Source organism: Sorex araneus, chromosome 6 (genome assembly GCF_027595985.1).
Source record: "Sorex araneus isolate mSorAra2 chromosome 6, mSorAra2.pri, whole genome shotgun sequence".
In the NCBI taxonomy this organism is placed as follows: Eukaryota; Metazoa; Chordata; class Mammalia; order Eulipotyphla; family Soricidae; genus Sorex; species Sorex araneus.
Window position 1 is genome coordinate 45,971,368 of NC_073307.1, and position 288,358 is coordinate 46,259,725.

At 40.9% G+C, this 288,358-nt stretch overlaps 2 protein-coding genes across 6 annotated transcripts; both read right to left on the reverse strand.

Moving 5' to 3' along the window:
• Positions 1 to 2,321: 2,321 nt before the first annotated feature.
• HTR4 (5-hydroxytryptamine receptor 4) lies at positions 2,322 to 212,644 on the reverse strand. 5 transcript variants are annotated; one of them, XM_055142395.1, is made up of 8 exons: positions 212,307 to 212,406; positions 191,750 to 191,822; positions 105,528 to 105,653; positions 104,074 to 104,274; positions 87,381 to 87,534; positions 80,419 to 80,987; positions 26,310 to 26,385; positions 2,322 to 9,527 (listed from the first exon to the last, which is right to left on the reverse strand). In XM_055142395.1, exons 2-7 carry the CDS (start codon positions 191,773 to 191,775, stop codon positions 26,325 to 26,327), a joined length of 1,137 nt encoding a protein of 378 aa, XP_054998370.1. In that variant the 5' UTR covers positions 191,776 to 191,822; positions 212,307 to 212,406; the 3' UTR covers positions 2,322 to 9,527; positions 26,310 to 26,324. The 5 variants fall into 5 exon arrangements, with proteins under 5 accessions (XP_054998370.1, XP_054998369.1, XP_054998368.1 ...); XM_055142394.1 differs by lacking the exon at positions 26,310 to 26,385 and having other exon boundaries at positions 2,323 to 9,527; XM_055142393.1 differs by lacking the exons at positions 2,322 to 9,527; positions 26,310 to 26,385; positions 212,307 to 212,406 and adding exons at positions 42,297 to 46,034; positions 212,514 to 212,644.
• Positions 20,431 to 24,537, reverse strand: LOC101537077 (host cell factor 1-like). Its single transcript, XM_055141819.1, has one exon. It carries the CDS (start codon positions 24,535 to 24,537, stop codon positions 20,431 to 20,433), a length of 4,107 nt encoding a protein of 1,368 aa, XP_054997794.1.
• Positions 212,645 to 288,358: the final 75,714 nt, after the last annotated feature.

A 288,358-nucleotide genomic window follows, 5' to 3' on the forward strand; every position in this document is an offset into this window, starting at 1 on the left:
AGTTATTTATTTCCACATCAATTGTGTACATGCATTACCTTGAATATGAAAATAAAAGTTTATTAAAAAACTTGTTTGCCTTGAACCTCAGTCACTCATAAAAAGAAAAAAAATAGATACTGCACAGAAAAGGAATGTGTAATCAATCTTTCAAAGTAAGATTCTACTGTAATCCAGTTCCTCACCTATGCCTTCTTAACTCACTTAATCCTGTGTGACAGACTACTAGGAACACCCAGTCATCCAGAGAGATGCCCTATCTCAGTCCTTGAGAGAAATTGCAATGGCAGTGACAGTGATACCTCAGCACCAGAGTATTCGCTGTCAAGAGCAAAATAACTTGAGACCAACACTGGCCTGGAATGGAGTTGCCGCTTCTAGCTGAATAATCTTAGCAAATTGCTTAAGTGGCAAGTCTATGGAAGAAATTTATATTATCCAAACAGATGTAAAGGATACCCTACTAAAGGGGAAAAAGTATTTGCTCTCAATAGATCACATAAAGGCCTATTATCCAAGAGAGGTAAAGTACTCACAAGACTCAGTAACAAAACATCCAGTGACTGTATCCAAAAATGGGGACAGACGAACCGTTTTCCAAGAAGGCATGCAGACGGCCAGTAGACATGAAAAAGTGCTTGTTACTCATTATGAAAATGAGTAACATTGAAATAGCATGCCGGTGAGAATGGCATTTACCAAAACACAGAAAGAGGGTCAGAGAGAAAATACAACAGGTAGGGCACTTGCCTGGCGTGGTGGCTCACCTTGGTCTATTCATGATTGCTGAGTGCATAGCGAGGAGTCAGCCCTGAACATGGCCAGATGTGGACAAAACACAAACATGGAAAGAGCTCATGTTGGGGTTGTGAGAAAGGTGAAAAGAAAAATCATCTACTGTTGGTGGGAATGTCATTTGGTTCAGTCTCTGGAAAGTAATAGAGATAAAAGAAAAATAGAAACGGAACTCCCATACATCCCAGCGACACCATTTCTTAGCATCCACCCCAAAAAACCATTAATTAAAGAAAGATGCACACTTGGTTCATTGCTGCACTTCCTTCAATAGCCAAGATACAGAAATAACCCAAATGCCCAACTGATGACCTGAAGACAGCACAGCAAGGTAGCAGCAAAGGGAGGATTGGTGTTCAAAGTGGAGGGCACTGGGACCTCGGAGAAAGAAGCGGGTGCATTGGTGATGGGTGTGGTATTGGAATTTTTTACGTGGAAAGCCATCTTTATTATAAATTAGTACCTCAATCAATTTAAGGTAAAATCTTTTAATAAAAAATAGACATAATTTTGGTCTGTAGCACTGTTGTCCCGTTGTTCATCGATTTGCTCGAGCGGGCACCACTAACATTTTCATTGTGAGACTTGTTACTGCTTGGCATATCGAATATGCCACACTTGCCAGGTTGCCAGGTTCTGCCATGCAGGCGGGATACTCTCGGTAGCTTGCCAGGCTTTCCAAGAGGGACAGATGAACCCGAGTCGGCCGCTTGCAAGGCAAATGCCCTATCCACTGTGCTATTGCTGCAGTCCAGTCCAGTCCAGTCCCTTTTTCTGTAAGGGATGTTGCGCTTTCCCCTGCAGATCTCTCCGGCCCGCGGAGAGACAACAGCGGAAAGCGCTCCTAATTGGGTGGGTTCTGTGAGCGGTTCCGACCTGAAATAAAACTAGTGAGGATAATAAATAGGGGGCCCAAGACGACACATGCCGATCAAGGGCAACTTTATTAACTGCCACACTGGCTTTATACTTTTCTTAGCAGGGGGTTGGTACATAAGTTGTCAATCATCAGGGAAGTGTCTTCTCAGACCAAATAAGGAAAGGTTCGGGGTGTATTAGGTGGGCTTACAACATTCTTCAAGAGTAGATTGAGAAATAGTGGGGAGGGGAAGGCAAGGGTCTATCTGGCAGGAGCATCTGGCAGGAGGAATGCACAAGGTAGAGGAAGGTATTCTACTTAATGGGGGGCTTAATGGCGTCTCTTAGTTAACTGCCCTGGGCTACTTTTACCTCTAGAGTTTGGCTATTTCCTTTGTCACAAGGGCACCTTTGCCTCAGGTCATGCAAAGCTGGTAATGGAATTTTCCGGTTTGTCCAGGGTAAAGGTTTCGGGGGTCCTCTTTTGTTCAGGGTCCTGAGCAGTCCCCAACAGGATGTGAAAACCCTTAGAGGTTTGTCTAACCCCTTTATGCAAGGGGGTTAATCCAACAGGAAAATAACTCACCCAAGATCAAAAACATTAGAGTAGAACAAGAATTGTTCATGTTCAGGGAAGTGCAAGAATGTCAGCAAGTTTTCCCAATAGTATAGATGGTAATTGGTGTCTTCAAAGTTCCTTCTCTCCCAAGATGTTCCAAAACTCTTCCTATTATAAGAATGCCCGAGGGCTGGAGCAAAGCACAGCGGGTAGGGCATTTGCCTTGCACTCAGCGGACCAGGGTTCAAATCCCAGCATCCCATATGGTCCCCAAGCACAGCCAGGAGTAATTCCTGAGTGCATGAGCCAGGAGTAACCCCTGTGCATCGCCGGGTGTGACCCAAAAACCAAAAACAAACAAACAAAAAGAATGCCCGATAGTATATCTGTCATTTTGTTATCACCACCTTTTAAACTCAGCTGAGCTGTTCAGAGTTTTCCACTCGAGATTAGACCATTGAGCGGTTCTGGAATTATAGTACAGTGGATAGGGTGCTTTCCTTGCATGTGGCCAACCTGGGTTCCATCCTTGGCACCCTGCATTGTCCCCCTGAGCAATGCCAGGAGTGATCCATGAATGCAGAGCCAAGAACAAACCCTGAGCACCACCAGTGTGTCCCCAAAACAAAATATATTAGAACCATCATCTTAGAAATGTGACAGAGCATTCTTGCAGTATCAATACAATACCGAATCCTGACCTACCAAATTCTAATCCTAAAACTGGCTTTTCATAAGCATAACAAAGTAGAGCAGTGCTTAGATTAACCACTAGAGGTCGCAGCTTCCTAACTTGTTGGTTTATGTGCCTGTGTGTTTTATTTTAGTCCATTGTTGGATATAGTAGTACTGCAGGGAGCATTAAAATCATGTTCAAGATGCTCAAATTGAACAAATGAAAAAACTCAGGATACCTGCTTTAGTATGCAGTTGGTAACTTCACATGGAATGAACGGCTGGTCAGTGATCCCTGAGTGGGGAACCAGCACACACTGTCTAGTATAAATATTTTAGGCTTTTCTGTGATCATTCACTCTGCTAATGTAGTGTGCAAAAATCCAAGGGATTAACATACCATGTCTGTGGCTCTGTTCAGTAAAGCTATAGACACAAATTGGAATTTCATACCATTTTTACGTCAGAAAAAAATATCTGTTAAACTGATTTTTTACTGACTGAGGTACTCCCTCAGTACATCATAGATCACTGAATTTTCCTGCTTCAATCATGTGCTACTAGCTTACAGTGCAGTATCTGGAACATGTTTTAAAGGCTTTAAAACCTGGTCCTGATCTATGGAAGGATGTATCAGTGTTTGATAACTGTGTCACATAATGGTCCCGGATTTTTGCCCTGTAGAAACAAGAGATTCTATCACAGTGATTAAAGAGTTGTAAGAGAAGACCTGGACTCAGATTCTGACTCCCTCGGAGAACGGCTGGATTACCTAGCCATATGTACAACCCCTGTGAGCCTCAGTCCCTCAGCTTCAAAGTTGACTTTAAAGGTCAAGCAGGAGCTGTGCTGTGGGTCCTTCCTATGGTGTAGGATGGTGTTGGAGGCTGCTGGGGCCCACCTGGGAGGGAGGGGCTCTGCCTCCCTCTCTGGAACAGCCCAGTGATGTCAGCCTGAAAACAGCTTCCCCTGGGGTGGCGGAGCAGCAAGCAGAGGGGCCACATCATAGCTCACAGCCCATATCATAGAATATTAAATGCAGCAAGATCCAAAAAGGAACTTACGTACAAAGCAAAGTCTATTAGATACACAGCAGACCTATCAAGTGAGACTCTATGAGCCAGAAGCCTATGGAAGGATATAGTACAAAAACGACGAAATGAACACTTCACCAAGAATACTCCATTGACCTCGGTTACCACTCAGGTTTCAAGAAACTATACAGAGCTTCATGAAATGTAGAGGCAACCGCTTAGGGAATTCATAACCTTAAAGCTAGTTTTGCAAGAAGCATTAAAAGAGCTTCTTTCAAGAAGAGGAGAAACTTCCCGTCCTGTGGTATTGAGCATGGCACTCACTAATTGCATAGTTGTCCTCTACTCGATTTCTTCCACTTCAACCCCCCTTGTGAAGAGAAGGAGTGTTGAGGAATAATCTCTCTAACCTTATATCACATCCCAGGATGCTAGGAAGCAGAGAAGGACCATGAGGCTACTAGAAATAACTTCCCCAACACACACACACACACACACACACACACACACACACACACACACACACACGGCTAGACAGTGGTTTAAGCAAAATGCTATCAGTCTGAATTCCAGGCCAGGACAACTTGAGCAAAATTTCTCATCTCTACGAAGTGAGGGAGGAGATGGCAATGCTTCAGAGAGGGTGTGCACATGGGGGTTGAGAGGCCCTCCTCCCAGGAAACGGTCAAGTCACAGCTGCATTGCTATTTGAACCTGAACCCTCTCCAGCTGACCTTCGCACAGTTGATGCAGGCACAGGCCATGGAGGCTGCCGCTCTGATGCAGGCCTGAGATCTCTGAGGAGGCATGAGCGGCAGCCTGAGCAGGAAAACGGTGACTCTGCAGACCCGCGTCAACAGTAGGAAATGCACAGCAGCTACCAAGGATTCCACATGCAGGTAGGGAGTGATGCTTTCGGGTATCAGCAAAAAAGACAAATTACAGTTACTTCATGGAACTAGCATTTATACATAAAAACAGAACCACCATTTATTTTTAGATGTACATTCCTATGGACTGTAAATAAATCAGATGAGCTAACAATGGCTTTTGGGAAGGGGAGAGGAATTGAGTTACAGTACAAAGGGGTATTTGTCATATCAATAGGACTTTAATGGAAATTGATATATTGAGTGTACAACATAATTCATAGGTAGCTTAAAACTATGCCATTTGTTTATTTACAAGTAAAATATATTGTAAAAGGGGGAGCAAAAACTTTATTAGCATGGAGAGGCCAGTACTGTGTTCAGCTCTCATTTGCCTTGGTGCCCTGGAGGAACCCTTTCCATGACCAAGTCTGTTTCCTTTCTGTAAAATAAAGCCAAATATCTCCCTCCTGACACAGCTGATTCAGCTTTTAAAAGAACAGAAAAATTGTTGCATGTGTAATGGAATCCCTCAGGGATGTTTGGGGGTTTCAATAAAAAATGAGGGTGAAGGCAAGTTGACTTCTACTGGGAGAGCTCCTGCTTTGAGCTGTATCCAAGCAGAGATGGCTGGGAACGGAAAGGATGACAGCTGCCTTTTCGTTCACACACCTGGTTTCCAGACTGCTGCTGGTTACTTGGGGATGCCAGAAGGGCTGGAAGAACAGATCCATGTGCAACAGTCACTCCTGCCTAGCTGATTCCCTCCATTGTTTCCACATGGAAATCGAGGCTCAGAAAGCAGAGGGAATAGAGGAAAACAACTGCACAGGTGAGCAGCAAAGCAGAAATTTAGATTGAAAAAGGAAAGTCCCAGTGGCTCTCCAGGTCCCAAGTGGAGGCAGGAGGGAAATTCTTAGGTGACAGAACCGAAGAGCTTGCTCACTGCTCCTCCCACGATAGGGTTTAGTACAGACATGCACGATGAATTCAGTCGGACCCATCAGGGCAGTCCTACAGGTTTCACACTACGGGCTTTGGAATTTGATTGCTTTCTTTTGCACTCCAAATCCACACTTACCAAGTCTGTTACCTTGATCTCATCACCAGTTCAGGTGTGCCCCTCTGCGATTTCCGTGCTTACAAGAATGTTAAGATAATGAGGTTAGGTAATCCATGTAAGAAAGTTCCCATAGTGCCTCTCAGAAAGGGCTCACTGAATGTCAGCTTTTCCTATTATTGTCACATTATTACTGTCATTGTGATATAGTAACTAACCTATGTCTTGGAGAGAGCTGAAAATCAAAGTCAAAGATAAAGGAGAACCTGATCCAAATCAAGCTCACTGGGAGTTAAAGTAGGGTCAGGGATGTGGCTCTATGGTAGAGGTCTTGGGTCTTGTCCCTGACACACATTAAATAAATAAATCACTAAATAAATAAATAAATCACTAAATAAATAAATAAATAAATGAGTTTTGTGTTCTTTCTCCTTCCAACAACAAAGACAAGTTGTCATTAATTCACATGAATCCAGAAAGCTTAAATTTTCTCTCACCCCTCCCTAGAGTCCCTTCTCTTACTCTCACTGTCTCCGTTTTAACCATGGAAGCTGGAAGTGTTGACTCCTTACTGACCATGTTTGGTTTCCAGTTATGTAACTCTATGGCCACTTTCTATTTATGGCAAGGAATATTGATTTTCTATTTTGGGTTTTGATGTGTTTTTAGTATTTATATAAGTGGAAATTTGAACTGACTTAAAAAAAATTAAGTACATAGTGAAATGTTCAAGTCATAAATTTGGTAAAAGTTCTCACGGCGGCCCTTGGAACATTCACAACAATCCTCTTGGCTCCAATAGGTTCTCTTCCTGTAGATGAGAGAATTAGGCAAGGCTGGCTGAGGACCCGGGGGATGCCATGCCTTTAGAAAATTTCCAGGTCTGTTTAAATTTGAATAAAGTATTTGGCCTCAATTTTCTAGACTGGATGGTTAAGAGCTTGAAAATTATGGCAAAAAGAAGTAATATACACCAGACTTTTTTTCTCCCAGTCAGAGTGGCTTTTACAGAAATATTTTCACCAGAGCACACAGGGGAAGTGACAAGAGGAGAAACATCGTCAAAGATACACCAAACAGAGAGAATAACTAAACAGCACAGCACTGAAGAGAAAGTACTTTGTTCTTACTTGAAGACAATATTCAAAGCAACTTAGCTATAGCCTTTTCCTAGAACCCCTGAGACCCCCACAAAGCCCACCCACCTCCATTCCCAGCTAGACAACTACTTGCTCCAGGACAGAGCTGGGCAGCAGCAGGATGCAGAAATGTTGGTGAGAAAACAAGGTGGGAACTCAGAACGTTTGCCCAGACTTGGTCGTCAACTCAAGAACTGGTCTTCATCTCCTTCATTTTCAAGTTAATGCTTAGGAACCATACGGGGGATTTTCGTGATTCTTCTTGTAATCCCTTTGATTTGGAGAATCTGCCTAAGAAGACGCCCAGATGAGCCTCTGTCCCAGGTGTGGGATCTTATGGTGGCCGCTTCCACCATCCAAGTAATTAATTGCTAAGCCACCCTGGACAACATGACTAGAAGCATGATCCCTCTTCCTCAGGAGTGACTCATCTGGCTCCTACAGCCCTCCAAAGAGATTGGGGCCCCGTAGGAAAGAGGGTAAGATAGAGGTCTTCTTCTTAGGACAAACCCCAAGTCTTTTCTTCTCAGTCTTCCATCCCCAGAAGTTTAAACTACCCGGATTTTGAAAGCCAGAGATTTGAGTTGGGTCCAACTAGTCTGATTGTGTAAACTGAAGCTAGAGCAGGATTGGTCTGTGCTATGAACCTCCAACGTGGTCTTTGGGGCCCCCTAGCCTGATCTGCTCAGGTAGCAAAACTTCTAGATGAAGTGGATCTGAAGAGAAGGCATCTTCTTGACCGTGTGGTGCTCTTTTTGCTGCCATCAGGCCCTTGCTCTGGCCGGGCGTGTCTGGGTCCTCACGGACACTCATCTCGAGCTAGTCTACAGAAGCACTTCCGGTGATCCAGAAAGGTAGGCAGCGTTAACAAGAGCTTCCTTTCTCTACCTTGGTTGTAATCGGTGAATCCCTATGAGATCCACATTGTCATTGAATAGGGGATGTCACTGAGAAATATTACTTTACATAAGGAGATATGCCAGCGGGGAAGAGAAGCACTCCATAAGGGAAGCAAGCCTGCTACATTTATCGACGTGTGTATGTGCACATAGGTAGTAAATAAGTGATCACGGGGGCATGAAACAAAGCGTATCTAGCTGCCTCAAAGCAGAAACCAAATCATTTCTAGAGGGTTTTTGATCAACAGCCTAAATAAAGGCCACTGATTGGGGTGGCAGGGGGAAGCCTCAGAGTCTCCCCTTGGCAATGGGAAATGCCTTCCAACATAAAGTAGGCAGATGGGAGGGGATCATCACTTGGGAAGTTTGGAAATATAAAGTGCTAGTGAAAGATACAAGAAAGTGGCAATTCCAGTTCCTGCTCAGGCAAGAGGCAAATGCCATTTCTCAAGCAATGGACTCTGATAAAATTTTTGCCAAAGGGGGAGAAATATCCTGCCTGCAACCAGACCTGCCTTGGCACAGTGCCAGGGAAGCCCCTACAATGTGTCCCCTGGGAGTCAATTCACTTTGCTTCCCAAAATATGAGTTCTGAGACCATCCTTGCAACATTCTCAGCAACACAGCAGGTTCTTTTTCTATGAAGACTTCTTCCAAATGATCATAGGGTCAGTGTGTCAATGAGAAATGTTCTTTTTACACATGTGTGTGCATGCATGCATGCATGCCAGATCAGTTATAAAGATGCTTTTTGATAACTTATCCCAAACCAAACTCCAACCAGATTCAAAAGTCTACCTCCCAGGGAGAAGGGAAGGTATATATATCTTCCAAACACATATGTGTGTATGTGTGTGGCTACAAACCAAAAATCTTCAGGCTTCACTTGTTCACTTGTCACCCACTTTGGTAATGGAAGTCAGACCTCTGGACAGTTACAACATATTACATACGCTAACCTTCACTAATTACAAAGAGCCTTAACTAATTCACCCTCCAAAGTATCTCCAGAAGATGGCCAGAATCAAGAGGGAACAGAGCTGTTTGATTTAAAATGAAGACTTAAATGGGTAGGTCGCTGGTATTGATCACTGTCTTCCAACAGCGAAGGAGTTTCAAGGGGCTGTGGGGTCAATTGCATAGCCCCACATGGAAGCTGATCAGTGACATATTTGTATTCCAACCAAGGAAAGCACTTCCTTCTGAACACAGCTTCCTGCGTTGGAAGGAAATGCATCAGGAGGTAGTGAGCATCTATCTACCCTTCGAAGTACGAGGCAGGCACTGACCAATCCCCAGGGGTTCTAGAGAGGGTTGGTGGGGAGGCTGGATCTGACAATGCCTGAAATCCCTTCTCAACTCTGCGCTCCTCCACGCTCTGGACTGGGTCCTTCTCGGTGCTGTGCGCCATGGACGTTCATAGAGCCCTTGGCTCCACTGCCTTGGTCCTCACTGGAGGTCAGGAGGGTCAGGGAAGATGCCAGGGAGTCTTTCTCATGCAGCCATGGATGGGGGTTAATGGATCAATTTAGACATCAGTCATGTCTTCAGTCAGAAGCACGATTCCAGGGACTCGGGGTCATTGTGGATGGGCAGCTTCTCAAGCTCCTGGTGATGTCCACTGTGCAGAACTGTGTACCTAGAAAACAAGGAAAAGAAAGGAAGAAAGTTCAACAAGCAGCTTTAAACTGTACAAAAATGGGGCACTCATTTCACTCTTGGTGTTTCTTTAATTTACTTATTTATTTTTAGTTTTTATTGAATCACTGTGAGATACAAAGCTTTCATGTTTGAGATTCAGCCATACAATAATCAAACACCCATCCCTCCACCACTGCATATTTACCACCACCAATGTCCCCAGTGTGCCCCCCCCCCACACACACACCATCCCAGTCCTCACCCTGTCTCTATGGCAGACAATTTCTCCAATACTCTCTCTCTACTTTTGGGCATTATAGTTTGTTTGAATTTTCCCACCACCATTCAAGGCCTGCCTGCTAGGGGTAGACGCTATATAATTTATTTTCCATTGCTCACTTTGAATATCAGGCTGGAGCGATAGCACAGCAATTAGGGCATTTGCCCTGCATGCAGCCAACCTGGGTTTGATCCCTCCATCCCTCTTGGAGAGCCCAACAAGCTACCGAGAGTATCTCGCCCACATAGCAGAGCCTGGTAAGCTACCCATGGCGTATTCAGTATGCCAAAAACAGTAACAACAAGTCTCACAATGGAGACGTTACTGGTGCCCGCTCGAGCAAATCAATGAACAACAGGATGACAGTGATACAGTGCTACACTTTGAATATCATGAGAGGTCACACAGTCGTTTTTGCGGTTGCACGCTTACGGAATTCTAAGATTGTAAATGGTTGGGTTCCAGAGATATCTCTGTAGGGCACTAATTCTTTTTGGGATTCAGTTGGGAGTCTCTGGACCAGGGCTGTTGGGGCGCTGAGGTGGTGCCCTGAGACAGATTGTAGGTGTGACAGCCAGGATGCCGAGTGGGCAGGGAGTCGAGGAGACACAATCCAACTCCTCTGCCGACACCTTGCAGCCTGGAGACTTAGTCCTGGAACCCACATACCTGGGCCTTGCTGTGGAAGCTCGCGGTCGCCAGGGTTCTATCTGGAGCAGGCGGGGAGAGTGCACCTGCTCCATCTGGGGTGCCCCAGTTAAATTGGCTCAGCACCAAGTCACCCTGGTGTCTTCTGGGACACAGCTGCTCTGTCCCACTCTTGGTGTCTCCTTACACATGTTTGAGACCACAGTGAGCGGGGGGGATGGGCAGAGTGCAATACTTCAAAGAGTATGAAGAATAGCATCTAGTTGATGTGAAGATGGAGAAACTAATCCTCCAGGCCCTTGTTTCTAAGGTTGCAAGCCTGCCTCAAGTGCTGGGGGAGAAGGCAGCTGGGATGAAGGACTACTATGACAAAAATAGTCAGAAATGAGAGCTCTGAGTAAGAACTGTGTGCTGAAAGTAGGTAAGGAAACAAACAGGATAACCTCTCAGTATCTGTACTGCAAACCATAATGCCCAAGAGGAGAGAGAGGGAGAGAAAGAGAGAGGGGGAAGAGAGAGAGAGGAGAGAGAGAGAGAGAGAGAGAGAGAGAGAGAGAGAGAGAGAGAGAGAGAGAGAGAGAAAGTGCCTGCTTGCCATAGAGACAGGGGGTGGGAGTGAGTGGGGGAGGAAAATGTGCACTGGTGGAGGGATGGGCGTTGAAACAATGCATGACTGAAACCAGATTATGAACAACTTTGTAACTGTGTCTTCCACAGTGATTCAATTAAAAAAAATTTTTAGAAAGGAAGAGGAATTAAGTTGGAACTGGAACCAGACGTCTCCCTCCCCCTCCTCCCCTCTCTTTCTTTCTCCTTTCTTTCCTTTTTTGGGCCACACCCAGAGATGCTCAGTCTCTGAGCTCAGGGGTCACTCTTGGCGGTTCTCAAGGCACCATCTGCGATGCCAGGGCAAACACTGTACCTGCTGAACTAGTCAGCCCTGAAAACCAGGTTTCTTTCCTCAATAAATCCATGGGTCTTTGTAACTCATCAAAATGAGCACTGGACAACACCTCAAGCTGTACCTGAATACAAAACGTTCTCCCTATTAGGAAATGTTCTGCACTCAGCCAATCTATCAGAGAGCACTGGGGAGCAGAGCCCAGCCTGAAGACAATGGAACTGTCTGTTGCTCCCTTCACTGCCATTTGGAGCAGTAAATCAACTGGGTGAGTGGAACAGCAAGTTGACCTGAAGTGTCACCTAAAACTCTGTTCCATGACAACTGCTTTTCTCTTCTTTCTTTCTTTTCTTTTGTACCTGCAGTGCAGCACTGTTGTATTCAATAGTTAATCGCATTGAAATCAATCTCAAGTGCAGGCCAGTTTGTCTTCAGTCACCCAAATATGCACTTGATAATTATTTCTGTAAAACTTCTGCACAGTTCAAGAATGCCACAGTCACACACACACACACACACACACACACACACACACACACACACAAACTCACATGTTTCTTCTGTCAGCATCCTCTCTGCCTGTGGTTCTTATGAGCATCATTCCAGGACTCTTTCTTTTCTTTTTTTTTAATTTAATTTTTTTTTTTAATGAATCACTGTGAGGTACAGTTACAGACTTACAAACTTTCGTGCTTCTATTTCAGTCATACAATGATCGAGTACCCATTCCTCCACCAGTGCTCATTCCACCACCAAAGCTTCCAGTATCCGTCCCACTAGCCCCCACCCCCACCCCCGCCTCTGTGGGCAAGGTACATTCCCTTTTGCTCTCTCTTCCCCTTTGGGTGTTGTGGTTTGCAATACAGGCATGAAGTGGTCATTATGTTCAGTCTATAGTCTACTTTCAGCACACATCTCCCATCCTGAGTGGGCCTTCCAAGCGTCTTTTATTTGGTGTTCCCTTCTCTATCTGATGTAGGGAGCCATTTTACCTTACTGATCTTATCCTGTCACTATTTGTTTATCACTAGCTAACCCCATGCCACACCTAGCAAAGGTTGCCACTCCTAATCTTACTGATCTTATCCTATCAGCATTTGTTTATCACTAGCTAAGGCCCATGCCACACCCTGCATTTCTATTGGGGGTCCCGGCATGCATACTATACCACCTCCTCCCAGCAGGGAGGTATAAGTACTGTAACTGCCATAGAATAAACGCCTTTTCTCCCTTCTCCAGGCTCTGCATCTGTTCATTCGGCTGCGTCCCCTTCTCAGCCCCACGAAGGGTTCTCCCTGCTGAACAGAACTAGACCTCCACATCAACCTCCACAATCTGAGCTGCCTTTTTCCCCAGCATGTGAAGCCAGCTTCCAAGCCATGGAGCAATCCTCGACCCCAGGACTCTTTCTGAACCTGTCAGAGGAATGCTTTCCTGGAGCAGCTGCTGAGGTTTCCTACCTCTTGCACAATCGGCCTCCCGGCAGACCTTCCCAGGCTCCCACCAGCCAGCATCACTTCCTCAAAGGTCTATTTGACCCTGCTGGGTCCCTCTTCTAAGTTTCTAAGTCTTCATGGTTTGTTTCCTTTGTCTCTTTAGCCCTGGAACTACATGTTACTTCTTTCGGTTGTATTCATAGTGTTCTAGAGCATTCTTTTATACTCTCTAGGTAGTTAACACTATACACTCACTCATTAATTTTTACATTGAAATATTGTTCAATAGCTGGGGGGCTTTCTATCTCCTCTTTAGATCCTAGGGTTGTCACAAGGACGGATGCCAGGAACATTTTCAGGAAGAGCACCAAGTGCAAAGGTCCTGTGGCTGCATCCCTTTCTGTACTTCTGAGGAGTCTGGGAGTCTGTGGCTGAAGTGGGAAGAGAGGAGGGGATCCCAGAGTTGAGATCAGTAAGATCACCAGGACAGGGTAATGCGCTTATGGGGCACTGCTGGGCTTTGACTTTTCCTATAGTCAGAAGGTCGAGGGAGGAGTTTGGGCAGTGCCCTGATGCCGTCTCAGCGACACTTGATTGAAAGCAGGTGGGGTTGGGGTGGGCGTGAGCAGGGTGAGCAGCATGAAGGTTAGGGCAAGAATCTGGCTGAAAAAATAGAGTGTTTGGCACAGGTGGGGAGAGAAAAAACTCTGGATACAGAAATAGAACTTAATTCTCACCAGGTGGTGAGAAAAAAAAAAACAGTTAGACTCTGGATACACCAATGGAGCTTAATGCTTAGATCTATCAGAAACTTGAGTCTCCCTAACTTTTCTCAGACTCTGTCTGGTGCATTGGTGTCGCCCTGCCCGGCAGAGCGTGGGGATGCATCACACACCTAACCCCGCCCACCAGAGTCTGCCTGATCTAAATTAAACCAGGCTCCCCCATGGCTCAGCTTCGTGATATCTGGCAAGTGACTTCACAGCCCTTTCCCACGTTCCTCCCTCGAACAGCTTGTCTACACCTGTGCTGCCTGGTGTTGCCCGTGGACAAAACAGTGCTAGACACGAAGAACGCACGGCCTCACAGCCTGCTAATGTAAGATCATACAAAACTAAAATTACTCTATTTACTTCTCTTATTAATACTTCTCTCTGTTAGGAGCATATAATAACGATAATAAAAATACATCTGCGAAAGTTTTGCTAGATGATTTTTCTCTTTTTTTTTTCCTTTATGGATAAGACTCAAAGGAACTCATAGTATAGAGCAGACTTTCCCAAACTGGGACAGTGGGTGCCAGAATCATCCGGATTTAGGGGTCAATAGTAGCCCTGGGTGTAATTGGGGAGCACTTTGCTTAAAGAAGGTATATTTTCAGGGAATCACAGAACTGTGTTTTTTATTTGAAAAGGTGGTAGTAGTCCAATAAATTTGGAAGACTTTGATATATAGAGAGAGGCACAGGCACACCAACTTTGCCTTTCTCCCTTCTTAAAATCACAAGCCCTCTCCCACTAACGTGCGTGCCTAAGCAGACATGCTGCATTTCCCACCCAAGCCCCTTTGATAAGTAGCTCTGCCAGTCAAGCAGGAGAGGTGCTAAGACCTGTGTTTCCCGGAGAGTTAGCAATCAAGGAATTTCTGAGCATCCTGGTGAGAGCGTCAGGGTCCAGCAATGACCATAGTCAGACTCTGACTGCTGCCCTGATTGTCATTGTCTAATGACTTAGAAACAAGGTTTTGAAAGGGGGCTCTGAATTTAGTGCTCCTGTAAGGCAGCTCATGGTGTGTACGGTGCACGGATAGGTGTCCTTGAAGGAGATCTGTGTGTAGGAAGGAGTCATGTTTGTGATAATAAATAATAGCTCGACTACTGAAGAACTAGGATGTGTGCCAGGCACCATCTATAATGATCCTGTGCATAATCTCATTGATCTCATTTGCTTTTCACAACATTAAGAAATAGCTCCTACCCACTGACCAACTTTACAGAAGAGAAAATTGAGAAGTGAAGCAATGAGAGCCCTATGTCCAGGATGGCCATATTCATATCCTTAAAATACACTCCAAACCTTTGTCCTTCTCTTGGTCAATAAGTTACTTTTACTGTCAACCAATGGCAGCTTCTCCTTCCTACACAGAATTCCAGCAGGAGAGATATGAGTGACCAAGTGGGACTTCTGTTCCTTGTGTCAGTGGGTAAGTTGAACTGGAGCAGAGAATACAAAGACTGCCTAGGAGTAGCTCTTATAGGCAGTGGCTCTTAAGAGGTACAAGAGAATACTTGGAGAGGCCCCCTGGTTATGGTGGATGGATGCTCCCTCCATAGTAATGTGGGAGATACGCAGAGAGAGGAGGGCTCCAGTGGAACCTAGCCATGCATGACAGCTCCCAGTGTTTTGATATGTGTACTTTAATGGCAAATAACCAGTCACCAAAGCAAATCTGGGATCATCTGTCTATCCTCCCAATTTAACTCAGTCTGTCCAGTGAGTCAAACAGCAATTCAATGCAACTCAATAAACATAGCATGCACAAAGAATGTAGCAAAGGGCTGAACATACACTGGTAAGGAGATCAGAACTGTTAAGGAAATTAAGGCTTAGAAAATGTGACTCCCCCGCCCCCCTCACCTCAAAAAAAAAGGAAAATGTGACTTTCCCAACATCCGGGCAGTAGGGACCCATGGGAAGCTTAAGAGTGTCTCTTGAGGCAAAATTCCAGGTTTAGATACTGGAGCTGGTACTGCCTATTTCTGTGATTTACTCCAAATGACCTGGGTTGTGCTTATTAAGTGAGACAGTGCACATAAAATGCTTAAGAGAAAAGCTCGTGAGGATACCCTGCAGATACAGTCGCATCTGCTACTGAGGAGCACTCCCCAAGTTTCTGGTACTGTTTGATAAACATCGTAAAACATGAAGCCAGTGCTTCACTCCTCAGCAACTGATCAAAATGTTAGCTTGTTCAACAACTAATCGCAGGAAACTTCAAGATGGCCTTTTTGGCCAAGAAACAACGGAAAGACTGTCATCTGACAAAACGGCAGTCTCACCTGTCTGTTGTTCAGTGTAATATCTTACTTGCAGATGTGCAGGAAAAGAAAGCAGCGCCCAGATGGCGGGGTGTACCTGGGCAGTTTTCAGTTCACAAGAAAAATCTCGCTGCTGTTTCCTAAGCAACAGCAAGGCACGAAGCACCACCTTTCAGCTCGGTTCTTCCCCGCTTTGCATTAATTTACTCAAATATGACAGGAGTTACATTTGGGCCGGGTAATTACCTGAGTCTACAATTCATTCACTGTGCAATTAGCATCTCACTTAGACCAGTCTGCTTGCGGCAATTAGTTGCATAGTAACAGTCCCTCTGCCTGCCTGGTCTGGCATTATAAGGAAATGATCAGACTTGATTGCACACCACCCAAGCTCTCCTTCACACAGCCATGATATCATGGGGGCACGTGCAAGATGTTATCATTATTAAAATATGAGGTGTGGGCTGGAGAGATGAGATAGGGGTTAAGAAGCTCACTTTGCATGCAGCTGACCCTGCGTCAATTCCTAGCGTGACATATATTCCCCTGAGCACTGCCAGGAATGATACCCAAGCACAGAGCTAAGAAAATACCCTGAGCACCACTAAATATGGCTCCCAAACAAACAAAATAGGATCAAATAAAATAGGATCAAATAAAATAGGACTTAAAGCTATTTAACCTCAAGGCAATTTCCTGAAAGCAAAGCTCTGTCACCTAGAACGTCGGATGACTTCTTGGTCAGGGAGGAATGAAACTTTCAAATTCCTTCATATGCATATTTAATAAAAACGTATTTAAAGTGTCTACTACTCTCTCGCGGGACCGGAGCGATAGCACAGCGGGTAGGGCATTTGCCTTGCACGTGGCCGACCCGGGTTCGATTCCTCCATCCCTCTCAGAGAGCCCGGCAAGCTACCGAGAGTATCCTGCCTGCATGGCAGAGCCTGGCAAGCCACATGTGGTGTATTCGATATGCCAAAAACAGTAACAACAAGTCTCACAATGGCGACGTTACTGGTGCCTGCTCGAGCAAATCAATGAACAATGGGAGGACAGTGCTACAGTGATACTACTCTCTGGAACTGTACCAAGCAGTGAGAAAAACCTCCACAATTCCTGTCCTCATGGGACTCACCGTCCTGCAGGGGGCACCCCTGTTATTGGAATCATGTCCAAGGATCTGGAATGAGAGGCATTAGTGGTGCTCTGAGAGTGAGACTCGGGGGTCTGACCCAGGGTTGTGTGGCAGCATAGTTGACTGAGAACGTGATGGAAGAGGCACGGATTCACTAGGAGAAATAGTCCCGCCTTCCCATAATCCACAGAGAACAAGGATGTGAGTCTCACTGCCACTCTGGAGTAGCTTTGTCCTGGGTAGAAGTTACTCAGGGTGGTTGAGTGAACCTGACCTCAGGCTTCCCTTTAGTTATCAGCAGAGCCCAGACCCAAATGGCCCAGCTCTTTCTTTTGACTCGAGCATGGCATAGTTATGAAAAGAAGACAGTTTCCGGGGCCGGAGTGATAGTACAACGGGTATTGCTGTGACCAACCAGTATTTGATCCCCGAAGCACCGCCAGGAATGATCCCTGAGTGCAGAGCCAGGAGCAAGCCCTGAGCACTGCCTGGTGAAGCCCCCATACAGGAACAACAACAAAAAAGGCAGTTTCCTTGAGTTGTGCTCCCCTTTTGGTTGCCCCACTCCACCCCACTCTACTCTCCGTGCTTCCCCTAGCATAAAAGGGGCTCACAGTCTCCTCAAGGGGCTTCTGCATTGTAGGACCCATGTCTGGGTCTTCTCCTACCCTGTGTCTGCCACCTGAGGGACGAGGCCGTGTGCACAGTAGGCACTGCCTCCTGACCAGAGCTGAGTGCAAAGTTAGAACACCCCGAACTACAGGAACAGTGTGACTGGGGTTTCTGCTCAATGAGAAGGGCAGGGTTGCCTTGGGAACCAGGTTTGGCAAGGCCACCCTGAAAGAGAGTGGTGACATTCAAGCATAGCAATGGAAGAACTGCTGGTTCCTGAGAGTACTCCTGTTCCTTATGTGAGACTCCGCAAAGATTAGTCAACTTCCTGCTGCCTGGCTCAGTGAGTTATGTCTCTGTCTTTCCCATAACTCTCTGCTTTTCTTTCGGAAGAGTGAACGGACTAAGAACATTTGGTAAATGCTGACTCACATACTTGAAAGCATGCTACAATCTCTCTTCTTTCCATGTCACTTAGTAAAGAGATTTAACTGTCAGACTTAAGAGAACCAAGGACGTCTTCTGTGATGTTCACCTAGCCTACAGCATCTGAAGATCAGCTGGGGAAGCCTGCTGGGAATTGTTTCTCCTGAATATAAGACAGTGTCAGAAGGGTCTGTCTAGTTTTCTGCTGTTTGGTAATGATCATGTGAGGAGAATGAGATGTCTGGAGCTATGGCAGCTCTTCTGTGACCATTAGGGGATCTTTCCAAGATAAAGACAAACAGCTAGGAGGAAATATGAGAAACACCCCAGTGCTGTGAAATTAATGAATTAACCTTCCCCGAAGCTGCCAAGCTCTGCACTTTCTATTTGAAAATTAATAAGTGTACAATTGTTTAAGCTTAGTTAGGTATGCCAGTGATTACCATGGCAGTGTTCTAATTAAGCAATACCCAAGATGCCTGTGTATAAAGTACATAAAGACTTACCACACTCAGTCACATCTAAATCCTAGCGACCCTTCAAAACCCAAGTCAATGCCCACTTCCTTCCAGACAACTCTGACACCATCCATCAGTACTTATTGTTTGGAATAACACAAATTACCTGCCAATGGGATGTCTGACATCCTGACAATCCTGAAAGACATAGTCTAGATCTTGTTAGTTCCTAGACAACAGCGATTTCTCATCCCTTTGTACCAGACTTTTCTGAGTACTTTTTAAGTTATTATATTTAATGTCTACAATGGGCTGGAGTGATAGCACAGCGAGTAGGGTGTTTGCCTTGCACACAGCCAACCCAGGTTCGATTCCTCTATCCCTCTCGGAGAGCCTGGCAAGCTACCAAGAGTATTCTGCCCTCATGGCAGAGCCTGGCAAGCTCCCCATGGAATATTCGATATGCCAAAAACAGTAACAAGTCTCACAATGGAGACATTACTGGTGTCCGCTCGAGCAAATTGACCACAATGCTACAGTGCAATGTCTACAATGACTCTGTGGTGATAGCACTGGTACCTTATATATCTCTATTTCACAGGTAAGATTCTGAATCCCAGAGAGATGAAGATATTGCCAGAAGCCACTTACCCAACAATTGCCAAAGCCAGGATACGGGCCCAGGCATACTGGAATCCAGAGACTTTTTTGATTAGTATTTCCCAATCTTATTACTTTTAAAAATGTATTTTAATTGTTCAAAATAGCACAAAACTACATTGCACTATGATAATATTGAGTCACTGGGGTTACTCTACAACAGATGAATGGGAGAGGGGCAGAGAAATGGGACAAGGTGAGTGGGTTCTAAAGTGACTAAACATGACTTTTCCCACAAAATATCTATAATACAACAAACCCGAGGATGTGGGGGTGGGGGGAGGAGAATGAATGGTGGTGGGTGGCAAAGGTGGGGGATCTCCAACCACAGCTGAGTCTCCACAGCAGATGTGAGGGGCTGCAAAAGTCAGATGCTCATCTTCAGTCTTTCAGGGTGACCAGCCTAAAGCCCTATTCAGTGCCTGAAACATGAGGGGGAGGCAGGAAGCTTTCTAATTTTGGGGTCCAGACAGAGCCTCAAGGCCCCAAGACTGATATAATGGGAGCTGTCTAACCTGAGTATGACATGAGCATTACCCACTGGCCACAGGTTCATGCCCTCCCCTGCCTTCCACCTACCCCTCTCCTTACAACTCTGCCTGGCAGGGTGGCTGGATTGAGTGTTAGACTTGAAGCCAGTTCTGTGAACGAAGGAGCCTGGGGTGAACAGGGCTTTGGTTGTCCTTTGGTTGTCCCCACTGTGTCACAGTTGTTGCAGCCGCCCTGTGCATGGAGTCACCAGTGGGCCCTGTGGTCCTGCTGTACAAGGTGGCAGCAACTTGGTGGCAGCTTTGCCAAGTCTCATCACCGCCAGTTCTTTAGGGATGAACTTCGGTAGGATGAGGGTATTGTGCCTCAGCGTAGTGGTAACTGCTCTACTTCAGATGGTGCAGGTGGGCATGGCTGGATGACCATGAGCTGGCAAGCTCTGGCCTGAAAAGGGCTCTCTATATGGCTTAGTGGCTGGAACACCGGCACCTGGAAGGCTGACAGGACCTTGGCTGACTCCACCTCTAGGGCTAGGCAGGTAGGGAGGCTGACTGAAAACATTGCTGTGGTGACAACTGCTGGTGAGGCGCTGTGGGTATCTGGTGCTCCTCTGGGGCTGGGGACTGAGTGGACTGTGTTCTGGTGCGCATTTCCTTTCTCAGCATGGAGGACACAGTCAATTGTCATGATGACTGACACTAGGGCTTGCTGTCGTCCTGGACACTCTGCCTTCCCCACTCCTTGGCTGTGGGGGAAGGTTGTAGCTCGTGTAGAGGTGCCGGTGGTGGTCATGTTTGTGATGCTTTCGAGGGCATCTCACAGTGGAGGTTTGGAGAACACCTGCTGTGTCGAGAAAGGAGACAGGAAGGAAGCACTGCTCTGGGCGGTGACTGTGGGAAGTGGTGCCACCTCCAAGCTAGATTCCAGGGTCCTGTGAGAGGGGGCAGTGTCTGGGCGTAGGGCATCCACGTTGATGGACGTGGTGGTAGCCAAGGAAATGGCCTGGCATGTCTCACAGGGTCGAGTGCTCTCGGACAGACCCTCACCCCGGTTAGAGATGGCAGCGGGTGGTATCCAGGTAGGACCTCTTTTGTGGGTCTCACAGGGCAATTTGAAGCATACCTGAGTCATGGTGGCTGAGGGATGCAACCGTGTCTCAGTGACTGTCCCAATCACACCCCTGTAGGGTGAGCTCTTGCATGTAGGTAGGGGGGTCCCCTGGGCCTGGTAGGGCTCCCCAGCATCCATGGTGGAACAGGATGCAACGTGGGCTGGATGAGCCTCCCCAGAGCTGCCCAGAGACACCTGCTGACCCAGTCCTGCTGTGGGGCTGTCCATGCTGCCAGGGTCACTGCATCTGACATGGTCACGCAAAGAGGCCGAATGCATAAATGCCGGGTTATGATCACCAGCTTCCAAGGCCAGGTTGGACTCAAATTGTGGGGACCTGGAAACCATCTCAGTCACAGTGGTGCCAGATCCGCTGGTCTGGTGCATTTGGCTCACAGGCTTGAGAGCACCCTGAGCTCCTTTCAGCATCCCAGGGGGCATGCTGACCGCCATCACAGTAGGGGTAGTGTTTGCTGCACGAGTGAACCAGGCAGACATGGAGGCACTAGTCTCCTGGCTCTCACAGCCATGGTGCCTGGCCACGCCTGAAGTGGAGGTGACCGTGTTGGTGGTGTCTGGTTCGTGGGTCTCACATGCTGAGCCAGAGCAGGTACACCCTGCACTGCTTTTCTGCTGCTCTGCTGTTGAGGCACCCAGAGAAGTGGCTGCATCTTCTCTGTCATAGACAAACTGCTTTTGGCGGCCATGGGACTGTCCCTTGAGTTTCGCCATGACAGTGCTGGGAGGTGTCCCCATCTCCTGGGTCTCACCGGGCAGGCTAGAGCACATCAACGTCATCACGCTAGGTTGCACACCCCCCTGGGCGGAGTTAGTGATGGTGACCGTGGCAGTAGTTGAGGCTACTGTGGACACGGGGAGATCATGCCCCCGCTGTCCTTCTGCGCTGCTGGGAGCTGTGATCAGAGTCACCTGGGTAGGCTGGGGGGACACAGGATGCATGGAGAGAGCAGGAATCGTGGGCCGGCCAGCTGCTGTTACTGTGGTCTGGGCAGATGACACAGTGACAGTGGCAGGCTTGATCACCTGGCTTGAGAGCGTGGCAATGGTGCCCAAGGTGGTGATAGGCGTGGCGAGGGAGGCACTGACTCTGCTGCCCCCAGCTCCCGCAAGGCTGGTTGAAACAGTGCTTGTCACTGTGCCTAGTGTTGTGACACCTGTGGTGCCCTTCATTACCAGCGTGGTCACATCAGGCTTGATGGCAGAAACATTGATGGGAGTAACCAGGCGGACGCCTTCCACAGGCATGGTGCAGAGGATTGTACCCGGCTGCCCAGGGGCCCCCTTTAGCACCACCTGGGTCACGCCTGGCTTCTCGTGGCCAGTGGTAGTTTTGGGGACAGCAGTGATGATCTTGGCAGGTGCCCCAGTACTGGAAGTCATAACTTTGGTGGTGATAATGGTGATCGGAGACTTGAGGCCGGGGCTGCTGCTGACACCTGTGGAGCTGGCCTGCGTGATGATGGCCGACACGGGGATAGTCTTAATGATGGTGGCTGTGCCAGGCTTGGGGGCACTGGGGGACCTGCTGCTGATGCCCAGGATAGTAGACTTACTCCTGGTTCCACTGGCCTGGGTGGTTGTGATGATAGTGGCGGGCTTGCCATCTGCTGAGGTGACCAACTTCAGAATGGTCCCTGCCGGCCAGGGCCCTTTAGTCTGGATGATCTGAGTCCCAGGGCTCACGGACACCTGGCCTGGTACAGCTGAGGTCTGAACTGGTTTGGTCTGGACCACTGACATGACTTTGCCCAGGTTTGAAATCAGAGCACTGCCTTCTGGGACAGAGATGGGGTTCTTTACTAAGGTTATGGTCTTGGTGACCCCACCTATCACTGTGGTCACCACCTGGGCTTGCTGGGCCACAGTGACAGTCCCTGACTTGTGCACTGTGATGATGGGCCGGGTGGATGAACTGGTAGTAGAAGAGACAGACGTCCCCACCTGGGCAGCCGCAGTCTTAAGCATGCGGGTGGCTGGATTACTCACTATGCCTGGTGAGGAAGCCACCTTCACAGTGGCTGGCAGGGTGGTGGTGCCAGGTGTCTTGGCCACAGTCTTGACAGTAGTGGTGCCAGCTGGGATGCTCAGCATGGGTGTGGGGGCCGAGACAGGAGGAATCTTCTGGGTGGCAGCAGCCGCAGCTGCCAGGGCAGCCATCCCACTCATCTTGGGACTATTGCCCATCACTGCCCCTTGGGCACTCTGCACCGGCTGGACCATTCGCAGACCTGTAAGAAGCGAGGTCACCCTAACGGGGTCTTTTCCTGCGTGGTTGGTAGGTCTCATGGTAAGCAAAGGGGTTCCTGTTGTAGCTTGCGAATCAGTCACTGGGAGAAGAGCAGACACACTTTGAGCCTTGGGTGGTTCCGGCACAGATACTGAACAGTCAGGCACAGCTGGCAAGGTCTGGATGGTGCTGGTGGTTGAGGAGGCTGGAGCAGCCTGGGGCAGGAGCCTGGGGCAGGAGGCAAGGGTCAGTGTTTGTAGTGCAGGTGAGACGGACACTGGGGCAGGGCTGGAAGGCTGGTAAGCAGGCACAGAAGGAACGAGGTTGGATGGAGGGCTGCTGTCCGGAGTAGTGGTTGGATGTAGGTCGTATTTCTGAAGCTGCAGAAGGTAACTGTCAGCGGTTGCCACCGCCCCCCAGCTCACCTCTAACGAACTGGTGTTGGCTCGCACGAGCTGCACCCGGGCTGGGGGTGGCGGTTTTTCTGTTTCCAGGTACCAGAGGTCCTTGCAACAGACCTGGTTGTTCCAGGCTTTTCGATAGCCATCACGCCCACTCCAAATGTACAAACGGGTATTGATCGCGACAGCACAGTGGCCAGCCCGGGCCCGGGGGACGTTGTCCTCCAGGGTGTCCTTATCCATCCGAATGTTCTCCCAGGACATGGTATCCAGGTTGAGACAAGCCAGTGTATTGGTACACTTCCATTCCTTCTCGTGCGTGGCCACTTTGTCATCATCTAAAACCAGAGGTACCCAGCCACCAAAGATGTACATTTTGTTTCCTATGGTGGTGGCTGAATGGAGACTCCGAGGCAAAGGTGCTAGCCCACTGAGAGTGGGCTTATTCCACGTCAAAGTCTCAATGTCCAGGGTCCAGAGATCTCCTAGCCTGCAGCCACTCATCCCTCCATAGATCACCAGCTTGGACTTCTTCCTGTCCTTTTCCGTGTAGACTACTGCCGTATGCGACTCCCGGGGTGGGGGCAGGACCCCATAAGTGATGGGGATGTCCCAGGCGACCACTCCTGAGCCCGGCCGCATTTCTAGGATGTACAAGTCATTCAGGTACCTTGGGATGTTGTTCTTGGGGTCCTCGCTGTCGTTGGCCAGACCCCCGAAGAGGTAGCATTTGTTGTCCACCAGGGAGAAGCTGTGGCCCAGTCGAGGGCACGGAGGGGGCCCGGTTAGGGGCGTTTTTGCTTTGAGTTTCTTCCACTCCCAGCGGCTGGCCTGCAGCTCGTAGAGGTCGTTGCTGTACTTGCCGTACTCCACCATGCCGCCGAACACCAGCAGGCGACTCCCGTCGCACACGAAGCCATAAGCTGCGCACCCCGGGGGGACGTCGCCCCGCACGGTGGGGCTAAACCACTGGTTGGTGGCCGTGTTGTACACGTGCAGCTCGTCCACGATGCCCTCGTTTCCTCCACCGAACACTATGATCAGCTCCTTAATGGCCGCTGCCCGGTGGCCATGGCGGGGCCGGGGGCCGGGCCCTGACCAGCCCACCACCCGCTTCCAGCGGGGCTGCAGAAGTACCTCGGTGGTGTGCGTGGAGGTGGCCATGGCTTGCAGGCAGGGTTCGGGAGAAGGGCAGCACCGGGGACAGGATCACGGCCAGCCCGCAGCGCCTCACGCGGCTGCGGCTCCTTCCATGGCGGCTGCCGGCTCCATGGAGGCCGCCATCTTAACTCGTTCCCGTGCTGCCCCTTCCCGCTCACCCTCCACAGTCTCCCCAAACGAGCCCCTCAAAAAAAGGGTCTGCTCAAGAGCCCCCTGGAACTGTCACACTTCGAAACCCCCCAAAGCTGGAGGCTGCCGAAGCCTGCCTCCGGGCTGACTCGTCAAGGTACTTCGTTTACGGACTCGGCAGCGAGGCCCTGGGGGCCGCCATCTTGTGCCGAATCCTGGGCTACGGGGTTCACCGGGCAGATGCGCAGCGTGTCTGCGCGGCCGATTACTGGGCCGAGCGCAAGAACCCGCCCCTTCATTTCCGGCCACGGGAACTGCGTGCAGAGGGTCTTGGCAGTTCCTCTCCCGTTGGTCCTCGCAGGGACCCTCTATCACCCAGTTTAGCGTACTTCTGCACTGATTTTACTCTTCTAAGGTCAACTCCTTATCTCGGGGTGGGAGGGGAGAATAAAGGGGAAGGAGTGGGAGGGGAGAATAAAGGGGAAGGAGGTCAGAGAGAAGGAGGGGCTGCGATGTCCTGCGCCCTTGGGCTTTTGCCTTTGGAAGTTACCGTGGGTATTGCTGGTTCTCCGTCTCTTCGTGGGATGGCATGGAAGGGGAAGCCCTACATTACCAGTGGTGAGGACCAACTTGGTGCACGGGGAAAAAAAAAAGAAATGAGAAAAGTCAACTAAAATCAACCACCCACACCAGGGGGCATTTTTTTTTTCAAAATACAGAAGAAAATGCATCAAACATTTCTCAAGGCTTTTACTAAGGTGTAGGCTAACGTAAAGGAAGTTCAAAAGAATAATTCTTGACCAATTTACTCAAAATCTGGCTATCAAATCCAGATGAAGCCTGTAGTTCAGATAACAGCATTAGATAACTACTCAGTCTCCAGCTTCGATCAGTATTCCTAGGCAAAAAATACTAGTATTAGGAGAAGCTGGGTTAAAATTATATAGGAATGCAGTACTAGCTCTATATTAACCTATAGATATAAAACCAGTATAAACATAAGCGGATATAAGAAAAACCTAATTTAATTTAAGAAGAGAGAGATAAGGGGGGTTGGAGCAATAGTGCAGCTGGTAGGGCGTTTGCCTTGCACTAGGCCAACGCAGGTTCGATTCCAAGCATCCCATATGGTCCCCCGAGCACCACCAGGAGTAATTCCTGAGTGCAGAGCCAGGAGTAACACCTGAGAATCGCCAGGTGTGACCCAAAAAAGCAAAAAAAAATAGAAGAGAGATAAGGAGACACAGGACACATTAGGGCAATGGGACTAACCAAGTGGAGACTCTCTGAGGACCACAATTACTTTACTTTTCTGAACAGATAACTGATTTGCTGATCTGCTCCATCAAGGGCTCACCTTACTCATAACTAGGAAAGCTGTCCTTCCTAAACATGGAAGATGCCTAACATTTTTAACATTGAGGGGCAGAAAAATGCTTCAAGGATTTTTTGTCCTCAGATGAGTAGCAACCAATGCCCAAAAAGAACTCAGCCTCGTGGGTTTCTATCCCAACTGTGATGGTTTCATCCTTTCCTACTGGGTGCAACGAGGAGAAGAGAACAGAAAACAGAAACTTGAGACATTTTATGGGAGAAAATAAATGGACAGACAGACAGACTCAAGGTACAGATTGTGAGAGACTTACAGAGCACGTTCAGAGTTAGACAGGAACTGGTCTATTGCAGAACAGTAGGAGGAAGCTGGAGACAGAGGAACAGCCACTTTTGGTTGAAACAGAAAACAGTCACAGGTGAGGGAGAGCCAAGCAGGAGTTTGGAAGGAAAAAGAAAGGAAATAGAGGGGTTAGTAGATAAGTGACCTTAGCCTAATTGAGCAATCTAATAGTTTCTTAGTGTCTTCAATGGAGATTAAGAATGGGAGCATAATTATTATACACCCTCATTCTGGCATATTATACACTTTAAAAAAACATGTTTACAGGTAGTATTATTTATAATGCTATTTAGATTTAGATTATCACAACAATCTAGTAGATTCACAGAGACGATTATTTTTACCAAGTAAGAAAATCGGCATGAAAGATAAAATTGCCTACTCACTGACACCTAGCTCTTCATGTTAGTAGCCACGGTTGAATGAAAGTCAAATGTTCCCAGTTACCATCCACACGTGGCAAGCTTTCCTCCCTTGCTCCTCCTCATAGTTACCTGGTATTTGAGTACTCAGTGCCTGGCAGATCACATAGTGCATTCCTATGTTACATGAGTTATCCCATATAATAGTATAGCAACCTTGGCAAGTAGTATTATATTTCTACACACCCCAATTTTTCTAGTGAGAAAACTGAGGGTTAAATAAATAGTGTCCAAAATAATATAGCTAAGATGGAAGGAAATATGATACTCCACCCAAGACCATGTGATTCAGAAACACATTTTAAGCACAATTCTTAGAGGCATGGTTCTAAGATTTGTAACTTCCAGTGCCCCATTCCTGGATCAGATTATGAGCCAAGTAAAGTATAAAAGCATGGGATTTTCTTTCTTTTTTCCCTTGAGATTAGGCTTCATTTCAAGCAATCTGGGCATTCTGTGGTTACCTAACCCCATGATAAGTTTCATATCTTCTGGGTCCCAGTTTCTAAAAAACTCTTTTAACTGCCAATTTCCCTATTTAAAACATCAAGTCCTACTTCTGATGAAATGAAGTTAAAAAAAAAACTATCCTGGATTTAGGGTTTTTAAGGGCAATTAATTAGAATAATTCAAAATAAAGTGAAAATAAGTAAAATGAGTTAGTAAAAAAGAAATAGGATGTTTTTATTGGATAATTTAAGCTACCTGTATAGTACAAGGCTTAAAAAAAGGCTGAGTAGAAAAAAAGCCCTGGAATAAGCCAGTGAATATTGATAACTAAAGTCCCTTGAGGCAAAGAGGGCAGAGAGAAGAAATGGTGAGGAGGTACAAGAAAAGGTCTTGGGTATTTGAGGAAACAAACAGGCAAGATACCACACTAACTAATGTTCCCTTCTTCCCCCCTTCTATATCCAATCTCCTATAAGTCTATGGTGAAGAATACTAGAAAATAATTGTATCGTAAACTTCTTCCTTCATACAGATATCTCCTACCACCTTAAGATGACATCTCTTTTAAGCAACATAGCACTTTTGTCTTTTGTAATTCATTTGACAAAACAAGCCAGCCTGTGATAGCCCTTTCTGTGTGGTGTGCTTAAACTGAGTGCATTTAAGTAACCTAGGGGAGAGGGAAGGGACCCTATGTATTCGTATAGTATAATTAGGTATTTTATTGACCATTTGCTAAACAATGTTGGTTGAGGCTGATCCAGTCTCCAACTTGGGTCAGGACTCATAAAGTAATTCCCCTTTAACAAGGCAAATGAGTAACCACACCTGTGACTTAAAGATGGCAAAAGAACCTCTATCAACAAGCTATGGTGGCTGTTAAATGAACAATATATGCTCTCAATGTGTCCCTGGCATGGTTTTTATTAATATTATCTGAACCTATTCTAGTCAAACTTTAATTTATGTTATAATTGTGGTCTCAAACTCCATTTTCCTCTTCCTTTGACTAATCCTCTGTAGACTGTCATTAGTCTGTTGATATTTCTTTACTAACAAAACTTTTTTGTAGTTACCATCAAAAGGCAGTTTTTAATTCTGTAAAAATTTACAATTTTGATAATTCACATGATAATTTTTAAAAGAAGAATCTCAAGGGTGGCCGGGGAGATGGTGCAGTGAATAACTTCTCTTGCATCAGGTCAATCTGAATTTGGTCCCTGGTACTCATATGGTCCTCTGAGACTCACTAGGAGTGATTCCTGAATGCAGGCGTAAGCCCTGAACACTACCTAATATAGTCCCAAACAAAACAATAAAGCAACGACAAATAAAGAAGCTCATAATCTTTCAGTGGTGTACTGCAGCTATGGACTGTAATATCTGGGCAGGTGTTTCATGGCACGTTTTCCTGAAAACCAGGCAGTCCGGATCCAGCAGAATCAGTACCAGGATCCCAAGTTAGCAGTTAGGGAAGGGCATAAACCAATCTTGCAGTCTGGCACTTTCAAATGTGAAACGTGCCATGGAACTATTCGAATGGAGCTGGGATTTTACATGGGCTAATGTAATTTCAATGATTATAAGTAGTTAATGCTTGGTTTATACACCTATGCTATACATCTACACTTAATATGCTCAAATGTTGTTTTTTTAAACCTTTACTGTCATTGTCACTGTCATCCTATTGCTCATCGATTTGCTCAAGTGAGCACCTGTAACGTCTCCACTTGGAGACTTGTTGTTACTGTTTTTGGCTTATAGAATACGCCACGGGTAGCTTTCCAGGCTCTACCATGCAGGCGAGATATTCTCGGTAGCTTGCCGGTAGCAAGAGGGGCGGAGGAATTGAACTTGGGTTGGCCACATGCAAGGCAAATGCCCTACCACTGTGCTATTGCTCCAGCCCTTATTAAACCTTGATAATTAAAATTTTAACAACTCTTAATTTTAGGTGTTTTATTTATATATTTCATTTTAAGTGTAAACAATTATTTTCTTGGATATAATCTTTAATGAACCTAATGAATGTATTTTTGGAACTGGCAGAATGTAGGTAAATTATAGGCATGCCAGAAAATAGAAAATTTTGGCAAAAAAAAAATCTTTCCTGAGAAAATCTCAGAATGTGTTCAAGCAATAGTTCAAGTGCTGGAGGTACATGTCTCCCATGCATCAGGCCTTGAGTTTGATCCGCAGTGCCATAATGGGAAGGGAACACCCCATTACCAACCCCCCAGCATAGCACCAGGTCTCCACAATATAATTCATTCTTTTAGTTTTGTTTTTCTTTTTTTTTTTTGGGGGGGATCACAACCAGTGACACTCAGGGGTTACTCCTGGTTCTGTGCTCATGGATCACCCCAAGTGATGCCAGGGATCTAACTAGGATAGGCCACATGCAAGGCCTTACCTTCTGTATATGCAGCCCCCAAAATAAGAATTCTTATAAATACATTTGACACATACTTCAAAATGAAAAATGTGATCAATGTTGCACAATGAAATGTTAAGATAAAATTAGAAAATCTAGACTTTAGGTAATTAAATTTTTTTGTGCTAAAGTTAGTTTTTAGGGGCTGGAGCAATGGCACAGCGGGTAGGGCGTTTGCCTTGCACCTGGCCGACCCGGGTTCGATTCCCAGCATCCCATATGGTCCCCTGAGCACCGCCAGGAGTAATTCCTGAGTGCAGAGCCAGGAGTAACCCCTGTGCATCGCCAGGTGTGATCCAAAAAGCCAAAAAAAAGTTAGTTTTTACTATCCCTGTCTTTTTCCACTTTGCTGAATTTATATATATATATATATATATATATATGTATATTAATGAATTTAGACCTTAGTTTCACTGGCTGGAGTGATCCTATAAAACCATGCAAAGATCGTGTCTTACTTATACGGCACATCATGACCTTACATGATCTGGTATCTCTTACTTTATTTTTTATTCACCATCAACACATGAGGTTGATGTTGTAAAGACTTGTCACAAAAAGATCTCGCAGAGAACTTTAAATGATCACACAGGACCAGAGGTTACCAAATTTATTTGGTCTACTACCCCCTCCCTAGGGGAAAAAATCACTCAGAATTCCCTTAAAAACCTCTATTTTTAAAATAACATACAGTACCTCCTAATTATGCTAGAAGTTACTATCCACCTCTCCCCTGAGAAAACACCCCCTTTCCAGAACATCCCACCCCTACCTTAGTGGAAAACACTACGAGACCACACTAACTGTCAGTCTCTTTGTTTTTGTGGACACACTCAAAGGTTTTCAGGGCTTACTCATGACTTGGTGCTCAGAGATCACTCCTGGTAGTGGTCAGGGACCATATGTGGTAGCAGGGATGGAAATGGGATCAGCTGAATGTGAAGCAAGTGCCTTAAACTCTGAACTCTCTCTCCTGCCTTACTAATTGGTCAGTTCAAGCTGTGGTCTAAGGCTCTATAAGCAAGTATATTTGAATTAAAGACTGAAAAGTTAGTATTAACTTAAAACACGCTTGACTTGTAGAGAGTTAGGCAGCATTTTAGAACATAACTGAGCTAGGTCAGCCTAAGGAAGCATCTCATTTTCATTTAACTCATTTCCACAATGAAAAACAAAACCTCTCCCATATATGGGATACAGATAAACATAGGAAGGGGACAATAAGTGATCCATGTCATCACAACTGAAAATTTTGTTTCTAGAACTGAATCTCCATATAAATGAGAAGGGGGATAGAGGAGGGATCCTTGGGACATTGCTGATGGGAAGCGAGTTAAATGAAAAGTATAATACTATTAAATTTTAAATTCTGGTATCTCGATAAACTTTCTTTTTACTTAAGAAAATTAGGCTTATACATAAGCCATAATACATATGGCTTATGTATAAGCCTAATTTTCTTAAGTAAAAAGAAATACATAATACATAATACATATAATAATACATATAATAATACATAATACATATAATAATACATAATACATAAGCAAACATAAAGAAGGACCAGGCAGAACGCAGAATCAGAGAATAATAGTTCAGAGTGCTCCATACATTGGGATAGATCCTGAAATGTTCTATAACATTCCGAGAACTTCCTAATAACCTCATTCTGAGCCCTTCCTAATTAGCTCCGTTCTCATTGCCCTTAGAGGAAATATTTGCTACTTCAAAGGGTCTTAAGCACAAACACTGAGTTAGCTCTGTGAATTGCTAGGTACGGGATAAAAAGAGAAAACTACATTTGGCCCACTGGGGCCACCAAAGGGGCGACTTTCCTGGACAGGGAGGCCATGCTGTCTTCCTCAGATGAGAACTCCTCGTACTTCCAGGAAAGGACTGGGTACAAGTCCCAGACGGTTATAAACAAAGCTCTCTGCCAGAATAAGAGGCAGACTTACGTAGAATGGCAGATTTCTATCTGTGAAGTGCACTTCTGTTTACCCTGCACTACACAACAGCAACAATAGTGACATTTCTTGTGGGCAATTTTCATTATTTTTGCAGCAATAATATCAGTAAACACAGCTTTAGACATTGCATAGCAGTAATTTATTTGGATCCATTGCCTAAAACAAACAAACAAAAAGAACATGTACAGAAACATCCTAGCTAAAGTTTGTTAACACTAAAATTGATGGGCAATTATAGGGACTCCTTTGATGGGCTAACTTTGAAATGTTACCTATTTTTATACTCACCAACTCTAATGATGCACCACTGTGATCTCAATGTCTCACTTTCAACATCCCTCTGAGGGTGCACTGCTCAAATGAGTCATGCCATGGCCTTTTTTGTGAACCTCAAATTAAAAGTTTTGATTTGACCACACCATTGCAGTTGTCAAAAATGTCCTCGTTCCTCAGCTCACACTCTCCTGTACCACATACTGCTGCTTGTCACTAGTGTCAGGCTAAGCTCTGGCGCATTCGGATGCCATCTCTGCTCTGGAGAGAAACTATTAGGAGGGTGTTGATTGCTGTTGATAAATCTCACTCTGCAACTACATAACTAGATCCTAGAGGGGGCTTGTGTTTGTTTGGTCAAGGATTTTTCCATTAGGCTTGGTCATCAGCAGTTGGCTGGTCACAAATCTAGTGCTAAGATTGAATAGCTGGAATCCAATTATCCCAGTCTCCTGTCTGCAGAGCCCTGTCAAGCAAGAATACAGCCATGTTTGCCTGCCTTCTCAGATTCTCAGGACTCCAAATACATGAATATATGAAGAAAATAACAGCCCCTCAGATGTTTTTGACAGAGAGGCAACGTGGTGTGGAAAGAAGATGCATGCTTCAGAATGCAAAATCTGGTACTGGTCCATATCCTTTATTTTTTTGTATCAGTATCATTTTCCTTCTCAAGCTTCAGTTTTCATTTATTGGAGAGAGATAATAGCATCTGCCAGTGGATCATTGGGAGCTGCTCGATAGCACAGCAGGTAGGACTTTTGTCTTGCATGCATATGACCCGGGGGTCGATTCTTCAAACCCTCTTGGAGAGCCCGGCAAGCTATCGAGAGTGTCTCACCCAAACAGCAGAGCCTGGCAAGCTACCCGTGGAGTATTCGATATGCCAAAAACAGTAACAACAAGTCTTGCAATGGAGGCATAACTGGTGCCTGCTGGAGCAAATCGATGAGCAACAGGATGACAGTGATACAGTGATACAGTGAATCAGATTATGCTGTGGAGATGCCTTAGCAAGGAGAGCTGACACTTTCTGAGCTCCCCTGTGTACTACGATGCTGTCTCACTTAGCACAACTAACTTCAGAAGGATTGCTGGTGGCGGTAATGATAATAACAGCTAACATTCCTTCATTTTTAACCAGACACCAGTTGTCTTTAGTATTTTATACTTGGCAATATACATAATCCTTAAATGGTTGGAGATGTGCATTAATATCATCTCTACTTGGCATATGAGAAAAATTAAATACCTAAATTGGGTGATTTGTTTATAATCATGCAGCTTGTAAGAAACCACAAAGATCTAAACATAGGTGATCTGAGTCTAGAAAAAGGAAGTTGCTAACAATTTTTCCTATAAAATATTAAATGGGAGTATTTCCAGTCATCCATGTTTCAGAGTCTTCTCTGATATTTTTTTCTATTTAGTTTCTAAGTTGCTGCTGACATACTACTTTACACCCTTTAGCAAATGTAAAACCCATTCTTAGTTCAAGGATCATAAAGAAATAGACTGACACTTGGACTCTGCTCACCCCTCTAAGGAGTCGGCTGGTCTCTGATTTAGAAGTAATTTGTTTTAACAGTGAAGGAGACTAAAACTTCTCCTTGTACACTTAAGTAGGTACAATCAAGACACTAACTCAGGGGTGTGTGTATGTGAATGTGTGTGTGAGCACATGCATGCATGCATGCATATGCATGAACAAGTCCTCAGGACTTCCTTCTAGCTCTGTGCTCAGGGACAACTTCTGGCAGTGCTTGGGGGACATATATGGCATTGGAGATCCCAGCAGTAGATAAGACAAACACCATACTTGCTATACCATCTCTTTGGTCTCAACTAATGGCAGTTTTATCTGTTTCCAAAATTTACATGTGTGTTTTCAAGTGTGCTGTGAAAATGAAATAAATTAGCTTTTAGGGGTGTTATTCCATCCAAGTCAATTCCAAGAGAATGACATTTTTCTTCTTGGAACAGACTGAAGGACAAGAGAAGACCAAGAGCACATGCAATGAGTAGCACAGAGCCTAGTCCCACTGGCCATAGAATACAGTCCTACTGAAAGTAATAATTCCTACTTATCATTGAATTTCAATCAACCAAGATTTCAGACATTTGCTCAAATTCTCCTGGACAATGCACTTGAGTATATGATGAAGAAAGTACCATTCATCTCAGAAGTTCCCAACTTGGCCTATGATTTACATATTCAGAAAAAAATCATTTAGCATCTTCCTATAAATCTACCTTCCTTAAGCAACAAAACAAAACATTCGGCTGACAACATAGCTTTCAAAGCCTATACTTAAAATTTCTAAATAAATATATTGCTAACCAAAAGTAGAATCATAGGATACCACTGTGACCTCTCAAATTCAAAGATGTCATATTCACCAACACACTTTCCACTAAAACAGGAACTTTTATGTGACCTTGGCTTTTCTCTTAAGGGAATAAATAAACTTTTATAAATGTATTAAAAATTTTGTAAATGTTCTAATGCTAGGATTAAAAAGTTCTACCACTTTTTCCCTCCTAGGTTATACCTGATGAAGAAAAAGAAAAGAAAGATGACATTTACTTGTGTTCAGTGATCAATATCATGTCAGCATGATTGTTGCAATGCTTTCAAGATTGTCACATGAAATCAAGTAACAACACATGCGAGTCTCCAGAGCTCAGGGATTCGGGTTTGTACATCTAACTGAAGAGCAATTGCTAATCTAACCTAACTGCAGCGACCAGTACTTAGGAAGCCTCCTGAGCATAAGCCCCAGAGTGTCTTTATTCTGTTTTGAGAAGTAAGATCAAGCCCATAGAAGTACCAGAGGAAGTCTGGAAGCTTTTTCTCCTTTCTTCCCCCTCCTCTCCTCCTTCCCCTGCTTTCCCTTTTCCTTCTATTTCCTCTCCTCTCCTTGTCTCCCTTCCTCTCCACCCTCTCCTCCCACCCTCTCCTCCCACCCTCCCCTCCCACTCTCTCCTTCTTTCCTTCCTTCTTTTTTTCCCTTGATTGTTTCCTCCCTCCCTCCCTCCCTCCCTCCCTCCCTCCCTCCCTCCCTCCCTTCCTTCCTTCTTTCCTTCCTTCCTTCCTTCCTTCCTTCCTTCCTTCCTTCCTTCCTTCCTTCCTTCCTTCCTTCCTTCCTTTCTTCCTTCCTTCCCTCCTTCTTCCTTTTTTCTCTCTTATCCAAATACCGGAGGATGCTTAATAAAAGTTTGTTTATCTGAGTGAAGATTAAGAACAAAATTTATAACAATTTTCCCATATTCCTGAGATAATAATAATAATACTGCTGTTTTATCTTATTATATAATGGGTAAATTACATGGATTCAGACACTTTTGTCAATTAGAGGTATTTCTACTTTGTACTGTTTGTTGTAAGTGGTGTTTTTATACTGAATTCACTAATTTGGATGCATTCATTTGCAGGGCTTTAGAATATCTTTCCTTAGATAATGTAGCTACTCTTCCTGTGGGCCTAGAATAGGTTTGGCTGCAGTAGCTTCCCCAGACAAGGCCTTGGCTCATTTGGCAAGATATGGAGTAAAGCATGGTTGGTTGGCTGGGATTGAGCAAGAAAAAGTCACATGAGAGCTACGAAAGGAGGGAGACTCTTTTCTTTTTTCCTTTTTTACTCTGGGCTGGCATTGTGTTGTGGGGGTGGAATACATATTGATAAGCAATGCAGAGGAGAGTTGGGGAGAGATGAATATGGAAAATTTTCAGCCTATGGAAAATTTTAGGAAGGTGCTATTTTATTTTTGTTAGGTGAGATGTATGTGAATTTAAGAAGACAGATTAACTCAGAAAGAGGTAAGGGGAAAAGAGTTAGAAGATGGCAGTAATATGGTATGAGATAATAGGCCTAAGAGGTGGCAGTGAAACTGGAGACAAAACTTTTTTTCTGAGAGAGAATTTGGATACAGAAAGTAAAAGGTATAGAAGGTTAAAGAAATTGGAGGTTGTTTTCTATCTGATGTATTGATAAATAATACTATTATTATTAATAATCAAATCTGCCTTTATTGCCCAGGCCTATACATTTTGAATACTGTTTTCTTTAAAATTGTAACTTTTAACTAGTTTGATTATATATGTGGGCTGGAGCGATAGCACAGAGGTTGGGCATTCGCCTTTCATGCAGCCAACCCATGTCCGATTCCATCATCCCTCTCGGAGAGCCCGGCAAGTTACTTAGAGTATCGCACCCGCACGGCAGAGCCTGGCAATTTACCCGTGGCATATTGGATATGCCAAAAACAGTAACAATAAGTCTCACAATGAGAGAAGTTACTGGTGCCACCTCAAACAAATCGCTGAGCAACAGGATGACAGTGACAGTGACAGTGATTATATATGTATGTATGTGTATATATATGTGTATGTATATATATACATATATATTTTGCTTTTTGAGTCACACCTGGCCATACACAAGCATCATTCCTGGCTCTGCACTCAGGAATTACCCTTGGCAGTGCTCAGGGGACAATATGGGTTGCTGGGAATCGAACCCGGTCGGCCACGTGCAAAACAAATGCCCTAATTGACTAGATATTTTTTTCTCAGCTACTTATTTTTTGTGAGGTGGAAGGTTGAGCAACAACCTGGCAATGCTCAGGGCTGGCTTCTGGCTCTGTGCTCGGGGATTACTCTTGGTGGTGCTCAGGGCACTCTATGAATTGCCAAGGATTGAACCACGGAAAAGGCAAGCAAAGAGACAAGTCATCACAAGAAGTGATCAGCTGCAGTAGGAAGTTCTGAACAGCAAAGTCATGCCAGGAAATTAGAAAATAAATAGCCTCCACTGAGAGGGCTACTATTAGATGAGACAGAATTCAGGAATGACTTTGGCCTTTTACTTTTGTAAGCTCAGTGTTTCCAGAGAATTGTGTTGAGGAGACAGATGGACCAATAAGGATGACCTTGATAAGTCTATTCTTTCCTAGTTTCTTCCATTGACTCACATTCCCTAGAAAAACTGTCCATTTTGGACAGCTGTTATAAGAGGTCCTACCAGAAATAGTGCTGTGGCTTAACAGCTTGGAGCTTCTTTACTTGAAATTATGAAACCTTGGCTTGACTTCCTTAACCTAAAACCATAGTAACGGATAACTCATATGGTAACAAATTCCCAAGGATGATAAAGAGAAGTTGCTCTAAAGTTTGGGGGAAAATTTGAGGCAGAATGTTCTGGTCAAGAATTTCATCATTAAGCTGTAGCATATCTGCTCCTGTGTGATCTCTGCTGATAAGACCACACTGTAAAGATTATCATTTTAATTTTGGTGCCAAAAGGTGGAATGAAATGGCGAAACCCTTTGATAGCATTCAATATTGAGGAAGGCTCAATTGAAACTCAATTATCTGATCTCAACCAAGTTTGTTAAAGCACATACAATGTCTGACCTTTTCTTCAGGGCTCTATGCCTATTTAAATGACTTCATCCAAGCTACCAGGACACCCACACATATTATTCAATGTCTTCTCATTTTAGAGGGAAGGTACCTTCAAAATTTTATGATATTGCTTAGGTACCTTACCTTCAACAAGAGTTAAAAGACAGAAGAAAATAAAATCTTAAGACAGGCAAGTCTTGGTTTAATTCTTGACATAGATCATTATTGCTGTATGACTTTGGTTCAAAAATTTTATCCTTTAAATCTCATTTTACTTACCCAAAACATGGGAATGTCTACATAAAATAATTGATGATGATGATGATGATAAAAATGATCAATGATCTTTCCAGAAGTATTCTAATTGATATCCTGGACACAATTTTACTTAAATTATATGTCCTTATAGATGAAGTGGCATGAAACTCTGTTTGACTGATAAACTGAAGCTCAGAGAAGTATATTTGATTTATCCAAAGAAACACAACAGACAAGACTAGAGGCTGGGATTCAATCAAGTCAGTATTGTTTGAGGATTAAATGCTATAAAATTCATGAAGTGTCAAGCTTAAGTTCTCAGTAGATTGAAATTCCTTTTTCATCTCAGAAGGTAAAATCTGGTATTTGCTCCAGAAACTCATAGACCAAGAGATGTTTTAAGTTTTTCCATAGTTACACTAAATGATAGACACACTCTATTTCTTTTCCATATTCATCATCTGTGATTTTTCTGAAAAAAAAATCCCAGTTATCTTGGTCTTCTCCCAAATAGTCTTTTATCCCCTTTCTGAATCAGACAACTGACACACTGTTGTCTGATACAACTGACCACTGCTATATACTTTTACCATTTTCCACCCCTGGTTTCCCAATACATTTCCCTACCATTACACCTGCAGCTTCTGGAATTCAAATCCTTAAAATGTAGCCATAGTGACAGCTACATTTTTAATGAGTGCTTTTCAAGGACTACTCTCTAATATTCATGATCTTTTGCTCAAAGAAGTCTACAAACAGCACTCTGGGATGTCTTTGTCTCTAAACAAAGAATAAAATGAGGCTCACATGAATAAGATTTCATTCAAAGTTATACATCATCAGTTATTGGTAGAAACTACATCTATCATAATGTCTCTGTTATGGAAAAACCCAAGCTCTCAACCACTAAAAGCTTCTCAATTTATGGGTGGCAAACTTAATTCATAAAGGGTCTCATACCTGTGCAGAATCACATACCAGTGAGAATATTGGGGGAAGAACATGTCTTTCTAACATCTTTTTAACATGCTCTGTTGTCACGTCTCCATCTGTGATACATACATAATCTAGCCTGTTTATTCATGTTTTGGTCTGTGGTCTCAATAAATATCATTAATGGTGAAATGATGGCAACATTTTTGACGCTTATACAAATTTAACTAACTCAAACTACTTCAGTCTGATTCACATCTGCATCCTGTAAACACAAACTTTAAGTTTAAGTCCTTTTGAAACATATAGACATACACCAAGAAGTCTTTCCATAAATCAGATAAATGATGATATTTAAAGGTTATACCTATTTTTTCACTTGAAAGAAATATTAAAAACATTTGTTTTATTCTAAACTTCCACCAAAAAATCTGCCTCTTACTGCAGGCTACATTTGCTGTGGCTGTGGATAAAGCAACCATGAATTCTGAGAGCACTGAGCCAGTGCAGCACAGATCCTGTAAACCATGCATAGCTCCAGATTCTTGCAAACAGCAGTATTAATGTCCAGTATGCCCTGGACAGCTCCAGGGCACGAACCATTTTGTTGGACCTATTCTGGGATAAAAGGGTCAATAAGAATTAGTTATTTTTTTCAGGGATTTTATTCATAATCTGGTAGCAAAACTCCAAAAGGGAATAATAAATGAATTTAATGGAAAAAATGGGCTGGAATGATAGCACCATGGGTAAGGCATTTGCCTTTCATGTGGCCGACCCGGGTTCGATTCCTCCGTCCCTCTCGGAGAGCGCGGCAAGCTACCGAGAGTATCTCTTCCGCATGACAGAGCTTGGCAAGCTACCTGTGGCATATTTGATATGCCAAAAACAGTAACAACAAGTCTCACAATGGAGATGTTACTGGTGCCCGCTCGAGCAAATCGATGAGCAATGGGATGACAGTGATACAGTGAATGGAGAAAGACAAATGTCAGAAGAAGAACAGATAGGGTGTTGTGGGGATTGGGATAGATAAAAAATGAGAAGCTGGAAGACATTAGGTAAAAGGACGGATCATGAAAGAGAATGTTGGGGGACATGTGTTTATTGGAAAAGATCAGGAAAATGGTTTGGATGTGAACTGCGAGACAGTGAGTGGAACATGAGTATACTGTGAGCTTTGCATAAAGAATGGGAAGAAAAACTGTTACTGGTGGGCTTACATACCCTATGGAGAACCCAGAGTTAGCTAGGAAATGGTGAGTTCTGGAGTGGCTTTGATAAGGAAATAGAATGATCTTAGATGTCTTTTTTGATCCCAATGTAACTTCCCAAATGAAAGATAAATTAAACAATTTTAGGATGAAACCAGTAATGATGAAGTTAAGGAACATGGCATAAACACATACACAATAACACACATATACACACACGTACACATGTGCACGAACACACACACATGACTATATAATCTTTTACTTCTGCATAAAATAAAGAATTTTAGTGGGAAGCCACTTTATGACTGGCTAAGAATAGGTTTATATGTAGGTATTATTTGGAATTAGTTCACTTAAAGTCAAAGATGAACACTGCTTAAATATGCATTTATTTGTTTACAGACAGTTGATACTTCCTGGATAAAAGAAAGGAGCAAAGGAAAAAAGACATTTTGTTTTAAGGCCGGTACCTGCTGCTACAGACAGCAGACCTCAGGTGGATTAAGCTCCCTCCCAATAAGTGTACAGGGAATCATATGATAGACCTTTATTTAGTAGAGCCTGTGTTCTAGTTATTGCTCCATGCAGTTTCTGCATCCTTGGGTTAGGGTATCTGCATTCGGATTAACTTCCCTGTTGTGTAGCTCAATTTCTTTATCTAGATGATGGAAAAATAACACCTTGTAGGGTTTTACAGGAATTGTTTTCCCACCAACCTGGCACTAAATCATTATCAGCTCTCCTTTCTTCTCTGACCCTTCTCCAATAATTTCCTTTACATTCACTGACCTCCAGCCACACAAGCCATGCTCATTTCTGCCACAGGCTTTGTACTTCTTGTTTCCTTTGTTTGGCATCGCAACCCTTCTTTCCAACAAATAGACTATTCATGCCCCTCTAGCATTCTTGTCAAGGTCACAGAGTTGAACTCCTCCTAGAAGCTTTGCCTGACTTCTTCAGTTAACATACATTCCATCTCTTTGGTTGTCGTTATTATTTTTTTTTATAAAACTGATATATAAAATTATCTGATTCTGTGTATGTATGTCTACTTGCTTATTTTCTGATCCCCAATAAAGAGAGCATTATGTATTTACAGAATTATAAAACAAACTTATAATACATAGTAATACATATGTAATATATGTATGCATAATATAATACATATATAACATATATGCATTATATAATACACGTTATACATAGTAAGTACTAACTCATTGTTAGTACTATGTTATATTATGTGATATTATAACGTTACATTGTCAGTACTCATTGTTAGTACTATGGCTGGATGAATTAGTATTAGTACTGTGGCTTAGTATTAGTATTAGTATTAGTACTATGGCTGCTCCTAAGTGAAGAAAGATCGTTTGGAAAGCAATCAAGACAGAAAGCAGTATTCTAAAGCTTCAGATAAGACTGATTACATCTGCCAGACATAGCGGTTGCTTCACAGAACATATATCACAGAAAGCTCAGGTTTTCATTCTAGGACACAAGAGGAGCATTTTCCACACAGAGGAGGTTCTCTAAGTAGACAGATGTGATTCTGAGAGTAACATCTGGGAAAATTGTTCATAGGAGCCTGAGTAAACTTTAGGAAAACTAGAAGGGGAAAAGAAAATATTTAAGAAGAAAAATTTGGCAGAGCTATTTGAGGCTCTTAAGGTCACTAACAAAATAGGCAGAGATGGGGAACCTAGACTTACCTTGGATCCACTCTACTTTGGCCTTTGGGTTTTGGGTAAATTTGTACTTGAAGAAAGTCTGATTTGGGACTGGAGCGATAGCACAGCAGATAGGGCGTTTGCCTTGCACGCAGCCGACCCGGGTTCAAATCCCAGCATCCCATATGGTCCCCTGAGCACCACCAGGGGTAATTCCTGAGTGCATGAGCCAGGAGTGACCCCTGTGCATAGTGACCCATGTGCTTCGCCAGGTGTGACCCAAAAAGCAAAAAAAAAAAATGTCTGATTTGAAGCCCTTACTCTTGCTCATCCCTGAATTTTATACATGAGATAACAGAGGTTTAGGGAGTTTCTCATAGAGCTAGAACAAGTACCCTAGTCCTGACTGCTGGCAAGAGTCATTTCCTGCACCCTTCTCAGATCAGTGGGGGCTCGGATTTCACCAACACTGAGTTCAATCTTCCAGGAACCTCAAATAAGGGGATTCATATTAACAACAACCACAAAAAGATGATTTTCACAAGAGGCATATGCTCAAAAATCTCACTCCATGTCTCTGGATATGGTGTTGTCATGCTCTCTTGAATGCTCCTCTAGTCTGTACAAGAGAGGGACTGGACTAGAAACCCTCTACCTCCTCCTCTCCTTGGGATAACCATCCCAGAGAGCGCTGTCCTGAGTGAGTGCTTGAGACTGATGCAGGTGGCCAACAAATGCACAGGTTGGGAGGCAGATTGAACCCCATTACCTAAGGGACCTGGACTTCTGCCTTTGCCTTGAGGAAAATTTTATGCTAGAGACAGAAATTTCTCCATTTTGAAATACCCAAAGTTTCCAAGGAATTGATTAAGGTTACAAAAAGCTGCGCAGAACTGAGGCATGAGAATAACTTTATTCTGTGTTCAAAGTTCAATTTATAGTGTTAAAGTTACAATTTACCTCGGTATATAGTTTATCTAAGCATATACAGAAATACACAAATATAATAAACATGTTTAATTAATGTCCATCAATAAATAGAGATATATTTTCAATAAAAAACAAATAAATCTATGAATTTCCTATTTCCTCCTAGAACACATTTTTGGAAACTGCTTCAAAATGTAATTATCATAAAGCTAAGGCTGATATTCTAGTGACTTCAAAGCTTTAGCTTCAAATAAATTCGAGATATAGCTAACAAGTTCACCAAATAAAAAATACAATCATTGTTAAAATTTTGAATATTTTAAAATAATATTAAATTTCATGATGTTTTTGTACTTTATAAACAGATTATACAAAGGAAATGTATATATAACTTATATAAATAAGTGGCTCCACTTGTAATTGTACCTTATTAAAAATGTAAACAAAATTAGGTATCAGCTAAATCATATTAAACCATAATTAACAATCTTTTGTTTTGTTTTGTTTTGTTTTTTTGGTTTTTGAGTCACACCCGGCGATGCACAGGGGTTACTCCTGGCTCATGCACTCAGGAATTACTCCTGGTGGTGCTCAGGGGACCATATGGGATGCTGGGAACTGAACCCGGGTCTGCCACGTGCAAGGCAAATGCCCTACCCGCTGTGCTATTGCTCCAGCCCCAATTAACAATCATTTACATAGACTGTCAGAATAGGAAAAGAATCAAAAGTTATCTGGTTTAGTATCTTAGCAAACTATTTAACATTCTTAGTTGGTCCCATGGACCAGAGATTGGTACTTGTTTTGGGGGTTATTTTTATGAAGTAAATTTTTTTATGACTCAGCTCTATTTTATCCAAAATACTTTTATGTTTCACGGCAAACAGCATTTGACTTTATTCCATGTGACTTGGAAATTACTTGGAAAATTAGGCTCATTCTTACCAAAATTAACCTGTTGTTTCCACATTTTCCCACCCCTTTACTTTGAGAAAAAGACAATCCCTTAAAATATGTTTCTACCCCTTTGAGCGGGCTGGAGCGATAGCACAGTGGGTAGGGCACTTGCCTTGCATGCGGCCAACCCAGGTTCGATTCCCCTGTCCCTCTAGAAGAGCCCGGCAAGCTACTGAGAGTATCCCGCCCACACAGCAGAGCCGGACAAGCTACCCATGGTGTATTGGATATGTCAAAAACAGTAACAACAAGTCTCACAATGGAGAAGTTACTGGTGCCTGCTTGAGCCAACCGATGAACAAAGGGATGACAGTGCTACAGTGCTACCCCTTTGAGAGTGTTTGCAGTGTATTAACTTCCTGTGTTGATGTGCACGGAGCAACACAGAGTGACCAGAGGAGGAAGGGCAGATTTGGAGGAACAAATCCTTGGAAATAAGTGTTTTACCCAAAGAGCTTGTTCTCGAAAGTGACTCACTTCAAGGGAGGGGAATGTTCTTGGTCCTTGAGTGCTCATGTTGAAACAAGTAACCCCAAATTCTAATAAAACTACTACATGACAGCATATGATTTATAGGATGCCCCAACCATGTCCCACAACCATGTCTCATTTGTCCTCACCACAACCAGGCCCAGTGGCAGGAGGGGGCTGTAGCAGAGTTTGAGTCTCATCCCCATGTTGAGGATCATGCGACCTGAAGTCAATCTGCATCCTTCTCTGTAGCAGAGAAGTGCCAATCTCAGAAGGTGCTGCTGCCCCTGTCCCAATTTAGTGCCAGCAGAGGGACCATGACTTAGGAAAAAGCAAAGGGTGCTGTGGCTCCAGTCAGTGTCCAGAAGGTCATATTAGTTTCTTCATATTCTTTCATATTAGTTTTTTCATTTTTAACAGGAGAACAGTTTCCCAGTTGCATTTTCTCTGCTGACCCAGCCTCCATGGGATGCCCATGGGGTGATGCACTATGAACAACATTCAGGAATTCTAAATAGCATTTCTTTTCAGACGATTCCCCCTTCTCTAAGGCAAGATTTTGTTCCCCATCCCACCAAAAATTAAGCGTTCACGGGACAAGAGGATTCTATTGGGGCATCTGGGTGGTTTTGAGGCAACCAGTTTCTTCCATAGTCCATAGTCGCTTCCTGTCCAGGTTGAGTCCCTCACTAAAGTTAACACTGACAGAAATGATAATTGACACTTCCTCAGTAGCAGGAACAAAGAGCAATGAGCAAATCCTGAGATGCTATTACTGACAGCCGAAAGTTCACTTGGCACCAGGACTAATTGGTATTTAACCTCACTGAGACCTTCACTCAGGACATGTTGGCAAGAGCTCTAGACTCAGTATTCGGGAAAAACATCTAGGGCAGTCTGAAGTTCAAAGCTGGCCAGGGTCTAGAAAGCGCCAGTGAGGAAGGTAACTTCTTTGAAACAAAGTCAAAGGGCGGGAAGTCCAGGGCTTGTCGAGGTAGCTGATGGCTATAGCAGCATCCTGTTGCTCTAGAAATACGGGGGACTCTTAGAGGACTCTAGTCCAAACATCAATTGACAGATGTTCAAGGCGAGGGCCGGGGATGAAAGGTCAAGGTCTGCCAGAAAAATAGGAGCAGAGACAGGTGGAATACGGGTCCTTTGATGTGAAGTCTCTACTCTATCTTCCCCGCAATGCTGGGTCTGCTTGCCCACCTGAGGTTTCTGCAGTGAGTACTTCCAGCAGCTCTCTCCTTTCAGGACAGAAAAACCCGATTCAAAGATTTGGAATCAACACTGTAGGCGTCCTCATAAGCTTCCAGCAGCAATTCTGACATTTTTAATCAACACTGCACTGTCACCAATCAGAGAGTCCATAGGAGAAGATTTCCCATTCCAGTTCAATGGGAAATTGATCATCTCAGAACAGGGAGCTGAGGCCATGGCAATGGGGGTGGAGGCGGGGAAGGCTGTCTTCTGCTTGCCTCTGATGTTCTAGGGAGACAGCTCTTCTGACAGAACTTTTCCCTTGTTTCTGTTTTCTGGAATATGCCCGGAAGAGCAGGACTGCACCTGAACCTAAGGAAGAGTGGTGGAAGTCTGTGACAGACACAAGGCTGGCCAAGAGAATCACAGATTTGGATCCAGACATGCTGGAAATGTACTGGTGACTGGCACCGATGAGGATGGGGGACACAGTTTGAACATGGACGTGACAGATGTGAACAAGCAAGAAATGTGTGCTTTTGGAACAGGACTCTGACCAAGATTGGCCCTGGGGGATGTGTTTTGACAGTGTCTGTGAGCAGGCAAAGCAAAGAAGACATATTTGGAGACATTCATGACTGAGATAGGACACAGTGAGTGACAGTGTTTGGAATGAGTGAGATAAATCAGGCACAGGAAGGGAACGTACTGGGGACAACAGCATGAAGCAAAGGCGATATGCCAGGGAGAGGAAGTGCTGGGAGATGAAAAACTCCTCCCTGGGGGAACTCTCGGAGGAGAACTCCCAATGAACAGAGAGTAACATCCTGTCCCCTGACTCCTAGGCATGCCATCTGCTGGAATCCCAGAGGACAGTCCAGTGAGCAAGGGAGGCTGCCCTAATATCCACCCAGTGTTCGGTGGAGAGATACCAGTGCAGTCCTGCGCGTGGCAGTGAGGACCTGGCCCTCCTCCAAGGGATGACAGTCTTCTGGTCACTGCCCCAAGGGACTAAGTGTCACTGGGCTGAGTAGCCACCAAAGGAGATGTTGCCGCGGGGTTGCACTGACTCTCCCATTGACCACCACACTCCACTGCATCCCTGGAGACAGAAGAAGATGACAGAACCTGAGAGTTGCAATGGGGGTCACTGGGAAAGGGCCAGTATTTATAAGGAAAGTCACCTGTGACATGTAGACAAGTGGTCAGCCCCTGCCCAGGAACATTTAGTTATTTGGAAAGAAGTTATTACATCCAGTCAAAATCTCCTTCCTGAGGGGCCAGAGCAATAGTACACTGGGTAGGGCATTTGCCTTCCATGCGGCCAACCTGGGTCCTATCCCCGGCATCCCATATGGTCCCCCAAGCACTACCAGGAGTAATTCCTGAGTGCAGAACCAGGACTAACCTCTAAGCATCACTGAATGTGACCCAAAAAGAAAATAAAATATCCTTCCTTCGACTGACTCTCTGGAACTGCTGTCCACATTTTCTTGCCTCCAGATTATGCATTCCATGCCCTGTCTTAACATCAAGATGATCGTGCTTTTCTTTTTACTACCTCTAAAGGGAGCTGTCCTCAGAAAGGCTTATTATGATCACTGATACAGCACCAAGAAAGAATTTTACTTCAGGTAAAAAAGCAAAACAAAACAAAACCCAAAAACCATTGAGTACAAAAGGCTAAACTAGAGAAACCCAGGTACCACAAATAGCCTTTCCAGAAAACAGGTAACACTTAGTGGTCCTAGAATGTTCATCTCTGGGAGGCTTTATCTAATGGCTTGCTGAGATTTCTCTCCCAAATAGATAAAGAAATTAGTTGGCAGAAGTTATATATTAATGAAGAAACACTGATTCTCACAAATCATGTATGAATTGCAATAACTGTCAGGATTTTGTAAGATCTACTTCTAGGTATAAACCCAAAGTTTCTGGATTCTAGCTTAATATTTCTTTAAGAATTAGAGCAATATATTTGGGTGCTATGATTTCCCCAATCATTGAAAGAGCACTAGTCAGAGATCTTAATAGTGAATTTCTTTAAGCCCTTGATATACACATGTCTTGGCTCAGAGATAGTTAAATGTTTTGCTTCATTATGGTCAGCAACTTTCTCCTTGCAAGTGTCTCTTCTTTGCATTTGGAAGGTTATTCTTATTGCAACAGAATATGCAATATCTCTTCCCTAAATGATGAGTGCTAACTATTTATGGGTTTGCTACATGTTCTGAACACAGCTTTTGATTTATGTGTGCTTATACATACTTTCTTCCAGATTTTTCTTGTTATTTTCAAGTAGAGGTCTTTAGCTAGTTCAAGATGTGACCTCATGTTTTTATTTAACCTTAAATTTTAGGTATCATTCATTAAGCATATATACAAAAAGAAAAATAATGAAGAGGAAGGAAGGGGAGAAGAATAAAAGAAAGGATGTGTGGGTTTCTTCTCATTACCCAAATTCCTTGTCTATCATTCTTGTTATCACTGTAATTATTAGCCACAGTGAAAACCAACCCCTGTGGGCTGGAGAGATATAGCCTAATGAGTGCAGTGCATGTGGGAGAACAAGATTTGGTGCTGGGTATCACATGGCACTTCTGAGAGCTACTTCCGAGCACAGAACCAGGAAAACCACTGTTTGTGGCTCCCAAACAAAAACTAAAACAGACAACCCCACCACCACTCATTAAAGTAGTGTTCCTAGAACAGGGCTGGACTATAATCATTTATTTATGTATTTTATGAATTGTCTCTGGAACAGATAAGGAAACTGTTTTAGAATTTAAGTACCTTGCCAATTTTTCCCCAGTTCATATATATAAGGTTATATCTTACATTTGGATCATTTTTTTATTAGTGAATCACCATGGGGGTACCATTACAGACTTACAAACTTTCGTGCTTGCGTTTCAGTCATACAATGATCGAGTACCCATCCCTCCACCAGTGCCCATTTTCCACCACCAATGGCCCCAGTATCCCTCCCAACACCCCCACTGAGTCCTCTCCACTCCACCCCGCCTCTGTGGCAGGACATTGCCTCTCTCTCTCTCTCTCTCTCTCTCTCTCTCTCTCTCTCTCTCTCTCTCTCTCCTTTTGGGTGTTGTGGTTTGCAGCAGAGGTATTAAGTGGCCATCATGTTCGGTCTATAGTTTACTTTCAGCCCACCTCTCCCGTTCAGAGCAGGCCCTCCTAGCACCCTTTACTTTGTGGTCCCTTCTCTATCTGAGCTGCCTTTTCCCCCAGCATGTGGAACTGGCTTCTAAGATGTGGAGTAATCCTCCTGGTACTTATCTCTGCGGTTCTTTCCCATTCTGCTACTTTATATTCCACAAATGAGTGCATTCTTTCTATGTCTGTCCCTTTCTTTCTGACTCATTTCACTTAGCATGATATTTTTCATGTTGATACACCTATATGCAAATTTTATGACTTCATATTTTCTAACAGCTGCATAGTATTCCATTATGCAGATATACCAAAGTTTCTTTAACTAGTCATCTGTTCTTGGGCACTCGGGTTTTTTCCAGATTCTGGCTATTGCAAACAGTACTGCAATGAACATGTAAGTGCAGATGTCATTTCTACTATAGTCTTTCACATCTCTGGGATATATTCCCAGAAGTGGTATCGCTGGGTCAAATTGGAGTTCGATTTTTAATTTTTTTTCTTTGTGTGGGTCACACCCAGTGGTGCTCAGGGGTTATTCCTGGCTCTGCAGTCAGGAATCACTCCTGGAGGTGCTTAGGGGACTATATGGGATGCTGGGAATCGAACCTGGGTCGGCCGCATGCAAGGCAAACGCCCTACCTGCTGTACTATTGCTCTGGACCTTCAATTTCTAATTTTTTGAAAAGCATCAATACTGTTTTCCAAAAGGGCTGAGCCATTCGGCATTCCCACCAGCAGTCTCTGCATGGTTGACTTATATCTTCAGTGCATCATGGTCTGAAAAGATAGTTGATACTATTTCTATCTTCCTGATTCTATTGAGGTATGTTTGTGACCCAGAACATGGTCTATTTTGGAAAATGTTCTGTGTGTGCTGGAAAATAAGTGTGTATTCTTTCTTTTTGGGTTGCAAAATCCTGTATAGATCTATTAGCCCTCTCTCATGTATCTCTTCCTTCAAAGTCAGTGTTTCTTTGCTGAGTTTTAATCTTGTTGATCTATCTAGCAGTGATAAGGCAGTGTTGAAGTCTCCAACTACTATTGTGCTGTTAGCAATATCCTTCCTAAAATCTGTTAGCAGTTGTTTTAAGTATTTAGCTGGTCCCTTGTTAGGTGCATACATGTTTAGGAGTATGATTTCTTCCTGCTGTACATAACCCTCGACTAGTGGAAATTCGCCTTCGCTGTCCCTTCTAACCTTTTTCAACCTGAAATCTATGTTGTTGGATACTAGTATAGCCACCCCAGCTTTTATGAGGGAGTTGTTTGCTTGTAGGATTGTTTTCCATCCTTTGACTTTGAGTCTGTGTTTTCTCTGACTGTTCAGGTGTGTTTCTCGTAGGCAGCAGAATGTTGGGTTTAGTTTCCGAATCCATTTTGCTACTCTGTGTTTCTTAATTAGTGTATTTAGACCATTGACATTGAGGGAGATTATTATTGTCATGAGTTTTGTGCCATCTTCCTGTAGGGGTTTGTTGTGCTTGTAGGGTTTTATCTTGTCTTACAGTAGCCCCTTTAGTCCTTCTTTTAAGTTTGGTTTTGAGTCTTTGAAGTTCCTGAACTATTGTTTATCCATGAAATAGTGTATCATTCCTTCAAGTTTGAGTGAGAGTTTAGCCGGATAAAGTATTTTTGGTGATGTGTTCATTTCATTGATTTTTTTCACTATATTCCACCATTGTCTTTGGGCTTGGAGGGTTTCCTCTGATAGGCCTGCTGTAAATCTAAGGGGTGCTCCTTTGTAGGTGATTTCCTTCTTTGACCTTGCTGCTTGCAGTATTGTGTCTCTATCTGTGACATCCATCATTCTGACTATGATATGTCTTGGAGTCTTTTCACTAGGTCTCTTTTAGCTGGCACTCTTCAGGCTCCTTAGGTATGGATGCCTGCATTCTCCAACTCTGGGAACTTTTCAGCAATGATTTTTTAACTGTGGCTATTACATTGGGGTTGTCACTCTATCCTTCTGGTACTATGATGTTTCTAATGCTGTTCCTCTTGAAAGCATCCCCCCGGTCTCTGATTTGCCAAGGAGCTATTTTGAGGTCTTTTCCCATTGTTTGTTGTTGTCTGTAAGCTTCCTGCAGTTCATCTTCAAGCTCTCTGATTCTGTCTTCGGCTGTGGCCATTCTACTATTGAGGGCACCCACTGAGTTTTTAATTTCATCTACAGAATCCTTAATTTGTGACACTTCACTTTATAGCTTTTTGTTTCTGCTCTCATTTCTTGCTGTATTTTGTTGGCTGTCTGTTCCATTGTTTCTTTCATGTTGTCCTTTAATTTCCTGGATGTCTGTTGAGCCATTTCTTTGAGTTCATTGAACATCTTCAATATTTCATCTCTGAATTCTTTATCAGAGAGATCATATTTATGAGTAATGCTTGTTGAGGCACCTGGACCCTTTTCATCATCTTCTCCTTGTGGTGGGGATTTTCATTGTTTCTTCATGTTTTTGTAGTAGTGTGGTGGTGGAACCTTCCAGTTCACTCTCATTATTCCCCCCTTCCTCTCAGGTGCTCCTCAGCGGCTTAGGTGAGGTCTCTATTGAAGCTTCGGAGGATGTGTTCTTTTATATTAGACTTGTAGAGCTTCTTGTGATGCCAGTATTATGGTGCAATTAGAATACACTACTGGACTATTGTCCTAGTGTGTTTGAGATGGCCAGGATAATCTCCACATAGTTAGGTGATGAAAATGAAGTTGTGATTTAGGAGTGCCAGGAAAGGGGAAAATAATTTTGGTCACTCCCACTTCTGTGGAGATCACGCCCACTACCGAGATGTGAGTGGGGTGCCAGGTGGGGAGGGCAGAAATCTGGGAGAGGGAGAAAACCCCGGGAGTGTTGCTGGACGGTGGCACATGGGCTAATGGGATGGCACTTGGGGAGGTGGGCCGGCTCAGTGTGCCTGAGACGTGGGTGCCGGGAAAGTGGTGTCCCAGGTTCCATTACTGACCTGGGAGAGAGAGAAAACCCTCTCATTTTTAATTCCATTTTTAATTACAAAGTTTGTCCTCTAAATCATCCTATCATACTGCCACTAATCTCCTGGAGAACAGACATAAGGCCTGACTTCAGGTGCTATGGTCTCTAGCATCCCCAGATCCCACTATGACAGACTCTAAGGCAAAAGAAATCTAAGCCAAATAGCATGGTCTGAAACATTTTTTTGAAACACAATACAACTGGAACAGTAACACAGAACCCTTTCTTGCTTGCTTCTTCTAGCCCTTAAAGGTATTTTTGCTGCAGAACTAGGGAGCATCTGTGGAATAACAAGTGTGCCAAAGCAAGAGGACAGGAGGAAGAACAATCAAGAGGGGGAAAGGCTAGGAAAACTAACACAGTAAAGAATGAGGAAAAAATATATATGGTAATGCAGGAAAGAGGGGTCACAGAGAATGTTCTAGAGGGACTGGAGAGAATGGAGGAAGTTCTCTTCGAAGCAATTTCAAAAGTAGCTCACATAAAATTTTTTCAGAGATTCAAATAAAGACTGAGATTCCCAGGGGATTGCAATTGGATACATGTGCCACTCCTCTTTTAGTCTTTCAGACTACATCAATCTAATCATTGCCAAAGAATGAGTCACAGAAAAAGGACAGTGGCTCAGTCTCTAACTCAATCCAAGACTGATATGCAACTGCCCCTTGACAAGACAAATGTGTGTCCTTGTGTTGTGGTTGGGCTTGGACTGTCTCAGTGTACCCTAGTGCATGGATCTGGAAACTGATCGAGTGGCATCCAGTGTTGAAGAGTTTACCAAGGAGGTAGCATTATGGCATGTTGTGTTTCACCCTGAGACCTCCTTCTCATGCAACACATAACACTCAATGCATGTGGTTTTAACCATTCCTGCTGGGCCCCTTTCACTGTCAAGGACAAGATCACCCTGCCAACTCAGCAAAGGCAGCAGTAGCTTGTAGCAAAGTGGGCAGGAAGTCAGAGACCAAGGACCTTGTTTCTGATGATTGTTTTTAGCCTCCATTCCTACAGGACTATGAGGATGGAGACCCTTTCCCGTGCCACAATCGCCCCAGTTGTTTTACTTGAGAAGAATTATCTGTAAGATCCTTTGCAACTCTGACATTCTGATTCTGTGAGTAGCAGAGATGGTGGGTGACAGATACAGACCTTCTGATTGGGCACCATCTGTGTGTGGGAATGTTCTCCAAAGCTGTGGGTAATTGCTTTGGATCTGGCTTTTAATATTCTATTGTTAGTATCTGATACTTTATATTCCATGTGGAGGGAAGAGGCTTCACTGGAAACAGAGAGGATAATTTTTGGATTTTGATTTAAGTATCTGAAAATCCTCAATCTCTGAATATGTGAAATTATTTTGCAAAGCTGTTAAATGTATCTGTGGAGGATGGGCTGAGATGCCATAACTTAAAATGCAGCGAGATCACAACTGTCTCTCCTCGACCATATGTTTGATCAGAAACATTGGCAGAGTAGCTCAATATCCCTGATGCAAAACATCATTAAAGAAGAAGCTCCGATATTTTAACAGATGAGTTTTTAAATGCACTATCTGTTTTAATAGTTTTCGTAAAATCCTCTACCACTTATGCAGCATTTCTGTATCTTTTACCACATTTAAATTTCTTGGTCAGCTGGAGATTAGATTGAAGAATAAAGACTTTATGCTGAGTTTATCACCTCAGAGCAAAGTGGAACTGAAGGTCACAGGCAATGTAGAGGCCACAGTTGGGCTGCTGGTGATGGACAGGACTCTCTATATCCTGAACAGAAACACAAGCTCACACACACACAGAAGAAGATGAGAGGATGTGAACTTTGGGTCAAGAGGCAGCCTGGAGATTTTGTTCTGTTTTATTTTGTGTTGGAGTCACACTTGGTCATTCTCGGGCGTTACTCCTGCCTCTGTTCTCAGGGATCACCCCTGGTGGTGCTCAGGGGACCCTCTGGGGTGCCAGAGATCAAAACTGAGTCATCCATGTGCATGACAAGAACCCTCTCCACTGTCCTGTCTCTCCAGCCCCAGTTGCCTGGAGATTTCTAACTAAAGCCTCAGTTTCTTCAGCTCTTCAGATGGACAACATCAGGGCATGGCTCAGAGGGCTGAAGTACATGCTTTATATTTGGGATGCCTGGACTTGATCCTGGGCACTTGCAAGGTCCCCTGAGCACTTTCAGCAGCAGTCCCTGAAATTGAGTAGCCTCAAGCACTGTTGGGTGTGGTCCTTTTTGAAAAGGTACGATATCATTGTGTGTGGGTTGAAGTGGTAGCATAGTGGGTGGAGCGTTTGCCTTATTTGGGGCCGACCCGGATTCCATTCCTCTGTTCCTCTCGGAGAGCCCGGCAAGCTACCAAGAGTATCCCACCCGCACAGTACCACACAGTAGAGCCTGGCACCCTACCTGTGGCGTATTCAATATGCAAAAATCAGTAACAGCGAGTCTCACAATGGAGACTTTACTGGTGCCTTCTTGAGCAAATCAATGAACAAGGGGAGGACAGTGCTACAGTGCTAAATGTCCTCAATATTGACAGGAGGAAGTATTACACGTTAAATATTACATACTAACACACATATTAGTTTAATTTAAAAAAAAGAAGGCACAGGGTAGGGGGATGGGCTGTTTGAAGGGTATCAGTGTATCCAGTTCTATCAGGAAGTCTATCTTCTAAACTAGGGATTCTATCTATTGGCCTATTGGCAGATGTGGGAATAATTTATGTGGTGGGAAGAACTTCATGCTGTTTATTTATTTTATTTTTTTAATATTTTTGCTTTTTGGGTCACACCTGGCTATGCACAGGGGTCTCACTCCTGGCTCTGCATTCAGGAATTAACCTTGGTGGTGCTCAGGGGACCATATGGGATGCTGGAAATCTAACCCAGGTTGGCCATGTGCAAGGCAAACGCCCTACCCGTTGTGCTACCACTCCAGCACCACTAAGTGCTGTTCAATATTAACAATTTATGAAATAGGCTTATAATTACCTCTGTTCATGGGGACCAGAGAGATAGTAAAGTGAGCTGGGTACATGCCTTGCATGCGACTGACCTAGGCATTGAACCCAGGTCAGTCACATGTGATCCTTCAAGACCCACCAGGATTGATTCCTGAGTACAGAGCCAGGAGCAACCCTGAGCCCTGCTGGTTGTGGACCACAAACCATCCCCCAACCCAAAAATTTTACCTGTTTTCTAGAAATAGGGGAAGAGGAAGAGGAGGAAGAGACAGAGGCAAGTAGAAAAGAACAATCACTAGTTAAGTCATCTTTCACAAAATACTCCAGTCACAATGTGCACCAGACTTATCTTGCCATAAATGACTCGTAAGAGCCATACCAGTATCTGACTGTTCCCAGACTAGATAGCAGAGATGAGAAGGCAGGAAAAGAGTATGTGAGGCAACAGAAATTTTAATTATTCAAAATACTGCTCCCAAGTGATTCTTACCTAGCAGGTGGATGTTGAGTTAGTCCACCCTGACCTGAAATAATGTTTCAAACCAGAGAGTGAGGAAACAGTAATGAGAAAGTGCATGTGTGAGTGAGAATAAGATATTCAACATCACTGCCCAGGAATCAGAATCAAAGCACAAAATGCATGCAAACAGTAACAATTTGCTTCAGCACAGTGAATAAGGGGATATTTTTCAGTTTTTTATTGCACTGATGATGACAACATGAAAAAAGACTTAGTGATGAATCATGAAAATAAGAAGACAAGAAAAAAGAGAAATTTACAAAGCAACTGTTTTTTTCTTAAAGTGTCCTTCAGGTTACAAAAAGACAAAGGGCTTAAGAACAATCAGTTGATAAAAATTTAACTGAGGTGTCAGAGAAATAGTATAGGACCAGATTTGGTTCTTGGAACCACATGATCCTCTGAGTATCTCTGGGTGCACCATTGAAAACTCCTGAGTACCTCCCGGTGTGATCCAAAAAGCAAAAAGCAAAAAAAAAAAAAAAACACAAAACATGTAGGCTTGTGTGACATTAAAGTTCAATTACTCTAAAGTCAATGCCATTGGCTAATTCACTAATGTTTCTCAGTGTCTTCAAGACACAGTTTATCTGTCTTGACTATGTATTTAAGGAACTCTCAATCCAGACAGAATATTGACTGGAGCGTCTGTTATTTACCAAACGTGGGCTTTGTTCTATGGGGGAGGTACGCAAAGCTATGGACACATCCCTAATTAGTTTGAATTACTGTATCACTGTTACTGTCACTATCATCCTGTTGCTCATCGATTTGCTTGAGCGGGTACAGGTAACGTCTTCATTGTGAGACTTGTTGTTACTGTTTTTGCATATTAAATGTGCCACAGGTAGCTTGCCGGCTCTGCCATGTGGGCGAGATACTCTCGGTAGCTTGCTGGGCTCTCCAAGAGGGGCGGAGGAATCGAACCCCGGCCGCTTGCAAGGCAAATGCCCTACTGCTGTGCTATTGCTCCAACCAGTTTAAACTACAATCGGAGAAATTTATATTTCTTTAACTTGTCCTACATATTTTAAAGAGAAAAATTCAGTTTGGCTTCTCTCTGGCTTAACAAATTTCCAGTACCCAGCTGATTGAGAGAGAGCCTTAGTTTCAGAGCCTTTGGTAAGCAATGGTGCCAATTCATATTTTTTTAAAGATCATTTATACAACTAATAACACCCTCTTTGGTTTTTATTACATATGCTTGACTTTTCATTTATGGTCATGGCTTCTTTAACAAATACATGTTATCATTAAAGACATAATAATTTAATGATATCATGGGCAGAGTACTGATATAGTAAAAATGGGCACTGTCAGGAGTGTCCGTCTATCAAAAAAAATGCTGTGCTGGATGTTAAGAAAGTCCGAAGAGTTCATATTGAAACCATGATCCGGGTAGTAAGTAGGCTGGGCAGCAAATTGGGAAATAATATTTGAGGGCAGAAAGAATTCAGAGACAGGGGAATTCACTGTTTGGGGGAAACATTAATTTTGCATGCTTATTGCGCTGGAAGCAAAGCTGGAAGCTAGCTGAGGGGCATGTGCCGGAAAGCAGCTTGGTTAAAGCAAGAAGGGCTTTCTGTGCCCTTCACTCTCTGCCCACTTCAAATCACACTATATTGCTTATGGCTTTTCCATTACAACTCAATCCAGCTGGCATTTGCCACATGCTTGAATGCCCTTTTCATCCTTTTGAGTGATAGATGTGGAACTGCTTCTCTTTCCATGATTGTTATATACACAATGCCACAAGAAATCCATAGGCAAGAAGAATATGAATTTTGCAATACTGTTAAGGAAATGGCACTCTAAAAATCACCAAATACATGAATAGCTTTGTGTTTAGGTCTAGAACTCACACTTTTGGAAGGTTATGGACAAACTAGAATGAAAGAAGTTACCAGAATAGTCTGATGTGTGTGTGTGTGTGTGTGTGTGTGTGCGCGCGCATATGTGAGCACGTGTGCGCGCGCGCGCGCGCACACACACACACACACACACACACTCATGCTCTTTCCAAAGGCAGGAAATGAGCTACCAAAAAAAAAGGAATCACTAAGAAAATTATGGCTGGAGGAACCAGTTGGGATGGGAGATGCATGCCGAAAATAGATAATGGAACAAACACGATGATCTCTCAGTGTCTGTGTTGCAAGCCATAATGTCCAAAAGTACAGAGAAATTATGGGGAATATTGTCTGCTATGGAGGCAGGGGGAGGGTGGGAAAGAGGAGGTATACTGGGGATATCAGTGGTGGGGAATATGCACTGGTGGAGGGTTGGGTGTTTGATCATTGTGAGATTGTAACCCAAACATGAAAGCTTGTAACTATCCCACTGTGATTCAATAAAAAAAAATTTAAAAGTTAAACTTAAACTCTGAACTTCTTAATGAAAAATAACTTGTTTCTCTAGATCATTGCTGTATCCCAATTGCCTAGATCAGTCCCTGTATTACATTAGGCAGATGATTAAAAAGACAACAGGTAAAAGAAAACTTGACATCTGGGTTTTGATCTTTATTATGTTGGTATGACATAAATCCTAAGTAAATGATTTAAGCCTCTCTGTCTCAACAATCTGATCTAAAAGACTGGACGCAACATTCTACTTCAGGTTATTCTTAATACAAGCTTAAGAAATAACTTCATGGTGGTGGCCACAGGAAAATTTGGAAGAATGAGGTAAATGGTCATGATTCTGTACATACTCTCATCTCCATATATTTTGAGGAAAGTAATTCTATTCTCTTTCATATTTACAAAATCTCATTTGAACAAGTTTCCACATGTAAAAAATTATTGAAAAATCCCTGGGGTGTCCAAGTTCTTGTTATCATTCTAGCTATAAAATCCTAAGATTTTATAATTATAGAAGTAAAATTTGAACAACTTTGCAACAATTAGATGGTTCAAACAATAGAATGGATAATAATGTACTGTTCTTTATTGGGAGAAGATACAGAAAGCTATCAGATAAATATTTTTAGACGAGATCATGGTATTTATTAGAATATTTAACCAAATCAATCTAAATACAATACTGTGTCTAAAAATAAATGTTCTGCATTCTGTTAGTGTTCAGTGAAGTATTAAAGACTAGTTTAGACATTAGTCTACAGATGAACAGCAACGTCTTTAAAATCACGTGAACACATGTTAGAATCCTGGCCCTAGCACCTACCCTTTGCAAAACACTGGCCAAGATATCTATTTTCTCTGAGTCTCAGTGACCTTATGAGTAAGAATGAGATAATAGTACCTGCTTATAGAGAATATTTGTGATCCAAATTAGATTACACATGTAATGTACTTGGTTCAATGCCAGACAAACAAATCAGTACTCAGGAAATGAGTACTTAGATGATGATAAAGATGATGATATTTGTGGATGAGGAAACTAAACCAAATTAGTCCTAAGACAACTTGCTATACATTACATATTATACATATAGTATATACATTATGTGTTACATATATATACACGTTATATACACACATACACACACAAAACACTCTTTTCCTCAAACTCAGAAACTTCAAGGAGGCAATACCAATACATAAATAGAAGAAAAAATAAAATGTGCCAGCAATAAGAGACCGAAATATAACAGGAATAAAAGGAACATGCAGGAGCACCAAATGTATTTGTTTGCCTGGTTTATCAAAATATGAATCCATCTATTTCTCAGTGACTCAAAAATTCTCCAAGAATAATTCTGCAAACTGTTTCTAAGAATTTTATTAAAAATAACCAGAGACATGCTCAGAAATAAGATAATCTGTTCAGAAATCATTTTACTGGTAAGGAAGCACTTGGTTCTTGGGCTGAGAACCACACAGAGGGAACTTTATTGTTAATTTACCTAGCCAGAACAATTCATTGTGTTCCCCACTCAGAGGTGAACAAGGATTCACATCCTTTCTAGCAGGACAACAGCTAGAACATTCTGCATCATTCCTTTCCCCAAAGTTTACCTGTCCTTGCAGCTGAATTATTTTCTTACCTTTTCCTATACACATTCTTTGGAGACTATCCTGTCCCTTATCAGAAGGATATTATGGTGACTTTTTTTTTAATTTATTTTATTTTTTTTTATTAGTTTATTTTTAATTAGAGAGTCATCGTGAGGGTACAGTTACAGATCCATACATTTTTGTGCTCATGCTTCCCCCATACAAAGTTCAATAACCCATCCCTTCACCAGTGCCCATTCTCCACCACCCGTAAACCCGACATCCCTCCCCCCCTCCCCAGACCCGTCTCCCCCCACCCCACCCTGCCACTATGGCAGGGAATTCCCTTTTGTTTTCTCTCTCTGATTAGGTGTTGTGGTTTGCAATAGAGGTGTTGAGTGGCCATTGTGTTCAGTCTCTAGTCTGTATTCCACCCGCCTCACCCTTCCCCCACATGACCTCCAACCACATTTTACTTGGTGGTCCCTTCCCTGAGTTACCCAGAATGAGAGACCAGTATTATGGTGACTTTTATATCAAGCTATTTCTTTTCAGATCCTGTTCTTACAATGAAGCAGTGTTAAAGCAATGAGAGAAGGTCCTACTCACCTGTATGCTTGATTTCTGCTAAAAAAAAAAGAGGTTGGTTATGATCACGAGAACACAATGACCCATAATCCAGATTCTGAAAGTGTAATGTCTCATAAAACTCACAATGGTTTCTTCATTTTTTTCTCTCATTTTTACTTTCATTTTTCAAGGGAAGAAATTAAGGCACAGAGAGAAAGTAACTTGCTATCCTAAGTTCTTAACTGTCACTGTCACTGCCATCCCATTGATCATCATTTTTCTCGAGCAGGCACCAGTAATTCTCCATTTGTCCTAGCCCTGAGATTTTTTTTTTTTCTTTATGGGTCACACCTGGCAATGCAGAGGGATTGGCATTGAACTCTTGGCCCTGAACTCAGGAATCACCCCTGGCGGTGCTCAGAGGACCATATGGGATGCTGGGAATAAAACCCGGGTCAGCTCCATGCAAGGCAAATGCCCTTCCCGCTGTACTATTGCTCCAGCCCCATCCCTGAGATTTTAGCAGCCTCTCTTTACTCATTCTTCCCAGCAGTGTCGCATTGGAGGCTCTTTCAGGGTAAGGGGAATGGGACCCATCATTGTTACTGTATTTGGCATATCGAATATGCCACGGAGAGCTTGCCAGGCTCTGCCTTACAGTCAGGGTGCTCTAGGTACCTTCCCAGTTTCTCTGAGAGGGAGAACTAAGCTATAAGAAGTCTTCCGGGAGCATTGTTTTATAGTTTCTGGATCTTGGCTGTTGATGGGATTACACGGTGCCAGGGGCAGTTTGTGGGTGTGGCTGCCAAGCTACTGGAAAATGGGGTCCTTCTTAATAATAATACTAAATTACTTTGATGTTACTCTGGTTCCTCTGTCTTGATTGGGACTCTGTGTTGTTATTTTAAGAGTTCTGTAGCCCTGAGGATGGAGAGATTATACAGTGGGTAGGATTCTTGCCTTGTATGAAGCTGACCTGGATTCGGTCCCTGAAATCCCATACGGTTTCATGAGTTTGGGCTCCATGGTAGATGATGCAGAAGCTAAAAGCACTAGACTAGTAAGGCTGAGACTATAAGCTCAAATCCTGTTACAAGTGCTGAGGCAAAACTGATGTCTTTGCTATAAAAGATGGCCAGAACTCAAGTGCAGCCATACTCAAGGCTGCTGCCTATAAGCTCGAACAGCCTCATCCATAAGAGAATCTTCTAGAAATCCCAAGTATGTGGAACTTGTGACTGAAATTTCCAGGCTCACATGGAGTCGGGAATGGCTGACCTCTTCCCATCTCCCTGTGTTAACAGCACATGTGTAATGCACACATGTATCTATAGGTATACAAATATGACATATAATTTAAATGATTAAGAATTTGGAATACGTTGTAACAATATGCTAGTAATCTCTCATACAAGGGCTTAATGACTCCAGGGTGAGATGCAACACACTTTCTTCACATACTTTCTTCTAAGAAAACCTATTTTGATCATATTTAGCTAATATTTATAACAAGCCATACAAAATTTAGGGCATGTTATTGGGGCAGCCTTGGGTGGTGGTTGGGAAAATTCAAAATAATGGTGGTGGGAAGGTGTAATGATGGTGGGATTGGTGTTGCAATATTAAATGTAACAAATTATTGTGAATAACTTGGAAAAAGAGCACCCAGGAGTAGGAATGAGTTGTGGTTTTAATCCCCATTCCTGGTGCCATTCACATTCTGAGGCAATCTTGATATCTAGGGGGATGGGGAAGTAGGAAATCCTAGATTGAAGAGACATTTATTTATTTCCAGCCTACGTTTACTTCTTCATTTTTGAAATAGAAATTCATTTGATATTTTCAACAAAAAGAATATCAAGTATCATACATAGTCAGCATCTGCAGAGCTTAGGATGGGTTCCTGATTTAAATAAATTCCCCAAATATCCCAGATTATCAGAAAAATAACTTTTTTTTAAAAAAAAGTGGCCTCTAAATTGGCAGTAGTATAATCTCTATAGCATCCCTTTCCTCTAAGAATCATTTGAGAACTCAATCATCTTCAACAACCAAAGTGCTGACACCAGCTTAAGTAGGTGCTGCTCCCTGTTGTTGAACTGCACCATGGAAGAATGTCTGAGGATCTGCAACTTGCATTCTCACAATGGAAGGGTTTGAGAACATCTTCAGCCTCTCACCCTTCCTCAGCCATGCTGACTGATGTTCCATCAATATTTTCAATGTCTGATATCAACCAACCCTTCAAAAGTGACTAACAGGTATCCATTATCTTCCTTCCACTTTATCAGGAACTCTCTAGTAAGGGAATCCAGTCAATTTATCATTTTATGCTAAAGTGTATTTCCTTATCACTCAGTTCCTTCTCTCTCTCTCTCTCTCTCTCTCTCTCTCTCTCTCTCTCTTTGTCCCCCCCTTCTCTCTCTCCCTCTCCCTGCCCCCTATGCAGAATGAATTGGATGACTTGCTCAATAAGGACTTAATAACAGACCTTAGATATAAAATGTTTGTGTCTTGAATCTTCTTTTCTCTAAGCTCAGCATCCCTGTATCTCTAGTTCCTATTCATGTGTCATAAATTCTGCAAATAAAAAAAACCATCGTGTTTTGCCCTCTTCTGGACAAATTCAGCTTTGTAAGATGGGGCTTTACTACTCCAATGGGCCGATCCCCTACATCATCACAGTGAGGACTCAACATACATTTGCAGGGGGTCTGGTTTCCTGGTGGGTCGCTTAGTGTGCTTGGAGGCAATTCCTTCCTGAACAGCTGCTCTGACTAAATCGGGAGAGCTGCATCCCTGCCAAGTACACACTGTAAGAGAACAAGCTCAGGGAGCCTATCTGTGGAAAGGGCTTATCTGGAAGGTTACTGCCAGCTCCCCCACCACACAAGTTCAGGGCCCTTCCTCCAAGATACCTCATCATCACTTTCTATTATTTATTTTCTTTGATTATTCTTTGTCTTGTCTTGGGGATGGACATGGATTAAGATGACCCAAGTGGTGCTGCAGTGGCCAGGGGTGTATTAAAGTGGGCAGATGAAGGTAAGCATACTCAAGACATTGTGATGGGACCTCTCTTGCTGCCCATCAGAAGCACTAAAGAGGTGCTGCATTGCAAGGTCACGAGGATTTCTCAGTCTCTTAGAAGAGTTTCTACTTCAGTATTGGAATATGACAATTCTTTGCCATGCTGGGAGACTGTACATTGACAGAGGTTTGCATTGCTGGTCCCTTCCCACTAGAAGCTGGTTCCTTCCATCAGTGACTTCATACACTACCCATTATCCCTTGGTCAGCAAAACCATCTCCAACTAGGAAGTCAAGGTTTCCATATACTTTCTCAGCAGTGTAAGAGATGGAGCTGGGCTTAACCCTGAAGCTTTGTTTATTGGTGCTGAGGCAGATAATGACTGCTTGATGGTCAGTAAGAATTTGAAGATAGGCTTCTGACTCTTCACTTCAGTGGTGAAGTGCTCCTCCACCCTGATGCACATCAGACTCTCAGGTATTGATTAAGAGTTCCAGGTAATACCTGTGTAAGGCCAGGGTCAAGGGTCAAAGCATCCCACATTACTCCTACTTTTGATCTTGGACAAACTCTTCTGGGAAGCTAGGGTGTTGGGTGCTGTTTGGGAACCTACCTTAAAGAGGCATGCAGTTTTACTAGACTGTGCACATCATTCTCAGAGGCCCTCAAAATGCTAATGCCATAAGAATAGGGGCACTTGCAGAGAAAGATAAAAAATAAAGCAAAAAATAGATACATATATGATGTATCCAACTTACTAAACATAGTTGGTACCATGCCTTATGCTGGATCATAGTAACAGCTACAGGCCATTAAAAAAGCTAAAGGGTATATTAAAGACAATAACCTGAAATGGTTAGCACAGGGCATGATACATCCAGGAAATAAGTCTTGTTTTATGTTGCTTAAACAATTACTTATAAACAGTGAAGGATTTCATTCTATTCTGATTTTTCTCCAAGCAGAGGGAGTGCCACCTTCCTTATTTAAGGAGAAGTATTTGGCACCCAGAGGTTTCTATCGACTCATTTCTTCAGAAATGCTTCTCAGGAAGTTGAGAAAATAAACTGGAAAATGGAGAAAGATGTTTAACTTAGATATGAATAATGTCAGATATACAATTATAATAACAGAACCATTTCCACTCATAGAATGCTTTGAGTGACAAAGCTTTGTGCTCAAGATACTGTGTGCTCAGTACATTGTGCTCACTCCTGCACATATGTTATCGTTGTAACCTTAACAAAAACCCTAGGGAACGGGTTAGAAGGTCTTAACACTATTTTACAAAGGAGGAAATAGACTTCAAGATGTCCGGTCATGTGGTAAAGGTTACAGTGACAGATCTGAGATTGCAAATAACAGCTCTGAGCGGGGACTGAAACTCAGGTGTGTGGGCCTCCAGCATCTGTAGCCATTGTGCTACTCAATTAAGAACCAAAATACTTCTTCTAAATCAGCAGCAGGGATTTTTCCCTTGACAGTACATCTCAGAGGAGGGCATAATGTTAACATAGGGTGGGCATCCTGGAGGACAGTTTGGGCCACACAATTACCAAATTTCAGAGGACAGACCCATTCTGCAAACAGCACTGATTCTTCTCTAGAGAATAACAGCAAGGTAAGAGGAGCTCACCTGATGCTGTTATTCTCATTGTTTACCTGTGACCAAAGTACTTTTCTGTGAAGTTGTTACTGAGTGTTGGGGCAGGACTAAGCACAGGGCCAGCAGTACAACTGCTTGTGCAACACAGTCGCAGCCACAGGAGAACCCAGAACTTAGTCTAATGATCTAATTGTTGCCATTTTTAAAATTTTGGTGGTGGTGGTGGTAGTGTGTGTGTGGTTTGGGGGGAGGGGCGGGGCTTGGACCACACCCAGCCATGTTCAGGGCTTACTCCTGGTTCTGCACTCAGGTATCCCTTCTGGCAGTCTCAGGGGACCAGGGAACCTAGTGCCTGGGAACCTGGGTTGGCTGCATGCAAGGCAAGTTCTTACCCACTGGACTATAACTCTGACCTTAACTTTAATTTCTTCTTTAAACTTATGTGTGGGACAGAGAAGTCATACACATGAGAAATCGGTGTGCATCCACATTGCTCTTGGCCTCTACACTTTTTAGAACATGGGTTTCTGGTGGATTCACTAGGCATAAAGTATTTAATAAGCCTCAAAGGAGAAACAAGCTTACTGTATTCTATTTACAAAGAACATTTGCCCTTTTCCTGCCACGTTTCTTGGTGGCAGCTTCTGATTATGCATATCCATAAATCCTGGATCCACTGAAATGCTGTCCTCAAGTTTCACATCAACACATCCTACTTGGTCCATGACTATACCAAATAGGTCATGGGCCCTAAGAAACTATGTTTTCTATTTGAACTACAACTTTCCAGGTGCAGAAAGAAATGAGTGTTGTTCTCAGAATCATGAATCATCAAGGAACCTTATAATGTCTTTTAACGTTGGTGCTACTTCCCTCTACAAAATCCGTGTGTTCAAAATGCTAGCATAAAAAGAAAGGATAGGGGCCGGAGCGATAGCACAGCGGGTAGGGCGTTTGCCTTGCATGAGGCCAACCCGGGTTCGATCCCCAACATCCCATATGGTCCCCCAAGCACCGCCAGGAGTAATTCCTGAGTGCAAAGCCAGGAGTAACCCCTGAGCATCGCTGGGTGTGACCCAAAAAGAAAAAAAAAGAAAGGATAAAATAGGGCAAAACATGACTCCTTCCCTTTTTTAATCCTTCTTGACTCAACCAGTTGTTGGCCAGAGAGTGTTTGTGAAACATTTCACAAACAACATATTTATGGAAAGTGTGTGTATTCAAGAAGTGAAAGAAAAGTAGTGGTATTTTTTTTCTGCACTTACTGGTTCAAAAAAACACATAAAGTGTGTCTGATCTACAAAATACAATTTGTGGGCCAGAGATATCGTACAGGGAGTGAGGAGTTGATCTTGCACAGGGCAACCCTGATTCAGTGCTCCAAGAACTTCCAGGAGTAAACCCTGAGTACAGAGTTAGAAGCTCTGAGCACTGCCAGGGGTGATCCTAATCCCTGGTGCACCCAAAGGGAAAAAACTAAAAGCAGATTACAGTTTGTATTATTTTACAATCCCCCATAACAAGTTAAATGCTCTTATATCTGCATATAAAACTGACATTAATCATGCATAGTTGAATGGCAAATTAATGCTAATAATTTAAAGTTGTCTTTTATTTTTCTACTGGAATAAAGATAAATATCAAATGAAATGTACAGTTATAAGTTTCAGAAAGGACCTAAGAGTAAGGTTTTACATTTTCATGCCTTTAATGATGAGTCTCTCTTGCTCTTTAAATAGTATGTTCCATTTTTGTCTTGTCATGAGTCCACAAAGTACAGAGCCAGCCCTGGACCATGTTGGGAGATACGACGGGGCACCCTATCCATCTTTAATTCACCCAGATTAAGTCTCCTTTTTCAAAACAATGAGGCAAATGTTGAATCCAGTTGTGACCTCCAAAGTTCAAAGTAAAGGCCAAAAATATTCTTTAAATGTCAAGCAGCTTTCTAATATTAGCAGAAACCTAGAAGGACCCAAAGTAAATTAAATTAATTTTTTTCTTTAGCCCTGAGTAATCTTCCAATTTAGAATGCAAGAGCCTTTATTCAAAGGTGGAAACATCAAAATTAGAAATTGGTTTCACAGTTATTTCAAGTCTGAAATTCATGTCTTCTTAAAACTGCAGTCCAGGTGAAGAATAGGGTGTCATAAGAGTAATTTGCACATTCAACAAATACATGAACTCGTCAATGAGCTATCCCCAGGATAGCTCATTTTGGGAATAAAATAGACATAGCAGCAGCCCTCATGTCTCACCTGGCTGGAGAGACATATAATAAATAGGCAAATAAAATACAAACATGGGACTGGAGAGAGTGTAGTGGGTAAAATTTTTGCCTTGCACACAGACAACCTGGGTTCAATCTCTGTCACCATATATGGTCTTTCAAGCCCTCCTAGGAGTGATCCCTGAGCACAGAGCAGGGGGAAAGTCCTGAACACAGCCAAGTGTGGCCCCAAAGTCCTCCCAAAAATGAAAATATATTTTCTGCTTATTACTAGTTATAAAGGAAGCAACAAATGACAGCAAGTGGAAAAGCTTCTTTACTATCAATTTTTTGTTATATTTATCTCTACTTCTGTATTTTCCTCTTCTATGGTGTCCGCGTATCAATCTGGATTTGTGAATATTTTGTATAAGAATATCAAAAATTTGCATAGAATACCCACTAACATGGCTTGTTTCTGGTTGGGTTTATTATTAAGTATAATCCAAGGAAGGAAAAGCTCAGATTGGCTTTTTCTAGAGAAAGGCTTTTTTTTTTAAGTCCAGAGTTTTTTTCACAATACAAATATTTTATGTAGGGGCTCTCCCAAAGAGTGCTCACCAGGCTTGAGAGACCACACTCAAATATCCTCAGCCCAGATGTGTGAGCTGGATGATTCAGTGCTCAGTCTGACAACGTAGTGCTGCTCCGACCCAGACCAGGGTCATCCAGAGGCCATGCAGTCACCAAGGATCAAGCTTAAAGCTTGGATCTTGTGTATACCATCCATACTCTCCACCTCTTAGAACAATCTTTCTAGTTCCCCCCCACCCTAAAGAACCTTAAAAACATCACTTATAAGCAAATAATGAATTAAAGATAGAGAAATTAAAATTAATTCCGTTCATAATAGTGCCTCAGAAAATCAGGTATCTAGGAATCTGTCTAACAAAAAAGGTGAAAGACCTATACAAAGAAAACTACAAAACACTATTAAAAAATAGTGAAAACAAATGGAAACACACCTCCCTGCTCATGGATTAGAGGATGAACATCATCTAAATGGCAATATTTCCCAAAGCATTGTACAGATTCAATGAAGTCCTTGTGAGGATACCCATGATATTTTCCAAAGAAATACATCAAACATGCCTGAAATTTATATGGAACAATAACCCCTACAAATAATGAAAGGAATTCTCAAGAGAAAGAAGATGGGAATCACTTTCCCTACCATACTCCAAAAACGTAGTAATTAAAACAATATGGTACTGGGATAAGGACAGTATCACTGATATCAGATGACTGTATCACTGTATCACTCTCATTCTATTCAGCACTTTGCTCAAGCAGGTGCCAATAACGTCTTCATTTGTCCCTGTCACGTGCTAGTGTAGCACAGTGGCATCTGCTCGCTCCAGGAACACGAAGAGCACATTGTTGTTACTGTTTTTGGCATATTAAATACATCCCAGGCTCTGCCATGCAGGAAAAAAATTCTACAGGAAATATTGTACTGCTCTCTTCCGGGAGCTTTGTTTTATAGTCTCTGGATGTTGACCATTGATGAGATTACACAGCCCCAGAGTTTGTGGGTGTGACTGCCAAGCTACTGGAAAACTGGGGATCTGGGTGGAGGAGGCCCAGTCCTGATCTGAGCAGGCTTGGAGATCTTGGCCACGGGTCCTGCATACCTGGGTTCTTCTGCCATTCCTTCATGCATGAGGCTCATTCAAGCGTGTGGAGAGTGGCCTTGATCATGGCTGTGGCTGGGTTCTGGAGGTTTTCAGCTGCCAGGGCTCTGCTTGGGGCAGGGAGGGAAACTCAACCCGCCCCTCTCTGAGGGGGCCTTGGTGAAGACAGCCTGGCATGGGGGCAGGAGATTCTGCATTGCTCTCTTCTGGGAGCTTTGTTTTATAGTCTTTGGATTTTGGCTGTTGATGAGATTACATGGCATGGGGGCAGTTTGTGGGTGTGACTGCCAAGCTACTGGAAAACTGGGGATCTGGGTGGAGTAGGCCCAGTGCCAATCTGAGCAGGCTTAGAGATCTCAGCCCCGGGTCCCGCAAACTTGGATTCCTCTGTCGGTTCCTTCATATCAGATCAGTGGAATAGAATTAAAAATCAAGGGAGATATATTCAGGTATATCATTGATAAATGAGAAAAAATATGAAGTGGAGCAAGGAAAGGTCTCATCAACAAGTGGTACTGGGAAAACTGGTTAGAGACATGCAAAAAAATGAACTCAGATCCTTTCTAAGATTTTTGTGATTACACAAAAATCAAATAAAAATGAATTAAAGACCTCAATGTTAGACCTGAATTCATAAGTTACAAAGAGGAAAATATAGGCAGAATTCTCCATGACATTTGAGCTAGAGGCAACTTTAAGGATTCAACGGCATTGACTAAGCAAGTGGAAGCAAACTTAAGTTAAGAAGCTTCTGCACCTCAAATGATGCCTGGAGGAACCAATTGGGATGGGAGATGCATGCCGAAAGTAGATAATGGACCAAACAATGACCTCTCAGTGTCTGTTTTGCAAGCTATAATGCCCAAAAGTAGAGAGAGAGTATGGGGAATATTGTCTGCCATAGAGGCAGGGGGAGGGTGGGAAAGGGGCGGGTATACACTGGATATTGAGGAATGTGTACTGGTGGAGGGATGGGCGTTTGATCATTGTGAGATTGTAACCCAAACATGAAAGTTTGTAACTATCTCACAGTGATTAAATAAAATTAAAAAATTGAAAAAAAAGAAGCTTCTGCATCTCAAAGGAAATGATGACCAGGGCTGAAGTGATAGCACAGCGGGTAGGGCATTTGCCTTGCAGGCGGCCAACCCAGGTTTGATTTCCAGCATCCCATATGTTCCCCTGAGTACCACCAGAAGTAATTCTAAAGTGCAGAGTGAGGAGTAACCCCTGTGCATTGCCAGGTGTGACCCAAAAAGAATAAAAAGGAAATGATGACCAGAATACAGAGATACCTTACAGACAGGGAGAAGTTATTTGCCCACCATTCATCTGATAAAGTTTATATATCTAAGATACATAAACCACTGGTAGAATTTTACAAAAATAAAAGTACAACCTATCAATAAATGGGGAGACGAGATGAACAGAAACTTCCTCAAAGAAAAAACCCAAATGGCCAAAAGGCATATCACCTCACACCGGAGAGACTGACACTCATCAAAAGAACAACACCAACCAGTGTTGGTGAGGATGTACGGATGGGGAGCACAGGAAAGTGACCCCTATTCGCTGCTGGTTAAAATGATGAGAAGTCCAGACTTTTTGGAAATCAATAATGCTAGGAAAATCAAAATGCTAGGAATTGAACTTCCATGTGACCTAGCTATTAAGGTATCATATTCCTTGGACCCAAAAATCATAATGCAGAAAAGATATCTGCATGCCTATGTTCATTGCAGCACTATTCACAATAGCCGAAATCTGGAACAACCCAAATGCCCAAGAATAGATGATTGGATAAAGGAATGATGGTATACATACATGATATACTTCTGGACTATCATAAAAGATGAAGTCATAAAAATTGTTGCTATGTGGATGTACAGGGGAATGAGATCCAGCTTGTTACTGGATTTTGCATATGAATACACCATGGGAAGCTTGCAAGGCTGTCCCATGTGGGCGGATACTCTCAGAGGATTGCCAGTTTCTCCCAGAGGGAGAAGTAGGCAAAAGCGGCCGTGTGCTTCTGAGAGCTTGCTTTTAAGTCTCTCTGGATGTTGGCCGTTAATGGGATTGACCCTGAAGAGCCCCCAGTGCAACATCGTTAGGAGGGCCGAGTTGAGATAGACTTCTAAGATCTCAGGGAAAGGACGAAATGAGATCTTACTGAGCCCACCCGAGAAATTGGTGATTAACAGGATATTATGATTGTGATCGTGATGTGGATGTATATGCTGAGTGAAGTTAGACGGAGAACAGACACAGAATGATCTCTCACATGTGATAAATATAAAAAAACATAATAGAAGACTAAAAATACCTCAAGGCAATAGATAAAAACAAAGAGTTTGCGAACTGGTCTTCAGCAAAAAGCTTGCCACTGAAGTGGGGTGGGGTCAAAGGGGGGAACACCAAGACAATGATGGTGGGGAAAAGTACCTGTTATAGAGGAAGGCAGGGGAATAGGAAACTAGGTGCATTGGTGGAGGGAAGTGCACACTGGTGGTGGAATTGGTGTTGTTAGAACATTACACACCTGAAAGTCAACCATAAATCACTTTGCAACTTTGTAATTCACACTGACTGATAGTTTAAAAAATTAAAAAACCTTGTGTGTTTGTGTGTTGTGTGAGTGTGTTTGAGTTACATCTAGCCGTGTTCAAAGCTGATTACTGGCTCTGCTCTCAGAGTTCATTCCTGGCAGAGCATGGCAGATTATATGGGGTGCCAGGGATTGAACCATGGTCAGCTGCAAGCAAGACAAGTAACTTAACCCCTGTACTATATACTTTCCATTATATTTTATATTTTTATATACCCACTCATCAATGCTGGGGGGAGGGGAGTGGTCGGTGACTATTCCCAGTGAGCAAGAGTGCCCATAGCCACTGGTACTCAGGGGGATTGTAGAGCCAGGGATTGAATTCAGGGCCGACTCAAATATGCTAAATATGTGCTAAGTATCTCTTGACTCACCAATTTGGCCCCTAGATAACTTTTTTATGGCGATGAAAACTATCTTCATTTGTGAAGTCTAACCCAGCAGTTTAACGCCAGGCCACTGCTAAGCATTTGAATTCTGGCTAGCTGTTATCTCAGCACATATCCAGAAAGACCCATTTCAGTAAAGAGCATGCAATAAAGAAGACTAAGGAGAGATAACGGAGTAAAAGGAGATTCTGTGGAATATGCTTGTAGGAGTTCTCAGAGATAAAATATTCTAGGTTGAGACCAAGTCAACGAATAAAAGGGAGTTAATGCCAGCATAAGAGCAGAGAAGCTCCAAAGCTAAACTTCATATGCAATCTCTCTGCTTATGTTGCTTAACTTATAAACAGTCTGTTCTTATAACATAATTATCTCTCATGAGGACAAAACTTTTCATAAATGCAAAGCAATTTCATATCCATTATCTTGTTTGATTTACATGACGAGGTATTTAGATAGGCAGGAGAGGGCTTATTTACCCAAGAAGCTAAAACTGGAATCTCAGTGGATTTCATAGGGGAAAAAAATCTCTGTTTCAGGGTTATTGTCAGAATCTCCAAATCCCACCTCTGCCTTAGATTATGTGAACCAAAAAATTGTAGTGAGTCTAAAAGTGGGGAGAAGGATAGACTAAGTCAGGGGAGAACGGACAGAAGCATTCCCTCAGTTCCCTGCCAAGTCTTGGGGGTCCAACATTTCACTAAGCTTTGAGGATACAATAGGAAGGAGATTTATAAGAGCCTTGGAATCCATCCAATGGACAAAGAAGCCCCAAGCAAATCAAATCTATAGAGCTTGTTCCTTAGTGCCTGTACTTATGGGACTCAGTGTTCGCATCTATTGTGGCCACACTGTGGTTTCCAAATGAGTAGAAGAGCCTGAGGAATGCCTGAGTTGAGGCAAGTTTCCAAAGAAATTTTCTCCCACATTTTAACATTTAATATTTTATAAAATTATTATCCTTTAATAGATTATCCAAAAAGAGCCTAAGACTCATAATATGTCACACCCTGGAAGCAGAATCAATGTCAGTATGCAGTGAAACATTCTAAACCTTGAAAGCTTACAACTGTAATGCTCAAAGTAATGATTCTGACATCTCAGAGTCATATTGGCAAAAATGTGATTTTTCTAAAGCTATCGACATTTAGTGAGTAGGGCAGTGGTTTTCTGCTAAGCATTTAGATAGTTCTAAGAGACTAGTCTTGAAGGACAAAAATTTTTTAAGTAACCATATCCTTCCTTCCTTCCTTCCTTCCTACTTTCCTTCCTTCCTTCAGGAAAATAGAAGGTGGTGGAACAATGAAGATACTCATTTTCTTTTAACTAAGTTGAAGTTCTTTCGATCAGGTCTGTGTTTGGTATAATAATTAAATTAGCTTGAGTCTTACTAACTGAAAAAAGACAAATTTAATTACATATGTATGGTACCCAAAATGAAGATATAAAGACTCAAGACGTTTGTCGAAGGAGGAGGTAAAAGTCTGTTTCTGAAAAGGCACTAACAAGCAGAAAAAAAAATGGGAAGAGTCAAGCAAGTGGAAAATACTTAACATAGATGTAGAACTTTTGATTTCAAAATTAAACTAATTTTTGGATCCATAACCTTGAGAAAGGAAGTTTTTGTAAGGGTATTATTTCTGCATCAGAAACCTCAGTACACCATCTGCATCGTGAGATAAAATTATAAAGAAGAAATATGTGTCTAGGGAGTACCAAATTATTTTGTTTGTAGTGAGTTGAGCTTGAAATGGATTTCAGAAAATGCGATCCTATTCCTTACTTTTTAATTAGAAATGATTTATACATGACTACTTAAAGAAGTAGGTGGGGAACTGGGACAAAGGTAATGGACAAAAGTTGACTATCTGATAGAGTATATGATGTTAAATGTTATATCCTTGAATCCCAACCAGGAACAGTGCTGTAAATCACAGTGCCTATTTTTTTTTTAATTAAGTGACAATAAGTTCAGGGAAATGATTCAGTGGGCTTGAAGTGATCCATAAGGGTTCAGTTCCCAGTTCATGTGGTTCCCTGAGCACTGTGCTGGGCGTGCCTTCCAAAAAAAGTAAGAAGGAAGACGGTATATAATGGGACATTATTATGTTCTTCAAACTTTTTAACAATATTGAAATAGGAGAGTATCACTGTCATCCCGTTGTTTATCGATTTGCTCGAGTGGGCGCCAGTGATGTCTCCATTTGTCCCTGTCTCGTGGTAGTGTAGCCCGATGGCATATTGGGGGCTCTTTCAGGGTCAGGGGAGTGAGGACTGTCTTTTGTTACTGTTTTTGTACTGTTTTTGGCGTATTTAGTATGCCATGGTGTGCAGGTGGATACTCTCAGTAGCTTGCCAGGCTCTCCGAGAGGGACAAAGGAAATACCGCATCACTCTCTTCTGGGAGCTTTAAGAAGAGAGTAATGTAAGAAATTAAGATACTGAACTATCAGTGAAAAACCCCAGAGGGACATATAACAAAAATATAAAGAAATAGTTCACTGTATCACTGTCATCCCGTTGCTCATGGATTTACTCGAGCGGGCACTGGTAACGTCTCCATTGTAAGACTTTTTACTGTTTTTGGCATATTCAATACGCCAAGGGTAGCTTGCCAGGCTCTGCCCTGGGGGCAAAATACCCGCGGTAGCTTGCCGGGCTCTCTGAGAGGGGCGGAGGAACCGAACCCAGGTCAGCCGCGTGCAAGGCAAACGCCCTGCCCTCTGTGCTATCACTCCAGCCCACGGAAATAGTTACATAAAAAAAAAAAAAAGAAGGGCTGGAGCGATAGCACAGCGGGTAGGGCGTTTGCTTCGCATGCAGCCAACGCGGGTTCGATTCCCAGCATCCCATATGATCCCCCGAGAAACGCCAGGAGTAATTTCTGAATACAGAGCCAGGAGTAACCCCTGAGCATTGCCGGGTGTGACCCAAAAAGAAAAAAAAAAAAAGAAGAAGAAGAAGAAGAAGAAGAAGAAGAAGAAGAAGAAGAAGAGATGCAGTTTCATTTTCTCTTGACCAGGGTAGAAGTCATAGGTAGGAAATTTAGACTCACTATATGAAGGACATTTCAAACTTCAACACAGTCCAAGCACCAAGCAGGTTCATCATGATGTAAACTTCTAGGTGAGGGAGGTAACTCAAAGAGGTAGGGCACAGGCTTTGCATGCAGGAGCCCTGGGCTCCACGCCAAGTACCACACAGTCCCCAGAGATTCACCCGGGCAACATCCTAAGCACAGAGACAGGAGTAGCCCCTAAATACTCCTGGGTGTGGTGATGTAAAAAAAAAAAAAGAGTAAGTTCCCCCTGTTGTACAGATTGTTGACTATCATCATGATGAGAAAACTCCTGGTCAGGCAATTTTTTCATACCTGTTTAGTCTGGGGCACAAGCCCAAGGTGTCCACTGTACTATTATGAAATACTTTCCCATCCCTTTCTTCAGGCTGTGAGCTCAGTGAATGCTAACTCTCATACATTCTTATTTCCACCATCTCTCACGTATTGCCTGACACCCGAGGTGCAAAGAATCAAACATAGTTACAAGTCAAACACAGAATCAAGCCTTGATACCTAATCAATTAAGTTTCGAAACCTGGAAATGTGGACTTCTTATTAGTTTACTTTAATTTCAAAAATAAGACATCTTTGTCTTATTCCTCACTTTAGCAATAATATACTGAGCATTTTATAATTAGGTTATTCCTTTTTCTGCCATTATGGTTAATGTGATTTTTCTAAAGCAAGAAAAGTGACTGCAATAGGTTAACATAACGGGTGGTGGCGGAAGCTTATCTATAGCACCAGATTACGGATGTGATAGGAGAGAGAAGCTGGCTGCAATTTCACTGAGAAGCATATCACACACATTGAAACCCACTGCCTAAATGCTGTTATTATGCCTCTTTCTAAAATGAAAACTCTTCCATGAAATATTCATATGCCAATAATTCATATTTGGAAATTATTTTTAAAAGACTATGTAACCCACATATATAGAAAAACTCATTAGCCAACCAAAAGATCTCTTCACTTCTATTTTGGTCATGGGTTGATGGACTGGATGAAACCAAAAAGATATTTATTCAGCAGGAAACAACCAAACACAGTTGCAGCCTCTGCCACTGTGTGCACAGTAGAATTAGCTCTTGTGTCGTCTAAGAATGTCTTACAAAAGCACATTTTACTTCACTGGCTATCCATCTGTTTGCTGAATAATAGAAAGCGATATAAATTAAAGCACTGTGAGAATAAAGACCAAGCTTCAAAAACTTTTGTCTGAACTATGTGATCAAAGTGGTCTGGTTTGTTTGGGTTCTTTTTTCCCCCCTTTTTGGTGGGGGGGCCACACCTGGTGGTGCTTGAAGCTTCCTCATGACCCTTCACTCAGGAATCACTCTTGGCTGGACTTGGGTGAACATATTGGTACTAGGAATCCAACTCTAGTCAACCAGTGCAAGGAAAGCACCTTACCCAGTGTACTATAATTCTGGCCCAAACTGGCATGATTTTAATTCATAAAAGACCCAAGAGAAAAAAGTTTCCATTATCTAGTCTAGAGTGTTATCATGAGTTTTCTCAATATTATTCCTTCATTGTAGACTGCAAAAAGGTAAATTTCGATTATGGGATATTTTAATCCCTCTTGAATCTGAAGACAGTCATGAAGACGTTTTATCACTTGACAGTGAATCTTTTTTTTGGTAGACTCTGTGAGGGATTATTTGTACATAGAGAAGAGAAAACCACTGTTTCTATGTTTAGTGTTAAGAAATGAAACAAGAATTCTACTCTGTAAGTCTGCACAAATCCATGGAAATAGTGCTGTAAGCAGGCCATTGCCATCTGGAAAATGTTAAATAGAACAAATGCCCCGATTAATAAAGCAGGAAAAGTTTGGTCTAAAAACAATAGAAGGAAGATATTACAAATTCAGAGTTGGGCTTCTTCTAAATGGATTATTGCTTTGAATATCTTCAGTGAGTGCCTAGAGAGGAATCACCTAACCTTATTCCCTTTGTCAAAAAGGGATTGAAAAATACATGAATTTGAACAAGTAACTCTGTGTGTGTGGACACAATAGAAAAATATGAGAAGGATGGAAGTTGATACATTACTCATGCAAATTACTAAAACATCAGATAAACGTAAGAAGTGGGAAGCCCTAATCCAGACTCTCAGTGAGATGGACAGAATTGCACTCCACAAGCAGAGACACGTGGATCTGAAGCACAGCTTTAGCATTTACTACTACCTTTGAGCCAGTTGGTTATTTACTCTTGGTAAACCTTGATTTTTTCCTCCTCTTCAAACATGATACTTATACTACTAACAAAATTAAATGTAATAATGCATGCAAATTTTTCTGAAATTATGTCAGACCTCACAGTTATTGTTGTTAATAACGTGATATCTACATTTATGTGATTTCTGTTTTGTTCTAGAAAGTGTCTAGTTTGGGAAGTATGGTGAATAGTGGTTTCAATTATGGAGACAGGAGTTTAGGAGAGACTACATAGGATAATTCAGTCTTCAACACATAAAATTTGAGATTTCTAGAAGGCTCCTATATGGTTGTCAAGGAAACAAATTGAATCTTGTGTTCTGAGCTGAGAGAACAGCTATGACCGGAAGATATTAATTAGATGTTGATAGCTCAAAGATGGTATTTGAAACTGTGGATGGCTAATCATAAAATGAGGATGTAGTTTGAGCATTAAAAAAAGTCGACAATCAAGCCCCAAAGAACTCCAATATTCAGAGATTGAAAGAAGTACTAATATAGAGTTGCAGGCAAGTTAGGAAGAAAATCAGGAAATCATGGTTCTTAGGAAAATTAATGTGAAAATCAAGAAGGAAGATTGTCTAATGGTAAATATAAATAAGAATACATTTTTAATTTGAAATTTCTAAATGATAAAAGTTAAAGTAAAATATGAGAATGTGTAGTATTAAATTGTATAACAAAGGGTTAAGATTCAAAATAGACTAAAGGACACCTGAACACTAACAAGAAAAATGCAAAATGTTCATATAAAGCACCAATCATACAGAAATGCTGTTCATATAAAAATAAATATAAGCAACTTTTAAACAAGTCAATTACTATTTAGAAGATGTTCATTATTTAAGAAATGCAAATTAGATGTATAACAAAGAGACTAAGTTTTAATGAACAAAGAGGTACATAATACTCAGCTGTGGTGAACAGAAAGAATATAAGCTACTCACACACCCATCTGATGAGAATGCAAATAGCTATCATGTTCCAGGAGTTCAATATTATTATTAAACATAACATTTTAAAATATGTGTACAGGACAACAGATCAGTTAGACTGAAAGAATACTGGGACAGAGACAAAGGTGTTCAAAGACATTAAAAAACAGTACATAATAGGAAAGGATTAGAAATACCTATGTGTCTACTAATAGTAAATAATTATATTTTAATATATATTTAGACAGAAGATTATGGAGCTCTTTAGTTAGAAGGTTCTTTTAATGAGCTTGGTTTTATGTTCTGGCATGGAAAGATCTCTTAAATGTTCTGGCAGGGATAAATGCAATGTGCAGAAAATTACATATAAAATGGGCCAATTTATATTAAATGAGTAGAGACAGATCTATGAATTTGTATGTTTTTATAAATGTTTGTGAGAACATTGAAAAGATCATCAGACCAGTAATAATTGTGGTCTTTCAGGCTACAAAGAAAACTGGCAGCAGGATAATAACTGAATTTTCTTTTTATTGTTTCATTTTTACATTTCCTAGAATTACTTGAACTTGTCGATGTCCTACTTGAGAGGATATTTAAAAGAAAAACATATTTTTCTTAGGTGAGGTTAAAACAATTGATTTGGGGGAATTAATAGTGTAGCTCATACACTATTCATCAAAAAGATTTCAGGTTGAGGATGGGGTTTAGTTGTACAGTACATGCCTTCCACATATGAGGCCCAAGCTTCAATACCAGGGCCATGAGAAAAAGAGAAAGAAGAAGAGAGAGACGGGAGGGAGAGAGTAAAGAGAGACAGACAAGACAGACAGACAGACACAGAACAGACACAGAGAGACAGAGAAATTCAGTTTCTCTACAAATCAGGACCACATTGGGCTTTTGGTACATAGCTGTGACTGAAAAAGATCCTATTGTTGCAAAGGTTAGTTACCCTCCAAGGATTCAAGTCTTAAACCAACCTTCCACATTTTCTCATAACTCCATGTAACAAATAGGCTTCAGTGCCAAGGATGGGTGGCAATTGTTTCTCATAGTACAAAGACTTCGTAAAGACTCTTCTTTATTTGGTGTAGAAAGAAGAATAAATAGCCACAAGCTATTCCCATACTGATATCTCTGCTTTATCAAACTGCAATTTTTTTTTAAAGCAGCAAGGGCAAAAATAATACAGGTTTAATAAAACAGAAGTTCTGCTGTTGCTCTCATAATTCTTGGACCCTATCCAGGACTGGTGCAGGGGGGAAATCAGCCAACTCCAAAACTACTGACTTAGCAAACACTGCAGTAGCACTCTGTAAAGGGTCTACAGTCCAGTGCGGGCAATTGCTACCTGGCATCCACACAGCAGCTCTTGAACATGTTTTACTTCATGGTTGGATTCTTTCTATGACACAATAAGACATGATAATTAAAAGGAAAAAATGGTCTTTGAGACTCTTCCACCAATTGGAATTTCTGTTTCTGAGGAGCCCTTCAGGCAAAGTGTTTCTATTTCATGGCAATCCTCCTTTCTCTTCTTCTTTTCTTACACATGCAAATGAAAATCCCAATTTTCAGCTGCCAGAACAGCTGAACACTGTTGTCATCAGAAAAACTGAATGCTTGGTTCAAAGAAGTAACTGCTCCTTAGAAATCCCTTTGCATTTAGGGCAAAGGAAGAAAACTGTTTACAAATTCATCTCTTATGCAAGATGAATGTACTGAGCATGCAGAGCTTTTCACCCTGAAAGCATCTATAGCTCAGAGTCGTTAGTAAACTTCTAGGGTTTGGAAAAATATATCATAACTTGTCACTGAATATTCAAGTCCAAAGGTCACCACCACACCATCATCACCACCACCAGCTTCTAGTAGGGTACTTGGCCTTTTCATGATTTTTTCACACTTTATACCTTATTCTGTATCCTATCTGTGTCTAACTTTATTTAGTTATTTATTTAATTTTATTGAATCACCGTGAGATAGTTACAAGCTTTCATGTTTGGGTTGCAATCTCACAATGATCAAACACCCATCCCTCCACCAGTGCACATTCCCCACCACCAATATCCCGGGTATACCCCCGTTTTCCCACCCTCCCCCTGCCTCTATGGCAGATAATATTCCCTATACTCTCTCTCTACTTTTGGGCATTATAGCTTGCAAAACAGACACTGAGAGGTCATCGTTTGGTCCATTATCTACTTTCGGCGCACATCTCCCATCCCAACTGGTTCCTCCAGCCATTATTTTCTTAGTTATCTCTTATCTATTCCATCTGCCTTCTCCCCTCTGCTCATGAAACAGGTTTCCAGCTATGGGGCAATCCCTCTGGTCCTTGTATCTACTGTCTTTGGGTGTCAGCCTCATGTGATGTTTTTCTATACTCCAAAAATGAGTGCGGTCCTTCTATGTATGTCCCTCTCTTTCTGCTGAGTCTAAATTTATATAAGATCCTGTTTTGTGAAGGTGTCCCTAAATCAGCTTCATTCCTACATAAATTCCTATTCTAGGTTATCCACACATCCCTTAGATCATTTACCACATGGCTGTACTAGTGCATATTTATCATTTTATTTATGTCAGTTTATCAAGTCACTTTATGATCAGCACCTAATATATATGCAGTGTGCTTTATTAAATTTTCCATAGGTAATACTATGAATAATAATATGAATAATCGTATATGAATATATTATGTCTAAGTGTCACAAAAACCAGGAGATGGATAGATGGATATTTTTACTTTGCTAACAACTTAGAAAACGGAAATCTCAAGAGATTATACATATGGTACTGGCACTGAGATAAAGTTTATTTTACTTTAAAATCCAAGTTTTGGGGCTGGAGAAATAGTTACAGTGGGCAAGGAGATTGCCTTGCACACGGTCAACCCCAGTTTCATCCCTGACATTTCATACACATGCTGAGCACCTTCAGAAGTAATCCTTGGGCACAAAGCCAGGAGTGAGCCCTTAGCATAGCCAGGTATGGCCCCAGAACAAAATAAGAAAAGAAAAGAAGAAAGAAATAGAATAACAACCACCCTAAAATGTGACCTTTAAGTAACAGTCAATGAGCTCAACAAATGTTTGTCAGGTATCAAACTTTTTACTGTGTCATTGTATCACTGTATCACTGTCATCCCATTGCTCATTGATTTGCTCGAGTGGGTACCAGTAATGTCTCCATTGTGATACATGTTGTTACTGTTTTTGGCATATCAAATATGCCATGGGTAGCTTGCCAGGCTTTGCTTATATGAGCCTCAAAAAAGACCTTTGATGTAGATCATCATTATCTTAATTTTTAAATGAAATTACAGTTCAGAATAGTTAAATGACTTTCCCAAGGTCACAGAACTATGGGATGGATTGAAACATAAGTCACTATCTCCTCAGGCCTGAGCCCTTTGCAACTACTCTGCTGTAAAACTACACACAATGTCTTTAAAGTTTGTGAATACTGAATAGCTTGTTAAGAATAATCCTAGGAACAAACTAGAGAGTTAACTCTTGTGAATCATGCAAAAGAAGACGATCAACTTCCTAAACACTCACCTTAGCACATGTGTGGATCCATTAATAGTTGTGGTTGAACAGGGAACAGTCTGGCCCAGAATGGAAGGTCTTCGATAGCGGTCATCATCACAGCAGAGAATGATGAGGAAGGCACGTCTAAAGGACTTATTCAAGAAGGCGTAGAGAAAGGGGTTTAATCCAGAATTGATGTAGCCAAGCCAGAGGAAAGCAGTCCACACCTGTCCAGGGACAGTGTAGCCTATGAATGGATCCACGATGTTGGTGATGAAGAACGGAGCCCAGCAGAGGCAGAAGCAACCCATGATGATGCACAGGGTCTTAGCTGCTTTGGTTTCTGTCCGCATACGATGAGTACTATGAGGGTCTGCTGTCTGGGGCCTGCCCTCTGAGGGGGCTCCTGCCCGTTGTAACATCTGGATCTGGCGGGCATGCTCCTTTGCTGTGACATAGATGCGATAATAGGCCAGCACCATAAGGAGAAACGGTATGTAGAAAGCTACCACAGAGCAGGTGATGGCATAGGGCTTGTTGACCATGAAGATACAATATGTGGAGTTAGAGTTCTGGTTGAACTTCCTCTTTTCTATCTGAGAGTTGTGGGAGACAGGGGTGGGGAGGAGGGCGGGAAGTGAAGAGGAAAAAGCAGGAGAATGAAGAACATTGTACAAAAAATAAAAAATAAAAAAAAATTGTAGAGTGAGTAGAATGGGGATATGGGGGGGGGGCATAGTATCAAAGAAAAGGATAAGGAGGGAAAAAAAGAAGCGTTTATCAGCAAAGCTTTCTTTCTCTTTCCCGCATATTGCACATATAACCATGATGTTAGAAAAGGAGTGTGGTGAAGTTCAGGGTTTTGAGGACCAAAGATCTCAGAAAATAAATAGAAACAAAACAGACAAAAGTGTCCATTCTATATGCCCAACCAATAGTTTGGTTCTGCTCCCATCCCCAAACTGTCCACTTGCAAGCAACATGCCAGTGTCTCAACAAGATGACTGCAAACAGTAAGACCCAAATCACCTGGAGTGTTGATGACAAGTACAGGTTGCTGGCCTTCCCCTTAATTCTAGTGGATTTGAATCTTTGGGCTTTAGGACTCAAATACCTGCATCTTAAATAAGATCTTTTAAAAATAACTTTAAAGTTTATCAGTATTCGAGAAGAATTTTTCTATTCTGAGTTTAGCTCTTTGGTGGATGTCAAGCGCCCTTTATCTCCCTATATTCTTTGATCTGCTGAAATTTTTACCACTTACATAACAGTTTTTAAATTGATAGGAAGCAATGATGAATAGGGTCTTAGAACTTGATAAAGAAAGGAGAAACATCAGAAACATGGGATAAGAGTATATTGACTAGGGCAAGACCATGAAGGTACTAAAGCCCAACATAGGTAATATTCAATTTCTACTTCCCACTACCTCATGAGATACACTTTATTTAGCTATCCAACCCCATCTCTCAATTGAAATTCTTCTGGTCAAGATATTAAGAACCTGAAGGATGCAATGGCCAATTTATATCTTTTGACACAGCCTAATCCACCATACCCTTTTCTCCTTTTGTATAATTATTTTTATTGCAGTATTACTGTATCACTGTCATCCCGTTGCTCATGGGTTTGCTCGAGCGGGCACCAGTAATGTCTCCATTGTGAGACTTGTTGTTACTGTTTTGGGCATATCAAATACACCACGGGGTGCTTGCCAGGCTCTGCCGTGCAGGCGGGATACTCTCGGTAGCTTGCCAGGCTCTCTGAGAGGGACAAAGGAATTGAACCTGGGTCAGCTGCGTGCAAACACCCTACCCTCTGTGCTATTGCGGCAAAATACATAAAGTATACATATATTTGGAGGGCACACATATGACAGCACTCAGGGCTTACTGTTGGCTTGGGACTGGAGAAATAGTACAGCCCGTGAGGTGCTTGTTTTGCACAGGCAATCTGGATTTGAGCCCAGAACCACATATGGTCCCTTGGCCATATGATCCCTGAGCACAGAGCTAGAGGTAAGCTTTGAGCACCATTCAGTGTGGCTCCCAAAATGAAAAAAAAAAACATTTTAAAAGTTACTGCTACAGGATAAACATATTCAACAATGATAGAGGAAAATGAGATCTGGTGCTATTATGGTAGGGCATAGTATCTCACATGTGTTTGTTAGCTTATTTAATGGTTGTAATTTTATTTGATAAAGTCAGTGAAATACTTTTGTGTTCCTGGACTCTACTTCCATTGAGTTCAGATTAGGGTTTGTCTGTGCTCTAATTTTGTTATAGAACATGTCCTGGGAACTCATGTCCATGGAATTCCAGTGCAGTGACTTTCTTTTCAAAAAGTACCTACAGCAGACTGAATTTCCGCTCTGACATCTGATTGGCACTTTATTCCCTTCCTAAGATCAGAGCATTGCCTTTAGAATTGCCATGCTTTTATCAGCCCAAATCCTTTCAGCTATCACTAGTTTTAACCCAAATAAATCATCTCAAACTGTTCTCAGCATCTCTGTTTTTATGCTCAATCTAATTGAAATTTTGAATCAAGTCAAGTAAGCTTGAATTAAATCAAAATGGATCCACATGGCCCATCATAATTCTTATTGTAGTATTAATGTGCATTTCCTGATGAGTAATGATGTTAATCACCAAATTGCTATTTAAATATCGTCTCTTATGATGTGATTATTCAGGTATTTTTTCCCACATAAAAAATTGATTTGTGCCTCTCTTACTGATTACAATAGTTTTTTTTCATGTTTTTTTAATGTTGTTTACTTTCTAGATTTTTTATTGCAAATAATTCCTAAACCTTTGTACTGTTATGCTTAAAAATTCTTTACTTTAAGATTTATACTTTTAGTATAAATACCTTTTTTTAAAGGTATTTTTTATCCTTTGCTTATTCTTAAGTGTAAAGATATTCTCACATCTCTTTCACTTAGTTGTCCTATTATACTTCCTCTTAACATCTTTATCAATAATTTTTGCATCTAATTCTACTATCCATTTGAAATTACTGCTTTTGTATAGCCTGACATAGGATTCAAAAATTAAATATTTACTTTGCAAATAGCCAATTGATCCAGTAGCATTGACTGAAGTAACATTTCTAATTATGTTGCAGTATACTCAGAGCCAGAAATCAGAGAATTCTGTATGCATAGGTATATGTCTGAATTTTCTATTCTGTTCTAGGAATTGTCCCATGTAGTCGCAAAAATTTAATAACTTTATAATATTGAATATCTAAAATAAAAGTCTTCAAATTGTACTTTATCTTCCTTTGGATTTTGAGCTATTTTTATACCTCAGAATTTCCATATAGAAGTCAAAACTAATTTACCAGTTAAAAAAGTTAGCTAGTTTGGGGCTGGAGTGATAGCACAGAGGGTAGGGTATTTGCCTTGCACTCAGCTGACCCGGGTTTGATTCCCAGCATCCCATATGGTCCCCTGAGCACCGCCAGGGGTAATTCCTGAGTTAAGAGCCAGGAGTAACCCCTGTGCATCGCTGGGTGTGACCCAAAAAGCAAAAAAAAAAGTTGATTTTAGTAATATTTATAAATTTTGTGTAAATGTCATGCACATATACTTATTACTAAGTATCTGACTTTTAGTCCAAAACAAATTATTAAAGTGATTTTTAGTTTGGTTTGGGGGCCACATCCATTAGTTCTCAGGGCTTACTCCTAGCTCTGTGCTCAGGGATCATTCCTGGTGCAGGGATCAGGGAACCATAAGTGATGCCAAGAACTGAACCTAGGTAGGCAGCATGCAAAGCAAGGGTCTTTCCAACAGTATTATCTCTCTGGCTCTATTAAAGTTGTTAATTAAAATTGCTCATTGTTAAGATATAGAACTCAGTGAAAAAATTGCATTTTGGACTGTATCTAGCAACTTTGTTAAATTGATTGTTAATAATTGATGTATTTCTTTTAGATAGGGCCCAAGCAGTGGTTAGAGGAACAGGGAACATTTCCCAGTGATATTCAGTACAACTGTGTAGGTCTGAAAGCTCAGGGCTCTGCCCAGTGATGCAGACTGCTTGGGCTCAGTGGCAGGAGGTGCAGCCAGGCTACACCGGGAAGTGATGGGAGGAATGTGGGGCCAGGGATAGGAGTCAGGGCTCTGTATATCAAAGCATGTGCTCCAGCCCTCTGCACTTCTCCTCAGACCTTTCATTTCTAGAATCTTGAATTTTCTCCAGAAACACTCACGTGGTCTGAAAATAATGACGTTTGCTCCTCCCTTTCTATTCTTTATACTACACGTCTCGAATTTTTGAACTTTATATAATCTCTAGGAAATTTTTGAATAAAAGTGGTTAATAGCAGACACTATTGCTGCATTTCCCATTTTAGAAAGGGAGCCGCAAATATTTTACTATTATTCATGATAGTTGCTGTAAGTTTTTTGTTAATGCCTCTATTTGATTGAGAAGTTACCCCTATTCTTCATTTGATGTGATATTTTTGATGGGTATTAAATTTTATCAATGCATTTTTGGCAGTAATGAGATGATAATGTGGGTTTCCCTTCTTTGTTTTATTAATATAGGAAATTACATTGAAATTACATTGATTCCTGGTATAAACTGACTTTTATTGGGTACTATGGCACACTTGATTTTCTTTAACAACAGAAAAGACTTTTCTCTCAAGTAACTGCCCACAGAGCGCTCTTAATCATCAGACTTCTTTAGGGATCTGTTGGCTGAAGTGAACTTTGAAACTCAGGGTTGTTTTTCTTCTGAGGTCAGGCTACATTAGTAATATTATACACATGCATAAAGATATAATCAAAACTATATAGGAAATGTATACATGCACTTTTATTACTCATGCACACATTTGCTATCTCAGAACCTACTACCAAAATATTATTCATCTTCCTATTGAGTTAATACTTCAAAAACATAAAAGGATTTCATATCAAGTATCATAACCTACTTTAAACTTATTTTATCACTTATAATAATACAACTATGCCAGCTTTCTTTTGTTTTGTATTTTCATGCTGTATATTTCTATTATTTTCTAAACTTTCTGTCACCTTATATTTCAAGGGTTTTTCTTATAAACACCAAGATTACACACTAATTGATTAAAATATTGTGACCTGAGTCTCACAGGAAGCAAACTTTGTATTTCTTGTAGGAGTAAATATCCTTTATTTGCTAACTCATGTCTGCAGCAGCTTAAACGAACAACATTTCAAGAAATAAATAGAAACAACTGTATGCATATTGTGAACATGAGGTTTTACTGGCTTATTTCTAGGTGAATGTGAAAATAGAATGCTATGGAATCTATTCACACTATCATTGGTTAAGTAATAGGCATATTTATGGTGAGCAGATTGCCCTATTTCCCATTTATATAAAGTTCTCAACAGTTGCATCTCTCTGATTTTCGTAAACAGACAGCTCTCTAGGCTCTGCAGTAGAAGGTTACACCCTTATTAGACATTCTGATGTACCAAATATACTCTTTTAAAGATCTCTAGTTGTGGCTAAATTTACCACAAATATTAAGAACCTAGATACAGTCACCATTACTCCCCACAAATGTGAACAGCTAACATCTCTGATCTCCGTTTCCTAAGAATAATTGTGAAGACTGTACGACAGTTGCAGAAATATTGGTTAACCAGGACTCAGCACACAACAAATATTCATCTGTTAGCCATTTTTTAATTTCTATTGATTGTTAATAATGTAAAAATAGGGGCCAGAGCGATCATACAAAGGATAGGGCATTTGCCTTGCACATGGCAGACCCGGGTTCAATCCCCAACATTCCATATGGTCCCCCAGCACCACCAGGAGTGATTCCTGAGTGCAGAGCCAGGAGTAACCCCTGAACATAGCTGGGTGTGACCCAAAAATGCAAAAAAAAAAACCTAAACTAAAAATAAAAAATTCCCCAAGAGTAATAAAACTGAAAGTTTGAAAGAAGATGAATAGGATTTAGTAAAATACTCATCTCATCTTCCTTGTGTGGATCTCTTTGTTTTCTCTTTTCTTCTTTTGTTACTCATTTTTATTTCACAAGCCAAGGAACTCTTGCTCTGATATACTGCACACATACCCTGGTCCTGCCTTGGCTTAGATATCTTTTGCTGACAAAGAAAGAGGCTAGGAAATGGATTGGATAGGGAAAGGGGTATATCCTACACTAATTGACTCAGTGTAGTTGGAGCTAACTCTCAATATCTCCTCTCTATTCTCCCTCTGCCTGGACATGGTCTTACAATGATTTCCCCAGGGACTATATAGGCCTGTAAACGAATCCAGATCATAGTGGATTCTTTTTTAATTCATCACAGGTTTGGAATCACAAACATAACTTGTCAGAGCTGAACAATTCTCAAAGGTCATACAGACAGTGATTGGCATGAATCTGGCACATGAGTCCTGGTGCTCCTTGAAGACATTCGATTCCATTTAGGACCTATGAGATTTCTAAGGACACTGGTTGGTGACTGTTCAGGACTTAGGCTTGTGTTTTTGGCCCAGAACACTCTAAATTCTTAGACACATTTCTACCCACATTATATATGTTCAGTGGGTCACTGTAATGCTCCTAGATTCTCAGTAGGAAAAGGGTTGAGGACCTTTTGGGATACATCATACACCCCAGATGCTGAAGTCTAATTTTAAGGTTTAAAATGCCTGTTCTACATTAACTAGGTGTATTACTGGTCATGTGAACTCATCTTCTTGAGTCTGGCTTTTCTCATGGGGATGAGATGAGTTAAGGGTGTTGTCACGATGATAGGAAAAATAGGTTTGCATACTTTTTTTGCATAGAGCAAGAAGGCAAACATTCAAAAATGTTACCTTGCTCTTTGTTTCAATCTTTCATCCACAGTACCATCTGAATACTTAAGTTGTCTACCCAATCGGACATTTTTTATTTATCTAGAATGTTGAGCAAAGTGAATTGGACAGTAAGCCAGCAGAATCTAGCTGGGTACTCACCATATCAATGATGCCAATGTTATTCCAGCCTTGCATGATTGGCAGAAAAGAGATAAACATGGGAATGACCCAGCAGCCTCCCAGCATCAAGGCAATACGCAGAGGAGTCATCTTGTTTCTATAGACCAAGGGCTGGCAGCAGATAGCATAGTACCTAGAAAGAGGATAGTGCAGGCAGGTGCGAGGGGGAAGGAGGGAGGAGAGGGAGAAGGAGAGGTGAGAAAAGTGGGAAGGGAGAGCAATGGAAAAGGAGATAAAAGTGGATTTGGGGGGAGGGGAGGAAAATGAATGAACAAAAAGAAAGGAGAATAAAAACAAATAACGAAGCAAAAAGGAAATATGGGGGAAGGCACAGTATGGGTGGAAGAAGGGAAAAAGAAGTGATGAAAAGAACAGAATAATGAAAAGCCAATTCTACAATAAAATATGCTATATTTGTCAATGAGTTTCTGGCAATATATCAGACCCTCTTTCTCTCCCAGTACCTGAGGAGTCTATTCTGTCTGAGACAGAGCCAACGCTACTCTGATGCCTTGGGGTTTCTTGAGCTTGTATCCAGCCTCCTGGGTCTCAGTAACTCTCTGGGCATCCATAATCCTCTTAGATAATAACCCGAGCTGACTCATGCTTGGTCTTCTCTCTCTGAGCTAAGGGATGTCCTAAGTGGACATTCCCTAAGATTTGGCTCAGATATTCTCCTGAGGTTCCCCAGTTCAGACTTATCTGAGGAGGTCTATTTAAAACACAGATACCAAGAATATCTTGGATCAGAGTGTACTGAGTTAGGAGTCAGAGCTTGCATTTTGACAAACGGGAATATGTCAAATGTTTGTAAGTATACCCAGTTCCCAAACTGGGTATGTTCACTTTCTGACTTTCTTAGGCTCAGAAGGAGTTAAGAAATGGACCTGGCCAATGAGTGGTGAACAAAATTGACACAAATTACTTCTGGGTTGACGATTTAATTGACTTTTAGATATCGAGAATTTAAAATTGCAAATATTTCCCACTGGATTACTTCCTAGTTGCTGGCAGAGACTATCTTATCTCCATTTATCAGGATCTGATCTTCTATCTGGGACTTCTACATTCTATTTCATCAGTTCATACTCTGCCTGTGTTATTAACTTTATTTTCCCCTTAGATAGAGGTGCAACCTACCCACTCACTGATATTGTCCCAGACTGTTCCTTTCATGAACTAACAGACAATAAACTTCTGTTGTTTCAAGATGCTCAGCTTGTATTCTTTGTCCTAATAACTCTAGCAAATGAATGCAGCTGGCAAAATAGTTATTTGCCACCAATGTATTGCTCTAGTCTTGGAGATTCCTACATCCATGTCCAGGTAGTTCATGGAATTTGACAATAGGCAAAATACCATGGTAGGTCTATCAGCTGTTAGTCTTTGCAGAATGTCAATTACCAGGCTAAGTTAATTCTTTCAGATTTTATAGCATTTCATGATGAGCCACCCCCTTCTACCACTCATTTCAGACAGTTCATTTTGATCATTTTCCCCACCTCTTCTTTCTTTTCTTAAATCAGAGAATCACAATATAACAATGGCTGAGTTCCTTGAAGAGGTGGTGGTAGGATGAATTGGGAGAGAGGGTAAAATGAGAAGGACAGCTTAGTGTGGGAGCATGAGAAGTGGGTGCATTGCAGCTGGGGTGGGAAGGTTATACCCTTCATTCACATTTCAAGGAGCAACTGACCCATGTGCCCAGCAGTTCCTGTGGACAGCCAGACAATGAAATGTCTTAGTTTGTAGAAAAGCACAAGAAACAACAGGCTCAAGAACAGAACAGAAGAGGTGCTTGTTCAGGAACTCGAGTTCTTTACTAAAAAAGTGGCAAAACCTAACTAAGACAACTGATAATAAAAAGATTAATGATTATCTGAAATTCCTCCCAACTTTACAAATGGCAAATTACATTAGTGGTGACTTTTTTTCTGAATGAAAATATTAGTGATCACCAGTGGTTTAGTATTGACATTATAAATGATGAACATTATAAATGAACATTAAAATGAACACTATAGTGATGGCATTATAAATTTTAAAAGTTTATAAAGATAGATCTAAAAAAACTTCTCCCTTCATCACTTCTAATAGAAGGCCTAACTTAAAGATGTGGTAACATCCACTTAGCATTCTTCTCCTTTATCTAATAAGATCCAAAACCTGGGGAAATCATCTCTTCTCTGTTGCCGTAGTGTTGGGGAAATAAATTATGGGACTCTGACTTTGGTTTTGTCTTGTTTGGGGGCCACACCTGGTGGTGATCAGGGCTTACTCCTGGCTTTGCATTTAGGGATCACTCCTCGTGGAGATCGGGGAAGTATAAGGGGTGCCAGGGACCAGGCCCAGTTCAGCTGTGTTCAAGGAAAGCTCCCTACTCTCTCTCTCTCCAGGTTGGTGCTCTAACTTTTGCAGTTACTAAATAACTCCATCAGGATTTCCTCTGGGGAAATCAGAAGCCACTCACTGTTATGTCAACATGCAAGACCGAAGAGCCAGCAAAGGAACCCCCCTCCCACGGCAGCCCCCAACAGAGCAGAGTACAACTGTCTCTGGAGTCTTGGCAGACACATTCCTTCTGCCTGATAGAATTTTTTTCTGTAGCTCTTCTTTAATTTAAGTAGCTCCCCCATTTATTTCTAATAAATTCCCTATTTGTTGAAGTTAATGTTATGGCTTGACATATTTCCTTTTTCCCATAACATCTTAGAACGTGACTTTATTTGGAAATGGATCTTTATCATGGCAACTGAATGAAAATGATGGCATATGAACTAACATTACTGAAACCCTCATTAAAAAGGGAAATTTGGAAACTGGAAGCTATGTGCAGAAAGAAAACAGCCATCGGGGATTTGGGCCTGAAAAATACCAAACTTCCATCTTAAGTTTGGAAGAGGCACGGGAGCATCCCTTTCCACCAAGCTGCCCAATTTGTGAATTTTACTATGAAATCTTTATTAACTAATATAATTGGATAGAGACTCTATTTATCTCTTGCAGTACAAGTATTCCACTTCAATAAAAATGATTTTGAATGCCAGACACTCCATACTTTGTTTTAAGAAACATCTTTGTTTTTCAATATACTTCCAGTTAACAGCTCTGATTATTGTATCCCTTCATCTGTCATCCCAGGGAAGGCACTGTAGCACTGTAACACTGTTGTCCCGTTGTTCATTGATTTGCTCGAGTGAGCACCAGTAACATCTCCATTGTGAGACTTGTTTTCACTGTTTTTGGCATATCAAATACGCCATGGGTAGCTTGCCAGGCTCGGCCATGTGGGCAGGATACTCTCAGTAGCTTACTGGCTCTCCGAGAGGGACAGAGGAATCAAACCCGGGTCAGCCACGTGCAAGGCAAACACCCTACCCGCTGTGCTATTACTCCAGCCCAGGGAAGGCAAATAAGGCTTAAATGAAGAGAAGTTATACTATCTCTACTGTTGATCACTTTTGAGAATAAAATGGTTGAAAACATTTGTTGAGTAAACACAGTTTCAAGAATTTTGTTTCAATTCCATGATGACATAAATTGCAGAGATGCCCTTTTTATTTACCAACACTTAATACAATGCTAAATATAGTCTGAAACCCCCCAAATGGATTAAATGGTTATCCCTATATCACTTCCTATTAAAATAAATTTCATTAAAATGTAGAACCAACTTTTGGGGGTTCTAAAAGGACCTATGTAGTAGGTTTGGGTAGAGGCTTTCTGCAGTAATAGTCTTATTTTAAGTTTCATTTCAAAAACTGGATAAATATAGTGGAGGAGGCAATGTAATTAAAGTATTGTAAACACCATATACAAAAGTTGAGAGAGAAATTTCATAAAATTATACAATGCATATGTATAAACACAGGTCTATAGATTTCCATATAAACATAATCACAAAATTTAGCTATATCTAGTGTATTTGTAAGAAATTAGAGGAAAATAAGCCTTCTTATTCTGTGTGTTGACTAGTGCACACGCTTTACATGCTGGAGTCAGGGTCAATCCCCAGCATCGTGCAATGACCGCTGAGTTATATGTGTATTTTTCACAGAGCCCGCTGGGCTTTCTCTCCCCTTCTCCCCACCATATAAAGGCTATTTAAGAGGCAAGGAATGGATCAACTTTAATAAGTGATGCTTGATGAAGGGTTTTGGTTTTTAGAGCACAGACACTAGTACATGTGCAATGGAACCCAAGAATCTGAATTTTGTACATGTTCCTAGGTAATGCTGATGTAGGCGGGTTGGAATGATACTTTGAAGACTCTGTTAATAATTTCTCTAAGAGAAGTCATTAGAATGTTTTGAACTGGAACATATCTATAATGACCAATATATTTACACGTTCTAACGAGGGAGCAGAATTACACCAAAGTTAAGAGAAAGATGGGCTTGCTCTCAGGCTAAGTGGACAGAGCTCATGGGGCAGAGCAATAGAGTCATTCCAGGGATATATTAATCTAGAGGCCTGTTCTCTAGTCCCATAATGGAAAAATACAATTTTCTTTAGTAGAAAACTTTTACAAAGTACTTAAATGAATGTTCAAATGACAAGCAAGGTTCCAGATGTCCAGGATTAACTAAGATGTAACAAGATTATTTACACAGCAATTTCTTATGCAAAACATTTTAAAGTATTTCTTTTAAAAATCCTTTTAAATCCCCTTCAGTAGACCAGTCACCAGCTTCCCAACTGCAGCCATGTGTAAATGTGTGATCAAATTGCTTTTAAATGTCTCTGGGGACACAATTTACTTTGACAACTCTTAGAAGGCAGTTGTATATTTTAAGCTCCATGCTAATCTCTTCTCTGTTCCTCCTGCAATTAAGGAAAATTCTTCCTCCTCACTTCCTGCCCTCCTATCTAAGGGAAGGCAGAAAGAGCAAATAGAACAAGTTGTAATGCTAGACTTTCCAAATTAGACGAGATTTTAGCAGTCAATTTTTATGTCTTCACATCTGGGTATCAATTCTCACTTACCTATTCATTAGCTCTGTGTTCTTTAAGATCATTGACTTAACCTCGCCTAGAACCACTTTCCTCATGTCTAAAGTAAGGATAATTGTGTTTGTATACTCATATATAATATACTATGAGAACTGATGAAATATGTTCAAGATCTCAGAAATTTCTTGCACATATCACTTGATAACTAAGCTATATTTTTACATATATTCCCTCTGATTTCATACATAAATATGCAATATGTATATACATATATATTTATATTTTTTCTGGTTAGATTTTTTATATATTATTGTAAAAAGCATTCCAATGTATTATAGAGAAGATGAAATATGGCTTAAGTGGCAGAGTATATACCTGGCATATGTTAGTCTTGAGGTTTGATCACAGGCACTTCATGGCCTCCTGAACAATATGAGGTAAATTCCCCAGAAAAATATATTTAAAAAAAAGACCTGAGAATCAGGTGCTTTTTAAATAATTTCTAGAATTGAATCATGACAATTATAATCAAATAAGGTAGAAGTCACTGGTGGCAAAATTTCTTTCTATAGTTGATTCCAAGAAACTAAAATGCAAACAAACTGGTTCTTAAAGAAAAATGAAGAAAGTGCTTAGAATGCAGTTAAGTAAAGCATCATCACAGGGGCTGTCCCATCTAAGTCTAGCCTGACATGACAGGTCTGGAGAGAGCATCCCTGATGATCATTGAGACTTAATCTCTGAACAAAGATCACCCAAAAAAGAGATGCCAACTGTAGGAGAAAGGAAATGAAGTGGCCGCTCTCTGCAACGATATAAGAATTGAATGGAATCATATAAAGAGAAATGAGGACCAAAGAGGTAGTACAGGGTTTATGGATCTTGCCTTGCACAAATTACCCCCAGGTTGGATCTCCAGCACTGCATATGGTCCCCAGGAGTGATCCCTGAACACAAAGCCAAGCTGGATGTGGTCTCAGAACCCACCCACCCCACCAAAAAACAAAAACAAAGCCCTTCTACTACAGACTTATTTGCTTTTTCACAATTTTTGATTCATGTAAATTGATTATCCCCCAGAGTTCAACTTAAGAGGGATACACATCTCCACCGCCTTCTTAGGAGCATTTCCCCATTAGCAGGATATCAACAATTTCAGTCCTAGCTCTTTCACAAATTTTTCTTTCAACTTTGGAAAAAGTCCATCGGCATACTATGTATAAGGGGATGATCAAAGCAAATTTTTGTCAAAAGTTTATAGATTCAACGGATTAAAAATTATCACAATTTCACCAGCACTCTTCCCATGCAGAGTGGGAATCTGTCTTCTTTGGGATCTGAGCTTCCTCGTATCAGTTTTGATCAATAGAGCAGCAATATTTTGCATCCATCTATTACTCATTTTTAAGATGCCATGGTTTCTCAATCATGAGAAATATAACATACATTGACATGAGAACATGTATGGAGACTGGGCACTACATGCACAAATGGAGCTGAGCCCAGCCTTGCAGACATTCTTCAAAGGCATCATATATGTGAACTGCCTTGAACCCTCCAGGTCAGGCCAGTCTCCAAATACCTATCAAATGGTTTCAGCTCTCCCAACTTCTTAATGCATAGAACTGTGACATCAAGTACATAGTAAAAGTTGATCATTTGGGGGGTGGGGGTGGGGATGTAGGGTACTAAATAACTCCAACGGAGATAAATATGTGATAATTTGAGATGATTCTGAAGTTCATTGGCTGGGTAGCAGCTGTTCCTCTAGTAAGAGATTCAGTTATGTGGTAAACCTCTAAAGAAAGACTTACCTTTCTGCTCTTAGTAACTTGTTTTGGCTATATTTTAGCTCCCCCGATCCCCTCTGAGGAAGAGAAGGAGAGAAAAGCAGAAGTTTTAAGAAAAAAACTAAAGATCTTTCCTTTTGTTTAAGGTGTTATGACTGAGAAACCTAACATGCATCAACATGAGATCATGTATGGAGACCAAGCACTACATGTACAAAAGGAGCTGAGCCTAGTCTTACAGACATTCCTCAAAGACATCATATATGTGAATTGCCTTGAACCCTCCAGGCCAGTCCGGTCTCCAACTACCTATCAAGTTAGCAACTACCAGGCACCAGGACGACAAATGGGGAAAATCCCAGCAGGGCTATTCACCCACTGGGAGCCAGGCACAGGAAGGGCAGCAGTCATGGGGCTTAGAGGGAAAGCAAAACTTTAGGGTCCAGGAAGGAAAGCCCATTGAAATTGGGGAATGGGAAGACTCTGCTGTGTCAGGGCTCTGACAGGCATCGGTTCAGATGAGCATTTGCAGGAATCACACTCCTGTGCAATCTGTGGTTTTCTTGTTTGCTATGCTGCTCTCTTACATATTGTTGATATGTAAAGTTGCAGGAAGTCTGTCTTCTGAGTCCTTCCTGAGTTTGTGCAGATGAAAATAGAAAGAATAATCAAAAGCTGTCACTGGAAGCAGTCAGGCAGGGCTTATTAGACATACACAAAGTGTCCAAGATCTATTCTATGGCTTATACGACCTGGTCCACATGCAGACAGGAAATGATTGTCTCACTACCTGTTCCAGGCTTAGCTCAAGGGGCACAGACCCTGGAAAGTTCTTTCTGGTTCCAAAAAACACAAGGAGAGGCTCCTTTCTCCCTAAGATCTGGTTTAGCTCTCCAACTCTACCCTGGTTTGTTATCTCTCTCTCTCTATCTCACACACACACACACACACACACACACACACACACACTGTATCACTGTTGTCCTGTTGCTCATTGATTTATGTATATATGTGTGTATGTGTGTGTATGGGAGAGCCTGGCAAGCTCCCTGTGGCGTATTCATATGCCAAAACCAGTAAAGATGATGGGTCTCATTCCCCTGACCCTGAAAGAGCCTCCAATGTAGCACCACTGGGAAGGACGATTTAAGACAGGCTTCTAAAATCTCAGGCTAGGACGAATGGAGAGGTTACTGAGACTGCTCAAGAGAATTGATGATCAATGGGATGATGATGATATATATGTATATCACATATATATGTGATATATGTATCAATATATACACACTCACATATATGTGTATATCACATATATGTGATATGTATCACATATATACACACACACAAATATATGTGTGTCTGTGTGGCACAGCATGCCTCTCATTATATTATAATTTCCCACTTTCCTCTCTGCAATAACTATTCCTAACTACACCCTACCCCATTTATTGAAAACTCCTGATGTATAGTCTATGGAATATCTAATTCCACAGTGACCCACCAAGGTATCTCATTTTAAATAACTGGAACCAAAAGAGCTCAATCTACTTGCCTGACATCATATACACAGGATATGGCAGAGCTTGAAATTACACCCACACCCATCAAAATCCATGCCCTGGTAATGGTGGTAAAAAAGTGTGACTGGGCAGAGGTGACACCATCTAAGACTAAAGATGCACTAGGAAGTTCCCTCAAAGCTTTCTGAGGTGTCATGGTGACTGTCCACAGACTCAGATGAGCCTCAACCCTAAGGGTGCCTGCAAAAAAAAAAACCCAGGTATGTGAGACCCATGACTGAAATCTCCAGGCTCACTTGAAGAGGGAATGGGCCTTCTCCCCCCCATCTCCCAAGTTTTCCAGTAGCTTAGGAGTCACCTCCAGAAACTGCTTCCGGTGTCATATAATCTTATCAATTGCCAAGCCCAAGAGACTCAGAAAAAAGCTCCTGGAAGAGAGCAACATAGGCCTCACCCATGAGTGAATCTGCTCTATAATTCTCTTCTAAATTTTAGAATTCCTGGAACAACATCTCATACTCTACACCACTGATGTACCAAGCTTTGGGGGTAACAAGTTGGATTTGGGATTTGGGGTGGAAACATTCTAAATATGGTGGTGGGAAGGTGCAATGGTGGTGGGATTGGTGGTTTAATATTAATTGTAGTGAATTATTGTAAACAACTCTATAAAATTAAATGAAATTTAGAAATAAAAAAAGCTGTCTGAGCTGAGAACACATGAGGAAAAGGGACTTATTTAAAGCTAGACCAAGAGATATAATAATAAACAGGAAAATGACTAAGAAGTCACTGCAATCATCTATAAATGGAACAAGGAAAATATGAATAAAGAGAAAGGCGAATTTGAAAGATATTTGGCATGCAGCTGGTCACAGCAGATAAGTAAAGGATGACCTCAAAGAACAACGCTTACATGACTAAAAGCTGACTAATAGATGTACCTTTGATGTACAAAGTATAAGAGAAATACTTTTACGATGGAAATTTCCACTTTGAGCACATTGGGCTGAGAAAACAGACAAATACACAAGGCAATATTGAACAGGCAAGTAGAGAGGACCTCAGGGCTCAGCATGGACCGGCAGGGGAGCCGAAGAAGAGAGGAGAATAGAGTGATAGATGAGGCCACAGGATAAGTAAGCATTCCAAAGAGGGGAGAGGAGAGGCCCAGGAGTAGTGAATAGTAGTTGGGTCCAGTCTTAAAGGACAAACAGGGGATGCAACAGGGAAAAAACTGACAGTGTGGGGAGTCACCCACAGTAGCTACTAGGAAGTTGTATTCAAAAGAGAAAACATAATGAGATAATCCTTGTAGCTAAAACCTACTGAGTGTTTACTCGGGACACTGGTTTACATTTTCTGTGTGCACTCAGTAATTTACTCATCAAAAATTCCAGTAGAATACATTATTATTAGCACCTTTTACTAATGAGGAGAAGGGACATAGAAAATTGCAGTAGCTCCCTCAAAATCATACACATTAATAACCAGTCACGGTGGGTAGTTCCGAACCATTTGCTGCATAGTTCTTGACTCATTGTTAACCATTTGCTAAAAATGTAAAGAAACTAACATCAAAGCTATGTAGAACAGTTCATCTGTTGGAACATTCTAGGCTTAGCAAACCGCACAAGGCATCTATAAGAACACAGATACACAATGGCCACTCAACATCTTTATTGCAAACCACAACACCTAATCAGAGAGAGAGAACAAAAGGGAATTCCCTGCCATAGTGGCAGGGTGGGGTGGGGGGAGACGGGACTGGGGAGGGGGGGAGGGATGTTGGGTTTACGGGTGGTGGAGAATGGGCACTGGTGAAGGGATGGGTTATCGAACTTTGTATGGGGGAAGCATGAGCACAAAGATGTATGGATCTGTAACTGTACCCTCACGATGACTCTCTAATTAAAAATAAACTAAAAAAAAAAAGAACACAGATACAGGTGAGGTGGAGAGTGATCTTCAAGAAGATGATAGATGAGGCTGAGAAAGACAGCTAAAGCAATTATTATGCTTATTAATTAGATGAGTGAAAAGTGCTATGCTTGCCCTGAAAGTTATATGTTTCCAGGGGAAAAGACAATAAATCTTTAGTAATGAAATACAGCTAGTGAGTGGAGAGCGAGAGATGTCTTGCCTGAGGAGTGGAGAAGCAGAGACACTAAACACAGACAGGAATGGAGACCACGAGAATTGCAAACTCAGAAAATGACACCAGGGAACGTGAAAAAAGCACTATAAGAAAAGAGAAGAATTTAGTTGACAATTGTCAAAATCTCTGGGAAATTTGCATGTGCTGTTTTCTGGATCTGTCTTCTCAATGGTCCCTATTTTTCCCCCTTCCAACGTCTGCCTCCCCCATAGACCCGAGCTTTACCTGCACTTTCCTGTTCTGGACTATGCATTCCAGGAGCAACTCTGGCTTTTTTATATGTTATTGCAAAGGTGGGCTGGAGCAATAGCACAGCGGTTGGGCTTTCGCCTTTCATGCGGCCAACCCGTGTTTGATTTCTCCGCCCCTTTCGGAGAGCCCGTCAAGCTACTGAGAGTGTGGAGCCCGCACGGCAGAGCCTAGCAAGCTACCTGTGTGTATTGGATATGCCAAAACCAGTAACAATAAGTCTCTCAATGAGAAATGTTACTGGTGCCCGCTTGAACAAATCGATTAGCAATGGAATGACAATGACAGTGACTGCAAAGGTGGCTAATTTTACTCTGATTTCCTGTATTCTGCCTTTTTTTTTTGCTTTTGGGGTCACACCTGGTGATGCACAGGGGTTACTCCTGGCTCTGCACTCAGGAATTACTCCTGGAGGTGTTCAGGGGACCATATAGGATGTTGGGATTCAAACCCAGGTTGGCCACGTGCAAGGCCCTACACACGTGCCCTACACACTGTGCTATCACTCGGTAGAGTGTTTGCCTTGAACTCGGCCGACCCGGGTTCGATTCCTCTGTCCCTCTCAAAGAGTCAGCAAGCTACCAAGAATATCCCACTAACATGGCAGAGCTTGGCAAGCTACCTGTGGCATATTCCATATGCCAAAAACAGTAACAACAAGTCTCACAATGGAGACGTTACCAGTGCCCACTCGAGCAAATCAATGAACAAAGGGACAACAGTGATACAGTGCTACCTGTATTCTGCACAAGACTAAAAGCTCTAAGATTCAAGACTTTCTCTAGTTGTTCACTTTTGTACTTCCAGAGCTCGGTTCAGCTCCTGGCAATTTAAAAATGCTCAATAAATATATGATAAAGTTTCTCTAGCATGAAATTCAACTCAACAAACAGTAGATTGTGTGAATAGCATATATCTGTCTTTAAAGCACAAGAGAGAAGGGGGAACTTAAAACAAGCTTTTCTTGTAGAAAAACATTCCTATGCTGTTGGGAAACAAATGTACATGTGTTATACAAGTTCATGATGATAGACACTTTTCATTTACACGTTACAAAACTGAGTGGTGCTCCAGGGAGATCATTACAAAATGCACACACACTTATCTATAGCACAGAGCAGAATACGCAACCTTTGAGTGAGAATTGTATGTTTTACACATCAACCTGCATTAAAAGATATCTGTCACTGAGAAGATGTCGGAAGGTTTTTGAGGATAAAACACATCATGTTCCTGGGCTGCCAAGCGGAAAAGCAATGGATCAGCTGGGCATATTAAAGAGAAAATGTGACAAAGCAGCAGAGAACACTGTCTTCAAAAATTTGAGACAGAGTTTTTTCTAAAGGGCATTACATTTGATGCTGTATATTGGACAAAGTACAGCATAATAAGAAACAGGAAGCCAGCATGGTGACAGGCCTGGAAAATATGCAGAAAGCCAGTGGAATGTTGCACAGAACAGATGCAATGGCACATCTCTAGCTTGTGGTGGAAGCTTCCTAAAGATGCCAGTCAGTCCTTCAGCTGGCTTATTAGAAGATGAGTTCTTGTCTTCTTGTCTCCAGAACACACTTCTCTGCACCAGGCACTGCCATTCTCCTGACTATGTGGTCCTACCACTGCTGGCAGCAAGGAAACTCACCTGTGCCCAGAAACCAGGATATACCATCTCAGCCCACGACTAGCATTCCGGGCAAAGCCAACTAAAGGTCTTCCATGTGAAACAGGATTTAAGTTTTTTTTCCTCTAGACTCACGAGTTAAGGACATTCAACTCATATGCTTCTGATTTCCTAGATATAGCCTGATAATGAAAGCAACAACAAGAAAAACAATAGAATAGGCAGGGCTAGACAGATAGTACAGGAGGTAAGGTGCTTGTCTTGCATGCGCTACTTTGATCCCTCACACTCTGCATGGTCTCCTAAGGACCAATAGTGGTCACTCCTGAGCGAATAGCCAGGTCTAGCCTCTGAGCACTGCCAGGTGTGGCCCGAAGTTCTCAGATAAAAGACTCTTCTTGGAAGTGCCCTGGAATTCAACAAGTGTTAACTTCCAGCAAAAGGAGAATTAATGATGAAAACATATTATTACAATTAATAAAATTGGTCGTTTTCTTACAAAAATCCAACTGACCATCCAGGTTGGTCATCACCAACCTCTATAGCCACTGTTAATGATCTGTTGTAATTTTATCCAATATTCACATTATTTCTCTCAGTTTTTATATCTATCTCTGTTTATCTCTTTTCCTTTATTTTGAATATATTCAGAATCAAACATCTGTATGACTTTTTTCACAAGAACAAAATTATTCTCATGATTACAGTTTGAAGCTTGCTTTTTTTCATACCATAAACCAATATACCCATCATATCACTCTAGCACAACACACATAGCTGTTCCTCATACGTTTAATGGATGCATTATATTTTCTTTATAAAAGTAATACTCTACTAGAGATACTTGGTTCATTTTTATTCACCATAAAATCTTAGGTTGAAAATAATCAATAGCATGGTAATGTTTTGATGCATTTGCCAGCTTCCCATGACCCATACACCATGACACCTATATTTTTTAGTTTGCTTTGGAATTGTTTTTAGTGAGGCAATAAACACTTGCTAGTAGGATTCAATTCTCAAAACACCAGGAAGCACCATGGATGGAGACTAGAAGTTAGGCCTACACATTTTATATTAATGACATGCTGGATGTCATGTTAGCTGGATCCAAGCATCTGCTATGTGGGTGGGATCAAAAATCACAGTGAGTTTTCTTGTCGGAGAAGCTCTACTCATTCTCAGTGCACCCCAGACTCCCAGCAACATTAGAGAGGAGAACAGGACATTTTTCCCGGGGCCAGATATGGCACCTGTTTGAGACACTCCCTCTGTGCTTTGGCCCCATCCAGCTGCCAAACTTGGATGGATACAGTCAAAGCAGAAGCAGGATGATGAGTAAAATCAGACTCCACTGTACAAATGTTCATGGCGTTCCTTCAAGCTCCATGAGAACATCACCCTTGGGACGGGGAACGTAGAGACATTTGGAAATTCCCTAAGCTCCCAGAGACAAATAAAATAATCACTGGAATTTATGAGCCTCCCCACCTGCCCATCAGAGGAGAAATGGAATTACTGGCCTTATTGCTGTAAAAGAAAATGTGTCCAACATTTCATTTGTTTACCCAATACCCAGATCAGGACTTTTGCCATTATTAGCTAATTGCCAATCACCTCAGTAAAAAGTAAGCTCCCTGAGGGTTTAGACCTTGTTCTCATTTATATTTTTGTACCTTTTCCTACCTGGAGAAAGACAGTGACCTTTAAGAAAAAATTAGTGAGTATATTTTAATCACAGTTGCACTCAAGTATACAAAAACAGATGAGAAGAGGTGTGTTTTGTCACACAATTTCTCTTGAACAAATGAGCAAACTGAGGATTGAACTAAAATCTGAAAGACACAGAAGAAAAGAAAAAGAAAAGGGTATTTCCAGGTAGAGGGAAGGGCCAAGGCCTCTGTGGCTGAGCAGAAAGCACTGGCCTGCAGCAGTTGATTTGGGAGATGGATTGGCAAAGGGTGTGAAATGAGGCCTGAGACATGGACGGGAAATGGACAATTCAAAACCCTGTGTGCAAATGTGTGTGTTCTTGGTCCCCAGAGCAATGAATAGCCACGGAAAGGCTTTAAGCAAAGGACCAAAGGATCAGAGTTACATTTGTCACTGAGAGTTATGAGATCTTAGAAGTGGTGAGTGGATTTGAGGAATTTAAAATAGATCTTTCTGAGAACTCTCAGAAAGTTGTTGCAGTGACTTATGCAAGAGACTTCATTAGCTCGGGTTAAGCTATCAAGATTTAGAGAAATAGAGTAGGATGTATTTAGGAAGAGAAATTATGAACTTGTCATAATTTCAATGCAGGGGATAAAGAAAGACCACACTAAGAATAGCTCCCTGGTTTGTGGATGATGAAGCTCCTAGAACAGCTGTTCAATGAGAAGGAATATCAATTTGGTAAGAAAGATCATGGAAGGTAAGGACAGTCGTAAGAACTGAAAGGGGCATCACAGACACTGGGCTGAAACCAAGCTGGACCAGAGCTGTGCTTAACTCAATGATCTAATGTTATCCTACAACTGCAATCCTAGAAAATAGGCACTAGGGACTGGAGGGACAGAATAGCAGGTAGGGCATTTGCCTTGCACGCAGATGACCCAGGTTTGATTCCCAGCATCCCATATGGTCCCCCGAGCACTTCCAGGAGTAATTCCTGAGTGAAAAGCCAGGAGTTACCCCTGAGTATGGCTGGGTGTGACCCAGAAAAAAAAATAGGCACTAGTTATCACTCTCTCTTTCAGAGATAACAGCACTGAGAACAGCAAAGAAGTAGCAACTAACTGCCACTCCTTTTTTTTTTAAATTTATTTTACTGAATCACAGTGAGATATAGTTATAAACTTTCATGCTTGAGTTACAATCACACAATGATCAAACACCCATCCCTCCACCAGTGCACATTCCCTAATTCCCCACCACCAATGTCCCCAGTTTATCCCTCTTTCCCACCCTCCCCCTGCCTCCATGCCAGACAATTTTCCCCATACTCTCCTCTCTCTACTGTAGGGCATTATGGTTTGCAATACAGATACTGAGAGGTTATCATGTTTGCTCCTTTTTCTATTTTCGGCACACATCTCCCATCGTGACTGATCCCTCCAACCTTCATTTTCTTAGTGACCCTTTCTCTATTCCAGCTATCTTCTCCCTCCCCAGTCATGAGACAGGCTTCCAACTATTCATTTGTGGAGTATAAAATAACATAATATGAGGCTGACACTCAAGGACAGTAGACACAAGGACCAGGAAGACTGCTAACTGCCACCCTTGGAGTTGAATATGATCAGAGGTCAGGTCTAAACCTAAGTATCTTCAGTTTTAAAGGAGATGGCCTCAAGATGGCCCATTGTGCTTCATGACAACTCAAGTCTACTCAGGAACATTTTATTTTAAAAGAAATTGATCATTCACCTGAACAGCAAATCTTTCTCAGATTTTTTAGCCCTTCTTTCAGGGGTGCCCAGACTAAAGCTCTCTATCTATGGGAAGATTAGTGACTCTCTAATTTCCTCATTTCCCTTGCTTTGCCCAGACCTCTCCATTACTGCCAGTTGCTATGATCCCACCAGTTTTTTTCTGTAATACCTTTCATCTCACTACTCATAATCATCTACAAACCACCTTGTAGGATTCTTGTTTATTTTTTAATTATTTCTGTTTTATTTTGCCTAATATGAACTTTCATATGGCACATACCAACTATCTTAAAAAGTTTTAGGGGCTGAAGCGATAGCATTGTGGATAGCACCTTTGCCTTGCACAGAGCTGACCTACGTTCAATTCCTGGCACTGTATATGATCCCTCAAAGAAGACAATGATGCAATTCATTAAGATTTCTCCCCATCAAGGATGAAGGTAAAAAGATACAAAATTATTATGCAACATGAGTGAAAGACTGGACTGGAGTTCAAGATTCATACCATCACTGAGGGTTTTAGAATCCCCTTTAACTTTCTGGAAGAGAGACTACACCTTCACAATACACACACCCAAATCAGAATGTTCAACTTTTTGTATAAACAGGTTCAGGAGAAAGTCATCTTCAAACATAGAAAACTGTCACTCTGAACTTCTGAGCTCTCTCTCAGGCAGATTATTGTTTGCTCCTGCACAGCTCCCTCAAGATTTTCTTAGAGTCAAATTTTCATGGCAAAATTTGATTGCCTCTGCTTCTTACCCTCCAGATTGTAAGCTCCTGACAGGTTCGCTCCAGGCTTTGCTAATCTCTGCCTGAAAGGCCTTGGAGAATGGCTAATAGAAAAGGACTCTTGGCAAAGGATAGGGAGTAAGCGAGTAACCAGGTTTACCTTCGGGGCATTTGCTTTTTCTATGGGTTTTAAAGGCACAGCCTTCTGGCTCCTGTGCACGCGCTGTCCTTACCTATCCAGGGAGATGCAGCAGAGGTGGAAGATGGACGCTGTCGTGAGCAGGACATCCAGAGAGGTCCGCACCAGGCAAAACATCTCTCCATAAATCCACATGTCCTGAACCAGCTCGATGGCACCAAAGGGCATCACCAGCACCGATACCAGCAGATCCGCGAAGGCAAGGGATACAATAAAATAATTGGTCTTTATTTTCCTAGGAGTGAAAAGATGTAACAGAGGAAGGCAGGGAAAGGAGGAGGAAGAAGGGTGGGGAGAAAGAAGCGAGAAGACAAAGGGAAAGAGGGAAGCAAATAAAGAAAGGAAGGGAGGGAAGAGAAAAGACATGTGTAACATGTTCCTTGAAGTTCATCTTCCCCTTTGTGACAGGGCTGCAAAGACCCTGCTGGTCTGGCCCCTTCGCACCTCTTTTAGACTTCCCTGAAATCACATCTGCTCTTGTTTTCCCCCCTCAAGCTACACCTGTCTGGTCTGAGCTGTTCTGGCCCTCCCAGACCCCTACACCCCATGCATGGAATCCACACCCCAGGACCTTTCCAGTAGCAGCCTAAGCCACACCCGTCCACTTTCAGTCATTCTTGGGTCCTAACCAAGAGGCACCCTGTCACCCACAGGTCACACTTAGCTATATTCAGCTCTTGGACTGGCATATGACACATTTATGACACAGCCAGAAGTACATTTGGCACTCCCCCAGGGTCGCCATGGGGTGAGTACACTTCTTGCTTAGAAAGGAGGGTGCAGAAAGGCCAGGTCAGAGTCTTCCACCCCCTCCCATGACCCAGTGGCTCACACCAGGCTGTATCCTAGTCTCATCCAGTGGATTTTTATAAATATGGGTGCTTGGGTCTCTGCCCACATCACTTAACTGGGGAAATTCGGGCGATTAATGCACCCAGACGTATACCAAATAGGGGACTAAATATCACATCAGCAATGACTTCAGAAAGGGCATGTCTCAGATATTTCTTAGGACACATTTAGACTACACATTAGTTATTTTAAAAGGTTTTCTGGTAAAGAACTGGGCTGAGGTCGAGGAGATGAGAAGAGCAGAAGACTCAGGTTTAAATCCTTCACCATTCATATTTGTTGGCCACCCCTTTTCTGGGCCACTGACAGAGTACAAAGGTGAAATGAAAGGTGCTTTTGCATGAAACATATTTGACATACATTAAAGGTGTATGTGGGGCACCGGCAATCATTAAAACAATGGTAAAGTTGGACATGAACACAAAGCAGTGGCAATTCACTTAAAGCCAACTCTGGTCGTTAGCATCTTAGGTTACATGTTGTCTTTGTTCTCCTGCTTTATTTTCTGTGGTTCCCATGTCATTTTTGCTTTTTTAATTACAAACCACAGAGGATAGATAAGTTCTGCAATCAAGTTTCCAAAGAAAGCCCAGAACAGCTTGTGGGTTTCATCAGGAAGCCTCCTGGTTCTCTCACCTGAGCTGCCTGTCCCTGCACACGGCCACCATCACCAGCAAGTTCCCCAAGATGGCCATCAGGATAACCGCCGAGAGAAACGTGAGCAGCACCACCTTCTCCACAGACCCGAAGCCCTCCTCGGAACTGGAAGACAGACAGACAGACAGACACACACACACACACACACACACATACTCATGAAAACACAAATTCGGATAAGGCAAAGAAACTCATTTCCGGTTCACCTTCAGGAACCAGAAATATAAGAAATATTAAATTATTGAAATTAACTTCACCCTCAGCAGCCACCTCATATTTCATTGTGGACCTGAGGTATGCGAATATTTGCATCTGTCACTTGTCCTACTTAATCAAATTCAATATTGTGAAAAAGAGGAGGCCCAGAGAGGCATAGCGGCTACCCTGGAATCGTGCCAGTATCCTCCATCACAGAACCTGTGTGTCTTTTTTTTCAGAGAACACCCTTCAGCTTGTATTCAGAAACATCTGTTTTAGGTACTTAGTGATTGGAACCTTGTCTGTTCTATGTACTCTGGTAAATTCAATTTCAATGCATCAGTCACAGACATACAATTACGGAAAGATGGCGTCCGATGGACTAGGTCTGCACTAATATTATGATATTTGTTGCTATACCAGTCCATGTGGGCAGGCAGTTGTTTCCGTGTTTGGTCAAAACTTGCTTAAAGATTGTTCTTCGACAGCAGACTTGAGTCCAGTGATCTCAGATTCTGTGAAATCCATTAGAAAATCAGGAGCCAATCAATAAGCTCCTTACGCTGCCTTGAACCACATTTCTTTTGGTGCCTGGTATAACATCAGTGCTTCTATCAATTTAGCATATGATTTGATTCTATAAATGCACACCCTCTTAGTTAATAGAACGCGTCATTTTTGCTTATTAAGTTGGAAGTGAATGTGACCTATCAATAAAAGCATATTATCTGCAGATTATTCAGAAATTGTAGGAAAACCTTTTAGGCGGGGTGGCATACACCCAAGCATAGCCCGGGGCTTACTCCTGGCTCTGTGCTCAGAGATCATTTCTGGTTGCACTCAGGGGACAATAAGCAGTGCCAGGGTTTGAACCAGGGTTGGTCATGTGCAAGACGAGAACCCTAAGTGCTGTAGAAAAGCTTTTACCTTTTATTAGAAGAATAAAATGCTCTTTTTGAAAATGAGGTTTCAGGGACTGGATCTATAGTACAGTGGGTAGGGTGGTTTTCTTGATGTGGCCAACTGGGGTCCAATCCCCAGCATCCCATATGGTCTTCTAAGTACTGTCAGGAGTAATTCCTGAGTGTGGAGCCTGGAGTGACCTCTGAGCATATCCAGGTGTGGTCCCAAAATGAAACAAAAAAAATGAGGTTTCAAAGAAACATAAACCTCTCAGAACAGGTCAGGAAGTTAGCTCAATGGGTTGGTGCTCTGTATGCACGTGACCCTCCTTAATCCCTGAGACTATATATCTAGCCCTCCATGGCGACCAGCACTGCAGAACTGAGTATCACTAGCAGAGGGCCCTGGGCACTGCTGGGGAGACCCTTTACTAAAAAAACAAACAAAAACAGAAAAAAAGACTTGAGCCTGGAGAGATAGTCTTGCAGTTGACTAATGCCTGTCTGTGTTCAGCTGATCCCGTTGCCTCCCTGGAACCACATGGTCTCTCAAGCGTCGCTGGGTGTGGCCCAGGAAGCATCTGCACATTTTCAAAGAATTAAACTATAAAACGGGCAAAAGAAAAATTCTCAGAACCAAACCCCACATTTCCATATAAGAAGCTGAGTTCCCAGACAAAACTACACTGTCAGAATATGTTTGGGGCTAGTCTGAGAGAGGCTCCTTGTCAGATCCCAAGAACAAGAAATCTTTCTAGAGCTCTTTCCATTAAAATATAATTGCTCTTTCACTGCTATCTGGGGCAGCAGATAGCAGCATCCCACCAAATTCAGGTAATGGCTCAACCCTAACGTTTGCTCCTAGACCTGTTATAGAAGACACGGTGTCTGGTGGAATGAGGAAGGTCATATTGTAGCAGGGAGAGAAGCAAAATAGCACATCAACTCCAACAAGTGTTTTGATTGATTGAATACTCACAGCTAAAGTTCAGATGAAAAGAAATTCAAAGTATATCCATCTAAACCACTTAAATTCCCACTATTACAATACAAATATGAGAGAGAAAACTTAAATCAAGATTTAAATAAAAGTATCTTAATAGGATGACTTGGTTGCCCAAAATGAATTTGACCATAGGTCATGTTAACTGAGGTCAATTGTCTAACAAATGAGGTGGCTATTTCTGCCCTTTGTTTGGGGTGGGGTGGGAGGCTCAGACTTGTGCTGTCATCAGCGTTGCTCTGCACTTGCTGAGTCTCCTTTTCTTGAAGGTTGCTTTTCCTAAGCAGATCTCAGATGAAAGTTATCCTCATCAAAAGTTCCACAGTCAACAAACATTTCATTTTCTTCATGGCATTTGCTGCTTTCTAAAATGTCTTCTGACAAATTCTCACTTACATACTGGCCCTATAAATTAACACTGCATTTCAGTTCCATTACCTTCCCCAGTGCCTGGCATTGGGTCTAGTCAATAGTACCTGTGGTGTATAGGAATGTGTATAAAGAATGTACTAAATGTTCAATTATTTTCTGATTGAGTAGAAAAAAGATACACATTCATAGTAGTGAAATTGATTCTTCCATGTTTTTGAAAATTGCTTGAAGATACAGAGAAAACTTTACCCAGAGACAACCCATGAAGAGGAGGGCAGGTTAAGGGTTAAATTTGCCTTTGTAACTGATTGACTGCTTTGAAAGATATTTTCTTCGTGACCTACCGCTGGGCAGGAAACTGTCACCAAATGGGCCAACAAACTGCCCTAGGAATTGTAAGCAAACATTTTCAGGGAAACAGTTAACAGTCAACAAATGTTTAGATACGCAAATTAAGTGACCTGTGTGTGATCCCCCTTTGATCTATAGGTGTGATTCCCTTTGATATCAGGCAGAGATCTGCCACCCCTAACACCCAGGGTTGAGTCACAAGGGCTGTCAGTTGAAAGAAGATTTATGTCTCTATTCATTCAACAATATTTTTCTGGGCCCCTGCTCTATAATAGATAATGTTGTATGCCCTAGGAAGTAGATAAAAAAAACAAACAAACAAACAGAAATCCAGGAATGACTAGGCTACAAGAAAACATACAAAGTCTTAGCTGGTGATACTACTGTGGCAAAAAAGCATTTATATTCTAAGAGGAAAGTGGAGGTGAGCCAATGAGGTTAAAGGGCTGGCTATTAAAGGGGGCTATCAAAGAAGATTCAATAGCAGAGTCTTCCACTAGCCCTGAAGACTGCATCTGCTGTCAACTTGCTTTTCAACTATGGCAGAGAACTAAAATTACCCAAGGATCCATATTAAATTATTAATAGCAGGCCCTCAAGGATGTTGATTTGATTGGTCTGGGTTTGCAATCTGACTATTGTAAATTTTTATGCTCCCAAGTAATTCTGCTATGCAAGCAAACTTGAGAATTATGTTAGACAAGATTTAATAATGTATTTAGTAGGAAATTCCTAACAAGTAACACCTTCCTGGTATTGTTTTGAGGTCCCAGACTCAGAAATCGTCTAAGAAGATCTATGGGTTATCACTTCACACCCAATAGGATGGTCATTCTAAAAACAAAGCAAAAATTAAAAAGAAAGAAAGTGTAGGAGAAAATGTGGTAGAACTGGATATCTAGTATAATAATATCTGCTGATGGAAAAGTAAAATGGTGCAGCAGGAATGACAGTTCCTCAAAATAAATTTTCTTTGAAAGCTATATATAAAATGACTCTGTTACATAATATAGGTATATCCTCCAAAGAATCAAAAGCAGGGGCATTCATAAGTTCTATTCACCTGTGGTCATAGTGGAATTATTTACATTGACCCAAAGGTAGCACTACACTGTAGCATTGTCGTTCCATTGTTCATCGATTTGCTTGAGCGGGCACCAGTAACGTATCCATTGTGAGACTTGTTGTTACTGTTTTTGGCACATCAAATACGCCATGGGTACCTTGCCAGGCTCTGCTGTTCGGGCAGGATACTTGGTAGCTTGCCGGGCTCTCCGAGAGGGACAAAGGAATTTAACCCAGGTCGGCTGTGTGCAAGGCAAATGCTCTACCTACTGTGCTATCACTCCAGTCCAAAAGTAAGGGGAAAAAAATCAAGAGTCCAGAAACAGATTAGTCATTAAACATAAAATGAATATGTTTCATATATATACACTATATATATATACTCAGGAATGACAATTATTAGAAGAGCATATGTGGTGCCAGTAATTGAACTGGGGTTGCCACATGCAACCCTGTACTATTTCTGTGGTCATCGATTGGTTGATTTTGGGTTCCTTTCTTATGTATAGACCATCTGAATATACATTCCAAATATGTATTCTCCCTCAAAGACTCAAACATTCAGGCCAGTTAGATTTATTCCTTCGTTACTGTTTTTTCTTTTCCAGGAGAAGAAAACCAAACTATGTGTGGTAAACAGTTCTGAATAAGGCGAGGAGTCTTTCATGTCATGTGGGGTGTCACTGTCAATGTGGTTTCATTTGTGACATGCCATCTAGGAACTCAGAAGAACTAAGCCTTAATGTGCAAGATAAGCAAAATTTAACCAGAGAAGAAACTTTTAACTTAGGCTGAACTGTCCATCAAATTAGATATAAATCCTACAAAGATAACTTAATTTGGAACCACTCTTGAAAAATTGATAAGAGTCTTGTGGGTTTGAGAAATGGTATCTCATTGAACTTGAGGCCTTATTAAACACTTTCTGAGTCAGGGAATTTAAAATAGTACTAGTAAGTGGTTGTAGGCCATCCTGAATAGACAGAAAGTTGTTATTACCCACTACTATATCTTACTTTCCTTACAGGTAATTCTTTACTTTGATTGCACAGCCAAATAACTTTGGCACTTTAAAAAATTCAAAAACATTCAATGGTCAGACTACAACCCATACCATTAAATCAGCCCCTCTTAGAAAAGGGCTCTGATATTAGCATTTTAATAAACTCCTTGGTGATGCTAGTGAGCAGCAGGAAGTTGAGAAGCACAGCTGACAGGATAGAGGCTGCTTCAGGCCAGGTAGGAACGCTTAGCACTGAGCCTACTTAGAACACCCTTATTTCTGACCCACCCAATAATATTGTCCTATATGACCAGATGGTTCTCAACCAGCCAGTCATTCTTTGACAATTACTCTTAAGGAAAATTTTTCTCTTTTTTTGCATTATCAGTAAACTCTTGATCCATTATTAATGAAATTTCACAAACTTGATTGCTATTTCTTTTCTTACTTTTAGTAAAGAAAAACCTTTGTCAATTATTATAGTTAAATTTCCTTATAGGTTAATTGTAAAAAATACAGAGACGGGCACGCGCGGGTGGGTGCGATGATGTGATGTGTGTTGTGTTGTTGGTGGGCTCTTGGGGCTGCGCTCTCTCGCGAGTGCCGCTTGCTTTCGGTGTTCTTTTTTTTTTAATAAGAATTTTATTTTATTGAATCACCTGTGGAAAATTACAATGCTTTCGGGCTTAAGTCTCAGTTATACAATGCTGAAACAACCATCCCTTCACCAGTGCCCATATCCCACCACCAAAAAAAACCCAAAAAACAAAAAAACAAACCCATACAGTACACCTCCCATCCCACCCCCTCCCCTGCAACCCCCAGCCCCGGCTTTGTAACTGATTAGTTTCACTTTACTTTCTGTTTACTTAGGTTACATTCAATATTTCAACACAAACCTCACTATTATTGTTAGGAGTACCCCACTAGAGTCAGACCTGTTGTGAAGAAAATGAGGTCGCAGCAGCGTGGTTTTGGATTTCTGTACTTTAACAACTAAGTCCAGGGAGATTTCTTCCAGATATTGGATCATTGCAAGCTTGTAAACCCCATCTGTGGTCATCATAATATGGCAGTCACCACGCCCTTCACCCCCGGCAAGCAAGAGGCCAGAGAGAGAGATACCTTTCCCCTCCTGGGCAGGCATGGGGCCGCGGCTTAGTTCTCAGTCTGGAGACATTCTGCGAGGAGCTGCCCATGCTGAGAGTAGTTTAGCTGGGTCTGGATTCACGCTCGAGCAGCTGCAGAGAGGCCGCACACTCATGCGGCCCCCAGGATCACATCTCGGCAGCAGCTACTTTCCGTGTTCTTGAGCCGCTGTGTATGGACTGGATCGAGATGGCTCCTCCTTGTCCTCCTTGTGCTCTGCTTCTGTGTGTGCCACTCTGCTCTCTTCTGTGATAGAGAGACATCTCTAGAGATAGAGAGACATCTCTATCTCTGTAGTCTCTCTTCTGGTCTCTTCCGACCTCTTTCAGTCTCTGCTCCTGCCTTTTCTCTCTGGTTCTGTGTCTTCCCTCTTGCTTCTGTGTCTTCTGCTTCTCTGTGTCTTCTCTCTCCTCCACTTCGGTGTCTTCTCTCTCTGTCTCTTCTCCTTGTTTCTCTCTTACCTCTGCCCTTCTGTCTTGCCTCTGCCTCTTTCCCCCTTACAGTCTTAGTTTATATAGCAATAACATAGGGTGGTGACACAAAGGTGGGTTGAACATTAACAAATCAACAAAGAGGGATAAGAGCATTTCTCCAGGAGGTTAACAAAATCTCATCTAAAGAGATAACTTTGGATTACTAGGAGATATGCTCAAGGATGGGATCCAAACAAGGGTGTGTCACTGTCTTCCTTCCTCATCTAGTAATCCACTTAAATAGTTATAGTAAATTTACTTCTACTATTTCTAGCAATGTCATTCTGTATGAGCACAGTAAGAGATATATCAGACTTAAAGTTTGGTTCTTCCTGAGGACATTCACTATATATTCCAGACCACAGTCCTCAGACCAGGTTAGTGTTCCTAACCCCATCAGGGTCCTAGTCTCTTCATTCCTTTTGAATCATGGCAGCATTTGTCTATGACCATGTTCTCAACTTATAGTTGAGTATTGTGGCGCTTTGCCCTGGCCCATTTCGATGCCAGAGTAGCTCACAGCTTGCCCTGGGTCCATTCTGTCCCTCATCGGGACCCTGCGTTTGGGGTGCTAGGAACTAAGGCCAATTGAGTCAAGAAAGCAGATCCCAGGAGTAAATATTATTGGAGTCAATCAGCTCCCAAGTTACAAAGCATAATATTAACTGTCTTCCTGCATCCATACAAAAAGGACATTGCTTTAAGGTAAACTAAGTTCCCTGCGGCAAGGCTGAAAGGACAAACCCAGTGATATCCTACAATTAATATATATGAAAGTGGATTGTAAATGCTAAAGTATAGTAAAAATAGCAATCATTGTTTTTAACACCAGAAACCCAAAGACAATAGCTAAAGTAAGTTAAATCACTATTTTTTTCTATCAGCCAGAACAACTGACTCCAAGATCATCTGTCTCTCTCTAACACACACACACAGACACACATGTGTGCACACACACGCATACATGCATGCACATGCATGCATGTACACAGACATGCACACATATGCACACATGCATGCACCTCTAGACACCTGCCACTTTCTTAGTTCTGTTTTAGGCACTTTAATAACAGCAATGTGACTTCTAAAAAGAAGATTGAAGTTTTGATCTCAGTGAAACCATTGAAAAAGTTAGATTAAATTTCTTACTTGTCAAATGTGTATCACCTGCTGAGCATATGGCAAATTTTAGGGTAAAAACCAAGAGGAACATAAACTCCTAACCTTCAGGAAAGTCTTACTAGTGATGGACAGAGACAATAAGCAAGTGTACATGATAGAGATTTTAAAATATTGTGATCAGAGCTTCAAAGCCAGACACAAATGCTATGTTTATATGAATTTATTGAAAATATGGTAGAAATGTAAATTCTGGGTTCTCAATCTGGCTACTGTCACTGTCATCCCATTGCTCGAGCAGGCACCAATAACCATCTCCATTGTGAGACTTTTTGTTACTGTTTTTGGCATATCAAATATGCCACGGTTAGCTTGCCAGGCTCTGCTGTACGGACGAGATACTCTCGATACTCTCGGTAGCTTGCCGAGCTTTCTGAGAGGGGCGGAGGAATCGAACCCGGGTTTGGCCGAGTGCAAGGCAAACGCCTTACCTGCTGTGCTATCGCTTAGCCCCAAAGAATGCCCAGCAATTAAAAATACAAAATTAAAATCCAGCAGAAGCTGAATGCAAAATTTCAATCCTGTAAATTCTTCTGGACAGGGATAGTGAGAATGTCTCCCTTATCTGTCACTGTTTTGGGTTTTTTCTTTTTTTGGGGGGGGGTTACATACAGTAGTACTCAGAGGCTACTCCTGGTTCTGGGATCAGGAGTAACCACTAGCAGTGCTCAGAAGATAGAGTGCCGAGGATTTGAACAAGGGTTGCTGCTTCTGCAGCTACAAGAAAGTGCCTTTTGTACTTTCTCCCCGAGACCTCTTATCTTATTAAGAGCCCTTAATCCTTAATCTTTAATCAGAAATCTGTTCAAGTTTGCAGTACAGTGAAGCATGCCTTAAAATATTATCCTGGGAGGAAATTCATTGATTACTCTGGGTGTGTTCTAGCTGCCACCTGCCCTTTCTATAAAATAAGCTTCCTTTTGAGCATCCCTAGGTGTGGGCCCCCCCAAAAAAAAGTGCTTTCTTGTTCTTTTTCCTTTTTTCTTTCTTTCTTTCTTTCTTTCTTTCTTTCTTTCTTTCTTTCTTTCTTTCTTTCTTTCTTTCTTTCTTTCTTTCTTTCTTTTAAGAAAAACTGGTTCTTGTGACTATGCAAATAAGATGGCTATATTGAAGGCAATTATCTTCCAACCTGTCAGCTTGTCGCTAAATAAAGCTTTCTTCACAATCACTTCAGTCACAAGGCTGATTGGTCCTTCCAGCTGAAGTGGGAAGGACTTCCATAGTTATAGAACTAGAATTGCAATTGCAAAGGCCCTGAGGCAGAAAAATACCTCTTGTGTTCACCATTGGAGGGGAATAAACAAGGGATAGTCTTGGATGAGCTCTGAAACCAGTCAGAAATAGATCCTAAGGGCTCTGTCGGAACTAGTGAGAAATCTGTTTTACTAGACAATAAATGATAAAATAATAAAACTATTTAAGCAGAAAAGGAAACTGGAGATATAAATACGAGAGAAATAAAATAAATCTGTCAGGGAGTCTTGCCAGAGTTCAAGGGAGGACAGCTTCTTGGGGTAAGGTAGTAACTCTGGAGAGAGAGAGAGAGAGAGAGACAGAGACAGAGACAGAGACAGAGACAGAGAGACAGAGAGAGAGAGACAGAGACAGAGACAGAGACAGAGAAGCAGGTGAAATCCAAGTACACTTGGGAAGTAAATGGATAGGAAAGACCAATAGATTCCATTAGGAGTAAAATGAAGGTGAAACAAAAATTATACTTTTAATTTGCTTCTCCGAGTAAAAGATATGGGAAAGCATTGTTTGGTATAAGACTCTGTAAGAATTTCAAGTAAAACTCAAATAGGTAATTGGATGTGTGATATAGATTTATGGAACACAGAAAGGATGACTGGGCAGGAGATAAACCTTAAGGTCCCCAGTATGTGGTTCCATACTTCTTGGAAGAGAGGAACGTGACCACTAGTCACAGTGCACTCCAACACTGAACCGTGAAGGAGAGAAGGAGGCACCAGAGAAAAGACTAAGAAAAATGCCCAGAGTGTTTGAGGAACATTACACATGAGCGTAATGTCCTGAAAGTTGAGAGCAAAGAAAATAGCTCTTTGGACATATCACTGAGCCACCTCTGGGAATGAAGTATAACATAACAGAGGCAAAGTGTTTAGTTCCTTTGGGATGGATGGGCGAGAGCAGAGGGCACACTTGGAAGTACTCAGAGCTTACTCCAGGCTCTGGGTGGGGCTCAAGGGACCATGGGTGCCAGGGATTGAACCCAGGCCAACCATCTGTAAGGCAAGCACCATACCCACTATACTATCTCCCCAGCCCCTAGAGCAGTTCTTTATCATGTTATGTATTGAACATTGCAATCAAATTATAGATAAGAGGACTCCATAAGTAGACCAACTATAGTCCTCATCTAACCAGGAGGATGCATTATGTGCCTTACCTAACCATTAAGATCTAATCTTTAGGCCCCAATAATTCAGAACAGTAGTAGGAAGAAACATCCTTCTTGAAAATACATACATTCAGAAAGGATAACGAACAATTTTTAAAATGACCATTTTCTTTATCCATACTGAGTACTACTGGATAGCCCTTTGTTAAATATTGCAGGTAAATTAGATGCAATTTAAAATTAGAACATTAAAAACATTACAACATTAGAAAATTTTCATTTCCTTATCAACTGTCTGTTGGAAGAATACAAAGTCACCCTGGCTTAAAAAGAGTGACACTTGAGACACTCCCTTTTCTTAGATCATTTACATTAGAAAATTTCTACGTATTTTCTCCGGACTTTTGGGTGTAAACATTTTTTTAAAAAAAACTCTTGCTGGTTGTACAGGCTAAGACATTGCTTTTCAGGGAACATTCTCAAAGCCATGCCTTAGAAATATAAATATCAATGAATAGAGAACACTAATCTCCTAGTCTTTATTGCCACATTGTTCCAAGTTGCAAAACTACCTATTATCATGGAAACATAAAAACTTACTTTCCTTTGGATAAGCCCAATTAGTAAATACAAAGGATCAATGAACTTTTTCTCCCTATCTTTCCACATTCTATTTCTTGAAACTTGTCCTATCCTTTATTCCAAGGGAGTTGAGTTCAGATTGCATTCTAGTATCTCTCTCTTACCTACTCCAATAGCCGCATGTATTTAACTTTATTCCATGTGCTTTTTTCCATACTGAGACAATAAAAATTATTTTTTATAATTGTGATATGTGTGCTGTCTTCATTATTTTTATTAACTGCCCTAAATAAATTCCATAACAAGTGGAGTATATATAAGCTAGCCAAACATAATTTTATTGCTATTATTTCTTATATGATTGCTTCTTCCACTTTCTTTTGAAGTAGAACTCACAGTGTTCATAAATACGTTGTTTTTCATCATAATCAATAACTTGAGTACTTACAATGCCTTTTAAAAACATTTGTGATTTCCCTTTCAATGTACATAAATTTTTCTTGGGAAACTAGTACACAAACAATGGTTAGATCCTGTAAAACAAAATAACTTACTAACAATGTCTACAATAATCAGCTCAGAAGGGTTCGGACTTATACAACCGTGTCCACATTCCCCACTTCCTACCTGCTTCAAACTCAACACCAACCACAGAAGGCCAAACACGCTCCCCAAATCCACTTCTTGCTAGCACATCTATTGTTTCCTGGTGCTGGCAACCTCCACTGAGATCTAAAGACTTCTTTTATTCTTTTATTTCCTTTAAAGCTTTTCTATTCCTCGAATGACTCTAAGTCTTTGCTAAATGCAAATAGTTTTCCTACAGACTGAATAATTATTCTCTGTGTGGTCTTTAGGGGTTGATATGTTCTTGGTATGTTCTAGATATGGCACTTTTCTATATGCCCACACTTTCAAATCTGACCCCCACCCCCGCCCTTGCGGAGAGAATGTGTCTCATGACTTAGCTTCTGTTACTTTAGGTTCTTAGTAAGTTTCTAGGTTTCTCCAAGTCAAATATTTTAACAGGATGCTCTTTTCCTTAGGAATTATTTTATTTTACTTTTAACCGAGGACTAAAGATAATTTGTATAAAACTGTTCCCTAATGAGAAGTGTCAGAACAGTGGTGTTCCAGAATCACCAGGGAACATGGCAATCACCTGGAAGGCTTGGTGAAAACAGACTGCTGGACCAACCCACATGGTTTCTAATTCAGTCCATCAGCAGTGGAGCCTCGGATTTACATTTCTAGTAAATTCCTAGGCAGATAATACTAAGGCTGTTGATCTTGGGAACACAACTTGAAGACAACTGACACCATCGTAAAGGATGCGAATTTCAGCTCCCCATTACTCCATTGTGGATGACTTTGCTTCTAGGTTTTCAACTCTGGTGTAGAAGTGGGTAGATTTTGACTTTGATCTTGACCTGACTAGATGGTAAACAATGCACTAATAAAGTTTTGTTACTGGCATGCTTCATCTTCACAATTACCACGAGGTAGTTGGCATTACTAACGGTCCTGATGACCTTTTCTCAGAAGAGACTGACGCTCAATGTTCTTAAGAGACTTAAGATCCTATAGTTGCAAAGTGGGGCACCTGGGATTTAGACCCGCACATTTGGATTGCAAATACAGTGCTTCCTCCACTAAATTTTAAGCATGCTCATTTGAAATTGAATAGATTTTCTTCCTTAAAAAAAGACAAGCTAAAATTTCACTTTTTATCTAAAAACTTAACATACAAAGTGTAGATAATGACAGCTTAATATACCTTGTGTTCTTTTCTTTTTAAGTGCTGGCTAAAGAAAATGGCTTAGAAAGATATCTTTCCAGAATATAAACTATTCATAATGGAGTTTCTGCGCAATTCTCAAGAACTTTGTCCTGGTTGTTTCTGAAGACCCTTTAGAAGAGTGTGGACGAATGGGGTTGGTGGTTGGTGTACTGCAGTGAAGGTTAAGTGGTTTTTAGATGCAAATAAGAAGAGGAAAATTTCTAGTGATAAGCTTTAACAGACTTCAAGGGACTTAAAAAGCATAGATATCAGGTATGAGAAAAACTTCAAAGCCCCAAGGCATCTGTATGTCTAGAGTATAAAGGAGTTCAAGGCTGCAAGGAATACAAAGGATATTAGGATCAAAGGCGTGAACACCAGTCTGAGGCTAAACCTGAATTAAGGCCAAGCTGAAAAGTGATATGACAAGTGAGATCCACATCTCTGAGGAGATCCACAGTGATGCATGGACTTTCAACCACCAGGAACACTATTCTTCTTGGAATTAAATTGCTAGAGAGCAGTGCCAGTAAATTAGACCTTTGCAGTGGGTCTCATCTTGAAAAATATACATTCTTTCCAAACCGGAACTTAGCAAGCAGTCCCGAAGATAGGATTTATTTTCTTTAAAATATATACTGTGGATTCTTTTTTATGTGGATTGAGTGCAGGGCCTCTGGTTTGCTTTGAAAACAAGTTTGCCCATACCAGTTTAGGGTATAGAATTAACCATCAGCTACAGAATTGTGTTTTTTAGGAAAAGAAAAAAAAAAAAACGTGGTTTGTTTTTGGTTCTTGGTTGATCATGCTCTCAAAAATATTCTTGTGGCCATGAGAAACCCAGCCCTGGGGGGAAAATGTGAAGCCCATCTAGTCAATCATTTACTCAAGGGATAAGGGCTCAGGGAAAAGAAGAATTTCCCATACACTGCTCTCTGCCTTCTCCCAAGCCCTTTGCTTTGTTGGCCTCTATCACAGAACCAGTGGCTAACAGAGCCAACTTTGTGTATTGGCCAGGGGCTTGGGGATTGCTATTGCTAAGTTTTTTATTTCTCTTCTCGCCTCTATTTCTGACAATTTTATAATCAGATGAAAGCAGAAACGACTTAGTGTTGCTCTGCTGCAGGGGCAGCCAAACAGCAGCCAATGGGCCAAATCCAGCCCGTGGCCTGCTTTTGTAAATAAAAGTTCATTGGAAGAATCACAACAATCGCTTCTGTATTTTCTATGGCTGAGTTCCTCTGGAACGGTGGAGTGGAGTAGTTATGACAAACTAGAAGGCCTGAAGTGATATACCTTTTCCTTAACACTATTGGGGAAAAAATCTTAATCATTTGTTTTGTGGGGGAGCTCCCAAGGAGGGTCAGATGGTTGGGGACCATAACTGATGATACTCTGCCTAGTTGTGTAGGCTAGACAATACAGTGTTCACCTCAGAATGCAGTACTACTTGGACCCAGTGGTACTGGGCGCCCCAGGACTCCAACCCATAGGTGCTGGGGGAGTGAGGTATATAGTACTGGGGGAACAGGACATCAGCACTGGGGACCAAACCTCAGGTCTAGTGAACACAAGGAATGTGCTCCATTACTTTGAGCTTTCTTCTCAGACTCAATTCTTTATTTTTTTAAAAAAATTTTTTAGTGAATCATGTGAGGTACATTTACAAACTTATGAACTTTTGTGTTTACATTTCAGTTGTACAGTGATCGTTTACTCATCTCTCCACTAGTGCCCATTCTCTTCCACCAATGTTCCCAGTATCCCTCCCCCACCCTATCCCACGCCCCCACCACCCCACCCTGCATCTGAGGCAGGGCATTCCCTTTAGTTCTCTCTCCTTTTGGGTGTTGTAGTTTGCAATAGAGGTATTAAGTGGCCATCATGTTTGGTCTATAGTCTGCTTTCGGCATGCATCTTTCAACCGGAATGGGTCCTCCCAACATTCTTTACTTGATGTTCCCTTCTCTATCTCAGCTGCCTTTTCACCGAGCATGTGAGGCCAGTTTCCAAGCTGTGGGGCAGACCTCCTGGTCCTTATCTCTACTACTCTTGGGTGTTAGTCTCCCATTCTGTTACTTTATATTCCACAGATGAGTGCGATCTCTCTATGTCTGTCTCTACCTTTCTGACTCATTTCACTTAACATGATACTTTCCATGTTGATCCATTTATAAACAAATTTCATGACTTCATCTTTTCTAACAGCTGCATAGTATTCCACTATGTAGATGTACAAAGTTTCTTTAACCAGTCATCTGTTCTTGGGCACTCCGGTGTTTTCCCAATTTTGGCTATTGTAAACAGTGCTGCAATGAACATTCAAGTTCACATGTCATTTCGACTATACTTTTTCGCCTTTCCGGGATATATTCTCAGGAGTGGTATTGCTGGGTCAAATGGGAGCTCAATTTCTAATTTTTTGAGAAGCGTCCATATTGTTTCCCAAAAGGGCTGAATCAGTTGGCATTCCCACCAGCAGTGAAGGAGAGTCCCTTTCTCCCCACATCCGCACCAACACTGGTTGCTTTTGTTCTTTTGGATGTAGGCCAGTCTCTGTGGTGTGAAATGATATCTCATTGATGTTTTAATCTGCATCTCCCTGATGATTAGTGATGTAGAGCATTTTCTCATGTGTCTTTTAGCCATGCGGATTTTTTGGAGAAAATTTCTGTTCATTTCTGATTCTTTTATTTTAACTGAAATAACATTGCTTTGCAAGACTGCATATGTTTTTGGGGTGCGATTCATGTCTCTTAGAGATGAATGTTGCTACACCACATCCACCATTCAGGTACTAGTATCCTTCCACCAACATTCAAATTCCTTCCCTTCACCATTTTAGTCGTCTTTTGCAAGTCTTAGTTTTGCAGAGTTCAGGGATTTTTTCCTTTTTAATTTTGTCTGTTCTCTTCCTTTCTGACCCCTTATGTTATAAGTTTGATCATCCTTAGTCTTTTAGAATCAGTTTGTTTATAGTAGAACAATGTACAAAGGCACAAAAATCTCTGAGTCCATGAACAGGAACCTGACTAATGGGAGTGATTTGTTCTCACTGTGACAGAGCAGCAGCAGGAACCAGCAGACTCCTCCCATTTCTCCTTCTCCTTTACCTACCTGAGTAGTTTTTACTTCCTTTATGTCCATCTGTGGTCAATATCACATTGAGGACTTTGTGTTTGCTTTAACAAGACTGCTACAACCACTCAGATTCTCCCATTGACTCTGTCTTAATTTAGATCGACTAAAGTTCAACTGTCTGCAACTGAACTCTTGAGTTCCCTCACTTCAGACCTGCTTTATATCTCAGTAAGCAGCAAATCTGTTTTTCCAGTTGTTCAGACTAAAAATCTTGGAAAAATTCTAAACAAGCCCTTTTCTCTTATACCTCACTCACAAACAAAGGAAAAATTCTATCAGCTCCACTTTAGAAATACCTCCTAATTCTTAGCCTAGTTCTGCCACCCTTATTCCATGCATTATGATGTTAAGTATGTTTCATATATGCTCCATTAAAAAATCAACATACACTTATATTACATGAAAGCCACCACTAATACTACAATATCCTTTATCATATAACAAACCACTTTTTTAAAAATTTATTTTATTTATTTATTTTTTATTAGTGAATCACCGTGAGACAAAGTTACAGACTTAACAGGTTTTCATGTTTACATTTCAGTCACACAATGATCGAGTACCCATCCCTCCACCAATGCCCATTTTCCACCACCAATGATCCCAGCATCCCTTCCACCACCCCCACCCTGTCTCCTTCACCCCACCCAGCCTCTGTGGCAGGGCATTCCCATTTGCTCGCTCTATCTTCTGGGGTGTTGTGGTTTGCTACAAAGGTATTAAGTAGGCATCATGTTCAGTTCATAGTCTATTTTCAGCCCGTATCTCCCATCCATAGTGGGTCCGCCTAGCACCCCTTGCTTGGTGATCCCTCCTCTATCAGAGCTGCTTCTTTACCTAGCATGTGAGGTCAGCTTCCAAGCTGTGCAGTACTCCTCTTGGTACTTATCTCTACTATTCTTGGGTGTTAGTCTCCCGTTCTGTTACTTTATATTCCACGAATGAGTGCAGTCCTTCTTTGTCTGTCCCTCTCTTTCTGACTCATTTCACTTAACATGATACTTTACATGTTGATCCACCTATACACAAATTTCATGACTTCATCTTTTCTAACCACTGTATAGTATTCCACTGTGTAGATGTACCAAAGTTTCTTTAACCAGTCATCTGTTCTCAGGCACTCGGGATTTTTCCAGATTCTGGCTATTGTGAACATATAGGTTCATTGGCTGCAATGAACATATAGGTGCAGATGTCACTTTTACTATACTTTTTTGCATCTCTGGGATATATTCCCAGGAGTGGTATTGCTAGGTCAAATGGGAGCTCAATTTCTAATTTTTTGAGAAGCATCCATACTGTTTTCCAAAAGGGCTGAATCAGTCGGCATTCCCACCAGCAGTGAAGGAGAGTCCCTTTCTCCCCATATTTGCGCCAACATCGGTCACTTTTGTTCTTTTCGATGTGGGCTAGTCTCTGTGGTGTGAGATGGTATCTTATTCTTGTTTTGATCTGCATCTCCCTGATGATTAGTGATGAGGAGCAGTTTTTCTGCTTTTTCATACAGTCTTATAGCCATTCGGATTTCTTCCTTGAGAAAGTTTCTGTTCATTTCATCGCCCCATTTTCTGATGGGATTGGATGTTTTCTTGTGGAGTTCAACCAGTGCCTTATAAATCCTTGATATCAACCCTTTATCTGATGGGTATTGGGTGAATATCCTTTCCCATTCTGTAGACTGTCTTTGTATTCTGGTCGCTGTATCTTTTGAGGTACAGAAGCTTCTGAGTTTAAGATAGTCCCATTTGTTTATCTCTGTTTCCACTTGCCTGTTCAATGGTGAGTCCTTTTTGAAGGTACCTATAGTTTCAATGTCGTAGAGGATTTTGCCAACCTTTTCTTCAATGTACCTTATGGATTCTGGCCTAATGTTGAGACAAACCACTTTTTTTTTTTAACAAACCACTTTTAATGGATTTACTCTCCCCTTTTCCTATTTGTATTCATAATTTGGTTTTCTAGTCTAAAACTTTATTTTTTGTTTATCTTTGTTTATAAAGTATATTTATGTTTGTTCCTATGTTTTTTATGCACTACATAAGGGAAATCACACATTTACCTTTCTCCTTTTGACTTATTTCTCACAGCGTGATGCCCACTATGTCCATCATGATGCCCATGATGTTGCAAATGGTTAGAATTTATTATTTTTTAAATAGGTGAGTAATATTCTATTATCAACTTTATTCATTTATTTGCCCAGTGCTCACTTTTAGCTCAACACTCCTGGAGATTCTCTGGGGACCATAGGAGATGCTTGTTTGACCACATGCAAGGCAAGTGCCCAATGCACTGTACTATCTCTCCAGCCCTATTAACCCAGTATAAACTATACCAGATCTCATATGATCTCATATTTTAAGAAATATTCTTACTTCTACTGTTTTCTGTATACAATCCTTCATCCCATAGAGTGAGACTTATGAAATGTTTAGGTGGGAACATGTCACTTCCTCACTACTTTTGAGATGGCTAGTCATCACATTCAGAGTGGCACGAAGATGGCTCTTGGAGTCTTCTATAGTCTTGATTCTGCCACCTTCTCTTTTTCCCATGCTATTTCAACTACAAAGATGTCCTTGTTGTTCTCAAAGGGAGCCAACTAGATACACCACAGGCTCTGTCATTTGATACGGTTCCTTTTTGGTTGTTTTTTACAGGGGGGAGGGGGGCACATGGCAGTGCTCAGGCCTCACTCATGGCTCTGAAGTCAGGGATCACTCCTGCTGGGGTCAGGGCTACAGGGCCATCAAGCCTGAGATGGCCATCTGCAAGGTAAGCACCCTGCCCACTGTGCTACTGCTCGGGGTTCTCCCTAAGGTTCTATCGCATGGTTATGAGAATTGCCCATTCATTCCCTGAGTTTATTCAAGTCCTTGCTCAGAGAGACCAACCACTGCAGAGATGTATTTTTATTTTTTATTTATTTTACTTTTTGGGTCACACCCGGCGATGCACAGGGGTTACTCCTGGCTCTACACTCAGGAATTACTCCTGGCGGTGCTTGGGGGACCATATGGGATGCTGGGAATCAAACCCGGGTCACCTACGTGTAAGGCAAACACCCTACCTGCTGTGCTATTGCTCCAGCCCCAGAGATGTATTTTCTAAACATAGTATTTAAAATAGTGTTTCCTTTCTCTATTCATATCTTGTATTACAGATTTTCACAGCTGTTACTACATGCCTTATTACACATGAGATTGTTTGAACTGTGATCTCACTTGATCTTTATGTTTACTGATGAATTCCGAGCACCTTAAACAGTGCCTGGTAGACACAACTACAAAAATAAAGTACTTGTAGGAAGAATGAATGAATGAGTGAGTGAATGAAGTCATCGTGTCTTGCCTCTTCCTCTTTCCCAATCATTATCAGCAATAACTTCAAAATGTTTTTGCATTTGTTCCAAAAGAAATGAGTTCATCCCCCATAACAAAATCTTATGCTTTTTTACTATTGCAGTTTTAGTAAAATACCAGATTTGACCTGGTTTAACACTATCTGTACTTAGCTCCACCACTTTATATCCAACACTGCTCATTAACCAACTCTACTGCTGAGAAGTACCTAGATGCCCACACAGGGGAGAGGGCACACATGTTAAACATCAACCTCTCTTTCTCCCTCATTTCTTTTCATCTAAAAAAGAAAAAAAAACCCAAAACCCCTATTCTTTACCTGGAAATCCCTGCAAGCCCCTGGGTGCTAATTAGGTCTGTTATTCTCTGCAAGGCCACCCCATGCACAACTTCAAAAGCTTCTTCTTTCAAATGCTTTTATAGCACCCCTATAATTATGCATTCTAGCTCCTAGCACGCTATATTTTAATTACTTGTTTAAGCATGTTACCCCAAATTAGTGTTTATTTTGATATCCACAGTACCTAGCACAATAGATATGCATTAAAAAAGAAAAAAGTATGTATAAGTTAGTTCTTGCCTGAGAGAATCTAAAACCCCAGTATTCTACATAAGTTCTGGGTTGTTTTCCTTTCTTTAACTCAATAATTAGCGTTAGTCTTGTGTCCAAACCAGTGCTCATCAACTGCCTTAAGTCTATGGAGCAGCACTTATTCACATACCAGTACATAAATGGGTATTTATAACCAGAGTGGCAGTCTGTGCTTTGTTGTTGTTGTTGTTGTTTTCTCTTTTGTGCCACACCCAGTGTGTTTAGGGCTTCTCCTGGTTCTGCACTCAGGGATTACTCCCAGCAGGCTCAAGGGACCCAAACTTGGGTAGGCCACTTGCAAGGCAAGGACCTACTGGCTGTACTATTACTCTGGCTCATAACTTGGCTTTTTACCCTTTCTAAACCACTAAATTACTGATTGAGTCAAGATGTTAGGACCACTACTAACTTTTTTGAAATAGAACTTATAATCGTTGACATCGATGTCATACCATTGAGTAGTCGGCTAATTTCTCAGAAAATATCTGAAGCATTTCCCAGCAATAATTTTTAACGGTATATTCTAGTAACCTCCTGGGTAATGAACCTATAATAATTAAAGAAATACATGAAAAGTACAAGAGGGGTCTAAAAATATGTTATATGTTTAATAAATTCTAGCTATTAGTATTATTATTTTCTATTCATTTCAAATATATGCAAATAGTATTCAAATTTTCTCCTGGTCTTTTATCTCATAGTTTAGCAATAAACAGAGTCTGATTGGTGACTGATCATTATGACAGAATTTCATAATTTGTGGGGGCTGTTGAAATAACAAGTAAAAATAGAGTCCAGAGGAAAGAGATACTTAGTAATAATATACTGGAGATTTTCTGGATAGCAAATGTGATAGAGCAGAGAAGGAAAAATCTATGTCGAAAGTTCATAGACATCAAGACAGAGTTTGGAAGGGATAAATGTATAAATGTAAGGGGTAAGAATCTCAGGGTCTATTAGGCGCTTTACTGTGAGCATAAAAAAAAGTGGTAATTACCCAATACCTTAGTGAAGCATGTAAATTTTGAAAAGAAATACCCCACCATTCACCATCAATATTTGCATACTCTTCCCTATAGGCACACAGTCTATAGACCAAGCTTGGTAGGGTGGGAATCAAGGCAGCTTGTTATGAATGGGGGCTTACCATGCAATGGTAGAATAAAGTTCAGTTTCTTTACCTGGATCATACTAGGACTCTTTGAAGCTTAAAACAAGTTAATATAAAACAGATTTGTTTTAAAATGACAACTGAGGCATGCCAACCTGGCAGACCTAAGAACTGTATATTACAGTTCACAAATACATTGTTAGTGTTATAAGCAAGGAGATGGTTATGACAAATATAAAAGGGACCTTTAAAAATATTCATGCTCTAAGCATTCCACTTCTGAAAACTTACTCTGGAGAAAAAATAATCATTAGCGTTTTTCATATAGACTTGTGCGCTTTATGACTCACAACCATATTGCTTATAATTGGAAAAATAAGAAACATGAATATCTAAATTTAGATATCAGTTACATAAATAATTTCATATCTATTTTACATTTACACCCTCATTAATATCTATGTTTGAAAAGAATAATAACAGGGGAAAGTTCTTATAAATATTGTTCAATTCTAAAAGCAGATTTAAAACTCTAAAGCACAAGCACAGTTTCCTTAAAGAAAAATTTCTCTATATAGGTCCAGAAAAATCACTATTAAGAGATAAGTTTGTGACCTTCTTGAGAGCTTGTTTGGAGGTTCAAGCAGAGGCGCATAGCTACTCAAATACCTTCAGCTAAAGTGTGCTCTGTCTCTATTCAGGGACGGCCATCCTCTTTGACTGAGAGCATAGCACTGGGCGGGGGGGAGGGACACTCAAGAAATAGTGAGGGAAAGAAGGCCAGATCAGCCAAATCTACCCTGGAGATCAATGGGTGAAAGATGTCGCAGCCAGATCACCCTCACATCCTAGTTTGCAACCTTCTAAAAGTCACTGAAGAGACTAGAAGGAATGAATAATCATCTCCTCTTCTGTCACAAGAAGATAATTAATATCGGTATTTTGAGTCAACAACAATTTGGTTTATGAGTTATTCTATTTTCAGACTGAAGGCAGAAGTTTCTGTCAAGGACATGATCATTTGACCTAAAATGCAGCAGTACCCAATAAAGAGAGCAGAGAGTGTTGACTAACTGTGATGTGGAAAAGGAAAGGATTTCTCAGATTGCAGTTCAGCCAGAAGGAGACCCAAAGTGACCATGTGATGAAATCAAACTGCATGAGGCCAAGATCAACAGGTTGACATGAATGCAGTAGGGCTTTCTCCATCTGGCAGCCAGAAGTAGACAATCAACCTGGTGTTGATGATAAGTGTGGAATAAAAAGCAAAGGATTCAGTTATTGAATTTGTTTTGAAAGATCCATGTGAAATTTAACCAATTTTGGAATGAAGAAATAATGTGTCACTTTTAGACTAGCATGTTGCAAAGTCATTCATATGCAAACTTGGTATGTGCGTTACATGTACACTTATATATATCACATAAATGTTCAGTTAGATTATATATAGATCCTTACATTTGTACTAAAATAGATATGTATCATATTACACATAACATATTAAAACTATATATCTTACATAGTTCTCTGTATACATATGACATTCTAGAAAATTTGAATTGCTTCTTAATTTTTCTACCTTTTCCTGATTTTTCATTTCTAATATTTATTGCATTCTAAATGCACAATTGTTTTTCAAAATGCATTGCATGTATCTTTCTCTGCTCACAATATTGCATTAATTAGTACACTAAACTTATAAGAATTATTTTCCAGTTATTAAACTGACTGACATGCTTGATTTTAAAAATATTTTTAATATCTTTGGTTTGTGTTTTAGTCACACTCAAAGGGCTTACTCTTGCCTCTGTGCTCAGGGGTCACTCCTGATGGCCTTGGGGTCCAATTGTGGTTCTGAGAACAAACTGGGACAGTCACATGCAAGGTAAGCACTGTAATTCCTGTACTATCTCTATGCTCTCTAAAAATAGTTTAAATTGCAAACATAGCTATAAGGTCTTGAGCTTAAAGATCTAAAAAGATGAAAATGCCAGTAGATTTGGCTCATGGTGAACTTTTCCTTGCCTGAAGTTTACCCCCTCATCATGTCTTTTTTTTTTCTTTTTGGGTCACACCTGGTGATGCACAGGGGTTACTCCTGGCTCATGCACTCAGGAATTACTCCTGCTGGTGCTCAGGGGACCATACAGGATGCTGGGAATCAAACCTGGGTTGGCTGAGTGGAAGGCAAATGCCCTACATCCCACCCGCTGTGCTATCTATCACTCCAACCCCCTCTCACTATGTCTTGATAGGTAAAGGGAAAGAGAGAACAATCCCCTTAATAAATCTTCTTGTAAGAACACTAGCTGTAAAGGTCCACATTCATGACCTAATGTAGCACTACTTAACTCCCAATGGTCTTCAAATAAAGACCTACTGAGATGTGGGTGGTGGATTAGACCCTCAACCTATGAATTAATTGGGAGACAGGGTGACACACTTCAGTATATAACAAATTACATGGTTATGTATTCATTTTGGCAATCTACTTAAAATCATTTGCTTCAAATATTCTATCTTTTTCTCACAAGACTTTACAGAGTTTGTATCCAACAGAGACCATATTAAGTCTTTCTCTTTAGTTCCACTGTCTTTGTAACTGTTCCATTGAAATATTTTTCAGTGGCTGTAATATGGTACAATGAGTTGGGCAATTTGCCTTACACAGAGCTGATCCAGGTTTATTCCTTGGAACCTCCCATGGAGCCCCACCAGGAGTGATCTCTGAGTGCACACACAAGAGTAAATCTAAGCACTGGTGAGTATGCCCCCAAAAAATTAAAATATTTTTCAAAATTTAGTTCTTAGCTAAATATGGATTTTTAACCTTCAGTCCCAATTTTTATTTTTTAGTGTCAGTAGACTCTTTCAAATGTATAATTTCTTGTTGAAATTATTCTTTATTTTTTGAGAAATTATTAAGAGTAAATGAGATCTTGGAAATCAAATAATAAATAAATTAAACAAGGAGACAATATTTAGTACATATTCAAGATTAAACATATTCAAGATTGGCTTTGAAGTTATAGTGGAAAAAAATGAAGTCCCTTATTCTTACAGAACATGTAGTTCAAATTACTTCATCATAAATGCTCTTATTTTCCATAAATGGTCTAAGGAATCCCTAACATTTTATATTTGCATACACACATGAGTAGTTTGTGAAACATATACTGATAAAGAGATCATTTTCACCCATCAGATTGGAAAAAACATTAAATTTCTCATCTCTTAAATTTCTCATCTCAGGACTAGTTGTGAGAAGAAGATGTAGCGGAGAAGCTCTGTGGATGCTAAATTAGTATTGTCTTTGATGAATTCTGAGTGGAATTTTCCACATATATTTTCTGTGGAAATGTTCGAACACTTGCTTAGGGTGTCCAAAGATAGGAGGATGTACAGTGCTATTATATTGTAAGAACAACATTCAGAAAAATATATATGTTTCACTAGTACAAGAGTGATTAAACAGACCTTGTACTAAGATACTCAAATATTATGCAGAAATTCAAAATAAAAAGGTGTGTGTATGAGTGTGTATGCGTGTATAATAAAAAGAATTGAAACAGGCAAGATTGGTTGATAGTGAAACTAAGGGCATGATTATGGAGTGGGTATAGAGAGCAATAGCTATTTTAACAAAAATATATTTCAACTGTATTTGAATATAGATATATTAGGAGCTGGGTTATAGATTTTTTCGTGTGTTTTTCTGAAGACACTTTGTCTATTATTATATAGGTAAACCAGAACACTTAACTATAAACAATAAAAATCATAACTGAAGTAACTTGTTAGGTGGATTCTCCTATCTTCCACTGGGTTCTGAAAGCCTTCAAGCCCACCCTATCATCTCTGAAAGCCCACCTTAACATCTCCTAGACCTATACTCATCATACCTCACTCTGCTGCACTGCTCACACTATACTTCCTATCACTGGGTGAAGACAGGTAGGGAAGGAGAAGAGCAACAAAGCAACATTCAACCTAACCCCTCAGAGATTGTCAAGGGGTGACAAGGATCAAGATTCACCCTCAACATAGCAGGAACACAGAAAACACAGTGGGGAAGATTGAGTAGAAGTCCACCAAACTCAATGAGCTAAAATAATAACACAGAAGTCTCTCTCAGAGAATATTTAGTAGCCTGTTACTAAACCATGTTGAGGATATTTAATGAGCTCAAAGAAATGGATGGCATAGGAGTCAGCAAAGCACAAGAAAGTATGAGAGCAGAAATAAGTAAATCCTGTTTATTCTTAGCTAGCTAAGGGATTTGATACTCTATAAATAATGAATTAGTGTTTCATTTATACTGAATGTTCTATGTTTATGCAGGTGATTTTGTTAAAGTCATGGAGGTTTTTATTACAAAAATAAAAAATTTTCACTTGTTAATGCAGAGCTCAAGCATTATCTTTACTATGGTATTTTTTAAATTTTTTTTATTGAATCACCATGTGGAAAGTTACAAAGCTTTTAGGCTTAAGTCTCAGTTATACAATGCTCGAACACCCATCCCTTCGTACTATGGTATTTTTAACATAAAGCCAATATTTCCATTACAACATAAAACACACTTTTATACTTTTATAGGTTCATCCAGATTTTCCCTTAAATTGTTTTTAATTTTCCTCTCCTCACTCTTACTAAACTGTATATTTATAGAATTTATTTCATGTAAATTTTAACATGTATTGCATGTATTTATATTTATTCATAGTATTATTTTACAATGTATATATATATATATATATATACTGTTAGAGAAAGGTAAAGTTTTGGAAAAAACTTTTGTCAACTTATTATTTATTTATAGTTTTGTGAAATTTCCAGAGTTTTGGCTTTACTCATCTGTATGCATGTAGGTGTCACCACCTCTATGGTAAATTTTTTAAAAATCTCTCTTATGTGGGATATAAAGAAATAGTAAGCAAACAACAAATATCCCAAATCATCAGAACTGGAGTGTAGAAAACTTAGGTTTTCAGGAAAGAGGGATGGCTGGTAGAGGCCCTGGGCTCTCGTGGAGGGAAGCAGGCTCCCTGGAAGTGGTTGTGGTGTAGGAATGATGTGTACATGAAAACTATAGAGCTTAGTTCTATACTAAGTTTCTCTCCACACAGAAACTTCTTTTACCCTTTTCGTCGCTTTCCAATAAACATTTCAACATTCTAAAAAATAAAATAAAAAGCCAACAGAAAAGAAAAACATAACTAAGAGTATTGTAAATCCCAGTACTTTAATAAAATGATAATAAATTAAATAAACTAACATCAATAAAATAGCACTGACATAGTCAAATTAAAAAAATCATAGGCTAATACACATAATTTTATATCATAAATGCTTAAAAGAAAAGGGAGAAGAAAGAAAGAGAGATATGCATATACATACATGTAAAATCAGAGGTTTGGACCAATAAAAATGCACAAAAAATATTAATCATAAATATCTTGAATGGGGAAAAATGGAGGATGATAAAAAACTCTTTGGGAGATTTTAAGCTATAAAATAAGCTATGTATTACTAGTTAGATAGCAAAATAAAGAAGTTCTACACCATACTCCTAGAAATTCCATCTATTTTAGCAAATAACCCTTTTTACTTCACACTAGAAGTGTGTTCTTGGCGATTGGGTCACAGGTGAGAAATTCATTCATCTATGCAGTTGAGTATCTGTGCTTGCTCTAACCAGAAAATAAACTCTGACTCTAAAAGATTTCACCAAGGAATGTCAGCTTAGCTACAGGCATTTGTTTGTTCATTTGTTCATTCAACCATTCCTTTGTCTACTCGGTTGTTTGTATATTCACTCAACGGAATATTTGAGATCTACTTTATTTGGGTCGCTGAGAAGAAAAAATAGGCATGGTTTCGGTTTCTTCTCTGGGGGATCCCAGAGGCTGCTGGAGCAGATAGTTGTAAAATCAGTTATCGTACATTTTGTTAAGTAGCAGCTGTGGTTGAGGCCAGGAAGAGAGGTGTGGACACAAAGTCACTGACCTTGATTAACAGAAGTGACAACTGAGCCGTAGTTAGTTAAAAGGAGATAGGTAAGCATTGATGACAAATGGCAGAATGTAGTATCAAACAGGGTTTAAAGCACAGTCAGGAGAATGAGACAACTTATTCCAGTAGCTGGAAGACCACAAATCCTGAACAGCATGTGCCATGGCAAGGGAGCCCGATAGCAATGGGATTAAAACAGGACCAATATTTGTATCATTGGATGAGTGTGAAGTCAAAAAATGTTTGAGGTTAGCAGGTTGCCATTGGGAGTTGAATGATCAGACTTGGCTGAGAGTACAGGGAACAACTGTGAATTTTGTTTGTATTTTGAGAATCCTTTTGACCCAAGTAATTTTAAAACACTTTTTGGTATATAACTACTTCAGTCAATCATCGAGAACTTGGCTCTCAGAGAAAGTGGTAACCCTCAAAGCTGTGCGAGATATTTTGGAGTACCTATTTGTGGTTTCTGATTTCCTTTTACCCATAGGCATTAAGGAGGAGAAAAGGTATTATTACAATATGAGGGATGACTTCTCATACAAAAATACAGTTCCACATTCTCCATTATTTTATTTATCAGGGGAAGAGGTATACAACTTTTCTAAGAGATGCAGGGGCCCCTCCCAGTGATTTTTGGTCAGCTGGGGCTCAATGCTAGGACTGACCACAAAATGCTTGGGGGACTATGTGGTGCCAGGGATCAAACTAAAATTAGCCACATGAAAAGCATGCACTTTGAACTCTATTGTCACTCCAGTCCCCTCCATGATTTGAGAATGCCCTCCCAGCCACTGGCACAGTGAAATTTTTGTTTAAAAATTACTGAATCTTATTTTTTGTATCCAGTACCCTTCAGGTTCCTTGAATCTGGGTTCCTGCATTCTCCAGTTCTCAGCAATTCTCAGCAATGATATCTTTAACTGTTACTACCTCACTAGGGTTGTCTCCCTGTTCTTTTGGTACTCTGATGATTCTTATGTTGTTCTTCTTGAATTCATCCCAAAACTTGCCCTTAAGCTATTTTGAGAGTTTTTTCCAATCTCCTATTGTAGCCTGTATGCTTTCTGCAGTTCATCTTCAAGCTCACTGATTCTGTCTTCGGCTGTTATATTTCTAATGTTGATGGTACCCACTGAGTTTTTTGGACTTGGTTCGGCCCCATGCAAGGCAATTGCCTTACCTGCTGTACAATCTCCCTTAGATGAAATTTTAAGAAACTTGCCCATTCTCAATGTTGTTTCCAGAATACTGAATGTATCTGTTTCTATTTCTAACATGAGAAAATAAAATACAACTTTAAGAAATAAAAAATAAATAAACAAAAATTATCTATATTCATCTCCTTTTGCATTAAAAAATAAACAACTAAGTGAAGGAAAACTTACTTTACTCCAAGCACATATTCCCTATATTTCACTAACAGCAATGTCTTGGTATTGGAGCTGCCAACACAACATAGTTGTTCTGAATGGGGTCAGCATAGGAAGCATTTGTGGTGACGATACAAGTGCACATATCAGCCTGCTGTGTTGTTGTATTGACTTGGTTTGATTTTGATTTGAAGCCACACCCGGCACTGCTCAGGGGTAACTCCTGACTCTGTGCTCAGGAATTACTTCTGCAGAATACTAGGGATGGAACCTGTGTTGGCCACATGCAATGCAAGTGCCATACCCTTTGTGCTATCTCCACAGCCCCTCTTTTTGCTTGTGTGTGCTTTATACTATAATCACCTGAGATATTATTTGATCATAAATTACTTTTGTTGATTTTTAAAAAATAATCCCTATAAGACAGATTTAAAATGGCCAATTTTAAATTTGTGTTGAGATAGGTGGTATAATTTGTGAGTTTCACTTAAGTATAGTCAAGGACTATTACAACATATTTGCTAACAAAAACATAGGTTAGTGGTTGATCGGGTATAACTGCAGTCCTTGGTCATTAGAAAAATCAATTTAATTTAGAAGAATCAATGACTTTTCAAGAGCTTGGCTGTTTTCTTGAATTTCAGATATCTTGTCTGAATTGAAGGAACTACAGTATTCTTGATTTATCCAGGGTAAAGCAGTTAAGGAAGATCAGTGAGCATCAGGTCTTGAACGTAACAGAGCAGAGACAATTAGCATATACCTTCTCTATAAAGAAGATGAGAGAGACCTAGACATAAGCTTTTCTCATCTAGAGCCTTGAAGGATTTTTAACAGCTGCAATACACGTCTTCCAGGAAAAGTCATATTTTAGTATCTTATGAATATCTAATTTGACAATATTTGTAAATCAATTCTGTGAAATTCTGCTGTGTGTATGCGTGTGTTATTCTTTCCCAGAATAATTTATGAAGTAGAAATGTTTCCACACGCTAGAAACTGCTGAGATAGAAAAATTAATTTTGTACTTAGCTTCAAATAAATGCAAGGCTGAATATGTCATGTAATATAATGTAATATAGTGTAACAAAATCAGGATATTCCCTAAGGGTTTAGTTTGGCAATTTTCTAACTCCTCAGACCTCTTTGGTCTCTCTGCTTTAATAATTACAGGACAAAAATCATTTATTATCATTATCTTAGTAATATGCTGTGCCAGGAAGAGTGTTGTTTTTCAAGTAGTAACTCACTGCACTGTCATAACAAGCCTATGAGATACCCAGTTTAAAAATAAAATAATTAGGGAGGGTGTCCACTGGTGGTGAAAGTGGTGTTGGTATTATGTGCATGAGAAACCATTATCTATAGCATTGTGAACCACAGGATTTCACTAATTTATTTTTTAATGAAATAAATAAAACTTAAGGAGTTAAATTAATGTACATTAAATTATGTGTACAAAATCACATAATTAGAACCCAGGTTATCTTACCTCTACAAGATTACAATTAGCATGTCTTAATGTCACAATTAGCAAGTACAATTAGCTAATGTTACAATTAGCACGAATTTCCAAATGTTAAAGAAAAATCAGTATGATAATAATTTATGAGGTACTATTAAAGTTAAATTACATAATTTTGAGTATATATGTGTAAATGCATACCTCTTTTAAAAATGTTCTACCTTTTTAAAAGAACTACACTTTTCTGAACCTACTATTCTCTGAAGAGCTTCTGCTCCATTCTTCATTCTCCACTCCGACATCCAAATCTTGAACTTGTCATTGCCAATCGTTGTAAATCACAAACTTCTAATTTTAAATACCTTAGCCTCTCCAACCATCATTTTTGAGATTTACAATTCACCCCTTTAGTACCCAGCTTCAGCAAGTCTTTGGCCTTCTGAGGGTATTCAATACATTGATTCTAATAGTCTCTCCCTATTCCTAACCCTTCTCACATGACACACCCAAGCAGGATATGGGATCTGAAATATATCATGAACACTAAAGTTTCTTTAAGTCTAAGGAGACCCAAGAATAGTCTTATGTAAGAGTGACTCCAAAATACTAAGAAATACTTAGGTGGAGTTAACCCAAATGTTTAAAAAGACTTCAGAATTATACCCAGAATCACAAATAGGATGGTCAGAAATGGGCATTTTAGCCTAGATAAACTTACATAGATAAATTAGAGGTTCTAGTATAGTTCATTCTGATTTCTTAAATGATGTAGCTCTGAAGAATAAGATGGCGTCCCCTGAAGTAAGATGCTAGAAGGTAGAATTTGACCAAAAGGACCATGACAAGTACTTTTTCTTAATTGGCACAAGTTCAATACACATGTAGGGAGCTCAGAGGAATAACCCAGGAGCCTGGAATACCTTTTCTGGCAGATGTAAGGCTGTGAATTCAGTAACCAGTGTGGTCACACGAGCTGAGACTAATCCTATCCACTCTATCTTAGTCTGACAGCACTGCTGTCTGTGATACCTGGAGCCACAAGCAATTTTGGGTGACATCAAAGCCACAAGTGTGTGTAAAAACCACAACAAGGACTTGAGACTCCCCCTCTTACTCTCTCCCTGACAAGCACTGCAACTAAAGAATATGTGAGCACTGTGGCCAGAAAGTGTGATTCCAAGTTAGTTCCTACAGCACCCCCGGGAGCACTGTAATCAAAGAGCATGTATGCTGGAGGGTGACCCTTGGTGAGTGTGTGTGCAAGCATCACAACTAAAGGAGTACAAACCTCGATGAGCACTGAAGCCAAGTGTGCAACTATTACAAATGGTTATGAGATTCCCAGTGAGCATCACTGCTAAACGTTTGAACACCACATCCTGGTGTACTTGTGGCCCTTAGTCTTTGCAACATCAACAGCAGTGAAGAGAACTTGTGTGTGTGTGTTCAGAGGAAGTGGGCAGGATGCGGCGTGGATTTAAATCCACTTATGTTAAGTTGAAATGCTATGCTGAGATGCCAAACTGAGAACATCTCTGAGAATGCATTCACAGCCAGCATGCATTCTGTCAGGATGGGCTAGATAATGGTGCTAACAAACATCCCCTGGTCTTTGGAAGTTTAAAAGAACAAAGGTTCAGGGGCCAAGGAGATAGCTCGAAGAGCTGGAACACATGCCTTACATGCAGGAATCCTGATTTTAATCCCTGTCACCAGATGGACCACCAAACACTGCTCGGCATGACCACAGAGGGGTGTGTAATTTCTGAGCATCATCCACTGTGACTCAAAATCCAGGCTCACCCCAAATCAAACAAACAAACAGAGAACTCAGGTTTATTTTTCACTCAGTACACATGACCATTGTGGTGATTCTGGGAAGCTTTGCTCATCACATTCACTCAGAGACCCAAACTGATGAGCAGACACCACCTTAAAATGGCACAAGTCACCGTGCTTAAGGGAAAGAGGACTTACGAAGTGGGAGAGCTTGCGCGTGTGTAACAATCTGCTCCCACCTGGACATTAAGACCACCACCAGCAACACAGCGAGTTGTTATATGCCTCATGGCTCCAGCTAACTTTGGCTGAGAAGTCTATTACTTTCATTCCTGCCCTAATCTCTAGGGCTTCACCAACAAAGCCTCACAATATGGCTCTTCCTTCGGCACAAGTCAATGTTGGAGGACTGGAGCCCCTGATACCAGAAAGGCTACTCTCTTGTCAAACAGACTAGAAAAGTTAAGATGCCACGGTACCTAACGTTTTATATGCTTTCCTTACAACACTAAAAAAAAAAAAGCACAATTAGCCATGGTGCAGCTAGTCATCAGGAGATAAATCACTAGTTTATCAAACTAGCTAAAAGCCAATACCTAGAGTGAATTTTACTCAAATAACCAAAATCTTAATGATAACTGACCATTATGTGTTGGCCATTGCTTCTCTTCTCCAGAAGAGAGTGTGTTCTATTCCTCTATCCTTAATCATAAATCATGGGATCATGATTATAATTCATGACACTGTATCACTGTCACTGTCATCCCATTGCTCATCAATTTGCTAGAGTGGGCACCAGTAACATCTCCATTGTGAGACTTGTTGTTACTGTTTTTGGCATATTAAATACGCCACGGGTAGTTTGCCAAGCTCTGCCATGTGGGTGGGATACTCTTGGTAGCTTATAATTCAAATAGAAAGAAAAAATGTTTTGATTTGGGAGAACTCTTATAGTGAGATTTACAGTGCTTTCATTATTTCTTCATTAAAATAATAATCTGTCTAGATGCTTCCTTGGGCAGCTACAGATAGAACAGCAAATGGTTAGGTGACAAAAATGGAGAAAAATATACTGCTATTCACTTATGTCCATGATTACAAAGTCAAATTAGTCAGTGATAAGTACAAATAACTTAGAAAATAAATTATATATTAATGCCTAATTCTCTTTCCTCATCTCCCTCTCCCTCACTTTTCCCCTCTCCTCTCCCTCTTTGTCTGTCCCTATTTCTCTCTCTTTCTCTTTTCCTCCCCTCCTCTCTCTCACACACATAGATGATGCATTTTTAAAAATAACATCTGAATTTTCTCTTCAGTTAGCAAAATGTTCCTGGCCATTTCCTTTCAATTACATAATTAAGAGATGTTCAGGTTATTATAACAATGTTTTAAGATAAAATCAAATTCAGCAAGATAAATTTAACACTTATTTTTATCCAAGCAATTTTGTACGGCACATAGGAACACACCTCAGCAGGTGTGTATCAAAAATTACATCTTGATCTGTCAAAGTTGACACTGAGAAAGAATTACTTCGTCCCACTAGTGCATCCCTGTTGCAGAGTTGGTAATGGAATGTTGGGCTTGAGGGGCCAAGAATCCTATTACATATGTTACTTCCTAATGCTCTCAATTTATTTATCTTTCTACATAAAATCGAGTTTATACTAAGTACAGAATTGCTTTTATTCCTCATAAATAAACAAGGAAATGAAAAAAAATTCTCTCTGGCAAGTAGATAGCTCAAGTGGTAGACCAATTAACTAGCACCTATAAGGTACTAAGTTTAATCTCAGCAGCAATGGTACTCCCAGCACTACCCAGATGGCCCTGGCATTTTGCTACAAAGGTGGGCCCAAGTACGAAAACCACTCAAACTACATTATCTCTATTATGAGGACAAACATAATAGGCTTATACACAGGCTTCTTGAGAACCTTTGGATGTGTATCTTATAAGATATTTTTTCTCTGATTTCTGTTGTTCAATTGACCACACAGTGTGGCTGATTATAACATCTCAAGAGAAGAAAGTATTATAGATAAATAATGCTAACCACCAAGCACCCAAGAAAATAAACCAAATTATCTTTAAATATACTGGCTGCCTGGTTGATGGAACCTAACTCAACGAAAGAGTTTCTAAGCAATCTACCCCTTTATCTTTCTTCTTTCCCCTGTTCCATCTCTCCTATTTGGACTCATGACAGATTACTCTCTACTTCTAATTCTGGTATTAATATTATTGTTGATAAAAGGAAGAGTAGGTAGTCCCTAATAAGTCACATAGTTAGACATCCATTCAGTATGTTTATGACTCCAATTTGATCCTACACTAACAAAAAATATGCCTAGTTCAGTACCTGGCTTTCTTTCTCTCCCTGTGCTTGATTTTCTCCTCCCTACCCTCTCTCCAACTTGTCCCCTTTCCTCTTTACTTCTTCCTTTTTCCACTCCTTCCTCCCACCCCTCCCACACTCCCTTTCCTCTTTCTTTCTTCTCTTCTTTTCAATCACACGAGTGAACATATTTTTATGTTTTAAAAATGAGATTAGCAATAATTAATATTCAACATGGCCATGTACTGACAGATATGGAATAAATAATGGATTTTCTGATGACCTACTAGTAAGACTGGACATTGGATTGTAGAGGATTTAGACACATCCTAGTAAAATAAAGGTATATGCGTCCTAAAGTCCATTCCTAGGCAGAAAATCTCTATCATTCCAGGCATAAATTCAAGGTATTGAAAGTATAGAAAAAATTTCTGTTATAAATCACAAGAAATTAAATGTTCATCAAAACTAACTGCAGTTTAAAAAGTAGTCTACCATGCAGAGGTGAAAAAAATTTAGACCAGATAAGACTATCAACACATTTTACACATATGCTGTTTTAAAACACAGTCATAAAAAATAAGGCACATTACTAAATAGAACAGTAAATTATATTTTATTCTAACAATAAAATCAAAATCATGAAAATATCGAGGCTGAAGTAATAGTACAGTGCTTTCTTTGCACACCCCTGACCAGAGTTGAATTCCCGATATGATCCCCCAAGCCTAGCTAGGAGTAATCTCTGAGCACAGAGTCAGAAATAAGCCCTGAGCACAGCTGGGTGTGGCCTCCTAACAAACAAGAAAAAAAGGAAGCATGAAAACATTATTTTGGAATGCGTGCTAATGCGCTAAAAGTATGAAGAAATGCATCAAATGACAGACTCTAAAACCAGTGAGAGAAGAACCAACACCCTCGGGGATGGGTGAGAAGAGGCCTCCCAGACACGGGGATAGTATGTGCATTTATCCTGTTTTACCTCTTAATCTGATGTGCACATAGACCCTTCTGTTAGATTATGGGCTACTTTGTTAGTTTGACGTATTTAATAATAAATTATAAGCATTGAAGAGAAAAATGCAAGCATTTCTAGATGATATAATCCTCCTCTTAACTGCTACCTACCATAAATCTCAGGCACACTCCAGAGGTTTCTGCTATTATTTTTTCTACTTTATTTGAACAGGGTGCGTTGGCTTTTACATAAATGATAATACAATATAGATGCTTTCATTTTGCCTCATGTTGTGGCTATATAAAAGCACTTCCTTCTTTAAAAAAATACATTTTTTTTTGAACTTCAGAATTTTTCACATAGACAAGGGAATAGTAACTAAGAAAATCATCACGAGAGATGTGACTGAATTCCCATTAAGGCTTAATATTTACCCAGGGAAGCAGTGTAGAATCCTGGCCTGCGGGCACCACAATGCCGCAGAATGCTCCAGACCCCAGACCGAGCCAATAACACCAGGGTGCCCCATATAGAGCAGGTGCAGTCTCCCCGCCTTCTCCAGATGGAATCCCAGCGACCATGAGCTTCTACAAACATGGCTCCGGAATGTGGGAATGTTTGAGATGATCTAACTCCAGGCATTCATTTTAGTTTATTTAAAAAATTTTATATTACAGCACCTTTATTCATCAAATTGTTCATAATACAATTATTTCAGGCTTTCAGTGTTCCAACACCAGTCTCACTACTAATGTGACTTCCTCTCCACCATTGTGCCCAGTGTCCGTCCCATTTCCCAGACCTGACCCTTAGCAGGTACAAACAAATTTACTTCAGATTGCTTGTTACCACACGAAGGGAAATGGGAATTATAAAAAAAAAAAATCAATATTATAGTCTACTGTAATGATATAACCATATTTAATTTGGAAAGGCAGTTAAACTGAATAGCAGATGCTAATGAGCACTCTTTCCATAAAAATAGAACCCTGCCTCTTCTCTCTTAGATAATAAAAGCTTTAATAAGAGAAAAGAAAAGATCAATAAAAGTCAATTTGTGAGAGTTGTTATATCTCATGATGGGGTTACTAAAGCCATTGTCTGAGGATTTACTAGACTGGGTGGTGCTAGCTGAACCTTTTGTGTTAGTGTTTTCTCTCATTGAGCTTGGTGGTCTTCTATGCAACTTTCCCAAAAAGATTTGCTGTGGTCCTACTGGGCTGGCTGATGGTACTCTGAAATTTAAATGTGTCATATATCCTCGCACTCCAAGAGCTATGGAGTTAGAGGTTCAGTGGTGGAGCTGTCCCTTTTCTACGACAGAGGGTGTCAGGTGTGACTGGGAGCTACTGTGCCTGAAGACAGAAAGGTGAATCTTCCCGTCCCTCTTAAAAAGACAGCTTCTTTGATTGACTGATCACTGTATATCACCGTCGTCCCATTGCTCATTGATTTGCTCAAGGGGGTGCCAGTAACGTCTCCATTCGTCCCTGTCACGTTCAGGATCAGGGGAATGAAGCCCATTATTGTTACTGTTTTTGGCATATCGAAGACGCCACAGGTAGCTTGCCAGACTCTGCCGTGCGAGATTCTAGAATAATTGGACAAATTTAAAGCAAGGCCCTGATGGGTAATTTTAAAATGGAGAGATGGGATATGGGCCAGAGAGATAGTACAGTGAGTAGTGTGTTTGTCTTTCACAAAGCTGACAAGGATTTTGATCCCCGACCCCACATCTGGTCCCCTAAGTAAAGACAGGAGTGTTCCCTTAGCAAAACGGCGAATAAGCCCTAGATATGGTGAGGTATGGACACCCCGCAAAAAGGGGGAAATGTTTTCAAGAGCTGCTACTGTGCTCTTCTTAAAGATTAAGGAAGTACTACACAAGCTTCTGGATTTTGTTGTATTTTCTTGAAATTGAGAATAGCTCTGTAGCACTGTTTTCCCGTTGTTTATCGATTTGCTCAAATGGACACCAATAACATCTCCATTGTGAGACTTGGTACTGTTTTTGGCATATCAAGTACACTACGAGTAGCTTGCCAGGCTCTGCCATGCGGGCAGAATACTCTCAGTAGCTTGCCGGGCTCTCCAAGAGGGACAGAGGAATCAAACCCGGGGGGGATGTGCAAGGCAAACACCCTACCCGCTGTGCTATCACTTCGGTCCAAAATTTTGAACTGAAGTTGGGAATACTGATGAAAAACACTGTGGGAAAAAGGTGACTCATGTAAATTCTATCAATAGACTAACCTGATTTGCGCATATCATTTCTGTAGACTATTGATTTCAAAGTGTCATCAAAATTCTACTTTTGGTTCTCTGCATTATTAAGGAAAACGACAAAAACACAAATATAATCTGAGGCAGCATATAAACCTTAAACTACAAGGTTTAAGGTTTGATTTACTTATAGCGGTCATTTCTTGCCAAATTGATTAGGGAACTAGAGAAATACACTTCAGTATTTATATATCACCTTTTTTTCCTTTAAAGTAAGCCTTGAGTATATTTAACCTAGTTCCTTTTCCACATTTGTTCCAATATTATTTTATGTTGATTTATTACTCTCAGATTATGTAATTTTCAAGGAATTATTTTTCCATTTAGAGCTCAGAATTTACCCCAAATTCATAATATTATTCATGTTATTTTAATAGTTGCACATAGATATTTAAAATATCTAGACCATTTTATTCCTAATATAAAAGTTAGAATTTGCATACATCTTCAGTTTAAAAGAAATTCATAATTAAAGTTTTGCAGTGAGCCAGGCACACTTTCCAACACTAGCTATATCTTCTTAGGCTAGTCATATGCCCTAAGGTAACTTGCTAGTTTTCTATAGCTAGATAAAATGGCCTCTAAGATTCATTAGTTCACAGTTTGGCCAGTAGAAAGTCTGGACATGAGTGAGTGAACTCTGCAAGGGATCTCATAGGCAGAAATCAAGATGTAACCTAGCACAATGCTCCTTTCAAACTCTTTCAGGTGGTTGTTGTGGTTGTTGGAGACTTCAGATCCTGCAATTAAGGAACTGAGACTCCTTTCACTGCCAATGACTCTTGCAGCAACCTCTTTATCAGTCTTGGGTCAGCTTCATTTTGAAGTCAGCAGGAAGTTTCTTTCATTTTCACTCCCTCTTGCAAATCAAATCTCCAACTTCCCTGCCTCTTATCTTAAATTGAGGTTTAAAGAATTTGTGGAATTGGATCAGAACTACCCAGATAACCTTCCTATTTTAAGATCAGATTATCTGGAATCTGAAAAAAGCCAGAAAAAAAATCCCAGCCTTATCTAGATTACTGTTTCTAGAAGCTGATGCCTTAAAGTGTAGGAAATCCAGGGGGGACATATTAAAATTTTGTCACTTATAGCAAGACTCCTATGGCTCTGTCTCAGACATGGGGGGATTTTGTGTTCATTACATATTTTTGTATGCATAGTAAATTCATTCCTCTCCACAGTGATGATGGACTGGAGCAATAGCACAGCTAGTAGGGCATTTGCCTTGCACTCAACCGACCCAGCTTCAATTCCTTTATCCCTCTAGGAGAGCCCGGCAAGCTACCGAGAGTATCCCGCCCACACAGCAGAGCCTGGCAAGCTACCTGTGGTGTATTGGATATGCCAAAAACAGTAACAACAAGTCTCATAATGGAAATGTTACTGGTGCCCGCTCGAGCAAATCAATGAACAATGGGATGACATGTTACATGCTACATTTTTAATTTTGCTTTTTGGGTCACACCCAGCGATGCTCAGGGGTTACTCCTGGCTTTGCACTCAGGAATTGCTCCTGGCAATGCTTGGGGGACCATATGGGATGCCGGGGATTGAACCTGGGTCGGCTGAGTGCAAGGCAAACGCCCTACCGCTGTGCTATCGCTCCTGCCCCTATATGCTACATATTTTTTAAAAATCATGTGAACACAAAGAAACAATAGAAAAAGTTTAAGTGCCAACCATGCTTAAGATGAGGTACTTGACTTTCATTATTTCATTGCATCTTCTGACCAGCCCATTTGAAGTGAGCCTAATGCTGATTCATTTTATGAAAGAATGTGATAAGAAGCACCACAATTTAGAAAGGAAGAAACTGAAGCTTAGAGATAGGACTTTGTGTAGGTACCAACAATACGAACACTCAGAATATGAGCTGTTGCCATCCTCATCACCACCACTCTACTCCTTATCATCATTGTCTTTGCTGCCTCCCTTTTATATTAGAGAAGAGAACCCCCAAAGCCTACAGCAGCACCCATGATTTTTACATGAGTGTAAAATCATAAAAGATAAAATGGCCTCTGAGATGATTCATTAGTTCACAGTTTGGCACATAATCTAGGCAAAGACTGTATAGATGGACACTTTGCAAGGCATTTCTGAGGAGCCATTCTTTCCATGGAAAGATGTTTGCTCATTTTGGGGGGCCATTTCCTCAATACCCCAGGGATTGTTGCTATTAGTGTTCAAGTTCTCGATCTGACCATATAAGACTTTTAAAGCAACTAGTCTTGGCAACAACTGAGTGGTGAAATTTGCAAAATGCCTCCCTTTTAACATTACGTTTGATCTCTGCTGATTTGATTCTTTTTAAATGTCCATCCAAAATCAACATAAGTCAGCAAAGGATTCCAGGAGAATTTTGAATTTATCTGGTTCAAACTTCATTTCACCAGTGCAAAAGCTGAGGAAGTTTTTTTTTCAAGGCCCATGGTAGTGGCCACACCAGTACCACATCAGGACCAGAAGGGCATTACAAGTCCACTCATGCAAAAAGGGGCACTCTCTCACTATACAATTCCACCTGCGGTCTAGATTAGAGTACCAAAGCCCCACTCAGTGACTTTATTTATTTTTACTTTTTGTGCTTATTCAACCAAGTTATGATGAAATAGGAATAGCCCCAGTCATTTTCTCTAGGTTCCTGGGTGGCAGAATTTTCTGGTTTTTTTTTTTTTTTTTTTTGGTCACACCCAATGATGCTCAGGTGTTACTCCTGGGTTTGCACTCAGGAATTACTCTTGGCAGTGCTCAGGAGACCAGATGGGATGCTGGGGATAGAACCAGGGTCAGCTTGCAAGGCAATCCCTCCCAACTGTGCTCTCTCTGGCCCCTACAGAATCTTTGGTCTGTTTGTGCCTAGCTCTTTTCTAATAGTCCCTGATGTTAGAGGTAACAGGAAACTATCCTGTTGCAAAAGTAAGAATCATGTTTGGAGCTATGAAAGGCTTTGCCTCCTGAGATAAAGGATGACTATCATCTCTCCCCTGCCTTCACCTTGAACTTAAACTTGAATGTGGAACAAGAGTAGCCATAAATATGGGACCACAAAATCAAAAACCATAAGCTTCATGCATCCTGGTGTTGCTGACTTTTACCAGCCCGACACTACTTTTATCTTCAATTCAGGCCAATAAATAATACTTCAGAAAACAGTATTAAAGGTGCGGCTTGAGACTGAGCTACCTGTGAGCCTGACACTAAGAAAGTGAGCTAACTTTATGTGTGAGTTTCTCCCACCCACAAGATCGTTTTAAGTTAAGTAAATGAATGCATATGAAGTGAATACAATGGTGCCATGTACAAGTCCTCAACATATGGTAGTCTGAGAAAATTCATACACGTACCTCTAAAATTATTTCCTTATTCAATGATTGTAGGATAACATAGCCTCACGTAGTTTAGGTTTATTTGGTTACTCCCGTTACAGTGCTCCTATTCCTCTTTGTTTATTTGTAGCTTCTTTCTTAGTGTTCTGTTGACTTGTAAATAATGTTTTTCTCTTCTCCTTGAGTCCTTTGCATAGTTTATTCAGAGCAAGTCCTTTTTGTATGGACACAGGAAGACTTAACAAATGCTATGCTTTTGTAACCTGGGAGTCATTTGACTCTACATGATATTTTCCTCCAGGGCATCTGTTCTCTTGACCTAAGCCTCAGCTGCCCTTACTTCCTAGCACACCCCCAAAGCACGGTCCCGACGTGGGACAAGAAGGACCCAGGGCAAGCGGTGAGTTGTGTGCTACCCTGGCATCGAGATGGGCCTGGCCAAAGTGCCTAATGCTTAACTATAAGTTAAGAGCTTGATCATGGACAAATGCTGTCATGATCCAAACAGTGATAACTAGATTCGGACCCTGCTAGGGTGAGGAGTGATTAATCTGGCCTGAGTGCTGTGGTCTGAGCCTGTGGCAAGATGTTGCCAGGAGAGCTGCCTTGCAAGCCTCAATGTATCCCTTGCTATGTCCATACAAAAATAGCTAGGATTAAGATGTTAATAAGTTCCTGGACTAAGGAAAAGAAAAAAAACCTTAAGAGTGAGGAAGGGCTTTGGAGTGCCCTGCCCTCAGGAAGGGCTTTCTTATGTTGATTTTGCTACCTGGCTGGTTGTAGCCTAGAGGGCAAGGTGGGAGAGACAAGCAGGAGGAGAGAGAGAAGCCAGAGAGGCAGAGTTGAGCAGTAGATCCAGAGAGAGGCCGGAGCTGGGAGTGCGGGAGATGAGAAAGTTTGAAGATTGAATAAACGGTAACTAATCAGCAACCAGCTTGGTCCTCGTGCTTCCTTCGCCTGTCCTTGACCACCGGCCGTCCCGATCCAGTCCACACACTGCGGTTCCAGAGCACCGAACGCGGGTGGTGAGACAGAGCCGCCCGGAGAGCCCGCGAGTGCACTCGCCCCTCGGTGAGCTTTAGTGTTTTACAAATGATCAGGGATATAAGCTGGATACGTTTTATGGGGCTGAAAACATGGTTTTCACTCAGAACTTCATAAGAGGTTCATTTTGAAGGGACCACATCACTAAAATCAAACAAGTTTATCAAGCTTTATAGAATGCTAATGCTAGAAAAATGTTTCAATGTTTACTCATGCCATCAATAATTTAGTCAAATATATGCTCAGTATCATCCTAATAATTATATATTTTAGTAAGTATAAGAATGTTTGTAAAATTGTGATAGTTTAATAATAAAGTTGTCATAGAGCTTGTGTTCTAGATGGGGGGGGGGCAGACATAAAATACTATCTGATGTGACCTTATTTTATAGATGAGGAAACTGAAGCTCAGAGAAGCTAATTCACACCTAAGTGAATTAGGGGTCAGTTGCTGCCTACAGCATTTCTCTGTTTATTCTATTCTAAGTCTATTAAACCGTGTTTGGTGGTTAGCTACTTATATATTTCCAAAATGAATTAAGGTTTTTCCTGGGGTTTATTACCCAAAAAAGGCGAATTACAGACCGAAATGACACAATAGTTAATGGTGGATGTTGCATGGTATTCTGTCCAAGTCCCTACTCCTGGATTTAGGGTTTCCAATGGCGCTGCGATGCACACTTTGCTGTGTTCCATGCAATCGATGCTGTGAAGTTTCCCTCACTTCTGACTACACTCTTTTCATGACACTCCAGAAAGTGTGGTCTTGGTGGTACTTCAATAGCCCTTCAAATTTGGTCCTGTTTTAGGACTTTGGCACTATTTTCTTCACTGGTTTCTGTGGCATTCCTTTTGTTTTTAAGCCACACCCAGTGTTGCTCGGGAGGTACTCCTGGCTCTTTGCTCAAGAGTTGCTTTGGTGGGACAGTGTTTAGAAGACCGTGTGGTTCCAGGGATTGAACCACATACAAAGCATTCTTGCTCAACCCTTTGAACGATTTTTCCACCTTCTGCATGGCACTCTTGAATAATTTTGGAGTCATTTGAAATGGTATCAACTTTTTTATGACCCTCCCTAAAAGATTTTATTCCCTATTATCATGCTGCTTCCTTTTTGTTCTTATTACAAGATGAAGTTTTCCTACTATTTTTCCCTCTTAGAGGCTTACTGCTGGTCTGCATTGCATAAGGTCAGAAAAATTGTCTTTCTTTTTTGAGGGAGTCAGAGAGGCACACCTGGCAATGCTCAGGGCTACTCCTGGCTCTATAAACAGGGATCTCTCCAGGAAGGATCAGAAGATCACATCAGGTGTCATGGACCAAACCTGGGTGTGCCATGTGCAAGGCAAGTGTCCAACCCTCTATACTCTCGCTCTGGCCCTAAGTGTCTGTCTCAATCACTGCTAAATTCCAGAAGAAGGAATAAGTCCTGGAATCTAAACTGGTACCCCCAAGCACCTGTCAAGTAAACATTGAATAACATGTTAGATTAATGACCAAATGAAGGACTGAATAAATCCTGGACCATTTTATACTTAGCTTCATGTAGAAGAGATTTTGGAGCAAAGCTATTCCAACTCTTTCTTGTGAAAGGAGAAAAATGATAGCCAGGACTTGAATCCAATCTAATGCACTTAATTAATCTAAAACAGATAGGAAGTGAGGTTGAGGGGAATCTATCACAGGGGACATGCTGGGGAATGCTGGGGGGAGGTAGCAAGTGATGATCAATTATTAAACGGCTTCTCTCACCTCTTCACCCCTAACCCTGGCTCTGATATGACCTTCTCTCACCTTTACACTGTCTTCAATCTTTTTAAGCAAATGATCAATACATAAAATATTATCAGAGATTTATCCCTCATCAGGGACTTCACTTTTAGTAACTCATGACCCAGGTATGAACCTCAGAAGACTTAGTGTCTGTTCAGCACCTTTATAATGAAACACATGCACACACACGCAGAAGTTCTCTGGTCTCACAACTACTCTCAGCCTCTCTCTCCTCTTTCTCTGTCTCTCTCTCATACACACACATACATACATACATACATACACACGTGTTATACCTTCAGAAATTTATGGTAGTTCCCTGGTCTCTCAAGACACCCAAGTATTCATCTGATTATTAAGCTAAACTTATTTCCTTCAAGAGTGCTAGATTACACTTGACTGTGAAGTATTGATGCAGAGACTGTGAGTACAGCATCTTAAAGATAATTATAATTTCATATAATATGCATTGCAGAAGAAATTTAGAAATGGTCTTGTTTTTGTTTCACTTGAGAATAAGGAAAGTGAAACTTAGAAAAAGTGGTGACTTTTAGGTCACAGAGCAAAAGCAGTGGCAGATCTGGGATGGGAAGTCAAAGCTGCTTCTGTTACAACAATTGGTCTGGCGCAGGGTAGGGCAACGGGGAGGGTGGGAGGAAGCTGGGTGGTGGGTGATGGGATTTCAGAACATCATCAAGATTCTGCCTGGGCAGAGCCCGCCTGTTTCCGGGCCCACCTTGCTCCCTGCAAAGCTCTGAAAGGTGGGATGGTAGCTCCTCCTGCATAATGAGACATTGCGCCTTCATCCTCCTTCACTAATTTGTATCTGTATCTTTTCTGTCACTTTATGTAACTAATTACTGTTTACTCTTTCTGAGCAGGTTGTGTGGGGATCCAAGCTGTGGGAGAGAATGACGTGCCTTTGAAGTGGCAATCTGGAACAGAGCTAGAATGGAAGGAAACTCAGGCTTGCAGAAGCCTCTTTGCACATACACCCTCCCACCAGGGCTCCCGGGAGAGTCTTACCACGAGAGTCAGTACTTCAGACTCAACATCCCTCAGCAGAGAGTGAAGCTATGCCCAGAAAGCGCCCACATCATCCCCAAACTTCCTCTCCTGGCCGTGCTTGCCTCCTCAAAAGAATAAGTGGCTTCAGTTATTTTGCTCTCTCATCCTGACATTACTATCAGTCTCTCCTTACTACCATCTGAGAATGTAGGGACCTTGGGGAAATTTTAACTGCACAGGGAAGAAACGTGCTCATGTGGAAGAAATGATAACATTCCAGACTCTTCTGACTGGAGACCGAGTCTGCTCCTGGCACGGAACTGCTCTGGGGTTTTCTGCTAAACTATCCATCACCTTTGTGGCTCAAGGACTAGCAGGCTTTTCTCAGCATCTGTCTGATCTAATCCCTACAGCAATTGCCATTGTTTATTAAGTTCTTAAAAGAAAAACAACTTGAGAAATCAATTTCCAATTACAAAGCACTTAATTCCAAATATTAAAGAAAATCAGAGTTGAGCAAATAAGAATGGCACAAACAGGGGCTGGAGCAATAGTACAGCGGGTAGGGCATCTGCCTTGCATGCAGCCAACTTGGGTTCAATTCTCAGCATCCCATGTGGTTCCCCAAGCACCGCCAGTAATAATTTCTGAGTGCAGAGCCAGGAGTAACCCCTGTGCATTGCCGGGTGTGACCCAAAAAGCCAAAAAATAAAGAGTGGCACAAACAGACACTCAGGTCTTAGCACTGATTTTTGGAGATATGCAAGGGTTGAGTTGGATCAAACACAGCTGCCTGAGGGTTCACTGATACAAGGGGCCTGAACGTTAATGATAAAGGAGAACTGTCTCCATTCCTTCAACTCCCCTCCTCAGAGGTCACTTGGCACTAAAAGTCAGTATGTTACTCACAGGTTTATTTCAGTCTCTTTAAACAAATAGATGTGTAAACATAAAAGCAAACTGCGCCAATAATTTTTGTTAAACAGATTTTTCATTTATGTGAGCAATAGAACTATATTGGCTGTATCTTCATTTATTTCATATCATATTTTGGAATCTCATCTGTAGTATACACATATACTGAGTTCATCCATCTTGACATTTATACAAGCTGTATAAATGTCTGTACATCTATATGATTAAATCCCAATCTATGCATTTATTCTCTTATGAGAGGCAAGTCATTTGTTTCACTGACATAAGCAAACTACTCTCATAAGTACTAAGTGCTCTTGTAAGAAAAATACTACAAACATCCTTGTGTACAAGTTCAAGAGTTTCTCCAGCGCAGAAATCTGCAAGAAGGAATTGTTAGGCTACTGAGTGTGTATTCCATTACTCACTGCTCTCCAAAATAGTTAAACTAGCATTTTGCAAAAGATACAGTGAAAACTTTGTCCAATGGCTCTGTGAAATAATTACACTCTTTAATCTTCCCATGAATAAGACCCCCTATTTCCCTGCATTCTTGCCAATACTTCAGTGTCTTTGATTCATTAAATTATATGATGGTTATATAGAGATGCTTAAAAAGCAACACCTCACTTTTTGCATATTTTCTGTACAGTTTTAATTTTTATGTAGCCATGCATATAGATATACATCCTTTATTATTGGATTATGATTTCTGTTTTTCATTAGTGATATTTTCCTCTAGCCTGGTATAGGTTCTGGTAATACTCTTCCATCCTAAAATGCTATTTACCCCAGGATTTAGTTCTATGTTGTTTTTATTTCCCTTAATTACTTGTATTATTTTCATCTTGTTTTATTTGTATAGCATAGTACTAGTATAGAATATTAAATCAATGCAACTTTAGTATGATTTCTGTGTTCATCAAATTATTTGCTTTATATTGCTTTGTATGGTATTTCTACATTCTGGTTGATTTTCCTTTTTCCTAAATTTTACTCTAAATACTTATGAAATGAACTACTAAATGTTTTCAAAAGTATTTGCTTATTTTGGTTGATTTTCTTTTTTCCTAAATTTTACTCTTAATACTTATTAAATGAACTATTAAATTTTTTGAAAAGTATTTGCTTATTTTGGGGTCACACTCTGCAGTGCTCAGGAATCACATTGGAGAGGCTCAGGGGACCATATGCTGGCAAGGATTAAACCTGAGTGGGGGATAGCACACCCAATAGCACAGCGGATAGGGCATTTGCCTTGCACAGGGCCTAACTGGGTTCGATTCCCAGCATCCCATATGGTCCCCTGAGCACCACCAGGAGTAATTCCTGAGTGCAAAGCCAGGAGTAACCCCAGTGCATCGCCTGGTGTGACTCAAAAAACAAAATAAAACAAAACAAAAACCAGAAAAACAAAAAACCTGAGTGTGTGTGTGGGGGGGGGCATGTGCAACCTCACCTGTTAGATTATTCAACCCCTAAAAATGTGTTTGTAGGACAGTAGATACAAGGGCCAGAGGGATTTCCCCATAGCTGGAAGACTGAGTGGAGGGGAGAAGGCAGATGGAATAGAGAAGGGATCACTAAGAAAATGATGGCTGGAGGAACCAGTTGGGATGGGAGATGCATGCAGAAAGTAGATAATGGACCAAACATGATGACTTCTCAGTGTCTGTGTTGCAAGCCATAATGTCCAAAAGTAGAGAGAGAGTATGGGGAATACTGTCTGCCATGGAGGCATGGGGAGGGTGGGAGAGGGGGAGTATACCCGGATATTGGTGTTGGGGAATGTGCACTGGTGGAGGGATGGGTGTTTGATCATTGTGAGATTGTGTAACCCAAACATGAAAGCTTATAACTATCTCACAGTGATTCAATCACAAGTCACGAATCACGAATAACGAAATCCTGTTAATCGTTGATTTCTTGAGCAGGCTCAGTAACCTCTTCAGTCGTCCTTTCCCTGAGATCTTAGAAATCTCTCTGGACTCGGCCCTCCCAACTATGTCGCACTGGAGGCTCTTTCAGGGTTAGGGGAATGAGATCCAGCTTGTTACTGGGTTTAACATATAAATACACCATGGGAAGCTTGCAAGGCTGTCCCATGTGGGCAGGAAACTCTCAGAAGCTTGCCATTTTCTCCCAGAGGGAGAAGTAGGCTACAAGATACACAAGCGCTTTGCGGCCGTGCGCTTCTGGGAGCTTGCTTTTAAGTCTCTGGATGTTGGCCATTGATGGGATTACACATACCTGGGTTCCTCTGTCAGTACCTTCATGCATGAGGCCTGTCTGAATGTGTGGAGAGGGGCCTCGAGCAAGGCTGTGGCTAGGTTCCAGTGGTCTTCGGCCGCGGGAGCTCTGCTCGGGGTAGGGAGGGAAGCTGGAGCCCATCCCCTCTGAGGGGTCCCAGGGAAGACAGCCAGGTGTGCGGGCAAGAGACTCTCAGTGATTCAATGAAATTAAAAAAAAAAAAGAAAATGTGTTTGTTTCAGAATTAACGCTAGAAGTTTTTTGATTGGATATTGATACCTAAATTAATCCCCCCCTCAAATCTTTGAAGAAAATAGTCTCAGCTTATATTGCTACTCTGTTTTTGTTCTGAAAATCAAATTCTTCATTCTTATTTCTCTTTGTCTATGTCCTCAGTGCTATACACATAATTTAAATTGCTTATAAATTTATGATAATATTTATTCTATGTATATAGGGAGATCATAACTCCTATATATTATTATTCATTTTCTTTAATTCTGAAAAAAAATTATCCATACTCTGTTTGTTTTCTCTTTAAGTTCTTTAATTCTTCAGTTGTGTTTTATCTTCCTTTGAAAAATTTTAATGCCATTTATGTATTTTTTAGAAGTTTATATTGCTTATGTCGGTTTATATTTATCATAGAATCTCACAATAAACTTATAGCTTTGACTTTTAGGATTAAAGTTTTACCAATTTTAAAGAATTCTTTTAAAATTTATATCAAAATGAAGTTCTCAAATTTAGAATCCTGCCGATTTGGGACAGGAGTGTTACTCTTGCTCAAAGCAACTTTCTCTAATGAACTTTGCAATTTTGAGTACGTCTTCGGTGAGATTTATCTGTAAGAATGCTAGAAAACTTGGTTCGGCGTGTCTCTCCAAAGAAGTTAAGTATTTCCTTCAAGCAAGAGATCTATCTTGCATATCCAATTTTATGACGTTTTATTGGCATACAGTTCCCAGGCCAATGACAGAAATTTGAATCCTATAGCTACATTAAATAAATATGCCTCCTAGAGAGCCCAGCAACCTACCAAGAGTATCCCACCCACACAGCAGAGCCCGGCAAGCACCTCGTGGCTTATTCAATATTCCAAAAACAATAACAATAACAGATCTCATTCCCCTAACCCTGAAAGAAGCCTCCAATCATTGGGAAAAAAGAGTAAGGAGAGGCTGCTAAAATCTCAGGGCTGGGACAAATGGAGATGTTATTGGCGCCCGCTCAAGTAAATCAATGAACAATAGGATGACAGTGATACAGTGATATCTACATTGCAAAACAAAACTTTTTTCTATCCCAAATTTTATTTAATTAAAGCACTGTGAGTATTATAAAGTTACTCATAGTTGAGCTTTTGACACACAATGTTCCATCACCAACCCAGCTACCAGTCAGTTTCCCTCCACCAGTGTTCCCAGGTTCCCTCTTATACCTTCATCAGCCCTAGCCTGCTATCTTAATAGACACCTCTTAAATTTGGTTATTAAAGTTTGGGTTGCACAATTTTAGTGCTGTTAACTCTGTGGTTTAGGTATTTAGCTCTCTCTATCATTCTTTAACCCCACGGATGCACCTGAATCCCCTGAACCCCTGGCCCCACTGTTTCTCATGTATCTCTTCTCCCTTTTCCCTTAACTCCATTTCTTTCCTTCTCCTCCCTATACTCTGGGTCCAAGGGTGATCTAGGAATCCTCCCTTTAAACTAGGATTGTATCACTTATATGTGGCATGTAGAGTAACTGGACAAAACAATACCATGAATCATTTATTCCCAAATTCGTTCTTCCTTCAGATTTTGTTTCAGTCAGCAAGTAATTCCATATGAACTGATTCCAAATGAAATGAATAACTTAATTTTTCCTTTCTTTCATATGACATGTAAGAGATCATTTTCAAATTTTCTATAGTCTGACCCCACTCCACGATCCAGCATCCTAAAAATCTTTAAAAAATCATTTTTCGGGATTGCAGAAATAGTGCAAGTGCAGTGCATGTGCCTAGTATGTGTGAGAACAAAAGTTTGATCTCCCAGGTCCCATGGTACCCTGAGCACTATTGGCAGTAGCCAATGTTTTTTGGGTTTTTTTTTTTTTTGCTTTTTGGGTCACACCTGGTGATACATAGGGATTACTCTTGGCTCTGCACTCAGGAATCACCCTTGGCAGTGCCCAGGGGATTATATGTGATGCTGGGAATCCAACCCGAGTTGGCCACGTGCAAGGCAAATGCCCTACCCACTGTGCTATTACTCCAGCCCCAAGTAGCCAGTAATTTAAAAAATCTTTTTCTCTGTAAATTCTAAAAGTAATGCAACTCATCAGTATGAAAATTCATAAATTGTGGGCTGCATGAGTTTGGGTGGCAACACATTTGTTTACTTCCATGACTAATAATAATTGCAGTGTTATTTTTTTTTATCTCTCCAAGTTAGTTAAAAATATAATACAGAAGATCAGTTGTCTCAGACACCAATCAGCAGCCCACAACTTCTGATCAAAGTCTGTGGCTGTAAATCAATTGAAACATATGGTATTTGTGCTTCTGTTACAACCCAGAGCAGAAGCTAAGGCCATAGCCATTTTACAAACAACTAATGAGTAGTTTGACGATCCAAAAATGTATGGATTCTATTCGACACTCAGTTTAAGTGACAGTGCAATCTACATGCAATTTAGCTGGTAAGAACCTTAAGATGTAGTGATAATGTTCTCATTCTAGTCTCAAAAAATATCTGGAGAAATTCCTTTTTATTATGAAATGGTGCAATTACCATTAACTCATTAATAAGTATTCCTCATTCATTTTCCTGGGGCAAATCTCAAATGCACTCACTTACCAACTTCATTCCTATATTCGCCCTAATTGGGAACCGTTTACAAGTCCACAACATCCTTGACCTGGCATTCAGAACTCTCAATTAAAAGTTGGTGAAATTCCAGCAAAAATGCTGTGAGCATCTGGGAGCCCTGATTCCCATGAACCCTCAAAAGGAGGTTCCATGCTTAAGAAAAAACAGAAGGATAAAGAAAAGGGTATGTTGAACAGAAGAGTCTGAGGCAATGAGAAAACAATGAGAGAAGGATAGAGAGAGGAATGGGGAGAGTGAAGAAATACAAAAGGATGGTGATGATCAAAATATTTGAAGTTTTGAGACTAACACTGTAGCACTGTCGTCCCGTTGTTCATCAATTTGCTCGAGCGGGCACCAGTAACGTCTCCATTAGGAGACTTCTTGTTACTGTTTTTGGCATATCGAATACACGATGGGTCGCTTGCCAGGCTCTGCCGTGCAGGCGGGATACTCTCGGGTAGCTTGCCAGGTTCTCCCAAGAAGTTTTGAGATTAGAATAACTATAATCAATGAATAATTGCTGATTACTATTGAGTCATGTAGCTAAAAACAGGCTTTAAACTGTTTAAACTTAGCACTTTGCACAGGGTCTTGCCACAGTCAGTACTAAATAAATATTTTTGACAAAATCTTCTACTTAAAATGAATCTACTAGCTCATGTTCAAAGGTAGAAGTGATGCTAGTGGGTGATTCTTATACTGTAATTATGACAGTACTATAAAGAATGTATTTTTAAAATAATAATCCAGATTAACATACTTTATTTTTAATTTTTTTAATTTTTTTAAACAATTTAATCACTGTCACCATCATCCCATTGCTCGAGCAGGCACCAGTAACATCTCCATTGTGAGATTTGTTTGTCACTGTTTTTGGCATGTTGAATACATCACGGGCAGCTTGCCAGGCTCTGCCGTGTGGGCAAGATACTCTCGGTAGCTTGCCAGGGTCTCCGAAAGGGGCGAAGGAATTGAACCTGGGTCGGCCTCGTGCAAGGTAAACGCTCTACTAATGTGTTATAGCTCCAGCCCAATAATTTAATCAGAAATTCTAAAACACTAAAATATAATTATAGGGGTTAAAGAGAATATACAGCAGGAAAGGTGCTTGTTTCGCACATGGCTGGCATTGGTTCAATCCCCAGCCCCAGGTCCACTGAACAGCACCTAGAGTGATCATTGAGCCGAAAGCCAAAAGAAAGCACTAGGGAAATAAATAGGAAACGGACTTCATCATGGCTGATAGTTATAGGGTAGAAAATACAAAGACTGTGGTAGATAGATGACACATTGAAGAAGTCTAATATACATGCATTCAGTTTCAAGAAACGTGAAGAGAAAGGAGAGGCATAGGCACTAGTTTAAAAAAAAAAACAATTCCCAAACTACTGAAATACATCAAACTCCAGATCAAGTAAAATACTATGATCCCAATGAAGATGAATACAAAGTACAATTATACCCAAGCACAAAATAAAGAATAAAAATTGCTTAAAACTCAAATACATCTATTTAAAACCAGCCGCAGGAGAAAGCATTCTTTCAAAGGAACAGTGAGACTTACATGCACCCTGATTTCCCAACTGTAAGCATAGAAGTCAAACAACAATAAAACATAATTTTTTTCAGTACTGAATGAGGATAAAACTGTCAGCCTTTATATTCTGTATTCGTTGACAATTTTTCAAAAGTCAAAGAGAAAATAAACATGTCTAAATAAAGAAAATTAAGGGAATTTATCCTCAGGCTTGTACTAATGGTAAACTAAAGCTAATTTTAAAGAAAAGTCTTTATAATTATTTTTTTATGCTGGGGGACAAACCCAGGGCTTCATACAAGCAAGGCACACACATTACTACTGACTAGGTCCTTGGCACTTTTTAAAGGAAAGTGAAAGATATTGTCCCAGAGAAAGATATGGAATACAAACACTAACTTAAAAAGAAGGATAACTATATGAGTAGTTATGGATCATATTTTACTATACAAACAGTATAGGCATTGTGTGTAATTAAATTATATGTGCACTTCATATGTAAAACAAAGTAAGAGAAGGTAGGGATGGAGTTTTTAAGGATTTAAGATTAAGAAGTTGTAAAAGCACAAAAACTCTAATAACATAAGAATATGCATTTTAATCTCTAGGTTAGATATTAAACAGAATGTAGATTTATCAAACTAATAAAAATGCAATGAGAAGACTTTTTTACAAATTAAAACAGAAATATATATGAAAAGAATAAAGAATAATTTTTTAAAGAGAGGAACTATAAAACAAAGTGGATATAAACCCAGTATCCTGGAAAGGAAGCAGCCTCAATGACACCAAAAAAAGGGATAAAGATCATCTAAGTAGATAAAAATTAGAGCTTCCTTAAAATAAAGTCATTTTTATATATAGTGATAGATAATATGAACATAAAAAGGAAGTTGGTGTGAAAAAAAATTTTAATGGCAAAATAATTCCAGAAGTATTTCAAAAGTAAAAGGGAATTTTCAATATGTGAGAAACCTTTTTCATCAGAAAATACACATTCTACAAAGTCATACACACCAACTAGCAAATCTTCAAACTACTAAAGAAAAACCTGGAAAATTGCAAGACAAAACAGATGTACCCATAACCAGAGTAGGCAGCATTAACATACCTCTCCTGATATGAAGGCCAATGAGGACAGAAATCAGTACAAATAGATGTGGCCTCAGAAGCACAATTGAACACCAGGCCAACAGTGACAGAACATGGGCTCTTTTTGAGTACTCACAGATATTTAATGAACCTGACCATCTGTTTATCAAGAATGTATCTCAAAATGTTTTAATTAAATTTAATTTGCAAACTGCCATTTATGATAATTTACTGAACACAGTGAAGTTAAGCTAGAAATTAGTATCAAAATAGCTAAATAATTAAAAACTATTAAATTAAGTGTTACACCTCTAAATAAAACATGGGTCACAGAATGAATCAAAATGGAAACTAAAGGCATTGCAAACAAACCTGTGTCAATACTAATCTGAATCATCACTGAAAAAGTTAGGAAAATAAACAAGTTAATTTCCCAAAATGTCAACCGAAACAAGCAAAAAGAACTAAAACAGAAATGAAATTACAACAAGCAATGCAAACTATTAAGAAACTAAGACTTCTGTCTTTGAAAAGACTAAGACCCTAAATTTGTCACTGTTCATTAAATAAGAAATACCAGAGGAAGTGCGGCGGGGGTGGGGGGAAGGGTGGAAAAAAAAATGTGCCAGAAAGATAATACAGTGGAAATGGTGCTATCTTACAAGTGCAGCTGACCCAGGTTCAATCCCCAGCACCTCATATGGTCCTCTGAGCATCACCAAGAGTGATATGTGAAATCAGAACCCAGAGGAAGCCTGAACAGAGTTGTATATGGCCCAATACCCCTCACCCCCCAACCCAAACAAAATAACAAGCATTGAAGATGTTGAAGAGAACCCTTCTGTACTGCAATGCCAGTGACATTCTATCTACTGATTAATGTATTGTTTATACAGGTCTTCTCAGTGTGCGAACCTTTGTAAAGATATATCATTATCTAGGAACATTCCTATATAAAACTTAGACTTCAGATGAGAATATACTTTTAAATAACAAGTCATATTTGTTTTCTTCATCAGTCTTTCTCTCTATTTTCTCTGAGGAAATTCGTCTGTTAAGTCTTCCTGATGTTTTCCTTTCACATTATAATTCAATTTTCATTTGAAGGGATTCCAGAAACACTCATGTCAAAGCTGACATCTTAAAAAGATAATAATGCCACTTATATAATATAGGAGGTGATGAATACAGAATACTTCAGCCCTCAAAAATCTCCAACTACTGCAAAAATCTGAAATATAAGAACAGCTATTTCAAGAATAATGTTTTCTGAGGCCAGAGAAATAGCAAAAGTGTTGCACATGGGAACCCTGGTGTGCCTTTGTCCCACACCAAAGACAGTGAAGACATCCAGGAGTGATTCCTGAGTCAGTACCAAGAGTAAACCCCTTAGCACTGTCGGTGTGGTCCCCAAACAAAAAAAAAAAAAGGGCATTTCTTCTACCACTTTTCACTTTTCTGAGCTAGCTGAGGAGCAACTGGGAAAAAATGACTTCTAGTGTGTTCAATGATACAGTGGAAGAAAAGCATTTGATAAACTGCAAATCTTAAGGTAAAATAAGATATCACTATCCCCACTGTATTTTATGTGGCACTGTAGCACTGTCATCCCGTTGTTCATTGATTTGCTCGAGCGGGCATGAATAATGTCTCCATTGTGAGACTTGTTACTGTTTTTGGCATATCAAATACACCAGTGGTAGCTTGCCAGGCTTTGCCATGCGGACGGGATACTCTCAGTAGTTTGCTGGGTTCTCTGAGAGGGATGGAGGAATCAACCTGGGTAGGCCGCATGCAAGACAAATGCCCTACCCCTTGTGCTATTGCTCCAGTCCACTGTATTTTATAGCTCCAGAAATTCAGAAACTAGCAAAATAGTTCAGTGAACCACAATAAAAGGTGTAGGTTCAACTAGTTCTCAGAGTTAATTGCATGCTATATTTCTCTACATAGAAAAATACCCCACAATACCACTTCTGGGAATATAACACAAAGATGCAAAAAAGCACAGTAGAAATGACATCTGTACCTATATATTCATTGCAGCACTGTTCACAATAGCCAAAATCTGGAAACAACCCAAGTGCCCTAGAACAGATGACTGGTTAAAGAAACTTTGGTACATCTACACAATGGAATACTATGCAGCTGTTAGGAGAGATGAATTCATGAAATTTTCTTATAAATGGATAAACATGGAGAGTATCATACTAAGTGAAATGAGTCAGAAAGAGAGGGACAGACATAGAAGGACTGCACTCATTTGTGGAGTACAGAATAACATCACATTAGGCTGACATCCAAGGACAGTAGATACAAGGGTCAGGGGGATTGTCCCATATCTGGAAGACTGCTTCATAAGCAGAGGGGAGAAGGCAGATGGAATAGAGAAAGGATCACTAAGAAAATGATGGCTGGAGGAATCAGTCTGGATGGGAGTAATGTCTAAAGTAGATAATGGAACAAACATGGTGACTTCTCAGTGTCTGTGTTACAAGCCATAATGTCCAAAAGTAGAGAAATATTGTTTGGGGAATTGTATGGGGAATATTGTTTGCCATAGAGGCAGGGGGAGGGTGCGAAAGGGGTGGGGTATACCGGGGATATTGGTGGTGGGGAATGTGCACTGGTGGAGGGATGGGTGTTTGATCATTGTGTGATTGTAACCCAAACATGAAAGCTTGTAACTATCTCACAGTGATTCAATTAAAAAAAAAGGAAGGAAGGAAGGAAAACTAGGGAGTTATAATAATAAACTTAAGAAGCCAAGAATTGGTTGAAGATCATTGAAGGAAGTAAATTAAGTAAATCTAGGTAGAACTTTATTATATGTCACACCCATCCTTTGCTTATTTTTCTCCTGAAAGGGCACTAAATCATCTTTAATGGCTGTCTTCTTCCTCATTCACCTTACAAGTGGCTTCTCTTGCCTCCAGATATGAAGCATGTGACCCAGATTGGCCAATCAGAGTACTGGATTCCTTTGGCCTCAATGATTGGCTCGCCACTTCTTACTGAACACCTGATCCAAATTGATTCTAAGAATAAAGAGTCAGGGCAGGGATCAAAGAGAATATCCTCTGGGCTTGAGTAGTTTGAACTTGGACATATCTTAAATCTAAGGATTAAGTCCCACCTTTATTCAATGACTAGAATTTCCTGAGAGTTCATATAAAAATAGAGAAAGCACAGAAACTCTATCTGAAGTTGTCAAAGTTCACTTGGCAAAGTTTATCCTTCTAAGTCCCTGATTCCTCATGAATTCTAGTTAGAATAGAGCTAACACAAGGAATGAGCCATATACCTAGACCCTTGCTCTGAACTGTCTAAATGTTACTGGAGATTTAGGAGGTAGTCTGGCCCACACCTTAAGATTTTCAGTTCATCCAAAAATACAGTCTGTATAGTTTAGTCTGATGACTGCTATCTTACCAAGACACAGCTAAGGCTGCATGAAGGCTGCAGTGTGTAAACCTGGCTTAATTTAGCAGTGATTGAACTAATGTTTATTAAGCATGTTTACTGTAATTGATAAGATAGTCTCTGCCTTTATGTCTATTAAGACCTTGTAGGGGAAAAATAATAGGAAATTATCCCTATAATGAAATTATGAGGGCACCATAGAGGGTTATCTAATCCAGACTTTTGGATTAAAATAATCCAAGAGTAAGTGCCATCTGGGATGAAAAGATAATGCAGGGGTTAAGGCACTGACTGGCCGTGGCTTGGTCCTTAGCACTATAGACCCCCTGAACAATGACAAGTGTGACTCCTGAGCATCACCAAATGTGGTCCAATGTGCAGCCACTAAATACTGTGGCTGGATTCCACATCCTCAGGCTGAGAAATGCTGAGAAGAACCTCCAGGCCTTCTTAATACCACCTGAGAGGCCCCTAAAGATACAAAATCAAGGGACCTGAAAGATAGTACAACGTAGCCAACCAAGTCCAATACCTGGCACCCTGTATGATCCTCTGAGTGCCTCCAGGAATGATTACCTGAGTGCAAAACCAGTAGTAAGCCCTGAGAAACAGCAGGTGTGCCCCCCCCCCCCAAAAAAAGCCAAACAAACAAATAAACAAAATTTCCAAAAACAATTGCCCATGGATGAAATGCAGGCAGAATGAGTCATTATGAGTGATGCTTTCAACGAAATCCTTACCAGTTATGTCAAGTAGACAAGTGATAGAGAACTGCTACAAGTTTTCCAGCAGAGAAGTTGCATAATAATATGCAAATTTCATTTGATTTCCAATTTTATTTATTAGAATCAGTATTCCAATGCAAAAAATAGGGGGAAACTGACATTACAGAAAAATATAAGTTTGCAACTCTTAATGTTGTCTAGACGTATTGCAGTGATTAGTTCACAAAATACACAAATATTAAATTATCCTGTCACCTGAAGCTAACATAATATGAAATAATAAATATGAAATAATAAAGAGGGTGGCATTAGAGGTCTATGCACCTGGACACAGACCGGGGGCCTCACAGTATTCATTTAATTTGACTGCATGGAATTACAGAGATTCACATTCTAGAAACATCACTCCATGAAGTGTGCAGCCTGGGTTGGAAAAGACATGAAAGAGGAAAGTTGGCATTTGCCCTTCCAGGGGACCAATGAAGAGGCTTCTGCAACCTCCCAGTTGAGAGATTATTGTATTCTGAATCAAGACTTTGTCAGAGAGGTAGACAAAGATTTCAAAAGGGTAAGTAGATCCACCAGCTGTGCAGAGGCATGGGCACTCAGGTCGAAACTCGGCCAGAGCCCGGGCTCCGGCCCGGGCTGAGACTGCCCCTGTATCCCTGGGCTGTTTCAAGTTCAAAGCACTTTTTTTTTTTCCGCACCAAAAGTTCATACCTGCTCAAAGGACCCACAAAATGTCAGACACCACGCCTTCTCCCGGAGGGGAGAGAGACCAAGACGGGAACCAGAGACAGCTTTAGGATTTGGGGTTCCAGAAAGTGCTTGCAACCATGTATGGAGACTGTGAACTAAGCTTTTGCCCCACGCCGGCTAACGGAGGAAATATCCTTCCTTCTTGGTCTCTCTCCCCTCCGGGAGAAGGCGTGGTGTCCGACATTTTGTGGGTCCTTTGAGCAGGTATGAACTTTTGGCGCGGAAAAAAAAATGTGCTTTGAACTTGAAACAGCCGAGGGATACCGGGGCAGTCTCAGCCCCGGCCGGAGCCCGGGCTCCGGCCGAGTTTCGACCCGGGTGCCATGCCTCTGCACAGCCGGTGGATGTGAACGAGCGGGAACCAGAGACAGCTTTAGGATTTGGGGTTCCAGCAAGTGCTTGCACCCATGTATGGAGACTGTGAACTAAGCTTTTGCTACATGCTGTTCCAGGAAGGGAAATGATTCATTTTCCAACTTAAATCTCCTCGGACTTAATTACTAGAATACAGAAATTGTAAACCGCGCGGCCGCTACTGCAGCCTCGCGACATTTTATCTTTTCATTCTCATCAGTGGAAAACTTATTATCAAATATTTCCTTGTTAATAGAGCTGTATTCTTGGGGGATAAATTCCAACAAAAATAGTGAGTTTGTTTTGAAACTCCAACAACAATAGTGAGTTGTGTGATGAAATCTGGAATGTAATCAAGGTAAAGAGAAAAGGAAGTGAAATTATCAGTCACGCACGGGGGGGGGGGTTGGGGGGTGAGGGGTGGGATGTAAACTGGTTTTTTTGTTTTTTTGTTTTTGTTTTTGTTTTTGTTTTGTTTTTGTTTTCATTGATGATGGAAATATGGGCACTGGTGAAGGGATGGGTGTTTGAGCATTGTATAACTGAGATATAAGCCTGAGAACTTTGTAACTTTCCACTTGGTGATTCAATAAAATAAATTTTAAAAATTTTTTAAAAAAAGGGTAAGTAGAAAAAAGCAGTTGGTTTTAATATTTTATTAAGTCTTACCTTCCCTGATCTTCAACCTCAAGTACCTAGGTAGTTAATTAAGATGATGAATTCTATCAGGGATGCTAATATAGGGAGATTTTATGTAAGGGACAGGTTCATATCACTCAGGATTCTTCTTCTCAAGTGTGCAGAAGGTCTGAAGACAATAGAACTAAAAATAAAACACAAGTAACCGTGGAGTTACAAGGTACACTTATTTAACCTTCTCTGAGAGAAAAAGGAACTATTTGAATATTATAGGCAATTCTGCTTACTGTGCCACTGAATGATCACTCCATCACCACCACCACCACCACTGTCACACAACACACACACAGACAACACACACACACCAAAAGTATGAGATAGTAAATGGACACTTACTGTATTTTCCATCAACATAGCTTCCACTATCTCATACTGGGTAGAAACTTTCTGTTTATAATATCGTTCAACTAAAAAAATAAGCATTTTTGACTCTTTAAGCATCATACCTCCACTAAAGATAAGCCAAATGTTTCAAAGGGTTCTCAAGTAAAGAAATAGTGACTTGTCTCAACATTAGAAAAATGATACTGTGGGTTTACTGGGAGCATATCAGTCTTCATTTGGTATACAGTACTTTATACAACTACAATATAAGAAATATTACATATGATTTTTTACTATCATATCACCCTGGGAAATAATGGGTAAAAAAAGTTGGCACTCACCACAGAGATTCTTGAGGGATATTTGGATATAGGGAAAAGTAAATTAAGAAAGTGAATTAGTAGAATTCACTAACTCAAATGTGGTAGATTCTGAGAGTACGTATTTTGTTAAGTTCTGGGAGAATTTTGAGAGAAACCAGGGGAAGCTCCTAAAAACCCTAATGTAACATCCTTTCTTCAAAATAGTGTCTTTCACCACCACCCAATAGAAAAAGAGTATGAGTTTTTCTTTGTTCCTTATGGTGTTACATATATATAAATCCTAAAGGAAAGTTTAAGTTCCTGGAACTTTCTTTCTTGCAGACTCTTGGGACAAAATGCTGACTCAGGACTTTTATGTGTCACTAAATTCCTCACGTGGGCTGAAAGTATTTTTGAAAAAAGCTCCCCTGACTAAACTCACTCATCAATGTTATGATTCAATCTGCATCTGGAATCTTCCAGATTCCTGTCTGGCCATTTTCTTTTCTCTTTGCTTTCCACATCTTTTCTTCCTTTTATGTTTTATTTTTCTGGTAGTTTTTGATACGAAACAAAGGACAAAACTTAACAGTCATCAAATAACATACATAGCAATTCCACTAACGTTGCCTAGGTAACGAGGGCCATGTATAAGCTCAACAAATGGATTCTGAGCATGTGCATGAGGGTGAAAAGGAAAAAATCAGCGAGTGAGCCATTTTGAGAACTACAGGGGTTAGTGCTTTTTGACACACATGAAAAGGTAAATGCATACTTTTTAAAAACCTTTCTGATGGTTTAAATTTCCAAAATGTGTTTAAAATTCTTCTCCATTGAATGCTGACACAGATTGTTACCATACTCAACAGCTCAAAGTGGGAAAATAGATTTTATTAATTCCCTCTGTTTACATTTCCCAGGTAAAGGACTGCATTGCTGGGAACTTTAATAGCTCCCAGTCTGTACTTTGCTTCATCTCATCTAGCTGGTTAATTATATGTCCATTTTATATTTTCTTTTACCAGCTGCTCTCTCCTCTGATTAGCCTTTTACCCTCTTCAAATCCTGTGAGAAATATAACATAGTTGAATATAATGAATTCCAATTTGTTATTATAAAATAATACATGAAAAATAAGCAACACCCAGAAAAACAGACACATAGATGAATATTCATATTTATTTCTGTTGGGTATGAGATAAAAATCAATGCAAATGTCTTGATACATACTGTTCTAAATTATTTTCTGAGTCAGTATGTTTTGATTTTCTTACAGATGGTATTACCTGTGTATGTGAGACCCTGACTTGCTTTATAAACTCAGTAACAGCCAATATAGTTGTTTTGGAATTTAATCATTCTGAGCCATGCTTGGTGGTGCTCTGTGGTTACAAATGACTTGTTGTCTGGGGGTTCATTTATGATGGTACTCAGGGGACCATGTGATACCTGGGAGGGCATCTAGGGATGGAATACAATGTATGTTCTCTTGACCTGTGAATTATTTCTCTGGTCTTTATAAGAAATTAAATTATTTCTCTGGTCTTGACTCTGAAAATAATATATAATATAATTATTTTCATGAATCTGTAGGTAATTAACAGTAACATCCAGTTGAAAGATAAGTTTACATTTTCCTGTTCATTCTTCAAATCTAAACAGCTTAACGATAATGCTTCAGTCTTACTATTAATCCCTTTCGATTTCTATTAGTATTATCCTAGTTCATTCAAGTCTCATACATAGATTCTTCTTTCTTATTCCCTCCCCTTCCCTTCCCACATGCCCTTCCCTTCCCCTCCCCTTCCCTACCATTCCCTCTTCTTTTTGTTGTTCCTTTTGGTACCCAATGTGCTTAGGAATTGCTCCTGGCTTTGCACTCAGGAATCACTTCTGGAAGGGCTTAGGGAACCATATGTGTTGCTGAGGTTCAAATCTAGGTGGGCAGCGTTCAAGGCAAGTATTTATCCACTGTACCTCCCTCTAGCCCACTTACATTAATTCTTATAAGAGTCAATTTAGTAAAATTATTGGCTTTAAATCCCAAAAACCCCAACTCAGAATGACTTATGGACACACGGGTGCATAACTAAAAAGAGACAGTAACATGGGGCTAGTGGATTGCACAGTGAGCTCTTCAGACTCAAATAAGGTAAGTGGGACTTAGCCTCATTGACATCACCTCCTAACAATTCTTCCTTCTGCAATGGTTTTGTTCTTGGGAAGACCCAACACCAAAGATCCAAGATAGCTAGGTCTCCCTGTTCTCATGGGAAAGAACATTTCTCTGACTTCATTATGAAGATCACTAATTATACTTCCCCAACAAACCCACAGAAGCCCTGGGTCAGGCTCTCTGAGTGGGAGCAGGTCTAGAGAACATGCCCACTCTGCATCTGGGCACACTGTTTACCCCACCTAAAACACAAGAATCTAACATACAAGGAGGTATCATTCCATAAAGAAACAGGATGCTGGGGAAGACTGATCAATTATTGAAAGCAATTTTTTTTTGGCAAGCATGAAGTCAAGACTCAATCTCTAGTGCTGCTGCATATTCCAAGGGGATATTTATGGCTACATTGGCCTGTGATTCCAGGTGTGTGTGTGTGTGTTTGTGTGTGTGTGTGTGTGTGTGTGTGTGTGTCAGGGAGGAGGACAAGAGGTAGAGACAGAAATACTGGGTAGTGTTAACAGGAAAACAGAGAAAAGGGAGATAGAACTGTGCAGTCCAAAAGCAATAGCAGTTTACTATTATTAGTCAATATCCTATTCTTTCCTTAAGATTAACTGGTCACTTCTCCATCCAGGCTCTGTGTGGGGAGCCTATCAGTCATTTCCCTTTGCTCTGGCTTCTGATTGGGTGTGTCCAAAAGGAGGTACATTCAGGAGAGCGGAGTTGATGGCTTTCACCCTTCCTTCCTTGCAGGGTCACCCATTGACCACTGTGTTATCCTTATACTGACTACTACTGGTCTTGCTGGATGAACTGCTCGGCCAGTCTCAGACAATCTCAGGGTTCTCAGATCATAACACTTCCCTTGTCTTTTCAGGCAGATCACGGAGAACATTTCTCTGCTCTTGTTCCAGGGTGCTCAGCCTCCCTTCCTTGATGACTTTAATCCTGGATGTACTTTGACCCCTTCCCATTTTCTACAGGACCTTGACAGGTGAGTGCAAGTTCCTAATCAAATCGTTCCTGCTCCTTTATAACAAATCTGATTAACCTGTGAAGTCTTCAGTCAAGAAATTATTGTGCCTTTGAAAGGTCAGAAGTAAAGACTACTGTCAATTTAATACAATTTCCAGCCACTGTTATCACAGATGTACACTAAAGATTTGATATGCCCTGTGGTTCCAACTGCTTTTATATTTGGTTAAGTACAAATTTTCCTGGAGTCCACATTGATCATACTTAAGGGCAATGGATCCAATTTCTTAAGCAGAGAATGAAAGGAAAATGAGGGAGAATAGAGGTAGTGAGAAAATAAGAGAGGACAGATAAAAAGGAAGGACAACATGGGAGAATGGCACAGATGATAAAGAGTTCTAACCTGGGAGTAAGAAAAGCTGGAGATTTAGATCTGTGTTACCTGTGATTCACCATAGATGATATTAAGATCACATGTGTCACTATCTTGATCTGTCAAATCCTAGGATCGAACTAGATCATCTTTAAAGCCCCTTCTAGTTTTAATAATCTTTTTAATTCTAATGAGCTACAATTGATAATGCCTGGAAAACAAATCTACTTACAAACACTTCCAGGTTGTTTTTTTTTTAAGATATTTTACTACATTTAATTAAAAAAAAGTCTCCCCTGCCCAAGATAGTAAATTATTTTTAAAAACTAGACAATCATTTTAGTTAATAGTGTGATAAAAATCAAAGGCACTGACCACAATTCCAAGCAAAATTACTTTTGTTCAAATTCTTGCTGCAGACCAAATTTTATATACAGGCAATGTGGTGTAATCAATGGGGTTCTGCAGCGCTGCTCAAGGAAAGCACTAATGAAGCCAGCAGGAGACCACACGGACTAGCCATTGCTGCCGTGCAAGATTAGAAAACCAGCTAAAAAGCCACAATATAGGGAGTCCCCACACTGCTGTGTGGTTTACCTAATCTAACCATGCTCGGGGAAGTGTAGGAGGAAGATCAAGGAAATAAGCTGTGACTTGACAGAGTTGCCAAGGAAAACAAGAAAGCATGAGACATACCAGGTCCAAAGAAGGAGTGTGGAAAATGTAGGCTGTTCACACTAAAATGAGGCAGTTGGAAAATTTTAAATGATACCCCCCAAATGGGCAAAGTTTTGAGATATTTTGTACTAAAAATAATCCACATGAATGGTCAAGGATAAGAACAGGACATCAGCGTACTTAGCTTGGTGATGTTTTGAGGGAAAGCAGTGAAGTGAGGGATGGTTTTTGCTCCTGAGAGCAAAATATTTACTGAGGGCAAGGCAAGACATGGACAGGACCACCAGCACCAGAACAGTATGAGAGTTCTGCAGTCTCCAATAAGAAGGTGGAAGAATGTGGAGGAAAAGTCAGAGGTGGAACTCTCTGCATCGGCAAGTTGGTTTCAAGACACTTGCCAACTGCCTGGAGCGATAGCACAGCAGGTAGGGCATTTGCCTTGCATACAGCCAACCCGGGTTCGATTCCTCCATCCCTCTCGGAGAGCCCAGCAAGCTACCGAGAGTATCCCACCCACATGACAGAGCCTGGCAAGCTACCCGTGGCATATTTGATATGCCAAAAACATTAACAACAAGTCTCACAATGGGGACGATAATGGTGCCCACTCGAGCAAATCCATGAACAACAGGATGACAGTTCTACAGTGCTACAGTGCCAACTGCCTGATCAATTGGTCAAGGTTGTCTCAAACACTGAGAAAGTTAGTAGAGCCACAGAATCAGGACACCTGGCAGGAAAGAAGCGCAGCAGATTGGCACTGAAGTGGGAAGGGATGGCTCATTCAGTGATCTGTTGACTTTGAATCACGTATGTTAGTTATTATGCTAGTTATTGTGATTTCACCAGCCACATGCAGTTATTGAACACTTGAAAATGTGCCTGGTTCAAGTTCAGAGAGACTGTAGGAGGAAAATAAGGCCAGATTCTGAAGACTAAATATAAGAAGACTATCTCACTAACATATATTGTTAAAGTGTGGAAATACTATCTTGATTGTTACATTAAAATTAATTATTAAAACTAATATAACTGATTTTTAACCTATTTTTAATGGCCAATAGGTAGTTCAAAATCACACAAGCGGTTTATGTCTGTGTTTAATGTTATATTTATACTGAATAGAGCTATTATGATAAACTCAACTTTTCTCCAGTCTTCTGTGATAGTATGATGCTGGAAAATCTTGACTTAGGTCTTTTATGTTTCAAGAAGAGCCTAGTTTTAGACTAAGGGAATGAAAACCACATCAAGACTAGACAGCTGCTGTGTCACACCACATAACTCACACCCACCTGAGAACATACACTTAGAAGAACAGTCACCACCACCTCCTCACACGTACACCCACTGACCATGTATATGCACAACCATATTTGTATGTGTCATAATAATATCCATAAATAGGGAAGAAATATTAGCAGAATCATTAGTTACAGTGAGATTTCTATTTCTACTGTCAAGTCTAATCATTTGTTTAAAACAGAGTCATTAGTGCTGTTAATAAGAATGGGTTCTTTGAAATTCAAGAGTGTTTGAACTTAGTCTTTTATTCTCTAACAGGAAATGAGTGGTGATCCCAATGTTATTTCATCTTCTATCTATAATTGAGTTCTAGAGATACATATGTATAACAGAGAGTAAAAACCAAGCTTTTGCCTTGATATAAAATCCTCTCATGCAATCACCAACCAACACAATTGGTGTTTCTCTCTTTTAGCTGTCATCTCCGAAATTCTGCTTTCTCCTGAGTCAATTGATGCTTTAATCCTTGTCAGTTCCACAGGATCCACTGGCTCTGTCTGTCTCCTTGTCTCTGTCTCTGTGTCTGTCTCTGTGTCTGTCTCTGTGTCTGTCTCTGTCTCTCTGTCTCTCTGTCTCTCTCTCTCTCTCCTCCAACTTCATCAAACTCCTGGTGCAGTTCAGAGTAACACAATGATTTTACATAATGATATAATACTTAAGCAAACAAAGGATTTCCTTCAAAACTGAACTTCAAAGAACTCTGGTTTTTAATGTTATAATCTTCTTGTGGGGAAATGACTCCTGTATTGGCTCAGGTGGTGAAGCATTCATTCTCCTAACAATTGGTGAAAGAAGGTCTTTGTCCTTAGGGAACCACCTAGCCCCTACATTTTTCTATGTGGTTTGGGTAAGGCTAAACCTATTCTCTCCTCACCTCCAGATTAGCACATAATCCAGGACTGAACACTTACCATATTAATTGCTGTAGAAATTCCAATAGAAATTCAATGTGAACCACAATGGTTCCATGAATGCAAACTGATCCATGGATGCAAACTGATCCTATCGACTTTATTCTGGGACTTCTTTAGAACTATTGGGAAATGAAAACAGGATTTTATGGACTGGTTGCTACAGGATTTAAGTAAGTAATTTAAAGGCTGCCTAGAAAGTACTGCTTCAGATGATAGCAGAGAAAAGAAATTCTGATTCTAAGGATCTGGCTGGAGGATATTGTCCAGCAAGTTGTACTCCTGAGCTTTTCAGCTGGTGAACTAGCACATTGTAACTATTTCTTATGCTAATTTGAATTTGATTAAAATTGGGAGAATCTGACTCTTAGATTATTTTGGTTTTTTTTTCCCTACAATTTGAGGATCAACTTCTTTTGAAGTTTCCCTTGTTGATGTAAGTTCACTATGAATGTTCCTTTCACTTTGTCTTTTGCCAATTTATAGGGCACATTATGATTATTATAAGTTGTCTTGGAAATCTGGTCCCTCCATAATCAAGGGAATTCAAAGGTCACTTCGGTATTTCATGCTGAGTTACTGACAATATTGGACATCGAGTCATCCTTGTTGCTCATTTGGATTTTTTCCCAGCTCTGAGCACTTGGCTTCTGTATGGATTCTAAGACCCAGATGCCAATTTGTATTCTAGTTTTGACTGTTATCCAAATTCATCCTTATGCTTCTGACTTTTATAATAATTGGCCCAAACCTTAGTCACTGCACCATTAAGAATCTACTTGATTATTCCTCCCAGTGTAAGAAAGCAGAGATATATCTCTAGTACATTCTGAGAAACTTCCCCAAGGACAACATATATGGTTTAATAAGGCCAACTTCCAGATTCTCACTGCTGTGTTCCAAGTATCATTTTCTGGATGTGCTTATTGCCAGCTGCTTGCTAAAGATGACTTTATGGACTAGACTGTCATCTGCTTGCTTTGTTTTTCTCATCTCGGTGGGAAAAAAATCTACAGAGCTTAGTCACTTTTCACCAAATTTTATCAGCCTTTACAAATTTACCTACCTAGACTAAAGAGCATGATACCACCATGCCTCTCTATTTCTACCTTAGCATCTTATGACACTGTTACCATACTGCCATATTTTTTTATACCAAGGTATAAAATGACCTCATGTATAGTGGCAGAATACGATAATAACCAAAGCAACTGTGTTCTAACCTTGGTTATGTTATTTATCAATAGAATGATTTTAGGAACATGCAAAAAATCTCATAATCTCACAAATTTTAATTTTATTTACAATTCAGGTTAAAAACGGATTCCTTATTTTCCTGGATATTGTAAGAATTAGAGAGCAAGATATGGAAAAACACATCGTAAACTTAGAAATCCCATGTAAATAAATTATGAATGTTGGGTTTTTATCACTAGTTAGAACTGTTACCTCATATTTCAATTCAATCATAAACCATCATACTTATTGCAGATAGTAAACGCTTGTCAGTTCGGGAATATGTGTGCAAGTACTCCAAAACATTCATTTGGTGAAACAAAAGATAAATGTTTGTCAATGAACCAAGTGAAGGATTAAGGGACTACAGACTTTGATAAAAAGCAAGGTAGAAAACATGGATTGGGGGATGAGCGTAGATGTGTTGGGCAGAGTGGAAAGGCAAGACATAAAGAGAATCAGAGAAGATAGGGTGAACGGATGCAAGGTAGCAGGCATGTACTCAAAGCTAGAAAGAGGAGAGAAAAAGACAAGGAGCAGGAAATAAAGAAAGAGATGGATCATCCTTAAGCCATAGTTATCTGCTTGGCAAATCTCTAAGAAGGAAGATGGGAGTTGATAACATGCTCCCCAGTGCTACAGTGAGGTGATGGGGTGGGGTGGGTTATAGAGCATTGGAATTTAAGAACCCAGAGTAGGCCAGTATGAAAAACCTCCTCTTTTCTCCCCCAGGCAGATGCTGCCAGTGCCTACAGTGGGATGAGATGAGGAGAGCAGTTAGATAGCATTGAGTATTTGACTAACATCCTAAAAAAATAGAATACAGACCAAAGGGGTGGCTAAATGTAGTAGTCTATGCTATTAGTCCTGCTGCCAGGCCTGAATATTTAATTAGATAGTGTTCACCATTCTTCACTGAACTATCTGGAAATCTGGACTTAATCAACTGAACTGATTGTTAGAGCAAATCTTACCAATGCTTTGCACCCATATGAAGAGAAAGCTGGTATTCTGAAGAAGTGTGACTACTTTGAAGGACACTGCGCTGGCCCTCTGACACCTGGGGGAAGCTCTACTCTCAGCCTGTCAAGAATCATACTGAGCTCAAGGGCCATTCTTTGTCTCCCTCTAATGTCAGTAACCTTAGAGGAAAAAAGTTGTGGTAGCAAAAGGATTTCTAATTAGAGATGCAGTTGAAGTCCTAGAGAATAAGGGGCTGAGTCTCGGGAAATCTCTCCTGAGTGCGCTGAATCATAAGGTCTAATTTTTTCTGGATTATTAAATTTGTCTTATTATTATTGGGACTGGAGTGATGGCACAGTGGGTAGGGTGTTTGCCTTGCATGCAGCTGACCCGAGTTCGATTCCACCGTCCCTCTCGGAGAGCCTGGCAAGCTACCGAGAGTATCCCGCCTGCACGGCAGAACCTGGCAAGCTACCCGTGGCATATTCGATATGTCAAAAACAGTAACAAGTCTCACTTCGGAGACGTTACTGGTGCCTACTCAAGCAAATCGATGAACACTGGGATGACAGTGCCACAGTGCATTATTATTATTAAATATTAAATTTGTTTGTGGTCTGAGAACCCATATACTAGTGCTCTCTCAGAGAGAGCTCTCTGTACTACTGCCCTATAGGTGCAAGGGTTGTTTACAGTGATGTCTACAAAAATGGATATCTAAGAAAACTGCACTAGGAACTCACTGGAGAAGCTAAATTAAAGTGAGTTATTACAGTCTTAACACATGATATAATAAATAAGACATATCATGTTGATTACATAAGACATGATATAATATATAATACAAGATATCATAGAACCTGGTGTCAGAGCTGTAAAGTGATCCAAAGGAGAGTTCAAAAGTCCAAACTTGGGACTCATCCCTTGAAGGGACTTATCCTTGGGTAAGTTAGATAATCTTTGTATGGCTGAGTGAGACTCTGGTGGAGATAGTAAAAGGGCCCCCTTCACACAAATGGAGTAAGTGGAGAAGACTTACAAAGGTGTAATACAGTCCTACACTGGAGAGCTCAACACCGGTTAGCAGGGATGGGGGAGGGCATGGCAGTACTGTAAAGTGCTCAGTGCCAGGAAGGAGATACAAAAATAGAGAGCCACATTGTCCCCAGGGGTGCATGACATGACCAATAGCTCCAGAGGAGAGATTTTCCAACTTCAAATAATGAGCTTGCCTTTCTTCCATCATCCCTTTCCACTCCAAGTGCTATAGCCCAAGAATTTATAACTTATAACAAGAATTTATAATTTATAACAAGTGGAATGCAGAGCCTGAAAGATGAGAGGTAGCAATGGCACCTGTGCAAGGCTGTCTATGACAAGTTTTTGGTGATAGTAGCATTTTGCCTCAAGAGTTATAAAGTAAAATAGAAAGTCTTTCTCAGCACAAGTTGGTGTCCTCTAACACTATCATATTCCACAGTGTGCCAAAGCCCAGCAAAGTCCAGCAGAGGAGGTGTCAAGTGTGAAGAGGAAGATGGTTAAGAAAGTGAGCAAAGATCTAGCAAGATGAATCTGGAGAACCTTCTGTTAATTTATTTCCCCACTTGTTGATATTTGTTGATATTTTTTTTCTTGTAAAGTTCTACCAGTGTCTTATAGATCTTTGATACTAATCCCTTATCAGATGAATATTGGGTAAATAATTTTTTCCCATTCCATGGTCTTTCTTTGTATCTTGGTTACTGTTTCCTTGAGGTGCAGAAGCTTCTTAATATAATGTGGTACCATTTGTTTATTTTTGCTTCCACTTGCTGGTCAATGGTGTTTCGTCTTTGAAGATCCCTTTAGTTTCAATGCCATGGAGGGTTCTGCCTACTTTTTCCTCCATGTATCTTATAGGTTCACATCTGATATTGAGGCCTTTAACTCATTTTGATTTTTGTGCCTGGCATTAGAGAGAGGTCTGAGTCCACTGTTTTGCATGTAGCTGCCCAGCTTTCCCACTACTTGTTAAAGAGGCTTTCCTTGCTCCACTTCATTTTTTTTTGCTCCTTTATCAAAGATTAAGTTATCTTCAAAGAAGAAATACAAATGGCAAGAGGCACATAAAAATACCTAAATTGATAATCATCAGAGAGATACAAATCAAAATAATGAAATATCATCTCACACCACAGAGACTGACACACATACAAAAGAACAAGAGCAACCAGTGCTGGCACAGATGCAGGGAGAAAGGGACTCTCATTTATTGTTTGTGGGAATGCCAACTGCTCCAGCCTTTTTGGAAAATAATATAGGCATTCCTCAGAACAACTAGAAATTGAACTCTCATATGACTCAGCAATACCACTTCCGGAAATATACCCTTGAGGCCCAAAATCACACAGCAGAAATGTCATCTACATTTCTACGTTCAATGCAGCACAATTCACAATAGCCAATAACCCAAAAGTCCAAGAACAGGCGACTGGATAAAGACACTATAATCTATCTACACAGTGGAATACTATGCAGCCACCAGAGAAAATGAAGTAATGAATTTGTTTATAAATAGATGGACATGGAGCGTATCACGATGAGTGAAGTGAGTCAGAGGGGGAGAGACAGAGAGACATAGAGAGACATAGAATGATTACATTCATTTGTGAGATATGAAAAATCACAATATCAGACTAATACACAAGGACAGTAGAAACAAATGCTAAGAGGACTGGTCCAGAATTGGAAACTTGCTACAAGTGGTGGGTTGGGGGATAGAGTTAGGATAGAGAAGGGACCACTATGACAATAATAGAAATGATCACTCTTGACAAAAACTGTATGCTGAAAGTAGGTAAAGGGACAAACATGATAAAACCTTCCAGTACCTGTAGTTCAAACTGTAATGCCAGAGAGAGAGAGAAACAGAGAGACAGAGACAGAGAGAGACAGAGAGGGAGAGAGAGAGGTGAGAAAAGTCCTATAGAGGCAGGCTGGGGGGTAGAACAGGAAGAGATATTTGGGACATTGGTTGTGGGAAACTTACAATGGTGAAGGGACTGGTGTTGGAATATTGTATAACTAAAACCCAATCATGAACAACTTTGTAACTATGTATCTCATGGTAATTCAATAAAAAATATAATTTTCAAAAGCCAATATAATGGCTCTGGTAAGCTGAATCTCTAGGAAGATGGTAGATCATCTGGCTGTTAAGTGAGTTGAAGATGGGACAGCAAAGTCAAGACAGGAGTTTGATTACAGTGTGGATCCTTGAGAACAGAAACGGTAAGGGAAGAGCATTAATGATGGGGGATGGCAGGGAGAAAGGGGTCAGAGTCAGAATTACATCATTCTAAATCAAAGAGTGCTGAAATCCAAATAGGCTAAAAGGTATTAATTATTTTTTTAACATCAGTTCAACAGGGAACTTCATCAGTTTCACATAATGGGATGGATGCATGTCAGTTTATCAAAAATGAATTACAAATTTATTTAAAAGATATGACTCGCTCCTTAGTTTGCTTTTTTTTTGCTACATGAGATATTTTAAATCCCTTTCAAATTTCCCTTCTCTAAATTATCAGTATCTTTGTTCCTACAATCAAAGTAGCACTCTTAGAGACACATTTTTAATTTAATTAAACTTTTATTGATTGCCTGTGGTTTACAATGTTATTCATATTGATGTCTCATGCATATAATTCTAGCACCACAACCTTCACCAGTTTTCTAGCACCACAACCTTCACTACTTTTCCCAATGACCTCAACACCCATCTCTCAATCTCTCCTCCCAACTCTATTGTGTGGATCAGTGATCCCATTGTGTTGTCTTTGGACCTTTGTTGCTATATTTCTGTATATACAAAAGTCCCACATATGAGAGAAATCATTCTGTTGCTATTGCTGTCCTTCTAACTGACCACTCAGCATAATATCCTCTGGCTCCATCCATGTTGCTGAAATTACATAATTTTGTTCTTTCTTAGAGCTGCATAGTAGTTCACTGTGTATACATGAAGATAAACGTTTCTGAAGAGCATTGAATCTCTTCTGATTTCTCTCCCACAGATATGCTTTCTTGATTCCACTGTTGATGTTTATCTACAACCAGTTACTCTTTGATAGTAAGAAGTCAAAACTCTGATTTTAAGGTAATAATCCAGAGAAGGGGTCTAAAGGGCTATAAAATCTCTCAAGGTGCTTAAATTTATAAGCAGAATCAGCCATAATTCTTCAGATTCTCAGAATTCTTTGCGGTGACTCAATTTGTTTTTCAGAATTTCTGTCAGTAGTATAAGAATATAATTCAGTTCATTGCCGAAACAAGTCATCAGAGCATTTTATTTCAGGGATGGTGATGTTTATCTCATCCTCTACTAAAGCACTAAATAAGTGGAAAAATAATTATTATAGCTTATCTAAAATGCATACTAAATTAACATACTATTTAATTTCAAAATACTTGTGTGTATTTTCATCCTAACCTTCATGAGTCAAAAGAAATAGACTTACTATGATTAATATTAGACTCAGTTGTCTAATGGTACTGATTAGAAATGAAAGTACAAAAAAAAAATTCAGTAATTCCAGAGCACAAAAAAATGTTCATCAGATGGTTTGCTCCTCTAAACTTCTATGGTTTAAGAGACCAGGCAATTTACGTTTCACGTCAGGGATTAAACCCAGAACTCTTTGCAAGACATATGCTCTATCACTGATTTACATCACTGACCCCATAGTTCTAGCTTTTTGTTTTGTTTTGTTTTGTTTTGTTTTGTTTTGTTTGGGGGGCTGTGGAGAGCCGCCACCGGACCGTGCTTCGTGGACACCTGTTTCTTGTTAATTACACCGTGCTTCGTAGATAACACCTGATAAGGAATCAGGATGTCTTGTCACGCCACGAGCTGTAACTAGTTTATCAGCTGCAGACACTTGGGCGTAAGCAGGCAGCGAGGGGTACATAAGGAGGGAAGCTGCCTAGCTAGATGGGATTCCTCCCCGTTCGTCCCTCGTTCCTCTTCTTTCCCGTTTTGCATGAGAAGGTCTCTGAATAAATCGCTGCCAGAAGAATCTCCGGGTTGCGTGATTTCTTACAGGGGGCCACATGCAGCAATTCACAGGCCTTACCCTGGCTCTGCACTCAGGTCTCTCCTGACTGTGCTTGGAGGACCAAGGGACTGAACCTGGATAGTACCTGTGAAAGGCAAATTCTTTACTTTCTATACCATCTCTCCAACCCTATAATTCTAGCTTATTATTCAAAACACATCTTGCAAAATTCCTTTAATCCTTGCAAGTTAGAGAATGAAGTGATTCCCTGAGGTTTCAGAAAGAAAGTATCTGGGAAATGTTTGGTTATTAATATTTGGAGAGCTACATTTATGTGTTTTTTTTTTGTCTACATGATTGTTGATAGTTTGGGAGGCCAGTTTTTATTGTACTCAACTCACCATGAGGCAAATTAAATCAGAATCTTCCCAAAATATTTTTCCACTGAGCTCCACCTCAGTTTAGTCAAGCTTTTCTCATTAGTCAGATGAGAAATAAAACACTACAGGATTTTACTTGTACGTGATATATAGAGAAACCAAAAAAAAGAGAGAAATAAATAAAATTAAAAATAAACGTTCTGAAGGCAAGACCATATCAGTGCTTACCAGAAGAGGAGAGGAAGGATGGTAGGTACATTAGGTCAAAAGGGTCAATGTCAAGACTGGGGGTGTGGCCCAGAGGTATAGCACATGCCTTGCATGTATGAAGTCCTGTAACACACATACGTTTAAAAGTTATGCATAAATTTTTAATGTATAGATATTCTAGGACATGGACCATTCCTCAGGCTCTCACACCTGTGTCAGTGTGAGGGAGACCATCAGGACCACACTCAGTGGTAGGACAGCACGCAGGGCATGGTATCTATCTCTGGGCCTTGCACATGCTGGGTATGTGCTCTCCCACAGAAGCCATATCCCAAGTCCCAAACTAAACTTTTAGTGGTGAACTTGATATGCACATTTTGATTTATACTGAGGTACCCTCAAACCTATTTATTGTTAGAAATTTATGTTACTTTTATTTTTTATTATTTTATTTTTACTTTTTTTTTTTTTGCTTTTTGGGTCACACCCGGCAATGCACAGGGGTCATTCCTGGCTCATGCACTCAGGAATTACCCCTGGTGGTGCTCAGGGGACCATATGGGATGCTGGAATTCGAACCTGGGTCAGCCGCGTGCAAGGCAAACGCCCTACCCGCTGTGCTATCACTCCAGCCCCTATTTTTACTTTTTGAGTCACACCCAGTGATGCACAGGACTTAGTCCTGGCTCTGTACTCAGGAATTACTCCTAGCAGTGCTCAGGGCATCATATGGGATGCTAGGAGTCGAACCCAGGTCAGCTGGGTGCAAGGCAAACACCCTACCCACTGTGCTATTGCTCTAGTCCCAGAAATTTATGTTACTTTAAAAAAATTGATAGAGAAGTTTTTTTTCCGCAGAATGTCTCAGAAATTTCTGGATCTCTACCAGATCCTTACGTAGTTCTATTTCCGAACACCCACCACTCTTTGTCCATCTTCACCTTCAAAACTCTATCTTCTTCCTTCACATGCACCCGGCCCCCTTCTATCATGAACTTCCTAATCTATGTCCTCTGCCCCAACCTCTGCTGTCCTCCTCTTCATTCTAGCCTTTAAGCTCTTTCCACGGTACAAGTGAGTCCCTGAGTCCCAAGCTTCTAGCACCTTTCTGCCAGTCTTCTTCGAAGATACCTGATGATATTTTCCCCTCTTTCATATAAACTGATCACATTTCTGAACTTCTAGATCTGGTTTTCTGTACTTGCTCTAACCAACATTTTCCAAATGCCAACAAGTTCTCTCTTCCCCCCTCTATGTTTAAATAGTGACTCTGTTCAGTGGGAGCACTCAGTGGTGGGGCTGTGAGTTCGATCCCAGAATTACCTCACATTATTTTTAAAACAAATTTATTGAATCACCATGAGATAGTTATGAGCTTTCATTTTCGAGTTACAATCTTACAATGATCAAACACCCATCCCTCCACCAGTGCACATTCCCCACCACCAATATCCTGGGTATACCCCTCCTTTCCCACACTCCCCCTGCCTCCATGGCAAACAATATTCCCCATACTCTCTCTCTACTTTTGGGCATTATAGCTTGAAACACAGACACTGAGAGGTCATCATGTTTGGTCCATTATCTACTTTTGGCATGCATCTCCCATCCCGACTGATTCCTCCAGGGATCATTTTCTTAGTGAACCCTTCTCTATTCCATCTGCCTTCTCCCCTCCGCTCATGGAGCAGTCTTCCAGATATGGGGCAATCCCCCTGGCCCTTTTATCTATTGTCCTTGGGTGTCAGCCTCATGTGATGTTATTTATTATCAAATGATAATCCCTGCAGGGCTGCTGTTTGAGATCCCTGATGTTACAACCAAAGGGGCATGTGCTCGCTACTGCACTACAATCAAATGTGAACAATCACTACAGCTAACATGTGTGACCTTAGGAGGGTACCACGAAGTGAGCAGCCACTGCTCTGGAGTATGGGAACTCCGGTCGTCACAACAACAAGGGAAAGGGAAGGACTTTAAGACTTAATCTTCATATACAGTCTTTCTATACGCCAATGTTTGGATTTGTTTTTGAGCCACATCCGGTAATGCACATGGATTATTCTTGACTCAGTGCTCAGGGGACCATTTGGCATCAGGGATTGAACTCAGAGTTTCAACATACGGAGCATATGAAGCATATGCTCTAGTCCCCTGAGCTTTCTCCTCAGTCATACAGATTAAATTGTTTTGTTTAGTTGTTTGTTTGGGGGGGCACACCCAGTTGTGCTCAGGGCTTACTCCTGGTCTGTGCTCCGGGATCACACCTGGTGGTAATAAGGAGCAATTTGAAGTTCCCACCAAATCTAACCTGGGACCCCCAAATCAAACCTATGTCAGACACATGCAAAGCAAATGCCCTACTCTCTGTACTATGTTTCCAGTCCAAAAATCAGCTCTTAAGGTCATGGAGTGCAGTAATTATAAATAATGAAAATGGTGACATTTGAAATAAGATGAGGCTAAAAATGGCAGTCAAATTGTTGGGAATGAAACCTTATAATAAATAGGCATCTCTACCTGATATGCATAAAAGCGTGATACTATTAAAAATTAAAAGATGAGTACTTTGCAAAAAATCTCTTGCAAGAACTGAAATTAATAAAGCCATTTTATAATGAGTTAAGGAGCAAGTGAGTGGGTAGAAGAGAAGGGGGGTGGGGAGATTATTCTTACAGTTCTTTAGAAATGCAAATAAGGACATTGCCTGAACATCATTACCTGACTGATAATATAGTAATCACTTAACAGGTATTTATTTAGAAACCTGTTCCAATTCCTTAATTGAAAAAAAGGTCTTAAATTCAGCACAATTTTGGTATACGGCAATAAAACACTTTTCCAGGGAGAAGATAGCTGATACCAAGTATCACTGTATGGCCTGTAAAACTGGAAATATTTTTTAACCACTGTTTTAAAAAGTTAAAAGACAAAATTAAAAGCTTTTAGGAGCCAGACCGTGGCCATGGAAGGAAACTTTAAATAAAATGTGGCTTTTTTTCCCCACACAGTAGGGTTTATGGTGACCTTGGTACAGTGGAGTTCACTCAGTTTCTCAAAGACATTGTAGTTAAATTTTAGAAACGTAGGCAGACCCAACCAACATGTGCCAGGACTTCCATTTGGGAGTCTTTATGTGAAAATGTTTAAAGATAGGACCTCTACAAAAGAAATTCTTATCCAAACAAACTGTCCAACTCAAACACTAGATTCTTCCATCAAGCAGGCTTGGGTGAAAATACTAGTTTCACTTCTTACCAGAAATATGGCTAGACAGTCCCTCCCAGTCTCACCTCTTGATGGAACAAACGAAACACAGTCGACTGTTGATGAATGTCTTTGGCTCGGGTTGCTATAAGAGAAGGTCTAGGCAGGAGGCTAAAGCCCAAGTATCAGGGTCTCACAGATCTGGGAATTGAATAGGTCAAGATCACGGGTAGATCTAGCATCACTGTATCACTGTCATTTCGTTGCTCATCAGTTTGCTTGAGCGGGCACCGGTAACGTCTCCAGTGTGAGACTTGTTATTACTGTTTTTGGCATATTGAATACTCCTAGCATAGAGAAGTCTATTTTCTCATCGTCTCTTTTATAGTGAGAATCAGAGAGCTTAAAGGCACCAATCCCGTTCATGAAAGCAGAGCACATGGGACCTAATTGTGCCCCCAAAAGTACCACTTCCTAATATCATTATCTGTTTTGGAGCAGGACTTTGACATATGAATTAAGGGAGAGGATGGGATACAATCATAATATTAGTAAGGGACTCACATATTTGTAAGAATTAAATGAGATCACAGAGACCATATGCTTGGAGGAACACCTAAGTGAAAACAAACCACTTTCATCAAACATTTGAAGTAGTTGATAACTGTAGCACTGTAGCACTGTTGTCCCATTGTTCATCGATTTGCTTGAGCAGGCACCAGTAATGTCTCCATTGTGAGACTTGTTGTTACTGTTTTTTGGCATATTGAACATGTCATCAGTAGCTTGCCAGGTTCTGCTGTGCGGCGGGATACTCTCGTTAGCTTGCTGGGCTCTCCGAGAGGGACGGAAGAATCAAACCTGGGTCAGCCACGTGCAAGGCAAACAGCCTACCCACTATGCAATCGCTCCAGTCCAGTTGATAACAAGTGATTAAATATTTTTCTATTATTCTCTAAACATGTTAACTGACACATTGGTCTAAACATGTTTATCTAAATTGGCATTGAAATTTCTTTAGAAAATAGCTTGCTATCTTTATGTAGTTAGGAAATAATTTGTAAAATAGCAATCATTTGGGAAACAATATTAAGATTTAACCTCATGGTAAGCTAAACCACTCCTTAGCTTGTTCTTTCTTTCTTTCTTTCTTTCTTTCTTTCTTTCTTTCTTTCTTTCTTTCTTTCTTTCTTTCTTTCTTTCTTTTTTTCTTTCTTTCTCTCTTTCTCTCTCTTCTTTCTTTCTTTCTTTCTTTCTTTCTTTCTTTCTTTCTTTCTTTCTTTCTTTCTTTCTTTCTCTTTTTCTCTCTTCTTTCCTTCTTTCTTTCTTTCTTTCTTTCTTTCTTTCTTTTTTTCTTTCTTTCTCTCTTTCTCTCTCTCTTCTTTCTTTCTGTCTTTCTTTTTTTCTTTCTTTCCTTCTTTCTCTTTTTCTGTCTTCTTTCTTTCTTTCTTTCTTTCTTTCTTTCTTTCTTTCTTTCTTTCTTTCTTTTTTCTTTCTTTTTTTGATCACTGTACCTTTAGCAACTAGAAGAAACTACAAACGCAAGTTGAAATCATTGAAATCCATATCTCTGTGTCTTGGAAGTAGTATGGTGTTATTAGCATCTAGAGGATTGCCAGTGTATTTCCACAAGCAGAAAATTTCAGATTGTAAGAGAGTGTCAGTTTAGAGATGTAAATATATCATGGTTCCTCTAGTAGTTTTTCTGAGGCCTCTAGTCTGAAGCATCTAGTGACCCCATAAGGCACAGGGGTTTTCCACCACAAGGTGAGGTACAACTTTTATTCACTATGATCTAATCAGAGACTAACTGAATAATCACCATTTTATCAGGCAAGCAATAAAATTGAGTATTATTCTCATTTACATTTCTAAAGCAACACAAAAATAACCCTTTTAAGTGGCACCCACTCACTTTCTCCTTATATGCTAATGCGTGTCACAATTTCAAAGCCTGACAAGAGAGGTTTCTTGCAAAAACAATTCCACTGCTCAAAGTTGCACATATTCACTATTCTCATTGCCAGGTTACAACGTGAACTAACTCGGAATAAAAATCATAAGTCTTTACTTCTGAAATTTATTTTTCTTTTTGGATCACACCCGGCGATGCACAGGGGTTACTCCTGGCTCTGCACTCAGGAATTACTCCTGGCAGTGCTCGGGGGACCATATGAGATGCTGGGAACCGAACCCAGGACAAATCATAAGCCTTTACAGTGGACAGTTTGTATATATTAATTTCAGGTGGTACAAATTATTTCAAGACTTTAGCATTAAACATTCAACTTCATTTTCAGACTTGAGTGAACTACATGTATTACCACCAATGTTAAATTAAATACCAATTCCCTTACTTAAAAAAAGTTCTTTTTCTCTACACCAAAGTTGTATCATTTCAATTAATTCTTGTAGTCAGTTTTGGTTTCCAATTAATTTAATTTCTTGATTTTTATAGTGAATTACAACCCAGGGCCATGACAAAGCTGAGATTACTTAATTAAATCCAACTACTCACTTTTTTAATTAAAGTTGTCACATGAGTACACCTGGTGAATACAATTCCATTAAGGGTATGTATTTATGTTTAATTTCACCTTTAATGTTTATTTATATGTTTCTGTATTTTATATAGATTTTTGCCATTTTGATCTTTTCAAAATGTTTAGTGGCTCCCTAACATATAGCATTCTCCCAAAAGGAGAAGCAAAGATTCTAAAATAAAGCTATTTTTTTAATTCCTTTATCCTTTTTTGCTCTTTCTATTATTTCATTTTTAAGTGGTTTATAAAAATAAATTAAGTCTCTTTAAGAAAGCATGCAAAGGAAAACAAAGGAACTAAGATGAAGTTGGAAAAAGGGGGTTGGAAATATAAAATAAAAGCATCTTAAAACCATAGTATGTTCCTGGAGATCATCTGTACTGTGAATAATAATTATAAACTTGGCTCCTAGAAACCTTAGTGAAGAAAGGAAGATGCTATAGTCATGTGATTCACCATACCTATGAAATGCTTTCTTGGTTGCTAATGGGAAATAATCATGAGAAATCTCAACAGCTGTGCAGAAGAGGAACCGTCATCAACCAGGATGTTCTTGTTCCAGAGAATACTCTGCTGGTTCTGAGCACAGAACCTCAGCACTAGTTTGGCAAATATTGTCAGAAGAGGTCCATGAAGCACCCCTGAGCACTTATTAGGAGCACTGCCTATCCCAAATCAAGTCTTAAGTAAAGTAAATAAACTTTTATCCACTCAAAGTGTTTAGGGTCACTATCCTGAGAAATCTCAAAAAGCAAGTCTGTGCTTCTATGTTCTCTGCTTCATCTTCCTCCATGACACTATACTTTCTTGGTATGAGAAACGGATAGGAAAAATCCATAGACAGCAGTAAACAGCAGAAAGAGAAGGTTGAAGACCTGGTGGACTTCTGTATCACATGACCCTTCAGATCATGTGTCAGTCTGGTAGTGAAAACAAAACTGAGAGTGGAAGCTGCCTCTGAGTGTGTCTGTGCCACAGGAAGTCACCTCACAGGTTAGGGACAGCCTTGGCTGTAAAATTGCCCCAGGCTCAGTCTACAGACCCAAGCTGATGCCGGTGTACACAGTACCTGCAGCAAAACCATCAAAGTACTGTATCCAGTTTCCTTTCTCAGGCCTCTGAAAAAGAATCCAGATGTTCCAAAAGGAACAAACAATCCAAAATCCAACATCAGTAATTGTCACATTACCTGGCAAGAGCTGTCTGCTGACTGCTAAGTTTGCCAGACACTGTTTACCAAGGGAGAGGATTCATCGGAACTTACCTCTCCAACCACACCCTGACTCTCTGCTGCCTTTTCATCATGAGTCCGTCCTCTGCATCTCCATCTCCCACTCTCTGCAGCAGAGGTCCAGGAGAGAAACACTTACAATGCTTCTCAATTACTGCCTTGGGAGGTCTTATCCAATAGAACTCCTAGTATGTCTCCCTAATAGCACTGCAGCACTGTCATCCCATTGTTCATCGATTTGCTTATACGGGCACCAGTAACATCTCCATTGTGAGACTTGTTGTAACTTTTTTTGACATATCGAATTCGCCACAGGTAGCTTGCCAGGCCTGCTGTGTGGGCAGGATACTCTCGGTAGCTTGCTGGGTTCTCTGAGAGGGATAAAGGAATCAAACTGGGGTCGACCACATGCAAGGCAAACGCCCTACATGCTGTGCTATCGGTCCAGTTCACATCTCCTTAATAAGTCCTCCCCCCCACCCTTTAATGCCTTTGTGTGATCATCTGCTAGCTAGCTCCTAAAATCCTAAAGAATAGTTACCAAGATTAACTCTTGGTTCATAGCTTAGAGGCTTAACTAATGATGTAGTGAAAACAAATGAAGGGCTCCTCAGTTATTTTCACTTCAGTCACGATCACCAAATCCCATTAACCGTCGATTTCTCGAGCGGGTTCAGTAACCTCTCCATTCGTCCTTTCCCTGAGATCTTAGTAGTCTCTCTCGACTCGGCCCTCCCAACGATGTCGCACTGAAGGCTCTTTCAGGGTCAGGGGAATGAGATCCAGCTTGTTACTCCATATTCATATGGCTTTAGCATATGAATATACCATGGGAAGCTTTTAATGCTGTCCCATATATTTGTTTACCCCATTTGCCTGGTAGCAGTTGGGTTTATCTACGCTCTCTAAGTATGTTTTTCCACGAGTAAGTGAAAATAGGTTGAGATTATTAACCTATTTTCACTTACTCGTGGAAAAACATACATAGAGAGCGTAGATAAACCTAACTGCTAGCAGGCAAATGGGGTGAACACTGGTGGCATTTTGTCTACCCAGTCCCATTTTCAAGAAGTACGTATTTCTTTGGAGGACTTAACACTCTGTGACATATCATCTTCCTGAGTACCACCTGTCACCCAATATGAGGCCTAGACACACATGATCTTCTTAGCATGGACAAGCAGGTGCCACCTCCCAGAACTGTTTGGAGATCTCGTTGGATTTTGTTTGTTGATTTTCCATGCCTGGGATAAAATCCAGGCCATCACACATCTGGGGCATATGCTTCATATCCTGCTGAGCCTTATCTCAGACTCTTGAGTCATACATAGAAAGAGGAAGTGGTCAACGTTACCCACGATACACAAAGAATGGTCATTTCTTTCTAAGGTTGACCAGATCCTAGGTCTCCATGAGCTCTCAGTGTTCTTCATTTTAAAGTCTAGTACTTCAGCATGTTTCAGCCTGTGCAATGAAGCATCTCCCCAAGAAATTGACTATGCTAGGAGTGCTTATTGTCAATATTGCTGACAGATCTGTAATGTCAATGATCAAGCTAAATTAGAAGATTCAACTAAGTGAAACCAATAATAATAATAATTATTATTATTATAATGTAGCCAGTATGACCCAACAAAATATTTTAATGCCTGACATTTTATTATACCAACGTGTCAACAATTATAATATCATTTTATTGTGTTTCACTGTACATTGTTACCAGATAAAAATTGTCTGGACTTTATCAATTTTATGGACTGCAGAACTTAACTTTCTTTCATATTTCTAAAATCTGACTGGGGTTGGGGGCATGTTTGCATATGCAGCCTCTCTTCCAAACCACATTTGCCCTGTAACCCAGACAGGAATATTACCCATCTTACTGTCTCTCTCACTCTCTCACTATCCCTCTTTTTTATTCTTTCTTTTTGCTCTCTCTCTCCCTTTCATCATCTTCTCCCTTTTCTTCTTTCCCTTCCCCTCTCTATCTTCCTCTTCTCTCCTTCTCCTTCCTTTATTTTCTTCCTCTACCTCTTTCCACCCTCTCTCCATCTTCCTTTCTCTCCCACTCTCCCTCTCTTTCTCTTTCTTTCATCCCTGCCCCCTCTTTCTCTATCATCTCTCTCTCCTTTCTCTCCTACTTCTTTCTCTCTATTCCTTTTCCCCTTTCTCCCTCTCTCATCTCTCATTTCCTCTCTCCTCTCTTTCCCTCTCTTTTCTCTCTATTTCTCTTTATCCTCTTTCTTTCATATCACAATGGGGAGTAATTTAGTTACAAGACAGCTAGATTTATTTTGTGTCATAGTTACATACGTTGTAAATTAGAGAAAACAATAATTACAAACTTGACAAGATTGCTTTAAAACTTAAATGGGAAAATACATGTTAGGTTTACAGTGCATAATAACCTCACCCCCAGTAAACAGTCAGTACTCAATTCTTAACGAAGTTGGGAAGAATTAATGAAGAACTGGGTCCTGTGACAGGTCAGCTTACACATAGCAGACATTTAGAGCAAGGGCTCAGAGAGCTCGTACAGTGGAAAGGACCCTGCCTTGGATACAGCTAACCTGGGTTCACTCCTGGCACTGTATATAATCTTTGGAGTGAACCCTGAGCAGAGTCAGAAATAAGGCCTGTGCACTGCTGAGTGTGGCCCCCCAAAACAAAAAGGTAGACATTTAAAACGAAGACAGTGGCCTCACAATGGCCAGGCCACCAAACCCTCATGGGTTCTACGCGATATCCAGACTCTCATTCTCTGAGTGTTTATTTTCCAACCATCTCTCTCTTCACTCTTCACTCCTCATGCTGTCTTCTGAACGAGCAAATAAATGTCCTCTCCTGTGCCAAGAATCTGAGTTCTTCAGTTCTCACTTCACCAAGTGAAGACCCAAGTTTTCTTAAGCCCTCAAAATACCTAGCTTCTAACCTTAAAATGATAGCATTTATTCTGTCCAGTTACACCGAGAGCAATAGTTTCTGGACCCCTGTCAGAAGCATGGTATCTTTGTGATGTTTTTCCACATTCATTTTTTGGAAAATATTGTAAAATAAAATTTTTATTTACATGACTTAAATATCAATAAAGGCTTATTGTAGCAACATTGGTTTGTAGTGTGCATGCATGTGAACACATATATGCATCTATTTGTGTTTATATATGTGTGTATGTGTTTTTCAAATATGCAACATTGTAATTCCATATCTGTAGATTCTATATAACATCACCAAAAATGTCTAGTTTCCATGCATCACCGAATACTTGATCCCTCTTTACCATTTTACTCATCTTTAGGCCTCTTTCTCCCATGTTAAATAAACTTACTTTCCAAATATAAATAACCATATTTTAAAAGAAATCTTTATTGTTTATTTATTGTTACTAGCAAAATAGTATTATCATATTTCTCACTATTTTAAGGTTACCTTAAATTTTGAATTAACTTCACTGTCACTGTCACTGTCATCCCATTGCTCATCGATTTCCTCGAGTGGGCACCAGTAACTTCTCCATTGTGAGACTCATTGTTACTGTTTTTGACATATTGAATACGCCATGGGTAGCTTGCCAGGCTCTCCAAAAGGGGCAGAGAAATTGAACCCAGGTGGGCCAAGTGCAAGGCAAATGCCTTACCAGCTGCACTATTGCTCCAGCCCTTGAGTTAACTTCAAAATTAATATTCTTTTGAAAATAAAAGGTATACTACCTAACATGGATTTGGGAAGTGCATCATGATGTGGAAAGTATGAATCCTAAAAATACCCTTTAGGGTCAGAGAGATAGTGCAAGAGGTGGGGCACTTGCCTTTCATGTGGCTTTGGTGATTAGAACCCTGGTTCAAATCTCTAGCACTGCATGTGGTCAGTCCTCTGAGCACCAGCAGGTGTGTGTGTGTGTGTGTGTGTGTGTGTGTGTGTGTGTGTGTGTGCTCAAGCGTACGCATGTATGGGTGTGTATGTTTGGGGGGTAAGTTGGGTCATTCCTGAGCACAGAACCAGGAGTAGCCTCTGAGCATCACTGGTTATGGGCTCAAAACCCTCTCGCCATGCCATGTCCTTTATTATATACTCGCAGAGGCTGTAATGAGGATAAAATGGGAAGAAATTTTGTGGTATTTGTATAGTAGGAAGTTGATACTGTGGATTGGGAGAGGGTGTGGATGAAGATGAGCATACATTGACAGGCTTAGGTTAGAAACATGACAGAGAGGACAGTTCAGAGACAAGATTGAGGGGGAGGGTTAGCAGTGTCCTGCATCTGGCACTGGTATTGCTCCATAGCACTGAGAGAAATGGCTCCTGCTCATTTAATTGAATTGTACTCTGCCAACATTATGCTAACATAAATGAAAAAATAAAATTTAGAAATATTAAGGATCACAAAATTGGGGTAACCACCAAGAAATGCATTTTAACAAATGGACCCAGTTTTATACAGTGTCTGAATCTTAAGAACAATTCTCTACCCTCATTGCCAGTGTCAACTTTGACCTTTGAATGAACAAAAATAAATCAGGATTCTCTACATTCCACTGTGCTTTTCTTTAGAAAAATAATTTCACAAAATTTTAGATAAAAATGTAGCACAGGCATCTAAAAATTCGTGTTAAAGTCCGAAGACTGCATCAAGCTCATGTGTTGGGTAAATAACAAAGTCCATGACATCACTAGAAGGGATACATGCTTTATTGCCGACTATAAAGAGTTTCTGTGCACAGCAGGAGTACAAAAACAACCTGATTTGAAATGCTTGTAGGACAACAGAAACTGCTTTATCACCCCCCTTCATTAAATATCCACCATGTGTCTATGATTCTGCAGTAAAGACATTCTTGGCTCAAGGGATGGCAGATCAAGGTGGCAGCACATCTTAGAAACCTGGCCCACTTATTATCTGTTGAGCTACTAGGCAGATCCCCTCTATCATGTTACTCTACAGTATCAGACACTGAGGCCGAGTTTCTGAAGTCTATGACTAAAAGAAATCTGCTTTTCTACAAATATCTACCAAAGGTAAAACTTGCTGGGATTGCACCAGGCTTGTATTCTCTTAGGATGTCTCCTTTCTTTTGATACCAATGGGTAGTTTTCAGCCACAGATGCCATTTCATAAGATTTAAGCCTTATAAATTACTATTTTACTTGATTATGCTAAATAAAATGCATATACCTTTAAGGTTAAAAAAAGCACTTCACCCTATTAGCCTTACTATCATTTGATCTCCAAGAGTTGCAGCAAGTTACAAGAGAAGACGACAAAATCACTTAGCATTCTGTAACTATCCCTAATGCAACCATATGCCATCTAATATCATGACTAGGTTGGAAAATAACACCAGAAAGCTAGAACCTGTAAAAATAAGCTATTTGAAATGTATATATTTAAGGTTTAAATGCATATCTACTCATAAGTGGTTTTTTTTGTGCCTTTAAATGGATCTTTTTTTCTGTTACAGAAGATAATACAGAGATTGAATATGCATCTTCCTTTTCTTTGCATGTAACAATATCTTTTATAGTGCAGACTTTCTCTACAGGTATCCAGAAACATTTACAGTCATATTATATTTATTATTTGAGCAAAAGTGAAAAAAATTAATCACAGTATCACATTGATGATTTAATAGATAACACTGAAGAGAGTCCACATCAATAAGCTCATGATATAACATATTTTTCAGAAACCCAATATTATGCATGACCATAATTTATAGCATAACATATAAAGAACTGCAACATACCTCACATTAGCATCAAGCTCGTCCATAACAGGAAATCAGCATGGGTGAGTTGGATTTCAGTGCCCACAGAGTCCTAGGATGGGGGAATAAAATAAAGTTTAGGTGAAGAGGTAATGTAAGAAAATTAATTTCTTGTTACTAGAAAAAGAAGCCAAATAATGTGCTTCCAACTTAGTCCTATAGAGAAGAAGAAGAGGAAGAAGAAGAAGAAGAAGAAGAAGAAGAAGAAGAAGAAGAAGAAGAAGAAGAAGAAGAAGAAGAAGAAGAAGAAGAAGAAGAAGAGGAGGAGGAGGAGGAGGAGGAGGAGGAGGAGGAGGAGGAGGAGGAGGAGGAGGAGGAGAAGAAGAAGAAGAAGAAGAAGAAGCAGCTAATGACATTGGATTATGGCGTAGTTGAGTATTACATAATTAAAAAAATGTTATGAATCTCCTGGAGATGAAAACATCAGGTACCTCTTTTTACTTTTATTTATATGATCTGCATGAGGATGCTCACTAGTAAAAGCTAATAACTATATTGTTGTTCTGATTAAAATAGTATGTAACTGAAAAATTGTCACTCATGTTGCTTTTTATATGGAATTTTAGTCTTTTCTAAAGTCTTTTTTTGGTAATCATAGAACTCCTTTCTGTGTGGGTAATCATAACTTGTTGACAACATAATGGACTCTCGACAACTCTTCAGAAAAAACACCAGTGGAGCAAGAGAATCTCCTTACAAAAATGAACTTTTGCTTAAATTTGCCGATGACTGTCTGTTCTCTCTTTACCTGAGAGTGAGATCTTTGCTTTCAAGTTTGCAACTGCCCTCCCTCTGCCTCAAATCCTAGCACTAGTGAGGATCACGTGACTAGGAGCTGACCCGTCAGGACATTGGTCCCTGTCTAGCCCAAATAATTCACCAGCTAAATTTGTGAAAACTTCTCTTTGCATCGCTATTGCCAAATTAATAAAAGTTGCATCTGTTGCATCTGATGACAATGTGTTGTGTTTCATCTCCCTGACACTTTGTGGTGAGAAGCTATCTGAGAATGAGGCTAGCACAAAGGATGCAGAGTTACAAGAGAATTCAGTGTCCTGCTGATACAATCTAAGGCTAAAAAGTTTAGAACAGTTTATCCTTGAACTTCCCAACTATAAGCCAAAGAAATTTCTTGTTTCCTCCTCCTGAAGTCAGTTTGAGTTGGTTATCAGTCATAATTGCAACTAAAATAATCTTGAATCATACACAAAAACAATACTTGTGTAGCGATTTAAAGGAAGCAAAGAAAACCAGTTAAACAAAAGAAAATCAGTGAAAAATTCATTTCATTAAAACTGCCTTTGAAAAAATTAATCATTTTATTATATAAGAATATTGTTATATATTTCTCTTCAAAACCCAGAAAGCAGATTTAAAATGATTGCCATTTAGCAACTTAGAAAGACAGCATGCATTTTGCCAGAGAGACAGGAACAAAGGATGAATTAGAAATTATAACCATTCTGGGGAGAGGGCAACTCAGATAGAGAAGGGAACACCAAGCAAAATGTGGTTGGAGGCTATGCTGGGGGGGGGAAGGGTGATGCATGCTGAATGTAGACTAGAGACTGAACACAATGGCCACTCAACACCTTTATTGCAAACCACAACACCTAATTAGAGAGAGAACAAAAGGGAATACCCTGCCACAGTGGCAGGGTGGGGTGGGAGGGAGATGGGATTGAGGAGGGTGGGAGGGATGCTGGGTTTATTTGTGGTGGAGAATGGGCACTGGTGAAGGGATGGGTTCTCGAACTTCGTATGAGGGAAACATGAGCACAAAAATGTATAAATCTGTAACTGTACCCTCAAAAAAATAAATAAATAAATTTTAAAAATAAATTATAACCTATTTTGATTTTATTAATCCATTAACTTATTATTTTCTGTTGTGAGTATGAACACAGTGACCCTTCAAGTTGGGAAGATTGCTTACAGTGAGAAGGGTCTACAAGGAACTGTAGTATTATATTGAATGCTTATATTTCTGACTTATTAATAAAATAGCACTGTAGCACTGTAGTCCCATTGTTCATCGATTTGCTCGAGCAGATACCAGTAACATCTTCATTGTGAGACTTGTTACTGTTTTTGGCATATCGAATATGCCATGGGCAGCTTGCCAGGCTCTGCCATGTGAGCGGGATACTCTCAGTAGCTTGTTGGGGCTCTCCAAGAGGGATGGAGAAATCAAACCTGGGTCAGATGCATGCAAAGCAAATGCTTTACATGTTGTGCTGTCGCTCCTGTCCTATTAACAAATTTAACAATTAACAACTAACAATATTAACAAAATATTGCCAGTTAATTAAAAAAAACTCATCAATTGAAAAACATATCCTAGGCACAGAGAATTTAAAATTTAATGTGTGTGTGTGTGTGAGAGAGAGAGAGAGAGAGAGAGAGAGAGAGAGAGAGAGAGAGAGAGAGAGAGAATAATGGTTTTATTGTATCCTACTATCTAGTCTAAGAGAGACAGGAAGTGATCCCCTTCATGTCGGTTTCATCTTCCTTTAGGAAAGCAGTCCTCAAATATTACAATGAGAATAAGAGCATAACAAGTTCTGGGAAAGGAGTAGAGATGGAGTCAAACAAATCCTTTCGGTGTGTGAGAAGCAACTTAAGATCTCAGTATCTTTTCAGAGTGAGGATAAGCTCAAGATTCTGGAATTAGTCAGAACAATTCACTAACCACTCACAAGGTAAAGCTACAGTGACACACTCTCAGATTTCTTGGGGCTCCTTCCCAGATATCCATATATTCAAAACTAGATCTTTCCTTCAAAGAGAAGAGAAGGGACCCAGGAGATGGCTCAAAGAGCTACATATTGCCTTGAGTTACAGGAGCCCCAAATTCAATCCCTGATATGGCACAGTCTCCCGAGCACTAGTCAGAGTGACTCCAGAGCACTGCCAGATGTGACATCTTCACCCCCACCCCCTGCTGAACAATGAAAGGGAGGAGAAGGGGAAAGAGAGCATGTGCCATCCAAAGATGATTTTTACCTTTTTCAGTTACAAATTTGAAATAAGCAAAGGGCAATCCCCAAATGGCAATGTGTCCCATCTCCACCCCTGTTCTTGGATTAGCATACCGCTGAAAGATTGCTATGGAACTATTGTTAATGGTTAACAGAAGGCGTGGAGTTGCATCTCTATTATGAGCACTGTAAATAGTCCCCCTCTCAGAGTTCATTAGCAATGTTGTCTGGGCACCGGGCCCACATCTAACACCCTGAAGCTCTGTCATTTCCTTCCACTTGCTTTGCTCCACTTTGTTTTCTTTCTTTGGTTTGGTTGCATGGACCATATTCATGCATAGCTGCGCATGGAACAGCCACATTTCTTCAAAGAGTTCATTTACATGGGTTAAATTTCTACACTGAGGGACTTATTCCAATCCCTTTGTTCAGCTGCACAGACAAATTACAGGTGACAGCCTGACCTACTGCAAAGAGCACAGGAGCAGGAGTCAGGGGACCTGACTCTCTTCTGATTCTCTTACAAGTCCCAGTCGTCTCAAGGTCTCAATAACTGAAAGCAAGGTTTCTAACCAGTCTGCGACCTGATTAGTCTTCTGTGGAATGGCCTGCGACTGAGGGCTTGGCAGCATGAGTCAAGGGAGAAATTCCAAGTAATTAGAGCTTCTCAGAAGTTCAAGGAAATATTGAAGAAGCAAGTTGCTGGAGGCAGTCAGGCAGCGTGTGAGTGTTCATTTAAGAATGTCTAAATGAGTACAGTGAGTCTGATTTCTTCCAGTGTTAAAATTGAAGGAAGGTGAGGGTTTATGTTAATTCTCTTTCTCATGTCCCCAGAAAAAGAAGACTATCTCTATCTATCTATCTATCTATCTATCTATCTATCTATCTATCTACATCTATCTAGTCATTGTCCAATATTTTTAAAGGATGAATTCTCAGTTCACATACTCATGTGTCAACCAGGCTCCATCCACTGGGTACCATCACAGACCATCCACTGGGCACTGAGTAGTTGGAACAATAATAAATGTGATGTAATGTATCAGCAAACAAGAATAGACATATTATAAAACTGTACAGGACCATGGTGATACTCAAAGACCTGGTCTTTGTATTCTTTACATGTTGGAGCTTTTGATTCAATCCTTGACAACATATGGTCTCTTGAGTACCCCTGAGAATGATCCCCAAGCACACGGCAGGGAGTAGACCCTGAGCATTGCTGGCATGGCCCAAAAACCAGAATAAAATATTAGGAAAAAACCCTGCATTCTAAGGAGTTGGACCTTTATTTGCAGTGTCTCCTTCAAGGTCTCAAATGTCTCTTTCAAATGCTAAAGGCTTAATCCTAAATAAGAAGCTTCTAACCATTTACTTTCCATAATCGCAGCAGGTAGGGCATTCGCCTTGCATGTGGCTGACCAGGGTTTGATTCTTCCGCCCCTCTCGGAGAGCCCGGCAAGCTACTGAGAGTATCTCGCCTGCATGGCAGAGCCTGGCAAGCTACCCATGGCGTATTCGCTATGCCAAAAACAGTAATAAGTCTCCCAATGGACACGTTACTGGTGTCTGCTCGAGCAAATCGATGAGTAACGGGATGACAGTGACAGTGACAACTGTAAGTTCATATAGATGCCAACTCCATGATTCAAGAGACCACTAAGGTGGCATAGTGGTCTTTTAGGTGCAACTAGGATGCAGAATGCCTTTTAAAATTACTAAGGAAAGACTCTTGCTGGTTAGATAAACATTTCTCAACTGGGAACTTTAGTCCCTTTGTTAAAAACAGTAATAGAGAAAAGCACTTAGTCTGGTAGTAGAGAGAAAAGCCCTTAGTGAGGTCAGCAAGTAGGATACAGGGTGTCACATATTATCCTAGCAGTGCTAGGAATGATCCCTGAGCACAGGGCCAGGAGTGATCCCTGAGCAAGCTGACTCTGGATCCTACACAAAGAGAAAGGTGTGGGGGAAGGGAAGAGAGAGAGAGAGAGGAAGAGAGAGAGAGAGAGAGAGACTGAGATAGAGGGAGAGATTCTCCATTAACCAATGGAAGACTAAGATTCATACTAAAATATAGAAATGGATCACAGGAAAAGTTAAAAGGTAACACGAGCCTGAACTTCCATTTCATGTTGCATTGAGCCAAGTGCAAGAATGCTTGTAGAAATGGAAGTTTTTGAAGGCCAAGATTGTCTTTCTTCCAAATAATGTGATGAGGAAAGTAAGATTGTAAGAAAACAGTTGGAATTATATATGGACCTGGATATTTCATGAAGGAAAAAATATTGAGGTTCTACTCAGTTTTGGTACAAAATAGCACTTTAAGGAGACAGTTGATTCATATATTTACATTTCTGGTCACCTGATTATTAACATATCCTAGTTTGTCATTTCTTATTTTGGATTGGGGGATCACACCCTTATTACTCCAGTACTCAGTTCTCAGGGGGCCATGTGGTACTGGGGATTAAATCTGGGGTTCCAACATGTAAAGTATGTTCTTCAGCCCTTTGATCAATCTCTCCATTCTCTTGATTAGCATCTCAAATTCAGCCATAGGTTCTATAAATAAAGAAACAGGGTATCTGATCAGTATTTGCTGAACGAATAACATGGTAAAGTATGAAAAATCTACCTGTCAATTGAATAAGGAATATAGCCTTGTCTGTGAATCTCCAAAGGAGAGTTGGGAGAAAATGTCAAGAAGAGTTTGATACTATGTATATAGTAGATAATCCAGCATCAGGACTGTGTGCCAGTTAGATGTGAGGGGAGGAAGCAAGTTTTGAATGATTCTAAATTCTGATCAAGTCTTGGAATGAACTGAGAGAAGAATGAGATAAGAGGCTATGTACCATGTACCGTGGAGCAGTGCTTCCCAAATCTTAGCATGTCCAAGAATCACATGGTGGTTTGTTCAAACACAGCACTCAACTCCACTCCCATATTTCAGATTGAGTGGGTCTGGAGAAGCGAATCTGCATTTCTAACAAGTTCTCGGGTGCTGTGGAGGCTTGTGGCCTGGGACCATTCTCTAAGGTAGAGCTCCCATACCCAAAGTGGGGTTCTCTTGCCACCAGAGACAAGGCATGAAATTAGGCAGTAGGTAGAGAGAGCAGTACCCACTATAAGATCATCACTGTATCATTACATTTCCCTTTGCTCATCGGTTTGCTCGAGCGGGCACTAGTAACATCTCCATTGTGAGACTTGTTACTGTTGTTGGCATATTGAATATGCCATGGGGAGTTTGCCAGGCTCTGCTGTGCAGGAGAGATACTCTCAGTAGGTTGCCGGGCTCTCCATCATATGGTAAAAAAAAAGTGTTCTCTTTTCATTTTCTATTTTAGTCACTGGGATTTATGTTGAAAAAAGGGACTAGAATTAGTGCTAGTTTATCTTCAAAACCTTCAGTATTTAATAATATCTTTTATAACAAAAAAAGATTGGCCTTCGGCACATAATCATTTGCAAATAATGCTGTCATCTTTAGGGTTCCAACTCCAACACCCTGCAGAAACAGACCCTGAAAATAAGGATTTAATACATGTACAGAGTTTATCTGCAAATGCACTATGTGTACAGAAAAGCAAATGAAGAATCATGAAACCACTGCAGTTTAATCCCACAGGGAAGTTCTGGGAATTGGTGTAAAACACACGCCCCAGCATTATCCTAGACAAGAGTGGTGGGAACTGAGATGCTGATACTCCCATACCCGTTGTTTACTGGGTAAGTGCTGTCCACGGGCTATGAGGATTCCCAGAATGACACAACTTAAGCTAGTGAGCAAAGTTGATGCCAGATGGCTGAGGGAAGCTCTCAGCAAATGATGCAGCATCCTCCTTTAAAGTTAGAATTGTGCACATAGAATTGATAGAGGATCTGCAGGAAAATGGGAGGAAGAATGACAGTATCTGTGTCAACGCTTCAGCTGAAATCTGATACATTGTTTTGTAGTTTTTGCCTTTGTTTTGATAGTTACTTTTGGTTTCTTGCTGTTGCTTCTTACGTTTTGGTTTCTTTGAAATCAATTTATTTAAGGAAAACTAATTAAGCTAAAGAAAAGCATTATGCAGAGAGTGTTCTAGATGGCACGAGAAACTGGAAAGAATCACAAAGGTAATAGTCTAGTAATTGAAATTTCGGAAACACCAGTAAAGTGATTTATGGCAAAGGTAGGTTACTTTTGTTTGCAAAAGTCTTCGTTTCTTGGAGCAAAAAGTTCAGTATCACTAATTTAGAAGATACTGCTCAGTTCTGCTCTCTGAATGCTTATGCATCAGGCGTTGACACAGAATTAATTTGCCAGGCTCTGATTTGAAGGATTGTCTTGGGATCTATCCTAGTTCTGCTAATTACTAATATACTCTTGGACAAATTACTTTCCTTAGCCTTGGTGACCTCATCTGTAGAATGGGAATATATCTATATAATATGAACCTCAAAAGACTATTGTAGAAAATTAATTAGAAATGAATCCTCTGTGGCAAGGGCCTAGTGAGTTCAGAATAAGTTGGCCAGTTACTCCGACAGCAGGTCTCCAGCTACTGAGATGGGTGTTCTGCAGCTCTGCAGAGGCCAGGTTCTTCTTCCTCAGTTTCTCCACAAAGGCAGCTCTGCACCTGGGGGGTCCATTCCCCTACTGTGGGACATGATTCTAGAAATGATTTCTCTCTGGGTAGGATAGGTTCCTGGAAGCTGAGTGTAGCCACCACTGACATTGTGGACCTAGTGTTTGAAGCAGCTCAAACCCAAATTTTTATTTCACCTAAATGAAGTTTGAGCCAATCAATCTGGAATCTTCATTTTGCAAAGTGATGGTGACCCATGGAAGGCAATTTGAATAACACTGCAAGGAACAGCACAGTCTTCCCAGGTGAGCACACCCTTTGAGACCCTCTTCTGAGGCTTCCCCCAGCTGCCTCAATCTCTCATCAACACAAGGACCATCAGGATTTGTTCAGCTGGCAAAAGAAAGGGCTCAACAAACCTCTTTGCCTTCTCTGCGCTCACTCTTATTTACTTCTGAATTTCCTGGATTAGAATATAGTGTATACAGAGATGTGTACGCAGCTCTAATGCACTGATTAACACCTCCAATTAAGCATGCCTGCACAGTCTCAAACAATACAGGCTATTTACAGTATAGAGGGAACTTCTTGAGAAAAAAACCTGCATCTTTACTAGTTTAATAAATTGTCTTTTTCCTAAAGGCTGCTGCAATCCCCTTCCAATAGCTCTAAACAAACTTCTTGTGGGGAAAATGAAAAGTACATTCATAGACTTATAGAGGGAGCCAGAAGAGAAGGTTTCCGGGAATGAAACATTTCTCTTCTGAGAGGGAAATATTTCTTCTTTCTGGGGATGAAGCAAGGGCACACTTCTACAGCATATTTGTGAAACATGTTCTAGGTACCAAATGCTTCCCATACATTGCTTAATTTTATCTTTTCATTGCATTGAAGGAGTAGAGCAGTGATCTCTGTTCTGAAGGTGAAAAAACCCACCAGGTATATAAAGGAAAAGCTGTCCAGGGCTATACCAGACAGTGACTTCAAGGTCCAGATCTTTAACTGCTAAATTAATCCACAAAAGATTTAGACTTCAAAGTTCTCCTAGTTCAACTCTTCCAGTTCAGCTTTCTTTTTTTATTCTATTCTTTTTTTTTTCTTTTAACCATCGTGAGATACATTTACAGACTTAGACTTTCATGATTGCATTTCAGTCAACCAATGTTCCTCTACCAGTGCCCATTCTCCACCCCCAATGTTCCCAGTATCCCTTCCCCCACCCCCACTCCTTCTCACCGCCTGCCTCTGTGGCAGGCCCAATCCCTCTTACTCTCTCTGTCTCTCTGTCCTTTTGGACCAAACATGATAGCTGCTTGTTACCTGTATTGCAAACCAGTTCATTTCTTTCTTTCTTTCTTTCTTTCTTTCTTTCTTTCTTTCTTTCTTTCTTTCTTTCTTTCTTTCTTTCTTTCTTTCTTTCTTTCTTTCTTTCTTTCTTTCTTTCTTTCTTTCTTTCTCTCTCTCCCTTCCTTCCTTCCTTCCTTCCTCCTTCCTTCCTTCCTTCCTTCCTTCCTTCCTTCCTCTCTCTCTCTTTCTTTCTTTCTCTCTCTCTCTCTCTCTCTTTCTTTCTTTCTTTCTTTCTTTATTTCTTTCTCTCTCTTTTTGGGGGTCACACTTGGTGATGCGCAGGGGTCACTCCTGGCTCTGCACTCAGGAATTACCCTTGGTGGTGCTCAGGGGACCATATGGGATGTTGGGAATCAAACAGTGTCAGCTGCATGCAAGGCAAACACCTTACCCGCTGTGCTATCTCTTCAGCTTTTTTAACTAAGCATTTAAGTAGCTACTAAGTACCTAAGAAAGGTCTCTGTGCATTAGAAAGAGGGTATACTGTTAACCAAGATCCAACTAACTTTGCCTTGAGTAGAGTGTGTCCCTCAATGCCTGTGTAAGCCAGGTTCTGACGCTGCCCAGGGTGTTCAGGAAGACAGTCCGTTTATTATCTTGCAGATCTGCTACCACTCACGAAGTTCAAATAACATAATATATGGTAACACTGTAAAAAAAATCTAAAAGTGATAATTGACAAGATCTCCATTTCCTTATATTATTTTTAAATGTTGGGAAGAGATTTGAAAGTGTGCTTTGCAAATTATCTGTGTCAATCAGATTTCCGATATCTGAAGTAGATTATCAGGTTACTAAACCTGCACCTCTTTGAAGAGTGAGGAAATTCTGTTTCTACTTAGAAAATAGGCTATTTATCATGGCTCAATGCAGTGGAAATTTTAGGAGTTTGAGAATCAGATGATCAGGGTGCTGGTCCTGACCTTGACACTGACCTTGTCTTTTCCTATTCCCTGTTCCCTTCCCTTTTCTTAACCACCAAGTAGATGTGGAGGCTTGGCAGGAGTCGATGCCAGTGTTAACCACCAGCTCCATCACCTTGAACATGATTTAGAAAAGTGACAGAAGCTGTCTTGGTGTCAGCTTCCCAATTCTAAAAAAGAAAACAAGAAACACTGACTTAAAAAAATCATTTCCCGAGTGGACTAAAGGCTGGATTGAGTAGAAAGTAGTAAGAAATATGAAATTAGAAAAATGCTAATTCTACAGTCAACAAGGTATATGTTCAACTTTTAAATATATTTTTATAATAAAATACTGGGAGAGAAAATGGGCAAGAATTGGTTGTTAGAGCCTGAACACTCTCAGCTCAGGGCCAATGCTTAGCAGACATTAGCACTGAAGACAAACTGCATGGACAGTAGCTGGGTCGAGGCGAGGGAGTCCTTAAGTTTTTGCCATGTTTCTGCCTCACCAAGTATAGACTTATACCCCAAAGATTTCCCTCTTGAGAATGTGAACCGAAAGACACACTCTTGGATTTGTTCATATCATTCATATTCATTCATATTGTTTGTTCATCTTGTTTGCTCATATAGTTTACTCAGATCATCCATTCATATTATTCATATTGTTCATATTTGTTCACGTGGCAGAGCAACAGAAAAAAAGATAATAAATGTCTAGAATTGAGTTCTCTAAAGATGATGTGGTTCACATGCTTTCTGAGGTCTAGAACCTTGAATCCATAGAAAAGCATAATCCCTTCAGATAAATTTCAGGTTTTTCCTAAATCGATAGCACTAGACTTCATTATGCATAAGCAAAAATATATACAATTAACCCTTGTGAACAACATGGCTTGGAACTGTGTAGGTTCACTGTTACACACAGATCTTGTTATAAACATGAATGTATGTTATTATGTATAAATGTATGGCACAAATGTATGGTATTGATAAATATAGCATCATGCTGCTGATATGGTTTCTTATTGTGATTTTTTCTCAGTAACATTTCTTTATTAAAAATGTGTTTATTTTTATTCCATTTTATTTTGTATAAACTTGTTCACAATAATTGATCATATTTAGTATTTTAACACCAATCCCACCACCATTACACCTTCCTACCACCATATTTCAAATGTTTCTATCCCAAACCCCAAACCCTGCCCCCAAAGCAGAACCGAAGTAATTTATTCCATATTGAATTATTAACATTTCTTTCTCTAGTTCACTTCATTAAAAGAACATAGAAAATAATACACATAGTACACAAACAATGTGCTCATCAAACAATGTGCAATCTTTGGTAAGGTCCCCAATTCACCCCTCTCAACCTTTCCACACCTACAGACCAGCATCTGCCTTGTGTATGGGTGCACAGATGGGAAAGTTATAACCAGGCAATAAAAAAGTGGTTTCAACTATCTTATGTCTGTGGACAAGTGGCTGAAGAACATCAACCTAGTCAACAATAATCTATGTGTAGTTAAGTCTGGAAGGATTCCAAAAATTATATATGAATTTTAGTCTATTCAGGGACTGGCACCCCTAATTCATGCATTATTAATGGTTCAACTATATATTTACTAGGACAATTAGCTTTCTATTACGAAGCATTTTAAAAGGTTCAGATCTTGGTTTCCTCATCTGTAAGCAAGAGAAATAGAGCTTTTCTCCTCTCCTAGGAGTGATATCAAAATAAAATAAGATGAAATGGTAGATAATTTAAATTCCATCTGAGTTTCAGAATCACTTTCTAAAAGGTTCTCGCAGCCACCTTTTCTCGGGTGAAGAATGTGCACTCTTACAAAGAAGAAACAGTCAAAAAGAACAAAGTAGTGGGTTTAAAATTGGAATATAAAGAAGCATAGAATGGGAAAAACAAATGGTCAGACAACAGAACCTAGGAACTGGTCTACAGACTGATTTACCAATAACAAAAAGCAGGGGGTGGATGGGAAGGGACACAGAAATGTAGGGAAATAGTGTGGTGGTGGTGTGTGTGTTGTGGGGGGAGGGTATTGCAAATCATATGCTTCAAATAAAAAATAAACACAAAAATTTAATTTTAAAATAATAATTAAATCTGTTTTTTAGTATGTTGATGTCAATACATGCCACCAGTAGCTCACAGTTTTCATATTATGGTAGTTCAAATAGATATCAATATAATAAACTAACTCAATTGGGCCAGAGAAATAGTACAGTGGGTAGAGAATTTGCCTTGCAAATGGCTGGCTTGGGTTTGATCCCCAACACAATATAAGGATTCCCCAGCTTGGCAGAACTAATTCCTGAGCACAGAGCTAGGACTGAACCCTGAGCACTGCTGGGTGTGGCCCCTAAACCAAAAAATTAATTAATTAACTCAAACATCAGCCAGAAATTGACAACAAAAATAGCGACAGGTATGGTCACTATTGCCAAAATTTCATGATTACACTTTCGTTCCTTGCCCTTGGACAAAGCAGAATATTGTTTATGAAGCCACCAAATGGTGAGAAACAAAATTGCAGTGAGAGTCAATTTCCAAGAAACTTTTTCTTTTCTTTTTCTTCTCTGTTCTGTCTCTGTCTCTGTCTCTCTCTCTGTTTTGGGGGCATACCTGGTGGTGCCCAAGGCTTTCTCTTGCCTCTGACTCAGGAATTACTCCTGGAGAGGCTCAGGGAACCATAGGGGACACTGTGGATCGAGTCCAGGTCAGCCACGTGCAAGGCAGATGCCCTACCCACTGTACTATGGGCTGTGGCCTGTCAAACTTTTTCTGGGCCAAGAACAGCTTTGTAGAAAGGCAATTGCCTCACAAGCATGAGGTCCTAAGTTCAACCCTGGCCACAAGCACACATGTACGAGAGCAATGCACAGCAGTGCTGCCATGTGCAATCCCAGTTCCACAACCACATATGTATGAGCACAAGAACCCACATCAGGGGCCAGAGCAAGAGTACAGCAGGTAGGGCATTTGCCTTGCAAGCTGCCAACCCAGGTTCAGTCCTCGGCATCCCATGTGGTCCCCCTGAGCACCACCAGGAGAAATTCCTGAGTAGTGAAGAGCTGGGATTAACTGCTGAGCATCTCCAGGTGTGACTCAAAAAAGGAAAGAAAAAAAAAAACCATGACAGAGACTCTACAACTGAAACACACACAACTCAGCAGTGTGTGTGACACCCAGTAAGCACACATGCCAACACAACCAGTGCAAGTGCATCACAATCAAGTGTATGGGACACCTAGTCTTAGCAACAATGACGATGGGGAAAAAGGAAGGGAAGGGGGTGGAATAGTGATAATAAGAATGAAATGGAATGTGGTCAGGAGAGAGCTCCATGGTTAAGATGGCCGAAGATGGAGCTGAGAGTTCCATCCCCCGATGCTGGAACATGGTCCAGGCACCATGCAGCAGCTCTGCTAGTTCTGCTTCACATGATTCAAGTCACATTGCAGCCAAGTGTGCGCAAACTCCACAACTAAAGGGCTAAGAGTAACTTGCTCAACCCCCGACTACACACTTCCACCAAATCTGCAATAACCTGGGAGGCACTGTGACTTCCGGTGTTGCGACCACAGGGGAGGGCCTGGGAGATAGTACTGTGGTAGTGCGCATGCCTCACATGTGCCAGATCCTTGTTTGATCCCCGGGACCACACAGTCTCCCGAAATTGCTAGTTACGGCCTTGGAAGCACTTGAGCACCAATGGGTGGTTTGGGTAATCCCCAGCACCACAGGGGCCCAGCAGCACCCAGGCCTTTGTTGATAGAGAATCGCCTGAGAAACTCCTAGGCATCCTGAGCACTGCTTGGGAGGTTCCCCAAAACAGTAAGAACAAAACAGGAAAGAAAGAGCAAAGAAAAAAAAAATATCAGGGTAAAGGTATTTGCATTACATGGGTCCAACCCTTGTTTGATTTCTAGCATCACATCACAATAGTGCCCCAAGCATCACCAGGAGTGATCTCTGAACCCAGAGTCAGAAGCCCTGAGTACCAGTAGGTGCAGATCTCAAAATAACAACAAGAAGAAGGAATGGAAGGGAAACAAATAATAATAACTTAATTTAACCCTTTAAAATGTATGATAGTTAAAATTTTTAATCAGCTACACGTAAATATTGTGACTTGAGTTTCTGTTGGGTGCTTCATTATACCAAATTGATTTTTAGAGAAAGAAAGACAAAACAGCTACATAGGAAACCAATACTGGTTGCACAGATAAGCTACTTTTTTAAAAAACTACATAAGGGCTTCTCTATAGCTTTTCTGGAAACCATGTGGTAGAAGGGATTAAATCTCAGTTTCTAGCAAGCACAGCTTCAGGTGATCATCCTGGCGCAGCATAAATTTCCTCTCTCTCTCTCCATTCCTCACATTATTTGCCCTCTCCCCTTTATCTCTTCCTTTCTTCCTCTCTTTCTTATACCTGGTAGTGCTCTCAGGACCATATGATGCAAGGAACTTAACCCAGGGTTCCTGCATACAAAACAAGCCCTTTGCACCTTGGAGCCATCTCCCAAACTATGCCCTCCCCACACCCCCCCACGCCCCCACCCCGCCCAAGGTAACTTTCTTAATCTGAGAGGTACTAATCAGAATCTATCTGGAAACATACAAGATATTAAGGGATTTGGGGGATTTTTCTGTGAGTTGTGGTGATAAGGGGTTATATTATCCAAACTGAGGCAGCAGTGGCTGTGGACAGAGGTAGGAAGCATGAAAAGATCTAAGGTTCAAAATGAGCCCAACTTAGCAAAGATATTTTTGAAATGAAAATAGAGAGGCAAAGCTGAATGAGAGTATCAGTCAGTTCTGAACAGTAATTGTTATTTTGATCTTGTTTTGTTCACTAATTTTCAAAACCCTACTGTTTACTTTTATTTACCTGTTTTCATTTTTTTTGCTGAATACCGTGAATTACTAAATTACAAAGTTATTCACGATTAAGTTTAAGGAATGCAATGTTTCAACACCAATCCCTCAACAGTGTCCACTTCCCTTCACCAGTGTCCCCAGTTTCCCTCCTGCCCTTCAGTCTGCCTCTATGGCAGGCAGCCTCCCTGCTCTCCCAAGCATTTTAGGCACTGTGGTTTAAAATGCTGTTACTGATAGGGAATCATGCATGTTGCTTTACCTCCTTTTACCACCCATTCATGGTATAATGACCACTTACCTCTTTAATTTTTGTAGTGGACCCTTCCCTAATCTAATTCCCCCCTCCCTACCCATCCCTGACTAGGAATTGAGTTTCCATATGACCCAGCAATTTCACTTTGTGAACATACCCCCAAATAGCCCCAAAACACAATGCAGAAAAGAGATCTGCACTCCTATGCTCTTTGGAGCTCTATTCACAATAGCCCAAATCTGGAAGCATCCAGGATGTTTTGTGTCCGGTGTCTAAGAACAGACAACTAGATAATGAAGCTATGGAATATATCCACAATGGAATACTACTCGGCTGTAAGAAAAGATGATGCATGCAATTTGCTGTTACATGGATGGGTCTGGAGAGTAGCACACTGGGTGACGTTAGTCAGAGGAAGAGGGACAGACAGACTGATCTCACTCATGTGTAGGATATAAAGAAACATAGAAAGGGGATGCTGAATGGCAAAAGAAATGAAGAGCAGGAGAGCTAGACATCTTTCACAATGTGTCTCTTCATTAAAACATTTTGGGTGGGTGGACTGTGAGCTTTATTTAGTTATCTAGGTCTTAGCCATGTGATTCTCAAATCATGGTCTCCAAGATAGCAGCCAGAGGATCACTTTGGAGCCTCTCAGAAATAAGCACAGAAGCATAGAAGCAGGTGAGAAATGTGAGTAGGAACCAGCAATCTGTTTTAATTGGTCTTGTAGATAATTCTGACGAGATTGGGAAACAGTATCTTTAGTTAAGTGATGAGGCTTGCAAGATAAAGGCTTTATCGTAAATTCAACAGTAGCTCTCTGCTTTTGAATAAACTGGAACGGGGTCTTAGACAAAGCTATCATGCTTCTTCGGACCTGTCTTGGATCTTCCATGTTTACAGTGATTATTAAGGTAGTCATTCATACCCTGACACTAAGTGTGAGACCGGTTTGGTGGCTGTTTGCATGGCACTAATTTTTCCCTCTGTTCAAAAGTGCATTACTCTCTACTGCCTCAACAGTGTAAAAGAGTTTGAAGACACAATGAGAGGGAACACTAAGAAGAATCTGGTAAAGGGGAGTTTTTCTTGGCCACTTTGATCTTGGTGACAAGAGAGATATATAAATTTAGTGGTTGGTGAGAACTTAATGAAAAAGGAAATGTTTCATTTACTGTCTGTTCCAACCTTTGTGCCTACCTTCCATTCCCCAGGGTCCCTCTTCCCAGTTTGTCCAAATGTTATTGCCACACCTCTGGCTCTCTCTATATGCTTTGGAGTTGTTTCTGGGTTTCTGAATAACCCCAATGACACAAATAGGAAAGACAGAAAGTGGGGGGTGAGAGAGAAAGGAGGGAGGGAAAAGGGGGAGGCAGAGAGAGAGAAAGAGAGAGAGAGAGAAATCACATCCTTTTTACTAGCATAACCACCAACTTCCTGTCTCTAGTTTTTCTAAGAGCAGACTTGGTTCTATAATTGAACTAGATGGTATTTAAGATCATTTTCACCCTGAGATAGTGAGATCCTCTGCACGGAAGGCACTGGTGGAAGGTCTGAACATGGACTTGAGTCAAACAGCACACATAACCAATCCTGTGTTCCCCACTCCTACTTCATTGCTGGGAGAATTTGAGCATGTTCTTCACCTCTTCGCTAAAATTGGGGGACTTGAAACTATTTTCCTCATCATATTCCTAATGAGGATTAAGTGAGATCATCCACATAAAGCATTTAGAACTGTGCCTGGTATGTTTCAAGGACTGGATTAATGTAATCTATTAGGATTATTATTATGTTGCCTCTGAATGCTTCACAGCATTCAGCAGCATTTTGAACATTTCCAGGCATAGAAACAAGGAAGTGAGAAACCAGGAGAAAGAAAGGTAAGTATGTGAGAGGGGCCAAATTGAATGGGGGTGGTAAGGCAGTGAGCAATATGGCAACTCACCTACTTATTAAAATGCTTTGGTGTTAGGTCTTTCTGTACACAGGATCACAGACTTATGTTTGAATTATAGTAATGATTTTCCTCAGGGACACTACTGTCTCCCAATCAAGACATAGTCATTCGTGGTGATCTGTTCACTTGTTACAACTGTAGGTTAGTTATGGGATGTCCTCGAGCTTGCTGGCCATGTGCTACAGAATTCAGGACAGTTCCTCACAATGAAAAGTGATAAACCCCCAAATGCTGGTTGGATGGAAGTTTAAGAAATTCTAAGCTACAGTACTGATTGACATTATCTTAATAAGATAGGATACATTATTCTTTTGCTATTTTCAAAAAGATAATGGCATGTGGGGCCAGAGCCATAGTATAGCAGGTAGGATGTTTGCCTTGCATGCAGTCAACCCAGGTTCTATCCTGCTATCCCATTTGGACCCCTGAGTGCAGAACCAGGAGAAAGCCAGATGCACTTATCCCCCAACAAAAGACAAAGGCATGGGAGATTCCAGCACTTGATGAGAGAAACTAATGGTTCTTCTATAATCCCTTCACCTCTTCAATAAAGGCTTGATCCTTGGCCCCCAATTAAAGATAATGGTGCATTTTCACTCTTCTTGTCTACCTTCACCCTATTTCTTTTACCCTTAAAGACAAATTACATATGCATATATATGCCATTCTATTGCTCATCAATTTGTTCGAGCGGGCACCAGTAATGTCTCTCATTGAGAGACTTATTGTTACTGTTTTTGGCATATCCAGTATGCACGGGTAGCTTGCCAGGCCCTGCCGAGCGGGGTCGATACTCTCGGTAGCTTGTTGGGCTCTCCAAGAGGGGCAGAGGAATTGAACTCGAGTCGACCCCATGAAAGGCGAACACCCAACCACTGTGCTATCGCTCCAGCCCACACACTATATATACATACATATATATATACATATAGATAGATAGGTAGATAGATACATATAATTATCTAATGTTGGAAAGAACCCTTAAGTCAAGGCAAAATGTTTCTGGCTAAAACAAAGATCATTTAAGATAACTAGAAAATTTTAGAACTAGAACAAACCTGAGAAATTATCTAATGCCAATTAGATTGGCACCTTCGATCTCTGTCCAGTGAGGGCCAGTAGCAGAGAGTGAGACAAACACAAATGGACTGTCCAAGCTTTAAGGTCACCTGAAGCAGCCAGCAGGTCTCATAGGCAGGTCTTTTATTCAACACAATATCACACCTTACCACCCCTCTGGGCTTCCAGGAAAGCCATGGTTTAAGTTGACTGAAACATTAAGGGCAATTAGTAAGCGCATCAACATTCAACAGGTACCTGAAGGCTGGGGTATTTTATAGCCAACCAGCAGGAATCTAAAAGTTCCTCAACTATTTGTATTGTTCTTTCCTGGGTGAATTTTTGCTTGTTCTGCTAGCTATTCTTTTTCTGAATGCAATTTACAAACCCTTTGTATTCGAAGATCAAAACTTTACAATAATCCAACCTTGGAGTTTTGCTTAGGGGGACAATTTTTCACAAGAAACAATCTAGCAACTCAATTTTAGTTGAAATATTTTATCATAGATATGAAATAGATTTGAAAGGTCAAGAGACTTGAATGAGATCATGAAATACAACAATCACCAGAATGTTCCCAAAATATCCTATTACACTTATTAGTCCAAAAAGAGTGATAATATGAAGGATCTCCTCTTGGTGCTCATAATTGATATTCATTCCTTTGGAACTCTTCAACAGGTGCTTCCCCTAATAAATTGATGTCAAAAGAGATTACAAAAACAAAAGGAGGGCTGTTAATTTAAGAGATGTGGAAGGAAAATGGCCAAATCCTGCCTATTGACAAAGCTGGGCAGCTGCTGAAGTCTGTAGAGGCCTGATGAAAAGGTGACTCACGGGGATTTGGTGGCACGATACAGGAGCTATAACTAGCCCATCCCTTGCATTCTACAAAGAAAGAAAGAAAGAAAGAAAGAAAGAAAGAAAGAAAGAAAGAAAGAAAGAAAGAAAGAAAGAAAGAAAGAAAGAAAGAAAGAAAGAAAGAAAGAAAGAAGAAGGAAGGAAGGAAGGAAGGAAGGAAGGAAGGAAGGAAGAAAGAAAGAAAGAAAGAAAGAAAGAAAGAAAGAAAGAAAGAAAGAAAGAAAGAAAGAAAGAAAGAAAGAAAGAAAGAAAGAAAGAAAGAAAGAAAGAAAGAAAGAAAGAAAGAAAAATAGCTTCAGGAGTGAAATTACTCAGAGGAATCCTTTTCTGCTGAGTCCTAGGCCCTGGAGTTTTCAAGGACCAACCATCTGACCCTACTCAACTACATACTAGTGATTAGAATAAAACCCTTCCCTTGGGGGTTGGGGGAAGGCATGGAAGAGAGTTTAAGACCACAGGGCCTGAGGGAAAATATGCTTTCATAAAGCCGCAAAAGCTCTTCACTTTTTACTCTCCCCCTCCCCCTCGGAATCACTTCCCAGCCCGGAGCTACTCCTTGGAATTCCACAAGTCTCATCCGCTGGCTGACAGTCACACCTCCGCGTGTCCTTGGTGTGTCCCACCTGAGCGGGAAGCAACTTCTCTCGGGATCCCTGAGGTTGTAGCTCCACTCCCAGTCCCCTGGAAATGCAACACCGCTGCGGCTCCCCCTGAGTCCCCACCCCACACACCTAAGAACCGCCACTCTTCCAGCACTATCCAGCCAGGGAGGCAATCAACGTGAGTGTCCCTTCCCCCAAAGCCACCTTTGATTCGTGACACACCTGCACGCCCAGGAACATGCTATTCCCCATCGAAACGAACGGGTTCGCCAGCCAGCATTGTCTGGGACTGGAGGACGAAGAATGAGGAGCAGGAGCCCATCGTTTCCCCGCCTCTGCCATCCACCACTATCTCCTCTGTCCCCACGGTCCGAGGCACCGGGCAGCACCGCCCTTGCAGCCCCCCTGCACCACAGGAAGACAGCAGAGAGAGGGAGTAGGACGCAGCGGGATGCCGGCGGCTCGAGGCTGTGGCCAGAGCTCACGCAGCCAGCCAGCCTGCCCGCACACTCACGCGCCCTTACACACGCAGCCCTTACACACTCAGAGATGCCTTGTCTGGTGGCATTCACACAGAGAGGGAGCACCACACGGGGTGGGTCACATGCCCCCGGCATCAGCATCATCCTCAGGGCGCGCACACACGCAGCATCCCGTTACACACCTCCCTACACGGACGCCCAGTGTCCCATTCTCTCTCTCTCTCTCTCTCTCTCTCTCTCTCTCTCTCTCTCTCTCTCTCTCTCTCTCTCTCTCTGTCTCTCTCTCTCTCTGTCTCTCTCATACACACACACACACACACACACACACACACACACACACACACACACACACACACCCTCTACACACAGCCCTCCGAGAGGCAGTGATCCCACGAGCAGTTTCACAAGTACTTACACGCGCGCGCCAGTCGCTGGCTCCGCATCCCTCCCCCGGTCCACGCCGGCGACAGTCCCACGCGAGCGTCCAGCCCCGCCGGCCGCCGGGAGCCACAAACCCGGGACCCGGGGCGCTGCCCGCCCCCGCCGCGGCTCCCCACGCGGTCCTGGGCTCGGGCTCCGGCGGGCGCGCGCGCCCCACCTACCTGCCACCCGCGGCCAAGGGAGCCCCGTGCCCCAACAGCTCGCCGCGGCCACCGCAGCCACCGACCCGCTCCTGCCGCCGCCGCCGCCGCGCGCTCCTCCCCGCCGCCTCCCGGCTGCAGCTCCAGCCCCCGCGCTGGGGGCCCCCCGCGGGCGCCGGGCGCACACCCGGGGCAGGGGGCGGACGTGGGACCCCAGCCGCAGCTCACCTTGGCGCAGCCCGCATGATCCTCGCCTCCGGCCCACCCCAGGGGCGTGGGCGCAGGGGTCCTGCTAGGAAGAACCTCGGTTCCCCAAGGCTGACCAGCAGGCGCCTTCCCCAGCAGGAGCGCTGTGCAGAGTCGGGGCTCCCTGCAGGGTCCTGGGTGACCTTGTGCAAGTTGGCCAACCTCTCTGAGAGCCACTTTCTCCGGGCTAAGCTAATAAACACAAAAACTGAAAGCGCCTGTGGAGTCCCGGCCAAGGGATAGGGTACCACTGCGGCGCCGACTTCGTTCTGCCTGGGACTGCCAGGACAGAGGGACTGGGTGCATAGGGCTCAGAGGGAACCCTCTATGTCCAGACAAAGCACCCGGCAGTGTCCCCCTCCCAAGCTTAACTTCCTAAGCGATACTCAGCTGGGTCTGTCACCTCCCCAAGACAGAGGAAACCCCTTTCCTGTCCATTCGTAATCTTGAGCCCTTAGGTGGCTGGAGTCAGGGCTCGGTGGTCCTGTGTGAAAGACGGTGAGTGACCATAAGTTCCCAGAAGTCCAGACCACAAAGTTCCAGGCTCTGTGTGGCCCTTAGTCCTTGTACTAGCTTGCGAGGGTCTATGACCTCTGGTGAAAACTGGTCCTCCATGTAACTTTTCAAAACCCTCAGATTCCAGGGAGGAACAATTCCAGTGTGAAGGCTGGGCAACAGGGTGGGGGGGGGGGTGGAGAAGCTGGACAGGGAGGTGCAGGGTTGTGAGAAAGGAAATAGACACTGTGGACAGTCAGTAGTTGCTGAACGCAAACAGGTCTTCCAAACAATCCTGAACATCAGTCACTTGCCCGTGCAAGCACAACCCAAGTGAACTGAAAGTTTACACTCACTTACCTCTTCCACCTAAAACCTTTGAGCTGGTACCTTTCCCTGTACCTTTCTGTTCACATCCCTGTCTCTCGGTTCTCCCCTGCTTTTGCTCTCTTCCTCTTGGACTCCCTCTCTTTCCCATCTTACTCAGATTTCTTATTTCTCCAATGACAATAAGATGGAAACTGAAATTGCGCATCTCAAACCTCATAACGACTCCCACATGATCCCCACCCTCATGGAAGCTGGCCTGAGTTATCCTGGCCACTGTCTTTCTTCTCTTCCCTCCACTCTCTACCCAACTACTGGCTCATTCCCAGGGAACCCATTCCCAATCCACGGACCTTCCCTGCTGATTCTCAACAGATTAAAGCATGTGATTTCTGTAATCACTGGGCCGGGTCTTCTGACTGGCCTCTGCTCCCCAGCTTTCCTCCTAACTGATACCAATGCACCCTTTCCTGGGCAGGTTCCCAATGGCATCACTCTCCCGCCTTAGGCCCCTAATGCACAAGGAGGGTGGAAAAGTTCTTTCTAAAGATAACCACGTTCTAACACTGATTACTGGGGATATATCACTTCATTGGCAAAAAGGACTTTGCTAATATCATGACATTTCAGATGAGTCTCCTCTAAAGTCTCCAGAAAAGGGGTGCAGCTCTGATGGCACCTTAATTTTAGCATAGTGGGACTCATAACGTACTACTGACCTAGAGAGTCGTGCTATAATAAGCGTGCTGTTTTAAGCCTCTAAGTAATTCATTGCTGCAGCAACAGTTAACTGATAAAATAGCCTCTCCTTCAGTTATTGAGGTGCCCACAAATGCCAAATCTTGCATTTAACACTTCCGAAGGTAGCCCTTACTCTCAGCCATCTTCCTCTACTCAGATCTTGTGTTTCAAGCAATCTGTTCCCTGGACACAGGGACACAATCTGTTCCCATCTTCTCTGCCCCCATCTGTACCATCACTCGCATTGCCCTCCCAAAGAGCCTCCTCCAAAACATTGTTGGCATTGCTCTCGTTAATGCTCTCAGAATCCACTGCGCTGTTTCTGATCTTTCCCTCCTTCAAAATACCTCACCCAAGTTTTCTGTAGATATTTCTCAAGGTGTACTCTATTTGAAGCAGTGTTCTCTAGCAGGAAGTGGATAACTAGAGAGAAGAAAGGAATTTAAATGCATGGGTTGAAAGTGTTTCTGACTCTCTGCTGCCAAACCACTATGCCCTGCCAGGTAAAATAGTAAGGACTTAATAAGTGGGTTTTTTTCTTTTTGAGTGAATGGATAAAGACAACACACGTAGTGTTGGGTTGTGTTAAGCAGAGATGGATATTAATACATTTCTCTTGCACCATCTGTCTTTATTTAGTTGGTCCAGTCAATTGAAAGCACCTCAGCGACTGTAAAATGGTTGTGAACAGGGCTGCTTTGAGGAAGAGCTTAAAATATAAACTTTGTCCTTCCTTTTGTTTTGTGTTTGTATATATTTTGTATTTGTAGTTTGTATTTTGTATTTGTTGAAGATGAGTCCCACAACTACAGGGCTACCTTTATCAGATTTGAATTTTAAGATGGCTATTACGGTAAGTAAAACCATTATAAACATGTGAATTCTTTAGCTCCCTATCTCTCCTTTTAAAATGTATCCTAGAGTATGTAAGAAGCTCATGAACACGAAGATTTACTGAAGGGACTAGTCACTTAAAGATTATTTTAAAGAGTGAATACTGCAAACATCCATCCCAAATGGATGTCTCACAAAACAGGTTCAGCTAAATATACTCTCTCTGCCACAAGACACAATGATTTTGTCTTGATGATCTTGTCAGCTGGCATTGATTTTATAGAAAGATGTTTAAAAATGTTCACGATTCTTGGCTAAGATTGACTTTGTATCTCCCCCGCTGTCCCCAGCCTCCTGAATTAGAAAGTGAGAGGGGATAGGATCAGAGGTCCTGCTGCCATGAATATACACACATAGCAGGGGAGATTTTCTTTCCCAAGTTTATTAGGGGTACTGCTGGTAAATCAACATGGAAACTGGCAGCCTGAGAACAATAAATGCTCTCCACGAGTCCCTGCAGTATATCAGCCTCTTCCAGTCCTAGGCCTGGTTTCTCTGCCAGGAAACCTCTACCAATAGCTCAGCAGATCCACAGGGCCAGAACACCACTCAGAGAAGAATAAGAGGTCTCTGATCTCATTATTTCATTTTTTAAGCTTGAACCATGTTAACATTTCTATTGCTAATCTCTTCCCATTTGCATAAATAAATACTCTTTCTTTTTTTCTGGTTGTCCACATTTGGCTGAGCTGACACAAATGTCCTGTTATGTACTTGCTATTCAACAGGCTGTCATAGACCAAAGCACCTTCTCAGCACCAAAACAGAAGCTTCTAGTGAAAGCCGAGTTTGGTTTGTTTGTTTGTTGTTTCTTGGCCACACCCACTGGGTTCAGGGGATCTTCCTGTCTCTGTGCTCAGGGGTCACTCCTGGCAGGATTCAGGGGACCATATAAAGTGCCACAGATGAACCCAAGTGGGTCTCCTGCAAGGCAAGAGGCCCTACCCACTCTACTATGGCTCTGGCCCTGAAGTATGTTTTAAAGTTTTCCCTGGCTGCCTCCTTGACTACAGAATGGAACTCTTTCTTTTCTCCTTCCTTCCTTCCTTCATTCCTTCCTTCCTTCCTTCCTTCCTTCCTTCCTTCCTTCCTTCCTTCCTTCCTTCCTTCCTTCCTTCCTTCCTCCCTCACTCCCTTCCTTTTTTCTTTCTTTCTTTTCTTTCTTTCTTTCTTTCTTTCTTTCTTTCTTTCTTTCTTTCTTTCTTTCTTTCTTTCTTTCTTTCTTTCTTTCTTTCTTCTTTCTTTCTTTCTTTCCTTCTTTCCTTCTTCCTTCCTTCCTTCCTTCCTTCCTTCCTTCCTTCCTTCCTTCCTTCCTTCCTTCCTTCCTTCCTTCCTTCCTTCCTTCCTTTCCTTCTCGTCTTTCTTTCTTTCTTTCTTTCTTTCTTTCTTTCTTTCTTTCTTCTTTCTTTCTTTCTTTCTTTCTTTCTTTCTTTCTTTCTTTCTTTCTTTCTTCCTTTTTTTCTTTCTTCCTTTCTTTCTTTCCCTGTGCTGGGGTGGGTGAAAAGAAAGATAGGGGTGGAGATAGAAGGAAAAGGGAAAGGAGGAAGGAACAAAGAGAAAAACGACACAAAAAATAGAACTTAAATTCCAAATCAAAATTTCTGAAATAAATCAGGGCTTCCCTTATTTCCGTTCCCTCATAAACTTGAAGCCTGCATACCTTCCATCCACTTGAGAGCTGCGGAAAATTTAAACAGTTGAACAATGAGATTTAGCAGTTGCAGAGGAATGAAAACCAAATTGGAATACCTTTCCTACAATGAAGCCAGGGGACTTGTTTCGTTTGAGATAATCTCACAGTCTTTCTAATACCCCAAACCAAGACAACAACACCTTCTGAGTCCCACAGTTTATCTCGTATGCAGCCATTCCATGTCAAGAAACAATTTTTCACAAAACTACTACATAAAGCAGAAAAGGAAACATCTTTGAAATTTGCAAGAATTTATTCTTCCAGAAGTGGTCATACTTATTTGCTATGTGTCCTAGAATGTTGGATTGTCACCTACTTCCCCAAATGCATATCAGACTTGATGAAAAAATTGTGTTGCTCTGCCTCATTGACTTGGCCCCAAAGAAGATCTGGTCTGGTCTGATTCCTCTCCATGCCCAGCTCACGGCAGTTTTCTCTCTGCTGTGCTCCATCCAAATATGACTTTAGGTTTCTACTTGCAAGCTTTAGCTCTTTCACACTTTAGGATCTTTTTCACAGATTTGAAAGACACTCCTTTGCTTCAACATAAGTACCTTTTACAAGAAGTATGGCATTGACCACTCTACCCCTATACAATTATTTTCTGTCCTAGAATTCTATTTCCATGTATCACCCCGTCACCAAGTCACTGAGGTCCCTTATGCTTGCTCACTAAGACAGAAGCTCCTAGAGTTAAGAGACTGCCCTTCACCAGGAATCTGGAGCTTGGCTGAGAGTAAGACCCTCCTTCCTAAGACTTGAATGGATTCCAGACAACTGAATATGCATTCAGGGCATCTGTGTTCTGCAGGTCAGGGTTGCCCACGAGTCAAGCACCCTTGAGGTTCAGAAACTCATCTCTCTGTGGAGGAGAGAGGATCATCCCCTACGCTGAATCACACATGTGGCTTTGGAGAATGCTATATGCAAGAAGGGCCAACGAATGGCACAGGCAATTCAAACACAGTAAGATCATAATACATAATGCATAACGAAAATGCATATGTGGTCAGAGAAGAAGGAGCCAACATGCTCCACCCTCTTCCTAATCAGGAAGGAGAGCCAGGAAGTCAGTCTCTTTTGAAAGGGGGTTAACAGGATTGAGCAAGAGAGTGTGGGGACACATAAATCCAATATAGGGTGTTGTTAGTAACTACTGCGTGGCAACGTCTGTGTGAGCCTCCTGTTTGAACACCGAAAAGCCTGAAGCACAGAGAATAGAGTGAGATAAAGGGCAGCCAAGCAGAGTTATCGCTGTCCAGATAAGAACCCCAGGTCTTTTCTTTCCCTCAGCTTTGCTGTTCTTTGTCCTTTAGTCTTCCTGGTATGGTTGGGTTCAATCTATCTATGGCTTAAAAGGTTGTTAACTAATTCATATTTTATTATCAGTAAAAGTAAAATAAATGAATATCTGGTCTATCAGGAAAGGAACACTAGAAAATTAAGTCTTCCCAGAACAGTCAAGTCAGCAAGACAGACACAAGCAAGTGTGACCTGCTTAGAAAAAAATCCTGGCATAACTAAAGTTTCACAATATAACTTTAAATGTCACTGTCACTGTCATCCCGTTGCTCATCGATTTGTTTGAGCGGGCACCAGTAATGTCTCTCATTGACAGACTCATTGTTACTGTTTTTGGCATATCCAATACGCACGGGTAGCTTGCCAGGCTCTGCAGCGCAAGCTCGATACTCTCGGTAGCTTGCCAGGCTCTCTGAGAGGGGCAGAGGAATCGAACTCGGGTCGGCCGCATGAAAGGAGAATGCCCAACTTTAAATGTACCAATCAAAAAAACCAAAAAAAATTGCATGTGATAGTTAGTAAATCAGTACAAGGTTCTGTGAGTTCTAATTTTTATTAGACAGTATGTAACCACTGTCCCCTTCAGGACAGGACAAAACTGAATTTTTAATATGAACAAGGGTTCATATTAAACAAAATAATTAAGAGTGGTTTTTGACTAGTTTGGATGAATTCATCAACTTGCCCTGCCATACCAGCCACCCCCCTCTGGTCCTGTATCAGCCTGTCATGTTCATAGAACTGGAAGCTTTTGTTCTGTATCTAGGAGATGAAGTTCGGATGCAAGCAGGAGCTGTAGCAGGAAGAAGAGAAGTAGAGTGTGGTAGAGATGGGGGTGGTCTTTGTCCTCACTAGATTCTTTGCTCTGATTTGAACACTTGAAAGTAGGGTTAGGAGCAAAATTCAATGGGCACATCTAGGAGATGGTACAAATCAAGACTCTGTGTTCATAGAACCACTAATGAAGCTGGACTCAGACCAGGGAAGAGGCCATGGACTGAATCCTAGAAAGACAATTCCCGGGGTCACCCAGAACTTGATTCCTGACATAGGAAGTTAGTGTCATGATGAGTAGTGGCAATAGTGATTTGTTACTAAGTAGCACTATGGCAATGGAGATGGTCCAAGCAGAGAAGGTCAAAGTGAATGCAGCTGACATATTTGGGCTATGAACACATGTGTGGGATGCCTTAGGTTTTCTTACAGGAAATAAGGGGCATTATAAGTAATGCTTATAATAGGTGGGTATGTGGATGCTTATACTCATTTTTATCATGTTTCGTATACTTAAATGACAAGCTGGGGCTAGAGATATAGCTCAAAGAACTGAGTATATGTCTTACATGTGGGAGGCCTAGGATAAATATTTGGCACTGTATTGTCCTGTCAAGCACCACAGGAGTGACCCCTGAGACAGAACCAGGTATATATACCTTCTGGTTCAGCCACAGACCTCACCAATAAAAGGACAACCCAGACTGCTAAAGACAAAAATTTACCCCACAAACATTTTACTAGTTTTCTATGTAACAGCTTCTGTGCTCAACCAAGAGAGATACGATGATTATGAAAATGGATCCCTCTTTTCTTTTCACAGGATAAACAGAGCCAACTAGAGGAGAGGGTCGGACACAGATTCCAAGTCATCATGACGATTAGGAAGATAAATATAGTGGTGACTGGCATTCATGGCCTTTAATATTACCATCATTTTTTATTATTATATAAACAAACACTGAACTCATACCACTTATATTAACTGCTTTTTGAAGGGTTGAAAAACATGATCTTGAAATGACATAACATGGCTAGGGAAGGCCAGAGCCAAGATTAGAATTCATTGTCTAACTTTAAAATCTTCTTTGAACAACCATTAAAAAAGCAATATGACAGCATGGAATAAACAACATTGATAGCTGATAGCATTATAGGTATTGGGTCCTATGCTGTGTCATATAATTTCAAGCACTATTGTGCAGAGGGAAGAAATAAAGGCAGACTGGGTTTCTGAATCAAGAAAAAAGCAAGAGAGGGGGCCAGAATATTTTAGAAGAACAATTCAGCTCAGTGTAAGACTGCCACGACATTTGGAGCTGTCTAGCACTGTGGGTACCAAAGCAGAGTCAGGGTACCATCTGCCAGGGAGGCTGAAGCAAGAAACCCTATTCCAGGTGTGAGGTTCCACATTACCCCCTGCATATCCCCACACTCATTGGTTCTCTGATGCTAAGAATTGAAAAACTTCTTTTCCCAACTTCTTTTCTGTTAACACTTAAATGTCAAAGCTCTTCCCCTTTTCCTACTCTCTGGAAAACCTACTTTTTCATTCACAAGCTTGGTTATAATTATTATTTGCACACGGACAAGTCCCAGTACCAACTATCCATGTCTCTGCTCTTATGAGTACTTGGGAGAAAAATTTCTATTAAAAAAAAGAAATCGACAAATTTTTAAAAATCAGATCTTAAAAAATTAACAGAAAGGGTACAGTTTCTTGTGGTGTTTTTTTAAAAGAGGCATACATAGATGTGTTTCTTTGACCACCTGAGAAAGGAAAACAACCAAGCTTACCATTTGGATCTTGAGGGACAATGTTTATAATGCCATATTGATTTATATGCCAATTTCTATTTTAAGCTTTTATTATTTTTGGATTGAGGGACACACCCGTTGTACTCAGGGCTTACTCTATGCTTAGAGATCATTCTTGGCAGGACTCCTGGAACCATATGTGGTGCCAGTCTGGCCACATGCAAGGTAAGGGTTTGTCCTTATTGCCCCTCTGATAAGCTTTAGAATCAACTCATAGATATTTAAAAAGAGTCAGACTAGAGGGATATTTCAAAAGAATGGTTAGAATAATTTGCATGGAGGATTTCTGGTTAAATACCCAGCTCTACTTGATCCTCCAAGCACTGTCAGGAACAAGCCCCGAGCACCACACCAGGAGTAAGTTCTGAGTACCACCAAGTGTGCTTGTCCCCACACCTCCAAAAAATAGAAAGAAATTTAAAAGACAAAAGGTAAAATAGTCAGATATTGTCTTTCTCATCCTCAACATTATACAAAGAATAACTGTGAAGTTATTGGGGACATAAAATTGGGGAAATATGATGAGTGGATGAATGTCCTTGTCATACAACAGATGAGTTGAAATATACACCTCTTGGTCAACATAGTAAAAAGTGAAAAATTAACTGTTGCACAAAGTTATAGAGGTAACTCCAGAAGGAACTGGTACGGTGATATTGAGAGGTTAATAATGACAAATAAAATAGCTGTCTGAGCAAGTCACAAGGATGGAGGGCGGTCATTTCCAGAAGAGCTATGGTAAGCACTAGTTTCTCTGGGTAATTTATCATGTCTCAAGTACAGCAGTCACATATCTGTAGCCAGTTAACCTACATTTTAGAGAAGGGAACCCTCTGCCTATCCTAGGGTTCATCTAAACCAACAGTCACATTTCATTCGCTGGATCAAAACAATCGATTCAGATATAAATGAGTGGCCTGATTTGGACCAATTCACAAAGAAACTACTGGAGTCTGAAAAGAAGGTAATTTTGCTCCTTTGTGAGAAGGTTCGGAATGAATGTTTCTCTTCTTTGGACAGGGAGATATAAGTATACAACATGATAAAATGCAAAGCTATCTGCGTCATTCTCACGAGATCCAATTTCAGGATAAAAAAATTACACCAGGAGGATCAGACAGATCAGAGAGACTCTCTGAGAAATGGGAAAGAATCTTGATGATGAATCAAAGTTTACCTGAAGCCACAGATATCCACCCTTGAATGATTCAGTAATATGAAACGATATCTTTTCAGATGAGTCACTCATTATTCTTCATCTGTTTCTATGGGTAATGAAGCCCCAATTTTATTCTGTATTTCACTGATCCAAAATAAATTACTACATTTCCCACCTCCATGCTCATGGATGAGTCTGGTCAAAAAGACATCTTGCATGTTTTGGTTGCACTCCTGGTGGTGCTCAGGGACAATGCTATACTCTGCTCAGAGAAGCATGTGGTGCTAGGGATCAAATCCAGAACTTCTACATGCAAAGCAGACACTTCATCCCTTAAAACTAATTCCACAACTTTATGGTCAAAGAAATTTAAATGTCCTACATAGAATTTCCAGGAAGTCTTCTTCAAGGCTTTGGTTTTAGCTGGAACATGCCATGTTTCTTTTTCTTTTTACTCCTGCTTGCTGTATGAACCAAGGAACTCCTGAATTAGCTATTTGGAAACTGAATAAATGGAATCTTGAGAGAACAAGAAGTATCACAGCCTATGACCCTCTTTTGGATGGACTGATTGGGTTTAGGCCACCCCAACAATGCTCTGGGGCTATTCCCAGTGTGGTGTGATGCTGGAGTGAAGATCTGTCCTGGTGGTGCTGAAGGGACACTGTGGTGCCAGGGATCAGACCCAGACCTCCTACCTGCTTTATCTGTGCTTGGACCCTTGAGCTCTCTCTCCTGTCAGTGCAGTTTGGAGATAGTGCAGGACTTAAGGTGTTTTTCCTGTGTATGGTCAACATCTAGTCCCCTGAACACCACCAGGAGTCACTCCTGAGCACTGAGCCAAAAATAGCCCCTAAGAACTGAGGGATGTGGATCCCAAACCAATAATAATTATAATAACACCAAAAATAAATATGGAGCTTATACTACAAAGACTGACTGCATATCTTTAGGTTTTTGGATATGTGAGAAAATTAATACTTAAGCTAGTGTTAACTTGCGTTTTCCATTGTAAACATCCAGTCTATTCCTAATGCAGTTGGTTTTCTGGAATTTGCATGATTAAACAGTGCTGATAGATGAACTCAAGGAAAATGTTTCCTTCTCAGAAACTATCTCGCAATTAGAAGATAACTGATTCTCCTGTGCTAAAAAGTTAGATAACCATCACTTTTCCAATAAGTATCACACATTTGATATTTTAAACTTTGGTGTGAAAAAATAGATGATGAAGACAATGATATAGAAAGCTTTTGGAAACACAGATTAAGGTAAAAAAAATACCATAATACTTTACACAGCAAACTCCACAATACAGTACTCCCACAAATGGGCAATTAATGTTACATATATCAGGAGGCTGGAGAGATAGTATAGTGAGTAAGGTGCTTGCATGCAACCAACCTGAGTTTCATCTCCAGTATTCCACATAATACCCTGAGCACTGCCAGGAGTAATTCCTGAGTGCAGAGCGAGGAGTAACCCCTGAGCATCGCCACATGCATCCCCAAAACAAAACAAAAAGTTACACATAAATCCTAAATTGTTCACTCTCAAATAAAGTTCTATAATATTAAATAAATCACTAGAAAGCATAATGTACATAGTTATACACATACCCAAATGTCTTATTTCATTAACTAAAACCACAGTCTCGTGGCACACTTAATGACCTCCCAGTTACAGAAATATTTTGCTACAGGATTTAAAATCCACCAGGAAAATTACAAAACCTTATCAGTGGTTGTCTTCAGGCAATAGCACCATAAATCATGCTTTAAAAATTATTTTGAATGTGGCACATTTTCCACATTGAGTCTGCAAGTCTTCCTTGATCATCAGAAATCACACTTCCTCTCAAATGTGTGTAAAACAGTTTTTACAAAATACACCATGCAAAAAAAAAAAAAAACCTGGGCAATGCTAATCTTGCTTTTTGGGAGTACCAGCTGACATGGCTTGTGAGAGAGGTGAGGCTCCCACACTTGGGCTCAGGGGCATGGACAGGTAACAGCCGCCTGGGTCCAGAGGTGGGATGGGCCAGTGTCACAGAAGTGCCAAAGGCCACACTCCCAGGGCTCAGAACAGCAACTGTGTCTTGAGACAAAGCCCCTAAATCAAGAAGTGTTTTCCCTAAGCACTAAACAGACATGCCCAGAACACAACTTATTTCCATGCATGGGCCACTAGCTCCAGGCTGGGTCTAGTTCCTTCCATTCTCTCTTCAGAGCTAAAGCTGGAAAAGTAGAGAACATGGAAGAGGCATGTGATCAGGAGTAAAGCAGCATAGGATGAATGACCCACAGCAAAGTCAAATGACACAAAGCCTGGCTTTGTGTGTTTTACAGCTTCCAGTATCTCTCTGATCCAGAAGCCAGCCTGGCTCATAAAATACCTAGAGGAGAGAAAAGGAAGCTGTATAAAGCTGTACAAAGTTGATGTAGATAAATAGTCTTTCATGCTGGCACCAGCAAATATAATAAAGTCCAAACTAAGGAGACAAAGTCGGAGATGTATCTTTGAAATGAGCTAGCCGATAATGTTTGTAAAACAAAAGCAAAGGAAGAATCGAACTTTAAAAGACAAACGTTTGCATAGTGAATACATGGGAAATTGGATGGTCTTCCTCTAAGTTTAATTTTATAGTCTGAAAATAAGATTGTTGGACAAGATTGATACTCTTATATATTTATTTTTGGTTTGGGGGCCACACCTGGCAGTGCTCAGGGCTGACTCCTGGTTCTGTGCTCTAGGATCATACCTGGTGGTGCTCAGTAAAGCACTATATTTTGTAAATCACATAGTGAAATGACCAAAACAGGGCTCCAGTATAAGATTTACACCGATTCATTAACAGTTAAGTCCTATGCGATTTAAAACAACAGTACTTTAAAAAGCACACAGCAGCAATTTTCCTTTCCAATCACACTAACACTTTTTTTTGCCCCAGTATTCTTAATATTTGGTTTATATCTTCCCCAAAGCCCTGAAGACTTTCCATTGCCCTACCCTGCCACCTGCTGTAGAACTCTCAGGTGCTAGGACCATGTTACAGCATTCCTGTCCCTGCCTCTGCCTCCTCCTATTTCCAACAATAAGTAAAAAGAAAATAACAGTGACATATAATGTGTAAACATTCATCTGGCCCCACAAAGGTAATACTTTCAGGCATTTTTAATGAACAGAAATGTCTAATCAGCTTATGGATGGGAGTGTGCCAATTCCTCTCTGAGTTCTCAGGACCAGGGATTAACATCTGTCATATAGAAGTCACCTTCTACAAATGATGAATGGACTTATAGTCTTCAAACCCACTAAAATTACTTCTTATGCAGCTAAACTCTTTTCTTTGAGGAACATCTTGCATAAAAGAACAAAAAGAAGTCAATAGGACGAGAGAGATAATACAAAGGTTAAGGCGCTTGCCCAGCATGTAGGTTCAGTCATGACCCTGGCTCAAATCCCTGCATTGCATATGGTCCCCTGTGCACAGACTGAGAGTAAACCCTGAGCATCACCAGGTATGGTGCCCCCCACAGAAACACAAATGGGAGTAGCATTTAGTAAAGTTTGTTGGCGGTAATAATATGCAGGTGCCTTTGATTTGCACAAATTCCATCTGATGAACTTGTCAATAAAAGAACAACAAATAAAGAACAAGAAAAATTAAATTCACAGAGGGCAATTTGACCACATTCCATTCAATGACTATATGGCCTAGAGTTAGTTAGACTCTGAGATTTGAGGAGTGGATTTGTTTTTCTTCTCAAATCAGCATATTATTGTGCTGTGTGCTTTGTGTAGTGATGGATTCTTGATAAAATCTATCCCCTAAACCACTAAGCAACATCATCTGATACTTTACTGATGAAACAACAATCTGGTCTAAGCAGGAGAAATCAGCTGAGTTATGTTTATTCAGAAATATACTGATGTCCATCGCTGTTCTTTACAAGGAAATTTACTGACACTATAAATTTTCCCACATATTATTTTCACCTTTCTGCTATTTGAAGATCAAATTTATATGCAAGTAGTTTTAGAACTCTAGAGTTATTTGTCTTGAATATATAGGTACAGATGTCATTTCTACTGTGCCTTTTTGCAACCTCAGGATATAATTCATTGCAGCATTGTTCACAATAGCCAAAATCTGGGAACAACCTGAGTGCCCTAAAACAGATGACTGGTTAAAGAAATTTTGGTACATCTACACAATGGACTATTATGCAACTGTTAGGAGAGATGAAGTCATGAAATTTGCTTATAAATGGATAGACATGGAGAGTTTCATGCTAAGTGAAATGAGTCAGAAAGAGAGGGACAGATGTAGAAGGACTGCACTCATTTGTGGAGTATAGAATATGAGGCTGACCCCAAGAACAGTAGGTAAAAGGACCAGGAAGATTGCCTCATAGCTAGAAGACTGTTTCATGAGCAGAGGGGAGAAGACAAATGGAATAGAGAAGAGATCACTAAGAAAATGATGGCTGGAGGAATCAGTCGGGATGGGAGATGCATGCTGAAAGTAGATAATGGAACAAACATGATGACCTCTCAGTGTCTGTATTGCAGGCATAATTTCCAAAAGTAGAGAGAGAGTATGGACAATATTGTCTGCCATGGAGGCAGGGGGAGGGTGGGAAGGGGGGGTATACCGTGGATATTGGTAGTGGGGAATGTGCTCTGGTGGAGGGATGGGTATTTGATCATTGTGTGATTGCAACCCAAACATGAAAGCTTGTAACTATCTCACACTGATTCAATAATTTTTTTAAAAAAGAGTTATTTGCCTTAAGCATAAATGTGTATGTGTGTTGTTGTTATAGGATGAAACTTTAGACAAAATTAAAAGTGGCCTTTCATCTCAGAACTTCATCAGCTGCCATGTCCTTCTGTCTGTAGTAGCTAAGAAATAGATTTTGCAAAAATTTCTAACAATATCTATGGCAAAGGAATGCCCTTTTTCTTAAATTGGGTAAACTTTCTTTAAATGAAGAGGAGAGAAAAAAGGCAATCGCTTCAAGAGGGGAGTCTAGTGCATTCCTCTTTATTCAACTCAATAACCCAGAAAGTGGTAGTTTGGGGAGGAGCCACGGTGTTTAGGAATGAACTGATAAAGTCTGCTGTGAGTACCCTTCATGGTATAGACACTTGTATTTCACCAACCTCCACTCAGAAACTCTCACACAGTGCCTAAGTCCCACTTGATAATCACAACACAGGAATAAATGCCTCCCACAAGATTTCTCAGAGGACCATGATCTCAGACTGGAACAAGTAAAAAAATATAGCCAATACCACCTCTGCTTAGGTAGGTCTGTCACCTGCCCTTGCAAAAAAGAATTTCAGGAAGGAAATGAATAGTGAAGTAAGATAAGTTTATTTGAGAAATGTAAGATGAGACAAAGAGTTATGAGTTCAAGAGAGAACTTGGGGTGGAAGGAGTCAAGTACACATCTTGAGTAGAACTGCAGCAGCCCCTCTGACAGGATGAGGAAGTGCACGAAGAGTATACATCTCAGACAGAGATGATCTTAAGTTAAAGAAACGCATGCCTCTGTCATTGGAGAGTGAGTTTTTGTAAAATTTCCCAAACTTTCCTCCAAAATCCATTATGAGGGCTAAGTTTGGAAGACTATCAGTAGGAGTGAGCTGGAAGTAGGAGTGGGGGTCTGGGGACAGGGGACAGGAAGCTTGGGACTACTGATGATTTTCTTTTGTATTTTTAGCATGCCCTTTCCCCTCCCTTGCCCCTCCTGTAATATAGTCTTTCTTTGCAGGGATTTCAACCTTTGCTCAGGACCTGTTGTTCTGCATCTCAAGTTTTGCTGACCCCTCAAATGATTTCTGTATTTGAAAGGCCATCATGCCTTTGAATTGATATGAGTTTCAGACAGTATCTTTTTCCAACCCACATTATTAGAGTCCTATCTCTGCAATACTGTCATTTGTAGGAATCAAAGTTATGCAAAATACCCTAAACAAGGTATTGCCCTCTCTAACTCCCATCTCTAAAATGTGTATAGCCATTATCAGACGTGCAAAATTCTCTTGTTATTTAGTTCTTGTCATAAGGTTGTGTTTAAAAAATTTTCAGGAGTCCAAATCTGGTGTGCTAAGATGATACTCCTCACTTGATGTTAGGGTCACTCTCAGTGATGCTGGAGGAATCAGGAGATTCCAGGGATTGAATCTGGGCTCCCCCACAGACAAGGCATATATTCAGGCCCTTTGAGCTATCTTCTCAGACCTATCAGTGTTATACTTTACTCATGAAATGAAAGGTGTAATAAAGTATAGCACCGTCTAATAGAAGTACACAAAAAAACACAGATACTTAAAATTTCCCCAGTGAAAATACATTTTACTTAGGTATTTAAATTTTGATTTGGATTCATACCAGGAGTGTTCAGGATGGCTCCTAGAGTTGCACTGGGAACCATGTGCTAATACTATTTGAATTTCTCCCTGGACCTATGACAGAGCAAGAGAAATTCCATTATGCTTATGTTTCTGATTAAAGTCAAGTTACTAAATAGTGGCTTTATATCTATTCACATATGGCATTAGTTAAAAGTTGATGGGTGAGAGCCAGAGAGATAGAACAGTGGCTAGGGGCTTGCCTTGCATGTAACCAAGCCAGATTTGATCCCAAGTGCCCCATATAGTTCTCTGAGTTATCCAATAGTGGTCCTTGAGCACAGAGATAGGAATAACACCACTGGGTTTGTGCCCACCAAAAAAAAATTTAGTAGGTGAGCAGAATTCTACCAAACACTAAAGATATGTGAATATACCTTTATATTAATACTTAAAATAGAATGACATTGACAGTAAATTGTAGAGCAAAAGAGGCAAATCATGTTTTGTGTGTGTTCTGTGTGTGTTCTGTGTGTGTTTGTGTGTGTATGAAAGAGAGAGAGACGAGAGACAGAGAAAGAGAGAGAGACAGAGCATGTGCAGCAGTAGTGAGACCATATGATCTGTTAAGCAATGATTGACATAATTTTTGGTCCAAGAATTGAAAATAATTCTGAGCAGTCACATGTTAAAGAAAAGAAAAAAAGCAAGTAGATAGACTATAGCACAGGGATTGATAACATGTTGCAACTGTCACTGTGGCACTTTGATCTACTACCCATGATAACTAATGAACAGTCCACTGAAACTAAATCCTTTTCAGGGTTCTACACACAGTAGATGGTGTTCCTCATTGTAACCATCCATTGTACATCTAGACTGTGGGAATGAAAATATAAAATGACTAAATCTTTAGAGCGCATAGAGTCTCTTACCCCTGCGCTTGGCTGTCTTCACAGAAGCCCCTCGGAGGGGGTGGGTTTCAGTTTCCCTCCCCTCCCCGAGCAGAGCCCCTCTGGCCGAAGACCTCCGGAGCCTAGCCACATGAAGGAACCGGCAGATGAACCCAGGTGTGTGGGACCCGAGGCTGAAAACTCCAAGCCTGCTCAGATTGGGACTGGGCCTCTTCTGTCCAGATTTCCCATTTTCTAGTAGCTAGCGGTCACACCCAGGGACTGCCACCAGCACCATGTAATCCCACCAACGGCCAACATGCAGAGGCTATAAAACCAAGTTCCCGGGAGCTTATAGCCTTCTGGAAGAACTTGCAAGCTACGGAGAGAGTTTCCTGCCCCCATTGGAGAGCCTGGCAATCTCTCTGTGGCGTATTCATATGCAAAAACCAGTAACAATGATGGGTCGCATTCCCCTGGCCCTGAAAGAGCCTCCAATGCAGCACATTGGAAAGAACAAGTAAAGAGAGGCTTCTAAAATCTCAGGGCTGAGACAAATGGAGACGTTACTGAGATCACTCGAGAAAATCGGCGATCAATGGGATGATGATGATGATGATAATGATGATGATGATGATGAAATCTTTAGAGCACTTTATTTTATATTTGGTGAGTAGAAAGGGGAGATGAAGAATTTAAATCTGAAGTTTGTTGGTGAGTTTGCCAAATTAAGTATGTGAGCACAGCCTTTTACTGGCTGACCTAGAGCCAACCCTCTCCTTTTTGGGAACTTGAAACCCCAGGTACCTCATTTTCAGGAGTGTTCCAACGCGTAAGGGAGCTGTGTATGCAAACTGCTGGATTCATGCCAGGCACCTTGTACTATTATCATTTATTCTAGAGTTTCTCCTGCTGACTTAACCTTGCTAAAGACAAGTTTTTAATTTGGCAGTTTGTAGGCATTTGGATGATTCTATACATTTTGTTTCATGCTCTATATTTAATTAGTTTGGGGTAGTTGTGGTGGGGAGAGTCAATGAAAATGCCAACAATAGAAAAAAGCAATTTCTAAAAATGTTAATACCATATTTAAACGTAGAAAATAGAAAGGGAAAATTGTGTTCTGACTTCCTGAGGAGAATTTTTAAGGTAGAATTGTGATCCCACTGTGAAACAATTGAATCTTTCAGGGATGGGAATTTAATAGAAAGAATTTAAGTTTGAGCCTCTTTCAAGGCAGGTCTGCTATCGAAACACGAACATACTGAATCACTTATTGGACGGTGTCTGGCTCTGAGAGATGTCACGGGTGTCCACATTCTGTACCTCAGATCTCATTGATAGAATGACAGCCTTGCACCAACATTCTCAGTTTCTCTTTGTTTCTCACATTTTAGGATACTGTGCTTGCAGACTGGAGTGATAGCACAGCAGGTAGAGCATTTACCTTGCACGTGGCCCACCGGGGTTCAAATCCTCTGCCCAGCAAGCTACCGAGAATATCCCACCCGAATGGAAGAACCTGGAACGCTACCCATGTTGTATTTGATATGCCAAAAACAGTAACAAGTCTCACAATAGAGATGTTTCTGGTGCCTGCTTGAGCAAATCAATGAACAATGGAATGACAGTGACAGATGTTTTCAGAAAGGAGTTCTGCAGATTCTACTAGTGAGTGTGTAACTGAAGAAAAGTAATAATATCTGTGGGACCTTCCCAGTCCTATAAGAGGGCCTACCTTTCATTCTTGGAATTGCTGGGTGTATAATCAGGAAAGAATGATGTGGGTGAGGAAGCCAAGAAAACCATGAGGTTTTAGGGAGAGAGAAGACAGAAGAACTAGCCAGGAGTCTCCTGCCCATTGAGAGGTAGGTGAAGGAACATGGGAAAGAGCGTATTTGGAGGAATTTGGGGATTAGGTATTCTTTTCAAGCTGTTGGAACATATTACAAAGATTTAGATGTATTTTTTATTGCAACATATAGCTGGGTGTAGATGGATAAACTGGAAGAAACTGGCACGCTTCTGGGAGTTTCCTGCCCACATGGGACAGCCTTGCAAGCTTCCCATGGTGTATTCATATGCTAAATCCAGTAATAAGTTGGATCTCATTCCCCTGACCCTGAAAGAGCCTCCAGTGCGACATCACTGGGAGGGCCAAGTCAAGAGAGACTTCTAAGATCCTAGGGAAAGGACGAATGAAGCGGTTACTTCCCACTCAAAAAATCGACAATTAACGGGATTTCGTGATGATCATGATGATATGGATAAAATCTCAGAGGCTGTGGCATCATCCACACTATCTCTGTGTGTGGCAACATTGAGTCATTTGTTCTGGTGTCTCTCCGTTCTTTCTCCGTTGCCTCCAACAGGTGCCCTGATGCTTTCTCTTTCTAGGACTTAACTATGCATCAAAAATGGCTCTTCCATCTGGGGGACATATAGATGGTGCATTCTAAGGAATTTTTAGTTCTTCCAGGCTTCAAAAGTGTCTCTACCTAAGCCCACACCCATCCTTTCCACAGGAACATAAGCAATGGACAGGCTTTATTTTCCCTTTCCTGAGCTTGATATTTTTTCCCTCTTTCTTTTCCTCTTTGTGCTCCTTCTGAATGGCTTTGAGACAAAACAGGAAAATAATTGCAAACTGACAAGAGATTTCTCCCCACTCTTCCCTCCTCTCCCTTTCTAGTCTAACTCCAGGACAATTTTTTAACACTTATGTAGGCACTCATTGTCTCTCCAGAAGCTTTCTGACCTCTTTCTTTAACCAAACTGCCCTTGTGCAAAACCCATCCCATCACTCCTCCCACTGTATGAAGATGGATCACTCAGTAGCCACAGGGCACAGCAACTAGCACCAAGCCAGTCCCAGGAAATTCTTGTTGTTCTCTGCCACCTGATGAACAGCTTATTTTGAAGCAGCTCTTGAAAAACCCTCTCTGGACCCTCCTCTGCAGAAGCCCAAAGGGTGGAGAAGATAAGGAAAGTCCCTCTCTAGGTTCCCATGGAAACCAAAATAAATGTGGTAACAATTAGAGGAGAAACAAATGTGCTAAAAATGCCATTTTACAAAATAAAAGAATGTTACCCTCAACTATTCATGATATACCTGCTGCCTTTTCTGATATTTAGGAGAATGTTGAAATCTGCTTATATAAATCTGCTTGTTTTATAAAACAAGGGCTCTCAGGACTAGAGAGATAGCATGAGTGAGGGGCTTGCCTTACACATTCAGCTGACCTAACCCCTAAAATCACATATGATCCCAAAGCACCACCAGGAGTGATCCCTGAGTAAAGAGTCAGGAGTAAGTCTTGAACATAGCCAGGTGTGGCCCCTAAACCTCGAAACAGAAATAAAATAAAAACAAGGACTCTTTGCTATTTACAAAGCTTACATTCTCAAGTCTAATAATGTAGTTCTAATAATGTAGAGCCTCCTGCCCCCGCAGCTTGTCCCATGTAAGAATGCAATGATGATGAGCAAACTAGAAAGAGGGCTAGGTCTGCCAGCACCTTGACCTTGGACTCTCCCAAGTTGTCTTCAACTACTAATTCATGAACCTTCTCAAATCTATACAAATTTCCTGCTGCTCTCATAAAAGGTATCACTACTTAATACAACACTGCTGTGGTTTTCAACTGCTGGTCTGTGGACCAGAGTTAGTCTAGATGTAATTCACCCAGCACATTCTCAGAATAGCAACTCATACTGATTAAGACATAAATATGTCATTCCAAGTTCTGAATCTATCAGTGATCTTAATTTATCTATTATTTTCCCTGAATGAAACAGGATGAGGTTCTGGGACACAAGTATACCTGAGAATCAGTATAGGCCACCCCTCATAGAGTTCATTCTAGCAGATGAAACCGAAAATTTCTAAAGTAGCAAATAATTAAAAATATTTTCCCAATGATAAGTATGTGGCAGATAGGTGAAAACTAGAAGGGTGCTCTCATGGAAGATAAGTCAGGGAAGGATTGTAGAGATGGACTGTTCTTAGAATGTGGTATTGGAAAAACTAGAGATAAGAAGATACTAGTCTATGAATCAATGAGGAGAGGACTATTCCAGGCTGGTAAAAAGTACTGAAGTTACAGTGAGGGGGTTGGGGAATGAAGAGGAGGCTCTTTGTTGACTTAGCAGAGTTAAGTAGGAAAATGTATGTGTATGTGTTGGAGAGAAATTTATATTTTTCTCCCAGTGCAATGGAAGACAGTAACACACTATAAGCAGATATTGTTGTAATCCAATCTATATTCAAAGATCATTGTGCTTGTGGAATAGAGAATAATTGTAAGTGATTAACAAATGTAAAGGTAGGTGTGAGGGAGGGAGGAAAAAAAAGGCAGGTATGAGTGTTTCAATAAGTTCTTCAGAAGAGGACAATGGTTTAGGCAAAGATAGTTGCAGAGTCTTGGAGAGATAATACAGAACTTAAGACACTTGCCTTGTATGGACTGATTGGGATTTAATCCTTGGCATTGCATATGGTCCCCTGAGCACCACCAGGAGTTATGCCTAATCACTGAGACAGAAGTAAGCTCTGAGCATAGCTAGGTGTGCCCTCACTACTCACGGGGGGGGGGGGGGGGGGCGGGGGAAGAACAGGAAGAAAAGGAAAGAAGAGAAAAGAAGAAGAGGAGAATAGGGGAGGGGAGAAGAGGAGAGGAATAAGAATAAAAAAGAAAAGAGAAAAAAAGAAAAGAAATTTTCTTTGCAATATCATCACAGGGCCGGAGAGGATATGAAGGAGTAAGGCATTTGTCATGCATTTGTCTGACCCTAGTTCAAATTCTAGCACCATATAAAATTCCCCCAGCAACCCAGGGTGTGGCAGTAAAATAAAAATAAACCCAAACCAAACAAACAGACAAAACCCCAAACCAAACAAACCAAGCAAAACAGACAAAAAGTCCATAAAGATGGCTGTAGTGTAGAAAGGAAGATAAATAAATATTTAAGCTGCTGGATGAATATTTAGAAGGAAACTTACTGTGAGAAGATCTTGTTTCACTGCTCTGTTTAAAACTTTCTGATGGGTTATGCCACTCAGAGTGTGAGGCAATGGTGGTATAGAATCTGCCCTCGCTTCCTTCCATTTATTCCTTATTCCTCCCACAGTGACCTTCCTGCTATTCCTTGAACAGACATACAGCTCATGCTCTCAGAAGCTCTACCCCTCTGCCTGAAATCATTTTCCCCGGGATGTTTGCATATCCTCATGATTCACCCTCCTCAACTCTTCCCATCTTTTGCCTAAATATATCTCAACAAAATACTACGTACCTCAAAAGTCTTCGTGACCTCCATATTCTTTAAAATTGTAGGCTCCCACCCCTGCAATTCTTACAAGCCTCCTTGCCTCTCTTTTTTCTTCTCGACATGTTCTACCTTTGAACACATTGTATCATTTCATCTTTATTTTATTCTTTATATGACTCATTACTCTATAGAGCCAGAGACGTTCCCATGAGATTACCAAAGTGTAGAATACTGTACAGGCTCAGAAACTGTTTTATGGATGTAGGATGTCAATGAATAAGTCAAGAATAACTCTCAGGTTTTAAGTATGAAAAATTAAGTTATGCTTTTTAGTAAGATGGGAAAAGTTGGAGGGATAAGTGCTTTTATTCTATCATAAAATAAAAATAAGTTCAACTCCATTTCTTTCTGTGATACACTTAGTTCTTAGAATAAAATGGGGTTGAACTTGTTTGAGATGGTACAAAATGCTGATTTTAAGGTAACAGAGGGATGACTATGCAGAAGGTTAAAAGAGAACTGGGTGCTCATTTCCACTTTCTCCTTTCTCCCTCCACCTCTGGTCCCATCTGACACACATCTCAGGCTCCCTCACCTGGAGCAATCTCACCTACCTCCATGGTGAACTCGACCTACACCCTCTCTTTTCCCCTTAACCAACTATCTCTTCTTGCCTTTGTTATAGTTGTCACTTCCACACACATAATCTGGCTTCTGAGTCCTCTGCAAACAAAGATGGTGGCTTTATCATAGAATAAAATATTTCTATAAATTTCTCTCAGCCCACTCTTCCCATATGCCTTACCCACATAAAACTGTATGAACCATCTATCAATATAGACCAAATATTTCTAATAACCAATCTACTTGTTCAAGCCTTTCCCTTATTAGCAAGCCCACTTTATTCTTCTCTTTTCTCTTTCTCTTTCTCTCTTTCTCTTTCTCTTTATCATTATCTTTCCCTTCCTTCCTTCCTCGTTTCCTTCCTTCCTTCCTTCCTTCCTTCCTTCCTTCCTTCCTTCCTTCCTTCCTTCCTTCCTTCCTTCCTTCCTTCCTTTCTTCCTTCCTTCCTTCCTTCCTTCCTTCCTTCCTTCCTTCCTTCCTTCCTTCCTTCCTTCCTTCCTTCCTTCCTTCCTTGGTTTGGAACCATACCTGGTTGTGCTTAGGGCTTACTCCCAGCTCTGCACCTAGGAATCTTTTCTGGAATAGCTTGGGAAATTATATAAGGTGCCAGGAATTGAACCCTGTTTGCCTCCATGCAAGACTACTGTATTTTCTCTTATATTTAAATTATACAATGGTCCCCCTGTTATCTTTTATACTTAAATCTGGTACTTGAGTTGTGATATGAGATAGTGACTTTCCTTTGGATCAAGGAAACTACTTGGAAGCCTTTAGAGAATAAAATTAACACCAGCATTCCATTGCAGAAACATGAACTCATAAAAATGCATTCTTAATTGCTCCCTTAACACTTTCATCCTGAGGCTAAGCATCCTGCTTCTTGCTGGCCTGTTAAAAGAGAGCTCTTTTCATTTTCTGTTTGAATGACACACTGTCCTGGAGAGGATTAAATGGGATAATACATGCAAAGCAATTAGAAGAGTGCCTGAAATCTAACAGATGCTCAATAAATGTTAACTGATCTTAATTGAAAAGTTCTTCTACCTCTTATCTGATTCTAATTCATACAAAGATAAATTCCCCCAAACAATTCTCAAAATCAAGGTGAAATCTTCACTTGGCCAAAAAAATTTCACTTCCATTTCACACCTTAAGAGCTGGTTCATCATCATTTGTTTTCATCAAGAGGTTCATAAAGGTGTTAAACTTGTTTTACCTAAAATACTGAAAACTTAGCTTTCAGGGCAGTTGTTAAATTAAGAATCACAGATTTTCATGCTTATCGTAGTTTCTCTATTACAAGTGCACCATGATAGAGACAAAATGAGAATGTGAATTGAGAAAAAGATCTTGGAGATCATTTATCCAATTAAAAAAATAATTTGGTCTCTTATAGGAAGGTAAAGTCCAGAGGGAGAAAAGTAGTTTGCCTAAGGCAATGTAGTGAGTTTTGCAGCTGAGTGACAATGAAGCTAAGGTTATCAACTTGCAGTCTAGCGCCCTTCAAACTCCACTAGCACGGAATTTCTCATGCATAGCTGATGCTAAATCTCATAGTTGGAAGTTCATATACTACAAGGACAGATGAAGTGGAATGCGAAGTAATGAGACTCCACAAAACTGTCAGTCACTCTCCAGTCTACTAACTTCTCAGGCACAGAGAGGGGGACAGAAACCAGTGCAAGCTCCCCTGAAGGTCACAGACTCCATATATTAGACTGGCTTTGACTTAAACCTAGTGGTAATTGTCAGAATTAAGATAGTAAAATGACCAGTACAAGTGTGATGTGTAAGTGACTCAAGTTATAAAGTTTTATGAAACATTAATCATCTTTTGGTAAAAGAATGTACCACTGCTGGGAATATATCCCAGAGAAGCAAAAAAGTATAGTCGAAATGACATCTGCACTTATATGTTCATCGCAGCACAGTTTACATTAGCCAGAATCTGAAAAAAACCTGAGTGCCCTAGAACAGATGACTGGTTGAAGAATCTTTGGTACATCTATACAATGGAATACTATGCAGCTGTTAGAAAAAAAATGAGGTCATGAAGCTTGCATATAAGTGGATCAGCATGGAAAGTATCATGCTAAGTGAAATGAGTCAGGAAGAAAGAGACAGACATAAAAAGATTGCACTCATCTGTGGAATATAGAATAATAACATAATAATAATAAGGAGAGTAACACCCAAGAATAGTAGAAATAGGTACCCGGAGGTTGACTCCATGGCTTGGAGGCTGATCTCTCATTCTGGGCAACTCAGAGAAGGGAACACCAAGTAAAATGTGGTCGGAGGTCATTCGGGGGAAGGGTGATGCATGCCGAATGTAGACTAGAGACTGAACACAATGGCCACTCAACACCTTTATTGCAAACCACAACACCTAATCAGAGAGAGAGAACAAAAGGGAATACCCTGCCATAGTGGCAGTGTGGGGTGTGGGGGGAGACAGGACTGGGGAGGGTGGGAAAGATGCTGGGTTTACTGGTGGTAGAGAATGGGCACTGGTGAAGGGATGGGTTCTCGAATTTTGTATGGGGGAAACATGAGCACAATAATGTATAATTCATTTCAATTCTTAATGTAATTTTATTAGATCAATAAAGTCCAGATGACAAAAAAGAAGGAACCATAAAAAGAGAAAATTGAAAAATCTTTTTAAATGTTACTAATCTAAACATATTCAATAGCCTTGAATAATGTGCAATTATAATAAAATAATGCTAATGTGTTTCTTCTGAAAAAAATGTTCTTTTACATAGAGATGGCCATTTCTTTGAAATGGCAAAATCACTGAATGTTTTGTCAAAAGTTTTGTTTATCGATGGTAAACACCCTAATTGAAAAGAACAATGAAGACCAAGATTCATGGCCTACTGGTTATAGTCAAGAGAAACCTGGATGAAAGATGAGGTGACCAACATACAACTTCCAGCTTATTATGATACAATGCCATAATAAAATCCACACTCATGCACCACGACAGTGTACAATGCGTGGTGAAGCAGACCTGGTTTCTGATCTCTGCTTACAGTCTTGTAGGAGAGGTATGGATTAATCATGTAATCACACGACTAAAGATTCAAATACATGTTGTAAGTGTTCAGAAGAATTAGTATCTATGAGAGAAAATAATTAATTCCTATCAAGAATTTCTTAAGTTTTCTAAGAATTGAAGTTATATTTTATGTAAAGCCATTTTATTGATAAAAATGACATCTAAAATTCTGCACATATTTAATGCTTGATGATATTTTAGGATAACTACATAATCACAAAATCAGACCACCACCAAGACCAAATATATGTTCATTATTTCCCAAAATTTCCTCCATCTCCTTTATTATTTGTTGGCATCTATATGGTAGGAATACTTAACTTGATATCTATCCTCTTAGAAAATTAAAAACATACAATACAAAATTGTTAGCTAAAGGCACCATGCCCTAGAGTAGTGCTTTAGAATTTTTCTTGTATAAGTTTTTAAAAGACACATTGTACTTCCAATGACTCCCCTTCCCCTCTTTCTCTCTTCTCCAGCCCTTGGCAATCACCATTCTATTCTCTGTTTCATTTAGTTTTATTGTTTCATATTGTACATAAAAGCAAGATTATATAGTTTTTGTCTTTCTGTATCTGGCTTATTTCACTTAGCATAATATTCTCCAGGATCATCCACAGTGATGCAAATTACAGGGTTTCTTTCTCTTTTTTAAGGTCAAGAAGTAGCCACAGGAAAAAGAATAAAGTTGAAGCTTTATATTATACTATACACAAAAATATACTCAAAATTGTTGAAAGATGTAAGTATAAGACCTGAAGTCATAAAACGTTTAGAAGAAAATATGGGGGGAAGCTGTTTTTGATCTTAGATCTGGTCTTGGCTATATGTTTTGGGGAGGAATATAACACCAGAACCACTGGCAATAAAAGAAAAAAAGGAATAAATTGAACATTATTGATGCGGGAGAGGTGGTCGCAGATGACTGTGTTTGTCTACAGTTCCCAGGTTCATCACTGTTTTCAAGAATGAGAATATTGAGTAACAATGATGCTCAGAATCAGATTTAAAAAATAGAAAAGTTTATTGTAAAGTAGAAGAGAAAAAGAAAGAAACTGCCCATCTGGGGAGAAACTTAGTATGGGACTAAGTTAAGTTGGCTCATTTTGTGGCATTTTTATAGGAAAAAATGGTCTTTGTGTTACTTGTCAAGTGACAGAAATGTTACAGAGAAAGTAGTTATCTTAGAGTTGTCTGGCTGGTTTAGGTTTCTTGGATCCTCTATTTCACTTTAGGCATTGGCAATGCCTAAGGTATTTATTAGGTATTTCTCATTATTTCTTAATTGCCAGTGAACCTAAGCTCTGGAAAATAATTTACAGTCCTGGGAAATTGATAACTTCTATTCCTCAGGAAGAGCCCACAGTTTTGCAGGAATGTTTAAATGGAAACAGAAGTGGAGCTGCTTGTAGCAGCAGGTAAGAGAAAAACAGAGGCTCCCTCTTTCATGATCAAACTAAAAACCTTTAGCAGAGCAAGGAAACAAGCAATGAAATGAAATGGCAATCTATGGAATGAGGTGGCAAGATATTCACAAATCATCAAGCTGATAAGGAGCTCACACACAAAATACATAACAAGCAATTCAATAGGAAAAAAACAAATGGCCTCTTTTTTGAACGACTAATGGATCCTCATAGACTTTTCAACTTTTTCATCCAGGTGAAAAGTTGTTCAACTTCACCAATCATCAGGAAATGCAAATCAAAACTGCACTGAGGTATTGATGCAGGCAGTCTGATAGGGAAAACCCCTTCCCAAGGCCATGCCAGTAAATCTCCTGGGAAGCGATAGCCCTGACCTCATGGAGAACTAACAGACACCAGTCCACCAGTCTGTGACAGACCCTGCGGAGGCTGGACTTCGACAGGAATGACAGCAGAAGAAATAGAGACCAATTAAGGACTATAGAAAGATTCATCAGAAACTCCAAAGCTGTTCCTTTGATACCTGACCAACCCTTTCCAACAGAATATCCTGCAGAAACAAACGCCAGGAAAGGAATTTCAAAGATTATCACCACTCCCAACCCCCTTGGTAACCTCCCTAGCAATGGACTTTTACCTAGGTAGAAGCCCCACATGGGGGCAGGTTGGAAGAAACCCTATAAAGGCCACCTTGAACAAAGGAAGCGCATGCACATGCTGCTTGACCCATGTGCTGCTTCTGCCTATGTGGCCAAGCACATGCAGTGGCTGAGCACATGTGTCGCCTGCATCATCCCTCTTGAGATGTATACTTTCATGCTTTCATGCCTAATGTTGAGATGTGTGTAGGGGCTATCTCTACCCTTGGAGAAGCCCGAGTGCTCTCTTGAGCACTTTACTCTCCACTCTCTTCCACTTTCCCTTCAAAACCTCCAAATAAAAACTGTAATTTCACTGCTCGTCTCTTCCTGAAATTCCTCTCTGCAAGGCGAGACAAGAACCCAGTAACCCTGGGTCTTGGGTGGCAGAGGCAGATCAGGAGAAAGTGACCATCTTTCTCCTCCCCACTTCACATGAGTCACCCGTGGGGCCCAGCAACATCAGTATCACCTGCTATAATAGCTATATCATCAATAAGGCAGAAGCAAGTATTAGCAGTGAGGTTGTACAGAGGATAGAGCTCCTATGTATTGTTCGTAAATGTAAATTGATTTCATATCTGTGGAAATGTGTCCAAAATGAAGATTTATTAAGCAATTACAAATAGAACTGCTATATTAAAACTTAGAGAATGGGGATCAGGAAATAGCTTAGTGGCTAAATAAGCTGCCTTGTGAGTACAAGGCCACAAGTTTGATCCCTGGTACTGCCACATATGATCATGGTAGCTACACTACCTGTGATCCCTGATACTACAAGAGAATTCCCACAGCATCATAGTCAGGTATTTTTGACACCTCCACTAAAGGGTCTGATGGTGGTGAGTACCACGACCAAAATAAGATGTGTGACTGCAGTGATAATAAGATATGCATTGACTGCAATACCCCAGCAAGCTTTATAACCCAAATGTACAAGAGCACCATGCCCTGATAAGCATGAGTGCAAACAACCATGAAACCCCAGTGAGCACCAAATGTACAAGCACTCAGTCAAACACATATGTAACCACTTCCAACAACAGTATTTACAGAGGGAGGGGAAAGCCAGAAAGAGGAGGAGAGACTATATAAACATAAAGCAAGGATTGTGTCAACAGAACAGAAGGAAGTGATATCCCAGTGACGATACTGAGAAATGCTGCCATCAAGTCAGACTCTCCCTAGCACATCATTTGATCCAATTACTTACATTTTCAAATACAGGGATCCACTATTTCTGGGGTTAGAAGCCAAATCTAGTCATACAACCTGTACATATTTTGGCCACAAAAATAAGATTGACTTTTACATTTTAAAGCACTGTAGCATTGTCCGTCCTGTTGTTCATTGATTTGCTCTAGTGGGCACCAGTAATGTCTCCATTGTGAGACTTGTTGTTGCTGTTTTTGGCATATCAAATACGCCATGGATAGCTTGCTAGGCTCTGCTGTGCTGGCGGGATACTCTTGGTAATTTGCCGGGATCTCCGAGAGGGGCAGAGGAATCAAACCCAGGTCGGCCGTGTGCAAGGCCTAACTGCTGTGCTACTGCTCCAGTCCTATTTTATATGATCAAAAAATAAGCCAAAGCAAGATAGTGCATGACATGTTAAAATGATACACAATGTAAATTTCAGTGTCCATAAATAAGGTTTTTGCACAATGCCCAATTGTTTATGTATTGTCCATGTTCCTTCTCTGCCATGGGATTAGAATTGAGGAGTTGTGACAGAGACAGCATGATATGCAAATCCTGCTTGTTATATGACCCTTTCTGGACCAAATTTGCTGACCCCGGGATTATAAGGAAGTGTTTCTTTTGAAAAGATAAAATTGTTAGTATTGAGGTTGCCGCTTGAAGAAAGGATTTAAATGTGTAAAGTAGTGGGATTATATTGGTTCCAAGAAAAGTGCCTTCAATACCTAAGGAAAAGATGTGTTTTTCTCTGAGCCAGCTGTTCCTAGGAGATAACCCAGGCTCTGCCCTGGCCTTCGCTGCCTCACTTCCACTTAGTCAATCACTTTGAGGCTTGGGAGATGAGGCTGTCACTCACAGCATGGAGAGGTGGACAGCATTCAACTTCATCTGCAATATCTGAAAAAGGACAAACTGAACCAGCCCTTGGGACTTGTCATCTCCATGTCAGAAGAGGAAGAATCTGGTGATCCAGGCTGCCAAGGCTGTGGTTCTTATTTCTCTCATCTTCCTGCACTAACCCTGGGACAGCTGCTGATCCTTTCCATACTCCTCTGTGGAGGTCAGTGGCTTTTGCTGAGGCCAGAAAACACTGGGAAAGCCTAAATCACTGTCAGTAACTACCAGAGATTAGAAAAGAAATTAGTATCACGTATAAATTATGTTTATCTAGCTGTAGGAAAACTTGCGGGAAAAATGGGTACTTGGCTCATAAAATTTTCACCTTTCTTCCAGACTCCAGCATGGTTCAGTCTTCAATCTGCATGAGACTCAATCAGGCCACTGCTCTCTTGAACTGTTTTCATGACCTGTTTTCTTGGAAATAGACCCTCCTGGGTTTGCAGGAACATGTTTAAGTTTCCCCAGATGCAGGTAAGGGCTTGTTTGTGAGTCTAGCGCACAGCCAGAACTTGTGCTGAAAGGCACCACCTGCTTTCCCCTCCTCCATGTTCTGGTGCCATCTGAGGGGGCTTCATATAACGGAAAGCAAGAAGGCCACTCACTGCCACACTGCTCTGAGTCTTCATCTCTGACTTAGCATGCTCATCATTCGCAAGGAGGAGCAAGCGGCTAAGGGGAACCTCTGCAGAATTCTGTCCTCTCGGCAGGAAGAGAGGCTAATTCCCCTGAAGAGCAAGGCAAGGCAGGGAGCTGATGTTGCTCTATTAATCTCTGTTGATTTAAACATAATAGTGAAACTTCCGGATCGAAAACTTTTTATTCTAAGACTAGACCAATTCCAATTTACTTTTGGAGGTCTGTTTTCATGAAGTTAAACACTTCGTAGTTTCAATGGGTTCTGACCGACTTTAACAGATGGAGTATGTGAAGTACCTACACAAAGTCTTTAGCAGTCTACAGAGCCACAGTGAAAGATCAGAAATTCAGTTGGGCTGCTTATTTTGTTTTGGTTTGTTTTAGAGTCAGACGGGGCTAGGCTCAGGGACCACTCCTGGCGGAGCTCAGGGGACCATATGTACCAAATGCAGTGGCCTACCACTAACACAGAGGCTTTCTTGGGTGCCAGGTGCTGACCAAAAACATCTACACAAGGAACTTTGTTTAATTCTCCCAAAAACTATAAGTCAATGACTCAAAATCACCATCCTCCAGATGAGGAGAGTAAGGCTTGGACTGTTTCAGCCCCGTAGTGTGTTCACACGGCTGAATGTAGAGGCAATCTGGGGTCCATTCCCAGTCAAATTGCCCCAAAGCCAGAGTTTACGGGAATCCACAGCTGGCTCTGACATGGATCCCATTTTAGAAACTAGTGGGTGAAAGGAGCCAGGTTTGATTCCGTTCTAATGAGATGGCAGATTGGCCACACACAACAGAGTTTGCAGGTTGTCTGATGGGACCTGATGAATGATAATCGAGCCTTCTAATGTTTATAATTTTTTTCTCGACTGTTTGGATATGACTGTTTTCAGAAACCCTGAAAAAGTGCTTAGCATCTAAAAATAACCCCAGTAAGCAATGTAATGCAGTTTCTAATTTGAAATGACTTAAAGTGGAATACACAATAATCATTTTACTACTTACTAGTGCTTAATCTTGGATAAGTTCAGTTTAACTATAAAAGGAGTTGGAGTAATGGGACTGACTAAAAACATTAGGCTGTGACCTATTCAAACTCTATTTTCACCTTCCCCAATCCTCATGCACAAATACAAGTGCGAAAATTCATGTTCATTGTCACAATGCATGTGTATAAATCCTCACATAAGTATAAACAGGAAAGTCTAAAAATTCAAGACGTTTATGCCTCTTTGATTTAGAGCATAAATGCTTCCAAGGTAAAACTTGCCTCAGAGTCATAAGCATTTGGAGTTGTTTAACCAGAGAAAGAAGGGTCATAAAGACAGAGAGGAAGAGGAGTTAGGTCTTCACATTCACAAGAAGTAGGAAGCTGAGTCATAATTCCTAGAACTACCCCCAGCAAAAACCAGTACCTAAGAAGAAGTATGAAATGAAACCTCATTTCAGCGAAGATTTCCCTCCAGACTTACTCTATAGGACACCTCGCTGTCCAGTCAAAGATCAAGTAAACGTGAACCAAAAGGGGATCAGTGCTTCCATAAGGATCTGTAAGTGACCCTAAGAGAGGAAAATCTTCTCTTCATCGGGAGTGAATACCCTCTCCCTGTGTCAAGATGGATGTAAAAATTTCAAAGGTGCGCAAGCGGGAGGGGGTGATGTGATGTGTGTTATGTTGTTCAAGGGCTCTTGGGGCGGCACTCCTTCTCTCTCTCACCACCGGTGCTCTCGAACCGCTGTGTATAGACTGGATTGGGATGGCTCCTCCTTGTGCTCAGCTTCTGTGTGTGCCACTGTGCTCTCTTCTGTCTGTCTCTCTGTCTCTGTAGTCTTCCCTCTGGTCTCTTCCGACCTCTCTCTGTCTCTGATTCTGTGTCTTCTCTCTTGCTTCTGTGTTTTTTCTCTGTGTGTCTTCTCCTGTGTCTTCTGTCTTGCCTCTGTTTCTTCTCTCTGCTTCTGTCTCTTCTCCTTGATTCTGTCTTACCTCTGTCCCTTCTGTCTTGCCTCTGCTTCTACTTCTTTTACAGTCTTAGTTCATATAGCAATCATATAGGGTGGTGACACAAAGGTGGGTCGAACATTAACAAATCAACAAAGAAGGGTAAGACCATTTCTCCAAGAGATTAACAAAATCTCATCTAAAGAGATTACTCCAGGTTACTAGGAGATCTACTCAAAGGTGGGATCCAAACAAGGGTGTGTCACTTTCTTCCTCAGCTAGTAATCCACTTAAATAGTTACAGTAAATTTACTTCTAATATTTCTAACAATGTCATTCTGTATGAGCACAGTAAGAGATATATCTGACTTAAAGTTTGGTTCTTCCCGAGGACATTCACTATATATTCCAGACCACAGTCCTCAGGCCAGGTTAGTCTTCCTAACCCCAGCAGGGTCCTAGTCTCATCATTACTTTTAGATCATGACAGCATATGTCTATGACCATGCTCTCAACTTATAGTTGAGTATTGTGGCACTTTGGCCTGGCCCATTTTGATGCCAGGGTAGCTCACAGCTTGCTTGTTGGGCTTTCTGAGAGGGATGGAGGCTTTTAGAGTGGCTTCTAATTGTCCTTACAGGTGTGTCGCACGGCCTTTCGGTCAGAAAACGGCCTGGAGCGTGGTGGTGGCTGGGTAGTGGAGGAGATCCTCCATGAGTTGTATTACAGATTCACCACCAGGATCTCACCATTCTACAAGAAAGTGATCATAGACATAAAGAGAGGGGTTCTACAGGGTGATATCATTTCACTGAAACTCTTCAGAGCCACCCTTGAGAACGTCATGTGACAACTGGAATGGGAAGGAATGGGAGTGAAGATAGACAGTCGGCAACTACACTACCTCCGCTTCGCTGATGACATCATTCTCATAAGACCAAACATTAGCCAAGCAGCACAAAATGCTGGCTTACTTCAACCGTGAGCGTGAAAAGGTCGGACTGCAGCTGAATCACACCAAGACAATGTTCATGAAAAATGAACTAGTCCCTGACATTCCATTTGCTCTCAATGGGACAAACATCTCCGAATGCAGCAGTTATGTGAACCTAGGTCAAGAACTGAACATGAGGAACGACTTGGCGCCAGAACTGCACAGGAGAAAGAGAGCATCATGGAATGCCTTCAAGAGCATCAAAGAAGTGGCTAAGAGGACTAAGAACCTCCAGCTCCTGGCATATCTTTTCGACTCCACCATTCTGCCTGCACTAACATATGACTCAGGGACCTGGGCCCTATGAAAATAAGACGAGAACACTATTCAGGTATCCCAAAGAGGAATCAAAAGAGCTATGCTTGGAATATTACATTTCACTCAAGTGAGATAAGGAATCCAGAGTTCTGACCTCCATCAATGATCAAGAATCAGGATGCTGTCTCATTTGCCAAGGCATCAAAAATCAGATGGGCCAGACACGTAATGTGATGTAGAGATGATCACTGAACTAGAGCTATTTCTGACTGGATTCCACAGGATGTCAAAAGACCGTGTGGCCGCCCACCTATGAGATGGAAAGACTTCTTCATCAAAACCCTGAATGAATGGTTCGAGGCTCTTCGTGTTCCTGGAGCGAGCAGATATCATTGGGCTACACAAGCACATGACAGGGACGAATGGAGATATTACTGGTACCCGCTCGAGCAAATTGAAGATCAGCAGGATGACAAGTGATTTAAGTGATGATTTATTGCCTACTGTCTGAACCCCATCAAATATACTGTAATTATGGAAAATGGGTAGGGAGTATCTTATGATGTGTTGCATGGCTGTGAAATATGGAATATGTTCATTCATATGTGAAGCTCGGCCCAAGCGTTTGGAAAGTGCCTGGAGTGTGTTGGCGGTTGGGTTGTGGAGGTCAGCTGCTGGGTCTGGGTCCCTTTGGGTGAGGAAGGCTCTCACCTCCCTCCCTCTGGGGTGCCCCGAGTGAAAACAGCCTGACGTGGAGTCCAGTGGCATGGTTATGGGAGCCTCATTTTATGCTCCCTTTTGGGAGAAGCAGCCATGAGTTCTGGAGGTTGGCCAATGAGGAGATTATTTGGCGCCAGCAGAAGGTGGCTTATGGGTGTCCCAATTAATTTTCATCCTTAAAAACTAGCAACAAAAAAGACTCTAGTTTGTTTACTTAACACATCTTTCATTTATCACATGACATCTCTGCTAGTTCTGGTTGCTCAAGTCAAAAGTAATTCAGAATCTAACTATCTGATAACAATCAATGGATTTTCATAAAATACTGATTTTTTATTACATATCCTGTCTTCCCTGTATTTCTTATGACCATTTCTTGTCTGTTGAGAAATCTTGATCATGTCAAGATCACACTGCATTAACCCCAATTTGACAGTGTAGTTAATTGATTTGGTCAAATGACTTTCAGAATTATTCCTAAAAAGAACTCTTCCAAATGTCATGAAAAAGACTAATACCTCTATAAGAAATTACAGGGAAAATCTGGAAGTAAGGACTGGAGCATGTATTTCTACCTTGTGGGTAAGTGACCTTGGCAGCTTCAGGAAGAGGTATGGAAGTACCTGGAGCTTAGTGTGATGCCCAGGCCTACCGTCCAGACAGGGCTGTATCGGGAATAAACATCACTTACTTGGCCCGGTGTTATGGAAGTCAACTGCAGAAGGAAAAGTGCTCTTGAGGGCCAAAATGGGCAGCAAGGAGTTGTGGAGGGAAAGTTCATTATAGAATGTCTGGAAAGTAGCTTTCATTTCAGGCATAAAGGAAAGAAGAAAAATAATCCATTGTGAAAATCAAGGCTATGGTAAAAGTACCAAAAGTAAAGACAGGGACATCAGAGGATAAGTTACAGAGATATAAAGGGACATGGGGAACTTTCTATCAATGTTCATTCCTATGCTTGCAAGAGTTATATACTTGTTAAACTCAACCAAAAATAAACCCATCTATTAAGCCCAGAGGGACTCCCAGGGTTTATGTTAATGAACTTTATCTCCTTACAAATATTCAAATGATGCCAGGGACAAAGGCTTCCCTTTCTGAAAGAAAGCCTAAGAGACAGTTTCCTCCCTCTGTCCTCCAGATGGCTTTACACATGCCGATTAGAAAATGTTCGGGAAGTGGGGAAGTGCTTTTCTCTTTGCAACTCAGAGGAATATTTTCCTTCTTTGGAGCCTGCTTTCTCTTTCTCTCCCTCCTTAAATGGAATCTGCTGGATTTTTTCCCCCCAAAATCATCCTTGACTGGTCCCCTGCACTGTTTGTGCTCTCGGAAGATGCTCTGCAGTGGGCAGATAAGGATGGGGCTGGGTGACGTACTAGTCTCTGCCGTTTCCTTAGCAATGCCCCAGCAGGCTTCCAGCTCCCCTACAAACCTGCTTCTGAGTCAGCCTGCTTTCAGCTTTTGTCCAGGCTCTGCCAGAATATCACTCAGAAAGTAATTATAATTCTTTTCTCCTTCATGACACTTTATAGGTTATAAAGATGTTTCATAATCGTTTTTCATTTTACTCCCCAGCATGATTTATAGAGAAGAGAACACTAATATCATTAATTTAAAGGTGAAGATATTGAGGCTCCAAAAGTTTTGTGATTTGCCTAGAAGGCATAGCAGTAAATCAACAGATGACGATGAGGTTTAGAAGCAGAGACTCATGCAATTTGTTCCCCCAGGAACACAGTGATTACAAATTATAGTCAGAGGTTCCCTATAGTCTGAAGGCTTCAGAAAGGGATTTTTCCAGACAGGGATGATGAAACAGGAGCCATGTCTTCCCTCTGAACTAAGATCTGTTCAAGGTTTACTAACTAGGTCAAGCTTGTGGACACTGATGGCAAAAAGCTTCTTAATTCAGCCACCAGCTTTGCTCCCTGAGCAGGGTTCCTGGTCGGATACAAGTTTCTGTAGCATTCATCATGTGAAATGTACTATAGACTCATCACTTTTGTGCTACAGTTGATCAATGCACGTATTACCTATAGATTCACTTTATTAAGTCAGGTCTAACATTGAGTGGTTTCTATGAGCCACTATAGATTTGATAGAAATTTTGTTGAATAGTTTGTACAGGTGATTATCCACTGGCAAGGAAGAGAGGATGCTAGTTAGTGACTGAGAGACTAGTGAGTGCTCTCTTCAAGAGGCTCCATGATGCTAGTGAGTAATGATGCTGATGAGAAATGAGATTAGGCAGACAGTAAGTCTGCTTAGAATCTCTGTGCATTGGTACATGGGTGAAAATTTGCATGGCATTTGTTCCAGAGTTGTTTAAAGCTCTGCCCTTTAAGGGAATTTTAATTTCTTTAATTCCTTTAAGGGAGCTCTGAATTCCTAGTATCTAAATGTGAGCTGTACTGAAAAAAAAAAAAAAAGCTGAGAAATATTCTTTTATTTTTTTTTTTTGGCTTTTTGGGTCACACCCAGCGATACTCAGGGCTGACTCCTGGCTCTGCACTCAGGATTCACTCCTGGCGGTGCTCGGGGGACCATATGGGATGCTGGGAATCGAACCCGGTCCGGACGCGTGCAAGGCAAATGCCCTACCCGTTGTTCTATCGCTCCAGCCCCAGAAGTACTCTTTTAAGATCTCTTTCTGGCAAAAAAAATTAATAATAATATTTAAGACTTTATATTATGTCAAATAATATTTAACTTTAAAAGATTCCTTGAAAAGCCAGTTGGAAGAAATTAAAGAACAATTAAGTTAAACTACCCATTTAAATTTAGACAATCTGCAAAGAGATATTCATCCTAACCTACCAAGTGCCACTACCTCACAAGGTAATCTGAATTTTCAACTGCACATTACCCTGTTTCTAACAAAAATTTCTAGTCTTTTCTAATGTTAGAGCTTGTGGTCTGCGGGTCACAAATTACCTCTATTGTAGACAGAGATAATAAGACTTTGTTGAGATCCACCCAGCAACTAAAGTTCCACTACCTCATTAAGCAATATATTCTAAAAGTTTGTTAATATTCTACCTTCTTATAGGTTCTAAGAGAGGCAATTAAAATAATAATTGTATAGTATAAGTATAAGCTAAATAGTATAAGCTAATAATACCTTGATTTAGAAGTCAGATAAATTGAATTGCCAATTATGTCACTTTCTGATACTGCAACTTGGGATAAGTCACTTGAACGTTGGAGTCACACTGTCCCATCATATAAATACAAGAATGAAAATAAAATCACTTCTCTTGTATGTGATAGGTATTGGCTAAAACAATGCACAGAACATTCTTACATCACAGCACTTGGTACAGACTAGTTATTTAATTAATCAGCTGCCATTATTAATATGATAGACCTTGTTTTTAAGTAATTTGATCTTATGACATTTTTGTGAAGCCAGAGAACTCTCCCAAAGGCAAATCTTCTTGTGTATTTGGAAACAGTTCCCACTAACGTTGACTTCTTCTCTTAGAGTAACTGATCTTAAGTAAATTTGCAAAAAAAAGGTGTTATTTTCTTCACAAAATTAAAAATTATAATGCTCCCTACTGGTGCTCTAGAGAAAATATTTGGCCTTTAATAAGCCTGCATAAAGTGATACAGCTATTGAGAGAATACCCATTTAGGATTCCCAAGAAATGGACTGTCCTTGCTTTATATTCTTGTGAAAGTCATTTGATGCCTCCAGTATGTTCAATCATAGGAGAGATAAAATGGACCAATATTACAACACTGTTGTGGGAATTAAGGAAATGCATACATAAAACTACAAAGCAACAGTTCTCAGAACAGAAAAGGCTTTCAACTGGCATTGGTTGATTTCTATGCCTATTTCTAAATTGAGGCATCATGTTTACAATAGTTTTGAGGCTATTACTTAATTATTTCTATTAAAATATTTTGAGTGGGGGGCATAACTCAGAAGATCTCAGGGGCTTCTTTTGGCTCTGTGTTCAGAAGTGAGCCAAGGGGGATTTGATCCAGGATCAGCATCAAGGCAAGACAGAACTTTACATCATGCCTCCACCAGTGTGAAAGACCCCTTCACCTTTGTCCCACAGTTCTATCTCTTCATAACCCTTTCACCTCATCAGATACCAGTTCTGTTTATTATGTCTCAGTTTGTTTTCTTTGGGTATTTTCTAATACCTGTCCTTGTTTCTTTATATTCTGCATATGAGCAAGATCACCTGGTATTTGTTTTTAATTCCTGTAGCATTGGTTGACTTTATGTCCATTCCCCAGATATTTTGGCGGTTAATGAGTTGGTTGATTTTGAGTCAAGATAACTTGACTAGAGCTCCTCTTATCCTGTGGTAGTGATAGTTGCTTTACCTGGTATCTCTTCTCTGAGTTCATTCCTGATCCTAAACCCAATTCAGAATCTAGTTTCAGAGTAGAAAGAAAACACCTTCTAATATACTCTAAGGGCCCAAAATCACAATGCAGAAAAGACCTCTGCACTCCTATGTTCCGTGCAGCGCTACTCACACTAGCCAAAATCCGGAAACAATCCAAGTGCCCAAGAATACGTGACTGGATAAAGAAACAGTCATGTGGGAGATTACTCAGCCATAAGAAAGATGAAGTCATGAAATTTTCTGCTACATGCGTAGGTCTGGAGATATGGTGGATCTGGAGAATGATCTCCCTCGTATACAGAATATAAAGAAGCATAGTAGGGAAGTAACAAATGCCCAGAGACAATAGAAAAGGTGAAGAACTTGTTTCTAGCAGGAAGCTTGCTAATAGAGTGGGAGGAGATATAGGTCATGGAGGGAAGCACTAGGACAATGGTGGGTGGGATAAGTGCCTGCCATAGAGGCAAGTTGTAGGGAAAGGAGAGAGGAGGGAAACTGGAACATTGGTATAGAGGAATATACACCAGCAAAGGGATGGGTGTTGCTGAAACATTCTACACCTGAAACTCATTTGTAAATAATGTTATAACTTTGAAATTCATGGTGATCCAAAAGTGTTTTAAATTTGTTTTAAAAAATGAAGAGAATAAAAATCAACTTAAAATCGAAATCTATAAGAAGTGGTCAAAACAGTGTTCAGAAGAAAGTTCACAGTTTCAGTCTTCATTCTTTAGCTTTGACCCATCTCATCTTACTGAGGGGGGGGCTCTTCAGAAGTGCCAGCAGCCACCAGGCACTTAGCAGTGCTAGGGAGGCCATTTGGGCTAAGAATTGAACCAGGGGCCCAGTGCCAGCTAGGCACGTACTCTGTGCCTTTAAGCTGTTTCCCCAGTCCAACTATTTATTCTTTACAATAAAGAAGCTTTTGTCTTCATTATTAAGTAAAAGATTTTTTTTTATTAATTTGAGAACCTCTCAAGCAGTCTTTGAAAGATGCAAGGCTACTCCTGGTGATATTCAGCCAACCAGTCCCAGTGGTTCAATGTTACGGCCCAAAAATGTATCTGCTGCCTCAGACTCCTAGCAGTGCTGGGGATACCAGGACCACTCCAGCTTGGTGGTCTCCCAACCCACGTCTGGACGTATTTAGGGTCCACCTGTGAAGACAAATGATTCCTGAGTAATCTTTCAGGAGTTATATCAGGACTTTCATTCTAACACCCAGCTCCCTATAGGTGAGGCTAAGTTTCAGGTAGTGTCACTGAGAGATAGAATAGGACATGATGCAAAGAGAATTCAGCAGGCACCAGAAACAAACATTCAATTTCACAGACTCGAGGTATTTAAAGTAGTCAAATTCAATGTAGTCAAATTCAATGTAAAAAGTAGAAGGGTGATTTCCATGGAATGAAGGAGAGAAAAATGAGAATTTCTGATCAAAAGGCATAAAGTTTCAGTTAAGTAAGTTAAATAAGGTGAATAACTCTGCTGTCAGATAAGGCAGAGAGTCTCTTGGCTACCTGACCGTCTTCCTCAGGGCCCCTCGGAGGGGTTGGGCTCCAGCTTCCCTCCCTGCCCCGAGCAGAGTTCCCATGGCTGAAGACCTCCGAAGCCTAGCCACAGCCATGTTAAAGACCCCTCTCCACACGTTCGGACGAGCCTCACACATGAAAGTACTGGCAGAGGAACCCAGGTGTGTGGGACCCGGGACTGAGACCTGCAAGCCTGCTTGGATCAGGACTGGGCCTCTTCCGCCAGGATTTCCCATTTCCCGGTAGCAGGCAGTCACATCCAGCGACTAACCTCGGCTCGGTGTAATCCCACCAATGGCCCACATCAAGAGACTTAAAACCAAGCTCCCAGAAGACATCTTATAGCCTAGTTCTCCCTCTGGGAGAATCTTCCTAGCTATCGAGAGTTTCCTGCCCACATGGGAGAGCCTCACAAACTCCCCATGGTATATTCATATGCCAAAACCAGTAACAATGCTGGGTCTCAGTCCCCTGACCCTGAAAGAGTCTCCAATGCGGCATTATTGGGAAGGATGAGTAAAAAAGAGGCTTCTAAAATCTCAGAGCTAGGACAAATGGAGACATTATTGAGACTGCTCGAGAAATTCAACGATCAACAGGATGATGATGATGATAATGAACTCTGCTGTATAACACTGTACCTATAGTCCACAATAATGTATTAAAAAACTTAAAATTTGGATAAGATACATCTCAGATCAGGCATCCATAACATAATAAACAAAAAAATTAAAACAAACTAAAACTAAAGTTGTTGTTGTTGTTGTTGTTGTTGTTGTTGTTTGCTTTTACAGTCACACCTGCAATGCACAGGGGTTAATCCTGCCTTTGCATGCAAGAATTACTCCTGGCAGTGCTCAGGGGACCACATGGGATGCTGGGAATCTAACCTTTGTTGGCTGCATGCAAGGCAAATGCCTTACCTGCTATGCTATCACAGCTGGAATAGAAATTAATTAAGAGTAAATAATAGTTGGTGAAAAAGAGAATGAAGAGGGTCTGGAAAGATATCAGGCCATTGTCCTAGCATTTGCCAGACCTGGGTTCAATCCCCAGAATCCCATGTGTTTCCCTGAGCCAGCCAGGAGTAACTCCTGAGTGCAGAGCCAGGAGTATGCCCTGAGCACTGGGTGTGACCCCAAAACAAACCAAAAAAGAAAAAAAAAAAGAAAATAAAGGAAAATGAATAAAGAGAACATAGAGACAATAGAGAAAAATCAGTACAGCTTAGTGTTTCTTAAAATATCTAATTAAACTGCCCAAGACTTTTGTCTCATACAACTAAGAAAAAAAGAGACAAGACCAGAAAATAAAAGACGTGACAGGACTAACATTAAAGATATAAAAAGGATTATAAGAAATACCATGAAAGCTGACATACCAATAGAATAGAAAGCTTAAATAACTTGGAGACATTTCTGAAAATGACAAACTAGCTAAAATGGCTTAAGAAGAAATAGGTAGATCTTGCCACACTCAGCCGTGAAGAAACCTGGCTGGCGGGCACTGCAACACGGGAGAATGCTCCGGGCCCCAAACCGAGCTAATATCACCGGGATGCTCCAGATGGAGGAGGTGCAGTCCCCCCACCTTCTCCAGATGGAATCCCGGCAACCATGAGCTTATACAAGCATGGCTCCAATATGTGGGGACCAGGACCTTTCTTGATATACAAAGTGAGCAATGGAAACTAGATAATCTAGCATCTGCCCCTAGAAGGCAGGCTTGAATGGTGGTGTTGAATATCCAAGCAAAATATAATGCCCAAAACTATAGAGAGAGCCCCAGAGGCACACAAATCAATTTTGGAACCCAGCAGCTTCTTGCAGAAATTTCTCTAGACTGTGAACTAAGCTACAGCCCGCCCCGGTAGGGGAAAGGTTTTTTGTCCCTCAGCCTTTCCTTTCGGTAGTGGCGGCATGGCAACTGCCATCTTTCAGAGCCCATTGGATGCAGGTACGAGGTTGCAGTGACGGGGCGTGCAGGAAATCTCGGGATGGGGGCGAGGTACTGGTGCTGCTCCCTGTCCAGATGAGACCCCGAGCGACCGCCCACAAACGGCTCCTCTGCTCCTGAACAGCCATGATCCCAGAAGCACACAAACCAATTTTGGAACCCAGTAGCTTCTGGCAGAAATCACTCTGGACTTAATTATTAAAATATCAGGAATCCAAAATCATATGCTCTTCATTATCAGCAATAGAAAACAAATTATCAAATGATGCCTTTTTGGCAGGTCTGACCACTGGGGGAAAATTCCAAATAATAATAATGGGTTTTCTGTCAAAACATTGAATGTAATCAAAGTAAAGAGTGAGTAAAGTGAAAATCATCTGCCACACAGACAGGGTGGGGGTGAGATGGAGGGTATACTGGGGTTTTGGGTGGTGGAACATGTGCACTGGTGAAGGCATGGGTGTTTGACTTAAACATGACTGAGACTTAAACCTGAAAGCTTTATAACTGTTCTCATGGTGATTCAATAAAAAAAAATTTTTTTTAAGAAATAGGTAATCTGAACAGATATACAAAAAGTGAAAAATAATTTAATTACTAATAAAAAAGCAAAAATCCCAGGCTCAGATGACTTCATTATTGAAAATCACTAAATATTCTAACAATTGCACTGTAGCACTGTCATCCCGTTGCTCATCAATTTGCTCGAGTGGGCACCAGTAACATTTCCATTATGAGACTTGTTACTGTTTTTGGCATATTGAATGCACCACAAGTAGTTTGCCAGGCTCTGCTGAGTGGGTGGGATACTCTCAGTAGCTTGTCGGGATCTCTGAGAGGGACTGAGGAATTGAACCCAGGTTGGCCTACCCACTGTGCTATTGCTTCAGTACATTCTAAGAATTAATTCTTCAATTCTAAGAATTAATACCAATTACTCACAAACTTCCTCCAAAAATAAAAAAGGGAGAACTTTTAAATTTAGTCTATCAGAGCAATATCACTTGAACTTTTGAAACAAAATGTCACATGAATGGAACACTACCATCAAATATCTCTAATGATTACAACTTCAAAATCTTCACAATACTAGCAAACCAAAATCCAGAAAAATTTTTAAATAATATTTACTATATGTGAATTATGTCAGGGATACAAGGTTCATTTAAATTTTTTAAGTCAGGGGGCTGGAGTGATAGCACAGCGGGTAGGGCGTTTGCCTTGCACGCGGCCGACCCGGGTTCGATTCCCAGCATCCCATATGGTCCCCTGAGCACCGCCAGGGGTAATTCCTGAGTGCAGAGCCAGGAGTGACCCTTGTGCATCGCCAGGTGTGACCCAAAAAGCAAAAAAAAAAAAAAAAATTTTTAAGTCAGTTACTGTAATAGAATTGTCAACAGAATAAAATGCAAAACTTACACGACCATATTAGTAGAGACAGACAAAACATTTGATAGAATCCAACATATTTTTTTGATTTAAAAGCATCTCAAAAACTAGGAATAGTTCTTCCTCAACTTCATAAAATTCCCCTCTGAAGGATACAGCTAACATTCTACAGTTAGCATTATGGTTGTTAATGGTGGAAAAACTAGATGCTTTCTCCCTGAGACTAGAAGAAGGCACTATTAGTCACAAGCCCATCAACTTGTGGATGGATAAATGAATCATATACCCAATGGAGGAATATTATAAAGGCATGTAAAAGATAGTAAAAAGCTGAGAGGGGGTAGGATCTTTGTATATAGAAGGAACCTCCCAGGTGCGATATTTAAACTAGGGTGTAGGAAGACAGGAGTAGAAATTGAAAAGAAATGAGATTGCAGCTAACTGGTAGAGTCTATGCATTTTGCATTACACATATGAGTACTGAGAGTCCATTGCATGCAGCCATAAAGACTGGATACTTATTCTATTTTTAAGTAGTGGAATACTCTGTACATGTGTAGGAGATGAAGGGATGAAATGGAGATAGATAATGTAAGAGAGTGGAATTATAGCAAGGAGTCAAGTAGATTACATCTAAAATTATGTATTAATTTTTGTGTATTAAAGAAGGGCAATGAAAGGATAGCATTTAAAAACACTGTCACTGTCATCCGTTGCTCATTGTGAGACTTGTTACTGGTTTTTGCATACCAAATAGGTCACAGGCAGCTTGCTGGGCTCTGCTGTGCAGGCAAGATACTCTCAGTAGCTTGCTGGGCTCTCCAAGAGGGACGGAAGAATCATAATTAAAATTAAAAGCAAATAGTTTTAAACTTGGTTGAAATCAATTGTCACTAGAGAGATGGACATGGGGAAAGAGTATTTGGAGCAGCTATTTTTAAGAGCCTTTCACTTCATTATTTTTAACCATCTGAAGGTATTACTTTGATAATAGTTTATGCCTGAACTTTCAGTTATTTTTTGCCTTTGTTGGGATAGAGAAACCCAGTATGCATCTGGGACTAAATTCATGGCCTCAAGCTTTCTCTGGATGCTTTTATTTATTTGGCTTTTGGGGTCATACCTGGTGATGCTCAGGGGTTACTCCTGGCTCTGCACTCAAGAATGACTCCTGGTGGTGCTCAGGGGACCATATGGGATGCCAGGGATCAAACCCAGGTTGGCTGTGCACAAGACAAACACCCTCTCCACTGTGCTATCACTCCAGCTCCTCCCTGGGTGCTTTTTGGAGACCACTGAGCCATCTTCAGACCCCTTTTCCCTAGGGGTTACAAGAACAGGACTGTCAACATTAATTTGGTGAATCCAGCAGCTAGCAACAGAATTTGAACTCACAAGTACTCTAAGCCACGGAGTCACTTTTTGCTCCCCTTGATAGTTGTTTTTAGAATAAACGAGGGCAAGATTGATATTTAACTTCATTTATAATATTGGGTTGGGATAATTGTGCAATTGATATAACAGAAAAAGAAGTCTAACTATGGGAAAACATTTATAAAATATAATTACTGGCAGATAGCAGGATGCCTAGGAAAAACAAGCCAATGGAATATTTCATTTGGTAAGGCAATCAAATGAATAGGCTTTCTAAAAAGCCGACTGGGATGTTAGTATAATGTCTTTTTTTTAGTTGATATTTTTTTCCTCTCTTTTATTTTGGCAGTTGGGGGGGTTGTACACCCAGCATTGCTCAGGGGTTATTCCTAGCTCTGCACTCAGGAATCACTGCTGGTGGTGTTCCAGAGACCTTATGGGATTCCTGGGGTTAAACCTGGGTTGACTGCATGAAAGACAAGCATCTTACCTGCTAGATCTTTCTTTTAAATTAGCTAGAATTGTCTCACAATTACTGGGAATTGATTACTAAATTCAGTATTCAAACTTTAGCTAGTGAGTAATATCCTTGAAATGTTGATTCACTATGACCATTTTCATTTATCTTGGTTTGATATTATTCACTGATCTCAGTTCTTCTATGGAGCAAACAACCACATTACTACATATTATCCAAGATATTCTTGATTTAGATGCAAATTGCTAAGCAAACCAGCAAACAGTCAAACACATGCTATACTCTGGTCAAAAGCCAAGGACAGGTCACTGGATGGCTTTTAATATTTGCCTTCTCTAATTTGACAGTGGAGTAAGTTCACAATAATAAATCAAATATCATCCATCTATCCATCCATCTATCCACCCTTCTCTTCATCCAACCACATTCTCACTGACAAGTTAATTGAACCTCAGATTCATGAAAAAAAATCTTAGTTCCAGCCATCACTTTTTTGTGTGATCTCTGCATTTAAAGGGCAAGTACAGTGGTTTGTAGTAAGAATAGAGGCTTGCTGAGTGCTCACGAAGAGAGAATAATAGGTCATATTAGCACTATAGCATTGTCGTCCCATTGTTCATTGATTTCTCGAGTGGGCACCAGTAATGTCTCCATTGTGAGACTTGTAGTTACTGTTTTTGGCATATCTAATACGCCACGAGTAGCTTGCCAGGCTCTGTCATGCAGGCAGGATACTCTTGGTAGCTTGCCGGGCTCTCCAAGGGGGACAGAGGAATCAAACCCAGGTTGGCTGCATGCAAGGCAAACGCCCTACCCGCTGTGCTATCGTTCCATGGGTAATATTAAGTGAGTCAAAATGATAAAAAGGCAATTAACTTTTGTGCCTGGCATTAGACAGAGGTTAGAGTTCATTTTTTTTTGGAAGTAGCTATCCAGTTTTCCCAGCACCACTTGTTGAAAAGACTTTACTTGTTCCACTTTGCATTTCTTGCTCCTTTGTCAAAGATTAAGTGGCCATATATTTGCGGGTCTGTGACAGGATATTCAACTCTGTTCCATTGGTCTGCAGATCTATTGAAACTTTGGTACATCTACACAATGGAATACTATGCAGCTGTTAGGAGAGATAAAGTCATGAAATTTGCTTATAAATGGATAAACATGGAGAGAGTATCATGCTAAGTGAAATGAGTTAGAAAGAGAGGGACAGATGTAGAGGACTGCACTCATTTATGGAGTATAGAATAACATCACATGAGGCTGACACCCAAGGGCAGTAGATACAAGGGCCAGGGGGATTGCCCCATAGCTGGAAGACTGCTTTATGAGTGGAGGGGAGAAGGCAGATGGAATAGAGAAGGGTTCACTAAGAAAATGATGGCTGGAGGAACCAGTTGGGATGGGAGATGCGTGCCGAAAGTAGATAATGGACCAAACATGGTGATCTCTCAGCGTCTGTGTCGAAGCTATAATGCTCAAAAGCAGAGAGAGAGAGAGAGTATGGGGAATATTGTCTGCCATAGAGGCAGGGGGAGGGTGGGAAAGGGGGGTACACCCGGGATATTGGTGGTGGGGAATGTGCACTGGTGGAGGGATGGATGTTTGATCATTGTGAGATTGTAACCCAAGCATGAAGGCATGTAACTATCTCATGGTGATGCAATAAAATTGAAAAAAATAAAAATAAAAAATAAAATTCAAGGTAAAGTTAAAAAAAAAAAAGACAATTGAGCCACTGAGAAGGAAGGAAACCAGGAAAGTGTAGTGCCTTGGAGAAACCATGGGGAATATATTACTCTACTGTCCTCCCCTGAAATGGCTACAAGGACCCAGGAAGGACCCGCAGAGTGGAGTAGGCACAAATATAATTAAGGGAGAAAACTACAAGAGACTGCAAGACTCAGGGGAAAACACCCCTTCCCCTTTCCAGGCATTAACATTAGACTGGTGCACCCATATCTTTCGATTTTTCAGCAGAAATTAAGACCTCTTTGAGGTATATGCTCTCTACTCCACACTCCCTAAATCAACAGCTGACCTCAAACCCACTGCTACTCTTGATATAGTGATTCAATTTTTGTGCAATATACTGCTATAAATGAATCATGTATGCCTCTGTGTCTATATCTATCTGAATAGACGCAAGATTATCACTTGTATCACTTGTCATCCCATTCATCAATTTGCTTGAGCAGGCACCAGTAACGTCTCTATTTGTTCCTGTCATGTGCTAGTGTAGCCCAATGACATCTGTTCACTCCAGAAACACGAAGAGCCTCAAACCCTTCATTTAGGGTCTTGACGAAGAAGTCTGACCATCTCATAGGTGAGTGGCCACACATTCTTTTGACGTCCAGCAATAGTATCAAACCTAATTCTTTGGGGGGTGGGAATTATATTTCTTTAACAGGAATTAATATCATTCTCAAAAGTAATGATAAAGGCTCTCATGTAATGTCTTTAAATTTCATAGCAACACATCAAGACAATATATTATGTAATTAAACTTAATGATGGCATTCACCCAATTTTTTAATCAAAAATTTGTGTGAGAACTAAATGAGAAAATGTATATAGTTTCTGAAGCAGGTTGATAGATGGGGGGAGGGGAGGGCAGCTCTCCTGGCAATGAGTCCTTGGAACATAATAAAACCAAAATGCTATTTGAAGAAGTGACTCTGTCACTAGACCTAAAGCAGCTAAAAGCATTATTTATTATCAGAACCACTTTGTGGACACAATAACCGAGTTCTGAAAAGACTCTGGCTGAAGCAGAGAAGGCTGGACTCCCTTTGGAGAGAAGCTCCAGCAGCCACAAAGGGTTGTGCTCACCCCATGACATTGAAGCTAAAAGCATCTTTAGGGACGAAACAGCACTGACCAAGCAAATGGAAACAAACGTAAACAAACGGGACTACATCAAACTAAGAAGCTTCTGCGCTTCAAAAGAAACAGTGACCAAAATACAGAGAGAGCCCACAGAATGGGAAAGAATATTTACCCAATACCCATCTGATAAGGGATTAATATCCAGGATATACAAGACACTAGTAGAATTGTACAAGATAAAAGCTTCTAACACCATGAAAAAAATGGGGAGAAGAAATGAACAAAAGCTTCCTCAAAAAAGAAATACAAATGACCAAAGGCACATGAAAAAATGCTACACATTGCTAGTCATCAGGTAGATGCAAATAAAAACAACAATGAGATATCATTCCACACTACAGAGGCTGGCATACGTTCAAAAGAACAAAAACAACTGTGCTTATGTGGATGTGGGGAAAAAGGGACGCTCCTTTACTATTGGTGGGAATGCCAATTTGTCCAGCCTTTCTGGAAAACAATGTGGATAGTCCTTTAAAAACTAGAAATTGAGCTTCCGTATGACCCAGCAATACCACTTCTGGGATTATATCCCGAGGTTGCAAAAAAGCACAGTAGAAATAACATCTGTACCTATATTTTCACTGCAGCACCTGTTTACAATAACCAAAGTCTGGAAATAACCTGAGTGCCCAAGAACAGATGACTGGTTAAAGAAACTTTGGTACATCTACACAATGGAATAATATGCAGCTGTTAGGGGAGATGAAGTCATGAAATTTGCTTATAAGTGGATAGACATGGAGAATATCATGCTAAGTGAAATGAGTCAGAAAGAGAGGGACAGATATAGAAAAACTGCACTCATTTATGGAGTATAAAATAACATCACATGAGACTCACACCCAAGGACAGTAGATACAAAGCCCAGGAAAATTGTTCCATATTTGGAAGCCTGCCTCATGAGCAGGGGTGGGGTGGGGGGTCAGGAGGCAGCTGGAAAATAGAGACGGGATCACTAAGAAAATGATGATTGGGGGATTTGGTCGGGATGGGAGATGTGTGCTGAAAGTAAATAAAGGACCAAACATGATAACCTCTCAGTATCTGTATTGCAAACCATTATGCCCAAAAGTAGAGAGGGTATGGGGAATATTGTCTGCCATGGAGGCAGTGGGAGGGTGGGAAGGGGGAGGGTATACTGGAGATATTGGTGGTGGGGAATGTGCACTGGTGGAGGGATGGGTGTTTGATCACTGTGTGATTGTAACTCAAACATGAAAGCTTGTAACTCTATCTCACGGTGATTCAATAAAAACAAACAAAAAAAGGGTTATGCTAATACCATGGAGGTGGAAGACCTAAACACTTCAAACTCTTCTCCTTGACAAAGCCATAGCAACAGACACATGGGGCAGCTTGGGAGCAAATCTATAAAACCAACTCTGCAAAGGCAAGCACTGTGTCTCCCCATTCTGGGAGGCACCTGAAATGCGTACTCTAAACCTCTGGAGAAGCCCACACTCTCTTGAACATGTTTCTCTGTCTCTGTGTGTCCCTCTCTCCTTTCTCATAATCTCAAAATAAAACATTTTCTCTTCATTGTTCATCTTTTTCTGAAATTCTTTTGGGGCAAGATGACAGACCCAAAAAGACTGTGTTAAGCTCTAGGACTGGTTTTCCTTTCCTGCAAAGAGCAGTAACTCCTTCTAGACCCAATCAGCGGATTCCCAAGCAATCCGGTAGCAGGGATCATTTTTTATAGCACGCAGAACAAGTGTACTTCAGGAGTTTCTTGATGACTGCCTCGTGGGACTTGTGAGATGTGATATCTATACCATGCGGGGGCTCATGGTTGACTCTCACCAGTTTTAAATTTTCCCCAAGTACTTCCTTAATAACAAGGTGGGTAGAGAGGGAAGCAGCAGACTTCCTTTGTCTTCCTTCTTCCCACTTCACTTAAGTCAACTGCAAAAGTTTCAATATTCCATTTAAAATACTTTTTTACAAAGTTGCCTTTAAGATTTTTTAATTAAGGGTCTGGAGCAATAGCACAGCAGGTAGAATGTTTGCCTTGCACATGGCCGACCTGGGTTCAATTCCCAGCATCCCATATGGTCCCCCGAGCATTGCCAGGAGTAATTCCTGAATGCATGAGCCAGGAGTAACCTTTGTGCATCCCTGGGTGTGACCCAAGAAACAAAAACAAAAACAAAATTTTAATTAAATATACACATGAATGATTATAGAACATCCCATCCTATAAATCATTATAATAAACACTATACACACACAAACACACACACATATTTGTCCTCCCCCACCAAGAGCTTAAGAACAGCTTTACTGAAGGTATTCATAAATGACTGTAGTTTATTGTGCTAGTAACTTTCTTTATTATTTAGTTTGTATTTTGGCAACCAGGGTAGATCTGTAACAGTATGTTGGGGCAGGGAACGGGGTAACAAAGGGAAAATGTCAAGCTACAGAATGCAAAGAAAGTGCCACAGTAGTTTCAGGATGTTTCAAGGGAGTGACTGCAACTCAGGAGGGCAGAAAAAGTAGGAAAATGGCAGACATGACACAATAGGAAGAACTTGCCTGCAGCCAGGAGAATCTACCAGGAACAGAATGCAGAAGACATCATTATTCAGGATATGTGATGATCTCTGGGGATTTGAAAATAGTCATGAAAGATAGTCAGAAATCTCACTTCCAGGAATTCCTATGTTATATTAAGTGAGGTCGACATGTAGAGTTTGGTGGAGATGCTGGCCCCCTAGAGTGGCCTTTTGCTATTTTCTTGATATAGTTAGATTATAATGTATATACTCAATAGTGCCAAAACGTGAGGCAGAAAAGGTGGATGACCAGAAGCCAGACCACAGGACTTAGAGGCTATGCTAGGGACTTTTGCAGAGCTGAGGACCTAGGCAGTGTACTACTCACCCATGTGTAAAAAGGAATATCACAAATACTTGCTATTTTCCCCCAAATACAGAATGAATAACCTGATGTTGAAATGCATTTGGTGGATCATTCAGTCATCTCTAGTGTGACAAGGCATCTACAAAGTGCACTTGCTAGATGCAGCCTTTAATTAATCACATATGCCTCAGGGGAGAAGGGAAAGTTAGGCTCCATATGCTCTCCGCAAAACAAAGGCACCACTTCTGAACTTTTCATACTGAAGGCTGCTGGAAGACAGCATCAGAAGATAAGGGCCAAGAGACCTTACTGGGAAAATGACATCACCATATACTTAAACCACCGCTTTTTAGCAGATACCAGCAATGAATCAAAGGGTGTATGCGTTCTGCTTCCTAGTCTCTGAAAACAACATCTGATAGAGACAAGACAGGGCAGGAAGTGGGTGGTGGGAGAGAAAGAAGCTGTGTTTTGCTAATAGAAATAGCTTCTGGGTAAGGGCTACCCACAAATACAGAATGCCTGGTCCCTAAGAGATTCAGAAGAAATGTGTTCTAATTCTCAGCATGAAAAAAGACCTGAGCGCTGGTGTGAAAAGGTTTTGCACCTGGAACAAGAAAACTCTGAGCTCTTTTGTCTCCATTTCTCTTTTATTTATGGATGCTAACACAAAGTAGCACTGCATTGTAGCACTGTCATCCTGTTGTTCATTAATTTTGCTCGAGCGGGCACCAGTAGCGTCTCCATTGTGAGACTTCTTGTTACTGTTTTTGGCATATCGAATACGCCACGGGTAGCTTGGTCCCTTGCCAGGCTCTCTGAGAGGGATGGAGGAATCAAACCCAGGTCAGCCACATGCAAGGCAAACGCCCTACCCCCTGTGCTATCACTCCAGCCCCTCAAAGTAGTGTTGAGATAAAAAGCCTTTGTGAAATAATCACCCTGAAAGTTCCAACTCCAAAATTGCCAACAGCACAGGCAACTCACATAGATGGAACACTTGTTAAAAATTTTCTTTTGAGGGGCTGAAGCGATAGCACATTGGGTAGGTAGGGCATTTGCCTTGCACGTGGCCAACCTGGGTCCAATCCCAGGCACCCCATATGGCCCCCCAGGCACCCCCAGGAGTAATTCCTGAGTGCAGAGCCAGGAGTAACGTCTGAGCATTGCTGGGTGCAAAAAAAAAAAAAAAGAATTTCCTTTGAGCATTTTTCCTCATCCCAAACTCATAAAATTGTCCAGTGGTTTCCCACCTGTCTCTTCCTACAGTGCCATCCAACTATCTGTTGTTATTTCCCTCAAGCAAAAAAATATTGAAAATGCCAATAACCAGAGAGTTTCACCTTGCATTTCTTTTATTGTGCTTTTGCTATCGCCCTACGCTCAGAAGCCTACTGGCTCCTACATACATTCCCAGAGGCATCTTAATATCAAATGCCTTAAGCAACTCTCCTTAGAGAGTTGGCTGCAATCTCAACATTGCTGGCTGTGTTGAGGACAGGAACCCTCTGGAAGGCAAGAGCATGCACAGGACCCCTGCACTGCAAGCACCAGAACATCGTGTGTTGCTTCTTTTGCTCCCAGGTGAACTATATGGAAGTAATCTAAGGAAGTTATCAGAGTGTTTCAACTTGGACACCTTTGAGAAACTTTCTTCCTTTACATCTAGTTTGAGACGGAGCATTGCTGGGAACCACATGGCAAATAAATACTTCTTCCCATTCTTTTTAATAAAAGGGTTCTATTGGATCACCAGGACCTCAACTAGTCTGGATCATCAGTGATGAGCTCTGAGCTCCTAACCAACTATACAAATACTAGCAACTTTCATCAACCTAAAAATAATTACATAAGATCAAGTATGCTTAATGACAGAAGTAGATAATTGCCTCTTATCGCCCATCATCACTTTTTCCTTAATAATAGAAACCTGATTTTATTAAGGATTTCAATGTGCCCTGGTACAAAACCACTTTTTAAATATCCACCTTAAAACAGGGGAGGTCAGGTATCAAGGTTCTGGATAAGATTCTTACGAGGGGGATTTATTTAGTTTGAAGGCCACTTTTCTTTCCTTCGTTCTACGTGAAATAGAGATTTGAAGTCTGGATTGTAGAAACATATTGCACCCTGAAGATGCTAATGAACACAAGCTAATGGTGAGGGAATAAAAACAGATGCCTCAGCTATGGACTCTGTATTGTAGAACCAAATCACTGTTTGGTTCTAGAGGTCAACATGAGAGATAAATACATCAACTGTCTTGTTAAGCCAATCAGGCTTCTGTTATCTGCTCCCAAATGCAATTTCTCTTCTGCTTGGTAAAATCTTTGTGATTCTTCGGGTTTGGTAAAAATAAGAAAAGCAGCATAAAGATAAATTCAATCAAGATTTTAAAAAAAAGAGAGAGAACAAATTTAAATTCTACAGTTTTCAGGGCATCCTGCCTTATCTGTAGGGAGGGAATTACTAGATGAGATAACTGCGGTATCCAGGTTGGCTTGAAGAGAGAATCTATTATTACTAATTTGGGAGTGTTGGGCCATACACATCAATGCTTAGGGGTTACTTCTGGCACTGCAAAACTCAGGAATTATTTACTCCTGAGGGGTGTTTAGGGACCATATGGGATGCCAGGAGTTGAACCTGGGTCAGCAGTGTGCAAAGCAAGTTTCCTACCCGATGTCCTATCTCTCCAGCCCCCCTAGGAGAGATATTTATTTTTATCTTTATTATTCATACATTACTTTGGACTGGAGTGATAGCACAGTGGGTAGGACATTTGCCTTGCACGCGGCCAACCTGGGTTCGATTCCTCCGTCCCTTTTGGAGAGCCCAGCAAGCTACCAAGAGTATTACACCCGCACCGCAGAGCCTGGCAAGCTACCCGTGGCATATTCAATATGCCAAAAAAAGTAACAACAAGTCTCACAATGGAGATGTTACTGGTGCCTGCTCAAGCAAATCAATGAACAACGGGACGACAGTGGCAAGTGATTGTCAACATATAATGTGCAAGACTATCTTTTCTATTTTTGGTCAAGGAACACTATAGATAAGCTTTCCAAGTGACTTCCTTCTTTCAAAATTTCTGTTTAAGATTCTTTATGACATACATAATTTCTTTTCTTTCTTTATTTTTTGAGGCACCATGATTTGCGACACTGTTCATGATAGGGTTTCCTGCATTTGACATTCTAACACCACACTCAGAGGTGATATTTCTGTAAGAGAAAGACATAAGAAGCCAGCCGGTTTTATCTGTAGCTTTCAAACTCTTTGCCCTTTACGGTGATTAAAAACCTACATTATTTATGCACATTAAACTTTCTCATCTAAAGGAGAAATGACTGATGGTTGGAAAGTGCTTCTTATGTGAGATCTGGGAGACATCTGAATCTAAAGAGTCACAAGTGAAACGAGAGAGCACAACAAGTTCAAGTTCATTCAAGTCAACATCAATGCAGCTTCTCCAAAAGGAGCAGGAAAAGAGACCAGCAGAGAGGATGATAATGAATAGCACTTGGCTCTGCTTTTCTAATTACCCTTAATCCGCTCAAGAGCTAGAAACATCTTGTAATTGTTAATTAATTGAGCCCCTACCAGTTAAGTCAGGAATCCAAGAGGAGTCGTCGCTGCTCAAGTCTGAACTCTGACAAAACAAGGTAGACTGAAAAAGACATCTAGGTGGACAGGCAGGAGGAGGCACTCTGGAGAGCCAGCCAAAACAGTGACCGGCACTATCTGGGCTTCAGAGACCAGGAGAACACAGAGCAGAGAACTTGTAGAATTACATGAGAAAACCAGCACCCATCTTCTCTACCTAAGTTCCCACTCCCACCTCAGTGAAAGATGAAAATGATTACACCCTAATTTCAGTCTTTATTAGAGTTTGGAACTCTTCTGGGTTTTACCTGGGCCCTTCTCACCACCATTAGTGCATACACTTGCCAAAATGGTAACATCTTAATTTTAAACTCCCCAAATTGTATCCTATTGAATCATGTTGCTGAGAACATTTGAATCCACCACAGTGCTTTTGGCTGCAAATGAAACAGCATTTAATTTAATATAGCTTAAGCTCTAAAGGGAAGTGGTGGTTTCTGGTTCAATTGACTAAAATCTCAAAGGGGTGTCAGCTTTAGGCATTAATATGAAGATTTGACTCTATTTCTGTGTCATGGTCTTGGTGTTGTTTTCATCTGTTTTGTACTTTCCTCTGACTGATCCCACCATAGTAACAACATGCTACAGCAGTTCCTGTTGACAGCACCATGTAACACAGATTCTAAAGAAAGACAGAACCTTGGGAACTGGAGAGATAGTAAAGCAGGCAGGGCACTTGCTCTGCAGGAACTAACCTGGGTTCTATGGTCCAAGCATCAGCAGGAGTGATCCTGAGTGCAGAGCCTGGAGTAAGCCCAGAGTACTGGTGGGTGTGGCAGAAAGGAAGAGAGAGAAGAAAGAAAAAGAAAGAAAGAAAGGAAGAAAGAAAGAAAGAAAGAAAGAAAGAAAGAAAGAAAGAAAGAAAGAAAGAAAGAAAGAAAGAAAGAAAGGAAGGAAGGAAGGAAGGAAGGAAGGAAGGAAGGAAGGAAGGAAGGAAGGAAGGAAGGAAGGAAGGAAGGAAGGAAGGAAGGAAGAAAGAAAGAAAGAAAGAAAGAAAGAAAGAAAGAAAGAAAGAAAGAAAGAAAGAAAGAAAGAAAGAAAGAAAGAAAGAAGGGAGGGAGGGAGGGAAGGGAGGGAGGGAGGAAGGAAGGAAGGAAGGAAGGATACTTTATGATGCCAGGAATCAAATCAGGGTTGACCAATTGCAAGCCATCTGTCTTAACCCCATACTATCTCTGTGACCCCTAAAAATTTGATTTAAATATCCTGCAACAAAACATTTGCTAAGAATATACACTCTTGTTCACTCTCATATGTGAGATATAAAGAAATAGAATAAGGCAACAACAAAAGACCAAAGATAACAAAACTGGAAAGAGAACTTAGCTTACCTGGGAAATGGGACTGGGAAATAGATGAGGGAGGGATACTGGTGGAGGTGGGCACTTGTGTTGGGTGTGGTATTGGAACCATGTAAGCATAAAACCATTATTAATAGGATCATAAATCACGGTATCTCAATAAAAATAGAAAATAATATATCTAAAATCAGCAAAATAAGTGTAAGTAGTAACAAAGAGTCTCATACCTGAGTATCAAATTACATGGGAAGATTTCTTACCTCCTGGGAGAGGGGGTGGAGCAGGTGCTGACCAGAAGTCTCCCAGGAAGTGGTTAGGTGATGTAGGGGACAACCTAGGCACTAATCTGCCAACCAGGTTAGATGGCTCAATGCTATGACCAGGCCATGCAGAGCTGCTTGAGACCAACTCAGCAGTGCTGGCATCTACGCTCAACACCCTCCTACTGAGGGCATATGTTGTGCTGGTGTGCTGGGATCAAACTTGGTCATTACACACTTAGACCACATGCACCTTGACCCACAAATGATTCCCCCAACTCAGGAACATCTTTTAAGGAAAAATCATAAGTGGAAAATGCAATATTCTTTCTTCTTTATTTACGAAATTTTAGAATTTTTCTTTATGTTTCTATTCAATCTATCAACACAGAGTATGCAATTATTTTATACTTAGTAAATAAACAATGAAATTTTATCTTTTAATGAGTCACTGTCTAGAACTAAAGCCAAGAGACATCATGTGAAGTAAACGAGATTACCATCTGTAAAAGTAACGCACTCTAAGAATTGTTACTGATTAGATGAGGGTGTCTCATATATGATGGAAGAGGTGAAAATGTAACTCAGGCAACATAAACCATGATGCACAATAATATGACAACTCAAAATTAATGGGTCCGGGAAAATAAGAAATTCTGCTTAAGAATGTTCAGCATGACTTAAGGACTGCCACTAGGAAAGATTGTAATTTTAACCACCCTCATCAGAAAGTGAGATGAAATTTTACCCAAAGATATAACAATTCATCCAAATGTTCTAGCTTGATGCTTAAAATTATCAGCTTCTTTTCACTTTAACCTATACTGACCTAGCAACTTTTGTCTGATGTTCTTTTCATTAAAAAGCAATGTTCCGTGCCAATGAAACATTCCTTACAGCTTGTTAAGTAGCGGGTATTACCTATGCTCAGAAATTTATTTTATTGATTTGATTTAACTTTATAGAATGGAAAGTTAGAAGGCCTTTTTCATAATCTGACCATGCTCTCACCTACTGTTGCAATGGTGCATCTCCTCTACCAGCCTGACAGTTTCTGGCCTCCAGTTGCATATCTGCGTCATAGGGCTTTGCTTCCAATTCTTAAGTTTCAAATCCTTCCACACTGTAAGTCAAGATCTTTCTCAACCACCAATTTTCAGATAAGAAAAAAATGCTGTGCCCCCCAATTCCTTAATTCTTGAATTCTGGGTCCTACTAAAAAGAATGTACACTCTGTGGGAGACTAACACTCAAGAGTAGTAGAGATAAGGAGTAGAAGGTCTGCCCCACAGCTTGGAAACTGGCCTCACATGCTGGGGGAAAAGGCAGCTCAGGGACCCTCTGCGCCTAAAGACTTTGACTCCAGAGATGTAACACATTCGGGCATCCAGCGCAGCATCCGATAGCGATGCATTGGGACTGCGAACTGGGCTACAACTCTGTGCTGCCGGGGGTGGATTTTTTTCCTCCCCACCCTGCCTTCCTGCACGGAAAGCAGCGGCCTGGCAGCACCCACATGGCAGGCGCCATCTTCTGTGACTCCAAACCCACAGGTATTCGGTTTTTACTTTTGGGGCTCCCAGGAACTCATGGGAAGGGGGCGTAACCGGCACGCCCTCAGCCCAGATAAATCCGGAGCCGATGAGCGCGAATCGGACCCTCTGCGCCTAAAGACTTTGAATTCAGAGACTTCTTACAGCAATGCACTGGAACTGTGAGTTGGGCTATGTAATTTCTGGCAGAATTTTCCCTGGACTTTATACAGAAATCCAAAACCGCGCGGACGTGACTTAACATTTATAATTGTCAGCAATGTGAAACGGTTCCTTTTGAACAGGTCTGACTTGGGGGGGAAACTCCAAATAATAACAGTAAGTTTTTTTTGAAATATTGAAGGTTTTTAATGTAGCAGCCACCTCTCTGGACTGTGAACTAAGTAAAAGCCCCACGCTGGCCGATGCGGCGTGGTGTACACCATACTATGAGGCGCGGGAAGGAGGATGAGGGGGGAAAAAAAAAGGGAAAAGGAAAAAGGAAAAAAAAAAGAGAGAGAGAGAGAGTTATGTACTTGTAGCAGTGGGGCTACATATCTCTTCATTTCCAGCAATGAAAAACTAATTATCAAATGTAGTAGGTCTGTCTCTCTTGGTTGGAAACTCCAACAACTATAGTGAGTTTTGTGTTGAATTATGGAATGTAATCAAGGTAAAGAAAAAATGAAGTGAAATTCATTAGTTATACAGTAGGGGGTAGGGGGTGGGGGCGGGGGGTATATTGGGGTTTCTGGTGGTGGAATATGGGCACTGGTGAAGGGACGGGTGTTTGAATATTGTATAACTGACATATAAACCTGAGAACTTTGTAACTTTCCACATGGTGATTTAATAAAAAGTTTTAAAAAAAAGGCAGCTCAGATAGAGAAGGGACCACCAAGTAGAGGATGTTGGGAGGACCCATTTGGGTTGGAAGATGCGAACTAAAAGTAGACTATAGACAGAACATGAAAGCCACTCAATACCTCTATTGCAAGCTACAACACCCAAAAGGAGAGAGAACAAAAGGGAATGCCCTGCCTCAGAGGCAGGGTGGGGTGGTGGGGGATGGAGTGGGGGTGGTGAGAGGGATACTGGGATCATTGGTGGAGGTGAATGGGCACTGGTGGAAGGATGGGTGAATGATCACTGTGTGAGTGAAATACAAACACAAAAGTTCATAAGTTTGTAACTGTACATGACAGTGATTCTCTAACAAAATTTTTTTTAAAAAAAGAATGTACACTCTATAAATGCAGATACTTTATTTTCTTCATTTTGGTATTTTCATTACTAATTGAAAAATACCATAGGTTAGTAGTTAATTCATATTGCATAAATTAGTGAAATTGTCTATTCTTGGCTTCTCTCCTTTTCAGACTCAATACTCATTTGCTAATAACTTTCAAACACAAACCTAAGCAGAGATAATGGCTCCAGCCTAAATACCCAGTTTTAACTTTAACCAGTATTTTTCATACCTAATAAAGAAGCAAGAAGTTATAAAAGCATATTCATAACCCAAGGATAGACTGAGGTCATGGTATAAAATTAAGTTTGTAGCATGAGTATTATATTACTTGCTCTAACATCTTTGAATGATATCTAGTTTAAGTCTAATTAATAATGGATAACTTCCATGAAAACTTCTAAAACATCACTTGGAGCATAGAATCAGCAAACAACTCTTCTTGCTGAAGCATAGTACATCAGGAGCATTAATATAATTTGCATCAATTTTTAATATTTGTTTCATAAGTACCATACCCTAAGTATTTGCTCCTTGGTAGTTGAAATTTTTTCTAATAACAGTTTTTTTTTTAAATGAAGCAAAGAGAATTGTGTTAGTTGCCAGAATATACTTAGCAAGACTGATTTTTAAAGAAAACTGGAAGGAATGGAACTGTAAGTCTATGTCTCCAATATTACATCTGCAATATTCAGCTTTAGAAGAAATTCTGGCCCAGCACCCTTCCTAATATATCTTTGATATATGCTCCTTCTCTACAACCAATTTTTTGAAATTATACTCTGTAGTTCAATAAGATTAATAGAATTTCATATTTTAAAATACCTCAACAATCTGAACTGGGGCAGGAACAGGACATGTAAAGGCAAGAAAAGCCATCGAAATGAAGCATTCTAGGCCAGGGGCTGGGGGTGGGGTGCTGTGTATCATGAAAATATAGCATCTCAGTGAAAGGTTCAACTGTTCAGACTGGAACAGAATTCCATTAGAGTAGAACAAGCCAGTGAAGGAAGGAGAAATTGGGCTCAAGGACATACTGAAACTCACAATTAGGCTCCAAATGTGTCAGAAAATAGCAAAAGCTCAGAAAACCAAAGAACAAGTACAGTCTTGAGCACTTGAAAATTATGACCAGAATGATTAATAAATGCCCATACCATTACTACCTTTCCCACAGAGAAGCAAAAATACATTGTCACTCACACCCCTCCTGCAAACCCTCACTGCTCGGGTAGGAGTTCCTGTTATGTGAGGAAATGGAACTGGGGCAGAAATTATTGGAGGTAGACACAATTTCAAGAAGATCTTGAATTCTGGGGAAGTCAAAATAATAGCTCCCATCTATATGCCAGACTTTTGATAACATGCATTACTGCTAATCACTGACATTACTATCATTACTTGAAATATTTACTGAGCACTTAAGTGCCAAGTACTGCTTTATGTGTCTTAATTGATTTTCATATCAGTCCTTACAAAGTTGTAGTGCTAAATCGGTTGTATCCTTTTTTCTTAAATAAACTGGGATGAAGAGTTGACTTCATTTCCTTCCCCTACCCCGATCATAGAGCGATTGCAAATAGCAGAATTGGGACTGTCTCCCAAGCATTCTGAATCCAGGGTCCAATTCCCTGCCCCATGAACTAATTTGATTCCTAGGAGTAATTTCTGTTTTTAAAACTTATTTTATTTTATTTTTATAGTTGTTCACAATAATTTATTACATTTACTATTCCAACATCAATCCCACCACCATTACACCTCTTACTGCCATATTTTGAATGTTTCCACCAAGACTCCCAGAGCCTGCCCCCAAAGTAGGACCTGAATAATTTATTCTGTATTGCTTGTTATGAATAATCTGCTAAAAGGATTAGAAGGGTTTTCTTAGGGGAAAGTGTGTGAAGATTGTTATAGTTCACTCTGGCCATTAAGTCCTTGTTTTGGTACATCAGTGGTGTAGAGTATGAGATTTCACACGGCCACATTTGCAGCCTCTTGCTCTGGGAATTTGGCAGTGAGCATGGCAGCAATTGAGTTCTGGAGATTTTCAATTGCTGGGACTCTATTGGGGTGGGCGGGTGGAACTCATATGCCCTCCCCAACCCCCGCTCTAAGTTGCCCCAGATGAGACGTCTGACACGGGTCTGGAGTCATCTTTGCAGTGCGTTGTTTGTGTTGCTCTCTTTCAAGAGACTTATTTCTGAGTCTGGATCATGACCATGAATAAGCTTATATGGCATCAGAGGCAGTTTGTGGGCATGTTTGTTAGGCTACCAGAAACCACAGGCAGATGGGGAGAGGCCACCCATTCCCAACTCCTTTTGAGCCTGGAGATTTTGGTCACGAGTCCCCGCATACCTAAGTTTTTCATCAATTCACTCATGAATGAGGCTTGTCTGAACCTGTGGAATTCAGCCATTAGCATAGCGGTAATTGAGTTCTGGAGTTTTCTGGCTGCCAGAATTATATTGGGGAGGGGAGGGGAAGACTCACCCAGCCCCCTACAAGTTTCTCCAGATGAGCTATGAGTAATTTCTGATAAGTGCAATTTATAGTAGATGAATTAGATTCACTAAAGCCTGTGATTTGTCAAGGACATGCAGAACCTCATTTCATAGGTTCAGAAGGGTTTTTCCTTGGTCACCCATTATATAAATTTCAGGAGCAGATGAAGATGTGTATCGCCACCTCAGACATGAGGAGTCTCCCTTTTCTGGCTTCTTCCTCATCTACTGACATAAAAACCCTCAGCCTCTTTCCCTGGTCCATCACTTCCCTTTCAAAGTCATTTTTTCATTCCTCACAAAATCTGGAGTATGACTTTTTCTATCATTCATCCCTTCTTCTCTGTCATCTATTGCTGAATTTACAGTTAAAAAAAAACCTTCCCCTGAGACTTACTCACAGAAACTTTATGATGTCAGCTCAAGAGGTTTTGGGAAGTCAATAATGACAAAGAAATCTCTAACTTACTGGTATCAATCAAAATCCTCCCAATTTCCTCTATTCATTGTTTTCTCACATTACCACATCCACCCAAAGCCAGTTCTGTTCCTTGGTATAAACCTTGGCACCTGCTATTCTTAGATCTGTTTGATCTGTGGCATAATAAGTGAGTTGCAGCATTGCAACATTCAAATAATGGAAGAACAAAAAAGTGGGTAGTGACCAGGAATAATGAAATCCCTATGGTTCAACGTGGACCTGATGTGCTGCAAAAGGCAGGAAGGAAAGAGTATTAAAGGCATGGGATCAAAGGTCACCATAATCTTCAAAGTGAATAAATATTATACTAGGTCCCCAAGGAAATAGTTGGATTTTGCCATTTTTCAGTGTATTGTATCAAATAACAACTCATCTTCTTCAAGAGCCACAACGAGTTGCATTGGAAAGAATGCTAGTACATTATTATAAGTGCCTTTGTGTGTAAGGCACTAATATGACTTTATTCCATCCTTAGTATACTGAAAAAATATTGGATGCACAATTCATGTATATGTTCTTAAAATATGGTCCAAAAAATCTATCCACTAAGCTTTCATACTTCTATCTTTTCCAAGCAATCATTTTGATTTGTTTTTTGCCTATCACCTAGGCATTTCATTTTTGTAGACATAAACACATGAAAATATATATTATTATTTTCACCTAAGGGAGATAGTATAATCTATATTTCTTATCCACAGGAAGCCAAAAGTTAGAGAACTAACCAGTTCTCTGGGTTGGTCTTTGGCTAATCAGACTCTGCACAATGTCATGCTCTTGTTTTATGGTTTTACAAACTCAAGGACTTATTTTATTTTTCTAGTGAAGAAAGAAGGTTTTAATTAAGAGAAACTTATTTAGAAAGTTGTGAGGGGAGAGATAGAAAGAAAATACATGTTCAAGAGAGAATGCACCTGTCTCCAGATTGGGAAAGGGCAAGCAAGTAAAGACACAATGAGACAAGCAGGCAAGATGTGTGTTTTGTGTTCAAAGAAGAACATAAGCTTGAAAAGCAAGCCTCAAAAAAAGGGGGGCTGGAGCAATAGCACAGCGGGTAGGGCATTTGCCTTGCATGCAGCTGACCCGGGTTCGATTCCCAGCATCCCATATGGTCCCCCAAGCACCGCCAGAAGTAATTCCTGAGTGCAGAGCCAGGAGTAACCCCTGAGCATCGCTGGGTGTGACCCAAAAAGCAAAAAAAAAAAGCAAGCCTCAAATCAAGGATTTAAAATACCATGAAAACCTAGAGCTGGAACTCTTCACACACCACTCACTCAGCGCGTATCTTTTTGCAAGTTTCTTGGGAGCTGTTACTGGGATATATGTACTTAGAGAAAGATTGTCAAAAAGAATATTAGATGTTCACACATTTGTATCACACATGTCATCTCGTTGATCCTCAATTTGCTCAAGTAGGTGCCAGTAATGTCTCCATTTGTCCCTGTCTTGTGCTAGTGTAGCCCAATGATATCTGCTCGCTCCAGGAATAGGAAGAGACTTAAATCGAACAATTTAAGTCTCAGGGTTTTGACAAAGAAGTCTGACCATCTCATTGATGGGCAGCCACGCAGCCTTTTGATGTCCCGTGGAATCCAGTCAGTAACAGCTCTAGCCCAGCGGTCATCTCTGAATCGCATTACGTGTGAGGCCCATCTGATTTTCGACGCCTTGACAAACCAGACAGCACCCCTGATTCTTGACCATCAACAGAGGTTGGAACTCCGGATTCCTTCTCTCACTTGAGTGAAACGTGATACTCCTAGCATAGCTCTTTTGATTCCTCTTTGGGATACATTAGATGTTCAGTTACATTTAAATTTCAGATGAGCAACGAGCAAGTTATTATAAGTATATTCTACATAATATTTAACTTAATGTCCTGGGTATCTTTTAGGAGAGAGGGTCTCCCAAACAATGCTCAGAAGGTCCTAAATTCCACTCTGGGTGATGTTTGACCTAGTTTAATGCTTGGGTGTGCTAGAGGCCAACTGGGCTATATATTCCATCCTTTTGAGCTATCTACTCCACCCCTTAATGCTTGTTTTTTTCTCCTCCTCTTTCTCCAATTCCTCCTTCTCTACTTTCTCCTCCTTGTCTTCTTCCTCTTCTTTCTTTCTTTCTTTCTTTCTTTCTTTCTTTCTTTCTTTCTTTCTTTCTTTCTTTCTTTCTTTCTTTCTTTCTTCTTCTTCTTGTTCTTCTTCTTCTTCTTCTTCTTCTTCTTTTTCTTCTTCTTCCTCTCCTTCTCCTTTCTCCTTCTCTTTCTCCTTTTCTTTCTCCCTTTCCCTCTCCCTCTTCCTCCTTTTCTTCCTCCTCCTCCTCCACTTCCTCCTCTTCTCCTTCTCTTACATGGCATAGTAGGAACTAGGGCTTTTTAGTTCTTGAAGGACACCTGACCTTAGTTTGGGGGAGTTGGGAGAGGGCTAAAGAGGCTTCAGAGTTTGGAATAAGTTATTCCAAACTCATTCCTTTAAATGAAAGGATTGCGTCAATGGAAGCCTTGCATTGATGACTTGCATTCATGATGGTAAGAATGCAGCAGACCACCTAAGCCTTTCCCAGGACTAGGTGCTGGCATGAGTGTTAGCCTCACATTGCTGGGCCATGAAGTATTTCTCTGATTCTTCTCTATCAGGTGTTAAGTGACACCTAAATGTGCTTTTATTTTCATTTCCCCAATCATTTTATAAGTTTATCTTGCATGGTTGGTTCATTTTTTGTTTTCCTTCATGTTAAAAAACCTATCTTTATTCCAACAAAAAGCTTGTCACAGATTATTAAAGATATTAGCCTGTCATATTTGATAAGACTATTTTATGCACTTAATTTCAATTTAGAGATAATTTAATATTTACCTATATGACTTAATCAGTGTTTTGCCTTATGCAGTTGCTTCTATTACTTCAAAGCAATAGAAAGTTACCATCCCTCTATGGGTCTTATCAATTTTTTATTTGTCGCTTGTCTTCCTACATTTAAAATTATGAATTGACACTTTAATATGGTGGTTCTCAAAGAAAGATTTGAGAATTGCCCGCAGCCCACTGCCTGCTTGTTATGTCTGAATGCCTAATGTCTATGACAGACCTAACTAATCACAATGGGTCCAGAAGGGTCATTGGGAATATGCATTTTTAATCACATGCATTTTGAATCACCCTTTTACTATTTTGTTTCTGAAGTTTTGAAACCACTTCTTTAAGTCATGTGATATTGTGTGTGTGTGTGTGTGTGTGTGTTAGAGGGTATAGATTGCGTTGGAATACATTAAGCCAAAAGAGAAGTGTTTTCTTTTGGGGGAAAACTGGGGACGGTTTACAGAATTGATGAGAAATGTCCTGGATTCAGTGTAGAGAAGATCAACTAGTCAACTCTGGATCTTGGTAGGAGAAACTACTCAACGGATATAGAAAAGTAGAACAAAGGGTCCTGAGCTTCAGAAGAAGTCTCCTCACCCCCACCCTTTGCAGACTTTCAACCCTGACGGGACAGAGCCCTGTCTGTTTCACAGTGGGATTTTCCCTCTTCCAGTGGCTTCATTCACAGACCCTGAGATAAACTAATTGTCCCGACTTTGATGACAGCTACTCCCTCATTAGAAAAATGGAAAACATCCTTTATTCATCCTGCACACTGCACACACAGGAGTAGTTACTCCCCTCCCCCAAATTAAAATGCATATTATTGTCAAGTAGCAGTCAGGTGGGGTGTGAAGGACTTTGGCAATGGATCTCAGAACCAAGAAAAGTACTTAAGAGAAAAAAATATAACCTGAAAAGGAGTTGTCCTGCCTTGAACACTAGGGAATCTGTTTTGGCTTGGTTTGGGTTTTTTTTGTTTTGTTTTGTTTTGTTTTTGAGGGCCACATCCACTAGTGTTCAGACCTTACTTCTGGCTCTGTGTTCAAGTATTACTTCTGGTGTTGCTCAGAAGATCCATAGGTAGATCACCTTTAATGAGAGGGTCAAAAAAGAAAATGTATTGCATGCTAATGGTTTATTTGAAAAAAGAAACCAGATTGAAAGGTCATTGATAAACAGAGACATAGCTAAGTTCTAGAGAGAAATTACAAGGTGATTGTTTACATTGCAGCAACAAGATCATTAAAGCTAGAATCGTATTTGCAAAGATGGGACCACATAGGTAATGCAAAGAGCATCTATTGCCTTACATTATGGTATCTAAAAGGTTGTGTTATACAAAGCTACTGATTTATGAAAGAAAATACAAATTTCTGCATGGATATGTCTGGGTGTAACAATGTAACCCAATCTAAGTAAACTACCCCATGTGAGAAAGATCAGAAAAGATGAATGTGTGATATTGGACGTAACTAGAGAATCACTTAGACACATGTAATCTTAGAAACCTGCCCAATACCATGATACACTGGAGGATTATTTTGCCATTACACAGAATCTATTCTCCCTTTTTTGTGCTGTCAGTGGGGTGAGGTGGGGGCTGGTCAGGTGTGCAGGAGCTCCTGACTCATATGGGCATTAAGGTCCTGCTAGTTTCAACCAGGGGCAGCTGCTGAGCTGCACCTGAGACCCACTGGACATAAGCCACCTGGGAGCTGGGCTTCACCAGCTTTGTGGGAAGCCATGATACCCAGGTTGAGGAGAGGTTATGCTCTTTGCAGGGACAGGAGAAGTCAGTTCCAGTCTCCATTCATAGTCCAGGTTCTTCGTATTTCATTGCAAGAAAGATTTTTAGGACAGAGTAAAGCAGAAGAATTTTATTAAGGGGAGAGGAGACACATTCAAGAACGAACATGAATTTCTCCAGAGTGAGGAGAGAGCCCTGCATAAATTAAAGAGTAATTACAGAGTATGCCAAAAGGAAGGTTCAGGCCATTCCAGAATGGAGTCCCCAGAGTTGCTTTAAGAGGAGATTAAATAGATTTTTTTTCTAAACTACCTTAACTTTGTCTCTCTGTGCAGATAAGTAGCATTACCTGGAACTTCCAGGGAACTTTGACCTCTGGTGGTCCTTTAATTCTCTCTCTTTCCAGGGTCTTTGTTCCTACCTGTGAATTATCTCCAGAGGAGACTCCAGCCTTAATTCACAAGAAACTAAACAACTCTGGCTTCTGCCCATTTATTTTTAACTTTTTTGTTTTGGGATCACACCCAGTGATGCTTAGGGGTTACTCCAAGCTCTGCAGTTAGGAATCACTCCCAGTGGTGCTCGGGAGACCATATAAGATGCCGAGGATCAAACCTGAGTTGGCTGTATACAAGGCAAGTGCCTTACTCACTGTACAATCTTTGGTTCTTTCTTCTGTCCAGTCTTAAGGAAAAAATCAAACTTGCCTGCTGTCTGTTGGGAGGAATCTGACCTTCAAATTCCCTAACATTAATATGTAAACCAACTTAGTTCCCAAGAAGGAAAAAATTATTTTCTGGTATAGTCCAAACTAAAGTCACCTGGGAAAAAAAGACATAATCTCTTTTTAGTAAGGAGTTAGGCTTACAAAGTCCCTCTATGTTCTTAACAGCATCCTTCATATTCCATCTGAAATTCTGACAAGCTTGAGTGGTTCCATAGGTTTGTTGCTTCCTGTGCACAGTGTTGAGTGAGAACTTGTGTCCCGTATATATACTCAACAGCTCTCCAGAGAGCTAAAGCTAAAAATGAAGGGCAAGGAGGAAACAGAATCCTGGAATTCACTGGAACAACATTACAAGCTATAAAAGGAGAATTTGGGGAACATTAGGCTGAAAGCTTATGCTGGCAAATTGCGAAAACAATACTGAAAGCAAATGAACACGAGGGCCAGTAAAGCCAGAGTTCTATCTCCTTGGCTATAGAGGCTTTTCCTTAGGCCACAACACACATAGTTCCTAGTCATGATTCAGGATGCCTTTGAGAGTAGCCAGTAACCAGTGCCCCAGGTGGGACCTTCATTTAGTCTTGCCCATGCAGGCTTTCTGGTGGCTGCAATGCTGAAAGTATCACATCAGAGTCAAGGTCTTGCCCTGTCTTTTCATCATCTTACCTGTCTTTCCATCACTCAGTGCTTTCAAAATGTACATGCCAGGAACACCCAACTTTCGGTTAAGCCACAGCACACACTGCTGCAGAGACCTGGATGAGTAGGTCCATCTCAGCTTCTGTCACTTACAGCTGGTGCCTGTAGGTCCCGAAAAGTCACTCCACTTCTCTGCACAATCCCTGGTGAACAGCACAATTAAGGGAGCAGCGGGCTGTGATGTAACAGTTTGCAAACATGAGAGGACCAGAGGCTGTTGAGAGGAGTGAACTTTGAACTGGACGTCGATGCAGATGACAGTAAGGAGAAACAGGGCTTCTCGCCCATAAGCGCCCCCAGCTTACAAACCAGCAGTTCTGCCTGCCGGACTCCAGCTCCAGTGTTCCTCACAGTCCCCTCACAGTGTTCTCTTTTCATGCTTTTTGGTAAACCTTTCAATAAGCTCCTTTATTATTATTACTGTAGCAAAGTCCTATTCATATTGTGGCTAAGGACTGCCCCCTATTGGAAAGATCATGGAAATGCATCTTATTACTATATTGTTTTTGAACTTGATTAACAGTTTCGGGGGGGGGGGGGGTGACCACAGCTGTTATATTAGCCATGTCTTAGAACGTCAAACTAAAATCATTTACATGTTCATCTAACCTGTCTTTTCATCACTCAGTGCTTTCAAAATGTACCTGACTCTTGCCAGGAATACCCAACATTCACCTAATGAGAGTACGATTAAGTCACAGCACAGAAACTGCTTTCCACATTTGACAATGTCTTTCTGTTTGCTTGTTTGTTTTTTAGGGTCAATAATTCAACAGCTGCAACCAAAGAGAAAATGTAGTTCTTCTGGAAGGATGACTTTTTAGGTTTGTTAGCCATGAAATTAAATCTGGAGCAGATTAAAAAACAGTCCCCAAGCCCTCCCATCTCCCCAAAGCAGGCAGTCAACATAATACTAGAAATTCACAGTGTCATTCTCCAGGTGAAACACACACAGAAAGCTCTCTCATGACATTCAAAGCAAAGTCGTGCTGTGAATGAGGGGAGACAAAATGATCCCTGATAAAGTGTGAAGGGAGTTTAAGAAATCTGTCTAACCATTTCAGAGAAACAGTAAGCAAAGCTGCATCCCAGTTAAATGCAAGCAAAATGAAAAGAAACAGTAGGGAAATCAAGCAAATCTACAAAAACAAAAACACATCATGTATCAATCAAAAACAAAACAAAACAAAAACTCCAGGGAGAAAAAAAAAACCAATGAAGAAATGCTGATTTTCTCTGAATGCTTCATTACACAGAAGAATTTATTAAGAATATGAATTCAAGTACTCAACTACAAGAAAGATGACATCTTGTCATCTGTGACAATATGGATGGAATAAGAGGGTGCAAGATTCAGAGCAACAAGCCAGAAAGAGAAAGACAAATATGGAATGATTTCACTTATATGTGGTATGCGATAGCACAGCGGGTAGGGCGTTTGCCTTGCACGCAGCTGACCCGGGGTTCGATTCCTCCATCCCTCTCGGAGAGCCCGAAAAGGTACTGAGGGTATCCCGCCCGCACAGCAGAGCCTGGCAAGTTACCTCTGGTGTATTCGATACGCCAAAATCAGTAACAACAAGTCTCACAATGGAGATGTTACTGCTGCCCGCCCAAGCAAATCGATGAGCAATGGGATGACAGTGATGCAGTAATAAATAAAATAAGGAAACAGACAATACCAACCTGAAACTGACCATTGAACTTAGACCCCAGGCTTGAGGTTTGCCAGAATCCATGGACACAGGTTCAAAAACGCCCAGCTGGTGGGAAGTGCTATTGACTCTTTGTGGTGGAAATGATTTGACAATTCCCTTTTGAAGTGGAAAGAAAAAGCAGCCCTGAAATATACAATGATGCAAATGATGCTACTGCAATAAAAAAACTCTATTCTAAAAACAGACAAGAATTCAATAAAATAAAACTTCTAAGAGAAATGATGAAACTGTTCACTAAGAGGAAAGATTAAATCAGAAAGGTAAAAAAAAAATTGAAGAACAAAATTCAGTTGTTGCAGATCTAAAAGACAAAATAGGGGAAAAAATGGACTGAAAATTGCATGAGAAGATGGCTAAGGATATTCATAAAAAGTTCAGAATGAGAAATAAAAACCCAACACAATTAAATATATTGATATTCATAGTAAAAAGCCAGCACAAGAATCCTTAGGGTAGAGTATATAAAATTAAAAATTTAAAGAATAACATAGAAAATGTTTATCCCAAAGGAAGAACTACATTATAAGGATAAGAAGATAATTTAGGTAAAGAAAAATTGATATAGAATGATCAAAATTGATACATTTTGTGGTTAAAATGTGTTTCAGAAAAATGCTACAGAGGGCTGGAAATATAGTACTGGGGTTAAGGTACATGTCATGCATACAGCTGACCCTGATTTAATGTGTGGTGCCCTGAGAACTGCCGGGTGTATCTCTGGAGGAAACACCACGGGGGTGTCCCAGGTAATCCCAGATGCCACAGACCCAAGTAGCACAGCATCCCCAGAGCTTCACTCTGAACTTCTAGCCAGGTTAGTGGAGAATCATGGGGAGTAACTCTCAAGACCTGAGCTCAATCTGAGCGACACTTAGGAGCATCCCTCCCTCAGAAAGGAAATAAAAAACCATTACAAATGACAGAAAGTTCGAGTCAAGTCCGACAGCAAGAAGAAAATGAGAGGATGTCCCACTCCTCGGGGTGAACTACAGTGCTCAGAGACAAGTTCCTGATTGAAAGAGCATCCTAAGAGCATCCTAAGAACAACGTCAAAGTGACTCCCAATATGATAAGAAAGACATTGCCATGGAAACTAGTCTTAAAACAAAAGGAAATGAGATTGAACTACAAACTCAAATTGAACAAAAAGATGAATGATAATAAAGAGTGTGGAAAGAACTCAGGAATACAGGAAAGAACTGTATTTTGGAATCATCCCACCCAATTGAAGGCACAGAAAGTGGGACTGTGGGCATTAATCAGGGCAGCAGCCAAAGTCCTAGGAAAGGGATTAGAGGACTGTTAGAAAACAGTTTCCAGAACAATCATTCCTTCTGTCATGTGAGGAGGCACAGGAAAGGGGACCTCAGAAGTGGGCCTTCTCTAGACCCAACACTTTGCTCTCAGACCACTATGAGGAATAAGCTCATTGCCATAAACTACTCAGTTTATGGCCTTTTTATCATTGCAACAGAGACTGACATAAATGGGCTAAGATAAACACAGAGTTGATTTAATTTCACAGTTGAAGGTAGCAAAAATAAACAAGTCACGCATCCTAAAATATTAAAATACTATCAGCAAAATATGGAGAAGTGATGTGGAAGGGAGAGTAAGCACAATAATTCTCTTATCTGCCACCTGCTTTTGTAAATAAAGTTTTATTGGCAAACCACCACACTCATTCACTTATGTGTTGTCCCTAACTGCTTTCTGGCCATCAGGGCAGAACATAATCTTTTCTGATTTTTTGACTTACAGAAGCTAACATTTTTACTATCTGCTCAAATCCAGAAAATATTTACTAATTCATTTTATAATACTGAAACAAATACTATTAGAGAGATTATTTAAATATATTCATATATATAAACTTGAAATATGTGTCTTAAAATGAGCAAAAATTTATTATTTCTTGACAAATTATTTTAAATGTAGAGGGATCTTTATTGAGGATATTTTAATCTAATTTACAGAAGTAAATACGACACAAGGACATGTAATGTTTAATGAATAATATTAGTTATTACTTCTAAATGTTAAGACATAAGTAATTTGTTATTTTGTGTGTGTTTGTGTATTATATGAAAATTTTTTGGCAAAGAAGTATGTGCCATAAAAAGTATTTTTTTAAATAATAAGATTTATGAAATATTAGTAAAATAAAAGGAACAGTTTGGTTCCATATTTAACCCAGAGTTACTGAGATTAAATCTGTTGGTTGAGAACTTCATCTTTCTCTTCCCTCTTGCATATAAATGTCTATTTGATATATCTATGTGATTGAGAGGATTTTGTGCAGCCTTACTCAAGGGCTCTGAGAGGTCAAAAAGACTGAAGAAAGGTCAAAGGGAACTTGAACAGCAGAGGGCGCCCTGCTCCAAGGTTATGGGACCACAGTGGTTCCTGGTACTAGCTACCCCAAACTGGAAGGCAATCCCTAGGATTAAGTTTCTCCACCTTCCATTGCTTCCTCCTTTCAGTCTATCCTCCACACTGATGGCAGAGCATGCAACTCTCCTACAGCGATTCCCAGATACGTCCTTGCATCGAGACAGACCCTAAACTCCTAGGAACAGACTGATAAAACCCCTTGCTCCAGTGGCTCTTTCACACACCACATCAGAGCCTGCTGCTCAAGGAGGTTGTGTTTTTGTCAGCAACTACAACATAGGAAGCTTTCCACCTCCCCCCATCCTCCCCCCACCCCACTCCCGCCATCCCTGCCATGTTCCCCACTGCCCCCAGGCTTCTGTCCTTATTGTTTAGTCTGTAGTACGCATTCTGCTCCCTCAGACTTCCTTTGCATTAAAAACTCTTTCCCAGAGTCGAGATGGCTCAGTGGCTAAAGCATCTACCTTCGGGTCTGCTCTGTTCAGCTCCCGGGAACCGGCCCTCTCCAGCTCTGCTGCTCAGAACTGGCAGCTGTACTACTGTCTGAGATTCCTGTACTACAAGCAACTTCTAGCTGCATCATTACGAGATGTGTGAGTATCACAATTAAATAGTGTGTAAACACCATGGTCAGGTATATGAACACCCCCCCAGCTAACCCCCACACACATGCACAACACACACACACACAAACACAAATGCGCGCACTACAGCTAGAGTTTGCAATGTTCAGAAAGCGCCAAGACGCAGTTTGCAAACATAAGCAGAGAAGCTTAATGTTTGACCTCTGGCAAGCCCCACCGCCAGACGTGGGAGAACTACACCAAGTGTGTGTTTGTGTTTGTGACCTCTGATCACTGCAGCGGCCGCAGCAATAGTGGAAAGGCAGGGTAGGTAGGGCTTTCTTAGTGTTTAAACAAAGGCAGCCACTAAGTAAATGGTTTAAAGCTACCTCTGCAGGGAGGTCGTCCCTGGCTACGCTATAAAATATGTAATCCACTGTTTCTAGCACAGCATTGCATTACTTTGCACCTATTGTCATCTATATTTATTTTATTTGGAGTTTTGCTTTAAGCTTCTGTCTCACACTAGAACCTGCTTTTCACAAAAATACGAGCTCATTTATCTTTAGCATCTGCTTGGCACTTAGGGAGAACCTAGTAAATAGTTGTTGGAATAATGAATGACTGAATTTGCAAAAATGTATGTACTGTCTGCACCCTCCAAGGTATAAAAAGAAAAAAGTGTGAAAGCCCTTATTATGGACTGGATTTTGCTCCCTTTCTCCATCAGTTCCATATGCAGCTTCTTCTAGTGCTGCTAAACGTGGTTATATTTGGAGATAGTACTAAAGAAAAAGAAGTAATTTCATGAAAATGAGACCACTGGGATAGATCCATTCTGACTCCCTTGTATGCAAAAGAAATTTGGACACATAGAGACACCGTAGATGTACTCTGAGATCAGAGACCATGGGAAGGTCCTCTTGAAGAAGGTGACTGCCTACAAGCCACAGGGTGGGCAGGTGGCTGGGCTCCACAGAAATTGAAACTATGATCCCTTCATTTCAGACATCCAGCCTCCAGCACCATAAGGAAGTATCTGCCCTTCTTGTCACCCCTTCTATAAGGTTGCATCCTGGCAGCACAGCACACGTGTCTAAACTAGACTGACTGACAACCTATGATTTGAAAGAACAGCTAGGCACTAACAGGGGGTGGTGGGGAGTGGGGGGAATGGCAGGTATGTTCAAGCTAGTTGATTGGAGCAGTAGAATTTGAGAAGCTGAATTCTGAGTCCAGAGAGAACACGGGTGACTTCTCATTTGTGGCCCCCAGACAAGATGAAAACTTGTTCCTTGTTCAAAACTCAGGAGGAAAAAAGGTATCATTAAACAAATATAAATATTTTTTCTTTTATCTTCCCTGGTTACTCTTTCAATTTGTCTTGATATCATTGATCTGCTTTTTGTTTGTTTTTTTTTTTTCTTTTTGGGTCACACCCAGCGATGCTCAGGGGTTACTCCTGGCTTTGCACTCAGGAATTACTCCTGGCAGTGCTTAGGGGACCATATGGGATGCCGGGGATCGAACCCGGGTCGGCCGCGTGCAAGGCAAATGCCCTACCCGCTGTGCTATCGCTCCGGCCCCTGATCTGCTTTTTGATGATGACTGGAAAGTGTCGATATGGTCATAAGGATGGGCATGGGCCATGTGTTGCCTCTGCTCCCCAGCAAACGCCACTATTCCATTCAACTTTACTATAAAAGGTAAAGTCAAAGTAAAGTTACTATGGACCCACTTCAAGATGGCCATAGCAGCTAGTAACTGAGCCCAGAGACCTGTGTGTCATTGAGGGGCTTAGGGGATGGGGGGGGGGAAGGCAGGGGTCTGCATACAAACACACAGATCAAAGGCTCTTGAAACCAACCCAATGGCTGTTCTTCAAGAGTGAAGAAATGAAAGTAGACTTCACACAGACTGCAAGAACCTTCTCAAGGAACAATCACCCTTGGGTTCCTTGAAGCTGTCCAATAAAACAGCGCAAAAGCAAGTCTGTGATTGACCCTTGGGAGCCGAGAGGAGTTATGAACCACCTGCTGTCCATTTCTAGGCATCCTGTGTAGGATCTCAGGGCCAGTAATGGACTTTGAGCAAGGCAGAGAACCTATTAACACACAACCAGCTTTCTACGGAGATCGTTTTCCTGAAGGGGGACTCAGAGGTGGACTTGGCATATTTTGGGGGAGAAGCCATCCTCTGGGCTATGAGCTGTGGGGATGGAGCAGATTCCCCTGAATGGCTCTAAGTGGAAGGGGAGAGCTGGAGGTGGGATACCTGGGTCAGGTTGGGCAACTCTGATGAGAAGGGGTCACCACTGTCATCCATTCACTCTCAGTCTGTCTTCTGCAAAACAAGAGTTGGATTTGATGTCCCCAGGGGCCCGCATGTGATCTAAAAATAACTAGAACCAGCCAAACCTTGTGTAACAGAGAGGGCAGGAAAAAAGAGTCATGTGGAGAAACTTGAGGGTAAATAATGAACAGGGGACACTTTCAGTAACCGTGGCAGACTTGTCCTGACCGGCTCTTTACAGGTTTTGGAGAGGCCCTAGCCCCTGCCTGGGACAGCTTCCCATGTGGAGAACAGAAGGAACCCAAGTGTTTGCTTACCTGGGCACCGATTTTTCTTTCTATCTGTAGTTTAACTAGCCCAACCAGGGCCAATTTGTGACCCTGGGCCAGAGCAAAGCCTGAGAGACTCGTGATCTCTCTAGTGCTTTGCAGTTGTTTGTTTCTGGGCCTCCTCAGCAGTGCTGGGTGCTGGCACGGCCAGAGCAGGTGTTGCTCAGGAAGTCATGAGGTGCTGAGGATTGAATGCTGGGTCTGTGCTTGCCAGGTGTGGGATCCAGCCCTTTGACCCATCTCTGCATCCCTCTCAGATTACTTGATTCCTGTTCTTTATCATGCCAACCCATTTGTCCCAGTCTCAGACCACCTTCTTGAAGAACGTGATTGGAAACGGAGAAGACAAGTGGCTGGAAGGTTTGGAGGAAGAGACATCAGGAGCAGCTCAGATTTGGCTTAGATGCTCATCAGTGGGGTAAAAACCACCAAATTCTTTTTGCTGATACTACTTTCTTTCTCTTTTTTTGCCTTCCCCAGTTTCTCTTCTCAGGTAACAAAGGGATACATCTCTT

Excerpts from the sequence above, each read along its gene's own strand:
- LOC101537077 (XM_055141819.1), bottom strand. The coding sequence starts at position 24,537 with ATGGCCACCTCCACGCACACCACCGAGGTACTTCTGCAGCCCCGCTGG.
- HTR4 (XM_055142393.1), bottom strand. The coding sequence starts at position 191,775 with ATGGACGAGCTTGATGCTAATGTGAG. Across the intron at positions 104,275-105,527 it reads TGCAGGGACAGGCAGCTCAG|GAAAATAAAGACCAATTATT; the intron begins GTGAGAGAACCA and ends TTTCACTCCTAG. Across the intron at positions 87,535-104,073 it reads TGCTGCATCTCCCTGGATAG|GTACTATGCTATCTGCTGCC; the intron begins GTAAGGACAGCG and ends TCCTCTTTCTAG.